The sequence below is a fragment of the Cavia porcellus genome, unplaced genomic scaffold (genome assembly GCF_034190915.1).
Source record: "Cavia porcellus strain 051 isolate PalLab524CR breed Dunkin Hartley unplaced genomic scaffold, mCavPor4.1 scaffold_24, whole genome shotgun sequence".
Classification (NCBI taxonomy): domain Eukaryota; kingdom Metazoa; phylum Chordata; class Mammalia; order Rodentia; family Caviidae; genus Cavia; species Cavia porcellus.
In genome coordinates, this window is record NW_026947507.1 from 39009517 (window position 1) to 39239449 (window position 229933).

The 229933-nt window shown below is 45.8% G+C and overlaps 2 protein-coding genes across 3 annotated transcripts; one reads left to right on the forward strand and one right to left on the reverse strand.

Moving 5' to 3' along the window:
* Positions 1-2090: 2090 nt before the first annotated feature.
* On the reverse strand, positions 2091-8418 carry Pnma2 (PNMA family member 2). Its single transcript, XM_063234549.1, is given in 7 exon segments — positions 2091-5087; positions 5090-5140; positions 5143-5303; positions 5305-5441; positions 5443-5915; positions 7251-7362; positions 8269-8418. Coding segments are annotated over 7 exon segments (1479 nt in total). The 3' UTR covers positions 2091-4692.
* An 827-nt stretch (positions 8419-9245) lies between these two features.
* Dpysl2 (dihydropyrimidinase like 2) lies at positions 9246-128585 on the forward strand. Of its 2 annotated transcripts, none has more exons than XM_063234903.1 (14): positions 9246-9740; positions 73250-73338; positions 74964-75148; positions 103176-103340; positions 105702-105763; positions 106166-106246; positions 106674-106742; positions 110142-110262; positions 118795-118951; positions 119186-119327; positions 121162-121332; positions 123602-123781; positions 124551-124716; positions 126093-128585. In XM_063234903.1, exons 1-14 carry the CDS (start codon positions 9387-9389, stop codon positions 126182-126184), a joined length of 2034 nt encoding a protein of 677 aa, XP_063090973.1. In that variant the 5' UTR covers positions 9246-9386; the 3' UTR covers positions 126185-128585. The 2 variants fall into 2 exon arrangements, with proteins under 2 accessions (XP_063090973.1, XP_063090974.1); XM_063234904.1 differs by lacking the exon at positions 9246-9740 and adding an exon at positions 69778-70101.
* Positions 128586-229933: the final 101348 nt, after the last annotated feature.

The following is a 229933-nucleotide window of genomic DNA, read 5'->3' on the forward strand; positions in this document are numbered from 1 at the left end:
GCAGATGTCCAGTTCAGCAGTGTCACCTGTCCACTCCTGGCAGACACCACAGGCCACCCTGGCACCAGAGGAAGCAGATGTGCCCAGCCTAACTCCTTGCACTAAAATTCCTAGCATAAGTCAACCTTTACTGTCAGCAGTGGAATACATTTCAGATCATGCCGTCATGAATTCTGAAGCATCAGGGCACGTGGGGCAGACATGGTCAAGGAGAGAACAGTCCTAAGCAGCTCAGGGGCTGATCAACCTAGTGGTGCAGGTGGGGAAATGGGATTTAGGGGCTCCAGGGCTTTGCCAGGGAACCTCACTTACTAAATCCCGTAGGAAGCTCTGAGTGAGGCCTCTGGGACCTCACAGCCTTGTTTCTCACCCCACACTGCCACTCGTAGGCTGTCAAGCCACACCAGGGACAGTTCGTGGGAGGCCTAAGAATTACTATTTTAGCTTTAGACCCAGAAGTGGCCGAAGCCATTCTGGATTGAGGTACAGTTTTTCAAAGATGGCAGCACACCTGGCCATCAATCTTTACCCTGCCTTAGGCTGTCATGGAAGATGTGGCTCAGCCTCCTTCACCTATCTGGTTTCCACTGCCTGGCATATGCTCACCAGGAGTATCAAGTTGACTTTTGTCACAAATGTTGGTGAAGAAAGCTTTTATTTTTAGTAATTAAGTTTGTTGGGAAAGACTTATTGGTGAGGAAAGACCTTGACTGGGCCTATCATTAGGACGGGATGGAGACTTGGCCTTTCCCTGCCTCCCATGGACTGCCCTAGAGGCAGCCAGCTTTAGCACGGAGACTCCTCCCCTCGGTGACTCTGCTTTCTAAGGCAGAGGGGAGGCAATTGGGAAACACAGAAAACCCTCAACTGCTGCTTCAATGCACCCTGACAATTAATGGGCATCCAGATGGTGTCCCGAAAGCAAGACTGAAATCCTACACCTTTTTCTGGCTGATAAAATTGATCTTGATGCACTCCTGAAGTTACAGTGATTTTTAGAAAATGTGCATCTGGAATACTGAGGCGCGCTTGGGCACAGAAGGGAGTGGGGTCGCTGGGGTCGGGACTAGATGACTCCCTGCCCCAGTCCAATGGGAAGGCTGGCTTCTTAGGCCACTCACGGCGTGTTCTTCCACTATAAGACAGCATTTCAGTGAGTGCAGGACTTCCCTGGACAAACCCAGGATTCTTGGCTCACAGACAGATGGGGTTGGGAGATACACCTGCCCTGGTCCTAGGTGATTAGACCACCGGAGGATTCTGCTGGTGGTGCATAAAACAGACCTGTGGGGCATTATTCAGGTCAGGTCCTCTTTACTTCTTTTTCATTTCAGTCTCTAGCTTCTGGCCCTCTTTGCTTTCCCAGGCTTGTAGGACTCCCATGGACACAGCTGAGTCATTATCCTTTTCTTCCTGCTCCTTTGATGTTAGAGAACGCCCAGCCAGTTCTATGTGTGCTTACTTCTTGGCATGGGCGGACTCTGCCCTTTACTCAGCCACTGATGGTTCAGGCTCCCCCGGACCCCTACCTCCACGGTCCCTGGCGGAGTAGCGAGCACCTGCCAGGAAGAGGGAATGTATCTGAAGCAGAAATGCAATGGTGGTGAGCAGGGACAGACACTACCACTAGCTTCCAATCTCTCTGACGGTGGGGGACACCAATGTAGGGGTTATGAGGGCTCAAGGGGAGGAGGAAATTTCCCCCTGTACGTCAGCATAGAGGAAGCTGACTTCAGCCTGGAAATGTAAGATTCCACCTTTAGATCATTTCATCCACGGCAGATCAGAGGCTGGGGAGTTTGTCTGGACAGTGATTTTCCCCGATCAAGTGAGCTGGTGGTCTCAGAGGAGGCGGTTTCCATCTGTTCCTGTCTATTTAAAAGGAAAATCAAGGAGGAGTGGGCTAAACTCTCTCCCATCCCTGGAGACATGTTCCAGACATTTTGTTGGCATTTCAGGTTTTCTGGCTCAGAGGAGTTCAAGTCCTTTCGGTTTTAGCTTGATTTTCTAAAAGTGTCTCCCAGAATACTTTTTTTAAGTAGAGAGGCTCCTTCTTCAAACAACAGCTTATATAGACCACAATGTAGGCATCAGGAAAGGGAAGTAACAATTTTATTGGCATAGATTTATTTTACAACTTTACAATGGAAATGACAATCATGAAGCCATTTTCAGGGAAACAAAACCACGTGAAATCAAGATGTAATGGATGACAGTCACACCAGTCTGGTAAAACAGAACTGAGAAACAGTCATCTAGGAAGACAAACGATACCTTAGGTAAAGTGCTTTTGTGTTCATCTCAAGGTATTCTTCAGTTAAACGAGCCTACAATGTTGTTTTAAAGTCAAGTCACTAACAAAAATGGTCAACAGCTGCTGGAATACTCACCACCAATCCAAAAGGCTAAAAATGGTTTGTCATGCAAAGGCATCACAACGGGGATTGGAAGGTCACATCTTTACTTGTTCCTGCACAAGTGGAGGGACAGTGAGGAGAGCATGCATTACGATGACAACAAGCAGCACGAAAATCCCAGGAGCATCAATGTACTGACCCACTTCTAAGTGCCAGACATCAACCGAAGGGCTTAGAAGACGTTTTGTCCTTTGAGGCTAACAACCACCCTGTAATCTCATCACCCTATCTTCCGATGAGGAGACTGAGGTTTACAGAAGCTAAGCAATTGGTTTATAGTGTGCACAGCTCTACCACAGTACTGTATGTACATCACTGCATCAGAGCTTTGCCTAGCATGGAGCAGACAGTGATGTGACTGGCACAGGACAGGATGCACGTGGGGCCCTGACTTAAACTTGCATGAGGTGCTACAGCTTTTAAACAATGGACACATAGAGGAGTTTGGGATAAGCACACAGATACCAGCAGGAAAGGTTTGTAGGTTTGTCTCTACACAAAGTGGGCCAATCTGGAAACGAGGGTAAACCTGCTTGTAAATGCTGAGTGCTAATACTTGTACATCAACACATTCGAGCCTATTATATGTGATTATTTAAATGGCAGAAAGCGTATTTTTGAATATGGGACTGCTGAAAAGTTTCTACAGAACTTGGAGAACACAACCTGAAATGGTGGGGGTGGGTTAGCCAGGCTTCCGCTTCAGCTATGCTACGCAGTGTTTTGGTGTTGGGGCAACCACTGAACCCATCTGATCTCCGTTTCTTTTCAAATACAATAAAGAACAAAATAAAAATCCCAGTAGAGAGCACAGCTGCTGCATACTTTCACAGACAATGGAGGAGTTCCTTACATACCGCAGACCCTCGGGAACTGTGAGATTCTTTCCTCTTTGCCCTTTGCTGCCACTCAAAACCTCCTGCCATGGGGCTGGGGATTTAGCTCAGCGGCATAAGCGCCTGCCTTGCAAGCAGGCAGTCGTGAGTTCGATCCCTGGTACCGGTAAAAACGAAAAAGACAAAAAAAAAAAAAAAAAACCTCCTGCCCTAACAGGCCAGCCTGATGGCCACACACACATGCCTGTCTTGTGTGTGCTGCCCCCCTCTGATGGCCACCCTTCCCGAGGCTACCTCTGTGCCTAGGGCCTCCTAAAAGCTGGGATGGGGCCTTGTCCCCTGGATCTTCAACACACAATGCAGCATCTGGTTCTGGAACCATCTACATCAGTGGTGCCAAGAGACTGGCTTCATGGAAGACAGTTTTTCCGGGAGCTGGGGGAAGGATGGCTTATGAATGGTTTGGTGGTGATTTGAAGGAACTTACAAGCTAGATTCCCCCACATCAGATCATGCTGGTGCATAAAACAGACCTGGAACCATGGGACAGTATTCAGGTCAGCTCCTCTTTACTTCTTTTTCATTTCAGTCTCTAGCTTCTGACCCTCTGCAGGTCACAGGTGGGCTCACTCTCTGGAGAACCCAATGCTGCTTCTGATTGGACAGGAGGCGAAGTTGGGGGAGGGGTGGGGTGACCTGAGAGACGCAGCCAGCTACAAATATAAAGCTTCACTCATTTGCTGGCCCCTTACCTCCTGCCATGCCCAGCTCCAACTTTGGGGAGTTGGGGAGCCCTGAGCTACATGAAGCCTGCCCGAGGAAAGGCGGGAGGAATACTTCCCAGGTGAGAGAAGAGAAGCTGGAGGAGGGGGTGTCCTACTCATCTGTCCACACCCCTCCCTACGCACGGTGCCCAGCAGCTCTCCATCTCTGCCGGAGGCTCCCCAGAGCCTGTCCACTTTGAGATTCACTACTGCTGAACTGTTCGGTTGGCCGGAGCTTCCTAACTCCTGTGTCTTGTCTCGTGTGCTTGAGACTCAGCAGGAATTTGCTGATTTGAGACAGGTAAACCCATGGCAGGCTAAGACACTTCATTTTTCAAACTCATCACAAAAAACTATTTTTTTTGATGTCCTTCTGTTGTATGAATACATTTTAGTCTATTTGGGGTATTTATTTAAAAAGAACTAGAAGTATAGATGTTTCAGATTTCTTTAGAATACCTAACATTTGGAATTCAATCTTTTATTTATTAACAATCTGCTGAGGGTATAAGAAACTCCAGGCATTTTTTTTTCCTAGAAAGAAAAGCAGGAGTTGGCTCAAACACCTTAATTTCAATACAGTACATTAAAAGGGAAAAAATACTGTAAAGGTCTCAGCCCAATCAGGCGAGTCTCCAGGTCCACTGGTCTGGGGCAGCCACTTCTAGCTGGCTTTCAGTCCTGTCTTCCATTCTCCCAGTGGCCACAGCCATCTCCTTTTTGTGGCTCCCACATATTCTCATTTTTAAAGGAGCCCTCCCCCTCCTCCTCCTTCTCTTCTTCCCGTATCACCTTCATCAGCTACAGGAAGCCAGGTGGCTACTCCTGGTCCTTCAGCTCCCTGAGGTGACACCACAGGACCTTGCTGAGGTTGGTCCTGGCCATGACCTGTTCCAGGAGGACCTGGTTGGCGATGTTCCTGGGGATGGCTCACCTTTCCACGGCCCTCTGGACCAGGGTCTCCACCTGCAGCACATAGGCTGAGACCTTCTCCCCCTCCTTCTGGTAGAACCTCAGGAACCTCACCTGGGAGGACTTGGGGCTTTCTGGGCTCCTGAACACCTGTTTGACTCCCCTGTGCTGATGGACAGGCTGCCAGCCTGAAGTATGCACATGAGATCTGGGTGGGGCCCCGCAGGCTCTCCACAACACACCTCCTCTTTCCCACCTCAGTGATGGGCCACACTTTGACTATCTTTGTGGCCTGTTCCCACCAGCCCTCAAAGGGCTCCTCCTCTGGGGCAGGCATGGCATTCCCTGAGAAGACCTTCAGCTTCTGGTACCGATGGCAGGAGGGCCTTAGGGGCCTGTGCCATCTCCTGTCCCAGCAAATGGGCCAGCAGCCCTGGGGAGATGCAGGGGACAGGAGCCAGAGACATTCCCTCATGCCCAAGGGCTCGGAACATCCCCGAGACCGTCTGGCTCCTCTTTTTCTAGAAAGAGCTTTAGTATTTCGAGAAACTCAGTGTCCTGGTTAGGGATCTTGAAGATCACTTTCCAGACACCCTCCTTTCCCAGCACGTTGCTCGGGATCCCTGAGACATCCAGCTCTTCCAGTAGCTCCAGCAGGAGGGCACTAGTGTTCTCCTGCATCTGGAAGATCTTCCCAAGCAGTCTGTACCGGCCCCACCGACTTCAAGGTCTCCTGCAGGATGGCTTGGTCGCAGCCTCCCCACAGTCCACCGGGATGCCAGTCACCATCAGCGACTTCTGACCGTCCACACCCATGATCTGGTACCAGTCCTCCTGCAGGGTTATTGGCACGCTCCCGCCAGGATGCCGAGGAGCGGGGCGGAGGGACCAAGTCCAGGGAAGCTTCTCAGTGCAACCCAGCTGAGCACGGGGCCCTGTGTTCAAGTCTTCTGGTCCAGTCACTTGTTCCTGCCCAGTGCCAGGAACTCAGCACGGTGGCGGTGGGCAGGTGGCGGCACATGGTAGGGACTCTGCCCATGTCGCCCAGGCTCCAACCCTTCACCCTTCCAGACTCCAGACGCTTCTGCTTTGAGCCTGGGCAGAGGCTCTCAGCAGGGCGCTTGGGTCCTGGAGAAACAATGCTCAGTGTTACCATGAGCCCTTCCGGCCAAGGACCTGTCCCTGCTCTAGTCTGGGGTGGGCCTCAGGGTGCTCTGTGGACTCTGCCACCCCTCTCTCAGGCCCCGTCTCTGCTGACCAGGACTTCTGTCCCTCTGGAGAGCCCATGAAATCCATCCCTGCCACAGACTCCTGACTAAAGGCCACTCGAGGGAAGAAAGCATATGGAGCCAGATACCTGTTGTGTGTTCCAGAATGTTCTGAGAGTCAAGGACCTTATATATCAGGGTCCAGCACAGGAAGATGTCACTCACCTCCCAGTAAGCCAAGCTGCCCTGTCACACAGAAGTAAGAATAATACACATTTCATGCCTAACTTGTATCTAAGGATGAAAATTAATGTGCTAAAATAATGTTTACTGAAAAATATGACAATTCGGTAAAGAAGAATGAAAAATGAAATAATCCTTCATAGTTTCATTATTTCTCTAAAAAAAGATGGAGTTGTTCCATTTCTTTGACTTAATAATCCATCGTGTTACATGTCTATAATCGCGCTACTCTGGAGGCTGAGGCAGGAGGATACTAACTTCGAGGCCAGCCTGAGAAATTTAGTGAGAGCTTGTCTCAAAATAAAAAATAAAAAGAGGCTGAAACTGTAGCTCAGTGATAGAGTGCCCCGGATTTAATCCTCAGAAAAAAAAAAAATTCCAACAGTGAGTCAGTAAGACGTTTAAAAACAATTTACTATAGGCGTAACAATTACAAAAATGGGGCAGGATGTGGTGGCGCTTACTGGTAAGCACAGCACTCTAGAGCTTTGGCAGGAGGACTGCAAGTTTGGGCCAAGCCTGGTCAATTTAGTGACTCAGTGAGGTCTTGTCTTAACACACACACACACACACAAAAACAACAAAAGGGAGTGGGGTTATTGTTTGGTCTGACAGCCCTGGCAGGCGACCAGGTGTCAGAGGGAAGAAAAGTCCCTGCTACTGTAATCATCACTCGGCCACAGGGGCACCTTGTGACCATCGCCTTGGGTGATCTGGTCACTGCAAACATCATTACACACACCAGGACAACGCACAGGGAGGGGATGTAGGAGACCATTGTGACTGTGCCTCCTGCTGGCCATGGAAGTGCTGTTACTTGTGTGTGATTGCGTGTCTCCCAGAGAGTGCGTGGCAGGCTATGACTGTTACCCTCTCGGCCTGAGTCCTCCTCGGAGATCCAGAGGGCCAGGAGGGAAAACGCTGCCTCGAGGACCTGGGGCTGCTGAGTGTCCCAGGGGACCTCTCCAGGTGACCTTTGTCCCTTTGGGAGAGAAGAAACAAAGCACTGAAGCGGGAGGAAGAAAAAGTTCCCACAGCTACCTTTGGACATTCTGTCACCTGCAAGTGATCCCACTTGCGAGGGACCTTCTGTTAAAACAGGAAGAGAAACTCCCTTCATACACAATAGGGCTGTGGGCAGAAATACGTGGGTATGAACAAATACAAGTAAGAACTTCGGATTTTCTCACATAAAGAGCCCATAAGATCAGGCTTGGAAGTGGAGAAGCCCCCTGGCAGTGTCCCTAGGGTAGCCAGAACTCTGACCTTGGACGTGTCCTCCATCTCTCCAAACCACCTCCCTAATGTGGAGCGGGAGTCTCAGGCGGCCTCTGGGTCTGGAAAAGCTAACTGCGAAGCGCTTCTGGTTCCAGATGCCTGCCTGGCTCTCCACGCTGCCAGAAGTGTCTTCTCCTCTCCTGGGTGGAGATGTCTTCAAACTGACCGCAAGTCTTCCACACTGAGCTCGGTTCATTCAACTCTCCCTCAAGGGGGTGGAGGGCAGTGGGCACCCGCATTTAATTCTCTCTGGGGGCTGGGCTGCCCAGGGAACTGGACTCTTGGCCACACTGACATGCGCGAACTGCCCGCCCCCAGCCTCGCCTGGACCCTCTAGGGCCAAGTTACCCAGCATGCGCTTAAAGATGAGCATTGTTTCCCGTAGCTTTCAGCCACGCGGGAAAAACGTGGGGCTACCGTGGACCTGAGACTGGGGCTATTAGTGGACCGGATGTGGAGATAGACAAGAACAAGAAAAGGCCCCATACTTGTCAAATTCTCCCCTCTAGAGTTGCCAACCGGCTGCCATGGCAAGACACTAAGATGATAGGCACGGGACACCAAGTCCGCACACGCCCTTCCCCGGCCTTGCCCGACGCATTTCGCGCACCCCGACACGGGGTGGGGTGGGGGATGAGCGGGCCTCGCCTACTGAACCCCGCGCCAGCAGCGTCCAGCCACTCCGGAATCCTCGTGGCTCTGGCGCAGTGCGCAACAGGGGCGGGGTGCCTGGCAGCGCGGATGGGGAGTGGGCGCCCATTTACACCCCCACCTCTTCGCTGTGAGGGCGCCCGGGGTGCGAGCTACTGTGTGGGCAAGGGGGTCGGCTCCGGGCCACCGGGTCCCGGGATGGCGCGGGGGGGGGGGACCAGAACGTGCCAAATCACAACACCCCCACGCCCATCGGCGTGGCTTGGTACTCGGAACGCTGGGGTCCGCGCCTTTTCTCAACGTTGTCGCGCGCAGCTGCAATCCGCAGACCGCGCACGCTGCCACGCGCCACAGACCCGAGCCCACACCCTATCGAGCCCGCTCCGACCCTATGCGCCTCGGCTCGCTCCTCGCCATGTTGTGCGCCCCAACCACAGAGGCTGCACCCCATGAGGGCCTGCGGGTTCCGCCCGGCACATCGCGGCTTAACGAGAGTTTGGGGACCGCGCGGATGCTGCCGCCGGTCCGCACTGGCCGCACCGCCCCTCGCCCATCGCAGGGCCGGGCATCGCAGCAGCTCGCGCCCCGTGCGCCCCCGACCCCGGCCCACCTGAGCAGGGCAGAGCGGGTCCGCACCCCGCTGCCCCGCGCGTGCTCACCCCGGCGCCCGCCGCCAAGCATCCAGGAGCCAGTGGTCTTGCGCTTCACTTCCGGAGCGCGGGGCTCCCCTCCCCCTCCCTCAGCCCCGCCCCCTCCAGCCCCGCCCCACCGCGCCCCTGCCGGCTCCTGCTGCCGCAGCCACCGCGCTCCCAGACCCAACTTTGCTGCTCGCCCCAGCTCGCGCAGCGGCCGCGGGGGGCGTGGGCGGGGAGGGGAGAGAGCGAGGTCAGGGGGAGGGACCACCAGGGCGGGTCGCTGCTTGCCAGCCCCGCTTCCTTTCTGTGCACCTTGCGGGCGGCGAGGCGGCTGCGAGGGGTTTGCGCCCAGGGATAGGCAGCCTCACGGACCCGGAGGGCAGACGGACGGACGGACGGAGGGACAGACGGACGCAGAGGACCGGCCCCGAACCCGTACGCCATGGCTGAGAGGAAGCAATCCGGGAAAGCAGGCGAGGACGAAGAGGTCCCAGCGTTTTTTAAGAACCTGGGCTCCGGCAGCCCCAAGCCCCGGCAGAAATTCTGTGGCATGTTTTGCCCGGTGGAAGGGTCCTCGGAGAACAAGACCATCGATTTCGACTCACTGTCGGTGGGCCGGGGCTCGGGGCAGGTGGTGGCTCAGCAGCGGGACGTCGCCCACCTGGGGCCGGACCCGCAGCCGCCCTACTCCCGGCAGGGCCGGCGGCCCGGCGAGGAGCCATCTGTTGAATCCGGCCGGAAGGTGGAGATTCGGCGGGCCACCGGCAAGGAAGCCCTGCAGAACATCTTAGACCAGGTTGGTATGGGGCGGGGGTGGAGGCCGAGGCCGGGGCGCGGAGCTCGTCTCCCTTAGCTCTTTGCCCCTCGCGGAGAACCGAGCCCCCCACGTGCCCGCCCGCCCCCCACAGGCCCCGCCCGGAACGCGGCTCCGCATCTGCACACGCGCCCTCCCTGCCCGCCCTCTTGTGTAGGGTGCGGCGAGGCCGGCGGTGGGCGGCCGCGCGCCCACAAAGGCTGCCCGCGACTCCCTGGGCTGGGAGCTGGGGGGCGGGTGGAAAGGACGGCCGATCCCCGGCGGGTGGGGGGCGTCGCGCATGGGGCTTGCGCGGACCACGTTTCCTTTCTTCTGAAATTCTCCCGGGCGCCTTCCGATTGCAGCCGTGACTGGGTGCCCCACCCTTTTCCGATGCGGCTCGGAGCGCGCAGTGGAGGGGTTGCAGGAAGGCCCGCGGGCTCCCCGGGGGTCGGGAGGGGCCGGGGTTCCGACAGCCGCGCGCAGGCCCACGTCCTCTGGTGCTGTCCGCACGCGCATCCCGAGCTCGGAGGTCAGGACCATGGCCAGCGCCTCCCGGACGACTGGAAGAAGCTCGCCAACCGCGACTCGTGTTCAAGGCATGGAAGAGTCAGGGAGGCCGAGGAATCACCCGAAGAAACCGAGTCTCCTACATAGACCATGCGGAGAACAAAGTTGTGCTGAGCAGCCCAGCAAGGGCTTTCCAGAGCGCTCCCTGCCCTGTGGGGAGGCACTGTGGGGATGGGGAGGAGTGGATTGTATTCGAAGGGGGTGAGGTGGGGGGAGAAAAGAAAAGAAAATGGGGAAAAAGCCCGCCCCCATGGAAAGACCAAACCCTTTACAGTGTGTTAATGGAAAGACAAAGAAGGGTACTTTGGTTAACCCTGGTTTTAAAAAAAGGTTCAACGTTGCCGGCAGATATGAACCCTGTGCAAATAACAGCAGCGGTCCTCTCACACAGAATGTTTTCTTTGCTAGGGTGACCTTTATCCTTCTGGCACAGTATTTTTTTCACTGCCTCAATTTCTCATCCGGTCATTTTCAGTGCATAATGTGTTAACCTTTGTTGGGCCTTACTGTCTCACACTCACAATGAAGATGCAAAATCAATCCATGAATGGCCATATGTTGGGTACCTGTTGTGCGTCCTGCCTTCCAGGGCAGGGGAAGGTTAGTCATAAGAAGTTCCAAGGGGTTTCATTTTAAAAGGGTTCTGGGGAGTCGGGGGTGATCTTCACACACCCACGAGGATTTCCATGAGCTTTTGTTTCCGTCCAGGCTGCATACACACCGGAAAGCATCAGAGAACAACTGAGAGTCAACAACAATAGTCGAGGGGTGAGCTTTCATAGGACCAACATAGGAAAAAGAGCCACTCAGTTTGTGTCTCTCCTCTTAATTGTTCCATCCTCTGGTTTACTGGGTTTTATATTCATCTATAATTATATTCGTATTTAATCTCGAGGTCACTGGAAGACTCTTAGCCCAAAAAACTTCCAAGCAGTCAGATAACTATCGTAGGTTTCCCCTTCCATGTGTACCTTACCCTCAAACTGGTTGTGAAATGAGGTGAGGGCCACGATGCGAGAGGGCAGTGTGGTCCTGCGAACAGCCTCATGTAAGGCAGGAGGTGTAGACAGTATCCTACAGGCAGCAGAAGACACCTGGGTCATAAGAAGAGATCACATAAAGAGTGACAGATTGGGGCAGGAGATGACAGTGGCCAGCCACCCTGTAGTGGTGGAGGCGAGTTAAAATGGAGTCGGAAAGATGTAGTTTCCCTGGGCTGGATAACCCGTCTAGTTTCTGGCCCATTTAGAAGCTTAGCTGTTTGGTCATTATGGCTGCTTGTTTGAACACTCCTACTTTTAATAGAAATTCTAAACTGTGACTCTAGGGCACATGGAGTGAGAGGTTGGGAGAGAAGAGCACCCAGAAGTAAACCAGCGCTTCTGAAAACCCACGTTGACCACAGGTGTCTGGTTATTAGTGGTGGAGGTGATTCTGGCTTGACCTTGCTGCGGCCCTTCCTGACTTTGCCTGTCCCATCCAGCATTATTGAATACAGGGTGCACATGTGGCCATTCATGATTAAGATCATGCACATGGATTGGTGCACAGAATATCTGAATGTGTCATGTCTGCTTAAGAAGAAAGGGGTGGGCATATGTGTATATGTATGCAGTAATGGTGACTTCCAAAAGGACAGTTGGGCGCTCTATTTTGACCAAACTGAGTGGTCAATGCATAGTTTTCAGTTAATGAGCATCTCAGCACATCCCTTAGGAGCTCTGGGACAAAGATGTGGCTTCCTGGGTCCCTGCCTCATGCCTTCCCTCCTTCCAAGTCTTGCTTTGCAGGTGCTGATAATACATGGTCAGAGTGGCTTTGCTCAGCTGTCCTTCTGAGATCCTGCTGTTCCTCTAGCAAGGATATGGGGTGGGGAGGAGCAGATTCCTTAATCATGTAGCTCATGTGAGATGAGAGAGGTTGAGTGGATGTACTCAGAGGGATCCAAAATCACCTGAAAAGTTTAACCTAGGCTGCCAGGTTTTGGTGAAGGGAAAGAGCCATTATAGCAGCTGTGAATGAGGAATGCTTCGCTCTATAATCCTTTCTTCCCATATATGTCCTTGCAGGAGTCCATGTTGGGCAGCAGTGAGGTTATATTGATTACTACTGTGAATTTCTCTGAGACTCTTGCAGTAGAGAGCAGATGGGCAGCTCTCTTGGTGTATTGGTCAGGATCCTTTCACAGTAGCAAAATACCTGAGACGGGTGGCTTATGAACTAAAGAGAAGTTTGTTTCAGCTTGTGGTTTCAGGTTGAAGATCAGGCATCCCTACGACTTTGGACCACATCATGGTGAGAAAGTAGGAGACGGGGAGGGAGTGGGAGACTGCTGGCATCTTGAACCAGGAAGTAGAGAGAGCAGAAAGACAGGACCCCACAGAACCTCTGGAGGACACATCCACAATGACCCAGGGACCTCCTCTAAAGCCACACCTTTTAAAGGTTCATAGCACATCCTTGTACCGTCACCCTGATGACCAAGCCCTTGCGCTGAACCTCTGGGGGACATTTGACATCCAGACCACAGCAGGCCTACTTCTACTTGCCAGTGCCCAAGGGTCCTCCACCTCTTTTGTCCCTCCAAGAAATTGTCCCCTTTCACACTAAGCGTGGTCTTGACTGAATCAGCAGTTCAGTGGGGTACTGAATAATGGCCCTCAACGGGACTTGGGGTACCTGTCCTTGCAGCAATCAAGCTGTACAGGGTAGGGTGTCCAGGAGCTGGTGTTCTTCTCCGGGGCAGGCGCCAGTGAGCGAACCAGACAGCATTCTGCTGAGCAGGGCAGCATCACTGTCATGGTTTGAGTGTGTCTCCCCTAAAACATGTTGGGAACTTAATGCCCAGTGCAATGGTTGGGGGAAATGGGATCTAATAAGAGGGAGGCACCATTGTGCATAAATTCACGCTGATCAGAGAAGGACTCAAGGCCTCGAGTTTCCTCTCACCCATGTGACGCCTCCCTTCTTGTATAGGAAGGAGGCCTTCACCACATGTGGCCTCTGGAACCATATGCCAAATACATTTCTGTTCACTATACTGTATAGTAACTAGTCTCAGGGATTTGGTTATAGCAGCATCAAATGCATAAAGACATTGATAGGTCAATAAAGTGCTTCCTAATATTCTTTCCATTCTATGTCTCTCTCCCTGTCCCCGTGTTGATCTTTCCTGGCCCTGTGCCCTCCGTGCAGTTCAGTGCCATCCATCTGTGCCCCCTTGTTGAGGTGCTCCTTCTAGATCTCTCTTGCCCCGAAAGACAGCGTGTTCTAAAATCATTCTCGTCCCCACTGTTCATCCTTGCCTCACTCAAGATTCCTTCCTAGTGTTATTCTTAGCTGTGGAGAACCTTCAGCAATTAAAAGTCAGCTGCCCCTTCTGTGAGTGAGAAATTCCAGGCTGTCCGGGAGATTCTTGTTTGATAAGAATCTGTCAAACAGAATGGATATCTAGTTAGTGAGATGTGTGATGGAGATTTGGCCGAAAGCCTAGAACAAGGGTAATCACTTGATGCTTTGGAAGCCTTGCTGGTTCAGAAGGGAGAGTAGAGATGTGTTTGAGGTCAGGACTCCAAAATCCTAAGACCCCTTGGAGTTCCAGGAAGAAACTCAGAGAAGAAGGACACACGTACACGTATGTGTGTGATGATACATAATTGTTGGCTGTTTCTGATTTCTCAGTTACTGAATTAGTCATATAATTGGTTGAGCTGAAAAATATTTTACTTCTTTTTTTTTTTTATCTTTTTCATTTTTTTATTGGTACTGGGGATCGAACTCACGACTGCCTGCTTGCAAGGCAGGCGCTTATGCCGCTGAGCTAAATCCCCAGCAATATTTTAATGGTGGTAAAATACATGCAGCATTAAATCTGTTGCCTTCACTATTTTTAAATGTACCGTTGAACAGGTTACAATGTTAGGCTGACTCCAGAACTTTTTCCTCTGGCAAAACTGAAACTTGGTGCTCCTGAAACAGTCCCTCCCCACGCCCCTTCATACCCCAGGCAGTCTGTGTTCTCCCTGCTGTCCCTGTGAGTCTGGCCACTCAGGGTCCTCAGATGTGTGCAGTACTCAGCCCTCTGGCTTGCTTCACATCGCGCCATATCCTCTGGTTTCATCCACATTGTAGCTGGTGTCCAAATTAATTAATTAGTTTCTCCTATTTGATTGATAAAATTATTGGCCACTGATGGAAAAAAATTAATTTCTCTCTTCCTGGCTTTCTCTTGATACGAGGGATAGAACCTGGAGGCATTCTATGTCAAAACTATATCCCCAGCCCTTTTAATTTTTTTTTTTTGTTTTGAAACAAGGACTAAGTTGGCCAAGCTGTCCTTGAATTTGTGATTTTCCTGCCTCAGCCTCCTGTGTAGCTGAGATTACAGATATGTACCACTACGCCTAATATTTCTATAATTGTTTACATGTTAACAAGCCCTTAAGGACTGAAAAGACTGGTTCAGCCTGGTATCTGTTGGCACATGCCTGTAACCCCAGAACTCTGAGAGGCTGAGGCAGAAGGATCACAAGTTCAGGCTCAGCCTGAGCAATTTAGCCATTTAGTCTCAAAATTAAAACAGTAACAACAACAACAACAACAAAAAGCTGAGAACATAACTCAGTACAAAGCTCTGGGTCTGATCCCCAGTACCTCCCCCAACGATGTTTAACTTGAAGGTCTGCAGTTAAATAGGGGATGCAGGAAGGGTCTGGGATGAGATGGGATTCTCCAGGTCTGAGCCCCAGGCATGGGTAAAACTCCCATCAGCTACCCAGCTGGGGCTACCTCTCCTCGTAGTGCAAGAGGAAGAGGAGAATTGTCACGACTGCCAGTGATGGTGCCTGGTCCTGGCTCTCTGAGCATTACATAGTTCACCACCTCTGGGCTCAGTGCCGTGGAAGTTAGAGCAGGGCGGTCTTCCAGCCCTGATGTGGACCAGGAGGTACTACTGTCCTCTTCTGAGTCCGCGGGTGGGATGAGGGGAGGGAAAGCCTGAAGTGAGCAGGCATTGAAGTACATGGACCCTTGAATATCAGAGCAGGAGAGCCACCCCGGGACCACCGAGCTGCCTCGATTTAGGGCCGCTGGCTTCCTTCCCAGGGTCTCAGGTGACTAAATCTCAGTCTCTTACTGTTCCTGTGACATCACTTAAGTCTCATTCTGGAGTCTACACTTGGGGGTGTGCAGAATCTGTTAGCTTAAAACTTTGCCCCGATGCCCTTTGGTGCAGGCTATGTTCCCTTCCTGTAAAGAAGGCACTGAGGTTTGGTGACACTTGCTGACCTAATTCCTGAGGTTTGCTACTCTGTGTGTGCTAGGATTTGAGCTGAGGTTCCCTAGCCCAGTCTTGTGTTTCTTCTAGCCCATACTGCTGTGGCCAGTTCTGTGGCTTGGGATAGCTGATGGACCTAAAGTACAGTTTAGTTTGGTAGACAGAGTATTCTGTGTCTGTTTAACTTCATATTTTCCAGGGGGAAGTGCTGTGCTAACTGCTTTGCGTGTGCTGTTTTATTAACCCTAAGTATACTCTGCTAGGTAGGTGCTAATTTTTGTCCTTATTTTGCAAAAGAAATATCTGAATGAGCTAGATACAGTGGGGCACACCTGTAATCCCAGCTACTCAGGAGGCTGAGACAAGAGGATCATGTATTTAAGACCACCCTGGACCACTGGTGAGATCTTGTATTTAAAATAAGTAAAAGGGATCCTGGGAATGTGTTCAGTGGTGCAGCTCTCCCCTCCCGCCCAAGCATTGAACCTGTCCGACGCTGCTTAGCTTCCGAGAACAGATGAGATGGGCTGTGTGAGGGCACTCTGGCTGGAGACAGCACGTACTTCCCAGTGTGTGCAAAGCCCTGGGCTCAGCTCCTACCACTGCCAAACAACAACAGTTACAACAGCAGCATTTCTATATAGCTATGTATGTGATAGTAAAGTATACTTGCAAAGCAACTTGCTAATGAAACAGAAGAGGCAGAATTTGAATTGAGGGCTACGTGCCCATCACTATGGCTGCTGTGACGCACTGAGTTGCTTTCTGTACTAAATTATTTCTTGTTTTATCTGCAAAGGGTTGACCATTGAAAAACAAAGCTCCAACCACCTGATTTCTGCAGTGCGCTCTTTGAATTGCTTTCTAAAGACTATTGGTTTGTCTCTATGATCATCACGGTTTTAACCATGAATGATTCTTTAAATGTCACCGGGACCTGGGCCGGCTCTGACAGTATGAATGACATCCCCTTGTAAGATGTGATGACACCATGATGTTTTACCTGGTGTAAATCGTTGTCTACGTCCGTTTGGGTGTTGTCACAAATTGCCATCGATTGGGTGGCAGGAGGCACAAGCAGCCAGTTCCGAAAGTGGGGAAGTCCAAAGTCAGGTTCCTTGCAGATGTGCTTGTGGTGAGGGCTGGCTTCCTGGTTCATAGGTGGCTGCCATATTGTTATGTCCTCATGTGGTAGAACAGAGAGAAGCTCTCTGTCTTGCTCTCTTTTAAAAATTTATTTATTTACTTACGTATTTATTTGGTACCAGGATTAGACTCAGAACCTTAGGCTTGCCAGGCAGGTGCTGTGCCACTAAGATATATATCCCTGGCCCTAAATTTATTTTTAACTTATTTTTAATTCTTGAAAATTTATTTATTTCTGCTTTTGAGACAGGGTTTCACTAGGTTCCTCATGCAGGCTCCAAATGTTCAGTCATCTTGCCTTGGCCTCCCAGAGTATGGGGATTAAGGCCTGTGGTGTAACATCCAGCTTGGGGTGTGCTTTTGAGCAAACATTCATGGCTTTCACAGGCTCTGAATCTGGAGGAGCCGTCTACCAGGCAGAGCTCTAAGGAGGAGGAGCTGGGACACTCACCTACTGGCCCTGGCTTTGCTGGTCTAATCAACTGACCTTGAGCAGTCATTGGGCCAGCCCAGATCCTTAGGATTGCTTTTCTTTACCTCCTCCAAAGTCTCTGAAAACTATGTTACCTCTGCCAGGCTTTTTTGTTTTTTAATTTAGGCAAAATCATAACGTGAAATTCTCAACTTAAACATTCTTATTTTAACAAATCAGTAGCTTTCAGTCTACCCACAGTGTTGTGTAACCAGTGAAACAGTCTAATCCTGGAACATTTTCATTACCCTTAAAATACAGCTTGCACTATAAGTCCACACTTCCCCCATGGCACCCTCACCCCCAGCCTCTGTTAGTCAGACTCTGCTCTTAGGTCTCAGTGGATTTGCCTGTTCTGAACCGCCTGTATTCATGGAATCACACAATATGTGGCCATTTGTTTCCAGCTTCTTTCAGGTAGAACGTCTTGGTCACTTTCCTCTCCTTGCTGAGACAAAATATCCAGCTCCTGAAATGAAGGGAGGAAAGGTTTATTTAGCTCACTGTTTGTGGAGGTTTCAGTCCATAACTTTTCTTTTGCTCCAAGGCAGGGTAGCTTGGTGCAGGGGCAGCACTTCAGGGCAGCATCCAGCAAAAGCAGCAGGAGCAAAAGAGAGGAGAACAAGCTTCTCTCCCTCCCTTATACTGTAAGCAGGCTACCGCTCCCCACTGCAGGGCAGGTGAAGCACTCTGTGCCCTCCTCATGTACAGGCTAAGGATATTTACAAAGTAAGGGTCTTGGCTCTCTGCTGAGTCTCTTAGTTAAATTTCTAAACTCAAATTGACACCCTGTATCAACCATAACAGCATAGTATTTTTTTTTTTGTCTTTTTGGTTTTTTTATTGGTACCAGGGACCGAACTCATGACCACACACTTGCAAGGCAGGCACTTATGCCGCTGAGCTAAATCCCCAGCCCCTAACAGCATAGTATTTTCAATGTTCCTCTATGCTGTACCAGAGCTTCATTCTTTTTCGTGGCTGAGTAGTGTTTCTTGTTTTGTGTATTATCATTCCTGCCATATTGTTTTCTGTAGTGACTGCACCATTTTACACCCCACCGGCCACGTGTGACCAATTTCTCCAACACTTGTTACTTTCCTTTTTGGGGTGCAGCCAACTAATAGAGTATAAACTGGTGGCTCCTGATGGTTCTAATTTGCATTCCAGAGTAACTAATGAAGTCAACTGTCTTTCCACATGCTTAATGGAATTCATGTATCTCCTTGGTAGAGCTGTCTAAGTCTTTAACTTAGGTGTCTAAAATTTGACTGTCTTGTTGAACTGTATGAATTCTTTATATGAGATGCTAGACCCTTATCAGATACAGATTCTGACAATATTTTTTTCCATTCTATGGATTGTTTTTGCTTTCTTGATAGTGTCTTTTGATGCATCAAAAGTTTTTAAATACTAATGATGTTCAGTGTATCTTTTCTTTTGTTGCTTGTGTTTTTGTTCGTTTGTTATCTCTGGCTGTACTTACAACTTTTGGATCAAAGGAAATCTAACAAGCACCTCACTTACTGGAATTACATTTGTGTAACTAAATCTTTGGGGAGCTTTGGAGTTCATTTAGCATAGCATTTACAATAGCTAAGAATTCTAGAGTGTTTTGTTTACTGGAGAAACCTGACCCTTCTGCCTTATGATCCTTTTCATAGAAAAATCTTCTTTCTGTGTGTATGTGTTTTACATACATCTATTTAATAAAACTGAGAAATTTGCTTTCCAAATCAGTGATTCTGAAGGGCAGGGATGGCGTTGAAGAAGGCAACAACCAAAAAGCTGAATTAAAAGCAAGTAAATCTGGGAAATAAATTGGATTCAATCTAAATGTTTTTAATTACAGTAAAAATACATGTAACGTGAAATTTACTGCCTCAATGATTTTAAGTGCAGAGTTCACTGTTAGTAACATTCACATTGTTGTACAATCACTAACATTTTGCAGCTTACAAATGGAAACTGTATACCATTACACAGTCATTGTTCATTTCTCCCCTCAAGCCCTGCAACATCAGGTCCTGTCTGTCTTCAGGAATCTCACTTCTTTAGGTCCTTTGTATAAACGCAGTCAGGTTATTTGTCTGTACATGACTGGCTTATTTCCCTTAGCATAATGTCCTCAAAGTTCATCCACATAGTATGGGACAGAATTTCCTTCCTATTTAAGACTGAATGTTGTTTCATTGTTTGTATAGGTTAACACTTCATCCATCCACCCACCCATCCACCCCTCTACCCACCCAGCCACCCAGCCACCCACCCATCCATCCGTCAGTGGATACTTACATTGATTCCACCTTTTGGTGCTGCTGAGTAACACTACCATGAACTTGATACACTAGTATTTTTTGAGGCCTTGTTTTCAGTTCTTTTGAATATATACCCAGAAATGGAATTTCTGGACCATCTGATAATTCTTTCTTTAAATTTTTTGAGGAACCACCTTACCATTTTCCACAGCGGCACCATTTTACATTTCCATGGACAGTACACAAGTGTTCCTATTTCTTCACATCCTCACTTACACCTATATGCTTTTTTTCTTATTTGGAATCAGGGTCTCACTGTATGACCCACAATGGCCCCAAACTCTTGGTTTTAAACAGTTCTCCTGTCTCAGCCTCCTAAGTAGCAAGACCTATTGTGTGCCACCATACCCAGCTATGGGTTTTGTGTTTGACAGTTGTTTTCCTTGTTGGAACGAGGTGGTATCTCATTGTGGTTTGATCTGCATTTGCCTCGTAATTAGTGATACTGAGCATTTGTTCATTTGCTGACTGCCCATTTGTAGATCTTCTTTGGAAAAACATCTGTTCAAATTCTTTGCTCATTTTTGAGCTGGCTTTTTACTTTTGTTGCTAAGTTGTAGGAGTTTTAAAAAATAAATGCTGAATAGTAAGTCCTGTTCACATTATTTGCAAATGCTTTCTCCCATTCCATAGGTTGTCTTTCACAGTCCTTTGATGCAAAGAAATTTTGATGTTTAGAACTAAGGCCATGTTTATATGAGGTAACATCGATGTGCACATTTTTAAAATAAAGAAATCATGATAATCTTGTTACCTGGAAGTAAACACGGGTAGCATTTTGTTGGATTATAATGTTTCAGTCTTTCTACTTCCACCAAAAATGAGTGGGAACTGAGGGGCCTGGGGCTGTAGCTCGGTGGTCCAATTCTGTCTACTGATTGTGAGGCTCTAGGTTTAGTCCAGCACTGCACTAGTGGTGGTGGTGGGGGAATGTGTGCCATTTTTTAGCATTCTTGGATTTCCTGATTGGGTATTATGTTTCCTAGAGCTATTTCCCAGGTTTATAGGTGAGAAGTGATGTTCTCTGATTTGCCTATTTTACTGTGTGAATTTTCATATTTTAAACATTGATATTAAAAAATTTGTAACAAGGTTGTCTTAGTTACTTTTCTCTCATTGTTGTGCAAAATTCCCAACATCCAAACTTAGGAAAGAAAAGGTGTATTTAGCTCACAGTTTGTGGAGGTTTCAGTCTATAATCAGCTGGCTCCAAGGCAGGGTGGCAGAGCACATGGGCAGCACTTCAAGGTGGCAGAAGAAAACAAAGCAACAAGAGCAAAAAGAGAGAGGAGCAAGCCTCTTTTTCTCCCTTGTATTGTACGCAGGCCACTGCCTTCTCCAGAGTAGGTGTAGTATCTCTGTAGTATCTCAAAATCTCTGTGCCCTCCTCTTGCACAGGATAACCATACTTACAAAGTAAGGATTCTGCTGAGTTTCTTAAACTTTTTTTTCATAAACTTTTTTTTTTGTTTAAAGAAAGACAAAACAAAATAGAAAACAGGCAGAAATAGTACACACTTTCAAAGAAAAGAAATAGTAATAAATCACTAGCTGATGTATACATATTGTCCCCCTATAAATAGTTTTTCAAGGTATACAAGTGGAACATATAAATGGGATTTCAACCAGGAAGACTGCAAACAGTTCTGTTCAACTATCCAACAAGAACTAAGTATTATGGCTATCAATCCTGTACACCTAGACATGTACACATTTATCCATATCTTCATTATGTTGAGATCTAACACAACTTATTAGATTAAAATCCTTCTGAACACAGATTAATAATATTACTGGATTTCACATCATAACACTTCGGAATCAGAATTGGGTACTGCAGTGCCACTTTTTTTCCTTCAAAGTTTTTGTTCATTTCATCATGTGTCATCAGATCAGTTCTCATAAACTGTTAATAGGTTTTATGTAAGCATGAGTCTTAACATGTATTTCTATCCTTTCTATATTAGAGGGAGAAACGTAACAAAGCAGGACAGAACTAAACTTTTTCCTATAGACATATATAACTAAAAAGGCGTATAAATCTGCTGTATAAGGAGTTCTACCCTGGTCACTGTGCTGTTTCTTGTTATCATCAACAGAATTGTCTATATCATCAGATATAATATAATTGAGCATATCAGTACATAACAGAATTAACAGAAATACAACTTTGTAGATAGTGTAGAGTTACAAAAACAGGTAGTAATCAAATCAGAATGGATATCGTAGTGAATCACTATCATTTTCAGTATAGTTGTTTATACTCCTACTTGTTACCATCAACCTTACAGTTTTAAATAAAACCTGTCAATAGTAAGCAGCAATCAAACAAGTCAGATTTAACTAAGTTCAGTCATGATACAACAGTATAAGTCATACAGGGATCCTGATTGAGTTAATAGGGAATTAAAGATGTCTCCTATGCTATGAAGAGTTGTCTGTGCCCCTCAAATCCAGTGTTTGTATACAAACTAGGACAGAACAAGTTCCAACCAAGCAGAGTGGTGCGAGTAATAGGGGTTTTAATTCCCGATATACTAATAGCTATATCTTCTGCTGTTTTTTTTGAGGACTATTCCTCACCCTTACTCCCCCAAAATGAACTGTGTATTTTTGGGTCTCCCCAACACTCATGGTTTTGTATTGGGGGGCAACTTGCTATTTACCTAAGTGTTTCTGAACTTTCTCACTCCTGGACTGGATTTCTAGTTATATTTCTTCCTTTATTAAAGCCTGTCTGTTCAACCTATCCATAAACACTGGTCTAGTTACCCCTATTACCCTCTGGTTCCCTATCACATTGAGTTCTGTTTTCTCATGTTTGATTTTAGTCCATATAACCTTCTTCAGGCTAATTATATTCCCTATAAAGAGCTTCTCAGTGGACCCTATCTCTTGATCCACTCTGCCTGCAATTCTCTCTTTTTTCCCTTAAGTTAGTGTATCTAGGCCATCTATATTAGAAATTATATCCAACCTTCTCTGGCTCATTTCTGTTGAGCTCTTTTTCTGTCATTGATTGTCAGTTTGTCTTCATTTCACTTTCTGCTCCATTCATTGTGGCCTCTCTGCCACTGTTTCTGGAATCTTGGTATTTTTCTCTTTTAGAATGTCCTGTAGTATTCTCTGTAGAGTTGAATTGGTGTTGCAAAGTCCCCTAGTTCCTCTTTATCCTGGAAGCACTTTGTTTCTCCATTAACTTCTAGGGGCAGTTGTGCAGGATATATCAATCTTGGCTGGAGGTTATTGTCTTTCAAAGCTTGAATTATTTTGCCCCATGCTCTTTGTGATTTGATGGTTTGTGCCGAGAAGTCTGCTGTAATTCTGATGGGTGTTCCCTTGTAAGCGATCTGTTTCTTGTCTCTGACAGCTTTTAATATTCTGTTCTTATATTGGATTTCTGGAATTTTGATTATTATATGCCTGGGTGCAGTTCTGTTTGGGCTGTAGGTGGCTGGAGTCCAGTATGCCTCATAGATCTGAGTATCTTTACCTTTTCCTATATTAGAAAAGTTCTCCTTGATTATTTCTGTGAATAGCCTTTGTAGCTCATTTGTTTGTATCCCTGCTTCTTCCTTTACATTCTTAATTCTTAAGTTATAGATCCTCTTATCATCTTCTAGCCTTTGTATTGTTACTGCTTGTTTCCTTGTTATTTTTAAGAAGTTTTTCCTTTCATGCTCCCACATTACAAATCTATCCTCCAGTTCAGATAATCTATCCTTAGTTTCTTTCAAGCGGTTATGCCAGCTTACAATAGAGTTTTCAGTTTCCTGGTAATCTCTTTGAACCTGCTTCATGTATTCTATGTTTTCTCTATTTTCTCCATCAAACAATTCTCCCCTTTTTTTCTGTTTTTCCATTCTACCATCTGTTCTTTCTTGGGCGGTGCCTAGCATTTCTCTAACTGTTCTACGTATATCTTGCTTTACTTGGTTAAATACTTCACTTTTGAACTCGTCTATGAGGTCCCAGAGATATCACTTTATGTTTATTGGTGCCATGCGTGTTATTGCATGTTTTCTGTCCTCATTCTCCTTTGCATTTACCTTTCCTAGATCAGTGTTCTCAGGATTGGGGACCGAGGACCCTTTCTTGTTGCCTCCTCTTCTCATATTTTTGTTCCTTCCATACAGGCATATATAGGAGGCCCAGTTTCTTTGTTTGTCAGTTACAGTTTGTTTGAATTGTGCTGGCTAGGTGTTCCCACCCACTGCAGTGTACTAGGGAGACACAGACCAGGGCAGCCTATGCTGGGTCTGCCCCTCCAGGTCAACCTACTGAAGGCTTCACTGCATTATGGTGCACTGCCAGGCACAGGGACCTAGTTTGGGCTAGCCTACTGGGTCTTAGTCTACGGTGTCACCCAGGTCAAGTGCTCCCCACTGATCCCGCTTGAGAGGGGAATATGTGACTGAAGTCACCACAGCGTCCTGTTCTGCCTAGTCTGCTCGGTCCCAGAATGTCCTCTGTTGGAGCCTCCTAGTCTATGGAAGGGTCCCCATTCCTCTCATTCACTGCAGGTTGATGCAGGGTTCCCCACCATCGCTGCTCTCAATTCGGTTCACAATTCCCGCTCTTAGAGCTTTCACGTCTTTATCCCTGCTGTGCCGATTCAGATGCAGCAGTGTCAGGGAACACAAGCCATGGTTTCTAGAGGCACGGGTTCCAGCTTTGGCACTGAGACTTTGCATTTCCAGTGGTTTCTCTCAGCTTAGTTCATTCCTGGGTCGGCAGGGTATATCTCCCCCTGCTTAGGACTCCCCACACTGCACCATTCCTGGAATCTAAGCTGGCTATCTCAGAGAGCCTCCATAGCTGCTGTTATCTATCCACCATATTCTCGGCATTGAGTCTCTTAAACTTCTAAACTTCTTAAATTGACACAATAGATCAACCATAACAAAGGCTATAAAGTTGAATGGGATTTATTACTTTGTTTTGTCTTTTTGAGACATGGTCTCTCTATGCAGTTCAGGCTGGCCTTGAGCTCACTTTGTAGCTTAGGCTGGTCTCAAACTTGCAGTGATCCTCCTGCTTCAGCCTCCTGAGTGCTGGGATTACAGGCGTGAGTCACCACGCCTGGCTACATATTTTTTTCGTTTGCCTCTAATTTTCAAGTGATTTTTATTTTTTGACACCCTATCTAGATTTTATTTAAGTCAATTCATGTTTTTGGATGTGTTTTCTTTGCCATTTTGAATTCAAGATTATATAAGAATTTACCTATTCTGCATTTTTTTCAATCAGACTTTATTGGTACATTTTAGATATAAATGATCACATTCATCATAGAGGATTTGTATCTGTACATGAAATCCTATACTGTATTTTATCTTAAACTCTTTTGGATTTCGTGTATATTTATATTGCATCTAAAATCAAACTTGCTGTTTAACTTGAAATTTGAGTAAGTATAACTTAATTTTCCAAATAGCCAGTTTCTCTAAAGGGGTGTTTTGAATAACTGACATTTTTTCCATTGATTGTTTTGTATGCTTTTTGTGTCTACCTGCATCTGCTTTCTGGCATTCTGTTTTGCTTCCTTGATCTCCTGGCCTCAGCTACGGTGGTGCTCAATTCTGCTGTATTTGCTATAACTTTTTCATATGTTTTCTTTTAATCTTCCCTGCCACTTGAATGCATTTTCCATTTAAAGATATTGTCAATTATAGAAAACTGAATATGATTTTATTGGAATTCTATTAAACTTATCTATTGAGTTATTATAAAGCATTTTTATTTTTAAGTTAAGCCTTTCTGCCTGTTTATGTTATATCTTGCATTCAATCAAATAATTTGTTTTATTACTGCAAAATTTTCTGTGGGATTTATTTTGTTGCTATTGTGAATGGGAAATTTCCCCATTATATTTAGTAATTATATTCTGGGAGACTTGAATTTTATATTAATTAGTAACAGGTCACCATAGTGAACTCACTTGTTTCTTTTTTTGTGATGCTGGGGATTGAACCAAACACCTTTGCACTGAGCTACATCTCCAATGCTTTTAAATTTTGGGACAGTCTCACTAGATTGCCCAGGCTGGGCTTTAATCAAAATACTCCTGTCTCAGCCTCCCAGAGTTCTGTGATACAGATGTGCACCACTGTGCCTGGGCCCTGGTTCCCTTTATTTTACCAATGCTTTTGTTATTTTCTTCCCAGTCTGGTGGTCATGTTAGCATTCTCCGCCTGACTTCTGACCTTAATGAGGATACTCCTACTGTTTCACAATTAATTAAGGAGATTCTCTGTCATGTTTTAATTAATGGGTGCGTCGTCTGTGTCCCCAGGAGCACACATCTGTGCCTGCAGACCAGTTGGCCTCTGTGTCAATACAGGGGAACACACAATGGGGAACTGTGGGTCTCTCTAAGATGGTGTCGAAGAGAGACTTGGGCTTTGGCTGGTGATTTCAGGAGTCTGAGGAGGCAATTGCTGCTGGAAAACTGGGTAATTCTGTGATTGGAGATGGTAATGATTCTGTCTCTACTGGGACAGATGAGACTGAGGCTAAGGTGTGGTTATTAAAGAATTGGTGATAACTAGTGTTAATTAGGATAGGGAAAGTTTGGTATTTTGTGACTTGAATGTTGTGCATACTTTATTCCACATGACTATAGAATGGTATTGTTGTGCCACTCTATGGGCTGTGCAGCACAGGAGTGCTGTGTCTGATGATGATGTTCTGAGAAACTGTTTCTGCTCCACAAGAGACCATCCAGCCCTTCCTGAGGGTGGCAGTTCAGCTCTCAGCAGTTACAGACATACACCAAATAATAATGGCCCATGTGGACAAAAGTGGTCTCATACATGATGAAGCAGAGAATTCCCATCGCCTGATATTTTTTCCATAACTTTCCTGTGTGTGGATGTGTTCGGATGCAAGGATGCTTAGCTTTGTGTTACTGTTGCTTGCTCTGCACAGTAACACACTGCACAGGTTCGTAGCCCTGGAGCAGTCGGCTGGCCCACCAGGTCTGTCACCGGCCATTCCATGTGCGCATTCACCTGATGCTGAGTGCATCGCACCCTGTGCTGTGCACACGAGGGTGACACGGCCAGGAAGGTGATGCTCAGGACGTATCCCTGCGAAGCAAAATGGAACTGTATTTTGCCTCTCGATATTCTTTTCAAATCAGATGTTGATGCAACACAATATATTCTCTAGTGTTACTTGTTTTGGGATTGTCTTCCTGTCTTCCCCTTGAAGATTCCAAATAGTTTCCTGAAAGTAATTTGTTCAGAGTGGCACCTGCTATCTCTCATTCTGCGGGAATTTTTCATGAACTTAATGTTCCCCTCTGTATTGGTCTCCGATGCAGGTGGGACCACTTTGAATCCTCACTTCGAGCTGACCAGTGCACTGATGGTCATTGTCCCCGCTCTCTGACAGGCACCAAGTGACTCCAGCACCAGCTCTTTGTCAGTTCCCATTTTCTGGGCAGTGGTTTTAGATTTTGGCTTTTGCATCCCAGTCATGTTCCAAAAATAAATTTGGGGAACAATTTAAGAGTTGCCAGGGTTTTATGCTGTCAGATTAAGAGCATTAAAAAGAGTTAGCACTTAATATTATCGCACAAAATAAGACCATGTCAGCACCAAAATTGTAAAAGAAAATTGACTCCAGAGTTTTAAAATATGCATAATTGTGCTTTAGGAAACAACAGAAGTGTGGTCCAGTTTCTCACCTTAGCTCAGGTTTGTCAAAGCTGTGCTTCAGGCAGCCTGGATCAGTTGAGGTGGCCCACCTCCTCCACCAGTCCCATCCCTTCCTCCTGCATGGCTCCTTTCTGGGAGTCATCATCTCTGTTAGGTACAAGGATGTGGCCCCTAGCAGACCAGTAGGGACAACTGTTTAAAATATACCTGGAGCTGGACCTGGTGGTAATCCCAGGCTGGGGCAGAGGTGGTGAGGGAGAAGGCAGGCAGGAGCTTTGATTACAGCTTCTCCATAAGAAAGGGCGAGCCTGGGTAAGCAGGCTGAGGAAAGGCCAGAGCTCAGGCCTGTGAACCCAGCACTCTGGGAAGCTAAGCCAGAGGGAATCTCGAGTTTGAGCTCAGTTCAGGCAGCTAAGCAATTTAGTGAGACCCTGTTTCAAAATAATAAAAATGACCTCGGAAGGTTGCTAGGTGTGAAAGCCTTGGATTCAATCCCAAATTCCCCAGTAAAACCTAAAAAGAAATAGAATGGAACAAAACCTGGTTTGGGGTGGCTGGTGTGGGTCATCCGGGTGGGTCCTGGGGCACGGGGACTTTGCCCAATTGTCTCATACGTGACCCTGCTCAGGGCAGGAGGGCAGCGGCCTGCAGACTGAGTACTCTGTGCCGTAGTAAGGGAGGGCATCGGCGCTGGGGTGCTGGCTTGTACCAGAAGGTGCCCCACCTCAGGAGTGTGGTTTCCTCTCTAGGAATTCTCCAACCCCAGGAGGAGCATGCTCTCCAGGACCAGTGAGGCTGCAGGTATCAAAGCTTCAAGAGAGCAGAAAATCAGCAGGCATGGTTAATATGGCCACACTAACCAGCAGTGGGGGCTAAGATGATTACAGGGTCTTGAGTTTTGCTGTTGTGTAGAACTGCTGGACCTGTTCATGGCTTTATAATCTTCATCCATGACTAATCTGAACACTGTATTTGGAGATGCTGACCAAATAGCCTTTTGAAATCCACAATCTTTTTTTTTTTTTTATACAGGGGATCAAACTTGCAACCTTGTGCTTGCCAGGCAGGCGCTTATGCCACTGAGCTAAACCCCCAGCTGAAACCCACAATCTTTTATAAGCTTGATGCCTGTTGAGAGTTATAACTACATCACTGAAACCAGAGAGCCCAAACCTATCCATTAAACTGCTGCACCTTTGAACTTTGTTTTCTTTATCAATGAACTAAGTTTCTTACAGGGCATGTGTGATTATACCAGAGTTACTAACAAAGATGCCTAGGAAAAAATCAACTGGAAAAAATCATCATCTGCTAGCCTGCTCACTGCCTCTCCTCCAGTGACAGTTAGCTAGAAGATGTCCAAGTAGGCTCAGGTTTACCTCCTGACTGTGAGTCTGTCTTGTCACCAAGAGCGCTGTTGTTACTGCTTTATCATGGCTGCCGCGGAGTAACCATGGCACCTCAGCCAAAGGTGGCAGTAACCTCTGATTAGTCTGTGGTACTTTGGGTCATAACCCACTTGGGTGCGGACTCTGAATTATCATGGAGCCTTCAGAAATTGCATCCTAGATGGAATTAACCAGTTTCAGGACCAGGTGAAGCAATACAGACATGTTCTAGAATCTTCTGAGGGCCAGTAGGCTTCTGAACTCTTTTCAGAGTTTAAGTGTTTGATACTATTACCAGTTATTTCCTCCTTCTTTTGGGCCAGTTAAGTAAGAAGATATATTTCTGAAGGAAACACTCATCAAATGTTGGGTTTTAAACTTAATTTTCTTAGATGCCACTGGAGAGTTGAGTGTACAAACAAAACAAAACAAAACAAAAACAAAAACAGCGAGTTCACAATTTCTAGTGACTTTTCTTATTATGCCAGATGATGGCTTTAAGCAAGTAGGCTGTTTCTTTTAGGCCTGTGTTATGGTTTAAATACAGGGTGTCTCCCAAAGGTTTGTGTATTGAGGGTTGATGCCCAATTCCAGCAGAGTGTAGAGGAGGGGGCTAGCGGGTGACCAGGTCATGATGGCATTAACCTCATCAGTGGATTAATCCATTTCTGGGTTCATAGCTGAATGAGCAAATAGATGGAGGAGGTGGCCACTAGGGGGGGTAGTTTTGAAGGCTATATTCTGTCCTATGCCCTCTCCTGCCTCCAGTCCTCTTCCTGTTTGCTCTGCTTCCTGTATGCCATGAGGTGAGCAGCTTTCTTCCGCCAGGCCCTTCTGGTACGATATTTCTGACATGGAGCCAGCTCACCGTGACTTTTCTGAAACCCTGGAAACCTTGAGCCAAAATTAATTTTTTCTCCTAAATTGTGTTTGTGAGATATTTTGCCTCAGGAACAGAAAAGAGTCTAAGTTGGTCTACTTCCTTATTTGAAAAACAGGCATCAAAACAATGACCTCCGATGATGTGGACAAGACTATTGAAAATAACAAGAGAAAGCATAGTAACTATGGTAGATCACCTAATATTGTGGTCTTATGTGTCTTTTTCACTGCATGTTTTTCTAGGAATTTGTTTTGCTGTCTTGTTATGATTTGTTTTACTCTATAATACAGAGAGGATAGATATACATGTAGAAATTCACACATGAGAAGGTTTTTTTTAAAAAAAACTGTTTACAGGAACAGATTATATAATGCATATGTAATGAACAGACACTCTGAAGAAGAGACACTAAGAAACCCAATGCTAAGTTTGTAGTATTATGATATAAAATCTAGCAATACTATTATTCACTGATCAGAGTGATATTAGTCTAGTCTCAAGTTCAATTTCAGCATATGTAAAGATAAGGACAGCTACAACAAAGAGAATGAGAAATGCAATGGTAGTTATTATTGTCTTCCCCAATGTCAGATCTTGAAGACCTAAAAAGCCTTCATCATCCTGTAATGATCTGATTAGTTCTGTAATATGCAGTATATATTTAATGTGTGTGAAGATGGGGACAACTATTTGGAAGAAACTAGAGACAGTTAGACAGTGAAGATCTCCAGTGGACTTGCTTTGAAATCTGTATTTCTTTAAATTGTTTTTTTAAACTGTTTTGTTCTGTTTTGATATGTTTAATCTTACCCTCTTTAAGATATAAAACAAGTGTGTAGGACTGATAACCATATTACTGAGTTTTTGTTGGATCAATGAGCAGGACTGTTGGCAGTGTTACTATTTGAATGTCATTTTATATACTTTAATTTTGTAACCTGAACAGCTATTTCTAAGATGACAGTATGTAACTTATCAACTGGCGATTTCTTACCATTTATTTTTCTGTAATTCTGTATTATTTCTGCCCTTTTTTAAATCTCCATGTATTTTTTTTTGTTTCTTTCTCTTTAAATAAAAAAAAAAAAACCCCAAAACAATGACCTCATGGCACTTGTCCTGTGTGGGCAGGAGTGTTGTATGTAAAACGCATGGCCTGATGGGTGGCTCAGGAGCCTCAGCTGAAGATGTAACAGGAACAGGAGTGGAGTTGTGTTTAATCAGATCACTGTTTACTGAGAGCTTTTAGATAGGTATAAAAGCACTGCCATGGGCTGCTGAGCGGTAAGGGTTTGTTTTCTTTTAGTTTATGGTTATGAAGCACAAGTGATATTCAGTCCTGTTGTGGTTTGGATATTTGTGCCTGCTCCCCAAGGGTTTATGTGCTAGAAGCCTGGTTTGAGGGGGTAGAACCTTCAGAGCTGTGGCCCAGTGGAAGGTGATTAAGTTATTGGTACTTGTGCCTGGGAAGTGATTCAGGCAGTTAAACCATCAGGCAGTTCCTGTGGTCAGTTTCCTAGAGAGTGAGTTGTTAAAAAGAGCGCTTGACTTCTACCCTCACTTTAGCTTCCTTTCTGACTGTGTGATTCTTCTTGCCCTTGTGACTACCATGAAGCCTTCTATCCCAAGACCTTTACCACAATCTGGACCAATAAGGTCACCCAATCTTGGACTATTAGCTTCTAAATCTCTGCACAAAAAGGTCTTTTTCCTTTATACATTTCTCAGACTCAGGTATTTTGTTGTAGCAATGGAAAACGGCTGAATACAAACTCTTTTCAATGTTATGACCAATACTCTACATCTGTTCCTTGCCCTTCAAATGTTACACATTCTTCCCATTGCTTTCTCCCAGTGAATGACTCCACTTACTCGTGAGAATAGTGGAACCCCTAATTTTCTCCCCACTAGGTGCCTCATCTCCAGCGCCGGTATTGTCTTCCCCTCTTTCCCACTGCTCACAGCAGGAGGAAGGTCCCTCCTCTCCCTGTGGCCATTGTGTATGCCCTGGACACTCACTTTCTATCCCCTGAAATTGTCACCCATGCTGTCATTCTCTACCAGACTGGTCCTACCAGTGTGCAAGAGTCTTTTAATAGCTGCTTGGAACAGCAAAATTCTGCTAAATCTATGTTTTTCAGAGCCAACTTTTCTAAAGATTTGTTTATACTTGCTGTCTCTGTTTCTTCATCTTCCATTCACTGTTCTAACAAAGTGACTTTATACCTGTGACACAGGCCTAGCTTAGCAAACACAGGGTAAGACTCAAGCCCACTTTGACTGCTTCTCCCCTCTCCTGACCAGAGGTTGGATCAGTCCAATCCTTTGTATCCTCCCATCTACTTTCTGCAAGTCAACCCTCGATGTCTACGGGGCAGGTCCCCTAAAACCGTCAGTAAAATCCATGGTTTCTTAGGTGCCTTATGTACAGTGGCGTAGTATTGTATGTAACCTGTGCACATTCTTTTGCACACTTTAGGCCACCTCTAGACAGTTACGATCCCTAGTACGATGGAAATGTTGTGTGACTAGTTTGCTCTATTGTTTAGGGAGCAGTGACAGAAAACAGGCTGCTTGTCTCTGCATGATGGTGGCAGCAGCTTAGCCCTGACCCCATGCACCTGGTCAGCAGCCATGGATCTTGTTTTCCTGAATGTTTTCCTCTATAATTGATTCAGTGCGGATATGGGGGGCTGACTGTACACACACATGTGTGTGCACATGTGTACACAGTCTTGGAGAGAGTTTACAGGATTTTTTTTTTTTTAATCAGTACCAGGGATCGAACTCACGACTGCCTGCTTGCAAGGCAGGCGCTTATGCCTCTGAGCTAAATCCCCAGCCCCTTACAGGATTAGTTTTGTGTGTGTGTGAGTTCCATAAAGGATGACCATCTATGGCAGCAACTTGTCTCTTTTCTTCTCTTTCTTTTGATTCTGAGGTCTGCTTAGCCTATAAGCGAAAGTGTTTCATATAAGCTTTCATCCTGTTCACTGCCCATGCTAGTGTCCATTGCTGACATTGCTGAGCCTGCCTGGGTCCCAAGCGCTCTCCCCTTGTTTACCTGGTGCTGCAGTTACAAGCCTTTCAGTGACCCTGGAGAGTTAGGTGCCATTAACACCATTTCCATGAGTGCATCATGCCGTGATGATATAGGACCCAGCCCGGAGGCCGGAGGGTCTGTGCCCTCCTGCCCTCCTCCATCTACGAAATTCTCTCATGGCCTACAAGACATTTCTTGGGTGCTCGCAGCTTTTTTTCATAGTGAACAGCGCTTGTGAAACAGCTCATGTGTGTTGCTTGTGCTTGTGTGTGAGCATTGTTTCTTGGCAGACGCTGAGTACAGACGTCTGGTCCTTAGAGGAGGATTTGTAACATTATTACAGATGCAGTCGCGATGCCCGTTAACGGGACTGCCTGGTTTATGTGCTCACAGGAGCACACCGGTCTCCTCGTAATTTCTGCTCCATTTGCTATCAAGCTGCAAATATCTGTTGGTCCTGGGGGTTAAAAATGGTCTCTCCTGAGCTGCATCCAGGGATGATGGGCGGAGATTTCACAGGGCTGCTGGTTGTTGATAGCCTTTCTTTTGTGAACTGCCTGTGTATGGTCTGCATCCCTCTTTCGTGGGAATATTGGTCTTTTCCATGTATGTATATTTTGGATACCTTGACTCTTCAGCCCATTTCAGTGTGGCTTCTGTCTCTGCCACACTGGTCAAGGTCACAGTGTCCTTAGGCCCAACACCTCCTGCCTTGTCATTGTCATAGCCTCTCGAGAGTGTGCCTGCTGTTGTGGGTTGGAGAGTTTCTGGACTGGTCAAGGAGAAAACATGGTCAGGCTGGGTGTGGTGGCGCACGCCTGTAATCCTAGCACTCAGGAGGCTGAAGCAGGAGGATCACCATGAGTTCAAGGCAGCCTCGACTACATAGTGAGTTTAAGGTCAATCTGAACTATGGGGTGAGACCCTATCTCAAAACAAACAAACAAAAAACAAAAAAACATGGTCAGGAGGTGGCAGTGGCAGAGGGTGGCACTTTTGTAAGTTGCCTGACAGCAAAAGTCCTTTGCAGCAGACATTGCCCACAAGTGTGGCTGTCACCACGGGAAGTGAAGGGAAGCACCGAGGAAGGGATACCCTGGGGAGTGGTAGAGACCTGTGTGGCCAGGGGGCACCACTCCACAGGCCGGGCAGCTGTGGGTCGCACAGCTCTGCAGAGCAGCAGCCTGGGGTCCATCACAGTTTCCCTGGGGAAGCAGACACGGGCAGTGCTGTGCTGAGTATCAGGCAGCAGGTGTTCAGCGTTCCATTTGGCTACATTTTAAAGCACTTAGATGCATAAAAACTTGAATGTGGTGGTGGTGAGCTTGGGGCCAGCAGTTGTAGTCTGTGTGGAGAAGAAAAAGCCACCCTCCTTTGGGACCACTCATCTGAATCCTACAGTGTCACACGCTCCAGCCCGCTCTGGTCACTGGCTTCCCTCTCCGTCTGCATGGGCGACTTGATCTCAGGAGCCCCTGGCCTTCTACATTCTCAACCCTAGAGAGCTTTTATTCATAGGAGCCCTAACTCCCCATATTTGCCATACTAGATATTAAGGTGGGGAATTTAAACATACTCATTTGTTTAAAAATAATAAGACCAGGTGATGTGGCAGTGCACATCTGTAATCTCAGCACTCAGGAGGCTGAGGCAGGAGATTGTCTTGAGTTCAAGACTGGCCTGGAACTACTAAAAAATACCAAACAACCCAATAATAGCAATAAACTTATACAACTATCAATAAGCCCCATAAATTAATTCATTCAAAGTAACAACAATCCAATTTAATATAGATAAATTTTAAAATGCAAATTGACTACAGGAACCTTCTGATATGTCTGTTAATTTTATTATCGTTATCATCTTTAGATGTAGATAACACAACTGTGTTTAGAAATTGAGTTATCTAACCTTTTTAAAAAGCTAACCATCTATCTTTAAATATAATAACTATTGTAAAAATATGTCATTTCAGAATAAAATATTTAAAAATATAAAAGTCAGATATAATTCTAAAATTTAGAAACGACTTAAAAAATAAAAAAGTTTACAAAAAAAAACTGTACTTAGTTCTTAGTTATATTTCCATACAGGCTCAGGAAAACTTGGCATTTCAAGAGAACAGTCTGTTGGACGGGAGGGAAATTACAGGGATTACAGGAGGTGCTTCAAAGAGAACCAGTCAGAAGAGCACAGCTCCTAAGAGTGGAGTTAATGTTTGAAAAATTGGCAGTGTATAACCTGTACGCACTACTTCAGAAAATTCTAGAGCTCTTATGAATACGGAAGACATAATTCATTAGTGGTGTCGTGATGCTATCACGCATCATGTACCCCTTGGAAAATCCTGCTGTATAATCATGAAAGGATGAAGCTGAAAGGATATTACATCGTAGTGAAATTACAGTACTAGCTGTGTGCCCTGCAACTGCCCTTGCGAGCCACTGTCACAGCAAATGCCTTGGGACTCAGACCGGGCATAACCTTCTATGTCCAGTCCGAGGCTTTAAATGCATATGCTGACAATTTTGGATTTCTCTCTGCCGCTCAGAATTATCCACACGCCTACTCAACACTTCATTTGCATATATAATAGACATCTCGGCATCTAGGTCCCAAGCAAAATCATCTAAATATATTTTATTAGAGTCTATTAGTTTTGCAAAATACTGGATTTCAGCGTGACATTTTCACCCACGCATAAATTTTGATCTCATCCCATCCCGCATGACTGTCGCCTACACTCCCCTGCCCCTCTCTCCCCCTTGGGCTTTTCCTCTTCTCTAATAATAGTCTCTGTTCTACTTTTATGCTTTCTTTTCGGATTCCACATATTAAGGCAAACGTGCGATGCTCTTCTAGCTGAATCTGGCTTAATTCACTCAACATGGTCATCTCCAGTTTCATCAGTTTGTCTGCTGGTGACATTACTTTTTATGCTTTGTCACTGAAACATGTATCGCACTTATCACGATTTTCTTACCCATTCATCTGATGGAACTGCTGAGGCTGGTTCCATATCTTGGCTGTTATGAATTGTGCCACAATAGTGTCCCTGTGGTATTCTGAGTTTAATACCAATGGTCATCTGGTAGCTCTATTGTTAGTTTTTTGAGGGTCCTCTGTAGTGATCTTTATAGTGTCTATACTGATTTGTATTCCCATCAGCAGTATAGAAGGGTTTCCTCTGCCCCACATCCTGGCTAGCATTCATTTTTTGTTTGTTTATTTGTTTTGTTTCATGAGGGTCTTGATATGTAACCTAGTGTGGTCTGGAGCTTGAGATCCTTCTGCCTCAGCCTCTTGGGTTCTTGTATTATAGTCCTGTACCACTGCTCCTGGTTGTTTTTCTTGGTGATGGCCACTTGGTGATGGTGAGATGCCATCTCAGTGTGGTTTTGATTTGCATTTCACTGGTGGCTAAAGATGCTGAACACTCGTTTATGTACATATTGCCCATTTGTACTGCTTCTTTTGAGAAGTCTGTTCTGTTAATTTGCCTATTTGTCAATTATAGTATTTGATCTTTTGGTGTTTTTAAAGATTATGCATTCCAGATATGGCCCTCCTTTGGAAGTGTGGCTGGCAGACATTTCCTGTGGATTATCCCTTTAATCTGTTGGTTGTTTCCTGTGCTGTGCAGGAACTTTTTAGTTTGACAGAATCCCATTTGTTGCTTCATGCTGTTATTTCCTGTGTGATCAGAGTCCTAGTCAAGAAATCTTTGCTTGTGTCTGTGGCTTCAAGTGTTTTTCCTGTTCTGCTAGCAGTTTCAGAGTTTCAGTGTTTGGTCTTGTACCAGGTCTTTGGTCCATTTTGAAGTGATTTTTGGGCAGGGTAAGAGAGGAATCTAGATTCAGTCTTCTGCATGTGAATATCCAGTTTTCCCAACACCATTTGTTAACGAGGCTGTCTTTTCTTTAGTGTACAGTTTTTACTCCTTTGTCAAGAATCAGATGGCTGTAGAGGTGTGGGTTTGTTTCCATGTTATCTGTTCTGTTGGTCTATGTGTCTATTTTTATGCCAATACCATGCTGTTTTTGTTACTATTGCTTTATAGTCTAATTCAAAATCAAGTACTGTGATGTCTCCATACACAGTGTCTCTTGATCTTTTTGCTTTGCTCTATAATGCTTGGAAATTCTGGGTCCTTTTTTTTTTCCAGTACTGTGGAATGAACTCAAGGACTTTTCACTGAGTTAAATTCTCCCCACACACATTTTAAAAATATAGAGACAGTCTTACTGAGCGGCTCAATTGCCCAAGCTGGATTAAACCTTCTAATCTTCTTGCCTCGCCCTCCCAAAACCCTGGGATTAAAAGCATGTGCAGTTATGCCCAGCTCTTTTGGATATTTGTGTTTCCCTATGAATTTTGATATTGTTTTTTTCTACTCTTGCGAAAAATATTGGAATTTTGATGGGTGTTGCACTGTGTCTCTAGACTGCTTTTGATAATATGACTACTTTAACAATATTAGTCCTTGGACTCACTTTGTAGCCTAGGCTGGTCTCCAACTTGCAATGATCCTCCTACCTCAACCTCCTCAGTGCTGGGATTACAGGAGCATGCCACCATGCCCAGCAGTCCTGTAATTTTCATTGTAGAGCTCTTTCAGCTCCTTAGTTAAGTAGATTTTTGGGTATGTGTGTATGCATATATGCATGTATGTATTTCAAAGCTATTGTGAATGGAATTATTTTCCCAATTTCTTTCCCAGCTAGCTCACTATTGGTGTAAAGAGAAGCTATTTTTTTTTTTTTAGTATTGACTTTGTATCCTGTGTCCTTTTTGTTGTCAGGACAAAAATATAACACCCACAGCACAATGGGGGACAGATTAGGGTCAGCTCACAGTTTCAGTGATTCAGTCCCTGGTTGGCCAACTCCAAGGCAGAAGCAGCACAGTAGATGGGCATGGTGGAGAACAGCTGCTCACAGCATGGCGGCCAGGAAGCAGGGTGGGAGGGAGGAGCTCCAGACATGACTGTACCCTCCTAGTAAATACCTTCACCAGGCCCCACCTCCTAACAGCACATTCAGGTACTGAACTCATCCGTGGACAAATCTGCTGATGTGTGTGACATTCCCATGTCCCAGTCACCTTCTCCATACATGAGAATTTTGGATCTAACCTGTTACATCCTGCAAAGCAAAACTTCTGACTTCTCCCAAACACATTCACTCCTGGCCTTCTTCAGTGCATGGTACCACGCACTTGCTTGTTCAGGTTGACACTTACAGGACTCCTTTAGGTCCCACATCCCCTATATCCATTCCATCAGCAACTCCATAAGGCTTATCTCCAAAACATGCCAGATTTCTTGGTTCCGTTCCACCCTGTCTGCTTTGATCTGCTGGTTCCAGCTACTGCCATGGTTCACCAGGATCTCAGCAGCGTCCTGAGGGCTGCTTTTGGTTTCCTCCTGTGTTGCTGTGACCCAACTGATGCTCAGCAGCCCAGGGATACTTAACATGTGTGACTTAGCCTGTGACATGCTTCTGTACTGTTCTGGGGGTTAGTTTTTGTAACTTTCCACCCAGTCATAACAAATCATTCTTATGATCTGATGCATGCCTTCCTCCCCAGCCCTGTTTAGACCATTTGTCCCCTTCTCGTGCTGTACTCACTTGAGCTTCTGTCCCTTGAGCCTGACCATGTCTTTCTCATCACACGGGCTTGGTGTGCTCTCTTTCTTCTGCTTGGACAGTTCTTTTCCCAGATCTGTGTGTAGCTCCTTTTCCTCCTTTTCGTCACAGTCTCAGTATAAGTGTCACCTTGACAATGAGATCTTCCTATAGAACACCCCAGAAAAAGGCTTCCCTTCATCCAAAGCAAGACCATTAGTTCAAATGTGATGGGCGCCAAAAAACAAACCTCAGATGTACTATTGATCCTTTGGTAGGCACAGTAAGGAAATGTAAAAAGAAATGCATGAAGTTAATTTAACTGCATATTTCACTTAAACCAATATGTCCAAGATATTACTAATAAAATTATTAATGGCATCTCTTACATCCGCTCTGTGTGAGTGAGTGTGTGTGTGTGTGTGTGTGTGTGTGTGTGTGTGTGCGTGTGTGTGTTCATTCATACTAAGTTTGGAAATCTGCTACGCATTTTTGTTTATGTTTGGAATACTCTTCAGAGTGGACTGGCCACATGTCTAGCGGCAGAAGCCACGTGTCACCAGTAGAAACCACAGAGCCTTAAAGGCGGTGCTGGTTACTTTCTGTGTGGTGTCTGTTTACTACCTTCATTTCATAGTGTCTTTGGAAGTGGATGAATTAGTTCCAATCCATTTTCTGCAGTAGGAGACTTCTGGACCTCAGATTCCTTGTCTTTGCACCTGACCTATAGAGAGTCCCTGTGTCAAGTATTGTGGAGGTGCCAGTTGCACGTGCCGTGGGAAGTCGACCTCAGCGTTTGCTGTTGTTTATTTGTTTAGTGTTGGTCTTCCTCCTCTAGATTACACACTTCCTCATGACAGAAGCTGTGTCTCTTTTGTTCGTGTTTGAATTTCCTGTGTCTGGTCCACAGATAAACCCCAAACATTTTTTTTTAACTCTATGTCTTCATTTGGAGTTAAGAAAAAGTACTACAGTGGCATGAAATTCATTTGCTAAATTCATCTCTATATTGGTCTCTTACTGTTATTGCTTCATTGCACATACACACGCTGCAAAGTACTGACACTAGATTTCTCTTTTGAGAGGAAGGAATACATTAATCACCTAAACATCTGTAACCCCAAACATTTTTGTTGGATCAATGGAATGGATGGGTGGACACAGAGGAAGTGGGAGTAGGATTTCCAACCTAGATTTCCCGGGTTGACTTTGAAGTGAGAGCAGAACTCTTGGGCATGGAGAGAAAGAGAGAATGAAGGCACGGAGTGAGGGCATCCATGTTACTGGTCAGGGAGACTCTGTCTGGCTAAAGGGTGAAAGGTGAGTGGAAAGCAGAGGGCCACCCGGAATGAAGCCGAAGAGGCCAGACTGCAAGCTCCAGGAGACCTGGCAGCTTGTGCAGAGGGTGTGCTAAGGGTGGCAATGCTTGCTTCCTTTGTAACTTGTTATTTCCCCCTAAATTTTGCATGGCATTGTTTTGCTTTTCTCACATGGTCCTTTCTGAAGTTTCTGTTTGCTTGTTTGTTTCAATGCTGAGGAAGAAACCACCTTAGGGCCTTGTATATGCTACGCACGTGCTCTACCATGAGCTACATCCCCAGCCCTTGGTGGAGGGTTTAATATTGCCTGGTTATGCGAAGCTCTTGATGTGTAGAACTTTCAGCAGAAGTGGGGCAGACAGATGTCTGTCCTGAAAAGTGAAGCATTTCCTAGCAGTGAGAAGAGTCTGGTGGCAGAATGACCCCTTGGAAACTGTTGCCAAGGTCAAGATGAGGTGTGAGGAGCCACGAGCTCGGAATGCCTGGGAGAAAGGAGAGATGGGAATGGAGTGAAGCAACCTCACCGGTCTTAACAGGGCTCATTGGTTCCAGAGAATTTAGTGAGTGTCTCTCAGATGGCAGGTGTGGCCCTCAGCTTTGGGGACATTTTAGTAAACAAAACAGACAGAAATCCTTGCTCTTGATTATCCACGCTGTAGTGGAAGAAGAGGAGGAGACAAGCAGTAAGTGAAGTGTGCGAATCGGTTACAGACTGGGCTAGATCGTACCTGTGCTGCTTAGGCCAAGAGGACAGGGGGTGGCACGGGAGTCACCTCATAAGAGGAGAGTGCTGGGCACAGACTTGAGGGAGACCCTGCAGGAGCTGGCTTCACAGCTGTGTGGGGAGGGTGCTCCAGGCAGAGCAGACCTGTGCACAGGCCCCAGGAAGAGACTACCTGGAATGTGGGGTGAACTGCAAGGGGGCTGGTGAGGCTGCAGCTGAATGGCAATGAAAGAGGAGACGCGTGCCAGCCACTTCCTCACCCCTGAGACACAGTGCCCAGGGCCCACAGTGTACAGGAGGGGAGCTCTATTTTGGCTTATGGTTTCAGAAGGTTCAGTCCATGCGAAGTAGGCTTGGCACAGAACAGCATGGTGGGAAGACCTGGTGGAGGAGAACTGCTCATGTTTTGGTGGCCAGGGAGCAGAGAGAGAAGGGAGGAGCCAGGGGCCAGGGCAGGAGATGCAGATGCACCCTTCCAGGCCATGCCCTCTCCTGGCCACGCCTCCCAGTGATATCTCTCCACCCAGGCTCCTCCTCCTAGCAGCACATTTAACTCTTGACTCTTCTGTGGGTTAATCTGCTGATGGGTACAGCACCCCCATGATCCAACAACCTTTCAAAAGCCCTGCCTCTGAGTGCATGAGAATTCTGGGAGGCCTTTCTGGACCAGAAAGGTAACAAGATGGTGTGACTGGCATCACATGGCCAGGCTAGGTGAGGCTTACTGAGAGACACTCACTAAATTCTCTGGAACCAATGAGCCCTGTTAAGACCGGTGAGGTTGCTTCACTCCATTCCCATCTCTCCTTTCTCCCAGGCATTCCGAGCTCGTGGCTCCTCACACCTCATCTTGACCTTGGCAACAGTTTCCACTTGCCATCTTAAACTGTGGGGTTTCACTCTGATAGAGATGGGGAGCCTCCACAAGATTCAGAGGAAGGAGTGACACACTGTCTGAAATTTTCAAATGGCCACTGTGCTAGTGGGAGTACCGGTAGAGGGGAGGAGGCTGGCAGGAGGCGTCTGCAGTATGTCACATGCAAGTGAGACACCGTGGCTGGGACCCGGTGGGCAGGTGGTGAGGGCAGGAGGCTCCTGGCCTCAGGCAGAGGAGTTGGTGTGAGATCCGGGGTGTTGGGTGGCAAAAAAGCAGTCCATGGGTTTCTCATTTGGCTCATTTCTGATGTGGGTAAAATGAAACTCAAAGCCACACGTGGGGTGCAGGAGGAGAAGGAGCTGGGGACCTTCTGAGAGTGAGATGCCTGCGGGACATTTACGTGGGGCACTAGCTTTGAGTAGCTGAGAGTGGTCCCAAAGCAAAGTCACTTCCAGAGTGGGAGCAGTGAAATATCAGATTCGGCATGAGCCAAGCAAGGAAGACAAAGTGTTTGCTGGTCAAGAAGACTGAAATACTGAGGCTGATCATGGGCAAAAGGACATCAGAATTGCTTCATGGACTATCTTCCTCCGTTTTGCGCTGCTATAACTGAATATTTGAGGCTTGGGTAATTTGCAAAGAAAAGTCGTTTGTTTTTTCATAGCTGGGGGTGGTGGCTGCAAGTCCAAGATCAAAGTGGCAGCCTCTGGCACAGGCTTTCCTGCTGTGTCCTTCCCAGGTGGAAGGGAGGTTGGCAAGCAACTTCCCGAAGCCTGCGGGACCTGAGCCCCTCCCTGCCTCCCAACACTGTTGCCTTGGGGATGGCATTGCCAATGTGTGAATTTGGGGGACATATTGAAAACCATAGCAAGGATAGGAAACAAAATAAGGAAACAGCACAAGAATTTAAGGAAGCAGGTGCCGAGGATTTACAGGAGACACAGGGTGCTCCAGTTTACGCCTGTGGAGGGCAGTTGGGGGAGGGAGCACATGGACACTGAAAGAGGGCCAGGAGTGACACCCTGGTCAGCAGGGGCCATTTTCAGCCCCCTAACGACCAGCAGGAAGTGAGCTCAGAAGAGACCTGGGGCTAGAGGAGGAGATGGGGTGCCCTGGGAATGGAGGTGTGGATGGGGTGCCCTGGAAAAAGTCCCTGTAACGCAAGGGCAGAAGGACAGTGGGAGAAGAGCTGTGGGAAGGAGAACCTGCAGCAGGAGGGAGCAGCAGTCCAGGAGAGAGAGCTCTGATTTGTAGCCTTCTAGAACCGAGAGTGAGCAGGTATTTTCCTGTGGGCCTTGGAGGTAACCACCCTGGGCCCTGGCACTGCATGTGAAAAACAGAGCCCCTGTTCCCTGGCATCACTCAGCCCAGGGAGTTGGTGAAAGCCCAGTGCGTGGCATTAGCAGATGCTTGATACATGGCTGTTTTATGTTAATGTTTAGACATCAGGAGAGGAGGAGAGAGAAGACATTGCAAAGGTGCAGAGTGATTGACTGTGTCCACAGCAGGAGATGAGCCAGGAGGAGCGCTGGAGGGACCCTCTGTGGCCGCTGTCCACCCAGTGCTGGTCTTTGATGGAGCAGTCCTGGCCGTGTAGGGAAGGCAGCTGCGACCTGTGAACCAGGGATGGGCGGGTAAGGGGTGGAGCTGGCTGGGGGTCTTCGTTATGTCCTTAGAAGTCAAGTGGGATCAGGGCACAGAGGGGCCTTGTGCATTTGGGGTCATATCTGTGTAGTGAGGGGAAAGTCCCAGAAGTGGGGGCAAGATAGACAGATGGGTGTGGCCCCAGACAAGGGTGGAAGGGACTGGCTTCAGGTGCAGCAGCAAAGGCCTCCACTTGAAGATGACCAGGGCCTCCTCTCATGGCAGGCAGGAGGCTGGCTGAACCCACGGTGCGGTGGAGCTGGGTGGCGGCACACTTAGGGGAGCTCGTGTCTGGTGGGCTCCATCTATAGGTAAATGGGGCGGCTCTTCCAAGAGCAAGTGGGGCCACAGTGGCCTCAGGAAAAGGGGAGTTTTGGTAAGAACTTTTTTTATTTTATTTTATTTTATTTTATAGAATAAAACCAAACAAAAATAAACAGAATAAAGCCAATCAAAACAAAATAATGAAAGAGATACAGGGCTTCAAAACAAGATAATAGGGGGCCTGGGATTTAGCTCAGTGGTGTAAGTGCCTGCTGGGCAAGTGTGAGATCGTGAGTTCGATCCCCAGTACCAAAAACCAATCAACCAACCAACCAACCAACCAACCGACAAACAAACAAAAAACCCCAAAAAACAAGATAATAAGAAATTATAATGGCTACCATAATGCCTCTTGTTATCTTCAAAATAGGTATCCATATCATCAGACATAATAAAATCAAACAAAACAGAACAGAACAAAACCAATCAGAACAAAACAATGAAAGCGATGCAGAACTTTGAACTAAGGTAATAGAAAATTGAGAGTGGCTACTGTAATATATCTTGTTATACTCAAAATAGCTGCTAATACCATCAGATATAATAAAATCCAATAAAACAGAACAGAATAAAATCAAAGAAAACAAAACAGTGAGAATACAGGACCTCAAAACAAGATAATAGGAAATCCACAGTGGCTACCAGAATGCTTCTTGTTGTCTTTCAAATAGCTGTCCAGACCATCAGACATAAGCATCTAAAATTTACCAAACAATACAAGAATTAAGTTGCTTCTTTTCTTCTGTTATCTTTTCAGAAATTTCAGCTGTGTGACTACTAATTTCTGCTATGCCTGTGTCTTCTGAACTTCTGTGTGGGTTGAGGTCTGAGATTTATTTTGCCCCCTCATCTTGACATTTTCCTATGTTTCTCTGAATCAGCCAATTATTGCAATCCAGGTGCTTCCTACACTGGCTGCCAGTTCCTTGGTGCAGGGGATTGGACCAGAAACCTGGGTTCCTCTGATCTGGGGTTCCTGGAATGGTAGAGAGGCCCAGGGCAGGGGTTCACTGATGCTTCCCTGATGGTGTTGGGGCCATGGGGCATGATTTCTTTGTCAGGTCCATTTGTTCACAGGTTTGGTTCAGCTCCGCTATTTCTCTGCTGATTTTCTGTCTAGTTGATCTGTCCCTCTGGGACATGGGATATTGAAGTCTCCCGTTACAATTGTGTTACTGCTTATTTGATTTTCTATGTCTTCCAATAACTGTCTTATATAGTTGGATGCTCCCGTATTAGGTGCATATATATTTATGATTTTTCTGGCATTTGTGCTATGTCCAGATTTTTCATTGACCTTGATCAGTCTTGCGTTGTTCTTCTTTGCTTCATTTTGTAGCTGTTCAATTGATTTCTCATGGTCTCTCGCTGTTTTTAAGATATCTTTCTTTTTGGGCTAGAGATATAGCTCAGCAGCACGGTGCCTGCCTGGAAGTGGGAGGTTGTGAGTTTGATCCCTGATTGAAAAAAGAAAAGGTATCTTTCTTTCTTTTCATGATCACTAGCTGCAGTTTTGTCTTCAAGATCTGAAATTCTATGCTCTCCTTCATTCACTCTGTTGCATATACTTTCATTGGAGGTTTTTGCTTTAAGTTTTTATTTTATTAGTATAGTTTACAATACAGAATGATCACATTCATTGTGGAGTGTTAGTATGTGTATGCAGCACGCCTTAATTCTTTTCAGATTCCTTCCCTTGTCCACTCCATCTCTAGGTCCTCTTCCCATTTACAGCAAGATCTACCTCCATGTTCCTGAAGTCTGTATTTTGTTTTGCCCTTTGGGTTTCTCATTAAGAGAAACCATGTGGGATATATGTGACACGGAAACTGTGTGTCTGGCTTGTTTCACTTCCCATTAGGGTCTCAAGGTATAGCCAATGTTCTATGACTCAGTGGCTCAAGTTTCTCTCTATTTGTGGCACAGCAGTCCTCCACTGGATGTAGACCCCACACTTTATCCATTATCAGTTGATGGATGTACACAGACTTAGCTGTTACAAATTGTGCCGCAATTCTGTATCATTTTAATATAATGTCTTTCAGGAAGATACCTAGACGCCGAGTCAAAAGGAACATCTAATTTTTAGGTTTTGAGGAATCTCCATTCGGATTTCGATAGTAATCATACTAGTTCACATTTCCATCAATAATATAGAAAGGTTATTTTTTCCCATAGCCTCACCAGCATTTGTTATTATTTAATTTCTTTTTTTTTGTGTGTGTGTGTGTGTGTGTGTGTGTGTGTGTGTGTGTGTGTGTGTGTGTTTTTTTCCTTTTTATCGGTACCGGGGATCGAACTCATGACTGCCTGCTTGCAAGGCAGGTGCTTATGCCGCTGAGCTAAATCCCCAGCCCCTTATTTAATTTCTTGATGATGACCATTTTTTCTAGAGTAAGATGAAATCTCAGTGTTGTTTTAATTTGCATTTATCTAAGGGTCAGTGATGCTGAACATTTTTGCCATGTGTTTATTGGCCATTTGTACTTATAAGAAATATCTATTACTTTCAGATGCTCAGTTTTTGTGTGTGTAGTACTGGGGATCGAACTCATGACCTCATGCTTTCCAGGAAGGCGCTTATGCCACTGAGCTAAATCCCTGGCCCCAGATGCTCATTTTTTGATTGGGTCTTTTATTTTGGGGGTGATCTTTTATTTAGTTTCTTATATAGTCTAGATTTTTTTCTCATCCTGTAGGTGGTCTCTTACTGTATTGGTTATTTCCTTTAAAGCATGTTATGTACCATAAAATGTACCCATTTAAAGTACATAGTGGCTTTTAGTATTTTCACATCTTGTACAACCATCATTGTAAGTTTCAACATTTTCTTATTCCCAGAAGAAGCCCATTGGTCACTTCCCATTGCCTTCCACCTCCAGCCCCTAAGAGCTACTAGTCTGCTTTTGCCTCTATGGATTTGCCTATTCTGGACATTTCAGAGACCTCATGGCCTTTTGTGACTGACTTCATTATTTTAAGATTCACCATGTCACATGTGCCACTTCTTTGTTCCTCTTCCTGGCTGATGATATTCCATCATCTGGGGATACAGGATGGTATTGCTCTGAGACTTGTTGTTAGGTGACTTCAATTTTTTTTTTTTTGGTACTGGGGATCGAACTCACAACCTCACACTTGCCAGGCAGGCGCTTGTGCTGCTGAGCTAAATCCCCTGCCCAAGATGACTTCATTGTTGTGGGGATGTTGTAGAGCATAGTACACAAATCAATATGGTAAAACCTACTGACTGCCTGGGTCCTGAGGCTGCGGTGAGCCAGACAACACTGGATTGAATGAAGCAGAAGAGAAAATGTGGTCAGGAGCACAGCACACAAAGGTGTGCAAGGAAGCTGCAGGCATCCTAGGGCACGCTGTTGTGCAGTGCACTTTTTACTGTAAGTCAAAGGAGCGCACTCTAGAATAGCAAATGTAGTATAGTAAATATGTACACCAGTATCACGGCCGTCTAGTATCATCTGTTACTAAGCACTGCAGGTAAGTGCATGTGCTGTGCTGTTACACAGCTGGCCATAGATACATCCACACCAGCACCACCAGAAATATATGAACATTGCATTGTCCTGTGAGGTTACAAAGGCTACCTTGTCATTAGGCGACTGAAATTCTCAGCTGCGTTATAATCAACAAGATCACCCCCTATACGTGGTCTGTCCTTGACCAAAGCATCGTTAAGTGGTGCACAGATGAATTACTTGGTTAAAACATCCATTCATCTGCTCACTGCCATTGCGGTTGTTTCCAATTTCAGCTGTGACGGACAACACTGCTGTGGCTGTCAACAGAGCAATGTTGGTGTGGACATGTGTTTTTGTGTCTCTTAGTTATGTACCAAGGAGTAGGACTGCTGGGTCACTTGGTAATTCTGTGTTTAACTTTCTGAGGAGCTGCCCAGATTTCCTGAAGTAGCTTTGCCACCATTTCATTTCCAGCAGCAGCGTGGAAGGGCTCCAGTTCCTCCACATCCTTGCCAGTGCTTGTTTCTGGCTCTTTCTTTTTTCCTTTCTATAGTCCTGGGGTTTGAACTGAGGGCTGTGCATTTGCTAGACATTCTGGTGTCGAACGACATTCCCAGACCTCTTTATTTCGAGATAAAGCTTTTGTTTTGGATCCACTTTGAGCTAGCCTTTCCATAATTCCATTATTTTGTCTGAGGGTATACAGTGATCCCCGTTCCATCTAGTGACTGGCAAAAATATCTTAAGGGATGGCAGAAAATCAAGGCAAAACTTTGCCCACAGCCTCTGGGGACCCCTGGTGCCGAAAGGCTGCTTTGGCAAAGAAGGCAGTGAATGCGGTGTAAAATGCCTGATGTGTAGAGGGCGGAGAGTAGCCTGGAGATCGCAGGTGGAAGCAGGACAGTGGGACAGCAGGGGCTCATAGGAAACAAGACACTGAGGAGTAAGGTCAGGGTGACTTCTATAGGGACGCAGTTGGGAAGCAGGTTTGGAAAGAATGAAGGAGTGACACGAAAGGAATGGGACAGATCAAGAGCTGGGAAATGGAAACCAGCTGAGAAGTCCACGTGCTTTGGAGGTCCTCCGAATGGACAGGAGCAGTCAGCCGGGTGTGATGGTATGTGCCCGTAGTCCCAGCACTCTGGGAGACTGAGGCAGAAGAATCTCAAGGTGGAGTTCAATATGGGCAGTTTAGCAACTTAAGTGTCAAAATATAAAATAAAAGTAATGAGAGTGTAGCCCAATTTGAAGACCCATAGTTCAACATCCCCATAGCAGGGGAAAAAAAAAAAAGATTGGAAGGAATAAAGGAGCTTAGTGAGCCAACAGGAATAACATCACTAGTTATTAGCATTATTGTTGACAGCTAGAGTGTGCATCCTTATGAGATTTCAGACACCATGCTGAGAGCATCTTTTAATCCTTACAAAGGGTTACAGGGCAAAGCTGTGAGTCCCAGAACCAGCTGCCTGGCACCAGGTTACCAGTTACTACTGCCCGCTGCCCGTGTAACCATGGCCAACTTGCGTTTTCCATGCAGTGTTGCGAATTTCAGCAAACAGAAATATAGAACACCCAGTTAATTTTGAATTTTAGATAAACATCAAATAATTTTTTAGTTTAGTATAAAGATGTGCCATGCAGTATTTGGGAAATACTTAAACTTTTGCTTATACTTGAAAAACTTACTCTTCATTCATTTAAAATTTGAACTTAATTAGCCATCCTACATATTATGACAATAGTATTTCTGTGTTTCTAATTTAAGTTTCCTTATCACTCAAATTAGCATTAAAGAGAACAGTGTCAAAGCTGCCCTACTTTGGTTAGTATAACAAATTTCCATAAAGTGATGGCTTAAACAATTGACATTAATTTCTCACAGTCCGCAGCCTGCCCACATGGTCAGGTACCACGGGGCCTCTTCCAGGTTGCAGTGAACTTCTTTTCCTACATGGCGAAAGAGCGTGTGCTAATCCTATGTTCTCATGTCTATTTTCTTACTGGTACGTGATTGCAATATGTGATATTATTCATTTTGGGGAATTGGTCATTCTCTTTTGTTATAAGGGCACTAATCCTATTCAAAGGAGCCTCCACCCTCATGAAATAATGGTCATCCAAAGTGCCTACTACTCAATGACATCATATTAGGGGTTGTATTTCAATTTAGGAATTTCAGCAGCCCAGAGATATCTCATCCATGACATCAGGGCTATTTAGGGGGATTAAATGTGTAATATTTACAGTTTTTGAGCATGAGCTGGTACACAGCAACAACTCAACTATTGTTATCAGGTAATTCCTTTAGGATGGCTTGGCAATGACACTTATTCCAGGTCCTTCTTCAAACAAAGAACTGAACGAGACGGGCCAGAAATGGTTCCAAAAGTGTATTTGAAAGTGAGGGGTGAAGTGAGGGAGAAACTTGCTCTGCAGTGCAAACTGAGGCTAAATAAAAGAGGAAAAGAGCATAATTAAAAGTCCACCCTGGTCTAGGAGACACAGGGGAGGTCATAGGAAGAGTCCCCATAGTGGCTCCTCCTTGCATCTGTGTCCTGATCTGTTGTCCACATTCTGCGAGAACCCATGAGAGGTTCACATGTGGGGTCCTCAGAGTTGGGGCTGTGTAGATCCTCGGGTCTGTCACGCCTCTCTTTGCCACCCAGCCTAAACCGTGCCTATCTCCTGTCTCACTGTTACCTCTGAGGCTGTGTGACCTTCTGCTTAGCTCCGAAACTTGAATCCAGTTCCTAAAACACAGCATGAAGATTGCAGTGGAAAATATAGGAGGAAAACATGCTGTTTGGGGCCTAGGATTGCAAAATTGAATGCTGGGGTTCATGTTTTTGTTTCAGTGTCAAGCATGTGGATCTGTTTTATGAGTTGGAGTTACTGATTTAGATGAGCTAATCAAGAAGAGACGATTAATGTGTTGACTTTGCCTGGAAATGCATGTCAGGACGCAGGGCCAATGGTCTGTGTCACCAGCAGCAGGCCCATCTGTGAGTGCACACTGGAGTTACTTCTCCACCGTCACATCACAAGTTCAGGTCGCTGCGTTCTCCCCCTGAATTATCAGCTTGCTGGGTAAAACGTTCTCACAAGCAAATTATTGGATGGGCAAGGCCTGAATGGTGGATGGACCAAGGGGAGACAATTGTGTTCCAGGAGGAATCTGGAATTAAGCCTATACAATGCACAACAGAAACAAAAGAGACTTTCGCTTTTAACAGGGATTTGTGAAGGTCAGGGTTTCGAGGTGGCATCGTGGAGGAGGAAGACAGTGGGAGGAATGTGAGGAAGGGGTGGCCACCCCCTGACGTGGGCTGGGAAAAGACTCTGGTTGGAGATGAGAAAGGGGAAATCCATACTTTCCCTTTGCAGCCCAGAATTACATAAATGAAGGTTGTGATGCAATATTGAAGGCTGTGTGTGTGTGCGTGGGATGTTTTTAAAGCTGATTTTCTAATGAATGGCTTAAGAGTTTGTTAATAGTCCTCTCCCAGTGGTTGGGGAACCCAGCCCAGGGTTTTACACTGAGCTTCATTCCTGACCCTTTTTAATTTTTATTTTGAGGCAGGGTATCACTAAGTAGCCCAGGCTGGGTTAATCTTGTGATCCTCCTGCCTCAGCCTACCAGAGTTCTGGGATATTAGGTGTGTTGTGTAAAGGACAAGTGTAGTCCAGGTTCTTGTGTATGACCAGCAAAGAACTGCCATCTGGTAGCAAGTGATAAACAGTTGCATCTATTGAAGATCATTGAGAAGTCAGGCTCAGGGCAAATCCATGTCATCAAAATATGTGGCACAGACAGATGAATGGTGCTGGTGTGAGAGAAAAGCCATCATATTGCACACAGGCTATGCAGCACGCAGGAGCATCAATAGCCACCGTCACCAATAAATCAGGCTTTCAGAGTTTAAAGCATCAGCCCGTCAGCCCAGATGGTGCCTCCCTCTGAATCTCTAGGTGTGATTGACAGGAATGATTGACAGGGTGCTGAGTCATCCTCGGGGCTCTCAGCAGCCATCTTTGTCTCAGGAGTAACTCAGATCTTAGTTAACCTCTGTCATGTAGCACATACTGAGAGCCTTCAGTGAGATGGGAGTAGAAAGAATGGCTGAAGGTCAGGCTAGGAGTTCCAACTCACGTGTGCTCTCAGAGATCTGGGTTGTTGCTGTTTTATTTTCTGCCTGTCTTAGGAAAATGGGAGGAAGACTGACCAGAGGGTCCCGCTTCAAACTTTCTTTGTGTGCCAGGAATCAAACTCACGACCTCACGCTTTCCAGGCAGGCATTGTGCTGCTGAGCTACATCTCTGGCTGTGTCTGTTACTGTAAATGGATAGAAGGGAGAGACTCCCTCAGCTCTCTTGTTTCTAGCTGTACCAGGTGTGGGCCACCACAGCCAGCTTGCAGGCTACAGGAATTAAGGGAACGCCTCCTGAAATGATTAGGTGATAGTCTCATTATGATTGCCTGAACAGATGGATAATTAGGGCAAATCAGATGTCCTGGGGAGACCAGAGCCTGGTCTTGGATCTGCCCTTTGCTGTTTGGTGGAGGTCAGACAAGTTCAGAGGTGCAGGCTGATTCAGCATAGGGCCCCAAATGCCAGACACTATTAGTTAGTATTTTGTAAAAATTGGTTTGTGCCTTTTAAGCTTTAAAAAGGTTCACATTTTGAAATTAGTTAAAATTTATTTAGAAGTTACAGAAATGGTACAGAATTTCTGTGTATTTTTCATTCAATTTCCCTAACTGGTGACATTTTACTACATCTGTTTTATTATTCTTTCCTTCCTCCATTGCCACACATCTATGTGGTTTTTGTTGGTATGATGCTCCATTACCTCGTAGTGATTTAGGGTGCATTTCCTAAAGCATAAGAACCCCATCTTTCATTTCTAAATATAAAGCCATCAAAATCAGAAAATTAACATTGATACAGTACTATCTTCTGACCCTCAGTGTCCATTCAAGTTTCTCTGCTTGTCCAGTAATGTCCTTTAGTGGATCTGATCCACCAGAGGATTTGCATTTAGTTGTCATTCTTTTTGGTGTCCTTCAGTCTGTAACAGTTAATTTTTCCTTGACTTGCCCAACTCTGGCACTAATGAAGATGACGGGTCACTTATTTTACAGGCCTTTCTCCATGTGAATGTATCTGGTTTTCTAGTATGACTGATACAGTTTTTACAGATTATCACTAAAGTGATCTTATATTTTCACATGTACTATAGCACGAGTTATATGATGCTCATTTGCTCCATTACTGGTTATGATAATTTTGATCACTAGGTGAAGATAATGGCAGCCAGATCAATTGCCATAAAAATAATAAAAATGTCCTTACTGGGTGTTTCAGTTACTTTTCTCTCATTACTGAAACAAAATACCTGACACCCAGAGTTAAAGGAGGAAAGGTTTATTTAGCATACAGTTTGTAGATGTTCCAGTGCGTAGTGGGCTGGCTCTGAGGCAGGGTGCTGTGGTACGCAGGCAGTGGAGAAACAGTTCATGATGGGCAGGAGGTAGCAAAGCAAGCAAGGGACAAGCTGAACCTCTTTCTGTTCCATACACTGTATCTAGGCTATCACGATTAGGCCAATGCCAAAGTAATAGGAGACTGATTTAGCAATCACCAAATCTTAGGCAGTGCCAGATCAATCAGTGGGCTGATTTAGTAATCACCAGTCCTTAATCCTACACCTCTTAATCCTAGCATTACACCATGAATTAATCACATGCTCTAGATTCAGCCACCTCTGAAAAAGCCACACCAATGACTATGTGAGGCTTCGTGGGGGACAGTTAGGCACAAGCCATAACAGTGGGGAAGAAAGACAGCAGCAGAATGGCAAAGTAGGATGCGCAGTGCCCCAACATGAAAACAACAAAAAACCAAACAACTTCATACTGTAACACTAGATCCAGGGGAGTTCTGGAATGCAATAAAAGGAACTAGACAGAAGCCAGGTGCAATAGTGCACAGCTATAATCTCAGCCACTTGGGAGGTTAAGGCGAGAGGATTACAAGCTCAAGGCTGGTCTCAAGGAGACCCCATCTCAACATGAAAAAGGGCTGTTGCTTTGCACGTGGGAGGCTTGGGGTTCAATCTCCTGTACTGGGCGTGTGTGGAGAATTACAGAATTACTCTGGTGGAGCACAAAGTACTAAGAATGATTACAAGGAACGGCCAGTGAGTGTTAAATTCATGCCATCCCCTCCCCCAGCCATAAGAGCTTAATATCCTTGTGCACCAAGAGGGAGTTCATTGGTGTAACCTCCCAACATGAGATAAAGGAGAAAAGGAGGCTCCCAGCTGCCTTTATCACCGTGGAGATGCCTGCAGCTTTGGCTATAGAGGACCCATGGCATCTTCGCTGCAGCTGAACCTAGCCGATGGAGATGGACCCTATGGTGCTGTAACTTCCCTGAGGAAGAAGCTCTGCTATACCCCAGAGGAATTCACTGCCGCATCCTGCCCGTTACACCTCCTTCACGGACCAGAGCTATCCTCTCCCTTTTGTAGCCACACCTCGGATCCAGACTCTAACTTCATGGCCACTCTGCATGGCCATGGGCCTTGGACACTGCCATTATCAGTGCAGCGAGTGAACCTGTTAACCCAACCCAGTGCCAAGAGGGATTTTCTTCACCATGACTTCCTTGTGGACAGAAAGGAGATCATGAGGACCCCAGTGTTCTTTACCACTCTACAGGCATCTGTGGTGCTGACCACTGAGGAGCCTCTGGTCTTGCTGACCTCAATAAATGAGGCTCCACACGGTGTATCACTGCACCCTTCCCACACCATCACTACCACCATGCAGTCCTGGGGCAGGAGCTACCACACCCCACACAGATGGCCTTACATCCACTTGTACATTAAGGTTTTTCCTTTTAAAGCCAGTCAATAAAGACCAATCTCTCAAACGTACAAACATTAATACTGTACAAGAAATTTTTAAAAAAGAAATAAAAAAATCAAAGAAACATGACAACACCAAAGGAACATAGCAGTTTTCCAGTAACTGACTCAGAAGTAAAAGAGACCCCCATATTGCCTGCAAAAGAATTCCAAATAATTGTTAGGGAGGGTGAATAAAGTGTAAAAGGACATAATTAGACAACTCATGAGATCAGCAAAGCAATACAAGAACAAAACGAAGTTCAGCCAAGAGAGTACTATAAAAGCAGCAAAAACTAAACACATCTAGCAGCTGAAGGGTACAATGAATGGAATGAAAAAAATGTAATCGAGCCCTTCAACAGCTGATTCAAGGAAACATGAGAAACAACCTGTGAACTGAAAGCCAGACCACCTGAAATTATCCAGTCAGAGAAAAAAAGAAAGAAGGATGAAAAAGTGAAGAAACTGATGGAACTTATTTGACACCACCAAACAAATCAGTGTATGCACTATAGGATTTCAGAAGATGAAAGAGAAATAGCAGCAGAAAAATCTACAGTAACAATGACTGAAAATGCACTTCTAGATTCATGACGCTTAAAGATCTCCACATAGGACAAATCCAAAGAAATCATACCCAAGTCACTCACTGCAACCAAATTGTCAGAAGTCAAGGATAAAAAGAGAACTTTGAAAGCAGCAAGAGAAAAAGGACTCAACACATACAAGGGAATCTCCATTAGGCTCTCAGTGTCTCGGGTTTTCCCAGCAGAAACACAGCACATCAGGACAGAATGGATGACACATTCAAAGCTCTGAAGGAAAGAAAAGTCCCTGCCAAACAGTGACGATGTTTATCACCACTGAGCCCCCTTTAAGGAAATTCCTTCTGGAATTTTTTTCATTTCATAGAAATGAAAACGTGTTGGATAGCAACACAAAAGCATGAGCCTCAGGGGTAAAGGGATATAGTTTAATCTAACACTCATATAGGGAGTGTGAATTTATTTTAATCCCAAAGCGAGATGGGGTGGGGATGTAGCTCAGCACTGTAAGTGTCTGCCTGGCAAGGGCAAGGTCCTTAGTTTGAATCCCAGTACTCCTCCCAAAAAAGTGAGTTAAAAATTTGTTAATGAGTATGTAATACTAAAAGAAGAAAACTGACTGCAAGAACACAAAGCATGCAGGTGACTAAAAGAGTTGCCTGTGTGTGATTGAAGTCATTATGACTTAAAATTGAAAGTAGTAGTTATATGATATTTTATACAGATATCAAGGTAACAAATAAAAGTCAGGTAAAAGAGTGTCAAGGGTGTAGCTCAGTGAAAGGTACTTTTCTAGCACGCAGGGGGCCCTGGGTTTAATTTTCAGCACCAGAAACAAAGAAAAACAAAACAGAAAACACATGTAGTAGTTTTACAAATGATGATGAAAAAATGCAAAGCTAACCAATACCAAATATCTTCAAAGTAAGGAAAAGACGAATACAGTCATTGCAAGACAAATAGAAGAAATTAACAAAGCAGTACTGCTGAGTCCTCTCGTCAATAATTTCTTTAAATGACAATGGATTAAACACATCGGTCAAAAGGCAGAGGCTGGCTAAGGGGTAATAAAAGAAGACCTGGTTTATAAGACACAGACGTTAAGATTAAAGACACACATGGGCTGACGGCGAAGACATGGAAAGCAGAGGTAGTTCATGGAAATAGTAACCAACAGCAAGAGTGGCTACACTCAGGTAAAACAGATGTGAACTGTAAAACTGTCCCTGGAGACAAATAAGGGCCTCCTGGAATAATAAAGTGTCAGTCCATCAATTATAAATGTATACTTGGTCAACATCAGAGCACCTAAAATTGCAAAGCAAACATTGCCAGATGTGACACCACAAACTGACAACGATACATTAGTGGTGGAGAACTCAGTTATTGACAATAATGAGTGTCCACCTGTGATAACAGACGGGCTATCTAGACAGAAGGTCAAGGAGAGCTACCTTGAACCCAGGTGACATACGTGTAACTTCCTCCCTGGCAGCAGCAAAGCACACCTTCCTCTCAAGTGCGTGTGGAAGCTTCTCTGAGACAGATCAGATCTTAGATCACAGAATCAGTCTTAACAAATTGAATATGCTCACAACCATCCCAGATACCTTTTCCAAGCACAATGGAGTGAAACTAGAAGTTAATAATAACACACAAAACCAAATACTTTTGAACACATTCTTGAATGGTCATTGGGCCAAAGAAGAAATCAAAAGGGAATTTGAAAAATATTTTAAAACAAACAAAAATGAAAGCACAATATGCCAAAAATGTAATGAATACAGTAAAAGTAGTTATAAAAGAAAAAGTTATGGCAGTGAATGCCTATATTTGAGAGGAAAAAATAGCTCAAGTAAACAAGATAATTTTATAACTCATGAGATTAGAAAAAGAACAAGATAAGCCCATAGCTGGCCAAAGGAAGGAAATAGTGACCGTTAGGGTAGAAATAAATTAAATGGAGAACTACGGAAGAGAAGAAAAATCAATAGAACCAAGTGTTTTTTAAAGAAGATATACAAAATTGGTTAACTTTTAACTAAATTAAGAAAAAGGAGACTCAAAATCAGAAGAGCAAGTGTTACTGAAGGACATAGCAGCTATAAACAGATCACAGAGTGTACTGTGAGAGTTACACGCCAACACACTGGGGAACCTAGATGAAAAGCATGCCTTCCTAGAAAATAGCAACCTACCAAAACTAAGTCAGGAAGAGACAGAGAGCTTTGGCAGACTAGCAACAAACCAGGAGATTGTAACAGTAATAAAAACCTCCCAACAAAGAAAGGGTCAGGGCCTGATGACTTCATGGGGGAATTCTAGTATTCACTTTGGCAGTTCATATCTAAAATTTATGAGTAAATTCTGCCAAATATTTAAAGAAGATTTAATACCAATCCTTCTAAAATTCTTCCAAAAACTAGAAGAGGAACCCTTCCAAACTCACGAGGTCAAAAAAAAAATAAAGAACCAAACAAGTGAAAACCCACAGGCCAATATCCTTGACAAACAGAGACATAGAAATCCTTGATAAAATATTAGCAAATCAAATTCAACAGCACATTGAAAGGGTCATACTGTGTGACACAATAGGATTTGTTTGAGAGCCACAAGGATATTTCAACAGATGCAAATCAATGTGTCACAACCATGTAAACAAAATGAAAGCCAAAAAAAAAAAAAAAGATCATTTGAATACATAAAATGAAAAACATTTCATAAAGCTCAACACTCATTCAAATTAAAAGATTCAAGCAGTATGTATGAAAGAACCTTAGCACAATAAAGACCATATATAAAAAACCAACACTAACACCATAATCAGTAGGGGGAAAGTGCAAGCTTCTCTCTAAAACCTGGCACAAAGCAAGGATGCTTATGTCACCATTTCTTTTGAAAGTCCTAGCCAAAGCAATACACAAGAAAAAGGGCACCCACATTGAGGAGATAAAGCAAAAAGTCTCTGTTCAAAGACTACGTAATCATATACATGAAATACCCTAAAGACTCAACAAAAATCCATTAAAACTAAAAATGAATTCAGTAATATCTTGAGATACAAAATCAACACAGAAGATTTCATTTCTGTGAACAACGAAGTATCCACAAAGGAAATTAAAAAAACTGGTCTCATTCACCACAGCTGCAAAAAGAATAAAATATATGAGTATAAACTTAACCAACAAAGTGATTTATGCTTTGATTATAAAACATTGATGAAAGAAATTAATGAATACACAAATGAATGGAAAAATCAGCCTATGTTCATATTAAAAGAATTAATATTGTTTAACCATCTGTCCTATCTAAAGCAATATATGGCTTGAAAGAAATATTTACCCAGCCCTATTCACATTACTTACAGAAATAGAAAATAATTTTAAAATTTGTATGGTACCAAGAAAGACCTTATATCAGTCAAGGTTTACTAGAGAAACAGATACAAGATTGGCCTAAGAAGGCCAGCCCCAGAGTTGGATGAGGAAGTGTGCTGAGGGTGTCTGCATGCTGGAGGCTGAAAAGTCCAGCCTAAGGTCTGGAGCTTACTGCAGTGTCCTGTGCGAATCCGTATCAGAAGGCCAGTGGGTCTGTGATAGAACACTGAAGAGTCTACGCAGGAAGGCTGAAGAATCTCAGGCAGGAGGCAACCAGTCTGCGCCAGAGGCCAGGAGACAGCGTCCAAGCTGAAGGCAACTAGAGCTCCTCCAAAGAACCAGCAATTAATCTTCCTCATTTCCCTTTTTTTTTTCCCGGGGGGCGGGGGGGGGGTGTTACTGGGGATTGAACTCACAGTCTCACACTTGCCAGGCAGGCGCTTAGGCCGCTGAGCTAAATCCCCAGCCCTAAATGTACTTTTTTTTCTTTTTTTTTTTTTTTTTTTTTTTTTTTTTTTTTTTAATTTTCTTCATTTCCCTTTTACTGTATGCAGCTGCTCCCCTGGGGTGGGCGTAGCCCTCACACTGTCTTCGCACCTCCTCTTGCACAGGCTGAGGGTGTTGCAAAGTGAGACTCTGGGGGCTGGGGGTTTAGCTCAGCGGCATAAGCACCTACCTTGCAAGCAGGTGGTCGTGAGTTTGATCCCCGGTACCCATAAAAAGGAAAAAGACAAAAAAAAAAACCCAAAAAACAACAACAACAACAAAAAAAAACAAAGTGAGACTCTGGCCCTCTACTGAATCACTTAGTTAAACTGCTGATATTCTCAGGTTGACATACTGTATCAACTACTATAGACCTTGACTACACAAAGCAATTTTGAACGGCAAGAAGGAAACCTAGAGTTGTCACACTTCTTGATTACAAAATACTGTGTATTTTAAGGCTACAGTAATAAGAATAGGGTAGCTCTTGTCAAAAGAGAGGCACAGATCAAGGAATGCAACTGAGTGGCCAAAATCCACATCCCTTGAGGGTGCCATGAACACACAAAGGAAAAGGAACAAACTTTGGTTACATTGTGGCACAACAGGAACTCTCACTTGTCTTCTGATGAGGTGCAAAAGTATACAGCCTCTTCCAAAGACAGTTTGGCAGTTTGTTTCTTTCTTTAGTGGCAGTAGCTTATAAAACTAAACATACTCTTACCCTGTAATTCAGCAATCAGGGCTGTGATAAGATGAAACTTTGTAACTGTGCAAAAATCCGCACAAAAGTTTTTGTAGCAGCTTTGTTCTTAACTGGACCACTTTGAAAGCTACCGGTGTGCTTTTAGCAGGGGTGTGGACCAACCATATCTACATGATGGAACAGTAGTGACAACAAAATGAGCTGTCAGCTGGGCTCACACCTGTTGTCCTAGCACTGGGGAGGCGGAGGTACAAGGGTCATGAGTTTGAGGACAGCCTGAACTCCCTAGGAGACTTCATCTCAAAACCAGAAGCAAAAAAAAAAAAAAAAGTGAATCATAATGTGAATAATTACATGGAAGATTGGCTTTCTAGCTAGCGATCGTAGTATATAAGGTGCTTTGTAACTTGAATTTTTCATGGGTAATATGCTGTAGAGATTTTTAAGAAAATGTGTGGCTGTTGGAAAAAGAGGGGGGGCACTGTGTTGGGTTCCACGAGGCGGTCACTGTCCATGAACTCAGCGGTATTCTTTGGGTGACCAGTTGGGGGCCTTTTGCTGGAGTCAAGAGGCAGAGCCACCTGCAGTTGAGTTGAGAGGCGAACCGAGCAGAGGTTGAGGAGGTGAAGACTGTGTGTAGCCCGCACTTAGCAGAAGTATCTCCGTGGAAGAAGGGCAGCTAGAGCTGCCACATCTGGCTGCTGAGGAGGCCGGGAATGTGGTCCAGCTGTGTCCCGAAAGAAGAGGGGAACGTGGATTTGGGGAGCAGCTCGCAGCTGCTACCGCAGTGCACAGACGCCGAAAGAAGGACGTTCCAGTTGCTTCTGCCCTCAACACATGCGCAGAAATGGCCTGGAGATGAGGAGGATGATGCCCGAGAGAGGCGGGGCTCCTGTGACGTGACAGTCACAGCAGGTGTGCAAATGACCTTGTAAGGGGCCGGCGATGTAGATCTGAGTTTGAGGATGGGTGCTCCTGTCTAGCTGTCTGCTCTCTGTCGGGCATTTAGCTCACTTCACATCCAGCCTCAGTCTGGTCTGTGAGAGGGAAGAGCAGCGCTGATTCCGCAGTGCAGAAGCTGATTCCCGAGAACACTGGCTGAGAAGAGCAGGTGTTTCAGAGGAGCTTTTCCTTCTTTCGCTTCAGAGTCACAAGGTGGGGGGGAGAGAGGCAGGAGAGGCAGGCAGACAGAACTGCTCAGAGAGTAGGTGAGGTCCGGGTGGGCGCAGAGGTCCTTGCCTCCCAGGACGTGTCCATTCCTGGGTGAAGGGGTCTGAGCAATGGTGGTGCAGCTGAGAGCCAGCCCCACAGTGAGGAGACCTCGGGGATGTGGGGAACAGCTGTGCCGGGCATCTGGGGACAGAAACTAGAGTTGCCGGCACTTCAGATCTTCCAGAAGGATGTGGAGTGTGACCTTTCCACCAGAAGCCTCCTCATGTGTAGTTATTAGGCTTTTTTATTAGTAAATGTTTGGAATACTTAAAGGATATATCTATCGTGGGACATTGCCAGATATGCAAATCATCTCCTAATCTTTCAATGTGGGACATAAATGAAAAACCTATTAAAATCATTCTGGGGGTCAAACAAAATGTGCCTGTGGGCCGTCTGGCCTGAGGGCCACGGCTTGGGCATCAGTTAAACTGAGCTGTAGGTGAGGCCTCCAGACAGATGTGTGCTGCCCAACACGATGACCATGGCCCTGCGTGGATATTGCAGTGAAAACTAGTTTCATTTACATAAAAGTTCATTGAAATGAAAATAATTAAATGTTCAGCTTCCCAGGGGCATGAGCCATATTTCTGGGCTACAAAGTGAGTTCAAGATCAGTCTGAATGGCATAGCAAAACCTTGTCTCAAAAAAAAAAAAAAAAATGGATGAATGATGGATAGATGGGTGGGTAGATGAATGGATGGATGGAAGGAAGGATAATAAAGTTCTAACTTTATTAGGAGACTGGTGGTCACTCGTGTGGGCAGCACCGGTGCAGGGCATTTCCCTTGCTGCAGGAAGTTCCTGCTCCTGGATGGAAGGGTCATGAAAAGGAGGCAGGGTCTCATCAGGAGAGTTCTCTTTCTTCATGGAGACATATGGTTATGTTCTGTCTGCAGACTTGAGACTCGCTGCCCTGCAGATGATCAGTTGAGCTGGGATGTGGGCAGGAGGATGGGCTCCCCAGGTTTCCTAGTGTCTCCCATGCAAGCCTGAGACCTCCCCGCCTAACTCTGAGGAGGCATGGAGATTTAACAGTGTGGTGCGGTCTGCACACCTTCATCCACTTCACCTGCTTCATCCACTGTACTCTGAGTGTGCAGGAAGGAGCCAGCCGCTGGGTGTGAGGAAAGCAGGTGGTATCTTCACACCTTGGAGGCAGAATGCTTTGTTCTACCGAGGGGAAGGACGGGGAGCTGTCCTAGGTGATCATTCTGCACCAGGATGGACAACGAAAGCCTCTCACTGACTCTGCTTTGAACACTGGATAGTGCTTTGGTTGGCCTGGGGGAGCCCTAAGGTGTAGAGGTGGGGTCCCTCAGTTCTCCAGATCCCTGGGATGGAGAGCCACCCAGGGGCCACTCAAGCTGGTACACAGTAGTCAGCATTCCATGGGTGTCCACAGGAGGCCCACTCATGGGTGTCAGACCCAGCCCCTGGAGCCAACCAGGCTAGGGTGCAGCTAAGAGTTTCCATCCCCAAGGGCAAAACTGGCAGGAGCCACATTTTAGAGGGAGATGTTGGTAGGCACTGGGAGGGCCAGGGCCCTGACTGAAAATCACAAGTGCCCCTCCTCCGAGGGCCATAGAGGAGCGGCAAGTTGACGGAGAAAGCCTGGTTGCTGGCTGTAAAATGCTAAGTGCCATCTCAAAGGAAAAACGTACCTAACACTAAATCTCTGATTATAGGGTTTTGTGACACTCATGCCTCCTTCGGACATTTTGTTTTGTTTTGTTTTTTTGAGACAAGTTCTCATTGTGTAGCTTACCCTGGCCTTGAACTCACTCTGTAGCCCAGACTGGCCCTAAACTCGTGGCGATCCTTCTGCCCTAGCCTTTCAATGCTAAGATGTTAGATGTCCACCACCATGCCCGGCTTGCCAGCTTTTGACTTGACTGGAAGCTGGATTGAGGGTGCTTGACAGAGCGGTGGTGGTGGGGTGTCTAGGTTGGCGGTGGGGTGAAGACACAAACTGTGGCCTGGAAGGAAACTGACAAGCTTGTCGGGAGGGGAAAGGAGCAAAAGCTCAGTAGGCAGACTGGTAAGGAGGCCACCCACAACCTTCCAGAAGGTTTAAGGGATGTGTGTAAGTTTTGTGCCTTGCAAGATCATGGCAGACTCAAATTCTGCATAACTATATTGTGTAGCAGGGACTTTTGTGTTTATTGATATCAACCCACCCATCTATCCACTATCCATGCACCCATCTACACATCTCCCATCCACTCATCCATCTACCCACATATCCATCCATTCACTCGTTCATCCACCCAGATGGATGAACACATCCATCACCTGTTGATCCACCCCACCCACCCATCCAGTTATTATCCGTCCATTCATCCATTCATCTACCCACCCATCTATCCATCATTCATCCATTCTTTTTTTTGAGACAAGGTTTTTCTATGCCATTCAGACTGACCTTGAACTCACTTTGTAGCCCAGGCTGGCGTTGAACTTGCAGCAATTTTATACCTCAGCCTCCTGAGTGCTGGGATTACAGGCATATGCTGTGCCTGGCTCATCTACCCATTCTTCCATCCACCCACCCACCCACCCATATATCCATCCATCCATCCACCCATCATCCATCCATCCATCCATCCATCCATCCATCCATCCATCCATCTGGGAATGTGGTGATGATGTGAGGCAGGGGCTGAGAATGGAGAGGGGAAGAGGTGAAGGGCATTACTCCCAGCCCACAGGATTACACTCTTCCTCTCAGTGTTCCTTTACCTTAAAGTGGCTTTCTGACTAATTTCCTTAGGGAACAGGGGAGCTCTAAGCTCCGTGGACGTGTGTGCAGTCTCTCAGAGCCCTTTCACTGCCCTGGGTCTTAGTTCAACATTGCCCTTTGAGGTAGAGTATTGTGTAAAGGCCCACAAGTGAGAGACAGCTGGCTCCCAGCAGTAGTTACCTATCCATTTTCCACTTCGTATCTGGTTTGTGTCTCAGCGAGGGTCCCACTCTCTTCCTTGGGGGGTCCTGGGTGTGCTTAGGAGTGTGGCCTGAGGACAGTCTGCAGTGGAAGGCCCCTGCCCGGCCTAGGGTGGAGAAGCATGGCCTCTCCAGAGCTGGGACAGCCCTCGGTGGCATCAGCCTGTGGCTGCTGTGCCACAGGAAGAGCCCGGTGAGGCGCTCTGAGCGCTCCTCTCGTCCTTGGGGTGTATGGGGACAGTTGCTCACTAGCAAACAGTGGTGGGCAGCAAAGAAGGGAGGAAAGATCAATATGCTTAGGGGAAATTCAGAGTTCTGTTAATTTTTTTTTTTTTTTGTAGTCCTGGAGATTGATCCTAAGGTCTTCACACCGATCTACAACCCCAGCACTTTCTTATTTTTTTATTTTGAGACAGGGTCTGGGCTTGATCTTGTGATCCTCTTGTCTCAGCCTCCCAGAGGCAGGGCTAACAGGCATGTGACACCACACCTGGTTGGAATTTTATGAAATCTTTCCCGCACCCACATGGCCTAGTGACAGTTCACAGCTTCAGCTAATAAACTGCCCCACAGAGTCCTCTAGAGGACAAGAGCCTCTAAGCTACTGGGTGCTCCTGAGTGAAGGAGCAGCATTCATGGCTGATTCTTTTAATCAGGGTTGAGCTCGTTGAACCCTGCATTCCCTGGGTTGCCCCGACTCTGTTTCTCTGTGCAGTGGAAGCAGATTCTGGTAAGGGCCCCCCAATGAGTATGCACTTTTGTTCTGGAGGTGGTGGAGCACAAGCCTGTAGTATGACTGGGAAGGAGAAGCCCAGTCCTAGCTCCTGGCCCTGACACCCAGGCAGCACTGGGCTTTGTGAACACTTAGCCCAAGCTTCAGAGGGATTGGCCCAGTGGCCAAGGAATGGGCAGGACTGCCTGGGCCCGAGAACCTATGCTCAGCACCTTATTCAGTGATGCAAATTCTCAACATCTGGCATTGTGACACCTCAGCATGAGCTGAGCTTGCTGGTACAGGCCTGGAATCTCAGCATTCTGGGAGGCTGAGGCAGGAGGACCACAAATTTGAGTTCTGCCTTAGTAGCTTGGCAACTTGGTAACTTAGAGAGATTCTATCTCAAAATAAAACATAATAAATGCTTGGGAATGTAGCTCAGAGCAAAGGCCCTGGGGTCAATCCTCAGTAAAGCAAAGAAAACAAAGAAGCAAACAACTATCTGGGCTGAGTCAGGATCAGGGCCGGCTGGGACAACAGCAAGGAGGTGTGAGACTGTGGCTGGAGGTAACAGGAGGAACCCGAGGGGTGTGCTCTGATTCCACCATCTTGTGCGCACTCATCTGTTTTCTGAGTGAAATGGGAACCAGGATCCTCAGGGGCTTTGCACTAAGGGGCGGAGCCAGGCTGAAAACACCAAGGACACAAAAAACCATTCACACATGACCAGGACTATTGGGAGCGCAGGCTGAGATAAGAGACAGGGTGGACACAGTGGCTGTGGCTTCCCTGAAACGGGCTTGGGGGCGAAGAGGAGATGAGGGCCATGGTCCCCAGTGCAAGGCCTGGATGAGGACTGTGGTGTCCTGAAGCAGGGCTGGGGTGGAAGTGCCACACAGGTTGGCATGGCTGGATCTGACCTGATTAACAGTTCCCATCTTACCAGGGAGCTGCCTGGCTGAAACTCTGAGCTCTTTGTAGCCAGGAGGCAGCATGGTGCCTTTGATCTCTCCTTGTCCTAGTGACATGAGGGCCTAGGCCACGTGTGTGTGTGTGTGTGTGTGTGTGTGTGTGTGTGTGAGTTACTGGAGACTGAACCTAGGGCCTTGACGCTGAGCTACATCCCCAAGCTTTTTCTTGTCAAGTTGCTAAGCTGCCCAGGCTGGGCTGAAACATTGGGTCCTCCTGTTTTGGCCTCTCAAAGTGCTGGGATGCCAGGCAGATACTACCACGTCTGATGGATAATTGATTTTGGAGCTAGCAAGCTGTCTTGGAGCCACACCCTCAGCCAGGAAGACGTGGTGGAAGCCCTGGGAACCTGCTGGATCAGAGCAGGTGCGCATGAAGCCTGGTTCTTCCTTACTACTCCAGAGCAGAGTTTCACCAGGTAGGGCTGCACCGCAAGGGAGACATGCTGAATGACAGCAACAGTATTTGTCTCCTTTTGCAAAATGTTCCCTCGGGGAAAGAGCAGGCCACATGGCACTCTGGGCACCGGAGGAAGCGCAGGGCAGGGGCAGAAACCTTTCTTCTGGTTCATGTTTTTGTAGCTTCCTCCTTCAGAGGGAAGGGTGGGGCAGGCTGGGGCTGGGGCTCAGTGCCAAGCAACAGTTCTGGGCCTACCCAGTAGAGACAGCAGACGAAGATGGGGGCTGGACAGGGGCCACACACGGACAGACAGGAGGTCTGGGAACACTGGGTCGCTTGCCCTGTGCTGGTGGGGTGGAATCCAGGACTCCTGGACCAGTGTGGACCTCGTGTACAATCCTCACGGGCCACCAGGGGGCGGGCCTGAGAAAGGCCGGCCTGGCCAGGTACCCAGGGGCTGCAGAGGGCTCAGAGACCCCAGAAAAATCTGTAGCCTCTCAGAGGAGGGGCGGCAAGGTGTGGAATGCCTGGATGCCAGGTGGATTTGCACGGATGATGAGCCTCCTGGCGGAAGAGAACAGCCGCAGGATCTCAGAGATAGTCCAGTCTGCCCAACTCCAGCAAAGAGGCCGGGGGCAGGGAGGTCTGCACTGCACACACTCCCTGGCGGCCACCCCAAGAAAGGACATGGCCACGGGAGCCGCCAGCCAGCAGATGCAGTCACCAGTCCCTGCTGTCCCTGTAGGGCCACAAGCTCCAGAAGCGGCTGAGTGCTTGATGCCACCCGCATGGAGAGGTGTCCTAGTCCTCCTGCCCTTGGGTTCTGGCAAAGAGCAGCACCTTTTCCTGGCCACTGCGCCTTCTCGGCAGGCCACGGCACAGCCTTGGCCCTTGGCGGCTGACTGCAGCCCAGGCGTCTTTGGCTCCGTCTCCTTGGCAGTGCCGGGCTCTGACCTTCCTGTCAGCAGTTTATGTTTGGGAGTCACTCACTGCAGTGTTCTCAGTGTCGCACCCCGCAGAAACATGGGTGCCTCAGAAGCAGAAATGGTCACTGCAGCTTCCCAAAGGGGAAGATGAAACCAAGCCTGGTGGGCTGGCCGGGGACACAACTCATATCAGGCAGACGCTGAGGAACCGAAAGCAGCCCAGCTCCCCAGGGCGCCAGGGTTTTGGTCTGCAGCTCCTGGTCCTCATTTCCCAGCAGGCTGTGTAATGCAGGCATGTTACAAATCCTGATTTGCACTGGGTGCAGTGCTCATACCTCAGTCCTGGCACTCAGGGAGGCTGAGTCAGGAGGATCACAAGTTTGAGTCCAGCCTGGGCAATTTAGAGCCTGTCTCAAAACAAATGAACAAGGTACTGTGCATGTAGCTCTGTGTGAAGGTCCTGGGTTAAAATGCTAGTATTAAAAAAAAAAAATCCCAATTGGGTGTTACCATTCCTCCATCTGTCTATGGACAGGTGTTTTTGACCCCTGGTCCTGCTGATTTAGAAGGATAAGAAAGGAGAAAGACTTTGGAAAGTATTCTTACTGTGTGAGAGCTCAGACCTTGCAAAAAAGGAGAATAGCTCTTGCCAAGGCACGGTGTAGCGGTTAGTTGCATGGTGCAGGTGGTATAACAGGCCGAGGTGGAACAGAGCACGGGTGTGCATAAGGAGTAACAGGAGCATGTGGTGCAGGTATGGAATCCTGGCTCCTCGGGGGACTGAGGCAGATCACAAATTTGAGGCCTGCTTGGGTGCTGTCTCCATAAAATAAAGCAAGCTGGCTGAAACTCATTGGTAGAGCACTTGGTAGGGTGCTCCTGGTTAAATCCCAGTACCGAAAAAAAGGAGGAGAAAGGGAGCGGGAAGGAGAAAACAGTTTCAGAAACCGGGGCTCAGACAGAGTTTCTAGAGATGCTGTGTCCCCCCCCCCCCCCCCCCCCGCCCAGGGCTCACTTTGGGAGTGGCTGCTTCCCCTGTCCATGTGGTATCACAGTGGCAGGAACCTTGCAGTTTCAGGAGTTGGGAGGAGGCGCTGATCTGCCAAGGAGGAAGAGTGAAGTGTGAAGCAATGGACCCAGCCCAGCAGGAGCCTGACTTGGGGATTTTTTGCATCAAAACTTATCAAAGTGGTGACCTGCGGGAAGCTTTGTCCTGGTACCATTATGGCAGCGTTTCCTCAGACACTAGAGGTCCAGGCTGCCTGCTGTGGCTGGGCAGGGTGCTGGTGGCAAGAGGAGTGCTGGCTCTCAGCTTCCAGAACAGAGGCGCCTCACTTCCCAGGAGCTGGGATCATGAACATGGGCTATGACACTCAAACTTGAGGACCATACAACAAGTCATGAGAAATATCATTAAAAATGACATAATCATGTTAAAGGCTGTGTTTGTGCTGGTGCTCTGGGGCCACAGGTGGCCTGGGGACCATGGGTGGGATACACCAAGCTGGAGTCTGGATCTGAATAAAGAAACAAAGAACCATGATGGGAGTAGAAGGAGACAGGCAAGGAGCACCCAAGACCAGGGGGCAGAATTCCTAGACAGCTGACAGGTCAGCTGGGCTTGAGAAGAAAGTCCCAGGGCATTTTACAGGCAGTGAGGTCTGCTCTGACTGCAGATGGCCACAAGATCCACTGAGCACAGGGCTGGGGTGGAGTCCAGGGACAAAAACTGGAGTCACACTGAGCAGGCACTTGGTTACAGCCTGCTCCTGGGCCCTCAGAACCCCAGAGCAAGGGTGGTATTGCTGCCTCAAGAAGGACCCTCTCATTCAGCTACCATGTCCTTCTCTGTGTGGGGTGAGGGGCTTGGAAAGGAGCGTTGAATGTGAAACAGTCTGCCTAGCTGTTCCCAGCCTGGCACCCTTTAATGTTTAAACATTCAGAAAGGTCACATTGAGAATAGGTTTGAATATCAGGTTCCCAGATGATTTGCCACTTCACAGGAAATTCTCACTGAGTGCTTTTTTTAGGATTTAAAAAGACATAATTTATAGTAACTAGTCTATCAGAGGAGAGGGAGTGGACGATTCTTTCCCATGGCCTTTTATTTTTCTGTATTGTACTGGGTTGTATATACAGTAAGGTATGCAGAATGCAGTTATTTTTCTTGGTCAATTAAAACTATTCGTTTGTACCTTCTGCATGCCAAGTACTCTCCAGCTCCAGACAGAGCAGACAAATCAATTTAAACCTTGTATTTCTGGGTATTTATGCGGAGAAATGTCAATTATCTATGAAGAACCATCTATCAATGACTTTAGAGATAAAACTGACAAAGATAATCACCAAAAGCTCTTGGGAGCTTTTATCAACAAAGTATTCCATGGCAAATAAGATATATTTAAATCTATCAAGATGGGGAACAAATCAGGATCAGGAAAGAATAACAAGAGTGTATGCAAACAATACGATTAGGGACCATTGTGTTTTAAATTAATTGGAAACATTATTTACTGTCTTGCCAACTTCTTCCCCTTGTACTCTGAGTCTTAACTAGTAGTAGCTGATACCAAATACTTGGGGATATCAGCCCCCCTCAGACACGTGGAGAGGAAGCGTTCCTCTGTTCTTTCCCAGACGTAGAACCAAGTCCAAGTGGAATGGATTGGAAGAGGCCAAGCTCCCTGTGGGGACTTTAGGGTGAATTTCACATCTCCCCTCGTGGCCAGGGGAACCAAGTGCAGTCACCAAGAGGCAGGGCCCAGGGAGTTCCAGGGAGTTCTGTATTTATCTGGCTAATCTTTGCTGGCCAGGTGTAGCCAATTACTCCAGTCCCCACCTCAGCACCAACGAGGTGGCCTCGACTAGGTAAGGATTGTTTGCATTGTTTGATCGCAAGCACAGAAGCCACCAAGCCAGCCGGTGCAGAGGTTTTAGTCCTTGTACCCCGTGGGGATCCACTGGACAAGTTCTTTCCCCCCACATGGATGTGAAGAGCATCACTGTACGACTGAGTGGCAAGTTAAGGTTCAATCCCTAGGGTCACTCCGGGAGGCCTTGAATGCCGTTTAAGGGTGACTACTAAGACCCTACTAGGGAGGCAGGCCTGTCGTGGTTTTAACTGGATCTGAAGGTTTCTACAAGACTTAGTTTCCCTGTTTTGCGGCATTGCTGTTTGTTGCTCTTGCTTTTTCGCAGCGTCTCCTCACTTTCTGCTTAACCCTGCGGTGTAGCAGTCTCAGCACCGTAGAGCCCGAGTCTCCACAGGCGCGGGAAGCCCCGCAGCGTCTCCCCACGGCTCTGCAGCACCAGCGGGGTGCGTCCCTCATCCAGCGCCCCAGGGGGTCCAGGTGGGCGTGGTTGCTAAGGAGCCAGTGTAAGGCCCAGGGCTAGGGGCTCCTGGCCTCGGCAGCCCGCACTCCCCTACCCGGTCCTTGTGTCCTGTGGGCACAAAGGGCGGTTCCCGGCGGGCCCCGCGGATGTTCCGCTGCCCCGGCCCCGCTTCCCACTGCAGGCTGCACGCTCCGGGCCCGGGGCCGCTCCGTCCCCGCCCCCCGGCGGTGCAGGGCGGAGGCTGCGGCGCAGTCGCGCGCTCGCCGCCAGCGAAGCCATTGGCTCGGCGCAGTCACCCCACGCGGGGCGCAGCGGCGGCCTCCGCGGATTGGCGCGCGGCGGGCGTGCGCGCGCGGGCTGCCCCGAAGCCCCTCCGTCTTCGGGTTGCGCCCCCTCCCCCACGTCCGAACGACCACCCGTCCATTGTCCCCGCGTTGCAGATGAAGCCTCTGGGGCCGCTGCCAGTCCAGATCCCCGCCGCCAAGCCCCAAAGAAAGGGCGCGAAAGGCGCGCACCCGGCTCGGGAGCACGCACCGACCGCCGCCCCCGACCGCACACTGCAGCCTGCCGCGCTCGGCCGCCGCGCCCCGCCCCACCGGCCTCATTTGCATATCCTACGATGGTGGCCAATCAGTGGGCGACTCTCTCGAAACGGATGGCTCTTGCCTGGGAGGAAAGGGAGTGGCTGGCGGCGCATGCGCCGCGGTGGCCAACTTGAACCGAGGCTTTTATTGCTGTAGTTTATTTCCACCCCCTTCCCTCCTGTTCTCTCTCCCTCTGTCTCTTTCCCTTTTTTTTTTCCGCCCTAGCCGGGGCTGTGTTTGGAGGAGAGGAAGAAAGAGAGACAGAGGATTGCATTCATCCCTTACATTCCTGAAATCTGCTACTAGCAAGACCACCGAGGCAATTGGACCTTTTTTTAGTCCTGCCAGAAAATCAAAAACAAAACAAAAATCCCAACCAAGTCTCCTTCGCAGCAATTTTTTTTTTTTTTTTGGCCTTAAAGCTGTCCCCTTGAAATTAATTTTCTCCCCGGAGAGAGATGTCTTATCAGGGGAAGAAAAATATTCCGCGCATCACGGTGAGTTTGTACATGGGGAATCTGCGTTCGCTAAGCCTTTTGTAGCACAGAATATCTATGGGATTTTTTTGGGGGGGGGAGTGGAACCAACTTTTTAATTTTCTGTGGAAGACGAAGGCGATGGTGATGATGATGATGGAGGGGGCGCAATAAGAAAAAATTATAAGGCGTGTAATTTGCAAGTCATTAAAATCGGAGCGCGGGTGCGCGGAGTGGCCTTGGGGAGCGCGCCAGATCCGCTGCATCCTTTATTGTCGGCGCGCGGTGCTGCAGTGCCGGCCTGCGGGGCGCGAGCAAATGGAGGCCACATAGCACACGCAGGGCTGGGCTCGGAGACCTCGCTCCGGGAGGCGAGGCCGGGCTCCTGCGGCCGCGATGGTCTGCTGGGGGAGGGATCCTCCGTGCGCCTTCCGCCCCGCCGTCGGGGGCTTTCTGGAGCCTTCCCCAACTCCTTGCGAGACGGATCGGGTGCAGCCCGCGGGCATAGTGACAGCGCGGATGCGAAGAAGGGCACGGTGTATCGGGATGATGTGCCCAGGCGAAGGGAGCGGAGGCGCGGGGATGTGCAGAGGGGGAGGGCTGGGCTTTTTTGTTGACCACAGACAGGTTTTTGGTGCCCCCTCTGGGGACTCTCGCCCGTTGGTCTGAGGCCAAGCCCAGAGAAGGGCTCGCTTTCAGGCGTCTTTTCGGTCCCTTCTGCTGCCAAGGAGGCGTCCTCGTTGGCGCATACAAAAGCGGCTGGGCGTTGGGCGCTGGAGACCACGGCGAGCGGGGCTCGGGAGCTGAGTGCGCAGCGCGCCGCGTGGAGCAGATGGCCCGGCAGACAATGATCGCAGCGGCCCGAGGTGCCGCCGTTCTGGGGCCTGGCATTGTTAGTGTTTGCACCACGGGGAGACGTCCGTGCGGTGAATTCGGGATGCTTCAGAGCGCGCCACCGGTTATGCTTCCCCATCCTTTCTCCATCTTTTCCTGGAAAAACCGCGCAGGTCCTATTCAGTCCATCCCCTAATTGAATTCCAGGGAGGGAGGAACGGCAGGGAATTCATTGTTATATAACGCTGTGCAGTCGCCGCCGGCCAGCTGGTTCCAGGGTGGAACCCAGGGCCGATGCAGACACGAAAGAGTCTCCCTAGCAGTCAAGATGTATTTTAGGGCTGGATTTGAGGGCGCGCTCGTCTGGGCTGTGTCTTTGGCCTCGGCCCTCCGCTCACGGGGACACACCCATCCGCAGGAGAGATGTGGGAACGAATGCACCAGGGAGGGGCGTGTGCTCAGATGGATAGGGTTGTTCTGTAGCAAGGGTGGGTACCAGCTTTTTCCCGGAAGGCAAAACATCCAGATCCTAAAGGGCTGGGCACGGGAGACCCAGCATTCTGTGCTCCCTGCGTTGGAGGCAGTCTGGGGGGTGGGGGTGGGGAGCAGATTTCCTGCAAGCAAACATAATTTGCTGTCTTCTTGAATGAACGGGGCAGTTTCGTTTTAACAGGATGGGAAGGGAAAAGAAAATTAGGCAAACCATCAACAAGATCGATTTTTTTTTTTTAAAATAGCGCCTCTCCTCCACCATTAAAACAAAAAATCTGTTGCATTATCCTAGGACCTATACATGATTTCCCTCCCTCCCCCCCGCCCGCCATGCCAGCCTGTTATGTAAGAAGCCTTCTAGAAGGCGCTGGAGTAAGCTGGACTGTGCTGTTTGGCTTTTTCCTGGGTGTGATGCTGCCTTGGGGATTTTCGGTGCAGAAGGCAGGGGGGGGGCAGGTGTTACAGCAGAGGGCATCTCCTTATCTCCCATGTTATTGAAGCACCGGGTCTGAGAGAGGGGTTGGGATCACCCTGGGCTTCCTCTCCCAGCCTCAGTTCCCCTGTGGCAGTAAGAATCCTGTTCCATCCACCTCCCAAGTTTGTTGTGAGCCTGCTATGGGCGCAATGCATCCTGCGGGATTTGGTAAAGTCTTTACATTAAACACATACAGGTGCAGGAATCGTTGACTATTTCCACTTGACTTTCCAATGTCAACATCAACATGAAAAACTACAGTGTCCAGAATTAAAATGACTTGTTTTTTTCAATATAGCAGAGCTGACATAATTTCCTAAACCTAGCTGTTTGGGTTTAAATGTCAGTGCATTTTCCCTTTTGCTGTCTAGCAGCTTTATATATTTTAGAGGCTTCTACAGTTTTCTGTGAACTATAAATAGCCCTTGCTGAAAATATTGTTACTGAATGTTGGAGTTAGTATTGTCAAGATGAACACTGCCCTTTGAAACGTGTTGCATGTTTAAAGGGCAGTGCATACATGCATGGCCCAGCCCCTGAAACGTAAATGCAGTTTGAAATAGTACAGGTGCATATTTTGAACACGCAGTGTTCACATTCCATTTCAACAAGAGTACAGCATTTGGGATCAGTGTGAGTCAGAGCGTAGCATTTCTGTTACATTCTTGGCCTAAATATGCAGCCTTTTCTTTTCTTTTCTTTTCTTTTTTTTTTTTTTTTTTTTTGCACAAATATCATCAGTTAAGTCCATCAGTCTACAATGGTGTTAGATTTTAAATTTACCATCTTACCTACTTCTTGATAAAACTGTACCTTTTTTCTTAATCGGTTAGTTAAAAATGGTATGGTTTTTCTAGTGCTTCTCAACCTGGATACACTTGCTATGACTTAACCCAAAGATAAATGCAAATATAAAGGGACGTATGGTCTTGGAACCTCATTATGGTGGAACTAAGTGTGTTTGTGTAGCAAATCCCATGACAACAGGCTGTGGTCAGTTTTTCCACACATGAACCTTGCCAAACTGTGACTTTCCTACATGTGTGTTTTTTTTTAAATGAAGTTTAGCCAAAAGTCATTTAAAGAGTATTGTCTTCTTTATCTGAAGTGTTTTCCCTGCTCTGCAGTGAGCCTTGCCCCTTTATTTTGCTTTCAGATCTAAGGCCTAATAGAAAGAGAAAGTTCACAGCTGCAGGATGAGAACAGGTTGCTACATCTGGGTTCCCTTGTATTACTGAACCGTCCCAATATTGGCGCATTGGGACCATTACTTTAGTAAAAATGTACCTTCACCTCAGTTTTCTTAGCACTGTGTTTCTCATGTGTCAGCTATGCACTGTAACCTTCCTTCCTGCCTCTTTGTTTCAGAGTGATCGTCTTCTGATCAAAGGCGGTAAAATAGTTAATGATGACCAGTCCTTCTATGCAGACATATACATGGAGGATGGGCTGATCAAGTAAGTGTAACTCATTATGTACAAATCTGACCTGCGGTGTTCGGAGCTGTAGCTACTTTCCTGACTCAGAGTGCCCAGTTTAGATGCTGCTGTGAGCCCATTTTGATGGGTGACAATTGATGAATTTGAGAAATCAGATTTAGGGGCTTCATGGTCACAATTCATGCCTACCCACTGCACTGTGGATTGTGCAATGTACTATTTTTAGCAGAGGTGACACAATAACTTCTTGTCACCAGCTCAAATACTTGATTTGTGATATGTTGAATATTCTAAAGGTTTCTCTAGAATGTGATTGTTTGGCTGGATTGCCCCATCAGAAGACACAAACACAGCCTCTTCTATGGAGACAGCTCATCTGCTTTCTTAATCAGAAGGGGCCTGATTAAGTCCTAAGTAGGAGGAACCACAGAAGTATTCCAAGTTAATTGCCAAGTAACACAGACAAACTATGGCCTAATCCCCGGGGGGGAGGATTTTAGGTTTCATTCTTCAAGTGGCAACCAGCACAAATAAGGCTGTCCCTGTGTTTATTGTGTATGTTACGGAGGAGAAACAGCAGAGCTGTTATGAGTTTGGGGAGGGTTGGAACCTGGGGGGTTGAAAGGAGCTGAGTGTATACCAGTGTCCCCAGCTCCTCTTACTGGGACAGCTCTCGGGCTCTAGAGAAACGGCACATCTGATGCAGGCGAACACTGCAGCCAGTGACATCTTTTAAATTAGCAGTATTCATCAAGTGCTAGCAGCAGACCAGTTGGGAGGAGTGGAAAGCTGGAGGGTTCTTGGCTGTTGCCTAGATGCTCACACCCTGATTTATGATCCTAAAATAGGTTTTAACATTTCCACATTTAATGTGTTCTCCATGTGTGTTTCCCGGTGACAGTCTCGGCTCTGGACTCTTCTAGTGCCATGACATTCTTATTTCTGCCCCCAATTGTAACACAGCACGATCTGATCTGATGTGGCCTGGCAGGGGGCAGGACAGGCTTGCTCTGTCATTTGTCTTGGGACTTTTATCAGTTCCTCACCGATTAATTTTATTTTTGAAAAATTGGTATAATGATGTAGTAAAAATACTTGTCAAAGCTTAGAAATAAATCCCATTCCCCACTGTGATGAATAGTTTTGTTTTTTTTCCTCTGCTTTCATTGTCTCCCTTGTGGGCACCTGCTTCCTTGTTTTGGAATTGTCAAAATTATCCTGTTCACTTTTTCCTCCACCTTATTTTGTTCTACTGCCACTTTCACCTCCACTCTTTCTCCTATTCTCTTGAGGGGAAAGACTGTGGTGAAATTGAATATTTGGAAAATGCAGACAGATCTGCAGCAAATCGATGCAGGATAATTAGCTGAATGGTGTTCGCTAGAAGAAGGTTGAAAGACATTTTATTTAAATATCCCTGGGCCTGGGCTTCATCCATTGAACCCTGATACCCTATGTGAGTTTTGCTTGGCGTCCCCTCTTATTTGAGGATGAGAGGTGGGGAATGCTTCTTGGAGGAATTATAATTGGAGAAGTCTGTGGCATATAGTGGAGGTAGGTTGCTGCTTTGCAAGGACAGCTGACAGGTCCTGTTTGACTGTGCACTTCCTTGACTGCTTTTCTCTCCCCCTTTGTTTGCTTAGGCAAATAGGAGAAAACCTCATCGTGCCAGGAGGGGTGAAGACCATCGAGGCCCACTCCAGAATGGTGATCCCTGGAGGAATTGATGTCCACACTCGGTTCCAGATGCCCGACCAGGGGATGACGTCTGCTGATGACTTCTTTCAGGGCACCAAAGCAGCCCTGGCCGGGGGGACCACCATGATCAGTAAGGAATTTCACTGTCCTCATGCTGATAAGGAACTGTGGCGTGCAAAAATGAATCTGTAGTGGTTGATGCTTTGTTCCGAGGGTTGATGCCTTGGCAGTGGCTTGGCCAGTTAAATAAGGGTTTGGATGGGTTAGTAATTTGTGTAATCTCCTTATCTTTACTTCTGGTCAAACACTGAGTTCTGCAGTTCAGCATGAGAACCCAGTTCTGGGGAATCTTGTGAGGATAAGAAGACCAGCTTCTTGTGTTTTCTTCTGGGAGGTGTTTGGTCTTCTGTGACTCACGAATGTGACTTGCTTGGGAAAGCACAGCATGGGGAGGCATCTTCAAAGCCAGTATTTTTGAAATTTTGCTCCTAAATATTTGATTTTGCTCTTTTAAAAAATAATTCCTGGGATTGGGGTGTAGTTCAGAGCTAGAGTTCTTGCCTGTGCACTTCCATGACTGCCTTTCTCTCCCTCTCTGAGTTCAGTACACTTCTGTGTGACCTTGGGCAGGTCACTTCACTTCTCTGAACCCTGGAGGCTCATCTGCACCAGGAATTCTTACCTCCTCACTAGTGATGCACCAAAAACAGGAGAGGTTTTGCTCCTGAACCTAGTGCTGGCAGCTACGGAAGGGCCCTGTCCCTTGGGAGCTCCCACGAATGGGTTTCTCCTCCCTGGGGCTTCTGCTTGTGCCTCTTGGCTCTTCGCACCTGCCTTGAGCTTCAGGCCAGGCTTCTTCCCATGCGTGCAATAGACCCCTCCTTGCAGGGACAAGGGGCGTCCAGTGAGGCCTGCACTGGCCCAGGGAGCCCAGAATAGGAGCAGATGGCCCTGTGGGCAGAGCCTCAGGAAGGGGAGTGAGTCCCTTCCACCGGCTGTCCTGCCTGCTCAGGCAGAATGTGATGGCATTTGAGGTGGCTCTGTGATGCAGCCTGCCAGGCTGCCAAGGAGGGGATTAAATGGGCAGACTCGGAGAATGGGAGTGAGCAGAGCTGGTGGAGTGAGCAAACGAGGAAAATCAGGACGTTTTTCTCTTTTCTGCATGTGGGCAGTCCTTCTGCTTTGCTTCAAGTGAGCGAGCGGCTGGAGCTTGCTATACAAACCAGGGGGCCTCGAGAAGGGGAAGAATTTAATGCAACTTCCATATGACCTGCCTGCGATGCGACTAGGATGTTTCCTTCATGCATACTGAAACCAGGGAGAAATGCTTAGGGTGTTTTGAATGGGTTCAAGTTCAAACCTAATGTGCCACTGTGGAAATAAGCACTTGAAGCACGTTGGTGTAAAGACCTTCTGTTCTCTTCCTTCTCATCTTTCTGGGTCTCCAGGCTGAGTCACCTGCCCTGGCAGGTGGGTCCTCGGCAGTGCCCTCGTTGGCTGTGTGTTTCTTGGGGCACAGGGCTACAGGCTCCTTTCTGTCTGATGTGGCACTGCTCGTGGAGCAGAATGCAGCTGAGAAAAGATGGCACATCAGCAGCAGAAAATCCTGTTGCCGCCGACAGAGCCTGTCCCCAAATGCTGCACAATGGGGCATTGTGAGAGACCTGGGGGATGTGCTTTGCCCTTTCCCTGTGGGGATGGGTGAGCAGAGGCTCCTGCTGAAGCCTGTGGGTGCCAGACTGGCCTAGGGGTCGTGGAGGTGGTGGAGGTGGTGTTTGGGGAAAAGATGATGGGCGTTAGGATCCCAGAGCTCCCAGAAAGCAGGGGAACAGTGATTTCCCTTTTGCCAAGGGGCAGACTCAGGTCAGAGGTAAAGGCAGTCCTTGCTGGTATTTACCCCGTATGCCTAGGAATGGGGGTGACAGTCGTGGTACACTCCCGTAGCCCCAACCCCAGCATCTCTGGCTCTGCCACCTTCATTCCAGTGCCTCAGCTGCAGAAGGGGAAGATTGTCATCAGCTGGACTGTGCCTGCATGGTATGGTGTTGGCCCGTAGGAAGCACACAGATGTAGTCACTGTCACTGTATCTCATATGGACGTCTGCTTTTTCTATGACACTCTGGTGCTCTTCTCTCCCCACCAAGCCAGAGGAAGGAGGTCCTGTCTGCTGATGGCCTCACCTGGGCAATTGCAGAGACCATGGGTCCTCCAGGCACGTCCGGTGTTCCAGTGTCACGGGGGAGGGGTCATCAATGTTCTGTAGTCTCTGACAAGTAGAGAATGGTGTTTGGGGGAACCTGTGCATCTTAACTGATGCTTCTCTGAAACTCTTGCCCGCTCTAGGCACTTGGTGAGTACAGGAAATTTGAGAAGAGACTCGCTTTTACTTTCTTTCTCCTTTGGTTTCTCTGTGGTGTCCAAGCCAGAGTCTTGCCAGTTCTTTTAAGATGTAGCTGAGGGAACATCTCCGTCTGGTTCTTGAGTGAGATGGTGTTTAGCATCAGTGTGGAGCAAGTTTGAACAGTGACTGTGAGTTGGACCTGTGGTAAGATGAAGAATATGGCAAAGCGGTCATCCTGACTGTAGTAGTGACAGGAAAAAGGCCTGCATATGTTCAGTAAAGAAACAAGGTTTTATAAAAATATTGTAGATCCGTGGTTAGCTGTACCCGTGGGTACAGAGGGCCGACTGTATTGCTCTCAGGGGACCCCAGGGACCAGGACCCACTGCCCTGAATGTCATTTCTGCCATCCTGAGGTGTGGAGCCCCAGGAGCTCCCCCGGTGGCTCCCTGTAGCAGAGATGGGGTGGGTCTTCAGAAGCAGCCCCTGCTCCCAGATTCCAGATCTGTCGCAGCTCAGGGTGCAGCTCCCGGGTTGTGCCTCTTCTTTATTGATCCTGCTTAGGAGGCGTGATCAAAATTATGGCAAATGTTTAAAGAAAAAAAATTGGTGACAGCAAAAGACGTCTTGCCATTAATTCCCTTAAAAATATTCCTTTTGGCTTTGAACATGCGCATGACATCATCTTTGCCATTTTCTGAAGCCCTTCTGGAAGTCATCCTTTGCATGATTGCCTCTACATCCTGAATTGATTCAAGATGTTTATGGCAGCTTCTGCCAAGTAAAAAACACCATGGTGGGTCCTCATCTGTCTTATCTACTGGACCTGGCACCATGCGACTTCTGGCTCTTCCCCAAAGTCAAAATGACCATGAAAGGTGAACATTTTGAATCCTTTCAAGACATGGAGGCAGCCACAATGCAGTTCAAGACAGTCACGAAAGAGGACTTCTAGAGCTGCTTCAGAAAGCACAAGAATGGTGGGAGAAGTGTGTTTGAAGGAAGAAGGGGTCATTTTCTGAGAGGGATTAGCAGCAGTTGGCCTTTTGCTGCAATACGTTTAAGAATTTTAGTTTTGCCATATATTTTGGTCATACCTGTGTGCCCAGGCCGACGCCCTCTCTTTGCCTTTGCCCTTGCATCGCCAGGGCCGTCTGGAAGCGCTGCCCATGTGGTGCTGGCTAAGACCTCAGGCCACATGACCCCACTTTTCTACAACTCACCTAGTGGATTTTGTCTCTGTGTTGCCTCTCTTGCCTGTTCCTTTGCATCTTCCAGTTCCGCCCTTTGCTGGCTCCCCCTGCAGAGGCTGGCCGCATCCCCTGGGTAGTGTTGGCCTTTGTACTCGTAACTTTCTCCAGGCAGCTGCACCCACGTCACTCCTTCCCTAGACCTTTCAGTGACTCCTTCTTGCTTGGACCAGTGTCTTCTTGCTTGCAGTCCAAGTGTCAGAGCTCTACACAGCACCAGTGTCAAGAGCTCTGCACCAGGCCTGCAGCCTCAGCCTTGCCCAACATTCTCACCTCAGCCAGGGTGGGACTGGGAGACACAGGTCTCTCCTCTGCCAGTGTGAATCCTCAGGGCTGAGGTGGCTTAGTGTACATGGCTCCTAGCCCCTTTCTCTGCACTTTGGCAAATGCTAGACTTTTATTCCACTGGCTCTGTGTCACACAGCCTCGTACTGCGGTTCCATCTCCTCTCTGTCTGTTCATTTTTGTGCACTCCTCTTGCCCCATGCCCTGAGCAATACCTCACTGCTAGTGTTGTGGGAGAATTTCCAAGTCCAATTGAAAGGAAGATTCATTGTGCCAAAGAGATAAGAAGGCAGTATTTAATTTTTCCACCAGCCGAATACAGACTGTTGCAGGATAGTTCCCAAAGGCATCAACCCTGCTTTTACAGAGTTTATGTAGCATTTAGAAGTGGGAGGTACAAAGCTAGTGATGAAACCTCACACAATTGGTTACATGCATGGAGTCATTTTTTGACAAGCAGGCTAGTCTTGAACAGATTTGTTGAAAAAGGAATTTTATCATAACATAGAAACATTCTGGGGACAAGGGAAGGGCCCCTTACAGGGTGAGCAGAGTTAAAGGTGTCCTGGACCAGCCCAGGGTGCCTGAAAGTGTAGACAACTACTCTGACTCAGGGCCTATCAGAGCTATGCAGCTGGGCTGCAGACACTGTCAAGGTCAGTTGAATTCAGCAGAAACTTGGTTAGAGGCTTCTCATTGCTCTCTATGAAATTCCTGTAAGTTGCTATTTGATGAATGTGGTCTTACACCATAATTGTGCCCCAACACAAGGAGGCACTCCTTGAGTGCCTAGGGTTGATCACTGTCTGACTGACTGACGGAATAAGACTTGGTTTCCTGCCTACCTCAGTGATGGTGGAGGCCTCAGCTGTTTTGTGAGCTTCACTGTGGAGGAAGAGCCCCAGAGAAGGAGCCAGAGGCCTCCTAAGGGGACGTGGCTTGGGAATGCTGCTGTCATTTTTTTTTAACCCACGTGGCGTGTGGGGTCCTTGCAGTCGCGACAGGCACATGTGTGTGAACACACACGCTGTCCTGTGAATGTGTCTGTCACTGATACTTTGATTACTCCCTTTGCAACCTTCTTTTGACTAGGCTTCCAGGGTGTTTACGAAAACACTCAGCCACATCAGACTGAAGTTTCCAAGTCCAGGACTGAAGTCGAGGCCGCAGAATCTGCCTGTGGTCTGGCGATTCTAAAGCCACGTTCAGCGCTGGGCTGCCCCTGAGGGCTTTCTCTCTGCCCCTCCTCCGGTCTCCTCTGCTGATGGGGTCACATGTTTCGCCTAAGGACACAAGTGCTTCCGGTAGCTCCCATGTCATTGTGTGAATCCCAGCATTGAGCAGCTGGGCTGAAAGATTCTGTCCACCGGTGGCATAGGGTGGGCTGATCCCGGATCACAGGTGCTGTGTAGAGTGGAGGTACGGAGTAGAGAGGAGGCCTCCTAAGATACAGCAGCTCTTTCCCGAGGGCCAGCATGCGCACTGCACAAAGTGCTTTCTCCCAGAGTGGGTTGCTGTGTTGGGCCTGTTTATCCAGCCGGGTGGGCCATGGGGATGGGGTCCTGTGCAAGCCTCAGCTTCCTCTCACAGACATTGTGCCACCTACCACAAGCTGGCGGGTGTCCTGCGAGGTGCAGTGGCGGCATCATGTCTTGAGACATCTGTGTCCTCCTGGCCTGGCTCCCTTGGTGGCTCCACTCCTCCTGCCTGCTGTAACTCTGTCCTTTGTCATGCGCCGCTGACTCGGGCCCCCCACCTGGCAGGCAGGACTCACACAGACCGCGCTGTTCCAGTGGCCTCCGTGGGCGAGCTGTCTCCTGCTTGTGGCAGCTGCTGGCCCTGCAGCGTCCTTGGGTCTGGGGGAGGAGACCATGGAAACCCCCTCTTCCCTCCACGCCCTCCAAGGCTGACCTTCCGTGCACGTCCTGGCCAGCATCCGTGCAGAGCTATAGAGGACACTGAGTTTAGTAAGCGGGGCAGCCCCGCTTAGTCACTTGGGAAAGCTGCTGACCTTGAGTGATCTGTGGTTTTGTTTAATACCTGCTCAGGGCAGGAGCTAGGGACCTGAGGATGGGTTTCGGTTCCCCTGTGTCGGCCTTGGGCTGCTTTGCTTTGATTTGCTAAGCTTCCCACCCTACATTTTATTTATTTGTTTTGTGACGCCAGGGAGGGAACCCAGAGCCTCACCTGCTAGGCAGGTGCTCTCCCATAAAGTTCGCCTCCCCGCTGCTGTGCTTTGTTAAGGGCTTCGGAGGTTAAAGGGAAAGGGACCGTCCATGGCTCCAGCTCCATATCACCCCAGGAAGGATCCTTTCCCTGTTTCCCCACTTTGTCTTCTTTGGGCAGACATTTCTGTTCCTTAAGGAGTGATCATTTATTTATCACCAGGGGTGCTGGCGCATGCCTGCAATCCTACCACCTTGAGAGACTGAAGCAGAACTGGTGCAAATTTGAGTTTTGCTTAGACGACTTTAGTGAGACCCTTTCTCAAAACTGAAATAAGTAAGTAAGTAAACGAATAAAGGGCTGGGAGAGTAACTCTGCAGTCCTTAGGTTCAATCCTCAGTGCCAAGGGAGAGAGAGAGAGATGGAAAGACAGAGAGAGACAGAGACAGAGAGACAGAAAGAGAGAGAGATCGCTTATTTATTTCACTGCTTTTTGAGGGCCCTGTCTGACTTGCAGCTCTTGCTGGCTGCAGCCATTTATTCAAATTCCTTGTTCCTAGCCAGCCCTAACTGCCAAGGTTAATGATAAGGGGGATTACCCGGAGTAGAAGTTAGCGTTCTTTCTGGTTAACCCGTCTGGGAGGCAGCTCTCTCTGAATGCGACCAACCGTCCCCTAATGACAGAGAGGGTGTAGCAGGAGCTCCTTCCAGGGAAAGGGAATTGTGTGAGGCGCTTGGGCAGGCATTAAAAACCATGACTGTCTGGTTGAGTCCCCTGGGTGTTTCAACAAAACGTAAACGCCGAGACTCTGGCCCCTGGTCCTGGGTGGGCCTGGCATTGGTCATTCTGAGAGGTGCTGAGTGACAGCTGGGGTGAAGAACCCTGGGGCTGAGAGCTTGTGCTCACAGCTGGACTTCCGGTGAACCTGAGTGGGCACGAGTTGAGGTTACCAAAGCCAGAGGTACCCCCTGTGCCTCTTCTATGCCCCATCCTGTCCTCTTGACCAAGGGGTGTGCTGGGACCTGGGCTTGGGTGGGTTTGGTAGCGCAGTATCCCCTGGAAACTTAGGAAGCAGGGTGGGGCTGGGAGAGCTGTCACTGAATGGAACCTTCTCTTTCCATTCTGTCCTGGGCACTTTGCCTGGCTCATCCCCCATGGGGCAGGGGTTAGGACTCAGCGGGTGTGACTGATGGTGGGGTGGGAGGTGCCGGAGTGCAGACCGCTGTCCCTGGTCCCGCAGGCCACCTGCTGTGCTAGTTCCTGGAGCAAACCCTGCTGTCTTTTGGTTGAATCAGCGATGTTTATGACCTAATCCCCCTCTAATGATAGGGCAGGACTGCAGGCCTTCCTTGTGGGGAGCTTGTGAGGAAGAAATCAAAAGATTCTGGTAATAACATAGAATCGTGGAATCTGGGGGCAGTCAGTGTTCACTCAGATCTGTCCCAGCCCCTCTCTCACGCTGGGGGGCATTCACTGCTCCCCCCCACACACACAGCAGGAGAGCCCCGGAACACAGCAGGAGAGCCCCGAGGATCAGACCCCAAGTTTGTTTGCCCTCTCCAGAGCTTTCTGTTTGAACAGGGTCCTCCCATTATGTCTTCAGATGATGATCTCTATATCTACTAGGGTATAGACAGAGTAAGTGAGGTTTTTTTGTGCCTCACCATTTAAAACTGAACATCGGGACACTTTTGGCATGCATGTGACCGGTCTCTTTCATCTGCTTAATCTGTTCAGCCTGTCTAATCTCTACTGGGTTTGTTTGTTTGGGGTGTTTTAGCAACATACCGCACACAGGGCAGTTTGTAAACCACAGAAATTAATTGCTCATTGTTTTGGATTTGGGGAAGTCCAAGGGCAAAGAACCAACAGATTTGGGGTCTGGTGAAGACCCGCTGTCTGGATCCCAGAGGGCCATCTTCTCACTGTGTCCTCCATGGCATGTGGGGCCAGGGGTCACCCGATAGATAATCCCATTCCAGGGGGCTCCACCTTGGGACCTAATTACCTCCCAAGGCACCCATGTCCTAATTCCCTCCTCTTGGGGGCTAAGATTTCAACATAAGGAGTTTTAGGAGACAAACGTGCACTCTACTGTCTAATCTAGTGTATATTCATATATATTATAAGTACATAAGCTCTATATTGATGTGTATCTGAATATCAGGTATAACTATATGAATTGCCTGTCATCTCTACTTAAACACTCATCTGTCTAGTTTATCGATTATCTATTGTCTATCATTCTTCTGATCATCTGTCTAGCCTCGATCTCTCCAACCTAATGATCATCGGTTCATGTCTCCCATGCCAAGGAAGTAGTTGATCACACCCTGTCTCATTCCGGGTGGGTTACGAGAGAGTGCTCAAGGCTTGTTTTGTTTCCAAGCCATGAAAAGAAGTGCATGTTATGAACACAAAATGAAAAACAACTGCAAAATAATAAAAAAGTCACTTTTGATCTCCCTGTCCCCCAGTGATCTCTGGATCATTTTGGGGCCTAAGTTTCCTTGACAACACCTCTGGCTGGGCAGATGTCAGGCAGTGCCACCAGGAAACAGCTCATCAAGTGAATAGCTGGCCAGATTTGGCTTCTGTGCCCCCAAGGGAATTCACTGCAGGCCTGTTGTGCTGCATGGTGCCTGGCTCCTTGCAGGGCTTCGAGGTGGTTTCCATCTCTTGTCGAGCATTCTGTCACCCAGGGTCATTCCTCAGGCAGCCTTGGTGACAGCTTCCTGCCCAGTGGGTGTTTTGGGCAAGGAAGTACTTAGTCATCTAGGGCCTGACACTCAGGGAGGGGGCTTGGGAGAGCCTGCAGGATGCTGGGAACGCCGTGAACTGGGGCTTCCTGTCGTATGGCGTCATCCCAGGGGACTGCATGGACCCCTCCGAGATGAAAGTGCTGGTCTCTGCCTGGTCCTGGCCAGCTTGAGCTGGCCACGCGCCTTTTCTGTTGTCAGGCACATTGCAGGCTTCTTTCCTGGCTGGGAAGTTGTTTATTCTGTACTGCAGCTCACTGGCGAGCAGAATCAGCTCTGCACACAGAGGCTGCACCCCCCAGGGTGAGGTTCACTGTGACCGTGGCCTGTCGAGAGTCCCTGCTCTTCCAGCAGAAGCTCAGTGCCATGACCTAGATGTCCCCTGCGTCCGAGAGGGGCGTTTGGAGAGCGATGGGGAGGAGTGATGGATGCCACCGGCTGTCAGCTGAACGCAGTCTCTTTCTGGGTGGCCGGGGCCCCTTTTCACACTGGGCCAGACTGAGCCAATTTCCATCATGCAGGTCACTTCCAGCGTCTCTTTGTCCTTGCTTGGGTCTCCTCATTCCTCATTTCCTGGGGGTCACTGTGGTGTGGCCATGAGCCCAGCCTTTCTCCCTGATTTTGGATAGGAAACTCCCTAGACACATGGCTTCTTCTCTTTTTTTGAGGAGGGACTGAGACAGGGAAATCAGTGTCTCGGGGTTGGAACTGTTGTTCTGCCTGGTGGAGATAATCCAAAGATTCTCTCAGGGACAAAGGAGGCGTAATGGAAAGAATCTGGGGCCTTGCTTTTCTCTGGGACCCATCTTCATGGAATCCGGGCAGGCTGCCCCATGCTGGTCTTTGTTTTCTCTGTTGTCAGGAGCTTTTCTGTTTATTGCCTGGTGGGGTCACTGGGAGGGCGGGGGTGGTGGAGGTGACCGAGCTCAGACAGGTTACATTTGTAGAGGGGAGGGATCGTCTGCCCAGTCAAAGCTTTCCTGATGATACCTGGCACCTGGGATATCTGAAGTTTGTTTTGGAATATTTGAAGGTTGAAGTATTTATTTTGTGATGATTGACTCTTGTTTATCATCCATCTCTTTTCTCATTCTCCGTCTTCACAGTCAGTCCAGATGTTCACTGTGACTCTGAAATGCTGTTTTTTGGCAGGGGTGGTGGTGGTGGGGATTGTTGCTGTCCATGAGGTTCAGAGAGACGCTGTCTCCACCACTCAGTTTCTGTCTATTGGAGAGTCCTTGTCATGACTCACTTTTTCTTCTCACAACTGATTTCCGCGGGCAGGGTAATTTATTAAGAAAGGAAGTTTATTTGGCTCACAGTTCTGGGAGCGTGGTGTCAGCCTCTGGTGAGGACCTGCTGGCTGCATCAGAAGATGGCACAGAGCGTCACAATGCAAGGCTGAGTGGGTGTGCCAGCTCAGCTCGCTCCTTCCTAACTTCCTTCCTTCCTAACTTCCTTCTTTCTTTCCTTCCTTCCTTCCTTCCTTCCTTCCTTCCTTCCTTCCTTCTTTTTCTTTCTTCCTTTTTTTCTGGTCATTGAGCCCAGGTCTTTTTGCGTTGAACTACGTCCCCACGTGTTTTTGTTTTTAATTTTGGGACAGGGTCTCACTAAGTTGCCCAGGCTGGGCTCCAATTTATGATCCTCCTGCCTCAGCCTATCAGAGTGCTAGGATTACAGGGGCCACCAATCACACCCGAGTTTCTTCTTAGAAAGCCACTCAGAGCCTCATGTAATTTTAATCACCTCCCAAAGCCCCACCTCCAGATGTCATTAACGTATGAATTTGGAGATTCAATACTGTTTTACCTTTGGAGGACACCTCAAATCATAGGAGTTCTATGGAAACAGTTTCCATCCTTGGGAGAGGCGGGTTCACCTTGCTGAGTTAATACGTTAGATTCTGGAAGGTAGGTGATGGTGGAGGCCAGTCAGGGTGCACCAGGTTGGGGAGCACCTTCCTGGGCCAGGGGGTGCCTCCTGCCCATGGAGACTTGGGGTGTCAGGTGCAGGAGGGAGTGTGTTTGCCAGAGAAGAGCTGAGGGAGGTGTGCTTCCTGGGGGCGCTGAGAGGCGCTGAGATGTGTTCACTGTAGGTACAGCCTTCTAATTGAAGTGGAATGGGGTGCTAACCTGTGGAAACGCAGTAGCTTCTCTTCCTGGGGACAGAAAGTCTGCGAGGAGCTCTTGGCCCCTGTGACTGCGTTTGGGCTTCCTCTGGGTCTCGGTTCTGGGAGGTCAGGTGATCAGGACCCCTGATGCAGCCCCTGTGTCTGGCTCTGGCCTCTGCCGATGATGGCTGTGCCTGGAAATGTCATTTTTCCTCGACTGTTTTTCCCCTTCAGGTACTAACTTGGTTCTTTCTTGTCTTGATTCTCTTTCTCTTTAGGGGAATTTGTAAGAGCTTGTTCCTGTTTCTCCCTAGAAATTTCCTAAGGGTTTTTCAAAAAGATGCTAAGAGCCTTGTCAGTTTAGGGACTCACCCTTCCCTCCTCTCCCCTCTCCACTTCTCTTTCCTTCTGTGTTGGCTCCTATGACCTATGTTGACACTTTTAACATTTCCCCCCCAAAACCTGAGATGTAATTTATATTACGCAATTCACTTTTTAAAATGCACATTTGAGCAGTTGTTTTTGGTACATTCACAGAGTTGTGTCACCATAGCCACTGTCTAATTAGAGCATCCTCACCACCCTGCCATGGTATGAATGTGTCCCCCTGTGTGTCCAGAACCCCGTTTCCAAGGCACCAGAGTTAAAAGTGAGACCTGGAGGAGTCCAGAGTGACTTAACACCAGACCTCCTCCGAAAGGGCTGATGGGGTTCCCGTGAGGGAAATGTCCAGCCTTTTCTGCTGCTCCCGAGACTTCCTGCCGTCACGTGACCCAGCAGGAAGACCTGGTCACTCTCCGTGGGTCCCTCAACCGTGAAGTTCCCTTCTGAAGCCTCCAGAATTGTAAGAATTTATAAATGCCCAGGCTCAGTACATACTCTGTTACAGCGGCACAAAGGTGAGGCACATCCCAAAAAAGAAAGCCATGCCACTTGGCGGCTTTTCCTCCTTCCGCCTGTCCCCTCACCCCTGCCCCTGACAGCAGTGAGTCTGTTTTCTGTCTGTGTAAATGTACTTACTCTGGACATTTCATATACACAAAATCATAAGACGTGAACTTTTGCACCGCCTTCTTTCCTTGTTAGTTTCTAACCATGTTAGTTAGTGTCAAGGTTCACCTATGTCGGAATAGTCCCAGGATTTTATTTTATTCTTTTTCAGGGATGAATTGCACAACAGACTGCACGTAGCACCATATTTGTCTGTCCATTCATCAGCCCGTGGCACTAGTGTGGCTTCCGCTTTGAGGCTGTTGTGAATGAGTTACGTACACTGTGGGTAGTTCTCTGTGGGGACGGCTCTCGTTTCTCCTGGGTGCGTGCCTGGGAGAGGAACTGTTGGGTCTTGTAGAAGCTGTTTTGAATCCCACAGCAGGTGGAAGGGTCTCAGTGTCTTTGCCCCCTGGCCAACACCACCCTGCCTCCATGGTGGGTCCAGCCCACTGGATCATTTGCTGGCGGTCATTTGTATTTTGGATGGACAAGCCAGCCTTGGGGCATCTATGGTGACAAATACAGGGTTGTTCACAGAATACTTGAGAAATTAGGGACACCCCAGGAAAGCAAGGCTTTTGGGGCTCCTGCTTAGAGTTCCTCGGGCCCTCTTTCTGGGGCTCACCCCAGTGGCTGGTCCTGGCGGCTGCCACTGCTAGTTCAGATTTGCTGAAGTCTCACCATGTGGCCCAGAGGGAGAGCTCTTTTGCTTACCCAGCCCACTATAACACAGACTGGTCACAAAAGGCAGCACAATGGTCCTCCACACAACCTGTTTAGAGTCTTGCCCTGCACCCATTAGACACCATTCCCTTTTCTGCTCCCCAGCTCCAGGGAGCCGCTGCCCTGGTTTCTGTTTCTGTGAATCACACTGCTCTAGGGGCTCCTTGGGAGTGGAGGGTGGCCGTGTTGGACCTTTTGGGCCTGGCTTATTTCTCTCAGCACCCAGCAGCATATCCCCGGGTGCGCCCATGTCTGGCATCTTTTAGCAAGAATGAGGAAGGCTGCCAGGGCTGTGCACGTGCTGCTTCCACAGCCTGTGTCCCTGCTTTTGCTCTGTGCCTGGAAGGGGGATCCCGGATCCTAGGGCAGTTCTGAGCCACAGTCTTCTGCTTTGCACTTGAAGTTTGGGGCTGCTGGGCAGCTTAGACAGGGTGGAATGCACAGTGCAAGGTCTGGAGTGGACAACTGCACGCCATCAGTGACGAGTCCCCTCCTGGAAGGCCCCTTCTGTGCACTTTGGAAGATTCCCTCCTTAAAGCACTTTGAGCTATGCAAAGCCACATCAGGGATAGTGTGGTTCTTTAAGGGAAGCCATTCTTGGGGGCTGAATCTCCGCTCTGCTTCTGGGACACCCTGTGGTCCTCTCCAAGTGGGCCCCAGAATCCCTCACGTGGTCCCCAGCCTTTGTTGCCATCCTGCATCTCCTGCCTCTGCCCTCCTGGCCCCCCTTGCCTCTCTGTGTCCTGCACCTCCCAGGCTGCTGCCTCTTCCTCCCCATTCATCTTTAAAGTCTTTCCCTGGTGTGGGCCTGCGTGACCTGGGTCCTCACCGTTGTGGGAAAGCGGAAAGATGCGGGCCCTGATGAAGTGTCCATGGCCACCTCTCACCGGCAGCATGTTCATGACCCCTGTTTTGAGTGAGTGGAGGCTATTTATGCCAGTTGGCTGGAGAATGGGTGAGGAGTCAGCAGGGCAGGTTTGGATAGTGAGGTGTCACTGCGTCCTGGAGGGTCACGCGCAGGCATTGAAAGCCCATGCGTATTCAGGGAGGTCTATGGCCAAGTTTCCACTGGGGTGGTCCTGGAGGGCTTCCTGGAAGAGGGGTAGCAGCTGGGAAAAGAGGAGGGGAAGGAGCAGATGAGAGGCCTGCCCTCCCTGACTTGAGACTGCAGAGGGAGCACAGAGCTGGAGCTCAGCACTGGCTGCTGAGTTAGTTCTCAAGAGAGCGGCCCCCGACTCCTGACTGGCTCCCTGGCTTCCTGTCTCACTGTATGATCTGTCTCCTTCTTGTGCTCTGTCTCCTGTGAGGCAGGCCTTTGCCATAAGCTGAACCCATGGGCTACCCAGGCTTGGACTTACAGGCTCAAAGCTGTGTGCTAACTAAACCCATTTTCTCTATAAAGTTATCCAGCTATAGGCATTTTGTTATAGCAATGAAAATGGACGCATTCAGGAATTATTTGCATCCTTTAGTCTGCTTTGGTATTGAATGTCTTACATGCTTCCCAAAGGCATGCTGTTCCACTGTTGGGAATATGTAGAAACTGTGGTCTTCCATTTGAGTGTGTTTTGTAACAGGTTAGCAGAGCGTAGGCCTTGGGTAAAAGCACTGGACCATTTCAGGAAACACTTGAGAGAAAGGGATCAGGCAACATTGTTACCACTGCTGTCTGCCTATTGTTCCGGAAGTCTTAGCCAGTGTCGCCAGACAAGGAAAAGAAGAAGTAGAAATGTTAGGAAAGGAAAGCAGAATTATTGATATTTTACCGTAAATAGCCAAAAAAATTGACTAAAGAAGATATTCGTTCTGAGTGTATTAATGTGGCCAATTAAAAAATACATACTAAAATTGGAGCTTTCCTATATGCCCCAGATAACCAGTGGGAAAATATAAAGATTTCATTGACAGTAACAATGTGAAATATAAAACTCATAAAGATTACAAGAACAGGTTCTTACAGATGGGATCTAAGAGAAGACTTCAAGCAAATTAAAAGAAATGCTGTGAGTGGGGAGGGAGACCTCATACCAAGAAACAAGTTCTTTGGAGATTAATCTATAAATGCAAAACCTCCAAAGGTGATGCTTTTTTGCTTTTGTTTTTACATATTTGAGTGATTCTGATGTTCCGGAAGAATATTAAATGGGATTAAGAGCCAAGGACATACTTTGTTTTATTTTATTTTTTTGGTCCTGGGGATTGAACTCACAACCTCATGTTTGCCAGGCAGGTGCTTGTGCCACTGAGCTGTGTTATATCTGTGACTCCCAAGAATATATTTTAAAAGGTCACAGTGAAGAAGACTAAGAGACCACAACGGGTTAGATACTAAAACAAACCATAGAACTATCATGAGAGCAGTGAGTGGCTGTTCCAGGAGGTTCATCTTCATCAGATGATAAAGTGGAAAACCGGGAAGCAGAAACTGTGTGCGAATTTAGGGGATGCAAACATTTGTAGCAGTTCATACCCAGAGCGAACGGATAAAACAGTCACAGAATTACGCTGGATTTATTCACCGTTTGAGCAACAAAGAAACCTTAAGCTTACTTTGTATAACAGCATGCATAGCAGATTCAGAGAGTCAAACAGCAAATGAGAAGAGATGGGAAGAAATGCAGACTTAGAAGCATACAACTTGGATCTTGTCAAAGGCAGAAATCGTAAGAGCTGGGTCATTAGATATGCAACATTGTGCAACATTGTTACAATAAAGTGATAGAAAGAAACAAGGAATAGAAATTAGGATTGCAGTATATGATACATTTAAATACAAAATCGTAACACATTTAAGTACACAATCTTAACCTGTTACCAAAAAAGATGAGTGCTTTAATAGGAAAAGTAAAAAGGTCTGAACAAGGTCTTCATGAAAAGAGATGATTCTACCCTGAAGCTTAAAATTATTGTGGACTGAGTGAGCAATAAATGAAATATAAATGAAAGTTGCAATGAGCTGTTTTTTTTAATCTCCTGAACTTTAAATATTCAAGAGGGTCCAGTAAGCTGGAAAACAATGAAACTGTGTTTGGGACTTCATTTCTGTCCCCTGAATTATGCTTGAGGCAAATACATCGCTAATAATTGTCATTTCTGGGGAAAAAAGAAAGTTGTTAAATGAAAAGAAGACTGAGATTCTGGGGTGGGGTGGGGGCTGGGTTGTGGAAAAGTGGGCCACCTACTGGCTGGTGCAGATGTTGGGGTGGCCCTGGAAGGGCTGTCTGACAACAGAGTGGGTGCAGAGGTGCACACCTGTAATTCCAGCTGCTTGCGAAGGCCGAGGCAGGAGTATCACAAGTTTGGGCTCAGCCTGGGCAACCTGGCAACTTAGTGAGGCCCTATTTCAAAAAAAGAAAAAAAGAGAGAAATTTATGAAAATGTAATTTCCATATCATTCTTCTATTACAATTACCATTATTTTGTAAGAAAATGTATTAAGTGGGTAGGAAAAGAGATCTATAGAGATTCACAAGTGTATTGATCACATGTAATCTTTGCATGATGGGGTGGGTAATGGAAACTTGAATTTTTCCCCATCCTTTCTAGTGTTCCAGCTCTTTGGCCTTGCGATGTTTCTGCATTTCCAGGACTTCTCCAGGAAGCACAGGTCCCCTGGGCTGTGTTTTGTGCCCCCCTCTCCCTGTCATCCCGGAACGGGGAGAGCAGATTGTCAGCGAGTGGGCGAGGCTTTGTGGGCAAGGCTTTGCGTTTGCACAGGGCAAGGTTTGTGTCACCTGGACCTCAGGGCGCAGGTTGTAAAGAGCAATTACACCTCCCTGAGCAGCAGGTCCCTTATCAGGCTGCAGGCCTGGGTGTCCACACACACTGGCTTCTATTCAGAGTCTTGCTAATGAACTGGGGACAAAAAAGACCATTGAGTCCCCAGCCCGGCGCCTCCAGGAAGGGAAGCACACACTGGCACAGTGGCCATAGCCGAGTCTCCGGGTGTCACGCTCTGTGTTTTGCTGTGTTCTTGAATGGAGTCCAGGTTCCTGGGAGGAAAACACCCATCACATTCTGTTGGCTCTAAATTGAGCCCAGTCAACACATGACATCAGCAGGCCTTCCTTCCCTTCTGGACTCGTGTGGAGGGGGCGGGAGGGATTGTGCAACCCTGGGGCGGACAGATCTGTGGCCGACCAGATGCCTGTTGCTTTGGTCTCTGAGTCTAGCTCCACGCTGGATGGCTGATCTGGTCCTCTTTTTTTGTATGTATGGTACTGCAGATTGAACCCAAGGATGCTATTGAGCTGTATCCCTAGGCCTTTTGTATTTTTTATTTCGAGTCAGAGTTTTCTCTAGGTTGCCCAGGCTGAGCTCAGATTTGTGATCTTGCCTCAGCCTCACAAGTAGCTGTGTTTACCACCGGATGCCTGGCTTACTGGTCTTTAAGCAGTGAGGCTGTCCCAGCAGCGTGTGTACGGGGCCTGGTGGTGATTCACGAGCAGACCACATTCCTGGGTGTTCAATTTAAAGTGTTATTTGCAGGCAGTGCTCTTGTCTTTACTGTCACCCTGTACTGCTTGTCCTTAAGTGATGTCCTCAGGTACAGGCGTGAGCACCGCATCATGCATTTGGCTGGGATTTTTCACAGCACAACTGTGCTCAGGTCCCAGGGTTTGTTTGTGAGTAGCCCTCAGTGGAAATGTAAACACTGAGTTACTCATTGTGTTCCTGTTATTGTCCTGGGCCTCAGCCTGGGGGAGCCTGTGACCCTGTTCTGCACATGCCGTGTGTAGGTGTGTGCCTGCGTCCTGGCTCAGCGGAAACTATGTCCTTGGGTTTATCACTGGATTCCCCCCTTTTTTTAATTTAAATTTCCCCCCCGATTTCCTTCTTAAGGAAGCTACATGCAGGAAGGAGAGCCCCCTCAGACCTGGCTTTGCATGTAGAAGCCCTGTGAGGTGACTATTTTTTTCTAATGTTCTGCACAGCCCTGTCATCTCTTATTTTTGGCTACTCAGGACCCAGTCTGTGGTCCTGTAGCTCAGGGCAACCGAAAACTGAGACAAACAGAGGAAATGTCATTACTCACAGATTTCTCCCGCCACCTCCTCTGGCCCCACGCAGCCAGCTGCCTCTCCTCTTCCCCTTTTCAAGTGGAGCCGCTCTGAGCCCAGTCTGGCCAGGGCAGGGCTGACCTCGTTCCCTTTGGGGCATCTTCAGGCCGCCCTGTCAACATCCCCAGGCTTCCTGTCCTGCCTTACAGCTCTGCACCTTTTCTGTCATTTGTTCATAGCCTGAGATTTGTTCTTGGCAGACTTTGTGGTGAGCCCTGCTTTGCTAAAGCCTGAAGGCCCCAGGAAGTGGAGTGGAGAGCTTGCTCTCAGCCCCCCTCCCTATCCTACTGGGGTGCCTACTGGAGTGGGAAGGAAGAGGGGCCCTTCCCAACCCGGGCAGCAGTACCTTTAGGGCTTTGGTGTTTTGTTTTACTTTGAGACAGGGTCTCACTGTGTAGTGCAAGCTAACCTTGAACTCACTATGGAGTCCAGGCTGGCCTTGAACTCTCAGAAATCCTTTTGACTCAGTCTCCCCAGTGCTAGGATTACAGCCCTGTGCCACACTGCCCAGCTTCATTAGGGGTTTTTGAAGTGGAAATTGCAGCAACATTCCGAATGCCTGCTGGAGATGGAGTTGATGCTTCCTGGGTCTCTAGCAGACTGCGGGATCAGGTTTCTTCATTTTCCTTTCGGGCTAATGAGGCGACCTCTGTCCTTGAGGGTAGTTCATTACCTGGCAGTTTGCTCCTGGTTTGCATTGGGTTCTTCATGTGGGAAATGAATTATCTGTCTCTGCTGCTCCATTTGGTGGGAAGAATGATTGCATCCTGGGGACCAAGGCTGCGGTACCCCAGTGGGGCAAAGTCTGCAGAGGGGTTCTGTGATTGATGGTCAGCGTCTGCTTGTGTCGTGTTGGCTCTGTTTGCAGTCAGTATTCTGCTGGAGACCTTTCAGTTCTGCTGCCCCTGCTGTCCTGGGCTCATGAACCTTGGCCTTCCCTCTGGCGCCCTCTGCAGTCTCTCCCTGAGTCCTGTGCCTCCCCTCAGGCCCTTCCCCTGCTGCCCAGCTGAGCCCTGCCCTGGGAACAGCATCAGACATCTCTCTGTCCTTGAGGCGCCCCACTATTGCTTCTTTATCTGATACAGATTCAGACAGAACCTGCTGCTGTGAGCCCTTGGTAATACTATCTCATGACAACTCTATGACTAGGTCTGATGATGATGCCCACTTTACAGATCAGAAAACTGAGGCCCAGAGAGGGGAAAGGGTCCTAAGACTACACAGCAGAGCTAGGGTGCAAGCTCAGGCAGCCTGACCCTAGATCCCTTCCTCTGAGGGCCTATCCAAGGCTGTAAGGACTGTCACTGTTCTTGGAACTAGTCAATGGCAGGGACAGCTTTGAGCAGTGAGGCCAGCTCTGAAGTCGCAACCTGGAACCCGGGGTTAGGCGGGAGCTTCCCAGTGGCTCGTGCACGGTTCCATCCCTGTTCCCAGTGAGCTTGGGGTGCACAGTCAGGGTTTGGGGGGCTGCTCTCACAGGGTGGGGACTTTCCTTGTTCCTAAGGTGGTTGAGAAGAGGGAGAATTTTAGCTTCTCCAGATGGTACAGTTGCAACCCTGTTACACGTGCTGGAGATTTGAGACCATGCCTCTGAGGGCCTGGGAGTCCCTTGCTGGACTTCACCCCGAGGAATTCCAGGATTGAGATGCTAGCCAGAGGCCAAGCTTGTCTGTGTCCCACCCATGCAGGACACGGGATGCTGTCAATGTGTCTTTTGTTCGGAGTGCCCCGTCTGACTCCAGGAAAGAGAAGCCTCGCCCCATACTCGGCCAAGGGTTCTGACATCCTGTGTGCCCTGGAGCTGGAAGCTTCCTGCTGGAGTGAGCCCGGCAGGTCCTCACCCTGGGCGTGCCACACCTTCTCCACACAACGAGTTTCTGTCATCTTGCTTGGGGGTAGCATTTCCCATCGTGTACGTGTCTATCTGTGAACGTAAACCAGGAGCAGAAACAGAACACAGCCTCTTTCTGTACGGGGTCAGCCAGATCTGCTGCTGGGCTCAGAGACCTCAGCTGCGTGGGGAATCACTCAGGAATCAGGCTGAAAGCGCGGGGACAAGGGCCAGCACTTGAGTGCGGGGACCCAGGTGGAAGAAGAGGCCACTGGGTCCTGGTCTTGCTGAGTTGTCGCTCAGAGCTGGTTCACCTGCTCTGGGAAAGGGGCCATTTATCTGAGGTAGACAAATAAAATGGGTGCCGGCATTGTGCGGGGTGGCATCCTGATGGGTTGCTGGTGACAGAGCAGAGCAGGGACACTTCTGGAACACGGTATAGTTGTCATCTGGCTTACGAGCCTTGGTCCACCCTATATGGCCAACTGTAGGACATCTCCAGAGAATACCACTTGCATGAAAGTATTCAGGAGACTTATATATAAAAAGGCAAACTAAAAAACCCACGAGTTCTTCCATAGGGAAATGGTTAGGAAATAAATGACAGTGAATCCCCTGCAAGAATAGCGCTTATTAAAAACTTTGAATTTTGAAGACTCTGAGACAACATGCTATTAAGGAAGAAACCCCACATGATTAAAGTGAGCATGCCATGTAATTACACCTCCATAAAATAAATGTACATGACAGATCTGGAAGGTAATATAGGAAAAGATTAGTGGTTGTTTTTAGGGTCACGGGGTTACTGGTAATGTTTTCTCCTAATAAAGAGGAGAGAAAACAAAGGGAATTGCGGTTCCAGCCTGGATTTAATCCTGGTGATGAAGCATCTTGATTGTGCAACTTTGAACCTTTCTGGGTGATTCTTCAGCGAAACAACTGGTGCATTCAGGGAGCTTTGAAATTGTTCTGCCTGAGCCGCCCAGGTCCTGCAGGTCTCCCAGACTCTCTTCCTATCAGCGCATTGGCGCTGGGGTGAGTGGCGGTGTCCTTGCACACAGCTAGTTCGAGCCCCCTGAGGACTCTTGCGGATTTATTCTCAGGGGTGGGTTTGACCAAATCCTCCTGTGGGCATTGCTGACCACGTGCAGCCTTTCTGAGTGAGCCAGGGTGGCAGTCAAGTCCTGGAGGTTAAGCGAGCCGTGAGTGGGTCACGTGGGGTCCTCTTGCCCCCTGTCCAGCCCCTGTCCTTTGGTTGGCTGTGGCAGTCGTGTTCCTGGGACCTGACCCCGTGCTGCCTGCAGATGGCCCCCCAGGCTCTGTACTCCTTCCCCAAAGGCTTTCCATGCATCAGCGTGTATTTCTGCCTATCCTGTGGCCTCTTACTCCTAAAAGGTCTGTGCATTGTAAATGACCCTTCCTCCCAGCACACAGAGATTGTTAGCCTGCTTGGATCTGTGTTGCCAGGTGCCTGTGTGCAGGTGGCACCAGGCCTGGAAGAGGAAGGTTTTAGGAGGTGCCAGCTGGAGGTTGACAGAGTCTTAATCCGCTGCCCTAGGTAGGTGTTCAGGCACTTGAGGTGGGTCCTCTCCCCGCTGCCCAATGGGCCTAGCAACTTCGCTGCCTCCCCAGTGAACTTGGAGGACAAGTAGGGGTTTGTGAGGGGAAAGCTGGGGTGGCTCCTCCTCCTAGAAATACAGCGAACAGAAAGGTCGTTAGTGCAGGCTGAAAAACAAGGCACCATGTGTGCATGTGTACATGTGCATATACATTGTGGTAGGCAAGCCCTGGTGCCCCCGCACCCCATCTGTGGCACCAGAGATGTAAACCTGCCCTGCCGGAGTGCTCGGAGCACCCAGTGGGGGAAGGTTCGTGTCCCTGCTCAGTCACTCGCGCAGAGACTGCCGAGCCAGGGCAGCAGGGTTGCTCTGCAGTCAGTGCAGACAATGGCATGAAGTGTAGCATGGTCCTGTTGTCCCTTCTTGTTGTGTAAGATTCTGGAGAGGAGAGGGGGGGGGGTCTGTTCCCTAAAGCAGGGGCTGTGCTGCGCCCAGAATCAGCTGTGGAAACGCAGTGGCATGAAAAGTCAGAGGTGGCCTCCAGGTGGTCCTTAGGTTCTGTGATCCCCGAGTGTGCCACCGAGGCCCTGGCTCTGGCCCTCTCCCAGCCTCAGTCTCTGGCTCTGAGCCTCGGGCTTGCAGGTCGCTTGCAGCAGCCTGGAAGGAAGGCACTGCCTCCGTCCAGCAGACTCACTCGACAGACAGCCTGGCCAACAGAAGGAGGCTTGGTCCCCATCTTGTCCCCTAAGCAACCGCCCACCACCCACAGCTGGAAGGAGAGGTTTATTTGGCCTCATGGTCTGTGGTGTCTCAGTCCATGGTCTCGTGGCTCCTAGATGGGAAAGCCTGGTGGAGGCTCAGGAGGAGGAGAGCTGCTCACCTCATGGGGACTGGGGCATCAGGGCGGGAGTCAGAAGAGAGACACAGCCTCCTATGACTATCTCTTCCTACTGGATGTCACCAACAGAAACTCCCTGAGCTGTGCTGCCCCAGGATCCACTTTCCAGAAGCCCCATCTTTGGGTGACCTTCCGTGCAGGCAGCTGCAGGTGCCTACCACCAGCTTCAAGTGGGCAAGAGCCCCACTCTGCAAGTGGGGTTGTCATCTCGGGTGCCCATCACAGCTTTTGCATGGGGTGACAGTGGGCTGGTTCCTCCCTTCCTCCGTGGATGAGAGTGAGGTCAGCTCTGGGGGAAACACTCCCCAGGACCACACAGTAAACATCGAGACCCAAGAGGAAGTTGAGGGGTGGTTCACAAAGGCTTGAGGGGTCCTGGGTCCTTTCTTAAAACTGTCTGTGAAATTATGATGGTCTCAAAAGCAAATGACAAAAGAGTTTAAAAAAATTAGGATCTTTCAAATCCTGCAGACTCTAAAGGAGTCCTGCGCCTGAATTCTCAGGGGCAGCCTTGTGTCTTACAGCTTTGTCAGTGTCGGGTGAGCCGACGCCACTTGGAGCCTGAGGGTGGGGTGAAGCTGGGACCTCATGCTGCAGGAGATTGAGCCTTGCAGACCTCATGCTGACTGCAAGAAGCCGGGCACGGTCCCTGGACCTGCGATGCCGAGTCCAAGCAAATCCAAAGCTGCAGGGTGTCGATTAGTGGTGGCACTGCTGGTGGGGACTGGCTTTCTTTTCTGAGTGATGTTCTGAATTGAGGTCACGGCAATGGTTGTACAGATCTATGAATGCACCTGAACTACTGCTTTGTGCCCTTTGATGAATTTCACAGTGTGTGAACTGTGTCTCAGTCAAACTGTAAAACATGGGGACACCTTTGACAGTTTCAATAGGAGTGCAGATTGAAAATCTCATCTGAAAGTCGTGGGACCATATGTGTCTCAAATGTCAGAGTGTTTTTAAATTTAGAGTATCTTCATATCTTAATGAGCCTAAGTCCGAACATGAAGTTCGTTAAATGCTGCTCATACACACAGACTGAAGGGAGCTGTGTACTGTATTATAATGTGCCTGGTTTTTTTTTTTTGGTGGTAGTGCTGGGGATCAAATGTAGGCCCTTCTCAATGAGCTTTTTCACTGACCCTTTTTTATTCTTTTGTTTTTTAGACAGGGTCTTGCTAAGTTGCCCAGGCAATGTTGGGGTTTGAGATCCTCCTGCCTCAGCCTTCCAGAGAGTTGGGGTTACAGGAGTGCACCATCCCTCCTGCCTGTGTGCCTGCAATTTGGCTGAGTCCTGTCACAGGCGGTCACGTGTGGCATCTTCTGCTTGTGGAATCACGTTTCAGATTCTGAGCATTTTTGGAATTTGGATTTTTGGTGTCCAGTAGCGCTCTGGAAATAGCTGGTGGTGTTTTGATGACAGCAGTTCAGGCCACTGTCCCAGGGCGTGTTCCTGGCTCCTCATGGGTAGGTTCGCAGGCTCCCAGGGTGCTTCAGTGGAGTTTCCAGTTGTGCTTCCCAAAGGAGAGAGTGAAAGCCAGGGCTCGTGGCAGAGGTCGGCAGGTGTTCGTTCTTACCTGCACCCCGGTGGCCACGCTATGCCTTGTGCAGGGCCAGTGGCTCTGGAAGGTCACTGAAGAGGCTTGGAGGCAGCTATGCATTCCACGCCCACGCTGCTTCCTCTGGAAGTCAGCATGACCTTCGGCCCTGTTCCCGTGGAGCTGCTGTTCCCAGGGGTGCTCTGGTGGAAGAGGGCTGTGGGAATCGTGCGCAGCTTCCTGGGACGCGCTCCCAAGTGTTGCGAGCTGCTGAAGCCTGGCTCAGTGTGTCGCCGTGCTTGGCCTCATCTGCATGCTTAGTTTTTAGGGGTCCCTGATGTGGGGACTCACTGGGTTGGGGTATGGTGTCAGCCACATCCCTGCAGCCGGGAGCTCTGGTGTGTGTGTCTGGCGCCACGCCCGTTGTGCATGTGGATGCAGTGGGGCGCAGGGGCAGCCGGGAAGGGCTCAGCGTGCAGGAGCTGTGTTCACACTGGTCCTCGGCAGCTCCCAGGTTGCTTTTAGAAGTGAAGGTTACCTGGTCCCAGCCTGGACCCACAGTCAGGAGCTTGTGTTTGAATAAGGAGCCCAGCTTGTCCTCGTGTGCCCTGGCGTCTGGGGAGCCAGCACTGGGCGCTCTGCTGTCCCTGGGGATTTGGGGTCTGAGTCCTCTCACTGGTCCTCTGGTGTCCTCCACAGTGGTCCTTCGGGTCTGAGGGGCCAATGGGCCGAGGTAGAGTTTCAGCCAGTGCTTGCTTGGGCTTTGTGGAGGGATTATTGAATTGCCCTCCACCTTCTGTCCCGTAGTTGGGGAAGGGGAAGTAAGTGAGCTTTGTCTCACAAGCCTGGAGGGTTGTGGGTGTGTGGCTCCAGGCCGGAGCCCTGGGTTCCATCCTTCACACCACCTGCCCAAAGTAAGAATAGAGAATGAGTTACAATGAGGAGTGTTTATGGCCAAATATTAAAATACACCAGGAAGCTGCCGTGTTTACTACTGGCAAAGAAGTGGAACAGAAGAAAGCACCTCTGGCACAAAACTTGGACTTCGCCCTCTGTAATGTACTGTATACATAAATGTAAAATATTTATCTAATAATAATAACATTTTTAAAGAGCTACCATATATCAAGAAGGGGGAAAGGATTATTCAGTAACTATGAGCATGAGGTCTTAACCTCTGTAGTCTCTTTGAGAAGAGATTCCTTTTTTTGTTTTGTGACAGGATCTCACTATGTAGTTCAGGCTGGCCTTGACCTCACAGTGATCCTCCTGCCTCAGCCTCTGGAGAGCTGGGATTACAGGTGTGTGCCACCAGCCTGGTTTGCATGGTGCTTTTAAAAGAAAAAAAAAATTTTTTTTTTAATCCCAGAGCAGTAGATCTGAAGAACATATCAGGCTTCCTTTTTTGCCTTGGCTGGGGAGCCTAGCTCTAAACTTCACCAATGCACAAACATGAATACTCTCTATCTTTGGATACATACATATGCACACACCTATACATGCATTCAGTGCATACAGACATGTCTACACACACACACACACACACACACACACACACACACACACACACGAGCACACCTGCTTGCAGGCTTCATTCACTTAGCCCACTGCTGTTTTGTTTCCTCTAACCTGATTTTTGGTTGATCAAATTCTGTATTTTATGCATCTTTTTAATTCACTTGAATGCATTGTGGGAAGGAGGGAGCCTATAAATATGGAAGCAGAATATAATACATAGGAAAAAGACTTAGAAAAATATGGCAAATCTGAGTAGATGGGGTTGCAGGAGGGCGGTATGGAGTGTGTTGGGTGTGATACTAATTTTCCCTAAGATTTTTGGTAGTTTCCCTAAGATTTTCTACTTAAAGCAAAATTGCATCATGTAGAAAAACTGCTGTTTTTAAGAAGGTGGTTTCCTCCCGTGCATTGGAGGGGCACTCTCAGTCTGCCCACACAGGAACAGAGGTGGGAGGGGCCGAGGAGGACATCAGGGCTGTGGGCTTGCACGGGGCAGGTGCTGGGTTCGGGAGTATGCAGGTGGCTCTGTGTGTCTGCGGGTGCTATATCCACAGAGCCATCAGCTTTGGGTTAGGCACCCCCAGACTGAAAAGGTTTGCCAAAAAAAAGTTCCTGAAAACTTCCAAAAATCAAAACTGAAATATGCCTTGCAGCTAGCACTGATGCTAAGTCCACGTGGTGGTGGGACGTGCGTGCCTTGTATCAGGTGTGACATGGAATCCAGAGATGGTATAAAGTATCTGTGATGGGGCTGGAGTGTAGCTCAATGGTGGGGTGTATGTTGAGGGGCCCTGGCTCAAACCTCAGTGCCACAAAGCACCCCGCCCAAAGCCCCAACAAAGCCAAAACCAGGAGAATGTGCATGGGTCCTATGCAGATGTGATGCCAGTTTCATGGAGGATTTCAAGGCTCCTGGAGCCTAGGGCCTTGGGTAGACAGTGGTGGCGGCAAGGTCTTGGAGCCAGGACTTCCCAGTATGGGGGATGTCTGGATCGTTCTTGTTGGAACGCGCAAGTGCAGTGGGAACATGCTTTCCCATAGTAAGGACATGGATCGAGCTCTTCCCATGTCTGGACACCCAGGCCCTGCTCTGAGGAGGTTGCGGGCAGACAGATTGGTGCTCCTATGGAGATGATTGCAAATGGTGCTGTCACTGTGAGGTACAGAGCTTTGGCCTGTGAGGAGAGTGGCACTGCCTGGTGATGAGGGGCACCACTGTGCAGAAGCTGCGGTGGGCAGCGCCTGTGTGGCCACGGAGGTGCAGAACCCCAAGGGTGGCTGTGTAGGGGGCTGGGAATGCCTTAGGGAGCTCAGGTCTGCTGGACCAGGGAACGAGTCTGAATTCGACTCTGCGGTACCTGATCAGAGGTTCAGAAGACCCGATGGCTGCTTGGTTGGGTGGTGGCTTGCAAGAGAGTGAGAGAGGAAGTAGGATGTGCCAGGGACTGTCTAAAGTGATGGCTACAAAGTGGAGTTTTTGTGGTTGTTAGAGGAGCCTGGAGATACAGTTTCAAAAGAAAACTTGGAATTGTTTCATCATTTTCTGCCTTAGCATTTTACCAGTGGGATAGGCTTACATTAAAAGTGTCCTTTAGTTTTAACTTTCATTAGATGATGTCACATTACAGATTCCAGATTCCTGCTTCCCTGGACAAATGCTTGTGGTTAATACTAATACTTATAAATACTTATTAAAAACTATTATTAAAAGATAATTTCACTTAGGTGGCCATATTTAAAAACTTCTGAAATAGTTTTGATTGGCATAGTCATTGCGTGTTCTTACAGGTTGAGGTGTGGTACTCAGTATACACAGACAGTCTCAGTGCCCCTGTCAGAGTAACTGGTGTATCAGATAACCGTATTTCTGACATACTCAAAGCCACGTTCAGCTGATCACATTTGAACAATGTCTGCAAAATTTGATCCATTGCAGAAATCTGAACTCAGCAGAACTCTTTACCTGGGTGTGGAAAATCTAATGTTTTATTAAGGAAGAATCGGCTCATTGTTTTAGGCATCCAGCGTCCTGGGTTTTGTCTTTATTCTGGCACATGTGTGATTTAACCTTGACAGATCATGTTAGTTAGTTTATTAGTGCTTTCTGTGAAGAAGATGGGTGATAATAGTTCTAGTATGTTGCCCATTGTCATGGTAGCTGGTGGAGGGCACTTCAGGACCTAGAAGAGATAATAATAGCATATACAAAGGTCCTGTGGCTGGAGGGAGCAGTCTGATACTGTAGCAACTAAAAGACAATAGGCGGATAGCACAGTGCAAGTTAGAGAGGCTAGGGCCCCTTTGTGGAGTTAGACTAGAGTCAAGCTGGCGGGATCTTGTAGACTTCTTGGGGACTTTAATCTTCACCTGGAGTGTAAGGGAAGCCATGGGAGGATTTGAAATCAAAGAGCAATATAATGTTGATTGCTATGCTGTCTCATTTAATCTCCATAACAAGTCTGTGTGCCAGGAATTCTTGTCCCCATTTAAACCCGGGCAGTGGAGACTTGAGTAGTTTTCAGGGCGTCTTGCAGGTAAACAGTGGAGCCAGGGCCACGGGAGGTCACGGTCCTTTGCTGTCAGTATCAGTCTACCTCGATAATCACACAACAGCGGCCGCAGTCTCAAAGCGCTTTGAACTCTTAAGATGAAAGATTCCCCTTCAATTACAGAGTGGTGTCATGCTGTGGCCACGTGAGCAGTCGGAGAGGGTGGGGATGTCGCCCAGCTTGGAGAGCCCCAGTGTGCCTGGCCGCAGTCCAGTGTCTCCGGGGCCCGGCTGTCTGGGGAGGGGGGCACTCACCGCGCTATCAGCACGAAGCAGGGTCTGGCTGCCTGGCACAGCCATCTGATACCGCCATTGTCCATAAGGACTCATTGTCCAAGGAGTGCCCCTGAGGGACCGATCAGAGGCAGCAGCGGTTTCACTGGAGCCTCAACCAGGGCCAAGTTTCTGCTTTCTGCCTCTGGGTACCGGGAGCTTAAGTGCATTGTTAGGATGTCGCCTCCTGATCTCCTGGGGGAACCCAAGAAGCCTCGCTCCGGGGGTTGAGGGGTGGGTGGATACCTGGCGGCAGTGGCATGGGATTCTTATCACTGATGACAAACATCTGCTCCTTCCTAGTTGACCATGTCGTGCCAGAGCCTGGGACAAGCCTGCTGGCTGCCTTCGACCAGTGGAGGGAGTGGGCTGACAGCAAGTCCTGCTGCGACTACTCTCTGCACGTGGACATCACCGAGTGGCACAAGGGCATCCAGGAGGAGATGGAGGCGCTGGTGAAGGACCACGGTGGGTCGCACAGATTTGGCTGCCCCGTTTCCCTTTCATCCCATAAATGGGTACAGCTCTGGGAAGCAGCGATGTGGGAGTCGTCGGAGGACCCAGGGCTTTGGGCTGCAGCCCCTGCTGACCAGGCGCGGTCGCAGCACCTTCACGGAGGGCGGGCCTAGTGTCTGCCCCGTTGGTACTCTGGCTGCCCTGTGTGAGGTACCTGGGCTCTGGAGCCAGGCTGGGAGCTGAAGGGGAGTGCTGAGAGCCATCGAGACTCCTTGAGGGGGGCTGGTGTCCCAGGGAGTCATGTGGGCCAGGAGGGTTGGGCAGTCTCTTCTGCACCCTGGCCTCCAGGAAGGAAGGTGGAGGTGAGAAGACACTTTGGAGACAGCCTCAGGGATCTTTGCCATTGTGAAATTTCTAGGGATGGGAAAGGTTCCCAGGGAGGCAGGCATGACCGTTACAACCACAGAGGGCCTCTGGACTTGTGAGCATGCACCTTGGAGTTGGTTGGTGCAGCAAAGCCTGAAGTCTCCTAGGGCTTGGCTGTTGCCGAGACCCCTGGGGTCATTCTCTTGTGACCTCACTGAATTTTGTCCTTCAAAGAAGCACCTATTGATCAAGGGTTCTAGAATAGCATGCACAAAGGCACCTGTGCTGTGAGTAAACCAACACGAGGGCCAGGTGTGGTGGTGCATGCTTGTAATCTCAACACACAGAGGCTGAAGCAGGAGAATCGCTGTGAATTCAAGATCAGCCTTGGCTATGTAGAGTTCAAGGCCAGCTTGGAATTCAAAGTGAGGCATTGTCTGAAGAAAACAAAAACCTGAAAAACAAAACAAATATGAACAGATTACCTCTTCAAAAAACTCTTAAGATGGATATAGACATATATAGTGATGTGGTAGGTATCCATTGATACTGTACAGAAAGTTCCAGAATGAGAACTCTTTCACAGACTAGCCGTGTAACCTTGTATCAGTCACATTTTATGGGTCTCAAGTTCGAAAAAGAAAATCTCTTCCATGAGGGTACTGAATTTTTAAGATGTCTCCCAAGATTCTTTGCAGCATGAAGCTTTAAAAACCAAACAGGCAACATTTTGACCTCCCTTTGGTGTTTCCCAGACTCCATTGGATTTGACTTTCAATACTTAGAGTGAATCTGTTCTGGTGCAGGCTTCAGGGTTACCATGGCAACAGTTGCCCGGCAAGGAGAGCAGGGTCAGGATGTCCGGAGGCATTTAACTGGGGCAGCTTCCAGCACCCTCAGGTGGCTTGAATTAAGCTCCACGCCTGTGAGGCTGTCAGGACGATTGTTTAAAATTGTGATGGATGTCGGACAGGGATGTTTGGTCTGGTGCCTTGAGAAGCAAGACCTATGAGACGCCAGGCTGAGCACTGTGACACATCTGCTTGTTGGAGTCATGGGTCTTATTTAAAAAAAAAAAGAGAGTTTCTGAAAAACCAGCATGGAAGGCAATGTGTGTGCCAAAGAAATGATGCTTATTACTGATCTTCGTAGACTCGTCTAGCTCATTTCTTTAAATAAATCCCAACAGACTTGTTTGGGTGGCAGCCTTTCTAAATTTTTTTAAGGTTGTCATAGTGAAATACACATCATGCGACACCTCCCAGCTTTGGCAAGTAGGAAGGGCACAATTCAGTGGAACTAAACGCAACCATTTTTGACCATTGTCAACCATTGACAGCCTCCACTCCAGGACGCTTCTTCAGCTGTCTAAACTCTCAGTACCCTTCAAACAGCGATTTCCCAATTCCTAATCCCAGCCCCGGGCGATCTCGCTTTTCCTTTTTCTTTATGAGCTTGTCTGTGCATAGTTCCTCAGGTGAGGGATTCCTCCGGACTTTCTCTTTTACAGTGGGCGTGTTGCACGCGGCTCAATGCCTCCGAGGCTCATCCAAGTTGCAGCCTGGATCCTGGTTTCCTTTAGAGACCAAATGGTCCTGCGCCTGCACAGAGACCGCACTGGGTTGTCTCTGTAGCCATGGTGGGGGGTGCTTGAGCTGCTTCCACCTTTTGGTTACTGTAAGCTGAGAACATAGGAGGATAAATATTGTGACTTTTAATTTTCATATCGTGTTAACCTTACAGAGAAATTTTAATACTGTAAATCTTAGGAACTCTATTCTCCGAATCCCGGGTTGTTTGTATTTTACCCCCATTTTCTTTCTCACTCTTTGGCTCTTTGTCTCTGTGTCCCTTTTCTATCTCTACATGCACATGCATGTGTGTAGACGTATGTACACACAGATATGCACAGACATGGTATTATCACTGCTTTATCCTCTTCCGGGTCATTCGGTTTGGGTTTAGCTATTAAAAGCTACATCTGCCTCTTTTTTGTCTGTCCTTTAGGGGTAAATTCCTTCCTCGTGTACATGGCTTTTAAAGATCGCTTCCAGCTCACGGATTCGCAGGTAAGAAAGTCATCTCCCTACACAGGCTCACTGCCACTGGTCAGCTGGCTGTCACAGCTGTCCAGGGAAGCGGTCACCACTGGATATGTGTCCCTCAGCTGCACAGAACTGGGATCCTGGCTTCAGTGAGCTGTAATCAGCCTTTGGGAGAGGGTGCACCGAGGGCCTGTCCCTGGCAGGTGCTGGATCTGACCCTGGGAACCTTTAGCTGGGGACAGTGTGGCCCAGAAAGGCACTCAGCCTCTTCAGCGAACCCGTTGTGCTTCCGGAGCCTCTTGGCCCCACACCGTGCCCTTGGCCATGCTCCCCTGTGGATGGCAGAAGGGGACCCTCTGCAGAAGGGGCTGGCAACACAGCCATGGGGAGGGACCCTGACTCTGATCCTGCCTTCCTCTGTCTCAGATATATGAAGTCCTGAGCGTGATCCGGGACATTGGTGCCATCGCCCAAGTCCATGCGGAAAACGGCGACATCATTGCAGAGGTACTGGGCTTTCCTCTCCATCCTTCCTTCCCCCTGGAGAGCAGGGCGGGACGTAGCTTGTGGAAGCTGGGTGACTTTGGTGGCTGAGTGCCCCATGGGGCATCAGGGAGCCTGGAGTCCTGTGCTGGGTGTTCATGGGACACTCGGCCAGTTCCAGTTCCTTCTCTGGACACACCCAGAGGTATGGCCCTCTGGCCCCAGGCAAGGAGCGCGCTGGGTCTCAGTGTCCCACGGACAGCTGAGGGGTTTGGGGAGGGTGTTGTCAGTCTGTTCTGCTCAGAGCGGTCGGGACAATGAACCGTTTTCTCAGTGAGCCTCGGGTTCTGAGTGGCCAGCATGCCAGTTTCACACCTTGCACGCGTAGTGTAGTGCCTGGGCCTGCAGCCCTCACAGCCCCCTGCAGTTTGGCTGTCTTTCTGCATTTCAGGAGCAGCAGCGGATCCTGGATCTGGGCATCACAGGCCCCGAGGGACACGTGCTGAGCCGGCCTGAGGAGGTGAATGTCCGCAAATGGACTCATGCCTTGAAGTCCCTTGGGGGCGGTGTCGAGAATGCAGAGCCCGCTTTGTGCCTCTGGAGATGGGGCTTCTTTGACACAGACCTGGTCTGTCTGTGGTCATGTGCATGCATGTGTGTGTGTGTATGTGTGCATGTGTCTACTCAGGCCGAGCGAAGTGTTGGACTGCAGGACATCTGGGACTCATTTACCTAGACAGCTGAGCGCTCCGTCTCTGGCTCTCCACACCCTTTCTTGAATAGACACACAAACACCTCCAGAGTAGCATCCTGTGGTCTGGGTTTTAGTGGCTCCCAATTTAAGATCATCTTCCAAAACATGCAATTAGGGATCAGAAAACTCTTCTGTGTCCCTTAAACATGAGGGGAAGTGTGTGTGCATTTTTCCACCATAAGTCTGCATGGGGCATGATGAAATCAGGGTCTTGTGGATTGAATCTTTTGAAATTGCAGAAGAATTCGACACAGGGCCCTGGTGGGCCCCGACAGTGCTGTCAGAGGGTGTGGGCCAGTGCGTCTCAGCTAGACTTTGTAGATCTAAAACCCTCTGCAAAGGAGTTACTTCTGGTGAGGGGCAAGGAGGGCCTCCAGGCAGAAGCCCTGACTGAGGAGAAGTCTGGCAGCTGTGGGGAGAGGGATGGAGGAGGGTGTCCAGGAAGTGGCTGGTCCTCTTCCTTTCCTGGAAAGAGGCCAGGAGAGAAGATTCGGGAAGCAGGTCCGCAGGGACTGGGTGGGTGGAGGTATACTGTTAGCATCTTCCCCACAAAAGGAGGTGGCAGGAGATGAAGGGGCGGTGAGGTCCTCAGAGCTTCAGAGTTGTCTGTGGAGCAGAACAAGCAAACAGGAAGTAAGCTGGCCTGGGCTTCCTGGGAAGGAGAGAGCCATCCAGGAGGCGTTGTCTGTTTGCTGCTTTGACCAGAAAAATTAAAACCATTTGTATACAGCTCAGCCCAGGAGGCTTCCCCTTGCCACAGTTGTCACGGAGAGAATTGCAAGAGTCCCTGTGGCTCCCTGTGAAGGCTCCATCGAGTGGGGAATGCAATTCTCAGCTGGTCAGGGTGGGGCACCTGCCCATGCCCATGGACCCGGCCTCTCCGGGTTCTTTCACCCCTGGGCAGCCCGCTGAGCTGAGGGGATCACACACGCTTGGAGGGCAGACAAGGGAGATTGAGACTGGGCCCCCAGGCTCCAGCTGTACCTCCTGGCTGCTGGTAATAATTTTCCAGTTAGCCAAGCCGGTTCTTTGTGCGTTAAGCCCTGAGTAGGCGATAAAGAGAATAAAATATGGAACCACTCTGAGTGGACTTGAACCCTCACAGCCTAGAGAGGGAGAAGCTAGCCCTGCGTAGGAACAGCAGCCACTAATATGCACAGCTGAACTTTAGACACTTTCTGGAACTTTCCATAACCCGCATGGTGATGGCTTCCTTGTGCAGAAACTTTCCAGAACATTTTCCTGCTCCCCTATGCTTTCCTCCTTCCCAGTCTACCATGTGAGACCGCCTGGTATGGCCTCTCCTGGGCGTTAGCTGAGAAGATGGACCAGGAGTGCAGGATTCCGAAGTCACCTATGCCAGGTGGATGGGTGGCGGTGGGGCAGTGCCCTGTGGGGACAGCGTGAGGAGAGCTGTGGTCGCTGCTGAGAGGGGCTCACAAGGACCTGGGAGGAAAGAGACAGATGTACAGACGTAGGGTAGAATGCAAGGGCTGGGAGTGAAGGAGCAGTGTTAAGACCCCATGCCTGGGAAGACGGTAGGGACTCGGCTGTAATAATGGGGAATCCTTCATGGAGTATGGGGTGATCGTGAGGAGCCAGGAGGTACGGACAGGGTCTGTTAGGGATCTGCAGTGCACTGACCCTGCTGTGTGTTCCTGGATAGGTTATTTCTCTCTCTGGACTTTCTGTTGTCTCATCTGTTAATTTAGAAGGTGGACAAGATGCCCTTAAGTTCCTGATTTGATTTCTAAACACTCATACAATTTTTGCAATATTTTTTGTTTTACTTTTAGTTATTTGAGACAAGGTATCACTATGGACTTTACAATGCTGGCCTTGAGCTTGCTCTGTAGCCCAAACTGGCCTGGAATTTATGGGTTACCCTCCTGCCTTAGCCTGTGAACTCCATTCCCAGGGAATGAGCAAATCTACCCAGGGCCCTGGAACCTAGCTCTTCTCCCAAAGCCAGTCCCCCAGGGGTGGAGCAGCCCCATGCTGAGATGTTGGGGGGCTCACAGTGTCCCATAATTATTACATTGCACTCTAGTCTATGCCTGGGACCTGGGTCTTGTTCTTGCTGAGCTCGAGCTCGGAATGGTGCCCGTCTCACTGTCACTTGGCTGTGAGGAGTCCCTGCAAGCAGAGGAAGAGGGTGGGCAGGCGGGTGGATCCTCAGCTATCCCAGGAATGAAAAACATTTGGGTGTTCAGTGAGTACTTTTAAGAGCCATTTGCTTTGCCCTGCATTTCTTGACATCTCCGTTTGAATGGCTGCTGTGTGAGTGAAGCCCGGGCAGAACCTGAGCCTGAGCCCCAGTGAGCCCTCCTGGAGACAGAGTTCCAGATACACGTGGGCAGGAGCTCTGCTCTTCATGTGAAGCCGCAAGTCTGTGGAGCTCCTAGATGGAAGTGCCATTCACAAAGGGCAGGCATGCATAGTGTCTGCGCGGAAATACCTTTTGAGCACCTGCTGTAGAGCAGGCTCTGCTGGCCTCCTTTCCTTTCCCCTCCAAGAATTCACACCACAGTGACTTGCCTGGATTGGGTGAAGAGAGATACCTAGAAATCCACAGTGACTTTCTGAGCTGTGCTGTAGCACAGTTTCACTTGCCTTTAAAAAAAAACACCTTGCTGATTCCCCTGAAAGACGTAACACTGGTCAGGGTGTCTTCCCTGATGGACCATTTAGCTGTCACCACAGCTGTACCCAGGGTCCCCCCAGGCTGTGAACTGGCCCTGTTCACGCCTCACACACAGTGCACAGATGCGGCTTTCCCTGCCCTCTGGTCTCGCATTGGTTTGTTTTGTGGGTGGTGCTGGCCTCATAGAAGCCCAGCCTGAAAGCTGCATCCCTGAAGGTCTTGACTCAGGACCAGGGAAGCAGAATGGATGTCCCAGACTGAGATCAACCACGCCTGTGAGTGTTGGTTCTCTGATATCAGCAAGCCTTCATTACAGCCCAGATGACCGGGCACTCAATGTGGGTTTAGGAGGGAGGCTGGGAATCTGCATTTGTGACACTTTGAGGAAAATCGGAGGGAAGTTCCCCATCGTTGCAACCACCCAAGGGACCTAGGTGCTCCTGGGGCACAGCAGTGTCACAGGTGGAGGGTAAAGTTGGAGCTGGGGTGGTCTGGCTTCTCATGCTCATTATCTCCCTTAGGTCGAGGCAGAAGCTGTGAATCGGTCCATCACCATTGCCAACCAGACCAACTGCCCACTGTACATCACCAAGGTGATGAGCAAGAGTGCGGCCGAAGTCATCGCCCAGGCCCGGAAAAAGGGTGAGCTTGGCGAGGCGGGCAGGTGTGGAGGTGGGCAGGAGGGCTCCTTTCCCCACCCTGCCAAGTGGGCCACTTTCATCACCTTCCTGCCTTAACCTAATTACAGCCCAGCGGGGCAGGGAGCTCCAGTTTCCTCCCTTTGTCCCACAGCTGCGCCCTTGTGCACGACTGTTTAAAGCAGAAGCACCGCCAAGGCTGGCGCCCCCCCGTGGAGAAGCTGGATCTGATCTGTGTGGTGTAATTAAACCCGGCCTAGGTGTGGTTTCCATCGGTTACTCGGGGAGGGTTGTTTTGCACAGAGGATCTTGCCTATGTGGTTGGAGGTGCTGTCCTCAGGGTGGGTCAGAGAGTCCTGTGTAGGGTAGCTTTTATCCCAGATCTCGTCACTTCCAGGTTTGGGATCTCAGATGCCTGCTGGTCATTAAGCCGTGGATGCCTTCAGTCTGCAGCTGGAGCACTGTTGGTCTTGGGGGTCTGTTGAGCTGGTCCCTGGGAACTGGTTCACTAAGTGCAGTGCCTGGAGCTTCCTGAGGGGACTTTCCCTGGGGGAGCTCACCCCGTTACGAACGCAGCAGAGCCCCCTGCCATCTGCTGTGTGAATTTGGCCAGTGACCCCATATTTAACACTTGGGAGTTAGTGCTCCCTGCAGAAAATCTGAGAGCCAGAGTTGGCCTTGGTGCAGGGGTGTGGGGCATAGCTCGATCTAAAATAAGCATTGTGAAAGGGGTCTTTCTTAAGTGGAGTGACACATGCATGCAGTTCCACCACTCTGCAAGCTGAGGCAGGAGGATCGCTGTGAGTTCAAGGCCAGGTTGGCCTACATAGTGAGTTCAAGATCAGCAAGACCCTGTCTCAAAAACTAAAAGAACAACAAAGCAAAATAGTAAATAATCCAAAGGGCCCCTTCTTCCCCTCTTTGCTTTCTTCTTTTCTCCCTGTTGTGTCTTTCTGTCCCTTTGCCTCTGACTCTGTTTCTGCCTCTATTGCTCGCTGGGTTTCTGGTTTTCTCTTTCTCTCTTTCCCGCCCGCCCCCCCTCTCATTCTCCTTTCTCCTCTCTGTCTTCCTGTATCCTTCTCTCGAGCACTGTGGCCCCGTACATCTCCATCTCTGCCTCCCTCTGGGATGCGATCTGAACGGAGCCCAGAGGGCTGTGGCATCTCTTCCCCTGTCGCTCAGTGGGGGACCCACAGTCAATGGCTTAGTGACTGGTGAGTCCGATCATCCCACGAGACCGTGGCTTCTGGGTGGCCCCAGTGAGTTCTGCCTCTGGTCTTTGGAGCTCCCTAGAGATCCTAAGGCTTTGCACCATGTGGTTGCTGCTCTGCTCTTGGGAACCTGCCCCCTCCTGGCTGCTGGGAGGAGGCCTCTTTTCTCAGTGAGAAAGCATGGCCCGAAATAATGTAATCTGCCCAAATTAGGGTGTGAGTTGTCTTCCAGGAGATCCAGGGATGAAGACCCAGCCAGGGGCTGTTTGTCCTGCAGGGTGGCTGCGTTTGTGGGCCAGCCTCAGTCCTGGACACCCCGTCTGTCACAGCCCTCCTTGATGCCTCCCTGGCATTGTATCCAGGAAGGGGAAGCAGGGTGGCTTACTCTGTTTTTACCAATCACTCTCTCAGGTAGTAAGTAGCCTGTCAGACAAGCCTGTTATCCTCATTTTGAATGGAGGCCTTGCCAGCTTGGTGTCCCCACATTCAAGCTCTCTCCAGTTCAATGAGGAAGAGTCTGGCGTTTCATCTGACTGCCGTGGGGGCAGGTAGCAGGGGTGGAGGTGACACCCTGCAGGGTCCAAGTCCCCACTGCTTCCTGGGGCTCAGGTTTCCCAAGGACTTGTGGAGCAGGGGTGTGAGGTCCATGCCCCGTCCTCTCTCACACTCCAGCTTGGGGCCTGTGTGTCTCGGAGGTGAGCACCTGAGGCACCTCTTTGATTCTGTTGTGCTCCAGGTGCAGTCCACTTGTGCCCACACTGTGCTCTGCAGAGTGCTGTGGGAGTCCCACTGTTACCTTTGGTTTGTGTTACACAAACCCAAGTTGCTGGAAAGGAATTGCAGTGTTTTGAGGAGCCAGCAGGCAGGACTGGGAACCCTAGCCAAGTTCTCAGTTTTGTCTTACAGTAACAGCCTGACAATGCAGGACGGAGCCTGTGCAGGAATTTTTACATTTTATTTAACTTTGCAGCCAGGTGAGCTGAAGCTCAGAGCCAGGGACTGGATCACTGGGACTCTAACTTCAGGCCACAAATCTTCACAGGAACACTGGCTGGCTGTCATGACTAGAGCTGCTTTAGGGTTGGTTGCTTGTGATCTTTGTGTGTTGGTGCTTAGTTCCTCAGCATACCTGGTAGAAATGGGAGGCTTAACCCTGTGGAGGCCCAGGTCATAGAGAAGGGAGGATTTCCAGAGCACCCAGAAGAGAAACAATAGAAGGTTGTGTTAAGAGTTCACTCCATGGGCTCAATATCCTGTCTCCAATCAAGTCTGCTTCATGGTGCACCAGCCACCTGATGCTGTGCTGCCTGCTCATCATCTCTAGGTCTCAGTTTCTACCTGCGAGAGGGGGAGGTAACAGAGCTTCATCTCCTGGGGCGAGGATGATGTTTAAATGAGATAATATGGGCCTGTGTAATAACTCTCACCAGTTATCCTCATGGTTAAAGAATGAGGGGCTGGCTTGACCTTGAGCTTGTTAGACAAACAGGGCAAAGGCTCCTGGGAGCTGGGGTGTGGGTTTTCTGCTGAGGTTTGTTTTTCTATACCAAAGAGACTCTAGGGGTCAGGCTGCTGGAGCGAACTGAAAAACTTTTCTCCAAATGTGGGCTGTTTCAGAATCAAAATCACGCAGGTATAATACCAGCACTCCGGAGGGCTGTGGCAGGAGGATGGCAGGTTCCAGCTCTGCCTGAGTAACCTAATGACTTAGTGAGACCCTATCTCAAAATTAAAAAAAAAAAAGCTCAGTGTGAAGGCCCTGGGTTCAGTCCCCTGTCCCAGAACCATGAGGTAACATATCCTCTCAGCCCGAGCACCCCTCCACCCACGGACTGCTGGTTCTGGGTCTAGGGTGGGGGATGTTAGGTGAGGGTATGAACGAGAGCTATTTTCTTGTGCCACTTGACCCAGGAGGACTGTATCCTGTCTGTCATGTCCCTGTCCTGTCCTGTGCAGCGGGAGGGCCTCGTCAGCCTTGCCTTTCAGATAAGGAAATAAAACCATAGCCAGGACCACAGTTCCATACTATTATTCTTCAGAAGAACTCAGACCACGGGCAACTGAAGGGGCTTGTTTCCTAGAAGAGAAATAGAAGCGCAGAAATTGAATACCTTTTCTCAGATGGTCCAGCTGAACCCAGATTCCTGGCTGCTGGAGGGCAGCGCTGGGATCCCCCCTCACTTCCATCTTCCCCAGAATGCTTTTGGTCCCTGCATGACCAGTGTGGCTGCCCTGGGTGGTGCCCACTGACCTTTCCTGGCAGATGCCCTCCTCCGCCCTCCTCACCCACCCCAGAACCCAGTGGAATGGAAACATTGGAATAGTTGTGGCTGCGAACGATGCGGAACCTGCAGAGCCACAGTCTAGATGGGGTTTCTAACGTCCTGCCTGTCAGTAGGGGCGCTTGGGCGCCATGGGAGATGTGTTCATGTGGGCACAGGGCCCACGGGGAGCACAGTAACCTGGGAACGAGCCCTTGGCGTGAGGCGAGGGGGCCCCAGGTCAGTCTCGGACCTCACACTGGGCTCGAGGGTGATAGGTGGATCCATTGTGAGTGGCGTAAAATCCCACCAATCCCCTAGTAGAAAACCACAACCTACAGGGGGCGGGGAAGGGGGAGGGCATGGAGGGGGTGCAGACAGACAGACAGGCGCAGAGACCCCGAGGAGAGATGATCTGCAGGCAGCTTCCCCAGTCAGTGCCTTGACTGGAACAGAGGGGACTGAGGCTGGGAATTCAATGTGGGTCCTCATCCAGCCACTTCCACGGTGAGAACCTGGGTTCAATTTTATTCGTCTCACTTCTGCATCTGTAAGACATAAACGTGTCTTAGAGGGTACTTGCAAAAAAATTGGGATTGTTTGTTTGTTGCTTGACTTGGGAATTTGAATTCTTGCCTGCATTTTCTTTTCCCACTTTGTCCAGGGCTATTGGGAGTGACTGGCCATTTTCACTAGATTTGTTAGTTGGACACAAAAGTGTTCTCCAGTATCAGCACACATCACCCAGAGCCTTGCCTCTTAGAGCACAGTGTGGTGGTGCATGCCTGTGATCCAGGCATTCTGGGAGGCTGAGGCAGGAAGATTGCAAGTTTGAGCAAGTCTCGGGCAATGTGTAACTTAGTGAGATCCTGTCCCCAAATTAAAAAACAATAATAATAAGGCCAGCATGTAGTCCAGTGTGAAGGCGCTGGGTTCAATTCCTAATACTGCCAAGAAGAGAAGGACAAGAGGAACAGGAGGAAGAAGAGAAGGAGGAGAAGAGGGGAGGTGTAGCAGTAATATTTTCTCAGGGGCATCCAGTAGTGATACTGTGTGTATATCTGTGCCCGTAGCACGGTAGGGGCTAAAACTGCTGTCTGTACTGGAAAAAAGAATCATTTGTACCTTCAATCTGTATTTGACGAGAGCACACATTCAGAAACCTCAGAACCAGTCCAGAAAGCTCACCCTGAAGATGTTCCTTTGGAACGATTCTTCGTACCCAAGCCTGACAGCACGGTGTCCAGGCTGTGCATGGGCTTTCTGGAAGATGGGGAGGGTGGTGTGTGTGTGTCTGTGTGTCTGTCCATCCCCATTGGTTTTCTACTCTGCCTTGGTGGCTGCATTTCGAGCTACAGCCTAAAAGGTTTTCCATTGTTCCTGCTTCGGCCTGTCCTCTGTCCCTTCTTCACGGGAAATGACTGTCAGACATTTCTCAGGTCCTGCCTTGCATCTGTTCTTCATGAATGCACTTGAGCCCTGGCAGCTTGCGAGTAAACATCGCCTCCCAGTCCCCTGAATTTCCCGGCTTTGCCGGTGAGCCTGCTAGCAAGCGGCTGGCGTGGGGTCACAGCCTTCTGAAGTTGAGGCTTTCCCTGGAGAGGAAACTCATGCAGCTATACTGGCCGCCAAGAAAGCATCAGCATTGTGTTTAGAGAAGAGCAGAAAGGCCAATTAAGCCATTCCGTGGTTTATTATTATTAGTGGTAATTATTTCTGGCACGCAGCTCCCTGGTGCCTGTGGCCTGCCTGGGCTCCCTCGAACTCGGTGTTTACAGAACAGGGAGAAGAGCCCAGGAGGGCGACCAGGCCACTGGTGATGGGGGTGGAGTCGTGCTCTGTGGCCATAGAGGCCTTGGATGTGATGCTGAATACCTGGCCTACTTTCAGGGGCTGAAGAACAGAAATAAAGGCAAGACACAACAAGGAACTCTGAATCCATCAGGAAGTTTGCACAGAGCCAAGAAGTGAGCTACAAGATGACCCTTCCTCCTCATGTGTGCCTCTCCTGTGCCCTCCTCTCCCCATCTTGACTGGGACATTGGGCCATAGGTCCTTCCTCTTCCTTGGTCTAAGGAGGCAGGTTCTGGTCAGCAGTAGTCTTGGAAGCTCTGATCCAGTTCTGGGTTTGCCAGAGGTCAGAAGCTGAGTTCATTCTTTCTTGAGAAGCATGACCCTCCACACAGAGAAAGAGTATCTGGGCTATTGTCACACAGCTGCCATCTTGCTCTTGAGCTGAGCTTTGCAGGGAGAAGTGCAACTCTTCCTTTCAGTCACTTTGCTGCTGTTGTGACAAAGCACTTCATTTCCACAATTTAAGGAGAGGAGGCTTGTTTGGTTCAAGGTTCCAGTGGATGCAGTGCATGGTCAGCTGACTCCAAGTCAGAAAAGACATGGCGGTAGGGCCTGGTGGGAGACAGCTGTTTACACTGAGGCAGCCAGGAAGCAGAGAGAAGAGAGAACAATGTACCCTTCCAGGTCACCCCAGTGACCACCTCCAGCCAGGCCCCACGTCCTGACAACACATTTAGCCATGAACTCGTCCATGGGTGAGTCCACTGAAGTGTCCCATGATCAGTCACTTCCAGAACCCCCACCTTTGACCATGTGGGGCTTTTGGGGGCTATTGCAGATGGGAATGTCCCGTCTCTTCCTAGCACCAGCCCTTCCTTATACTCTGGATTCCAAACGAATCAGATTTGGCAGGAGCTTGCCAATTATGTGAGGATTCTGGGAAATGTGGACACTTGTCCACTGCTTTTCACAGGCCATCAAGCTGTTTTTCTTTTTTTTCCATCAAGCACCTTTGCTCTCATGAACCTTTTCATGGAGAAAAGCCAGGAAACCCACAGCGTTTTGGATGCTTTTTCTCATATTCACCTGAACCCCACTTTTGAGCAGGCCCTCAGCCCTGGCTGGACAGGGAGAGTGAGACCTAATCAGTCCTGTGGGCTGCTCCATCCCAAGACTGGGCACCAGCAGGCCCATGAGAACCACCACTACCCTGTGCCCACAAAGCCATTTGCATCTCATAAAGGGCCTGGCACAGTGAGGCCTTCTCATTATGTGATGTTTTCCACTTTGGGGTGCAGCCACCCAGGAGGCAGGCCTGAGGAGGTCAGGAGCTCAGGGGTCCCTTGTGGAAATTGTGAGTGTTGGCTCTTTTCTTCCTGGGCACTTCCTTCTGGGCAGGCTTGTCAGGCTCTAGAGCCCACCCTCCTGTCTGAGGACTGACTGTCCCCAAGAGCCTGGAGTGGGCTGCCTGTCTGGCCTGCAGCATTCCCTGGCTGAACAGCAAACAGCGGCTCCTTTATGGCATTCCTGAGGCAGGAGGGTGCAGCACCGTGGAGCCGGCTCCCAGAGAGGCCGGCAGAGAGGGTGTCATGCAGTATTATCAAGTGATAAGGCCTTGAAAGGGCTGTGGAGAGCCTAGGAAGCGCATTCCTGTCCCGGACCTGTCTGGCAGTAAGAGTAAGGGCCTGTGTTTGAAGAGGGACAGCTGGGTGACATAGAGTGGTGGTGGGGTGTCAGCTCTGCACAGGGTCTCAGGAGGGTGAGGGAGGTAGATTTGGTGACCAGAGATCTAATTCCAGCTCTGGTCCCTTCAATAAATTATGAGATTGTTTAATCAATTTAACATGCATTTATTGATTGGCCTGCCAGGCACAAGCAGATAATTGATCTTTGAGGTATTACCATGAAGTAGAGAGTAAAATAAATTCAAACCTGGGTGATTCTTGGAGTGGAGGATAGATTTTCAGGCAGATGGTGTGATGTTTGAGTTGAATTTCTCGTGATGTTAGAGTGGATCGGTTTTGGGTGGTGAGGGCGGTAACTGTTTTCCCAAGGACGCCTATTTTTTTTATAACCCTTGAAGGCAGAAGGGCTCCTTAGGATCTTATGGAGAGTGGCATGGGAAGGTTCTGTTTCTGTGAAGATCACTCCGGGAGTGACCCAAGGAGAGGAAGGAGAGGCGGGGAAGGCGCTGGGGTCATCAGAAGCCTTATTCCAGTGGGGAGCTCTGTTGGAATGAGCTGGGAGGAATGGAGAGAGCCTGTCTTTGGGGCCTGACGACTGAAGAAGCTAAAGTGTTGGTGTTCTGTGGGTACACATAGTTCCTAGCATTCCAGCTTCTTTGGAATGGACAGAGAAGAGGACGTGATCTGGGTGTTAGGGAGTGGTGTTTTTTCTTGGACACTAATAAGTTAGCCAAGCTTTCCAGAAACTGAAATCTCCGTGGTGGAACTGCACAAGGTCCTTGCATCTCATACGAACAGTGTCACCTGTGGAACTGGTGCCTGGCTTCCTTCACTGAGTGATGCAGGCATGCAGGGGTCCCTTGGGCAGATCCAGAGGGCTCTGTGTGTGCTCTGAAAGCCAAGTGGTACACCTTGGTGTTCTCCTATTTTTTACCTGTCTTTTTGAGAGAGGGTTTCACTGTGCAGTTCAAAATGGTCTTGAATTCACTTTGTAGCCCAGGCTGGCCTCAGACTGACAGCAATCCTGCCTCACCCTCCTAAGTGCTGGGAGTATGGGTGTGTGCCACCATGCTGTGCCTGGTGATACCACTTGGGGTTTCTTCTCATTGGCTTTTAGCCAGAAGGAGACTCTGCAGGGAGGTGCACTGAATGTGGACAGAGAGGGCATGTGCTCAACAGTACGTATGGTCCAGTCTGTGGATCACTGTGAAAGTGGCTTCTGGGTGGCACTTGGGACTGGGTGCTTGGACTCTGTCTGAGCTGAGATTCTTACTGCAGTTGGGGACCAGCAGGCAGGGGACAGAAGCCTGAAGGTTCGGGACTCAGAGTGGGAGAAGTAGGTGTGTCAGCCCCCAGGAGCAGAGAACACGGGTGGTGGGGGGGGAACGTCTGTGTGTATGTGCAGTGTGCTTCTGGCTGGGGAGTTGACCTCACCACATCTCTCCTCGCCTGTGAGGCAAGGCCGTGTCTCCTCCCAGGCAGTGATGGACTCCTACAGGCTCCTGGGTGGGAGCACCCCCCAGGACGCCCCATCTCCTTGCTCAACGTGGCCTCAGACCGAGCCTCCTTGTGTTCTGATTGCCAGGAACTGTGGTGTATGGCGAGCCCATCACCGCCAGCTTGGGGACTGACGGCTCCCACTACTGGAGCAAAAACTGGGCCAAGGCCGCCGCCTTCGTCACCTCCCCACCTCTGAGCCCTGATCCTACCACGCCAGACTTCCTGAGCTCCTTGCTGTCCTGGTGAGTCCCCGTCTGCTCACCCTTCCCGTTCTGGGCGGGGCTCACCAAACCCCAGAGAGAGTTCCTGATAAGGACCTGGGCCAGCATGACAGTCAACCAGAGAGGGCCAATGAGGTGTCAGGAAGACCCCGCTTCACATCACTGGTGGGATGTCCCTGTCCCATACCTCCCTGGACAGCCCGAGGTACATAGCGTTGAATGCAGCTACAGCAGATGTGGTGTGTTTCCTTCCAGTGGGGACCTCCAGGTCACCGGTAGCGCCCACTGTACCTTCAACACTGCCCAGAAGGCTGTGGGAAAGGACAACTTCACTCTGATTCCTGAGGGCACCAACGGCACTGAGGAGCGGATGTCTGTCATCTGGGATAAGGCTGTGGTAAGGAGCCCTGGCCTTGGCCTTCACCTGCCTCGGGCTCTGTGGATGTGGGGCTCATGCTGGCCTGAGATGCCAGCAGAGAACATTCTAGAAGTTGGTGCTTGTGTGACAGGGTTCCTCAGTTTGGAAATCCTCAGCCATCCCTAATAGGTACTGTTCTCCTAAATTTTATACACAGCTATCATTATCTACAGAGGCTTCAGTGTGAGGTGTGGTCAGAACCTGTGATAAATATCGAAATTAAAATTACTGCATGAAAGCACATTGACACCTCAAAGGCTCCCTCTGGCTTTGGACAGGCTTATCCCATAGTTCTTGCCACTTTCTGAAGCAGTTCTAAAGTGCTCTTTCTGCAGTGTCTTCAGATGAACTGTCATGGCTACATTGATTGTAGCTTCTTTCAGATTAAACACATGACAGTGTGCCCTCATCCAGCTCATTTACTGGATTTGGCACTGTGTGACTTTGTGTTCTTCCCCAGAGTCAACATGACCACGAAAGGTAAATGTTCTGAGAGGATTTAGGACGTCAAAGCGGCCATGATGGTCCATAAAAAGACACTCATGGGAGAGGACTTCCAGAACTGCTTCAGAAGGGGCAAGAAGGAAGGGATAAGTGTGTCCAAAGCAAGGAGGAGGATTCCGAGAGGATCTCACTCATTCTTTTACTCTTCTAAGTTAAAAAATTAAATATTGACTGTATCTTGTGGTCATACCCTGCGTACCTCCTGAGTTAGTGAGGAAAGAGTCTCCCTGGCCACCTGGTGCCTTTCTCAGGTAACCGGGACACGGGACTCCATTTCCGCAGGAGAATCTTTGAGGGCCGTCTGATTTCACCCCACTTTCCTCACACAGGCTTCCAGTCAGCTCGGTGGAAACAGACCTTGGCCTGTTGGCCTTTTCATTTGAATACATAATAACTGGTTTCCTGTTTTTGAATGGTTTTAGATTATACAAATAAAAACCAGCTGGTTTCAGATATAACTTTAATGTCTTCACTTTTTGCTCATGCACAAATATGTCTGCTATGAGTGAGTGTGAATCACATAGCATAATATGTACTTTTTTGTGGGTGTTTTTTTTTTTTAAACTAATATATGATGAAAAAGTTTCTACTTTACATACTTGGTTTTTAATAGCAGACAGTTCCATCCTATTTCTCAGCAGTAATCCATCCACAATCCTTTGGCCAAGTTATGTTGTTCCTAATTTTTTCCACTGGGACAAGTGTCCCGGGACACATCCTTAATTATGTTGTAGGAGAAATTTCTGGAAGTTGTGTTGCTGGGTCAAAGAGTGTGTCTATTTTTAAGCATATTACTATATATTTATTCAAGCGCCTCCCAGAAATATTGTACCACTTCCTGTGCCACCAACAATGTGTGACATTCCCAGTTCCTTCTTGGGCCAAACAAGTTCTGTTATTATGGACACCGAAACAGGATTGCTGACTGGCTTGGTGATTTCTGGGTCTCATTGTTTGACTCGTACTTTCTCTCACTACTGATGAGAATGATTATTTTTTCAAATGCCTGCTGGCCATTTGTCTTTCTTTCTCCCTCTTTTTTTGTTCTGCTGACTTTTGAGGAGAGGTGATTGGCCCCTAATGTATACCCTGGGCTGTTAACTGTGTACCACGCATGAGACAGAGGTTGAGACGTGTAGACTAGAACCATGGGTCTCTGCCTGGGATTCTTCACAGGGCCACTTAAATTGTGTGCACTTTTGTATTGCTCTACAGCGTTCCACCTTCCAACTTTGTGACTCTTGATACATTTGTGTGCATGTACGTGTGTGTGTGTGCACGCGTGCACATGTGCTTATGTGTTCTTCAGGTCACTGGGAAGATGGACGAGAACCAGTTTGTGGCTGTGACCAGCACTAACGCAGCCAAAGTCTTCAACCTTTACCCCCGGAAAGGCCGCATTGCGGTGGGATCGGACGCAGACCTGGTCATCTGGGACCCTGACAGCATGAAAACCATCTCAGCCAAGACACACAACAGCGTAAGGCCAACCCTGCAGGCTTGGTCCACAAGACTTACAGTTGCCGAAAGAGCAGAGGGAGGGAGAGTCCCCCAGGGCTTCTAAAGAGACCTCGCTGGGGTGGGAGCGGACTTCTCCCTTGGTTATAGCATGCAGTTGCTGAGAAGAGAAACAGCTCTTTCATTTCATTGGAAAGGGCCGTAAGACCGTTACCCTGATCTGTTGAGGATCACAGCCTCCCCATCCTTACACTTCCAGAGTTCCCAGAATGACCTGAGATGTCAGAAGCTTCTAGAAGTCTGGTCACATTCCATTTTTACGGTTCATCCCAGCACCTTCATGGTGGAACTTGATCAAGGGACCTGTGTTAGTTAGCTTTCTGTCTCTGTCACACAATACCCAATACAAATCAGCTAAGAGAACAGTTTATTGCGACTCACAGCTTCAGAGGGTCCAGTCCATGGCTCCACTGTTCTCTGCTTAGGGTGAGGTAGGCGTCGTGTCAGAAGGTGGGGTGGGTGGAGGCTGCGCATGTCACGGCAGCCAAGAGGCCGAGCGGAGGCGTCGAGAGGAGAGGAGGAGGCCAGGGACCACGTGTATCCCCAGAGTCCCATCCTCATGGAAACTGGAATGACAGCGCTGTCACTGACGTTCCTGAGGGAACTGGTGAACTTTGACTATGGCTTGTCCAGATAGAGAGAGTGCCCTCAGCCACGCTCTGATTTAAGGTCTGCTCTTAGCTCTTGGTCTGGGCCCCACAGCTGGGCGTGCACTGTCTTGTTTTGAGCTCAGCAAGATTTCTGGGTGTCCCATGACTGAAAAAGAAGTGGTAGACACCACTGATTCCTCACGCACACACACAAAATTATGTCTCTATACAATTGAAAAAGCCTGGACCGGGGAGACTTCAGAGAAGTTGGCCTTTGGCAGAACTGTTTTGTGTCCTGACTTCACTTGAATCTTGAGGCGAATTCTTAATGAATGGGGAGCATGTTTAGGGTGAAACTCAAAACAAAGCCAGCTCCATAGGGAATGGTTCCAGAACCCCCTTCCCCCAAGGGGCCTGGAAAACAAGACGGACACCACCCAAGTGCCACAGCATTGTGGGCAGGTTCTGACATCTCTGCAAGATGGGACACGCTCGGGCCCTTTGCTGGGTCTAGATCCTCTCTCACTTGGACAGAGGGGCTTGGGCTGCTTCCAGCTTTGTGGCACCTGTGGGCACCAGGGTGGTGGCTTCTCAGAAGAGCGCCCCACTCCCTATTTATAGACTTCTCCCTTCTTCCCTGCTGGCAGTGTGGGTGGTGGCTGCACCCACGTACAGCTTAGATCACCATGCTTGGGGTCCCCCATGACATCCTTGTGGTGACCCACGTATTCAGATGCATCCAACTTTGTGTCCCCTCCCTGTGTCATTTGAGCCCCTCCATAAAAGAGACTGGTGTTATTATCCCAGGCAGGAGATAAATAACGGCGGTGTAGAGAACCTCAGTGGCCGGTCTAATGTTACACAGCGATTTCGTGGTTGGGCCAGAATTAGAACCTGAAATTGTTGAGGCTCTTCCCTGCCAGATGGAAGCTTCTTTCTTGGTCAGAATTGGGCAGATAAAATGCCCTGCCATGCAGAGTCCCCTTCCCAGAGGTCTCACAGCTTAGCACAGCATGGCTGGGCGCAGGGGTCAGGGTCCTCCATGTGGATGGCAGAGAGGAAGTGTGGAGTGAATGTTCTAGAAGGCAGCTCCCAGCCCCCGGGGTCCCATCCAGATCTTTCCACAGTGGTGCCACTGCCCCAGGCTTTTCTTCCAGGTGACCCTGGGAATGACCATGGCCAGCCTGGTGGCAAATTTCTGTAACCTCAGCATTTTGGAAAGCAGAGGCAGGAGGGTCACTCAATGGAAGCCAGCCTGGGCAATTTAGTGAGGCCTCTCAATTTAAAACAAACTAACTGAAACAGGCTGGAACTGTGCGTGGTGTGAAGGCCCCCGTGTGCTCCCCAGGACCCACCCTGGTGCGTGCTTGGCTGGGTGAGGACAGCAGCTCCTAGAAGGTGGTGGCGTCCTCTTGACATTGGGGCAGTGTTGAGGGGCACACACTCTCCCCATGCCTTTTCTCTGTGCAGCTTGATGCCTTAGGAAAGATGATGAATCCAGGTTCTCAGCAGGGAAAGGAGGATGCAGAAGTGGCTGGGGTGATACTGGGGACGGAAATGCTCTCCCTGGAGTTGGGCAGTGGGCGCTGTATAGCGGTCAGGTGCCCGCTTTGAAGCTGAGCGTGTCGGGTCCCCCTCCAGGCCCTTGAGTACAACATCTTCGAAGGCATGGAGTGCCGAGGCTCCCCGCTGGTGGTCATCAGCCAGGGCAAGATCGTCCTGGAGGATGGCACTCTGCACGTCACCGAGGGTTCTGGGCGCTACGTCCCCCGGAAGCCGTTCCCGGACTTTGTTTACAAGCGTATCAAGGCCAGGAGCAGGGTGAGTGGCTTGTTCTTAGGGTTTTTTGAATTCACACCTTGAGTTGAATTTGATGAACATGTATTATTAACCACATTGAGTCAGAATCATGAGCTCTGCTGGGGGCCTGGCTCGAAGGATAAGAAGAAAATGGTCTCTGTATTTGCAGAATTTAAAGTACTTCTGGAGGAGTCAGGGATGTCCAGAGCCAGCCAGGACAAACTAAGACTGAAGTAGGTGCTCTGGTGATGGTATAGGGTGAGGGTCAGGAGAGGGAATCATTGCTGAGGAGTCATAGAGGAAGGAAGATGTCATGGGAGAGGGCATTTTGAGTTGGATTTTAAAGGTTAAGTAGGAGATTGTGAAGGCAAAGAAAGGAGCTAAATAAACTAGGTAGAGGGAATGTCATAAGCATGGAAACAATACAGTGTACTCGGGGCATGGTAGACAGTCCCCAGCCACCAGCCCACTTGGACAAGGAAGAAATGGAGCTGTAAGGAAATTACAGGAAGAATGAGACCGGAGGGAAAGTTTAGGGCAGATCTTGAACCTGGCACTGGGATGTCCTTGAAGCAGGGCTGGGTGAGTATAACAGAGTTGAAAGTGGAAGTGCTTTGGGGGACAAATCGTAACCAGTGGGGACTGTCCTGGCTGCCCCTGCAGTCTGTCCCTGTCATACCTGGTCACCAGGAGGGCTCTCTGGCCCCACAAGCCCCAGGGCGTAGTATCCGTCAGGGCGATGACCTTCCTCACCAAGGGCGACCTTAGCGAGGGCCTCCGTGTTTTGCAGCTGGCGGAGTTGAGAGGGGTCCCTCGCGGCCTGTACGATGGGCCCGTGTGTGAGGTGTCCGTGACCCCCAAGACGGTCACCCCGGCCTCCTCGGCGAAGACGTCCCCTGCCAAGCAGCAGGCCCCGCCTGTACGGAACCTGCACCAGTCCGGATTCAGCTTGTCTGGTGAGTGGGCAGGGGGAGGGGCGGGAACGCCTGTCATCGGACACGTGGTGTCCACCCAGTGGGGCCAGCAGTGAGATCAGTTTGTATCAATCACATCCACACCAGGACGTCCAGCCTGGGGACAGTACCCCGTCCTCCACCAACCGCGGGGCCGTATTCTCACAGGTTATGTCCACCAACAGGCAGGCTTGGAGCACATGCGTGCCCAGTCTCCCCTTCCCCTCTGCACTGCGGGGTTTGTGCTGTGGCTCTCTGTCGTCCAGCTGTTGGGAGGACGGGGAGATTTGCCATCTCTCTGAAATGCTTAAAACGCAAGCGCTGGATGACAGCTACTTGCCTGATAAATGTGACGTCTCCTGGGAGAGGAAGCGGCCCAGGTTCCCCTCCTTCCTTGCACTTCCTGTCTCCACGCGCGAGCCCTATTCTCTCAGCTCCCCTGAGTCACAAGAGGGTCCCCAGGGTCTCTAACACAGTAAAGAAGGTTCACGGGGAGTTCGTTCTCTTGGCAGATCTACTGGTTTCCTAGAGGGTACCGGATGTGCCATTCTTGGGTTACCTATTTTCAAAAAGTGTCGTAAGAGTGGGCTTTAATTGTTTTAGAAGACGAAGTGGTCCCCATGCTGTCTTCTCTCTTTGCCCACTGAAATAGAAGGTTCATGTGGGAGAGGCTCCTGATCGAAAATGTTTTGCAGGGGCAGAACTATTTTGGATTTTGGATTTTTACAGATTTTTGGAATATTTGCATCTGCATAATGAAATACCTTGGATAGGATCCGAAGTCTAATCACACAATTTATTTTCATTTCACACGTACCTTATACACGGAAACTGATGGTGTTTTATACAATATTTTTAGTGCAACCACCGACCCCGTTCCAGGAGGGAGGTCAGTTGTGGAATTCTCCACTAGTGTCATTTCAATGCTTGTGAAATTTCAGCTTTAGTGTCATTTTGAATTTTTTAGGTTGGGGTGCTCCTCCTCGTGGGGCGTCAGGGACCGAATGTCAGAGGGGGCTGTACCTTCAGGAAGGCAGCCTGTGCCCTATCTGACCAATAAACATGGAGACCCAGTGCGGAGTGCAGGGCCAGGCTTTTGCCTGTCTTATGGCTGTACTGGGAATCAAACCCCAGCCTCGAGCACACTAGGCAGGTGCTCTGCCCCTGAGCCATCCCTCAGCCTGGGAAGTGCAGTTTTTGTCTGTGGTTTACTTACCCAGCTGTGGAGCCCGCCTAGCCCCCAAGGACGTCATTGGCCACCCGCCATCGGCCCATCACATTTCGTGGGCTTCCGAGACAGCAGAGCCTGTGCTGAGCTGCGTGGCGTGGGTTCCAGCGGTGGATCCTCACACCTCTCTCTGCTCTTCCCTCCTCTCCAGGCGCCCAGATTGATGACAACATCCCTCGCCGCACCACCCAGCGCATCGTGGCGCCCCCTGGTGGCCGTGCCAACATCACCAGCCTGGGCTAGAGCTCCTGGGCCCGCAGCCCTGGGGATGAGGGATGGGACCCTGAGGACATTCTGAGACTTCCTTCCTCCTTCTTCTTCTTCTAATTCTTCAACTCTTTTTTTTTTTAAGAGCCTGTGATAGTTGCTGTGGGTAGCCAGTTCCCGGGGCTCCCTCTCGGGCCCCACACTCTGCCTCTCACCTGGAGTTACTGAATTCGCTCACCCACTCCCCACCCACCGGTAAACACCACACCCCCACCTGGCACCCAGTCTCCGCGGAGCTGTGCCAGCAGGAGACATGCGCCACAGAGCAGGCCCCGGGGCGCCTCTGCCCGCCTGCCCTCTGCCTCGCCTCTTCCTTGTCCTGGGGAGGATCAGTGAATTGCCCTGAGCTGCCTTTTTGTCTTTTCTTTTTAAATTTTTAAAAAAGGCTGTTTTGGTTTTTGGCGGGGAGGGGGCTGGGAAGGGGTTGGGTGGGAGAGAGTTTTTTTCTTTTTGAATCCTAAATGGGAAAGTGACGGAGTGTTAATGACCCCAGGTTTGACCTGCACGTCCTAATGATGCAGTTATGTAACCATCGCGCCCTTTCCGGGTGGTTGGCAAACTCTTCGTCCCTCCGGAGCAGCTCCAGAGCGTCCACTTGGCTCTTCTTCGGCCTTCTGGGTCATCTGTTGAGAAAGGCCGGGTTTTCTCTTGTGGCCTAGATTTTTGCGGCAGATTAGAGCTCTTGAGGATGCGCCTTGCAGTGTTTCCGCGCCCTCTCTCTTGCTCACTCTAGCTTTTTCGTTCATGAATATTTCAGAGGCCCCGGGTCTCGCTTCATGTTTCCTCCGGCCCTCATCCCCGAGACAGGGTTTCCCCCTTTCTCCCGCTGTCTCTTCTAACCGCTGGTGTCCGGTGCCCTGCAGTCAGCACCTGCCCGGAAGGACCTGCGCTTTGCCCTCTGCCTCAGTCCTGTGTCCTCCCGGCCCCTGTAGGACTGGTGCTAACTGCCCAGGGTCACAGGTCGGAGTGTGGGTCTGAGTCTCTAACGAGGTGCGGGGATGGCAGGTTTTCTCCCACACCAGCCCCCTGAGACCGGGGACGGGAAGGGGAGGCTGCAGAAGAAATGCCGAGTGACCTTCAGACCGGTGAGCCAGCCTGGTACCCAGCGGGCAGCCAACTTCCAGCTGCCCATCAGCTCCTGGGGCAGTGCACAAGGGAGTCCTGCTTCCAGGACCTGCTCCTGCCCAGGAAGGATCTTTTGGGTTCTAGAACACACCACGGCTGCTCACTTTGGGAAAAGCACTTGATCAGTTATTTCACAAGTGATCAGGCTGTGTCAACTCAGAAATCCCTCGGGAAATTTGACTGCAAGCCCTTTTGACTTGGCAAGGGAGGGAAGAAAATCTATGAACCACGGATCAGGTTGGGGCTGACATGGGGGGAAGAAATCTTACAAATGGAGAGTGCAACCCCCTTGGAAGACCACAGGGGACCTCACACCTGCACCCCTCCCTCTCCCTGTTTCAGGGACCCCTTTGTGCTAGCTGGCTTTCTGTCCCTGCTGACCGTGTCACATTTCTTTGCAGACATTTACAGGTCCTCGTGAACAATGTTAGGTTTGCAGGCGTTTATGAAACCAAATCAGCCTTTGTAAAGTGTAACATCACAAAGTAGGTCATAGCCGTCACGTGCTTGTGTTCACACGTGTTCGCCTTTGGGGTTCATGGTTGGGGGTTTTGGTTTTTCGTTGTTGTTTATTTGTTGTTTTAAAGGTAAATTGCACTTTTTTAAAAAAAGGAATCGGTTGACTTAATATATTTTTTTTTTCCTTCTCTCACCTGTGCTTAGAGGAAATTGGAACAAGTTGGAAAAGACATTTTTGTTTCAATTCTAAGAAACACATGCAGCTCTTCAGTATTCGCTTGTCTTCCTGTCGTTCTTGTATCGGGTCATGGTAATTTTGGTGTTTAGGTTATTTTCTTTAAAAAAACAAGACAAACAAACAAAAAAACAAACCACAATGTAAAACCTGGAGATTCCCGCAGGCTGTGTAAGCATGTTCCCCTGTTGGCTTGCTCTGTGTATCTGTTCATGAATGTCATATGTAAGCGCTAAACTACGCGCCAGTGTCTCAGAACTCAGTAACCACAGTGACCTGATGCTCTAAACCAGTGTAGGATTTAATACTAGATGGCTTTTAATCCCTGAGATTGTGATCGTGACTCATGAGTGGAGGACCTTTCAGTGCTAACGCTGATCATGTGTGTAACCAGAGGAGTACCTTTGTTCCTTTTTTTGTTTGTTTGTTTTTGTAACCACTCACTGTCTTAATGGCAAAATAATTATGGTAAAAACAACAAGTCTCGTGTTTATTATTCCTGGAGATCTCTGTTATATTACCATGGAAAGCCTAATAAAGCAAACTGTGGTTGCCTCAGGGCGGTGTCTGTATTGAGATGTCCAGGGGGTGGCTGCTTGGTCTCCGGAAGCATTTCCTTTCCAGAGTGGGTCATGGGAGGCCTCAGCTTTCACTTCATTGTGGAGGTTTTCCAAATTCTAGCACTTGTCACTCCATCTCACAGGTTGCTGTACTCAGGCCACGGGGTGAAATCTTATTCTAAGCAAAACCACAGCCTGAGGACTATGTGGTACCCCAGTGCCAGAACTGTAGATCCAGCCCAGAGGTCAGGTTTACAAGGGCAGGACCTCAGTGGGTCTCTCCTCTGGGCTCTGGACCTCCCTGCAGCTTGCGTACCCTGAGGAATCCTCAAGCTGCCTGGGCACAGGATTTGTTCCTGTGCCTCCACAGAGGAGCGGGCAGGAAACGGGTCACCCGGAACCGACACCAGTACTGTTGGCTCTGAAAAGCGTGCGCGCAAAGGGTCTGTGCTTTGGGCTCCTTGGACTCATTACATGGTTGAAGTCATTTTCTTTTTCCCTCTTCTACCTTTACCCAACTCCCTTTCATGGCTGGGGGACCCAAGGCCTGGCACATGGGAGGCAAGCTGAGCTACCCCCCAACCCAAGCCTTTCTCTCCCTTTTTGTTTTCTGTACAAACAGGATATGGGGTGACTTACCAAAATATATCCATGATACTAGAACTTTTTTATAAACAATGTTTGTGTGAGAGGAAAATATGAGGAAGAAAAATACGATAAGGCCCTCTTGGGTATACAGTGCCGCAAGCCTGTGCGCTCGCTGGGGAGTTGTGAGTACTTTGAAGTGGCCCGAGGCCAGCAGTGACAGTGACCAAAGGAGAAAGCAAGAAGTGAGGCCTTCAGAAATCCAGCAGACCCTGCTTCTCATTTCCAGGGCAAAGTCCTGGGGCCTCCTGGGATCCAGTGAAAATCAAATCTGTCCAGGAGAGGGGAGCAGGGAGTATCACCCCAACATACAGGGAAGCTGCAACAAGAGATAAAACAGAGCCCTGAGACCCATACCCTGTCTACCTGCTGTTCTGAGGGGCTTCATCTGCACCCCAGATGGGCAAAGCCCACCTGTGTCCTCTGCATTCTGCCCAGCCCTTGGCACAGAGCTGCCCAGTTAAGAGGCCATGGCAGCTCTGCAGAGGAGCCGAGTGGGCACTGTGAGTGGACCTCCGATTGGGACACTGGCTTTTGGAAGGGGTGGTCAGGTTGGGAACATCTCCCTGACCCTGGGGGAAGAGGCACCCTGGCGTGGGTGAGTGTGGGGTTCCAGAGAGGGAGTGGGCCAGCTGCGTCCTGTCACTGGTGTGGTTGACACCCATTTTGGAGCTGGTAGGAAAAGCTAAGCCTTCAGGCAGCAAAGCTCCTCCTTCCCCACCAGTCCTTCAGAAAGCTTCTCCCTCTGCAAGGCAGAGACACTGTCTTTATTTATTCTGCCGTGAGGTGGGTGGGAGGGCGGCTGGGCGTTGAGCCTGGGGCCTTCACACTGAGCTGCACCCTCCGGTCTCACCATGTTTCTAAATTGTCCAGCATGGGCTCGCTCTCCTCTCAGCCGCCCAGCGGGATGGTATCTTCTTTCCAGCTGAATTCATGGTTTAGGACCTGGGATTGGTTCCCAGCTCAATCCCCACCTTTCTTTGCCCTTCGGTAAAGGGCAGGTCAGGAATGGGGTGTGAGCAGTGCAAAAAGAGTGTGTGAGAGCGGCCACAGACAGTGCCCTAAAGTTCTCTCCTTCCAAGACAGACGGAAGACAGCTGAAGTCGATTGGCGACAGAGCACTGCTGATTAATGTCATGATGACCACTGAGCCTCGTGCCCAGGGCTGCTTCTGACAGCGCCCACCTGTTAGACTGAATACTGTTGTGGATGGCTGCTTCTGGGGGGTGGGAGAAGGCTCCTGCGTGGGGGCTGTGGGGAGACACAGGTAGAGGTGTCAGGAAATCCGGCCAGGTCCAGGTCCAGGCAGGAGGAACTTGGGCAGATGAGAGCTTTTCCGAGAAGAGTCCTTCCTACCTGTGCTCTCAGGACTCAGGAAAAGGTAGGTGCTAGTTAAGAAGCCACATGAGAGCCCACAGGATAGAGGCGCAGGAGAAAAATGGGCCCCGGGGAGGAAGAAAAATTGTGAAGAGAAATTAATAATTTAATGAAATTGGGAAATTAATAATTTGATGAAAGCTTCGCAACGTATTGTCCCCAGATGTATCTGTACGTGAGTTTGTAATGATTCTGAAGGAGGAGGAGGTGAAATAGTGTCTGTGAGAGTACTTGGAAAGGGCCAGAGATCTAAATGTGTGCACACAGTCATTTGATTAAGATTTGGCATCGGGCTTCCAGGAGAGCCACCAGGAGGCCAGGAGGGCGACGACAGGGGGCGCCCTTAGCCCTGGGGTCCGGGGAAGCTGTGAAAAGCGTGGCCTCTGTTCAGGGTTGGACTTAACGTGAGGGGGAGGGAGGGGACACTGGAGGAGTTGAGGACGATCAGATGCTGGTGCCGCGCAAGTTTTGTGGTTAAATAATTTAGTACGTGGCCATCACCCACGTGATTCGCTTTGGCAGCCCAGCCTGGCCTCCTGGCGTTGCCCAAGCAGCCCTCATCCTAATGAGCTGCCTCCTCCCACACACAGCCCGGGCCAGCTGGTTTATGCAACAGTCCTGGGTGGAGGGCAGAGGGGGAGCCGGGACCTCCAGCTGTGACCTTGCCCCCGCCGTAACCTTGACCATGCGCAGCTGTTCTCAGCCTTCTCCGAGACTCCTCCTCCAGCTCTTGTCTGCGCCCCGGAATGCACTTCAATTCTTAGAGATTCCTCATACAGGTTTGGTTCTAGGGAGGGACGCTCGCCACAACGGCGGGAGTCGGGGGACCTCACAGTGCTTTGGGCGCAGTCCTTCGGGAAGAATGAGAGGTGCAGTGGGCTCTGCCCCGAGTCCTCCCTTTCACTGCGCATCTGCATCTTCCCTGGTTTTTCCGGTGAGCACAAAGTTTAGGCAAACTATCAGCTTCTCCGGAGGCCGGGAAAGGAGGGGGTGCAGACGCCTCTCTGCTTAGCTAATTCGTGCCTTGAGCTCCCTCTGCTGGACGGAAGCACATCCTTCACTTCTTTTTTGGGGTGGTTTTGGGGATTGAATCCGAGGGTCTTCACACCCACATCCCCAGCCCCTTTCAAAATTTTGAAACGTATTTTCGTAACTTGCTAAGTTGCCTAGGCTTGGGTTTAGATTTATGAGCCTCCTGCCTCAGGCTCCCAGGGTGTTGCTGGGATTACAAGTGTGTACCATTACACACACCTCATTTTGTATTTAATTGGTAGGCAAGAAGGCACAGAAGGGAACCCAAGCCCGCTGCCCCTCCGTGGAAGCAAGGAGGAGCAGGGCCCGTGTCCATTCATGCGGTCACGGCGGAGTCCACTAGCTCAGCTTCCTGTCTCTCCTGCCAGGGTCCTGTCTGCCCCTCCCACAGCACCCAGTGTTTGAAGTTGCCATCTGTCTCATGTCCTCCCTGTGTCCTTCAGCCAGCAGCCTCCCCACTGTACCCTACCAGGATCCTACGGGTGCCCTGTGACCCTTAGCGGTCACCTCAGTTTTCGCACGTTCTCCACTGGTGTCTGCGGGGTCCTGCTCACATCCCCGCAGCAGCCCTGCCAGCCAAAGCCCCTGCCACAAGTCTTCATCCAGAGACCATGAGGCAAAGCGCCTCAATGAATCACTGGAAATCCACGCCGTGTGCCAGACCGGGAGGCATGAGACGTCCAGCCCTGCCTGGCAGGCACCCTTGCACCAGGCCCTCACTCTCTTTCTTTCCTTAGGTGTCACTCACACATCCCTCTGGGCATGCGTCCTCCTCTGTGCTCCTGACCGCTTGACCAACCCCCACCCCCACCCTCTCTTCCTATTTCACAATCCTTAAACCTTGCTCACACTCAGTAAGACCCCCTGCTTCACAGGTCACCATCTTTCGCCTCCGTGTCTTACACAAAGCCTGGTCCTTTTTCTAAGGCGAGAACTGCATCCTTCGCCTGCTCTGTATCTCAGCCTCCATCTTCCCCAGCACAGAGAGGGCTGATGGGTTGCCCAAGCCTCCATTCTCTGGGTATTAATTTTGTGTTGCTAAAACAAAACACCCAAAGCAGCTGTCTCATAAAGACAAAATAAATAAGTAAATAAAATAAAGCCCGTGACTTTGGAAGTTCCAAGATCAGGTGGCACCATTTGCCTGGCCTCTGGTGAGCAGTCTTGTGCATATAGATTATGTGGAGGAACATGGGTGTTGAGTCAGAGAGAACCCCTCCCCTTAGCTTCTAGCATGAAGCCATCCATAAATTAATTCTATAGGGAGTCTTCTGGGCCTTGTCACGGTTCGGAGGAGTTTATATTTGTAATCATGGGGAAAAGTTATTAGAATTCTACTAAGTAAATTCCAATCTGCCATTTCCAGTGCAATCCATGGCAGGAATAAAGACATACAGACATAGCTGCAGTGTGGGGAGCTAAGGGGATCCTAAATCCAGTTGGAACTGTGGCTAACCAGAACAAAGGCCACGACCCAGGGCTGCACCCAGGTTTTCTTCATTTATGGAGAGAGGAGTAGCTGAGTACTGTGAGCTGGGCTAAGTAGGAGGCCAGTGGCACCTCTGCAATGTGCAGAGAGAGGTATGCAGACAGTGGGCCAGATTCTAGTAACAGCTTCTAAATTTGGAGGAATCTGCATGGCACAGTTTGAGGAGTATCTTGTGTTTTTGGTCAGTTCCCTCAGCTTTGATGTCTGACCTTTCTGCCCAGCGACATTATGGGCTCTTTCTAGAGGTCCAGTCCCAACTGACAGTGAGGCATCTCTCAGCTTAGCTCATGTTTAGCAGTAGGGAACCAGAGCCCGGGGCATCACTGATCTGTTGCATTACCTCAAAGGCTACACATTAGGACCTCTGCTAGGCCCATTTGCATTGCTTATAGTCAATTGAGGGGTTAAGGATTTTCCTAGCCAACCTTGTACATATCACTGCACAGAAATAGGGCAAGAGTGAGCCAAAATGGGGACAAATTGTCATCTTTCAGGGAGAGCCATCCAGGTGGTCCTCCACAAACTCACTGATAATGTCACCTCCCAATGTTCCCACAGATGGGAACCAAGCCTTCAACACATGAGCTTTTCAAGGACATCCCAGATCCAAACCATAGCAATTGTAACTGCTACTATATGTAATCTAGAGAAAGTAGATGGGAAGATTTAATTATGTGTGAATACTACACAAACTTACATGGAGAACTTGAGTACCCATGATTTGGTATCTTCAGACGGTCCTGGTGTCAGGAGATAACCAGGGATGAGTGTGTATCTAATACTCTTCTACTTATCACAAGGTCTGGCTCATAGGAGGTATTTAAAATCATTCTGGTCTTAATTGCACTAAATGCCACAAGGACCAGACATTTATGCTCCATCAGCTACATGTTAAAATTGGCAGCACCTGGGCTTAGACGTTGGGGAGGAGAAAAAGAGAAAACTCTTTTCTCACATTTTCTTGCATCTTTTTTGTATGCTTTCTCCTGACTTGCTGTACATTTCCAGCCGTTTTCCCCAAGCAGGAGTGTTTGGTTACTCTGGAAAGCAGAAGAATTGGAAGAACTTTTGGAAGGAACTATATGGTCCCATTAGGTCTGGACTTGCTCTGAGGCTGGTTAGTAACATAACAGGAACTGTTTGAGCTGCCAAAATAATGATTTCTTCTCCCAAAGCCTCATGTGCTAATTTGGAGTTTTTATTTTTCAAGTTTCCTTTCATTCATTCTCCACCTCATCTAAATGAAATCTCTTTATTGTTTCCCAATAAAGGGAAGTCCTCTTCCCTTTCTTTGTGCATCCCATCCCCATGCACAATGTAGAGATCTTTTGGAAAAATAAATGTTTCAGATTATGCTGAGAGGTGATGTGCATGATCAAGAGAGGTGAACTATTTTCCTACTTACTGATCTCTGTAGAATGTAAAGATTTGTAGCAAGTACTATAAAGTGTTGTTCAATAGGACTTTCTAGCTCAAGCAGTGAACTCTTGCAAAAGAGTGCAAGAGGAGGAAGCTGGAGTTCTGAAATTACAAGGTAGAAAAGTAAGTAGGAGAGAAACCTTCTACAGAGATCCAGAAGAGCCCTGCACTGATGGAAAAACACTGAGTGAATAATCAGAAAACATTTGCACCAGGAATGTTTATAGTAGTTGATTCAACAAGACTGAGTTATTCCTTAAACAGTCTATGCCTTCCAAGACATTTTGGGGCCTGGGTACACATCTGTGTGTATTTTCCCCTTAATATATCTGCGTGAAGTACAATTATTGTCCATTTCCCTGTTCACTTCAGTATCTAATGATTCTATTAATGACAATAATTTGTAAATACTGCTAACAATACATACAAAATAAAAATTGTTAGCTCTGTTTTATGGGTGAAGAAACCGAAGAAAGAGAAGTTAGATAATGAACCTAGCCTTCTATTTCTGGTAAACAGAAAAATTAGAAATCCACATATCTTGGACTTTCTGCTGAGAATGGAAAGGAGGCAGAGATCCGTGGGTAGGAATGTGAGCTTTGCAGCTGGCTGCATGGGTGTGTGTCTTCACCTGCCATCTCCAGCTGGTGTGCGGGCCAGCCACTGCCTCGGTTTCTTCCTTTGGAAAGCAAGTAATGGTAGTTTGTATCTGTTATTGTGAAGCTACGCTTGGAGACGTGCTGGTCTGGGAGTGCCTAGCAGGTGTGGTGACCCTGACATCGGTGCACCATTAGCTTTTTCTTCTAGGATCTCTTAGGTATCTATAGCCAGCATCGGTCTGCAGCTGCTTCTCAACCTTGTCTTAGATGTGCTGTCAGCTTCAGCAGAGTCACGTTTCATTCATCCTCTGGCATTCGGCATAGTTTTTGGCACCACGAGGTGCTGCACTATGCAACAGGTGGCACAAAAGCAGAAATACGGGCACCTAATGAATCTGGACTTGGAGCTAGATCTGCCTCTTGTTAGCTGTGTGCTCTTGAGCAAGGGACTGAAGCATTCTGTGTCACAGCTTGTTTACTGAAAATTGGTGAAGTATTAGTATTTTCCAACTTATGCGGGGGGTGTTTGAAAACTACAGTGAATGTTTTAATTAAAAAACTTACTACATTAAAAAACACATTGCCAAGAACAGTAGGATAATTGTGTTTGAAACCAGGGGAAATATTTTGAGTATCTTAAGGGAGATTAATGGTAATATGTCTTTTACTGTAGTAAACTATTTTTTGTTGTTGTTGTTTTGAGACAGGTCTCACCATGTAGTTTAGACTAGCTTTGAGGCAGCCTAGGCTTACCTCAAATTCTTGGTAATCCTCCTGCCTTAGACTTCCTAGTGCTGAGATTATGGGTGTGCATCACCTTGCCTGACTGTCATGAACTATTTAATTTATTTAAACATTCACCATAGTTTTAGATCACCTCTTGGTGATCAAACATCGACAGAAGTTTCTTTGGAATAAAAATACTATGACGTCCTTCTCCACTGTGTTTACCAGATTTGGCACCCTGTGATTTCTGGTTTTTCCCCAAAGTCAAAATGACCATGAAAGGTAAATGTTTTGAATCAATTTAGGACACTGATTCATGATAGCAACCTCGAAGACGCTCAGGAAAGAGGATTCCCAGAGCTGCTTCAGAAATTGGCAAGAACAATGGGTTAAAAGTGTCTGAGAGGGGTTCATGGTCATGCGTCTTCTACTATAATACCTTTTCAAAATTCAAACATTCGTCAAATCTTCTGATCACACCTTGAAGTTCACCGTGGGTCTGGAGTAAATCAGACCACACGGTGACACCCGGCCTGAAAGCAGTGCTCTTGCCTTGTTCTTCCCCTTCGAAGGTGCTGTCTGGTCTCCCTCTGCCAACCTCAAGCAGCAGCTGTTTTTCCCAGGCAAATCCTGCTCAGGAGGCTTTGCTGTGTGTGTCTCTTTGAAGGGGCCATAGTGGTCCCACTCCTGCCATCCCCAGAAACCTCTCTCCTCCACATGTGGCTGCCAGGTTTGCTGAAGAAGAGAGGAGAGGACTCCAAGCCAAGTCTGAAAAAGGACATACAGTGTGGGCTCCCACACTGTTTCCAGAAGTAATCTCGTGGCCCACCTCCCTGCATGCTCCTGCATGCCTGGTGAGAGAAGGACATGGTTTGGTTAACCCAGTGTCAGCTCTGTCCCCACCAGCAAGGGTGGCTCCCCAAAGGAGAACTGGGGTGGCAGAACTGGGAGGGACTGGGTGCTGAGCAGGAAGACACACCCGATAGGGAGACCCTCAGCCACAAAATTATTTATGAGGTGCAAGTGTCCCTTCCCTAGATGACAATCCTATTACTTCAGAAGAAAGGGGTCCCACAGGGGTGCCATGCAGTTACTCACAGCAGCCTCTGGGGATTCTGTACAGATCTCCGGGCTGTCACAGCCCGGACAAGCTCCTGTCACAGCTGTCCTCTGTGTCCCTTCATCCTTTCCCTTCATTGAGAGCCTGCCAGACAGGGAGTAAAGCTCCTTAGATGAGCATCTGTAGAGAGGTTCCCAACCCATGCCCAAGGGCACGGTCAAGACAGGAGGAAGTGGACCTAAGAAGCTTCGGGGGAAAAGGAAAAGGCAGTCTGTAAGCAGATCATTGCAAACAGTGTGACAAATACGCAGTACAACAAACACAGCAGGAGGATGTGGCTCCTGGGGGTTTGGGAAAACGACTCAAAGAACTCACAAGCATTAACAGTGAAAATGGAATGTTGGAAAACGAAGTCGGGTTTGCAGGCAGTGATCTGCAGGTCTAGTTCACGCGCATCTCAGGCCCAGTTGGTCTCCAAGGGTACTAATCCCATCTTTGAATTTAAACTTCCTGCATGAACTGTTTTGGAACCAAGGTGACTGGATGTCTTGCTTCTCTGGTTTTGGTCTTTGCACTTCCAAGTGTCTTTTTCTTTGTTCTTTTAAATCAGTGTTTAGTGACTCATTTGCAAATCAGAGGTGGGGCTGATTATTGAAAAGCAGTGATTCTCAAAGGATACTGCACCGGAAGTTTCTTTGCTCTTCCTCTTCCTAGTCTTCCGTTTCCTGTCTTCTCCACCCCATCCTGCACTCCAGCATGGCATCCTGTCCCTCAGGTCCTACAGAGATCAGCAGTCCCTCCCTGGCTGCGTTCCAGTCTTCTTTTGCCTTTGCCTCTAGGGTGACGGGTAAAACCTGAACCAGTCTCTATTCCTCCGCCCACAGTCATTGTTGAAGCTGGGAACGGCAGGTCACACAGACTTCCAGTAGATGGCAGCAGTGGACGAGCCACGCAGGAGCGAGTCTCTGGACCTGGGAGTGGCTGGAGAAAAGAGCGTGCCACACCCCTGCAGGAAGAACCTGCGCCCAGCCAGCGGAGCCTGCGCGCGCTCGCATCCGGTCTGGGAGCACACCGAAGTGACTCCGAAGTGAACAGTTATTTATGAGCGTGAAGTTTGGGGGTGTGGACTTAGGGAGTCCCTGAACAAGTTGGATGTTCAGATCCAGAGTCCCTGATCACCCCCGAGATGCTCTTCCCATGAGAGAGGGCCCATTTTCTAACAGGGTGGACAGCAGGGTTATCAAGTGGCCACGACCCGTCGCCATGAGACATTTGTTTATATATTCTGCACTGCAAGGGAAAGAAGGCCTGTTCTGGTTCCTTCTGCTGATCACTGTGGTCAGAGATCTGTCTGTCTGTCTGCCTGCCACCAGAGGTGCTGCGAAGTTCCCAGTGACCTGTCAAACTGGCTGTGCTTCCCTTCCTTCCCCTCCTGCCCTGTGCCCACCCTCCCAGCCTCAGGGTTTCCTGAATGCCCAGGCACAGGAGGGCGGGGCTGGGGCCTGTGGCTTACCACGTCTGGAGGCTTCCGTGCCATAGAGGCCTCTGTATACCTTTGCATCACAAGTCAGACAAGGGGATTTGTCAGCTGGGGCAGGCAGTATGTTAACCAGCTGCTTATAAGCTCCCGAGGCAAATTCATGTGTCTGTGGCTTCAGGGTCAGCACCCTACGTGAGTGGAACGTAGGCCAACTAACTTTTTTGAAAAACTATTTAAAAACAAATGTAATGGGCCGGGGGTTTAGCTCAGCGGCACAAGCGCCTGCCTGGTAAGCGCGAGGTTGTGAGTTTGATCCCAGGTACCAAAAACAAAACAAAACAAAACAACAACAACAAAAAACCCCAAATGTAATAAAAAACAAAATTTAAAAATATATAAAAGAGCAAAAACAGACAAGGAAATGCAGTTGGTGCACATATATGCATACACATACGAACATAAATGTACATATTCCTCCCTCCAATTGATCTATTTGTAAAGGAATATGTTTAGTAATATCATTTTTAAATGACTAGTTAGCATTCCAGTCTACGAAAGCATACTTTATGTGACTAATTCCCTATCTTGGGTAGTTACATTGATTTTCTTTTTCACGGTGGTGACAAGCTAACATACTACTTCACGCTGGCCTTCATAATTTCCTTTCTTCTATTTATTTTGGGTTTAATTGCTGTTCTTTTTTTAATACTCCGAAACGGGCTCTGCAGTATTTCTTCTTTTCTAGCAGGGGCCTTTAGTGCTGTAAATCTCACCCTTGTTATTGCTTTCTGTCTTCTTTACTCTGAGTTATGGGAAAGTGTGTTATTTACCTTCTTAGTACGCGGAGGTTATTCAGAGTTCTTTCTGTGATTTTTTTCTGGCTTAATTACTTTGTAGTTAGAGAAATGTACTTTCTATGACTGAAGTACACTTGCATTTATTGAGACTTGCTTTACGGGCCTAAGTGGGGTCCGCCTGGAGCATGTTCCAAGTGCTTTGGAGAAGCGAATCCTGTGTGGGGGACAGAGGGTGGTACAGGCATTGGCGGGGGAAATTGCTTGGTGGCGTCTTTTGGATTTCCTAATGCCCACGGTGATTACCTCCTGGCTTGTTCTATCAAGCTGTTATATATCAGCTGAGAATTATTTGATCTGGAGTTTTGGGGCAATGGTATAGTGGAGCCGGCAGTATTTTTTAATCTTGTTTTATGCATTGTTGGGAGACCATCACTACATTTCTCAAAGTGAATTTTTGGAAATACAAGTCTGGTGAGCTGATCTGTGCAAACAGCATTGTACAGTTTCAACCTGGCATGAAACCCTTGGAGAGTTAGTAATACACCAGTGCATACGAAGCTGCTTAACTTGGTTAATTAGTCGCTTCTCATATTTACTTATTTTAACACTATTTTTCATATGAACCTCACTACAAAAATTTCTCAGAAATGATTTGGGACATATTTTGTGCTATACCTAGTAGAGATACATTTGTCAGTGGGGCAAATTACTTGATGGAGTCTTTTGACTCTCGTAATGTCCACAGTGATTATCCACTTTATCAGGTTTGGAAAATAGTTTTAAACTTCTATCTTTGTAAGAATCTTTTTTTCCAAGAATAGTGATCAAACTTTTCACAAATCTTACTGGGATGTCTCTGTAGTTTTCTTTTTCATTTATGAAAGACATAAATTGTAGAACTGCATGTACATTTCTTTCTAGTACAAAGCAGATATTATCTAGCAGATGCTAGATTTATATTTAGAATTTTAGATCAATATACTTGAGATAGGTATAATATTTTAAAAACATATTGTTAGTTTCGCCATCTTTTGACACTCAGGGTAATGGCAGCTTGTTAAATTAATTGGAATTGTTTCCATTTGATTCTGTGCCATGTAGAAGGTTCTAGTGTATTCAAAAGTTTTAAAAGACCTGTAAAACTGTCAGAGCCTGGAGCATAATTAGGTTACACATAGGTGCAATTAAAGGAATATTTATTTTATGTGTAAAAAGTGGAGGAGAGTTAAATGTTTAACATGTTGAAGACATCTCTCTAAAATAATAGAGCTCGTTGACACTAACTGTAAAAAAATGGGCCTTCTCTAGAGCCCTGACTCAGCGTTTTCCTTCACTGGAAAAATGAACACAGTTTGATCAGCTGTAGGTTTATGCACAAAATTTTTGTCTGAAATGATGAAAAAGTTCTGGAAATGGAGAGTGGATGTGGTTCTATAACACTGTGTTGAACTTAATGTCCATGAGTTATACATTTAGAAAGGATTAAAAGGGAAAACAGAGGCAAGAGGATCTCAAGAACGAATCTTTGCTGGGCAACTGATGAGATCCTGTCTCAAAAAAAAAAAAAAAAAAAAAGAGGAAAAAAAAAAGGGCAGGGATATACTTACAGCATCTCTGAGTATGATACCCAGAAAAGAAACAGTTTAAAAAAGTAACATTTATGATATGTACATTTGACTGCAGTAAATGAAAAGTAGCTAAAAAAGGAAAAATTACAAAGGCAGTAAAATGGTGGTTAATAATTTAGGGGTGGAGGGGGGAATGGATCAGTGGAACAGGAAATTTTTAGGGTGGTGAAGCTGTGCCTTATGATAATATAACAGTGAAGTCGACATCTTTCATTCGTCAAAACTCAATTAACAACACAAAGAGTAAACTCTAACCCATGGACTGCAGTTAGTGGTACTGTCCAATTTGGCTCATCAGTCCTGAACTCACGTAAGATGTTCATTAGAGCAGAAGCTTGGGTGGGGCAGAGGAGGTGTGTGTAAGGTCTGGGTTTTAGGTTCAGTTTTTCTGTAACTCTAAAACTACTTTGGAAAGTAAAGTCTACGCATTTTAAAAAGAACAGCCAAGGGAAGAAACACGTACGGTGAGGAAGTACAGGAGTGACAGCTGACCTCTGGTCAGGAACAGCAGACTGTCTCCCAGGTGACACCAGAGCTTAGAGCTCTTCCCCAAGGGCGGCGGCTTTCAGCAGTGAAGATGAAACCAGGGACTTTTTCAGGCACTCAAAGCTGGAAGAATGTCTCACCTTCAATCCTACACTGCAAGAAATGTTAAAGGAAACCCTCTGGGCAGAAAGAAAAGGGTAACACAAAATGTTACAAGTGGTTTATTCTAATCATTTGCCTAAATTTATTCATTTGCCTAAATCTGAGTGACACAAAGTGAGCGGTGACCGATCGTGCACTAGGAAGTACGCGGGTGACCGTGAAGCTGTCCGAGTGCTGCCCCTCCTGACCTCTGGGGGGCGCTGCAGTGCCGAGGGCCCTGCCATGCTCAGCGTTTCCCGAAACTCCTTTCACAAACAGGATTCGCTATCTGGAGTTTGCTAAGTCATTTATGTCGTTCGTGGCACTATGACAATTTGCTCTCTTGATTCCACTTTCTTGGTGCATGTGTCGCGGCTCCCATTATTCCAGGCACTGACACATTATTCAGAACTGGTGCTCACAGGTCATCTCCCTCGCAGACCAGACACCAGTGAAATGCAAGTATTATACAAAAACACTAAAGCTGACGCTGATCAGCGCATTGTGAACTGCGTGGCGATGTTCACATTTTAAGTCCCTTGATTAAAGTAGGGGTCCGGCGTGCCTTCACTTCAAATTTACCTTGTCCTCATCATGAATTTCTTGTAGGTCTGGAGATGAGCCATGCCAGTCTCTCCACTTGCCATCATGATGTAATAAGAATGCTCACATAGATGAGCTCATATTGGGAGTGCAAATATTTTGGATTGGAATGTGCTCATGCATGTGGCACGAGATGCCTGTAGATTAGGAAACTAAAGCACAGTGAGTTTAAATCCTGTGTCTAAATTGATTCAGCTAAAAAGTGGTTGCGTTAGAGTTAAATCAGGCTCTTTAAATCCTGTAACCCTTGCCGCTATCTCCTTCAGTACCATCACATGTGCTTACCGATCAATTTCTGAAAAGAGTAGGCTTTTAAAAGAAGTTGTTGAAAGGATTTAATACAGTTTTTGAATACAGTTTTTTGTTTTTAAACTACAGTTTCACATAGTTTTCAGAGACCATGAGGCCGCATTCTCCTTTTCCACCAGGGGGCGTTACCAGCACAATCTCCAACTCCGTGGTTCTGGTTTTTATCTGCGCGATTATGTACTGATTACAGCAACCAACCTCCATCGGTAGTTTTTCCATCTTTGAAAAGATTCAAAGATATCTCATATTCGCAGTGGTTACTTCCAAATGGTTTACAGAGACTCGGAAACGAAGGAGTCCTGCTCTCTGCTGGGTTTTGTTTGTAACTTTTCTCAAGAAGAAAGTGGACAGAGACATATGTCTCACCCTTGGTGTTGATTCCTGTGTCCCATGAGGAAGACCCCAGAGCCTAAGTGGGGTGTCCTACATCCACACTCTTGGCCTAGTCACGGGATGCATGGGACACGCCAGGCACAGGTCTCCCTGTATGAAGAACACGTCAGGGCAGATTTGGGGCTAAATCCCATCCCTGTTGTCTATGCAGTGATTCAGTGGGGAGGAAGCTTCCCCTTCTAAGCCAGAAAGCATGGGCTTTGGAAGCCTGCTGTGTTGCTTTGTTGATTTTCTCTTTGTGATCATTTCTCCAGGGAGGTAATCTGTGAAAACTCTGCCCTGCTGAGAATAGAGAAATATGAAAGAGATTGCAATGCCACAGTAGCACCCATGGAGTCAAAATGAGGGTCACCCAACCAGGAAAACTCTGTGTTTTTTAAATGGCCTAACCACTACTTTATAGATTTAAAGGCATCTTTTCCAGAGAGACTGAGTATTAAGGCAGCTTGGAAACTGACTTTAAAATTCCAGCACACACTTTCAAAAGCTCTGGAAGAGGAAGCTTTCAACACAAACCTTCCCACCAATTTTCAATGCTTGTATCCTCTCGTGCCAACCTCTTCTGAAGTTACCTGGCTTGGGCTTGAATTCTTTATGGTACCACATACACTACGGGAAGACGAGGCATCTCTGCCCATTTTGGGTAATTCCAACCCTAGCAAACAAGCTTACTTTTCATGCCTATCCACTGATGTCAGGTTTTGGGATGCTCATTTTTTTTTTTTTTTTTTTGTATTTATTGAGAGCAGGGAGCCGGGTTAGGTCTTTTTTCAGGCAGTTTCTGAGGGCATCTTGGGTGCACTAGTCAGTTTGGGCTGCCAAAATAAGGTCACAGAGACTGGGCTGGTTATAACATACATTTATTTTCTTGTAGTTCTGGGATTTGAAATCCAAGATCAATCTTCTGGACAGTTCAATTTTTTTGTCTTTTTGAGACAGGGTCTCGCTATACAGTTCAGGCTGGCCTTGAGCTCACTTTGTAGCCCAGGCTGGTCTCGAACTTGCAACGATCCTCTTGCCTCAGCCTCCCGAGTGCTGGGATTACAGGAGTGCACCACACGCCTGGACAGTTCAATTTTGGGTGAAGGCTGGCTTCCTGGCTTGTAGATGCTGCTTTTGGTTTGTGGGTTCCAATGGCTTTCCTGGGGTACACACACACACGTGAACACACATGCACACATCTCTGGTGTCTCTTCTTTGAGGGCACTTCTTCCGTCAGCTCAGCTCCCCAAGATCTCATTTAACACTAACTACTACCTCTGACACCCGCCTCTAAATACAGCCGCCTGGCAGTGGGGGCTTCAGCATAAGAATTTCAAGGCAGCACAGAAGTCTGTACCAACAGGGAGAATGGCGATATCTGCACTTCACAGAGGAGGAACTGGAAGGAACCAATTTTGCTTTCTCATGCAATGAGTGCTGTGATTTGGACTGAGAACACTCTGCAGCTGATCTGGCCGGTACTCCCAACTGCCACATGTTCCTTCCAGTTCACTTCGGACTCGAGATAACCAGTTGCTAAATTCTTGCGGTCGATACTTTATCCAAACCCATGCATTTAGAAAAAATAATGCATTTGGTTTTGGAGTGGGCTTGTAGCAAGAAGGGCTGTGGCCCAATTACTTAAGGGCCTAGAATACTAGCTTGCTAGGGCCGCTGCCCCGAAAGACCACAAACCGGGAAGTCGATGTTCTCAGCGTTCTGGAAGGCGCAAGTCTGAGATGAGGCGTTGTCAGGGTTAGTGTCCTGGGGCCCGGGCCTGTGCATGGCATTTTCTGTGTGCCTTCACACGGTCTGCCGTGTGTGTGTCTGTCCTTATCTCATCTTCTTATAAGGACATTGGTTATCCTCGGTCAGGGCCCATCCCAGTGACCTCATTTTAATTTGATTACCTCTTTAAAGATCCTGCCTCCAAATACAGTCACAGACCCGGGGACTGGAAGTTAGTTTACTCCACGTGTGCTCTGAGGGACCTGATGAGGTAGCAGGGTTGAACGATCTGTTTTCTCCTCCGCATCCTCACCAACAGAGGGCGCTAAGCTCGCAGCTGAGCTGCAGCGAGGAGGAGGGGAATGCGGACAAGCCTCCCTGGCCCCAATCTCTGGGCCGCACAAGTTGTTTTTCTGGGAGTGTACCCCAGTTTATTCGTCTACCCCGTGCATTTCCAAATGGTGGAGAAAGCAAAAGAGACACAGAAATTTCAATGCAATAATACGTGCTCTCTGAAGCTTGCAGTTATGCGTTACCGGCACACACTGTCTCTGTGAGCATCTCTCCTCAGGACCCCATTTACTTTTCCTTTTCCAGCACGCGCTTTCTGTCCCCGCCCACCTGGCAATCACCGGTGAGTTCCACAAATTGCTCTCCTTACCTGTTATCACACGTGGGAGTAGCTCCCCCTGGCGACACAGTGTCCTCTGCAAAGGGCATGGACTTAGGATACGCACATTTTACAGGGCTTTAGAAATGTTGGAAGAAAGGTAAACGAGCACCCATAAACTCACATACCCAAAACAACAGTTTTTACTTTGCACACTGTTTGCCATTTCTTAGTTGCATGCTTTTATGTCTTCTTTTAATAGCTGGGAGGGAGTTGGGCCTGGTGGTGCACACCTGTAGTCCCAGCACTTGGGGGGCTGAGGCAGGAGGACTACAGCAAGTTTAAGGCTAACCTGGGCTGCACAGTGAGTTCAAGGACAGCCTGAACTATGTAGTCTCAGAAAACAAACAAACAAACAAACAAAAACAAAACAAAATCTAGGAGGACCCAGGCATGCAAACACAAGCTAAACTAGTTATTTTAACAGAGGAAATTTAGTACAGGGAACGGGCCATCCAGGCATTGGAGAACTGAGAATGCAGAGACGGCAGGGAGGGGGGAGATGAGGAGAACCCAGGAATTTGGGGAGGGTCTCTGTGGAGCTGGGGCTCCTCTCTGCTGAGCGGGAGCTGTCCAGTTGCGTGGTGATCTCTATGGTGGCGGTGACACTGGTTCTGCAAGTTTGGAAGGAAGCTTGAGGTTGAAATAACTGCTGCCAACCCAGTGCACTGCCTCGCTGGGTGGTGCTGGCAGGAACACAAAGCAAGCATTAAGGAGCACAGTCTTCTCTTCCTTTCCCACCATCTACTTGCCCGTGACTGTTCGCTGCTGGCAGAAGCTAACAGGAAGTCCACTGACAGCAGAGAAGCGGGGATGATGGACATCTCGGGCGCGCTCCGCACTGTAGAGTGCAGTGGTGTGGGTGTGGAGCGTGGAGGTGACTGCCCGATAGGACTCTCACCTCGTGGGTACTCAGCATCCACAGACGTGGCTTCCACATGGCTTGCTATTTCGACTTCTGAACAACAACAGTGGCCAATCAATGCTTCTACCTTATCAGATGCGACTATTCTTCATATAAGTGAGGGCACCGCGACTCACAAAGCCTCAGTGTATCCACACTCCAGAGTCACTCCTACCAGCCCTGCTGGAATCTTCTGTAACTTAGGTAATAAACCTGTATCCAGCTACTACCAACAGTCCCTATATAGGATAAAAAGGGAACAGTAAGACGAAGAAACACTAGGCAACATATGCTACAACACACACAGCACAAAAGAGGAAAACAAAGCAAAAAAAGATACGAAAGATGATGAACACTTGTTTCTTTGTTAATGATGTCACTGTTGGCATTTAGAACTTCTTTTTTCTCCAAAATTTCAGATAAGCAAGAAGGAAAGGCTAAAACGCTCTCTACTAGGGGAGAGTTGGAGACATTGGAGTGAACTCAGATTGACTTAGATTTTTAAATGGATGGACACAGAAACAGTGACAGAGGTGTGCACATGTATACCTGAATTACACATACGAGAATAATGAGTTCCAGCCACAATCAGCACACTCAGTGCTCAGATTTAGGTTTAAAACTCTCACCTTCAATAAAAATCAGAGTTCTTTAGAGGAACGGCTGACAGAGCCAGAATAGAGAAAATACAAGATGGTTCTGGAGCGTTTTTTAGGGCTAGGAAATAGAGAAGTGCAAAATCAGGAACAAACCAACGAAAGGAGAAACATGGAAGTATGTCAGAGGGCAAACGGATCCAAGATGGAAGATCTCCTGTGGCTGAAAGGGAGCAACTCAAATATGAAGTAAATAAAGAATAAACTACAATTTGAACCCCAAAATTAATACTTTGAATCGTAACCCAAAAGCTAGATGAGTCCACAGTAATGTAGATGAACGGCTGAAGGGGTGGTTAGTGGAGAGAAGAGACCCAGGGACGTGTGTGGGTGCTTCCTCTGAATAGGACATAAGATCAGCTCTCTCCCCACCCTGTCTCTGGGGCTGAGCTGGGCTTGCTGACTGACTTCTAAAGAACACAGCACACAAAGGAAAAAGTGCAACTTTGCAGCACTGAAACCGGCACACCCAGCCTTCACCAAGTGGTGAAGGGGGTAACATTGCCGTGCTGTCTCTGCTGTGATGTGACCAGAAAGCCACCTCCGCCCGCAAGGGTCCTGCCCATCATCCCAAACCTGCGGGAGACAGTGTCAGTAGCTAAGCAGGAAGCAGATGTGAGGCCAACTGAAACTGAGGGACAGTCCTCAGGATGCCTAAGATCAAAACTGTCAGGGTCACAAAACACAAGGGAAGGCTGAGAAACAAAAGAATGAGATGTGGCAACCAAATCTAGGAATCCTACTCTGGTTTGGACGCTGGCATAGAAAACAGGAACATTAGTGGGAAAGCCTCGGTTCAGGTTGTAGTAATGAACCAGTGTTGGATTCAGATCTACCCCAGCAGTGTGAGCCAGTGACATTAGGGGAAACTGGCTAGTGGGTTAGGCATGCAGGGCGTCTCTCTCTCTATTCTCTCTGTTATATTGACAAGATGTCTTTCTCTTTCTCTCAACCAAGCCTGCAAGCTGGTTGGGGCTCTTTATCTGTTAGGGTTACTCAAATCTCTTTCCAATTTTTAAAATTTTTATTAGTATGATTGCAGAAGAGAACTATGACATTTCTCAAGGGGAGCTGGTACGTGCTCATAACACGCCTTAATTACTCCTTCATTTCCTTTCCTACGTGCTCCTCCATCTCGTTGTTTGCTTTCCTTTTGCAAAAGATCTCTCTCCCCATTTCTTATTATCTGTTATTTTGCTCATTGTTTACATTTTGAGTTTCTCATATAAGGGAAACCATGTGATATTTAAGCTTGTGTGTCTTAAGGTGCATCTGTTTCCCTACAAAGGACTCATGTATCTTTCTTTATGGCGGAGTAGTGTTCCGTTTTGTGGAAATGCTACATTTCCTTTACCCATTCATCTGCTGATGGACATATACACTGATTCCATGATTTAGCTATTATTTTAGTTGTGCTGCCATAAATATGTGTATCACTGTAATATAGTGTTTTTAACTATTGGGGAAAATACCAAGAAAGTGAATAGCTGGGTCAAGGGGAATTTCTACTTTTAGTTTTTTAAGGAATCTCCATACTGATTTTCATAATAGTTGTTCTAGTTTACAGTGCAACCAGCAATGTAAAAGAGTTCCTTTTCCCCTGCAGCCTTGCCAGCATTTATTATTAATTTCTTGGTGATATCCATTCTTTCTGGAGTGAGATACAATCTCGGTGTTGTTTTAATTTGCATTTCTCTAATGGTCAGATGTGATAAACCCATTTTTATTTATTTATATGTCTTCTGAGAAGTGCCTATTTATTTCAGTTGCCCTTCTATTGATTGGATCTTTTAATTTGAGCATTTCTATTGTTTTAGTTCTTTATATATTGTAAATACTAGTCTTCTGTTCAAGGAATAACTGTCAAAAAAATTTCCCCCCATTTTTTAGATTGTCTCTTCACTCTGTTGCTTGTTTCCTTTACAGTGTACAAGTTTTACAATTTTTTAAGGTCCCATTTGTTAATTCTTGATGTTATTTCTTGTGTAATTGGAGTTCTGTTCAGAAAATCTTTGCCTACATCTGTGTCTTCAAGAGCTTTACCTGTTTTATCTTCCAGCAGATTAAGTGTTTCTAGGGTCATCAAAATCTTGATTTCTAAAAGGTATAAATCCTCACAGTCTTCTCTGTCTTAGTTACTATAGTTTTCCATTAACTATTACACTGGATAGGAAGGTATGAATAGAATCTCAGAGAATCCTTGGGACCATGGGATTCCTCTTCTCTCCTCTGTGTATCTGCAACCCAGTTACATGGAGCCAGCATTAATCATGCCAACTGTACAGAAATACTACCTTTGACTGTCAGTTCAGACTGTAAGGCATCAGGAATGGCCTTGGTGGAAGAATTTCTTTCCTGAGTACCAGTACCTCCAAACCAGCAAAGCTAAGTATAGAATGATGGAAACCAGAAATTGTTAGCTGTAACAGTGGAGGAATTTATGTTTCACCTACGTATGCTTGGACTCAGATTTATGAGTATGATAGAAGACAGCAGTGGTATAGTAGTTGTTGATTTGAGGTATGTAATGCTTCTTATGAACTATAGCCCCATTTTCCTTTTAATGGGCATCATTCAAGACACCATTCGACTGGACACTAGGTTCTCTCAGGCCTGCCCTTACTGTGGACGGAGGCTTTGTGAGAACAAGTGGCTATGATGAGGGGTATGAGTCCACAACTTTACTGATTTAGCTGGGAAATGAGTTCTTTGGTCAGAAGCAATACTGTGTGGAGCGATGGTGGATAAGGATTCTATAAGTCCACAGGTATTTGTACTGCTAGAAACGTTTCTATCCAGAAAGGTGGAAGCATGTCTATTTCAGTGAGGTCAAATTTATGACTCCTTTTTCTTTAGTGAAAGAGGGCAAAAGTAATAAATGACTACCAGGCAGCTGCTGGTCTTCTGGGCAGTGCAGGTCCAGTCTCTTTTGACCTCTGTGGTTGAGGGTGACGAGGTGGTGGTGTGTAGACCAGTGTTGCTGGACAGAAGTCCGCGTTAGATGGGGCATGCAAAGCACCATCTCTGGCGCCAAAGCCTCTTGCATGTGCTGCACCACTGGGACAGAGGCTGCCCACGTGTACTGATTGTCAAGGGCTCTCCTGCAGTGGATACCTACAGTGAGCAGCAAAATGAGCACACAGGTCTCCGCATCCCATGTGTATTCTCAGAGATCCAGCTAACCATCTGCCCACTCCTCTCCCAATCTTGTGCTTTCCACGTTCCTGACCAACTGCACAAATCTGTCCACTCCATGAAAATCAATGTAATTCTGTACCTCTGACTCCTATCCAAGACAGCAAAGGTTCTCCCCATCTTTGGGTGCACTCTTAATGGAGTTATAATAAGAAGTCTGTTCGATGTTATCATAGTGTGCAGAATCATCCAACAATAACTCATCGACTCAGTGAGTCAGAAGGAACTGCCCACTAGATCAAGGAAGAAGATGCAAAGACAAGGGTGAGGTGCCAGGTTAGTCTGAGACACCTATTTTTGCAAGTTTCCTGTGCCTTCCAAAGTTGCTTGAGTCAGATTCATTGCACTATTAGCACTATTAGTGTACATCTCAATCTTGTGCATTTCCAACCTTATGAACCCCCGTGTCATGATGGGAAGCTCAGGTCACACTGCCGCATGATGTAGGATGGTAAGGTAAATCTGTGAGCCAGGAGCCACTTCTCAAAGGAATATTGTGTATACAAAGGAGAGGCCATATTTTGCTCCTAAGCCTTGGAGCCTTGCACTGACTTCCCTACTGACGCTTGTCATAGGTGAAGTTTGTCACAGCAACAGCATTGCTAATTGCTACAGAGATTTCGGATGTCATGGTTCTTCTGAATCATAAGGCATCAGTGCCAGAGCAACTTGCTCCATAGCCCCCTGTAGTCACCCTCTCATCCTCTGGTCCCCCCTGAAACCTGAAAACCTCATGGCAAACAGATCAGATTAGCACATTTAATGTGATTCATTTCCTCAAATTAAAAAAGGCCTGTCACAAGATGTCACCTCTTGTTCACTAATGAGTGAGAGGAGCAATGACTTGCCTGTCACTTTGGAGAGGAATATCAACACTCTCTCTCTTCTTTCATCTTTTTGTCTTCTACTAAATGATGTAAGGTATTTGCTTTCTTGTGCATCAGGTCCGGGCTTCATAACATCATCTATACACCAGGAGAGAATGATTTTTATGTGCTATCTAGTCCTAGAAGATCTCTACCCTAAGGTAAATGTATAGGTGGACTGTTGACTCTGCCAGTTAGAACAAGTTGGTTCTGGTGGTGCTTGGAAACTGCTGGAGAGAAAGCCAGGCATCTACCACATCAAGCACTGCACGCCAGATGCAGTGAATTTCTGATCTGCTCTGGGAAAGTTTCACATTGGGGCAGTAGCTGCAGCTGAAGCTGTTTATATTTGCAACAATGCACATTCTCCAAGGTCCTGTATCTCCTGACAGACCAAATATCTTTTAGGTGAGAAAGGTGATAGTGTCATTATTCTTCTTCCTTAGGTTTGTTGATGGTGGCATTGATTTTTGCAAGTTCCTTAAGGCACAGTACAGTTTTGATTTTTCTTTGCTAGCTCAGTCTTTTCTACATTGGTGGTTCTCTCCTTGTGCAGTGTGGGCGTTCTGCTGTTGTTGTGTGTGCACCTTTTAATCCTACCTTCAGGAAATGGAGAAAGGGCGAATGTGTGGTGGTGGTCCTCAGACCCCCAGGACTCTCTGTGATTGGATTGCATTTGTTACTCAACTATTGTAACCCCATTGTTCCACTTTTACTAGTGGATCCCTAGTGGATGTTCTGGGCTGTTAGGATTAAACATCAATTCTCACAAAGTGTCTTTTAATTTCCAAAAGATCCAGTCATTATCCTTTCTTAACATACTGTCACGGTTCTTTGAGGTCATGTGTCCTTAGGGAGAATATGGGGGGGGGTGGGGAATATGTACTTGTAACAGGGTTTCAGGGCTTTCCTGAAGGTGACCTGGTCTCCTCAGTCAAGTGTGAGATTGTTGGGGTCTAGAAATTGGAGGGAAGTTTTTCCACTTTGGTGACCAAGACTCTTTAGTGGTGACTTAAGCCAGGCTCCCAGTTACAATATCTGGAGTTTTTCTTATTCTGTAGATCAACTAATATTCTTGTTGGCTGCATCTATTCCCTTCTCAGGGACACTAGGGTCAATCAGTCACATTAGGCCAGTGACACAAGATGAGTCAAAGACTGATCTACTGTGTCTCTCTTGTAGCCCATCTCACAACAGGTGACCTTGTCTCTCTGATGTTAAGTGCTCTATTGGTGTCTGCTACTCTGGAATTCCATCACCTCTAGAAACCAGGATCCCGTCTCGATAGAGGCATGCTTCATCATCACATTAATATCCAGGTGATGCACACCAGAGAGCTTGGAAAAAACTGTAGTGTTTTGCTTACTGTTGTAATTCTCAGTGGAGCCAAGGAAGTTCCCTCAGACACCTACTGGGAAGTGGAGAAGGGGTGCAGTAGATATGGAGGTGGTGTAGGATATGCCACTCTAGTGTTCCTATCTCCATAACCCTTTGAATTCTGTTCTGCAAATGACACTAGTAAATTTCTAGAATCCCAGCTTTGGTAAATGTAGGTCACCACTGAGCCTACGTCATAGTCATCAGCCAAGCAACTGTTAGAACCATTTTCAGTGACAGTAGGTAATGTGCTGAATCCCTACTTCACGTGTTTCACCAATATTAACCAAATACACCCAGATCAGAGGTACTGTATCCCCTTTGTACTGGAGACGGGGCTGTATAGAGTTAAACTGTCAAACACTGGGACCTGTGGCTGTGTTGGAAAAGAGTGTATGCATAGTGCTCTAAAGTCAAGATGACACCACAGCAGAGGTAGCTGAGGACATGGGCTACTCCTTATTACAGAGCACTGAAGATGCCAACCTTAGAGGTAAACATTTCTGTTAAACTGGCAAAAGTTACTGCTTAGAAAAGTCTTTGAGCTGACTGCGAGGGTCCTGCTCAGCTCCCATGCTTGCCTCTGGATCTTCTTCCTTTGAAAACCAAAATAAAATATGGGCTGTCCAGCAGAGATTTTTGTTTTTACTCCCAAGAGAGAGAGTTCTGAGCTTCCTGGATGCTCCCAAAAATCACACTACTGGTCTCTTTTCTTTCAACCATTTGGCATCCACTCATTTAGGAGACTGGGCAAGCCAAGATCCCTATACCTTTTCAGCCCACTCCAACACACATTATGAGGCTTCTGCTGGTATGGATTAGCACAATCCTGCAGTTCACTTGGAGCATAAGCAATTTAATACTAGGTCATACTTCATATTTAACCCTCTGGGGTGTCCTATGATGAATCTAGCATTTCCTTTTTTACCGGTTTATCAAATTTTCCCTTGAGTGCTTAGTGACTGATTTCAAATGCTCTGTTCTATTCTTTTATAATGAAATATATACTTTCTAACATACTCTCCTGGTGTGGAGAGTAGATTATTTCAAGAAATCCTAAAACTGAAGTCAAGATTGTTTCATTAAATGTCTTGAATCTTGTTTTCCTACGAATAAGATAAATACAATAATTAAAATAAAATGAAATTAAAAGGACATAACCAAGGGGAAATATTCTGTTCAATGAGCCAAAAACAAACATCTGGGAAGATTAGCTCAATGTTAGCTCCACAACTGTAGAAATAAGTGGAGTGTGAAAATAATAGAATCTTTTAGATCAAAGACATTGAAAATAGAGGTAGAGGAAACCCAAGAGACTATGCTATTTATTGTTGTGTATTGTTTTTACAGCTCATAGGTTCAGGTCCAGGTTACTCTTAGAAATAGTCAGTTGGTGTGTGAAAGAATAGCAGGTCTATTTTCTAGAACAAGGTAAGTGACACCTTACTAACTTCATTTGTGTCCAGCTACTGAGATTTGACACACAGCCTCAGTGTGAAGACCCTGTACAGGCAACATGCAACTCCCCATCCTGTTTCTTTGTTTGTTTATTTAATTTGAGACTACAGGGTCTCCCTATGTAGTTCATACAGGCCCTGAACTCACTATGTAGCCCAGGCTGGCCTGGAACTCACTGTGAACCTTCTGCCTTAACCCCTCCCATTCCCCAGGTGCTGGGATTACAGGTAGGCACCACCATGCCTGGCCTCCCCTCCCTGTTTAATGGTGAAGCACTTGCAGGAGAGTCACTGCCGACCCCATTACTTGGTTTAGAATTCCAAGTTTCAACTAGGACCAAGAAAACTCCTAAGAGAAACCTTTGATTCCCACTAGCCTAGCCCCATGGCTACCTGTGAATCTGTATTCACCATATACATTTTGAGTCATGTTGTTTTCTAATTCTCCAAATCATTGGGATCAAGCATTTGCCTCCATTTTCCTCCTGGGACTGGAGTCCTGTTCCAACAAACTCCTTTCGTGCTAAGCCTTGATACCTTAATGTTGTCTGGGATCCCATTTGCCCGCTGAGCAGCCCAGAGCTCAGTCATCGATGGAACCAAAGTTCCATGGCCGATTGTCATTATGACATAGACTCTTTGAATGACACAAGTGTTCCTGACTTCCCTGTGCTTCTTGATTACTTGACTGTAGAGTCTCAGCACAATTTCTGTTCATAAGAGTACTGCACTGTTTAAAAGATTAACTGCCAGAGACAAGGATCCTAAATGAGGTGCCTAAAGGACAAAAGACAGTGTTCAGCCACCTTTTTAGGGAAGATGATTCAGTGACCTGAAGGACCCAGAGATGGTTTTGGGAAGTCATATTGGGTGTAGGGACCAAGCAATGCAGGGCCATGATAAAGACTGTAAAGTGTGCGCTGTGGCCTGTGTGATGTAGCTAGCACATCTCCACTTATTCCTTGTGGCCAGGACAGGGCTCACTAAAGTCAAGTACTCCCCACATTTTACCAGCCTCCAAGTGTTTTCTTGGGAAGCATGCCAGGTAACAGGACACTGAGTGGAATTCTTGAAATTTCAAGAGGAGAGTGACTCATGCTGTAGTCCCTGCGACTAATCGTAGGCAGTGACAGAGATGTTAGGAAGCTCCTCTAATCTCTCTTCTTGTGAAGGCAGAAGAGCTGGTCAGAATCCTAGCAGGATGATGCCTTCACTTCTGTTAGGAAGTTTCTTCTTCACTTCCTCACTTGCTCCTGGTAACAGGCTTGGGAAGAATTCGTGATGGCCATATAGCCAGAGGGAGCCCTGCCATGTGACCCCACCATTCTCTATTCCACATGCCACAAGCTCTTGCACTTATTTCACATTATAGATAATGAGAGAGACATTTTCAAGCATCTGTCAAGAAGTGACCCAGTTAGGAAACAGTAGTTCCTAGGCATCTAACTCCATTTCAATCAACAAACCACACAATTAACACAGGTGTGCTGGCCGAACATAAAGAGTGGTGGCCTGGATTTAATGCAGCCTTGAGAAGACATTTTCAATACCACAGCAGGCTTAATTTTTATTTTCCTTGATAGAAATTTCATAGTCTTGGGACTCTGGAGTTCTGGGCCTGCAGGCACCATTGGTTCCAGAGGCTAGGTGGCTTGGGGTGAGTATCCCCGCACCATCCCCTGAGGCCAGCTAGTTTGGGATCCTCAGCCTATTCTTGGCCGGACAGGAAACTTCGTGGCTTCCTGTTGCACTGGACCAGCTTGGTGGGTTTGAGCTGGCCTGCCATCCCCAGTGACCCTCTCTCAATCCAGGGAACTGGGCGGTCAGAGTCCCAGGAGCTGAGGGCATCAAAGAGGATTTCCAACAGGCCCTGGGGAAGCCTTGGAATAATACTTGAAACACAGAAATATAGGAAAATGACAAAGTGAAAGACCAAATTACAAACTCAAACCTCTAGCCCATCCCAAGAAATCTTAGGAGCTATGTGTATAGAAGAAAATATATGCCATACACTTGAAATATCGGACATAATACCAACTGAAATAAAGAAGCAACTCTGGGAAGCTTTAAAGGAATTCAAACTAGAAATAATCTCCAGGTAAAAGAAGAAATGATAAAAGAAATGAAAGAGATGCTGAACACATCTAAAGACACAGTGAAAAAATCAGAGGAACTAAACAAAAAGAATCCCTGGATAAACAATATAAGAAACAAACAGAATACATAAAGCAGATGGAAAGAGATATACAGGAAATCAAAAATTCCATTGAAAGTTGTAAAAACCGCCTCAATGAAATTGAAGATAAAATTTCAGACCTTGAAGACAAGATTGCAGCTAGTGAACAGGACAGGAAGGATCTTTTAAAAATAATAAGAAATCAGGAAATAACAATTCAACAGCTGCAAGATGATGCAAAGAAAAACAACGTAAGATTGATAGGGATAAATGAAAAAGAAGAGGACAACATAAAGGATGTCAAGAGGATATTTAGAGAAGTAATAGCTGAAAATTTCCCAAACATGAGATTGGAAACTGATATCAGAATCAGTGAAGCATATAGAACTCCAAATAGCCATAACCAAAATAAAACTACACCCAGACATATAATAATCAGCATCCCAGGAATGCAACAAAAGAATAGAATATTAAAAGCTGTCAGAGAGAAAAGACAGATAAAGGAAAACCTATCAGAATCACAGCAGACTTCTCAGCACAAACAATAAAGTCAAGAAGAGCATGGAGTGAAGTATTTCAGACCCTAAATGAAAATGATTTCCAGCATAGACTGATGCACCCTGAAAAACTGTCCTTCACAATTGATGGAGAAATAAGATACTTCCATGACAAAGAACAGCTGAAGAACTTCATGATCACCAAGCCAACCCTGCAAAGAGAAAGACAGTTTAGATACACTTAGGAAAAAACCACTAAGCAAAGCAATTAAACAGAACAGAAAGATAAAGATGCAGCAGCAGAAGGATAACATGTCAACACTAAACCAACATATAACAGTTATAACCATTAATGTAAATGGCCTCAATGCACCAAGTAAAAGAAACAGCCTGGCAGAATGGATCAAGAAACAACATCTAACCATATGCTGTCTACAAGAAACCCATCTAACCCAAAAGGAAACTCACAGTCTGAAAGTCAAAGGATGGAAAACAATCTTTCATGCAAAAGGAACCCCCCCAAAAAAGTGGAGGTAGCTATTTTGTTTGCAGACCATGTGAACTTCAAACCAATAATGATCAGAAGAGATAAAGAAGATTATTACATACTGGTCAGGGGAAAACTTCAAAAGGAAGAGATATCAGTCTTAAACATATATGCACCTAATTCTAGAGCACCCAGTTATATAAGGCAAGTATTAACAGAAATGAGCAACCAAATTATCAGTAACACAATCATAACAGGAGACCTTAACACACCATTGACACCAAGTGACAGATCAATCAGAAAGAAAATCAGCAAAGAAATAACAGAACTGAATCACACCTGTGAACAAATGGACTTGATAGACATATACAGAGTGTTCCATCCAACAACATCAGAATACATATTCTTCTCAGCAGTACATGGGTCATTCTCTAAAATAGACCATATATAAGCTCACAGAACATATTTAAATAAATGCAAAAGAATTGAAATTATCCCTTACATGTTATCAGATCATAGTGCCATGGAATTAGAAAGTAATGATAAAAAATACAGCAAAAATCCCACAAACACATGGAAACTGAATAACATACTCTTGAGTAATCAGTGGGTCGCAGGGGAAATTAAAGAAGAAATTAAACACTACTTACAAGAAAATGAAAATACAAATACAACTTACTGGAATCTATGGGATGCAATGAAAGTTGTCATCAGAGGAAAATTTAATGCACTAAGTTCCCATATCAGGAAAACAGAACAAATACAAATAAATAACCTGATGTTACACCTCAAACATCTAGAAAAAGAAGAGCAAGTCAAGTCCAAAGCCAAAAGAAGAGAGGCAATTATAAAAATCAGAGCAGAAATTAATACAATAATGACTAAGAAAATGATCCAAAAAATCAATGAATCAAAGAGTTGGTTCTTTGAAAGAATAAATAAAATTGATAATCCCCTAGCCAACCTTATTAAAAAAAGGGAAGAAAAAGCTCAGATTCATACAATAAGGAATGAAAAAGGCGAAATCACTACAGACTCTGTAGAAATACAGAAGATCATCAACACCTGTTTCGAAAACTTCTACTCTCATAGGTTTGATAACACAGAAGAAATAGACAGATTCCGAGAAACATATGAAGTACCAAAGCTAGGTCAAGAAGATGGAAAACTGATGAATAACCCAATTTCTATTAAGTAAATTGAAAATGTAATTAAGTCCTTACCTACAAAGAAGAGCCCAGGCCCAGACGGATTCACTGCAGAATTCTACAAGAAGTACAAAGAAGACTTAATGCCGACACTCCTCAAACTCTTCAATGAAATTGAAAGGGAAGCAATCCTTCCTAAGTCATTCCTAGAAGCAAGTATTACTAAAGTACCAAAACTTGAGAAAGACCCAACTAAAAAAGAGAACTACAGGCCAGTCTCCCTAATGAACACAGATACAAAAATCCTCAATAAAATATTGGCAAATAGGATGCAGCAAATCATCAAGAAGATTATACACCATGACCAAGTGGGATTTATCCCAGGCATGCAGGGATGGTTCAACATACGTAAATCAATAAATGTAATCCACCATATCAATAAAACCAAAAGTAAGAATCACATGGTCATTTCTATAGATGCAGAAAAAGCTTTTGATAAGGTTCAACATTCATTTATGATAAGAGTCTTACAGAAAATTGGAATAGATGGTCTTTACCTCAATATAATAAAGGCCATCTATGACAAACCATCAGCCAGTATCATACTAAATGGCCAAAATTGAAGGCCTTTACTTTAAAATCAGGCACAAGACAAGGATGTTCCTTATCACTGCTCCTATTTAATATAGTACTGGAAATACTAGCCAGAGCAATTAGACAAGAGAGAGAAATAAAGGGGGTAAAGATAGGAAAAGAAGAAGTTAAATTATCATTATTTGCAGATGATATGATACTCTACGTAGAAGACCCCCAAAACTCCATTGACTCTTAGATATAATAAATAAATCCAGCAAGGTAGCTGGATACAAAATCAATACTCAAAAATCAATAGTATTCCTATACACTAACAACAAAATCACTGACAGAGAAATAAGAGAAGCCACACCTTTCACACTAGCAATCAAAAAAATGAAATATTTAAGAATTACTCTCATGAAAGATGTGAAAGACCTATACAAGGAAAATTATAATACACTGAAAAAAGAAATTGAAGAGGATCTCAGAAAGTGGAAAGATATCCCTTGCTCATGGATAGGAAGAATAAATATTGTGAAAATGGTCATTCTCCCAAAACTCTTACACAGGTTCAATTCAATCGCAATAAAAATACCATCAACATACCTCATAGATCTTGAGAAATCACTCCTAAAATTCATCTGGAGTGAAAAGAGACCTAGAATAGCAAAGACAGTTCTAAGCAGCAAAGGCATCACAATCCCTGACTTGAAGTTATACTACAAAGCAACTGTAGTAAGATCAACATGGTACTGGAATCAAAGAGCCAAAGATCAATGGAATAGATTAGAAGATACAACCACAACTACAAACACACTCAACAACCTTATGTTTAATAAAGAGGCCAAACATGTTCACTGGGAGAACGATAGTCTCTTTAATAAATGGTGTTGGAAAAACTGGCTCTCTTTATGCTGAAAACTAAAACTTAGACCCATGCCTATCACCATATACTAAACTAAAATATAAATGGATCAAAGATCTGAATATTAAAACAGAAACACTAAATCTGTTGGAAGACAAATTCGGTAAATGTCTTGAAGACATAGGAATAAGTAAAGAGTTCATGAACAAGAATCAAACCGCACAGGAAATACTTCACAGAATCAATAGCTGGGATTACATCTTATTAAAAAGTTTCTGCATGTCAAAAGAAATATCCAGCATAGTGAAAAGAAAACCCACAAACTGGGAAAAAAATCTTAGTGAACTGTCCCACAGACAAAGGTCTTCTGTCTAAAAGAATAAAGAATTAAATTAAATTAAATTAAATAAAGAATTAAAAAAATCAGACCCCCAAAATTCAAAGATCCAATCTAAAAATGGGCATCTGAGATGAATACACAGTTCTCAGATGAAGAAATACAAATGGCAAATAAATACATTAAAAAAGTTCATCATCATTAGTCATTAGAGAAATGCAAATCAAAACCACACTGAAATTTCATCTCACTCCTGAAAGAATGGCCAGGATCAAAAAAACCACCAACAGCAAATGCTGGAGAGGCTGTGGGGAAAAAGGAACTCTCCTACACTATTGGTGGGAGTGTAGACTGGTGCAACCATTGTGGAGGTCAGTCTGGAGATTTCTCAAAAAGCTGGGATTGAAAGCCCCATTAGCTCCAGCGATTCCACTTCTAGCCATTTTCCCAGAAGAACTGAAAACATCATACCACAGTGATATATGTGCACCCATGTTTGTAGCAGCACAATTTGTAGTAGCCAGATCTTGGAAACAACCTAAGTGTCCATCAACTGAGGAATGCATAAAATAGTTGTAGTATTTTTATACAATGGAGTACTACTCAGCTATAAAGAATGATCACATTGAAATATTTATAAATAAATGGGTGCAGTTTGAGATCATACTCATAAGTTAAATAAATCAAACTTACATGTATGAATACTGAATAGTTTCCCTAGTGTAAGAAATGATATGAATACATAAAAGTACGTGGTAATCATGATTCCCCCATTATATTGCTTTGAAGCCTTATAATGTTTTCAGTCATTAATGGAATGGTTTTATTCTGGGTTGTTTGATTTTATTGTCTGTGATGGTATGAACAGCTATTTTGAAGGAAACAAGATATTATAATAGCTAGTGTTTATTGAATATCATCTTGTTTTGAAGTCCCATCAAGCTGTTGTTCTTCTGTCTCCATTGATTTTATCATGTTGCATCTTATTGGATTTCATTATATGTGGTAGTATAAACAAAATTTTTTTATAGGCAAAGAGATAAGATAGAAACCATTGTTGGTTTTCTGTTAGCTGGTTCTAAATATCCTGTAATACTTTCATTCTCTTGAATGGTTTCACACTGTCTTGATATGTTTGTTTCTATAGTATACGAAGTTATACTCAAATATTTCAAGGCAACAGACACTATGGTAACTACTAATATGTCAGGTTATCTTGTGGTGAAACACTATGTTGCTTAAATTGTTCTGTTCTGACCTGTGTTGTTATGTCGTTATGTCCTCTTTTATCCCAATCTCCCCTTTTTTCTCTTTTTAAAAAACTTTATTTTTAAAATAATTTTTTTAATTAAGGGAAAAATAAATAAAAATTAGCAGGATACATTATAGTAACTTTTAAAAAAAATTTTATTTAAGGAGAAAAGAAAAAAAAAGCGGAGAAAGGGTACAAGTTATACAGATTTACAGAAAAAAAATAAACAGTAGGAACTCACTAGTTAATGGATTACATATTGTCATCTTAGAAATAATTGTTCAAGTCACAAAATTAAAGCTTGTAAAGTGGACATTCCAGCAATGATACTGCAAACAGTTCTGTTCAATGATCCAATAAAACTCTGTGAAATCATTTTCTGTCTTATACACTTAAATATACATGCAGTTATATAGTTTAGAGCACTTTCTTTTCCTCTCTTTTGTACAATGACTATTACACATTTTGGGTTTCATTGCTCGCACGGTTCTTACTGCTTTTTTGGAAGAGAGTAAAACCAAATGAGGCATAACAGAACAGAATCAGTCAAGTCAAAAGGGTGGACATAATAGATAATGTGAAAACATAATACAAGGTGATCAACAATGGTTACCATAATGCCTCCCGCTATCTCTAATAGAATTGCCTATATCATTAGTTATAATACAATTGAACAAAACAGTAAAGAATAAAACCGACAAAACCAAAACATTGGAGACATTGTAGGTCTTCAAAAGTAGATAAAAGTCAACGAGAATGGGCGTTATAATGAATCTCATTATCTTCACAGTTGATGCCTAAACTTTCGAACCTGATACTATCCAGCAAAACAGAATAGGGGAACATCAGTCAAAAACAAGATGGTGAAAGTAATACAGGGCTTTAAATCGAGATAATGGAAAGTCAAAGTGGGTTACTATAATATATCCTGCTATTTTTTTTCCTTTAATTAAAAGGATAAAAATAAAAAAGTAAATAATGGAGTGGAGATTGAGATAAAAGAGGGCATAACAGCAAAACAGCACAGATCAAAACATAACCATTTAAGCAGAATAGTGTTTCACCACCAGATAATCCTGACCTAAAAATAGTTACCATATTGTCTCTTTCCTTGAAATCCTTGAGTACAACTTCGTATACTGTAGCATTAAGTATATCAAAACAATGTAAAACCATTTAAGAGAATGACAGCATTACAGAGTATTTAGAATTGACTAACCGAAAATGAACAATGGTTTCTGTATAATCTCCTTGTCTTTAAAAGGTTTTTGCTTATACTATCGTACATAATAAAATCCAATAAGATACAACCTATTTAGACCATTGGAGACAGAAGAACAAAAGCTAGATGAGACTTCAAAACAAGATGATACTAAATCAGTATTACCTATTAAGATGTCATTTTCTCCAAAATAGCTGTTCCTATCATCCAATCTTCTCTGCCTCATTTCTGTTGAGCTCTTTTTCTGTCAGTAGCTGTCAGTTTGTCTTCTTCATTTTGTTCTCTGCTCCATTCGTTGTGGCCTCCCTGCCACTGTTTCTGGATACTTTGTATTTTTCTTTTTTTAGAATATCCTGCAATACTCTCTGTAGAGTTGAATTGGTGGTTGCAAATTCCCCCAGTTCCTCTTTATCCTGGAAGCACCTTGTTTTTCCATCAATTTCCAGGGACAGTTGTGCAGGATATCTCAATCTTGGCTGGAGATTATTATCTTTCAAAGCTTGAATTATTTCCCCCCACGCTCTTCGTGATTTGATGGTTTGTGCAGAGAAATCTGCTGTAATTCTGATGGGTGCTCCCTTGTAAGTGGTCTGTTTCTTGTCTCTGACAGCTTTTAATATTCTGTTCTTGTATTGAATTTCTGGAATTTTTATTATTATATGCCTGGGTGTTTCTCTGTTAGGGTTGTAGGTAGCTGGGGTCCTATATGCCTCATACATCTGAGTATCTTTACCTTTTGCTAAATTAGGAAAATTCTCCTGGATTATTTCTGTGAATAGCTTTTGTAGTTCACTTGTTTGTGTCCCTACTTCTTCTTTTATGTTCTTAATCCTTAAGTTATGGATCCTCTTATCATCTTCTTGTCTTTGTATTATTGCTGTTTGTTTCTTTGTTATTTTTAAGAAGTTTTTCATTTCATTCTCCCATATTACAAGTCTGCCCTCCAGTTCAGATAGTCTGTGCTTAGTTTCTTTCAAGCTGTTATGCCAGTCTTCGATAGACTTCTTAGTTTCTTGGTAGTCCCTTTGAATCTGCTTCACGTATTCTATGTTTTCTCTGTTTTCTCCATCGAACAATTCTCCCCTCTTTTTCTGTTCTTCCATTCCACCATCTGTTTTTTCTTGGGTGGTGCTTAGCATTTCTCTAACTATTCTGCATACTTCTAGCTTCAGGTCATTGATAACTTCATTCCTGAATTGATCTATGAGGCTCTCTATATGGTGCTTTATGTCTATTGGTGTGGTGTCCGCTATTGCCTGTTTCTCAGAATTGGGGGCCGAGGAGCCTTTCGTGTTGCTGCCTCTTCCTATATTCTCTGTTCCTTATATATGCAAGCTTATATAGGAGACCCAGCTTCTCTCCCTGTCAGCCACAGCCTGATCGAATTGCGTTGGTTAGGTGTTCCCACCCACTGCAGCACACCAGGGAGTTACGGACCAGGCAGCCTATGCGGGGCCCGCCCTTCCTGGCGACTGTCAGGCTCTGGGATCTGGGTTGGGCCAGCCTACTGGGTCCACCAGCAGCGTCACGCAGGCCAGGCACTTTTCACCAATCCCGCCTGAGAGGGGGATGTGTGGCTGGAGTCGCCACCACGCCCTGCTCCCGCAGGACTGCCCGGGCCCAGAAGGTCCTCTGCTGGAGTCAAACTGTGGTAGAGTGTCAGTTTCTCTCACTCACCTCACCACAAGTCAGTGCATGCCTCCCTGCCCGTTCTGTTTTCGAGTCCGTTCGCAGATTGCCATTCTCAGAGCTTCCTCGCGTCTCTCTCCTTGCCGAGCCACTGTAGAGGCAGTCGCCATGCGGCGAGAAACCCAAATCGCGGCTTCCAATGGCGCGGGGTCCAGCCTCCACACTGAGGCTTTTCTGTTCCTGTTTTAGCACCAGGACTGCATTCCAAGTTGGTTTCTCTCAGCCCAGTTTGTTCCTGAGTCAGCAGAGCATATCTCCACCTGCTTATGTCTCCTTACTCCGCACCCTTCCTGACTTCTGAACCAAGCCTTTCAGAGAGCCTTCGTAGTATCTGTTAGCTGTCCGCCATGTTCTCCCCGTCCATGACAATACTTGAGGATGTCTCCGCAGCTAGAAGCCCAGAGCTGGGATCAGTGTCAATAGTAACTTTTTTGATTTCCTGTTAACTTGATTTGAATCCCTGTATTGCTCTCACCATCTTGTTTTGACTGATTTTACTCTATTCTGTTTTGTTTGATAGTATCAAGTTTGAGGGTATAGGCAACTACTTTGAAGGCAATAAGATTCACTATGATGCCCATTCTGGTTTGACTATTATCTTCTTTTGAAGTCCTGTAATGTTTCCAATGTTTATGTTTTATTGGTTTTGTTCTGTACTATTTTGTTCAATTTTATTATACTGATGATATAGGCAATCCTTTTTAAGATAGCAAGAGGCATTATGGTAACCATTGCTGATCACCTTGTATTGTTTTTACATCATGTACTATGTCCATCCTTTTGTTTTGACTGACTCTGTTTTGTTTTGTCACATATGGTTTTATTCTCTTCCAAAAAAAAGTAATGAGAACTGTGTAGGTAATAAAACCTAAAATGTGTAATTGTTATTGTAAAAAAGAGAGGAAAAGAAAGTGCTCTAAAGGATATAACTTCATGTTTATTTAAGTGTATAAGAGAGATAACCATATTACTAAGTTTTTGCTGGATCATTGAACAGAACTGTTTGCAGTCTCACTGTTTGAATGTCCACTTTGTATGCTTTAATTTTGTAACTTGAACAACTATTTCTAAGATGACAATATGTAATCAATTAACTAGTGATTTCTTACTGTTTATGTTTCTGAAATTCTGTATTACTTGTACCCTTTTTCTGTTTGTTTTTTTTTCTCTTTAAATAAAATTTTAAAAAATCATAGTCTTTCACTTAGCTTTTGGTAGACTGCAAAGCTACAAAGAATGTGTGGATTGCTTGACATTTTGGGGGAGGGCTGCAGAAGTTATAGCACCTTGATCTCTCTCCTTGGTGACACTCTCATTCTCCCTAGCTTTGGAGTGTAATGGGTTCATTTTCAAATGACTGCTGTTGGATATTAAACAGGTCAAATGCCCACTACTGCCTTTGCCTTTGTGAATACCTAGGATTTATAGGTAGAACTTAAACTTTAGTTCAAGAAATCCTGGCCTGCATTTGTGAGTGTCTGTGAATCAGAGGAGCTCAAGCTAAAGCAACAAATGACTCAATGCCCACAGCTTTGTCAGGGGCAGCCTCTGCCTCACTCTTTCTGGAATGGATTCTTTGAGCTCAAGGAGGGTCTGCGGCATCAGTGTTTGGAAGTCACCATGCTTGGTGATGGATGGTGGGTGAAACACAGTGAAATTATTGAAGCCCTGACTGCTTCCTTGATACCTGAGTCTCTAATGGGACTTACTTCCTAGGACCTAGAATGTGGGGAAACATATTAGCTGTTGGGAGGACAGCTTGGAGTTTGTCTTTGTGTCTCCTACTGTGATCAGGGTTGATCAGAATTAAGTACATAGGCATGGCCACATTTGCTCCTGGCTGCTTCCTTGAGTATTCAAGGAGGATGAGAGGGTAAATCCTGTGATGTTTCTATGTGAACCAGTTGAATGCATAAGAGACTGTTTTGGGGCACCAATAGGGATGTCAGCAACCTTCTGCTCATGTATCATAAGAATGGGGAAATTTAGCTAAGTTAAAAAATTATTTTTTTTGCTAAGGGTGAAGGGTCTCACTATTTATCCCAGGGTGGGCATGAATTTATGATGATTCTCCTGCCTCAGACTCCCAAGTGCTCAGATCCACTTTAGCCAAGGTTTACGCTTACCTATTCCTGCCCCTACGATCTCATGTCCTGAAAACCACCATCACTGTACTGTAATCTTTTTAGCTGTGGCAGGGAAGGAGCTGCTAGTGAATGGTGTTGGCCCCTGGCTTGAGTGGCTCTAGGCATCCAAATTGTGCTTTCACTTTCTAAGATTAGAACTGGGACGCTGATCTTGTCTTTTCGTTCTTCTTTCTGAGAACCCATTCAAATTTCTTCCCATCCACTTCCTGTAAACAAATTAGTACCCTGATTGTGAGATTTGCACTGGCCTTAATAAAGTACTCATTACTCAATTGAAAGCAATTTAGCAACAGCTGTGCAGGATACAGCACAGATGTCCAAAGCGTCCAGTACTAAATGGTAAGAGTTTGATTGCAAGGGCTTTTTATAAAATGTCAAGGCATCGCACCAGCTACTTGCTTCAAATTCTGTTTTTAAAAGCCAAGTAGAGCAGCACTGTAAGTCCTTGAGCTGAAGGGAGAAAAGGGAATCAAAAGAGTCAATAGAGTGACATTTCCTGGCTTCTCTCTAAAAGAACAGGCTTTGATAGAAATGCCCAGCTCTTGTTTTCAACGCCTAGTACACGAATTTAATCCTGTGGATGGGGTGGCGTGGTTCTTCCTGAATTCTCAGTGTATAATCTTCTTGATGACTTGCTGCTTTATGTTTGCCAGGATCCTATTGAGGATTCTTGCATCTGTGTTCATTAGGGAGACTGGCCTGTTGTTCGCTCTCTTAGTTGGGTCCTTCTCCAGTTTTAGTGTCAGGGTGACGCCTGCTTCCAGGAATGAATTTGGGAGCACTGCTTCCGTTCAATTTTATTAGAGTTTGAGAAGCGGTGGCCTTAGATCTTCTCTAAATATCTTGTACAATTCAGCCATGAATCCATCAGGGCCTGGGATTTTCTCTGTTGGTAGGTTTTTAATTATGTCTTTGATTTCATTGATGGATACTGATTTTAGGATTTGAATGTCTTCTTGATTCAGCTTTGGTAATTCATACGTATCTAGGAATCTGTCCATTTCTTCTGCATTTTTCGTCTTATTAGCATACAAATTTTCAAAGTAGGTGTAGGTGATCTTTTGGATTTCTTCAGGGTCTCTTATGATCTTATTTACCATTCCAAATTGGGTGGATTGGAGTCTTTTATTTCCTTCTTTTGATAAGGTTGGATAATGGTGTGTTGATTTTATTTAATTTTTCAAAGAACCAACTCATTGATTCACTGATTCTTTGCTTTGTTTTCTGGTGTTTTGTTAGTCTTCAATGCATTAATTTCTGCTCTAATTTTTATAATTTCCTCCCTTATATGAGCTTTTGACTTAGCCTGCTCTTCTTTTTCTAGAAGTTTGAGGTTCACCATTAAGTTGTTTACATGCACTTGCTCTGTTTTCCTGATATGACTATTTACTGCTATAAACTTCCCTCTTAGGATTGCTTTGTGTTCCATAAGTTCTGTTTTTTTTTTGGTCATTATCATTTAATTGTAGAAACTGTCTGATTTCTTTAATTTCACCTGTGATACATTGGTTGTGCAGGAGTGTGCTATTTAATTTCCCTGTGGTTATGAAGTTCTTGTGGTTTCTTTGCCATTGATTTCCTATTTCATTGCGTTATGGTCTGATAATACGCATAGGATAATATCAAATCTTTTGCATTTACCTGAGCATGTTCTAGTGCTAGTAAGAGTTGGTATGTGGTCTGTTTTGGAGACTGTCCTGTGTGCACCTGAGAAGAATGTGTATTCTGATGTAGTGGGGTGGAACACTCTATAGGCATCTACTAAGTCTTTGCTGAAAAGTTTGGATTAGTTCTAATATTTCATTGTTGATTTTTTTTGTCTAGTTTATCTGTATTTTTGTGACCATGGGGTATTGAGATCCCCCAATATAATTGAATTAGTGCTTATTTGATTTTTTTTGTGTCTGAATATTTGTTAATATTAGTTTTATAGAGTTGGGTACACTGGTATTCACTGTATATATATTTATGATTGTTAGCTCTTTCTCTTGAATTGTCCCCCGTTACAAGGATGTAGTGACCTTCTTTATATTTCTTAATCAGTCCTGGCTTGAAATTCACTTTGTCTGAAAACGGAATAGCTACCCCTGCCTTTTTCTGGGTTCCTGTCACATGGAGTGTTTTTTGCTATCCTTTGAAAGAAATTTAGTTTATGAATTTCTTTTTGAATTAAATGTGTTTCTTGCATGCAATATATTGTTGGATCTTGCTTCTTGTTCCATTTTGCCAGTCTATGTCTTTTGATTGGTGAATTGAGATCATTAACATTGATGATTATAACTGATGTATATTGACCTATGTTTGTCATGTTATTTTCCTGTTATTGGGTCCTCTCTGGTACTCCTTGAATTCTCACCAGCATTTTGTTCCATTTCTATTTCCTGGGACTAATTGCTAGCAGCAGGTGAACCTAAGGCAAAGGAATTGAAGGATTTTCTATTCAACAGCTTTGGTACCAGTGATGGCAAGGACCCACACTTATTTTCTACTAATGAGTTTTGAATAATAATGAGTTCTTCACATTTTAATACTTGACCAGCAGTTATTCAGTGTGAATATATAACTCTTGTGAATATTTTTGTGACATTACCTTGACATTGTGGTGGGTAAAATATACTTAGGATAGGTGCACAGAAGACTCAAATGCCCTGCATGTTTAGGATTTACAGAGGCCAGCGGCTGTTTTGTACAGGGACGATTTTAATTTGAAGTGGCTACCACATCTCAGCTCTCTGTGTATTTTGAGGGAAGTGATGCCAGGTGTTCATTGGGAATTTGAAAATTATCTTGTACTTGTGATGAGTGGCTCATAGCAGGTAAAACAACAGAAGTGAAAAACTGAACTTTTGGAGGTTACATGTTTTGCTTTTACTAAGTAGTTTTTTTTTTTTTAAAATTCAGGCTCTAGAAATTGTGTAACTGGTAGCTTTGGAATGTACTATGGCATTAATAGAGTCTCTTTTTTTCATGTAGGTTTTCCTCAAATGTCTGCTAAACTTTGATTGCTTGTTTGCATCTAAATATGAGGCAATTAAAGGACTGGTTTGGCTGAGGGTGGTGGCCTGTGTCTGTAATCCAGCACTCTGGGAGGCTGAGGTAGGAGGATTGTAAATTCAAGCTCAACCCGGGCAACTTAGTTACTTGGTGAGACCTTGTTTCAAGATTAAAATAAATGAAGGAAAGGCCTGAAGATGTAACTCAGGGCAAAGGCCCTGAGCTCAACCCTCAAGACTGGATAAAAAAGAATTTATTTGGAATCTTGCAAGGGTAAATGTGATCACCGAGTGCAGGAGAGAAGTCAGTCCTTACTTAACTACCTTTCATTGCCCTTGCTAGGCTGTAGGAGAGGCAGCGTTCATCTTTCAAGAGTGTCTTCTAGTTTCTGTTTTGTGTTTCCATGTAGTGTGTAGGAGGAGACTGTGAACTCCTAGCTTCTCTGCTTCAAGGTGGGATGGATGTGAGTGGCATGCTGATTTTGGCACACACATAGCTGTTTTTCCTGCCCTAGCCCATTCTCCCGTCCTTCCTGTGGTCTGAGCTGGAGTCTGCAGTTGGGTTTGTGGCTTCCATAGCTGAATTCAAAGCTACGTGTGCCCCTTTCTACACTTCTGACTCTGCATTCCTAGTTGTTTCCTATGTTTTGGAACTACATTGAGATGTTTTATCTCCTAGCAGCCTTCGCCCATTCCCTGTGTACAGCTCAAAGGATTTAGCTCTAAGCCCATTCACAACAGGATGATGAGTTTCTCAGTAATTAAAATAGAGGATTTGTCGTTCTGTGGCACCCTGGGTGATGTTTCTATGACATCCAGGAATCCATGTCTGCTGTTTATGCCCAGCATAGTGCCACAGTTTGTTTTTTGTTGCTCTAACAAAATATTCAAGTCTAGGGAGCTATAAAGAACAGAAGTTCATTTGGCTCACAGTTCTGTAGGTCAGGAAGTCCAAAAGCCTGGTGCTGGGATCTGCTCAGTCTTTGGTGAACTTCCTTTTTACACTGTAACTTGCCAGAGGACATCGCATGGTGCATCAGATCAGGTGTACTTGCCCAAGACTCTCCTCTTACAGCAGTGAATGCCAACACAGGGACCCCATTTTCTGGCTGCATCTAATCCCAATTACCTTTGAAAAGCTCTGCTTCCAAATACTGTGAGCACATGAATTTTTGGGGGACATATTCTAGGCACATCATATAGTGCAGTCAAATCAGCTAGTATATCGCACCAAGGTATAGATGAAATGGGAAAATTAACACATTTGCATTTATTTTGTTTCTATTATATTCCTTTGGCTGGATTGTTTGCCACTACATGTGCTATATTACACAATAGTGTTTTAAAAATGTTTAGCTGGAATTGAAATGTTTCATCAATGTTACACTTTTTCTTCTAAATCAATAGATATCCACTAACAGAACTAAGTGTTGAATTTAATGTTCTTTGAAGAAGATTAATTACTGTCATCTATGTTCTGTGCTTAAAACCAACGTTTTAATTAATTACCATTTCTAAATATGAGGACTAGGGGATTTAGTTTTTTTTAAATTAAAAGTGTGATTCTGGCCAGTATTTTCTTACAAATGTTAATTGACTTAAAATATCTTTCAGTAAAATCATAAAAAGCAATTAGATATGGCTAAACAACAAGCTAAAACATATTGAAGCTCATTAGTAATAGAATGCATATTAAAACTAATGAGATAACTTTTGCCTATGAAATTAGCATCATTTTACATTAATCATTACACTGCATATTGGCAAGAGAAAAGACTGGAAGGAGTAAAATTGGGCTGTTTCTGGAGGGAAATTTGGAAATAAGAATGAAAAGCCTTAATTATGTATATGATTATATCAAACAGTTTTGTGTGTGTGTGTGTGTGTGTGTGTGTGTGTGTGTTTGAAACAGGGTCTCGCTATACAGTTCATGCTGGCCTCGGGCTCACTTTGTAGCCCAGGCTGCTCTCTCCTGCCCCAGCTTCCCAAGTCCTGGGATTATAGGAGTGTGCCACTATGCCCAGCTATATATCAAACAGTTTTATTCATAGGAGTTAATTCTAATCAAAGGATCACTCATGTTTGAAAGAGATATAAATGAAAAAATGTTATCAGAGAGTTGTTATTCATTTATCAAAAGTTGGGACCAACCTAAATATTTAACAATAGGACCCTGATATAATTACTTGCTGTATATATAAACGGAAATTAACATAGTTAAAATACTGTAGGATATTTAGTAACTGGAAAACTTTCACAATACATACCTATAAAAAGATAAAGGTGATCCTATTTTTAATTCATTTAATCCTTCATTTGTGAAAAATAGGACAGTTGCACAGGCAAATGGGCAGGAAGAATTTTTTATTCATAAGCTTTTTAAAGATCAGTTTTAATTTAGAGAAACATAAGCAGAAAGTTTCCGAACACTTATTGCCATTATGTTTATCCCGCCATTGTGTTTGCTTGTCTTTAGCATCTCGCTTTACTGTGGTACATGTGTTACGACAGACGAATCACAATGGATGTGGTACTGTTTGAGCCCTTAGTTCACACTGGGATTATTGCTTCGCGTTGCACAGTCTATGGACTTGATATACGTATAATAAGATGTGTCCAACCATGGCAGATGAACACAGAAGAGTTTCACTGTCTCCCGACCCTCCCCTGTGCTCTATTTAACATCTTTCCCTCTCTTTCTCAGAATGCTTGGTAACCACAGGTTTTGTTTTCAATCATTTCCAAAGTTTCCCATTTTTCAGAATGTCATGCACTTACAATCATTCAGCACACAGCTTTCCAGACTGACTTAGCCATACGTGCTTTGCTTCTCACCATAGCTATTTTTGGCTTGATATTTCCTTTAGTTGGTGAGTAGTAGTTCATTGTTGGGAATTCTAGGGTCCATGATCCATTTACCTAGGGAAGGACAACTTGGTTGCTTCCAAGTTTTGCAGTTATGAATAAAGCTACTGTAAATATTCAGGTACAGATTTCTGTGTGGATTTAAGTTTTCACCTCACTTGGGTAAGTACGGAGTATGGCTGTTGAATCAGCTCTAAGAGTCTGTTTGGTTTTGCCACGTTGTCTTCCAATGTGGCTGCACCATTTTGTTTTATTCAAAATAGCAATGAATCAAAATTTTTATTGCACTACAACTTTGGTTAAATTTGGTATTGCAGTATTTTGGGATTTCAGCCATGCCGATGAGCATGTGGTGACAGTTCCTGGTTGGTTTGCAGTCCCCTAATGAAATATGACATGGAGCATCTTTTCAGACACTAGTCATCTGTGAATCTGCTTTGCCAAGGCAGCTCTGTCTCTGGCTACTTTTAAATTAGGTGCTTGTTTCCCTATAATTGGGTTTAAAATTTCTTTGCCCATTTTGGCTACCACTCCTCCATTATCTATGTGCTCCACAAATATTTTCTCTAAATCTATGGTTTGTCATTTCAACCCCCTAGCAAGACGTTTTACAGAGCCAAAAATTTTAATGTTAATGAAGTGTAATTTAGCATTTTTTTCTTCATGCATTATGATTTGGGTGCTTTCTTCAAAAAGTCATCACTAAACCCCAGCTTCATTTATAATTTTTCTGATGTTCTTTTCTGAGAGCTTTACAGTTTACATTTGCATTTTACATTTAGGCTTACAATTCATTCTACACTTTTACTTGTGACAAGTGTGAGTTTTGCTGCTAGATTCATTGTGCTGCCTGGAGAAGTCCAGGCATTCCAGCAGATGCGGTTGGAAAGGTGATCTTTCCTCTGCGGAATTGCTTTCACCCCTCTCTCAAAGATCAGCAGCCCATATCGGTGTCTGCGCACTCTTCCACTCCCGTGTCTATTTGTCTGTTCGTTCACCAGCACCTCACTGCTTTGGTTGCTGTGATTGTACAGTGGATCTTGAAGGAAGTGACTGGCCCGTTTTGTTCTTCAGTACGATATTGTCTCTTCGGAGTCTTTTGTGTATTCCTACAAACTTCAGAACTGGTGTGTCAACATCCACAAAATAACTTGTTGAGATTTGGGTTGAAATTGTATCAGGTCTACAGATCAGGTTGGGAAGAGCTGACATTGTGACAATATTATCTTCTTGTCCAGGTAGCTGGAATATTTTACAGTTATTTAAATCTTTGATTACTTATTACAGAATTTCGTATTTTCTTCATTTAGGTCTTGCTGTATATTTTAAAAATATGTACCTAAGTATATCTCCTGCTAATGTAAATATTATATTTTCAATTTCAAATTCCAATTGTTCATTGCCGGTAACAGTCTTCTTTTAACAAATCGTGAATGTATTGGAGGATTGCATAAGGTAATTCTGCCTTCCCTATCACATTTTTCTTAAATAAAAATGTTTCCTGGCAGTTTCTCTGCCAAGGTTTCATTTTAATCTTTAGCCATTTTAATCTTTCTGCAAAAGAAAAGCACTGAACATATTCTAAAAATTAACCTTTGGAAGACACAAAGTAAACGGTCTGGCAGTCATTTGATTAAACTGTGTGTACTTGTCCAGTGAACGCATTGTCTTGTAGGCTCATAGCCAAGAGAGCAAAGCCACACTGTTACTGATCATACAAAAAATGAACTCCGCACTGACCCGTCTCAGTGACGTATGACCACTAACTGGACTCCTGGCTGGGGATCAGCACAGGGCATAGCTTTCCACAGCAAGTCTTAATCCCATTACAGTTTACCAGAAAATTGCATAAGCATCCCATCAGGCATACCACTTTCCTTGCAGCATGGAAATGGCATAGCACAAAACATGATCCTGGCTGGCCACAGGGCTCTGTCTTTTATATTGCTTTTTCATTGTAAAGGAGCTTGTCTTAGTGAGCTGTCGGGAGTCCTTTCTCCCTCTCGGGTTTCTTTTCCTCTCTTTGCCTCCCTGCTGCCCCTCTGCCTTCCTCAGGTTTTAGATTCTCACTGGTCTCTTGCTGGCAGCTTACCCACAGGATGGGCCAACGAGAATAAGACCGGCTTTATTAGAGGGTGCTCAAAGTCCACCAGGCTGGATGTGGTGGTGCATACCTGCCATCCCAGGACTGAAGGATCCCGAGGAGGGAGAGAATCCTCGAGATCGACACCCACTTGGGCTACATAATGACACCTTGTCTCAAAAACCAGAAACAACCAAAATAAAACCTGTGCACATATTTACTAATTTAATCCCATTGAGGATGCATTTTTGCTGAGGAGACTGGGGCACAAACAGGCTGAGGGGCTGCCTACGATCACATGGTGAATGCATGGGTGATTTGATCACAAACAGCCTGGAGGCCTGGCTTTTAACCTCTCTGCTGTAGAGAGGAGCAGCCATGTGATAAACCTGTCCTTTTTCCATGGAGGTCGCTGCTCACCTGGACAAGGTAATACGGATGATGGGAGTGAGAGAGGAGCCAATCACTGACGCACCCTGAAGATGCCTGCCTTAGTCTGATGGGCTTGGTGGCCTAAACCAAAAACTGATCCCTCACAGTTCTGCAGACTGGGGCTCCGGGATCAAGTCTCCTGCTGATTTGGCTCCTGGTGCGGGCTGCTTTCTCGCTGTTTGTACACAGCCTGTTTGCACTGTGAGAGGAGAGAGGGAGCTCCAGGGTGCTTTCCTCCTCATGCAGGGAACGAACCAATGACAGAGACATCACTCCAATCACCGTCCCAGGTCCCCCCACCTAGGACCTGCAACCCAAAATGGAGGCTTCAGTATGTGGATGCTGGGGGATACACACACTTCGTCCGTGGCACCTTCACATGGAATCTGTTCCTAGAGCACATGAGAACACTGTGATACTGGTTACCTCTGTGTGTTAGGACAGGAGAACTATTTTCACCTATTTTTATTTTGTTTTCAAAAGAATTCTTACTTATCTATGAGGGAACACATTCAATTAAAACAACATTGGTAGGAAAATGGATGCACTTTGAGATCAGAGTGTTAAGAAAAATGAATCAGATGCACGGGCTTCAATATCACATGGCTTCTCTTATATGAAACACCCGAACTGTAATAAAGAGGAAAATAAGATAATGGAAAGAAGGAGATAGGTCTACAAAAGGGAAGAGGACCACGAGATGGGTGGGGAAGAAGGAAAAGGATGGAAAGGAAGGGCCATAAAAAGAATTAAGATGTGATATGTTTATGTACCTGTCCCCACAATGAATGTAATCATTTTGTACTGCAAACACATACTAACAAAGAGAAATATAAAATAAAAACTAAAACAAACAGCATACAGTTGGATTGTTACCTCTGAATCCTGCTCTCTTTGTGTTTGGTATTGAGATCTGAACATTCTCCATGAATTTGGGGTAAAACAGTTCTCAGCACACAGCCCCCTTCAGAACAGGTGGATTTTAGATGTTGCACACTCTGGTCTCCAAAGCCTCTGTCTTTATGGGAATTGCAGACCCTCTGAGCAGAACTTCAGTGCAGGCAGGGAGGTTTTCTTCACATGCACGGAGTGGGATCATGCAAGGCCTGGCTGTTTGTCTTCCTAGCCCATTTCAAGCAGAACCGTAGGTCACCTTTCCTCCCACTAGAGAACCCGCAGAAGAGGCCACTGGGAATCAACAACCAGGGGCAACATGAACTGGAAAGCACCACAGCTTCATCCATTTGCTCAGACGTTTCCCCACCTCCCATCTTCTCTGCTTTTAAAACTTCCATCTTTTGTTGTTGTTTTGGTCAACACTGAACTCAGTTATGGGGGAGGCGTTACATTTTCTAATGAACATAATAAATTAAAGGAAAAGCTGTAGAGTTAGGACAGCTTCCAAAGGAGTCCATATATAGCTAAAGAAAAAGAAAAGAGTATCTAAAGGTAGAGAGGGAAGCGAGGAAGGTTACAATTTGTAGGGAAGGATGGCAGCGGAAGGGCTGGCACAAGCAGGCAAACTCTCCATGCTGGTACTGGCATTGTCATAGAGGTTGCTGATTTTCCTCGGCACTAAGACACCTGATCTCAGAGCACAAAGGGTAAAAGTCTAATTCATTAGTGATCAAGCCTACTTGATGCCACAGTAACCATTAAAGCACTGGAAAATGTAATTGGGTTCTGTGGGCAAAACTCAATCTAATCTGCTTGAGGGCCTTAGCCTTCCTATCCCGTATGAGACGATTCTGTGTAAGAATTTGGATCCCATGCCTGCTGGATGGGAATGAAAGGTCATGAATCATTTGTATGCTTTAAAAGACTTTTGAATGCCTTAGTGACAACAGCATTTCTTTCTGGCTGGAATGCCGAGAGGAAGGAAATGCCAAGTACTTTGCAGCTCTGCAACTTCGCTCAGAAAGAACTGGATCTTTGAGGCTTGTGGAGTCTGATCACCAGGAGGAAAGGGATTTGCAAGTCCCCTTCTCCAAAGGCTTCAGGGTCTTCATGCAAAGTGAACTTGATCATTGGTTAGAAAATCATTACTTATAGTTACTGTTAACTGGTTCATTTATTCCTAAGAAATCATTATTGAGCTTCAGTAAGTTGTGGGCTCCAAAGAAGATGCAGAAAATAAAGGTCAGTCTTTCCCTTGAGGAGCTTGGGGTCTAACTGAGGAAGCCTGCAAAATGTGATGTGTACAAGGCTATGTAATGTTCACAAAAAGGAGACTTCAGTATTGAGGGAATGGGATGAGCCCAAAATAATTCGCTGGAAGACCATGTGGCATACTGATGTTTGGGTATTTTATTATGAGCCCCCAGCTATCCAGCACAGAGTATGTCATTCAGTGTCTTTTTGTGAGCTTCATAATGCTAGTTAGTTCACACTGCAAAACACAGCACGCATTTGCGAGAGTGTATAAAACATCAGTATTGCTTAAGAAACGATCGAGGTGACATCTATGTGAGCACTACCCAGGGGAAGGAACTGAGCATTCTGAGAATTGCCTGGCAAGTTTGAAATCTTCAGGGAGGACTGCAGGGTGGAGACTCAAGGAAGAGCTGGTCTCACCTTCATCTGGAGGTAGCCAGGGACAGAACTCCTTTGTTTCCCAGGGACCTCATGCTTTTACTCTTAAGACCTTCAACTGATTGGATAAGGCCCACTTTTATCCAATATAGAAGGTAAATAGCTTTACACAGAATCTACTGCTCATGCGGGAAACTCTTTCATTGCAAAGTTTCAAGTTGTGTTTTACTGAATATCTGGGAATTGTGGCCTGGTCCTTGTGTGCATGTAAAATTAATCCCTGTATAAATTACAATCCCTTTCTTCCTTATTTTGCTCTATGGCTTTACTATATATGAATACATCTCTAAGATTATTTCAGTTTTCCATGATCTTGAACTTTATATGCATGGCATTGTTCTGAATGAATATTTCTCTGTCTGACTGTCTTGTTCAACATTTCATTTTAAAGACTTATCCATGCTACTGTGTGTAGCTGTAGCTGCTTCATTTTGACTGCTGTATGATACTTTATTTCTGTTTTGGGTTATGACCAGGTATAGTGTTTCTATGACCATATCTTGGAGCACATAACTATTTCTTAATATTTCTTTCCATGGGGGCAGTGACTTGGGCATATAATTGTTGGGCTGTAGAATTTATGAATCTTAAATTTTTTAGACAATGCATTTGACTCAATTTTCTCCTCTATCAGCAGCATGTGAGTGTTCCTCTCCCTCCGTCCACTATTTCTCTTCCTTTTCATTCTCCTGTTTACTTCTCTGTCTAACATGGGTCAGACTCTCTGTTCACTTACTTCCCTGGTATGGTTGGACATCGTTTGCGTGAGTTCCCTCAGAGTCCAAGTGTCAGATGCTGCCCCCATGTGGTGATGTGAGAGATTGTGTGGAACCCATGAGAGGCGGAGCCTAGTGGGCGGTCTTTAGGTGATTGTGGGTGTTGCTTTCGCAAGGGGTAAGGTAGCTCTTGGAGACCCTTGGTCAGTTCTTGTGAGAGGGCTGTTATCAGAGGCAAGCCTGATATCCCCCACTCACTCTGGTTTCCTGTCTTACAGTGTGATCTCTGGCACACACACACACACACACACACACACACACACACACACATTCCTGACATGATGTTGTTAGGCCTCCTAGAGGCTGAACCACTCTGGCTGCCTGACTTTGGACCTGGGTCTCCAACAATGTCAGCCAAATACATTTCTTTTCTTTATGAGGTCACAAGGCCTCAGGTCTTTGTTGTTGTTAGGGTAACAAGTGGACTGATAGGATACCTTACTTTGTCTAACTCATAGGTGACACATTTATAGTACATGGTCATTAAATGCACTGTGAAACTGATCCAGAGACTGAATTAGTGACTCAAATATTTCTCATGTCCATAAGGGTGATAATTGGAAGAAATAAAACATCATTATGCACTTAGACAGCTTTTTTGGGGGGAGGATGTAAACATTTTCAGACATATTTCATTCTGCTCGAGACTTGCCCAAGAGTACTGCCTGTGTGCTTCAGGGCTTTAGGGCTTCTTGGTATAGATCATTTTCCCTACTGTGTGGTACTATGCCATGTGACTATCTGAATTAATGCATCCGCAGTAAACTGGCAGTTGGGTGGTAATTTTATAGTATTGCTAAGAGCATGTTAGGACATGTCACTTGCACGTGAATAAATTATAGACCTTTCTCTCGTGTATTTTGCTAGGAGTGGAATCTCTGAATTGTATATAGATGGAGCTCTACTGAGTCACAACAATCAGCTTTCAACACAGCTGCACAAACTTATAGATCTATTAGTAATCTATATGAAATTCAGTGGTTCCACAAGTTCTCCAACACTTGGGATTGCGTGGCTCTTAATACTTTTTAAATCACCAAATTGCCGCAAAATGGTAACGTATTCCAATCTAATCTCAGTTTACGTTTCCCCAGTGTGAAGATCTCAGCTGGCTCTGTGTTCTTCTTCTGACCTCTGTGCTCTCATTGTACAGATGAGAAAAGTTGAGTTTTACATGGTGAAGCACCTTATCTAAGTCACATAGCATCTCACGGCAGACCTGGCTCCAGGCTCAGATCTGTCTGTATTTAAATGCTCATTTCTCTACCAGCTGGTGCTGCTTCCTTAGGGCACAGGAGTACTTTAAAGAAATATATCAGAGACAATGACCCAAATAAGAGCTTCTTTCTGATTCATTGTAGAAGTCTATCTCTTCCAATAATAAGGTCACTGCTGGAACAGTTGTGATGCTCCTCCCGAAAACTATTAGCCTTATACAAAAAAGTCTTCATGAACTTTTAGCACCTTTTAAAAATGTCTAGATGAGAGTCCTGGATCATTTATTCATCTTAGGAATCAAGCACATTCTGAGTGACCATTGGATGCTTCCAACATCAAATCCACTCTCAATGAGTATTTACAGCCACTAAAAATATCCAAAGACATATACCTCATGGATTCATCGCAGTGTTTTCCAGCTGTGCCCCTTGAAGTCATAGGACTTGTGGGTCTTCCTAAGAATTCCCTAAGGGAAGAAGGAGCCAGGTGCCCCATTTTAACTACCCAGTTTGTGTTTCCTGTGTCGGGCTTGGAGGCAGTACTTATTTCAGGGGCACAGAGTTGCTGAAAGTCAGTTCATAAGATGGATTGCCTAAATCCCTGAGACCCCTCCCGCACTTCTACCCCTCGCCCTGCTTTGTGGGATTCATCCGTTTAGGAAAGTGTCTTGGCTGGTCACGAACTCTACACCCATGAGAACCTGAGCTCCAGGAGGAGCACCCTGCTTTGCTCTGAACTTCACCCCGGGAACAGTGGTAAAGACAGAGTGGTGTTTAGGGCGTAGGATATGAAAAGACAAGAAGTGCTGTCCTGCACGGCCACTGCTGATTTACACCTCATGTTGCTGTTTTTCTGGTACTAGGAACTGAGCCAAAGTCCCCTGTACCAAACAATACCCCCAGACACTCCCCACTTTATTTTGAGATGGGGTCTTGCTAACTTGCCAGGTTGCCTGGGTTGGGATTAAACTTGTGATCCTCCTGCTGCAGCCTCCCAGAGTGCTGGGACTACTGGTGTGTGCTAAGTCTAGCTCCCTAGCTCCCTAGTCTGCCTCTGTTCACAGATTCTATAAGAGAAACAAATGGCCAAGTTGCTTTTCTCCAGGAGACATTTAATGCAACCCTCCATGACTGGCCCCTTTAAATCAGGTACTTTATGTGGGAGTTAGGGACAAGAAGAACTCGCCAGTGGCACATTTTAGGGATTGAAATTATTTATGTGCTTCACCAGTTCACGACATTGGAGAGTCAGGTACTGGAAGTAAAATTGGACTATATTTTAACTTAACAGAGTCACTTCAGATAAAAGCTTTCTACAGTTAGAAATCGATCTTGGAGCAGAATTTATCATCCTCTGCAACTGGAGATTTGGAAATATTTGGTGAGCATTCAAAGCCAAGGACAGTACACGCACCTTGAATTTCTGTGAACACTGAGTCGAGGAGAGTATCTGCTCCTTACTGAATAAGTCAACAGAAAACATTTCATTGCAGGGCTTATAAAATCCCCCTGCCAAGGAAGGAACAGGAAGCCCTCTCCGAAGACTTGGAAGTGGGGATGCCTGCAGCACCCTCCTGAAAAGGCCACTGAGCATCTTAGGTCATTTGCATAACAGCACGTGAGAGATAGGGCTTGGTGACAAAGGGCTCAGAATTTATAGAGAGAACATGCAGTAATGAAACACAAGGCACCGAAACAAAAGGGCAGTTGGGCACATCAAGGAACCACTGTACAGCAATTAAACACGTAACAGCTGAATTACAGTCTATACCGAAGGTAGGAGCTGCAGGGTGGACGCGAAAACAATGGATCCACTGAAGTGGAGAACACGCGATCTTCTCCAGCAGCACGCTGGGGAAGCACAGGCACTTACAGCCGGGCTGGTGTGGGAGTGGGGAACAGCTGCAGAGCGCAGAATCAGGGTTTCAGATGTCTTTAAGGAGGAGACCAAAGGACTCAAATGGTAGCAATAATCAAACGCCTGATTGGACCAACTATCCCGAGCTCCTTCCAAAGAGGACATATGTGTTACGTGCTAGGAAGACACGGATGGCTCTGTCGCTGTCTTGGCTGCTCTTATGTTTGGGTAGTGATTACTATTATTCTTTTTGGTACTAGGAATTGAACTCAGGACCTTATGCCTGCCAAGTGGGCGCTGTGCCACTGAGCTATTCCCCTGGCCCTGGGTAGAGCATGAGGCCATAACCGAGGTCATAAGCTAGGGTCAGAGCGGGTGTCTTGGAACAGAGGTGTGTGGCGGAGAAGGAGCATGAGCCCCACTGCATTCTCTCTGGTCTTCCTAGAAAGGTCCAACCAGTGACATCTTGCTGCCTTTAAAATGCTGCCTACAACTTAGGCCTATGCTTGACCCGTGACTGTGAGCTTTAAGGAATCTACATTTCAGTCAGGATTCCCAAGAGAAAGGGAACCAACAGTGTGGTTGAAGATGAGAAAGCCTAGTAAATTTGGAAGAGCCCAGAAGGCTCCATAGGACTACTTCTGGGCATTGGGCTGGGACCTCAGGGACCCAAGAGAGAAATCCATGCTGTCCATGAGGCAACATGTCTTTTGGAGAATCATGCCACAAAACCCAGTCTCCTATGCAGACTGCGGCAGGTGCCTTCTGACAGAGAGCTCTGGCCCCTTGGGAAGGGCCTCTGAGCTGCTGGAAAAATGACTCTTCATGTCACACAAATGTTACTCACGTGATTTGTGCCTGGGCTGCATGCTGGGGTCACTGGGGGGTCCTTAAAAAGTAGACACCTGGTTTCCTTTCAGATATCTTGAATTAATTAGTGTATCTATGAATTGGGTATTGGGATTTAAAAGCACAATTTAGGCAACAGTGTTGAACATATTGGAGGTTTTCCTCATCCATAGATTCTGGTAACAGGATGCAGAGGAGCATGCACAGCCCAGAGATACCTCTGGCGCTGACCTGTGAGCTGTTGTGGGTTTTGTCTTCAATGGGAATGGAGGCTGCTACCTTCCTAACAGAATGGGAAGGAGTCCCAAAGATGTTCCAGTTGGAGACCGAGAGAGGCAACACAGTGTGTAAGGAAGGGAAGTCATCTTAGAAGAGAAACAGGTGATGCAAATAGTGCAAAGCTAGTCCAGACAGAAAATATCCAAAAATGGGATTGTTCTAAGAGCTTAAAAATAGGCAACAAGACTTTCTTGGCAAAGAGCAGCATCTGAGGACATGTGAGAAGCTCTAATGGCCACACTTGAGGGTTTGCACGTCGGGGAGGAAACAAGACACCGTTCATTCAGTCCACATGAGTTAGATTAAGACTGCTGCCAGATGTCTGGAGGCAAAAACAGAATTTCGAGTGCATGAGGAAGGCTGCGTCTTTCCGTGGCCCTTTTGTGAAAGATCATCACTGCCTTAGGACTGTTAGCAAGATTGTGACGAAGGTCCTGTCAACCAGAGGGTATCGCAAAAGCTCTGGGGATAAAACCGAGGCTCTACATAGCATTCCTCTGTGTCATGGGGCAAGGGATGCAGGGGTTAAGAGGGAGCCTCATCTCCTTTTACGAGCTGATTAGGAAGGGAGGGTTGTTGCCCCACTCTCGTAGATCTCTCTCTCTTTGTCTCTGCAGTGGATGCTCCCTCTTCCTGTCACCCCCCCCCCCCAGCACCAGGCAGCACGTTGCAATTCAGAACCAGGTGGAGGGGCTGTGATTTTGAGGAAGGCCCTGGAGCTCATCCAGGCCCTCAGAGCTGAGGCAGATGGTCTCGGGGATGAGATTCAGAGCTGAGTATTCTCTAATGGAAGTAGAAGCCTCTCTGGGTAATGCTAGGAGGCCAGAAATATGAAAATTAAACTTCATAATTTAATTTAACTGCCTCTTTTGGATTTGAAGAATCTATCTGGGGATTCAGTGATATTACCATCTTGGGTTTACCTAAAAATAACTAGACTATAGACCTGAGACTGCAGAAGGGCTCCCTGGCAACAAGGACACCGGTCTCTTCATGGGAATAAGTTGTGCCTATTGTTCCATTGAAACTGTGGGATAATGATTGTGATTTTCACCGAGAGGTTTCAAGCCTGAGGGCTTGGTCACTCTGAAAAGCTTCTGACTTCCCGTTCTGAGATTTTCTAGCTGAGATTCAGGGGTTATTCTGGTATTCTTCCTGCCCCATTAGGAAATAAAATTACCCTTTCTCACTGGACTGCAGTTCAAGTTGGGTGATTTGAATCCACTTACTCTTCAGCTCTCTTACCAGCAGGTATTGTGCAGGGAGTCATAGCTGAATTGGTTAGATTGGGTAGATTTCCTAAGAGCCGGTCACCTTTTGCAGCAATGCCAGCCACCTTCTTGGCTGCTTAGCGGCAGGCAGGTGGGGCACATGTGGATTCAGCTCAGCAGCCTGAGACGTTATGTTCGCCTATGCTCTGAGATGTGCTCACCTGTCTATCAGGAAACCGGTGATGTTGCAGTCTTGTATATCTGTGGTTGGGAATGGCTTGTTACTGAGACCAAAATCCAGAACAGGAAGGATGCTGTAAAATAGGGTTTGGAGTTGCTCAGTACAGGGGCTGTTGGCATTTTATCTTTGACCCTCCTCGATGGCAGCCCCACCTGCTGAGTGTTAGAAACCTGTTCCAGTCCTCTACCAACTCAAATCCAACCAACCAATCTGGCATCCCACCAATCAACTGACCATCAGCTCACCACCTACCCACTAACCAACCCACCCATCAGACAAAACCTGTTCACACATTTCCAAAATGCTTTGATTGAGAAGTACTGAATTCTAGAGAGAATTTCTGGGAGAAAAGCTTTGTACAGCATAATCAAAAGTGATTAAAAGCTTTGATACTATATCTTCTTACAAAGCCATTTAACAGTGTTATTAGTAATAAAAGTTATATGTTCTGTACAGAATTTGAAACAATACAAAGTTGCAAGAAGTAATAAGGAAATGCAGATAAACAAAGACACACACACTCACACACATATGCCTCCAATTTGCCTTTGCATTTTATACACATTAGATACACTTTAACGATATAGGGATATTTCATTTGTAAAGGTTGTTACATAGCTCCCCATAAAGTGGATTTATTTACCATAATTTATTTCACCAATTCTCCATTGGTGGATTAGCAGGTGGTTCATATTATAAGTAATGCTGTGGTGATAGTGCTTTGTGCACCAGTAGGATTTTGGGAATGGAGTAAACACACAGGGGGATTCCTGTTCCAGCATGGCACATTTTACATTTTGATAGGGATTTGACAAGTTATTCTCCAAAGTAGTTTTACTCACTGGCAGTAAGACATTTGTATTTCCCTGCACTTACAAATTAATCTTAAAAGGACAATGGTTCATTCATTTATAGAAGCAAAGTCTGCTTAGAAATAGGGACATTAACGGGCCTCATTCTGTCACATTTGGCCCCATCCCTTGAGCAGGGTCTCTGCTCACCTTGCTGACCAGCCCCATGCAGGTGCTCTCCAACTTCAGGAATGATCCACAGGTCTGTGCCTAGGTCTGGCAGACTGAGGAAGTCTGGGTTCCGCCCATAGGGAGAGGGGAGCAGGGAGAGGCTCAGGATGGCAAGTAGGGTGTTGGGGATCATGGGTTTTGGTGCAGGCAGGTCTGGGTGTGAGTCTCAGCTGCTTCCTCCAGCAGGGGTCAAATACCTTGGTCCATTACTTAACCTCTTCAAGCTCACTTCCTCAGCTGTAAGGGGAGGGTATTGGGACTGTGGCACGGTACTGCTGTGAGGGTTTCATGCAACACCATCTTTAGCCTGCAAAATGGGATTGATACAAACTTTTCATCCTTGACTTGCTTCCTGGAAACATTATCCTCTCTGTGTGCCAATTCTCTCTCTGAACTATTTACAGATTTCTCCCAGAAAATGAGATGATGAGTGATCCTTATTCTGTCTCTACAGTGGGCTTCCTGGGAGCAGTCCTTGGCTGGGAACCTGTCTTTCTGTTTGTGACACCAGGGATGTTTCATATTTTGTCCTTTGAAATGAGAAACGTCTTCTCCATTTTCCTGCAGCACAACTGTTATGCCTTCATGTAGGATTTGGAGGAAGATCCAAGGCCGATGGAAGTACAGAGAATAATTTGCTGATCTTGGAGACAAAGGGCCCCAGCCTTTCCTGCGTGGTGTTGGCAGCTTGCCCATGATGAGCCCAGGCCTACAGCATCCCTGCAGCTCAGGGGCCAGTGTGATGACCCCCAGGCCGGCCCCTGGATGGCCCCAGGATTAACAGAAGGGCACTTTGACCCTCACTATCTTTTCCCCAAGGCCTGGGCTCGTGGCTTAGATAAGACAATGACAACAGAGATCCCTAAGTGTGGCTTATTTTCTTATAAATCTCTACTTGCTCAACATATCGACCGTCCTGTTTGGTGAGCTTTCACCAGCCTCTATTCAGCCCTTTCCATCATTTCACTCCGAAAGAGGCCAAGTCCACCTGTGCCTAGGAAAATGGCACTCAGGTCCTCATCACTGGTGACCAAGTGCCTGACACAATGACATTCACATCTCCTAAGAGCAAGTAAACACCTCCAAGGACTGAGACATCAAAAGACAAATATAAGGAAAACTTTTATGGACACCACAGATGCAAGAGCAGTTAGGCACTGGATGGGATGTGTAAGCACCTCAGTCAACAGCAACTGCAAATGAGGTATTTCTCAGTGTCCAGCGCATCCGCAGACCCGTCTGAGTAAGTGAACACATCTCACAGGATCTCTTCCAGAATGAAGAAGAGTGCTCAAAGTGCTCTCTGAAAGATAATTTGGTTCTTCACTTCAGTACGGAGACTGCTTGGAGCACTGCAAATGCCAAAGTTTGGGGCGTCGATAAGTCACAGAGCCACTGTAGGAACCCTGCACTGACCAACCATGGCTTCCTGGGAGGAGGGAGACTCTCCCGTCAGACACCTGACTTCCCTGCCAACTGTGAAAAGTGAAGTAATCAGGAATCGATGGCATTTTATCTGTTTCTTTTCTTTTCCTTTCTTTCTATCTGTCTGCTTTTCTTTCTTTCTTATTTATTTATTGAGTCAGGGTCTCATTATGCAGTGCAGGCTGTCCTTGAATTCACTCTGTAACCCAGGGTGACCTTGAAGTTTCCATAATTTTCCTGCCTCAGCCTCCTGAGTGCTGGGATTTCAGGCGTGTACCCCCATGCCTGACTTCGATGACATTTTGTATATGAAGAACTTGAAGTTCAGAAAAGCAAACCAAAAGTTGCAAACCATTATTGGTGAAAGATAACTAAATTCTAGCTCTTCTGAGGCCCAGTTCCAAAATCTACATCCAATCTTCTGATGCGAATCTTCCTCATAGCTATTCCTGGGTTAGTTCTTGCCTCAAAGATGATATTATGGGGTTTGGCAGATATTACTTTTTTTTTGCTTTATTTTTGGACCAAATGAAAAGACTGGCTCACAGCTCACTCCCCAGTGAACCAGGCTTGCTTATACAGTCACAGTATCAGCACCACAAGCCTCACTGTAGGGACCAACCTTGCATAACATAGGGCATGGGGTAGAGTAAGCAGAATCCCCAAGGGAAGGACAGGAAAAGGAGCTGAACCTCAAATGCTGTCTGAGTCACTTCCTGGTTTCTGAGACGGAATGTCCAACACTTGTAATTTAAAGGAGGAAAGGTTTATTTGGCTCACAGTTTCCAGAGGGTTCAGTCCATGGTTGGCCGGCTCTAAGACAGAAATGCCTGGTGGAAGGGCTGTGCATTCTATGGAAACCAGAACGCAGAGAGAGAAGGAAGGAATTGGAGACAAGAACACATCCTTCCGGGTCACACCCCAGGGATCCATCTCCAACCAGGCCTAGCTCTCAGCAGCACTTTTAGCTATGAACTCATCATTGGCCGAATCCACTGAGTACAGCACCCCATGATCCAATCACCCTCCACACACGAGACTGTGAGGGGCACTTTAGATCTAAGCCATAGTAAACCTCCCTGCAGGGGACCACATTTGTATAACATAGGGCATGGAGAAGGAGGTTTGCTAAACACAATTCCATTAACAAAAGATCTCAATGTTAGTATTTTCCTTGTCCATCTATTCTGGCTATTCATGGAAGATTAATCTTTCCAAAGCAATAGCTGCTTTTCAGTGTTGAACAGCAAAAGCACACGTCTGCCCGAGCCTCTGCTAGACCTCTGTCTTGCACTCCAGTGGATTCATTTCTGAATTCCAAAGGAAACTTTCTCCTCTGGTCAGTTAGGACATCCTATTCTCTCACACAGGCTCCCCTCATTCTCCCTTATCCACACCTGCTTGATTTTCCACCCACACGAAGTGCCTTCCTCCCAACTTCTGCCATCCCAGCAAGGTTTTCTTATTTTAGAGTCTTGACTGAGGTTATACAAGTTAATGGCTCATTTTCATGCCCTCCTCTTTGTTCTTATAGGCACTTGGCTTAAATTGCTTCGATAAAGATCCATGCCATACTTCTTTGATATTTCCTCACAAAGACCAGTTACTGTGGATGACAGCACATGAGTTGAGCCAGCTGTCCTTATCTGACTGGTGTGGTGTAACTCCAGCTGTGTTCCTCCCTGGGGCCACCTGACAGATCTTACTTCTTTTTTCTTTTCTTTCTTTCTCTTGTTTTAAAGAAAAAGACCAACAAAGACAATGGTGTAAAATTTCAAAACAAGATTGTTGGAGAGCGGCAATGGCTAGTACATTCTATATTATTATCTTTTTTTTAAATTTTATTTTTAAAAAAGAATAAAACTCAACAGAATAAAGCCGATCAAAATGAAGCAGTGAAAGTGGTACAGAACATCAAAACAGGGTAATGGGAAATCAACAATGGCCACCATAATATATCTTGCTATTTTCTATCAGGCATAGCAAAATCAAACAAAATAAAACAGAATAAAACCAACCAAAGCATAACATTGTATAAAATGAAACATTAAGTCAGAACAAAACAAAACACTGAGAATAAAATTGCATAATGTTATCTTCAAAATACTTGCTCAGGTTGCCAGATGCAGGGATAAAACAAAACAGCAAAATGGAACAAAACACTGAATTTCAAAAACAAGACAGGAGGAATCCCCCACGGTTGACACAGTGCACACTGCCATTCACCAGGTAGATGCCCAGACCACCAGCTCCAGGCCTGCAGAGTCAATCAAACAGCACAAGCACCGAGCTCGTCCCTTCTCCTCGGTTGCTGTCATCTCGCCCCGAGTCTCTGAATCAGTGGGGTGAGGGTGGGAGTGCTCCTCTGGTTTTTCAGCCTGTGTACAAGTTGCCTCATGGGAAGATGTGGTTTCTCTTTTGGCTGAGGCTCTTTTCCAATCAGCATGGTGAAGCCTGCTTCACGGGAAGGCTTGATTTTTCTTTTGGCTGAGGCTCTTTCCAATCAGCGTAGTGGAGCCTGCTTCATGGGAAGGTGTGGTTTCTCTTCTGGCCAAGACTCTGATCAGCATGGCTGTGGCTCCAGCCATCTTAACCTCTCACCCTTACATCATGTGATATATTATCTTCAAAGTAGTTGCTTATATTACAAGATATAGGCATGAAAACTGATCAAACAGTGTAAGCACAAATCTTTCTTTTCAGTGAACTAATAGCAATTAATAGTATTAGTAATCTCTTAACTATTTTGTGCCTATATACATATGTATATTTATTTTTCCTTTTCTCTTCCTCCTTTTCTCCTTTCCCTCATCTCAGTTTCTTTTTCCTTTTGAACAGTTTCTTCCCATTTCACAATATCTATTGTATATTTTGGACCTTATTTATTCTTTCAGCTTCTTAACTCTAGGGAGATCATACAATGTTTACATATGCAATTCTGATTTATTTTACTTATGAGTATGGCCTCAGGTTGCACTCATTTCCCTATAAGTGTCACAGGTTATCCTTCTTTGCAGCTGACTAATACTCAATTGCATAAAAATACATCTTTTTTTTTTATCCACTTCTTGGTTGATGGGCATTTGGATTGTTTCCAAGATCTAGCTACTACAAATTGTGCTGCTATTAACATGGGTGCACGTATATCACTGTGGAATGATGTTTTCATTTCTTTTGGGAAAATACACAGAAGAGGAATAGCTGAGTCAAATGGGACCTCTAATCTTAGTTTTCTGAGGAATCTCCACACTGATTTCTACAGTGGTTGCACCAGTCTACACTCCCACCAAGAGTGGAGAAGGCTTCCTTTTCCCCACAGCCCTTTCAGCATTTGTTATTGTGATAAGTAGCCATTCTTTTGGGATGAGATGGAATCTCAGTGTTGTTTTAATTTGCATCTCTCTAATGGCCAGTGATACTGAACATTTTTTAATATATTTATTTGCTATTTGTATTTCTTCATCTGATGAGTGTATGTACATCTCAGATGCCTATTTTTGGACTGAGTCTTAGAATTTGGACAGTTTGATTTTTTCATTTCTTTATATGTTCTAGATATGTGTCTTTTGTCTGAGGGACAGTTGTCTAATTTTTTTCTCACTCTGAGGGTTTTTTTTTACTGTGTTGGTGATTTCTTTTGATATGTGAAAGCTTTTTTATAAGATGAGAGTCCAGTTGTTGATTCTTTAAAGTGTTTCCTGCACTGTTAGGGTTCTGTTCATGAAGTCTCTGCCTTTCCCTGTGTTTTCAAGACTGCTACCTCCTTTCTCTTATGGCAGACCTAGTATTTCTGTTTTATATTAGGTCATTGATCCATTTTGATTTTAGTTTAGTGCATGGTGATAGACATGGGTCTAGTTTTAGTCTTTGGCATGTAAAGAGCCAGGTTTTGCAGTACCAGTTATTAAAGAGGCTATCTTTCATCCAGTGAACATGTTTGGCTCCTTTGTCAAAGATAAGTTGGCTGAGTGTGTTTGCAGCTGTGCCTGCATCTTCTAATCTGTTTGACTGGCCCTCAGATCTGTTTGTTTTGCTAGTACTATACTGATTTTATCACAATAACTTTGAAGTATAATTTCAAGTCAAGGGTTTTGATGCCTCCTGCCATACTTTTTTTGTTAGGATTGCTTATTCTAGGTCTTTTCTGTTTCTAGGTGAATTTTAGGAATGTTTTCTCCAGTTCCGCCAGATATGTTAATGGTATTTTGATTGGGATTGCAACAAATCTGTATAACAATTTTGGGATTGTGGCTATTTTTGCTGTTTGTTCATGAACAAGGAATATCCTTCCAGTTTTCTGATATCCTTTTTCAGAGTACTGTGATTTTCAATATACAGATCTTTTACTTCTTTGTTAGATTGATTCCTAAGTATTTCATTTTTTTATGTTATTGTGAAGGGTGTGACTTCCCTAATTTCTCTCTCAGTGAGTTTGTTGTATGTGTAGAGGAATGCTATTAATTTCTGAGTGTTGATTTTATGTCCAGGTGTACTACTGAATTGGGTTATTACCTCCATGAGTCTTGTGATGAAGTTTTTGTGGTATTCTATGTAAAATATTACATCATCTGTAAATAATGATAATTTAATTTCTTCCTTTCCTCTCCTTATTCCTTTTATTTCACTCTATTGTCTAATTGTTCTGGCTAATGTTTCCAGAACTATACTGAATAGGAGTGGTGATAGTGTACATCTTTGTCTGCTTCCTGATTTTAGAGTAAAAACTTTCAGTTTTTGTCCATTTAGTATGATACTAACTGTTGATTTGTCATAGATGGCTTTTATAGATGGAGACAAAGATTACGCACTCCTATTTTCTATAATTTTTTTTTTTTTGTACCGGAGATCAAACTCACAATCTTAAGCTTGCCAGGCAGGTGCTTAGGTTTTGTTTTTTAAATCATGAATGAGTTTATCAAAAGCTTTTTCTGCATCTATTGACCATGTGATTTTTGTCTTTAGCTCTGTTCATATGATGTATTGCATTTATTGATTTGTGTATATTAAGCCCACCCCTGCATTCCTGGGATGAATGATCATGGTGTATAATCTTCTAGATAATTTGCTGCATTCTGTTTGCTAGTATCTTATTGAGAATTTTTTAATCTATGTTCATTGGGGAGATTGGCCAGTAGTTCTCTTTATTGATTGGATCTTTCTCTTGTTTTGGTAGCAGGGTAATATTTGCCTCCAAGAATGAATTAGGGAGTATTGTTTTCCTTTCAATTTCATTAAACAGTTTGAAGAGTACTGACATTAATTCTTTCCTAAATTTCCTGTAGATTTCAGTAGTGAATCCATCAGGTCTTGGATTTTTTCTTTGTTGGTAAATTTTTAATTTCATTTTCAGGCTCACGAACATCATGATACTGGATTATTCAGAATTTTTATGTTTTCTTGATTTAGCTTTGGCAACTCATATATATCTAGGAATCTACCCATTTCTTCTGTGTTTTCCATATGACAGTAAGGATTTTTGAAGTAGGTATTGATGATCCTCACTTATTTTCTTAACCAGTTTCTCTAGTCTTCCTGTCTCCCTTCTCAGCTTGTTGGTGGTCTTTTAATATACTTCAAATTATTGAGCTTTCTGTTGCTTGCAGTCAAATCTTGTCTGAGACACTTCACTTTGTCCAACGCCAAATTCACCTAGGGTTTTATTTCGCTTCAGGCAGTTTTCTTATAAAGTGGACGGTATGACTGGGCATGTGTAGGCCTGTGCCGTGTGTGAGCCTCTGAACCACATTCCTCTCCTCAAGAGAGTTTTGTAATTTGAAACTGGAAAGGGTTGATAGTTAAGCTTCAGGAACTCTCTTCACACGTTTGACCATGAGGATCAGACCTGGAGGGCTGCAGGGTCCTTGAGCCCTGGGTCATAAGAATGTTCAAGGTCAAGTCTAGGATTTGATTACTATGTTTCTCCATGCTAAGAAGTTAATAACTAGTTCATGAAATCTGCCATGGAATGTGTTATGGTTTGCTTGTTTCATTGAAACCAGCAGAAGACACAAAATTCCTTGGTCAGAGAGAAGAGACTTTATTACTCAAGACTCACACTTATACTGAAACAAATATTATTGCTTATCTGAAATTAAAATTAACATGTGAATCCTGCACTTTCATTTGCTAAATTCATCAAATTCAGGCATGCACTCCACAAGAGCATCACTATGTGCATTCGTTGGCAGTCAGGCTGTGTCTGGATGTTCTTAGCAAGTCAGAATGATGGAGAGGCGTTACAGTGGTCTGTGGGGCAGTGGTGGCAGCACTGTCAGGCAGCTGAGGAATTTCAGGACTGCGGGCCTCTGGTGACCAGCTAACGCCGGCAGCAGTAGCAGTGGTAATGCTTGGACCAGCTCAGCATCTAGTGCATGTTGAGGGGCTCCAGGATGAGAATTTTCTTTGCTCTTTTCTTTCCCAAGGCTCCTCCTGTGACCTTCTTCTCTCTGTCCTTCAAGCACTTACAAGACTTTACAAACTAACTCCCTGCATTATATTTTCCTTTAGTTATTTGGAGTGATGGCTATTTTCCAGGCTATCCATTGGCACATACAGGTAAAATGGCATCTTCTTGATTTCTAAGCCTATGAATTGTAGTCACTGCTCAGCATGTAGTAAATGAATGAGAAATGGTTACTTAACATGAAGCAATTTGTTGCTTGAGATTCATAGGCACAGGCACAGGGCACAATTGCCCTAAAATAAATGAGAATCCAAGGTGCTGGGGGACGTCATAGGAAAAGATTTTTTTTTTGAGCCAAATCTAAAAAATGTAGTGTTAGATAAGCTATTTTTTGGAGCTCAGAGAAGAATGAAAAAGATCGATTACTGTACTGAAAAAGTTTATTTTATTTTCAGCGCACTTCCATTCATACCATTAATCATAGCATTGAAGCATTCTCCTCTATAAATCTCAAGTGATGAAATGAAATACAGTAAGCCATAGAGTATTTTAGCAATGTAACCACAAAATAAAAGTGGGTATTTTACAGTCATGCATTCAGTCTATCACATGTTCTGTGTGAAACAGAGGGCTTTAGGTCTGTTAGAGTGACTTTCTAGATACAGTATAGTAGTGTAAATGAAAGAATTCCTAAGGGAGCCTGAAACATTTCCTCTAGGGTTTGTGAGTTTATTGCTCAGTCTCCCTGACACATACATTGTCAGAGCTGGTTGTATCTGGAATGTTAGGTCGAGGAGACAACAGGTCAACTGCTATTTACACTGTTACTTGATTTGGTAGTGAGTATCACTCCAGTTTGTTGCTCCTGTTTCAAGAGCTGCTAGAAAAAGAGCAATGTCGAACTCTGGAGAACATGGCGGACAGACAACAGCAACTACTGAACGCTCTCTAAAGGCTCGGCTCAGAGGCCAGGAATGATGCGGACTAAGGAGATACGAACCAGTAGAGATATGCTCTGCTGACTCAGGAACGAACTGGGCTGAGAGAATCCAACTTGGAATACAGTCCTGGCGCTAAAATAGGAACAGAAAAATCTCGGTGGGGAGGCTCGACTCCGCGCCATTGGAAACCACGGTTTGGATTTCCCGCCGCGCGGCGGCCGGCTACCTCCACAGCGGCTCAGCAAGGAGAGACGCGACCGCCGAGCTCTGGGAACGGGCGTCTGGGAACGGAGTCGGAAACGCGACGGATAGGAAGGAAGGATGACTGGTGGCGAGGTGAGCGAGGAACTGACTCCCTACCGCAGTCTGACTCCAGCGGAGGATTTTCTGGGCGCGGGCAGTCCTGTAAGAGCAGGGCGCGGTGGCAACTGCAGCCGCGCATTTCCCTCTCGGACGGGATTGGTGAAAGGTGCCTGGCCGGAGGGACGCTGCTCGCGGACTCCCTAGGCTGGCCTAGCCCAGATCCCAGAGCCTGACGGTGGCCCGGAGGAGCGACCGACTTCCGCGTAGGCTGCCTCCTCCGCAACTCCCTGGGGCGCAGCGGTGAGCTGGAACAACTAGCCAGCGCAATTCGATCAAGCTGTAGCTGACAGGCAGGGAAGCTGGGCCTCCTGTGTAAGATTACATTTTATAAGGAACAGAAAATATGGGGAAGGGAAGCAACAAAAAAGGCTCCTCGACCCCCAATCCTGAGAATCAGGCAATAGTGGACACTGTACCAATATACATTAAGCGCCATTTAGAGAGCCTCATAGACCAATTCAGGAATGAAGTTATCAATGACCTGAAGCTAGAAGTATGCAGAATAGTTAGAGAAATGCTAAGCACCACCCAGGAAAAAGCAGATGGTGGAGTGGAAGAACAGAAAAAGAGGGGAGAATTGCTTGATGGAGAAAACAGAGAAAGCATTGAGTATGTGAAGCAGGTGCAAAGGGATTATCAAGAAATCAAGAAGTCTACCCAAGACTGGCATAACAGCTTGAAAGAAACTAAGGACAGACTATCTGAATTGGAGGGCAGACTTGAAACATGGGAGAATGAAATGAAAAACTTCTTAAAAATAACAAAGAAACACACAGCAATAATACAAAGACAAGAAGATGATAAGAGGAGCCATAACTTAAGGATTAAGAACATAAAAGAAGAAGTAGGGACACAAACAAGTGAACTACAAAAGCTACTCACAGAAATAATCCAGGAGAATTTTCCTAATTTAGCAAAAGGTAAAGATACTCAAATGTATGAGGCATACAGGACCCCAGCTACCTACAACCCTAACAGAGAAACACCCAGGCATATAATAATAAAAATTCCAGAAATTCAATACAAGAACAGAATATTAAAAGCTGTAAGAGACAAGAAACAGATCACTTACAAGGGAAGACCCATCAAAATTACAGCAGATTTCTCTTCACAAACCATCAAATCACGAAGAGCATGGGGAGAAATAATTCAAGCTTTGAAAGATAATAATCTACAGCCAAGATTGAGATATCCTGCACAACTGTCCCTGGAAATTGATGGAAAAACGAGGTGCTTCCAAGATAAAGAGGAACTGGGGGAATTTGCAACCACCAATTCAACCCTACAGAAAGTATTGCAGGATATTCTAAAAAAAGAAAAATACAAAGAACCCAGAAATAGGGGCGGGGAGGCCACAGCGAATAGAGCAGAGAACAAAACGAAGAAGACAAACTGACAGCTACTGACAGAAAAAGAGCTCAACAGAAATGAGACAGAGAAGATTGGATGATAGGAACAGCTTTTTTTTTGGAGAAAATGACATCTTAATAGGTAATACTGATTTAGTACCATCTTGTTTTGAAGTCTCATCTAGCTTTTGTTCTTCTGTCTCCAATGGTCTAAACAGGTTGTATCTTATTGGATTTTACTATGTACGATAGTATAAGAAAAAACCTTTTAAAGACAAGGAGATTATACAGAGACCATTGTTCATTTTCTGTTAGTCGATTCTAAATACTCTATAATGCTGTCATTCTCTTAAATGGATTTACATTGTTTTGATATACTTAATGCTACAGTATATGAAGTTGTACTCAAGGACTTCAGGGAGGGAGTCAATATGGTAACTATTTTTGGGTCAGGATTAGCTGGTGGTGAAACACTATTTTGCTTAAATGGTTATGTTTTGATCTGCCCTGTTTCGCTGTTATGCCCTCTTTTTTTCTCAATCTCCACTCCATTATTTACTTTTTTATTTTTATCCATTTAATTACAGGGAAAAATATAGCAGGATATAATATAGTAACCCACTTTGACTTTCTATTATCTCGATTTGAAGCCCTGTATTACTCTCACCATCTTGTTTTTGACTGAGGTTCCTATATTCTGTTTTGCTGGATAGTATCAGGTTCGAAAGTTTAGGCATCAGCTGAGAAGATAATGAGATTCATTATAACGCCCATTCTCGTTGACTTTTATCTACTTTTGAAGACCTACAATGTCTCCAATGTTGTGGTTTTGTCGGTTTTATTCTTTACGGTTTTGTTCAATTGTATTACAACTAATGATATAGGCAATTCTATTAGAAATAGCGGGAGGCATTAGGGTAACCATTGTTGATCACCTTGTATTATGTTTTTATATTATCTATTATGTCCACCCTTTTGACTTGACCGATTCTGTTCTGTTATGTCACATTTGGTTTTACTCTCTTCCAAAAAAGCAACAAGAACCGTGGGAGCAATGAAACCCAAAATGTGTAATAGTCACTGTACAAAAGAGAGGAAAAGAAAGTGCTCTAAACTATATAACTGCATGTATATTTAAAAGTATAAGATAGAAAATGATATCACAGAGTTTTATTGGATCATTGAACAGAACTGTTTGCAGTATCATTGGTGGAATGTCCACTCTACAAGCTTTAATTTTGTGACTTGAACAATTATTTCTAAGATGGCAATATGTAATCCATTAACTAGTGATTTCCTACTGCACATTTTTTTATTCTGTAAATCTGTATAACTTGTACCCCTTCACTGTTTTTTTTTCTTTCTTTTCTTTTCTCCTTAAATAAAATTAAAAAAAAAAAAAAAAAAGAAAAAGAGCAATGTCTTCCATTACAAAGAAAGGTCTCTGCAAAAGCAACCACTCCAACTCCAGTAGAAGCGAATGTGTTGGAAGCCAGTCCTAAGTTACCCAGTCTCTGATTTCAAGGTTCTGTGAAGCACTGTTTATCAGCAGAGCTGGTGCCAACTTTTACCCCTCTCTGTGATCATTAATTTTGTGAATCAGATTGAATAAGTCAAAGATTTATTCTGGGTGGATGGGTGAGGCAATTTCTGGGTAAGACCGACCTTTGAGAGAGTAGACTGTGGGAAGAAGATTGCTATCCTTAAGGTGCTGTATCCAGCACATACAGGTCCAGGCAGAGGGAAACCCCCATCAAACCACTGAGCTGGGATATGGCTCTTCATTGGACTTGTGTTGCTTTCCTGTTCTTAGGCTTGGAGATTTGGATAATACCCATAAAACAGCTTCCAGGTCTCCAGCTTGCTGACTGCAGATCTTTGTACTTCTCAGCCTCTGCAGTCATGTGAGCTAATTCTTGATAACCCTTGTTTCTCTCTTTTGTTCTCTGTATATACATCGTGTTGGTTTCTGGAGAAACTCAGTATGTTCTCTGAATCAAAGTAACAAAGCTTCCTCATAGGAAAGGTAGGATGCTAGAAATTTAAGAAAAGATTTCCCTGCTTCCAAGAATACAAAACATAGAGAGACAAAGTAAAAACATGAAAAGTTAAATAATAGTATAGTTTAAGTAATTGTTCAAATAATGATAAAAAAGACGTCTAAAGGCAAACAAAAAATACTTTTCCTTCACATAGATACCATCAGGTAAGACTTTTTGGAGAAGGAGGGATTTAAAATATATCACAAAGTAGATGAGAAAAACGTAAGACATTCTAAGGATGGATGGGGAGAGGAAACTGTAGCCCTGTAGTGGCAGGGAGTAGAATATTCTGGTAGAAGAATTGACTCAATGTAGAGGAAAAAGGGAAATAAGAATGAAGCACACATAGAAAGCAGATTGTAGAGGGCACTGGTGCTCACTTCAGCAGTGCATACACTAACAGCCAGGCGGAAGAGCCTGAAATTAACTTTATAGGCTGTATATTACTACAGACTTGCTTTCCAAATGATACTCAAGGAGAACTAATTCAGTGTATATAGTGAAATTAAAGGTGTTCCTCCAGAATATATATACAGAACCACAGAGTATAATCTTATTTAGCATAAGGGTCTGTGCAAATGTTAGTAAACCAGGGATAGTAAGATGAGGTCATCTAGAATAACATGAACCACCCTGAATTAATGGATTAAGGGATTAATGGGTTAGTTAGTGGGTTAGCTCCAGAACAGGGCTATCATAAAACCCAGTGCTATGGTTTAGATCTACATCACCCCCACCTCATGTGTTCAGGAGGTGATTGGGTGGTGGAGTTGTTAAAGCTGATTTGCTGCTAGAAGTGGGGTTTTGTTGGAAGAGGCCATCACTGAAGATACGACCTGGAAGAGTTTATTGCTCTTCCTGGATCCTCCCTTTATGCTCTGTTTCCTGTCCACCATAAGAGCAGGCTTTCTCTGTTCAGGCCTTTCTACCAAGCCACTAACTATACAAAGATGGAAACTTCAAAAACATGAGCCATATGTTTCATCCCAGGAATGAGGAAAGTGACTAAGACAGCCAGTTTGAGCCTGTCTTTTGGTATGTGATGCCCTATGCTGTCAACAAGACAGCCATCACCACATGCAGCCCCTTGACCTTGACTTAGGCTGAGTAAACCTTTATTCTTTATAAATTATCTAGTCCATGGTATGTAGTTATAGCTTCAGAAAATAGACCAAGACAAACAGAATTGGTTGAAACATTTTAAAAATAGAATACTAGGTATCATGATGTCCAAATCCCAGAAAAAATCTAAATATTAAAAAGTATAGCCTGGTATTTCTATTATTGTTTAAGTAAATTTAGTGAGACTGTTTCTTTGAATTGATAGCTCCTTAATTTGCACAGTTTACCATGTACCATGGCCATTCTGGAGAGATTGACTGGTAGTACCTAATAAATCATGAAGATTTTAGTTAGGAAATGACAAAGATCTTATACATGAAGGTGGCCCAGGTGGTGATGACAGTGGTGACACACACACTGATTTACAACGAGGCTTGCTCTTTGGTGACTTCTTGTTTTCTTTCCCTGCAGCCCACAAATGGCCCCTTATCTAATTCTTAACCAACACCCTATTCCCTCTGCTTCTGGGGTGATGAGAGAGTCCTAGATTTGCTGAATTTCATATTGGAATTTCTGCTAGAGATAATCTTGTTTAAGGTAAGGGTTCCTTGTATACCAAATCATCCCCAAATGGCTTTGCCTGAGATCAGGACCCAGAGTTTTCAGTTAAAAGCATTTTCTATAGCACTTTGGCTTTGCGAAGGCAGAGATGGTGTTGTTCTCAGTTACGATGGCTTTTATTTCTCTTTTAATAGCAAAAAGCGTTCTAGGAAAAAACTGGAACATTTCAAAGGTCAGAGCTGAAGGCTTGTGGGAAGAGCAGGAGAGGCTGATTTATGGGAACTGGAACAGCAAACATGGTACCAGAATGACAATGAGAGAACTAAAGTCATGTAGATTGGCTGACTGTCTTCAAAGCCTGCTTGAGTGTGGTCCCAGGCTAGTGAGGGTTTAAGAGAATGGTTAATCCATTTAAGGAAACAGAGACTGACATTTGTAATAATAAAACATTTTAAAACCAGACTAGAAAGAAAATTAGTTCTTTGGCTACCACTAGGCTGAACCCTTACTTGGCTAGTTTTAGGTTAATCTGAGTCAACAAGTGTTTTTTTTTTTTTTTAAGGAGAAAAAAAAAATAGAAAAAGGGTACAAGTTATACAGATTTTCAGAAAACATAAACAGTAGGAAATCACTAGTTAATAGATTACATATTGTTGTCTTAGAAATAGTTGTTCAATTTACAAAATTAAAATATATAAAGTGGACTTTCAAACAGTGAGACTGGAAACAGTTTTGTTTAATGATCCAACAAAACTCAGTAATATGGTTATCTATCTTATACACTTAAATATATATGAAGATATATTCTTTAGAGCACTTTCTTTTCCTTTCTTTTGTACAATGACAATTACACATTTTGGGTTTTATTACTCTCACAGTTCTTATTTTTTTTGAAGAAAGTAAAACCAAATGTGCCATAACAGAACAGAGTCAGTCAAATCAAAAGGATGGACATAATAGATAATGTAAAAACAAAATACTAGGTGATCAACAATGGTTACCATACTGCCTCTTGCTATCTTAAAAAGAATTGCCTATATCATCCGTTATAATAAAATTGAACAAAACAGTAAAGAATAAAACCAAAACATTGGCGACATTATAGGATTTTAAAATAGTCAACCAGGATGGGCGTCATGATGAATCTTATTGTCTTCACAGTTTTGCCTATACTTTCTAACTTGGCACTATCAAGCAAAGAAGAATAGAGGAAAATCAGTCAGAGCAGGATGGTGAGGGCTATATAGGGTTTTTAAATCAAGTTAATAGGAAATCAAAGTGGGTCACTACAATGTATCCTGCTTTTTAAAATATTTCCCTTAATTAAAAAGATAAAAATAAAAAGTAAATAATTAAAAAAAACGGAGATTGACATAAAAGAGGGCAAAACAACAAACCAGTGCAGGTCAAAGCATAACCATTTAAGCAAAATAGTGTTTCACCAAAGATATCCTTCAAATAAAAGTAGTTACCATAGGTGTCTCTTTCCTTGAAATCTTTGAGTATAACTTCATATACTGTAGTACCAAACATATCAAGACAATGTAAAACCATTCAAGAGAATGAAAGTATTACAGGGTATTTAGAACCAACTATCAGAAAATGAACAATAAGGGGCTGGGGATTTAGCTCAGCGGCATAAGCGCCTGCCTTGCAAGCAAGCAGTCGTGAGTTCGATCCCTGGTACAGATAAGAAGGAAGAAAATGAACAATAGTTTCTGTATTATCTCCTTGTCTATAAAAGTTTTTGCTTATAATATCACATAGAACAAAATCCAATAAGATACAACCTGTTAAGACCCATGGAGACAGAAGAATAAAAGCTTGATGGGACTTCAAAGCAAGGTTATACTAAATCAGCACTAGCTATTATGATGTCTTGTTTTCTCCAAAATAGCTGTTCCTACCATTCAATCTTCTCTGCCTCATTTCTGTTGAGCTCTTTTTCTGTCATTTGTTGTCAGTTTGTCTTCTTCATTTTGCTTTCTGCTCCATTCATTGTGGCCTCTCTGCCACTGTTTCTGAAGTCTTGGTATTTTCCTTTTTTAGAATATACTGCAGTATTCTCTGTAGAGTTGAATAGGTGGTTGCAAATTCCTTTAGTTCCTCTTTATCCTGGAAGCACCTTGTTTTTCCATCAATTTCTAGGGACAGTTGTGCAGGATATATCAATCTTGGCTGGAGGTTGTTATCTTTCAAAGCTTGAATTATTTCCCCCCTCCCCCCCATGCTCTTCATGATTTGATGGTTTGGGCCAAGAAATCTGCTGTAATTCTGATGGGTATTCCCTTGTAAGTGATCTGTTTCTTGTCTCTGACGGCTTTTAGTATTCTGTTCTTATATTGTATTTCTGGAATTTTGACTATTATATGCCTGGATGTAGCTCTGTTTGGGTTGTAGGTGGCTGGGATCCTGTATGCCTCATACATCTGAGTATCTTAACTTTTGCTAAATTAGGGAAATTCTCTTGGATTATTTTTGTGAATAGCTTTTGTAGTCCATTTGTTTGTGTCCCTACTTCTTTTATGTTCTTAATTCTTAAGTTATAGATCCTCTTATCATCTTCTGGCCTTTGTATTATTGCTGTTTGCTTTCTTGTTATTTTAAGAGGTTTTTCATTTCATGCTCCCATATTACAAATCTGCCCTACAATTCAGATAATCTATCCTTAGTTTCTTTCAAGCTGTTATGCCAGCTTTCGATAGAGTTTTTAGTTTCCTAGTAATCTCTTTGCACCTGCTTCACGCATTCTATGTTTTCTCTATTTTCTCCATCAAACAATTCTCTCCTTTTTTTTCTGTTCTTCCATTCCACCATCTGTTTTTTCTTGGGCAGTGCTTAGCATTTCTCTAACTATTCTACTTATATCTTGCTTTATTTCATTTTTAAACTCGTCTATGAGGCTCTAGAGATACTGCTTTATGTCTATTGGTGCCGTGTCTGATATTGCATGTTTTCTGTCTTTCTTTGCATTTCCCTTTCCTGGATCAGTGTTCTCAGGATTGGGGATTGAGGACCCTTTCTTGTTGCTTCCTCTTCCCATACTTTTTGTTCCTTCCATACAAGCAAATGTAGGAGGCCCAATTTTTTTCTCTTTGTCAGTTACAGTTTGTTTGAATTGTGCTGGCTAGGTGTTCCTGCCCACTGCAGTGTACTAGGGAGACACAGACCTGGGCAGCCTCTGCTGGGCCCGCCCCTCCAGGTCAACGTACTGAAGGCTTCACCGCTAGGGTGCACTGCCAGGCACTGGGACCTGGTTTGGGCTAGCCTACTGGGTCTTAGTCAGCGGCATCATGCAGGCCAGGTACTCCCCACCAATCCCGCTTGAGAGGGGAATATGCGGCTAATGTCACTGCAGCGTCTTGTTCCGGCAAGTCTGCCTAGTCCCAGTATGTCCTTTGCTGGAGCCTCCTACTCTATGGAAGGATCCCCATTCCGCTCACTCACCACAAGTCGATGTAGGGCTCCCTGCTCTCAACTCTGTTCGCAGATTCCCGCTCTCAGAACTTTCATGCGTCTCTCTCCCTGCCCTGCAGATTTGGACGCAGCAGTGGCAACAGGAAATTCAAATCACGGCTTCTAGTGGGGCGGGTTCTAGCTTCCTGTGCTGAGATTTTATCTGTTCCTGTTATAGCACCAGGATTGGGTTTCCAGTTGGTTTCTCTTAGCTTAGTTCATTCCTGGGTCGGCAGGGTGTATCTCCCCTTGCTTAGGACTTCTTGTACTGCACCATTCTTGGATTTTAAGTGGGGTATCTCAGAGAGCCTCTGTAGCTGTTGCTATCTATTCACCATGTTCTTCTGGAAGTTCAACAACAAGTGTTTTTGAGCTCTTGTTCTGTACCAGACAGTGCATGGGGTGAGAAGATTTGAAGGAATTTCCACAGACATGGTCTCCACCACATGCAGTTCATAATGTTGACCACATACAGTCAGCCTTCCCTATCTATGGGCTCTTCATTCACAGATTCAAGCAACTGTGAATGGAAGCAATTTGCAAAAAAACCTATTTACTTAACATGTACAGGCTTTTTACTTGTCACTGTGTTCTCAACAAAACACTATAACAGCTATTTATATCACATTCACATTGTGTTAGGTATTCTAAGTAATCTAGAGCTGATTTAAAGAGTACAAGAAGATGTGTGTAGGTTATAGGCCAATACCATACGATATACAAAGGGCTGGAACATCCTGAGATTTTAGTATCTGTCGGGTGAGGGCATCTTGAAGCAGATACCAAGGGGTGAGTCATTACAAGCCAGTTGCTTAATTTCAATTTAGAAAGATAGGATGCCGTCAGAAGGTCTGCAAAGAGAGTGGATGTTACCTGGCTTTGGGGTCTGGATGTGGGCTAGTGATGTTTCAGCTGAGATGGGAAGATGAGTAGGGAGACAGGTACGGAGAGGGAAAGAGCTTTTCAGAAAAGGCCAGAAGGAGCAGAAGGGGTTGGGGGAAACCAGAGAGTAAGGGAAGGGAGGCCAGTTCAGCCAGGGCCTTGTTAAAGATTTTAAATTTCATCCTAAGAGTGATGAGAAGTCATTCGAGGTCTTTAAGAAGAGAGAGACATGATTGATTTGGCAGGAGACTACGGAGGAATCTGGGCCAAATTCTTGTTAGTATTGATTATTTGTCACTTTCTTGGTCTTGTCCTTTTTACTTAAATGGCTTAGCGTCCCAGCACAGATGGACAAAGTAGCTATAACCTTCCTCCCCTGAAACTGTTGCTAATACCTTTCCAGAGTGACCCCTGTGATGTGGCCGCAGAATTCCTCCAGCTCCTCTTGTTTTTGGTGAACCTGCATAGGGAGAGAGGAGCATTTGCAGTGGGAGGCACTCTTGAAGAATGATTTGGCATTGCTGGAAATGAACAGTCCGTTCTGGGGCCAGGGCAGGCTGAGTCAAGCCCATGGCTCACCTGTAGGTACTTCGCACTCAAGCAGGCAGATGAGGCTCCAGTTCAAAGATCACACTCGACTCTGCTCAGACAGAGAAACCTTTGATTTTCAGGCTTTTAACTTTGGAGATGGCTTAGCATTTGTCATAATTGTCTCTTTGTTCTGTTTATCCTGAGCTTTACTATGGCCAATAGAAAGAAATAGGTTGAGGGGGGCACTGCTGTGGAAGGAAAATTTAAAAAATGGACGTTTGTGTTTTCAGTAAATTAGTGATACAAGTATTGGAATTTTGAGAGTAGCATGGGTTTCTAGGGAGAGATGATGCAAGAAATAGTCCTTAGGCAGAGGCTGGGTGACCCCCTCAGACAGCAGCAGCATTTGACTTAGAGGGACTTGGAATTTGTTGTCTCCTTAGAGATGTAACTGGAATGACAGCCTACAGTCACAGAAAGCTTCGTAGGTATTTGGGTATTTATGTGTCCAAACCCTTTTTGTATATTATCAACTCTGTTCCACAACCCTACAGAGCAGATGCTACTATCACTACACTCATTTTGGATAGGGAAACCAGGGCTAAGAGTGGATACAGTACTCAAGGAAGTGAGACAGAGCTGGGACATAAACTGAGCCAGCCTGCTCCCTGAGGCCACTTGTGTTTCTGGAGAGTGAAGAACAGAGGCCCCTCTGAAGAGCACTTAGTAAAAATGACAGGGAAGAGTATGTCATTAGAGCACGCTGAAGGTGGCTTTGCGGTGCCAGGCACTGAAGGATTAAGAGGAAGATGGAGATTCAAACTGGAACTTGAAAGGTTTTTCCACATTTGAAAGAGACAGAGTAGCCAGAGATTTAGGTCAGTGGCATAAATGCCTGCCTGGCAAGTGCGGGGTCATGAGTTTGATCCTGGTATGGAAAAAAAAAAAAAAAAAAAAAAAAAAAAGAAAGAGACAGAGTAAGACATTCCCGGGGAAAGCCTGTGAGTTAGAAGGGCCATGATTTATTCCTAAAAGTTTAAAGTCATTGTAACTATTTCAAATGCCCCTTTATGGGACAGGTGTTAGTTTCTGCAGCTGATTGCCTCCCAGTCCCTGCCTCAACCAAAATACCCAAGTTGAGGACAAATAACTCTTTCTTGTGTGGAGCCTCCAAACAAATTTTAGTTCATGTAAGTCACTTGTTTAGATCTGATGATAATTCAGGAGAAAAGCAGCTATACACTTCCTGTCTTCTGTTTACTTCCTTCTCAGAGAAACACCGGGGGCCAACTCAAGCTGGTGCTACAAATGGGTCTTCACAAAGCCTGCTTAGTGGGGAGTCTCAAGCTAACTGTGGAACTAGGATTTGTCTTGGAAACCCTTGCAGGTTTGACATCTGGTTCTGAAATTGCTTCTGTTTTTCAAATTTTGAGACCAAGGAGTATGGAACTTGGGGAAAGAATGACTCACAGATTGCCCTTTGTGCAGTGCTAGGGCAGGGCAGCCTGCAGACCTCGGTACCTAGACGGTGCCTTCTTTGGGTTGACAACAGCAGAGATGGCAGGAAGAGCTTTTCTGATCCATGCTGTGTGACTGATCTCGGAGGGTTCTGGGGGATCCATACAGGGCCTTGGTTTCTTTATGAGAATAAGGGCACTGAACTGATAGGAAAGTGAGTTTAAAGGCAAACTTTTGCCTGGTGATGGGCTTGTTTATGCCTGGGGCACCCTGAATGAGTTTACCTGTTGAGTGGAGATGACTCAGACACCTAAGTGGAGTTGGATAAGGGAAATAAATTAAATGGTTTTTTGACTTGATATTTTTTGGGAAATTGCAGTAAACTTGATTTAAATATTTCTAGGGATGAGGGAAAAGACATCAAGAAGAGTTCTGGAGACTGAAAGCCTGTTTTCTTTACTCCATGTGGCTGTACCAGAAATAGCGGCAGGACTCAAACTCAGCCACTGGAATTTGCTGGAATAGAATCGTATAAAAGAAGAAATGTAGCGCTTTTGCCACTACACATCAAACTAAATGCCAGACCATAAATATGACTCACAGATGCATAAAAGAAAAAGAAAAAATAGAGGGAAAGAGATGGAGATGTGGCTAAGGGCACTGGGATACACGTTCCCGGCTGAGTCTGAACAAGGTGACACTGTCTTAGGTAAACAAATGTCCTTTAGTGCCATTTTTTTTTCATTTTGTGCTTTGCATTGTGGTTTTGTGCTTCACCATGACCCTGTGTGCATGCTGGCATGTCCAAACCAGGCAACTGTGATGTGTTTTTCCAAGCGAAATGTGTGTCAGGTAAACTTCACTCAGCTGCGTGGTCACGGAGTTCACAGTGAAAGCTCGGGCAATGTGGAGATTACAGAAGCTGTCTTTAAACAGAGACACCGACTGCAAAGCCCTTGCTACGGTGTGACTGTGTCCCTCAAAGTGCCACAGTGCAATTCCAGAGCAGCAGTGTCCAGAGATGGCGACCCAAGACGTGGTCTGGTCGTGAGGGCTCTGACCTTTGAGTGATCAGTGCCATTATCACAGGATGGGACTCCTTGGGTACCACATCCCTAAGGAGGATGAGCTGAGCGACCTCTCTCTTCCTCTTCTTTCATTTCCTCCTTCTGTCCTGGGGTGATGTGGAGGAAGGCCCGTGGCAGATTCCGGTATCTTGATGTTGGACTTCCCAGCTTCCAAGTGGTGTGAAATGTTTCTTTTCTGTATAAATGACCGAGTGTGTGATATTATATTACAGAAAAACAAGACAGACTAAGACAGTCATGTACTCATCAGATGACCACACATTTGTCATGAGAGCTTTGTGACCAAGACCTTAACCCTGTTTTTCTCCTAGGAGTGACAGCTTAGTGTTGGCCAGTTCAATGTTTGTGGAACTTTTATAGATCAGATGAAGTGTGATTAAAAACCACAGTGTATGCTTCAGTTAAAAAATCTAATTACAAGAAAACACACATTGCTGTCAATCCCCCTTATTTTAATACTTCCCTTTGTTTTGAACGCATTAACCCCGCTGGTCTTGCCACTTTCTGAAGCAGTTCAGGACATTTTCTTTCACCAGAGTCTTTAATTGTGATTGTCTCAAAGACCTGCATTGATGCAAAATACTCGCTTTTCATAATTATGACTTTGGGGAACAGCCAGAAGTCGTGTGGTGCCAGATCTCATGATAAGGTCACGGAGGACACACTGTGACTTTTTTTTTATGAGCCTGCCTTTTCTTTTTATGGTACTCGGCAGCATCATTCACTGCATTTTTAAAAAATCACAACTCATAAAGACACTTGTGGAAGAAGATTTCCAAAATTGCTTCAGAAAGTAGCAAGAAAAATGTAAATGTGATCAAAGGGGGAGGGATATTTTGAGGAAGATTCATGGCAATGTATCTTTTACTATAGTACATTTATTGAAATATGTAAATAGTGGCCGTAGTTTTCAATCACCTCTTGTAAGTATGGTGAATAGTGAGCATCAGTCCTGTACCCTCCCCCTGTTTGGACAAACACACCTTCAGCTTGACCAGGAAGGTAGGTTTAAGTTACCCAGGCTGCCCTGGGGGAGCAGCTCACTGCCCTTTCCTGTTTCTAGCACACTGCACACCTGTGCACCTCTGTGCTGGGCTTTCTGGGTTGCAGATCCAGGCTTGGCTCTCAGCCCTGTGAAGAGCTCCTGCTGACCTCAGGCTGGGTTTAGGTAGAGGGATTAGGAAAGTGACCCCAGCAGGTACTGGAAGCAAATTTGTCGCCATGTGGGTAGGGTGTTTTGCATTCAGGGATCTGAGACATGATCTAGATGGTTGGGAGGGAATGTCTTCTTGCCATTTCCAAAGTGGGCCTTCTGCAGGTCAAGCTCCCGGGCAGGGCCTCCTTTTGCTCCAGCTGAGGATTTTATTGGCTGTCTAGACGAATTTGAATTCCAAGAAAGCTGAAAAGTAACATTTGCCCATCAGGGAAATTTTCTTTCATTCTCTCCAGAGTGTTTTTCAAATGATTTCAGTGCAAAGGCATAGGGACCTTGTACCTCTGGCTGAGGCTCTTATCTGTCTTGCTTTGTTCTAGTATCTTCTTTTGCTGTTCACAGCTGGAGCCACACTGGGAGGACATGAGGCTGTCTTTTCTAAATATGGATGTGAATTCTTCTCACACCTCCATGTTCCTGGCTGACTACAGAGTACTGAGCCTGGCTAAGAGAATCCCGCACCCCCCCCCCTTTTTTTGCTTACTCGATATTTATCTTGATGTTACGGGGTCTTTTCCCCTTTTCTTGTGGGTAGCCAGCAATGACTGTATCAGCAAGTCTCCAAGCAAGGCTATTAACAACAGTGCTCATTTTGCACGACTAACAAGAGATAAATTGTTGGAAGAGATTTTTCTGGGAGCAGTTTCTGGAGAATTTCAATTCAGAATCCTAAAACAGCCTTGCAGGGCAGCAAGCGTGGACGTGGCTGCAGAAGGAATGACAGCTCTCTAGCCTGGACGCAGGACTGGAGACCTCCTCATTGGCCTCCTCAGCAGCAGGTCAGGAAGTCAGATCATCTCAGCTTGTTCCTGGGGTCATGGAGTCATTTTAAGACTGCATAGTCAGTCGACATAGAACACTATTAAGCTGATGATGCTTAGGGAGCTGTGAATTAGGATAGTGATGGTGACCATATGTCCAGGGTTGCCCCATGTCTAAATTCTGTCATGTTTTTAAAACCATGTGCCCCAGTTTTGGGATGCAAGAACATTGTCAACTGTGGGTAGTAAGGTGCTTTTGAGAAGAACCATATTAAATATTTTATGAAGGATTTTATTATACACAGCCGGGGATTTAAAATTCACATTCTGGTTTAGGGTAGCATTTGAATATTTTGCAATTCAGCAAGTTTCTATTTTTCCTTTGCCATGGAGGACACCTCATAGAGGGAAGGAGGAAGCAAGACACTGGCATTCAACAGCTGGGAAGCCAGGGACAAACACTGAATGGCACTGTGACTCATTTTCCTCCTCTGTGAAGGGGACACACAGTGGACTTTATGAGTTGGCTCTGAAGAACAGATGGGGCAGTACCGCAGTTTGGATTTGAAAGGACCATGTGTTAAAGGCCCCAGACATGGTGCTATTGGGAGGCAGAAGGACCTTTAAGAGGTGGGGCTTAGTTGGAGGAAGTGAGGTCATTGGGGTGTGGCTTTGAAGGGGATTTTGAGACCCTGACTCCTTCCTGTTTCTCTCCTCCTCAGCCTGTGAGATCAACAGGCTTCTCTGCCATGTGCTCCTTCCTTGAGGTACTGTGCTATCACAGGCCGAAGGCCACAGGGCCAGACTGAGTGGTTTCATAGACTGAAACTCAGAAACCATAAGCCAAAGTAAACCTTTTTTGCTTTTAAATCGCTCATCTCAGGTATTTTGTCATGGTAAAAAGAAGCTGACCAACACAGTGTATATAAAGTGTTGATCATAGAAAGGTGTAAGTAGGTTCTTCATGGATGTACTGGTTGCTGACTTTGCCCAGCCCTCAGCTCTGTCTTTGGTAGTAGCTTCTTTCACCTCAGACATCTCCTGGTGATTGTTACTTTCAGAGAGGCATCCTCTGTACTTTGTGCTAGTACTCACTCTTTGTACTGTCCTGGATTTTACGTCTGATCTGATTTTGGGTCCACTACTGACTGCCCTGACACTGGCCTCCTGTGCATTCTGTGTTTGCAAGAATGGCTCATCTTTTCTTCCATCTATTTCACAAGTGGTTTTGTCTAACTGGCAAACTTAACTCAAATTGGACTCACAGGTTCAGCTCAAGTACTCCTGTCCTTGTGAGAGTGAGTTATTCCCAGGAAATAGCTGCAGTTATTTTCCACTGTTGCATGCTGTGTCATTCTTGAGAGATCCCCCTGCCTTAATTCCTGTTCCATGTACCACAATTCTGAGCTGTTTGCAGGGCAGCCCCTCACAAAGCTCACTTGCTCAGGGTTGTAAGCTGTGTCCTTAACCCTGAGTTGTCATTGTGATAAAACTAATTTATCTACATCTAATTTCCAGAGGCGTTGTGGTTAGGAAACTATATAAGTCCCTGCTCTGCCACTTACTGGTGTGTAAATTTTGCAAAAGTCTGTAACTGTGATGAGTTCTGTTTCTTTTCTATTCAAAGGGGAAGATAATAGAACATGTTTTGTATTTCCATTGGGAGCGTTAAGTGAGTCAGTATATTTAAAACAGAGTAATGGCTGAGCTCAGAAATCAGTAAGTAGTGTTAAATGGCTGTGTTTATTAATTTCTTCAGACTGCTACAAGGGAGGGTGAATGGTGGGTCCTGGGTCCCCCAGAGGCACATTCCTGGGTCCTGGTTCTCCTCCGGTTCCCTCTCCAATGGTTCCTGCTTAATTACCCCACCTGCCTTGGCTGTCTTTCTCATGGATACTTGCTTAATACATGTGTCTGCTTTCCTGTTTTAAAATATCGTATCAGCTCTGCTGGCGAAGAAGAGAGTGAAATGGAAATGGAGTTTGTGCCACCTCCTCTGTCCTCAGTTATTTCTCTCCTGCAGGCTCTGAGCAGAGCTAGGCCCCCCGGTTTCTTCCAGCAGTCTTCTTACACTTCAGCTTGCTCTGGATTCAGTCTTCAGGAAATCGTTCTCAGAGGTGCGCTGTTCAGGGGTTATCTTTGATCTTTAGCCCACTTTTAGTAGGTTTCTTTGAAAGGTGAGAGACCATACCCTAATCCCTACAGCTAGGTACTTCCCAACTCCTCTCCCATTTGGAAAACTTTTGGACTGACCGTCACGGGCCAGGTGCCTATGGGACAGTAAGATAACAGCCATTCTGCAATAAAGTGATGTCCAGGGCTGCTTAAACCCTGCTCCAGGGGGTCCTATGGGGTCACCAGGGCGTGTGCTGGGCTTTTACCCCACTCCCCACTTCATTCAAAAATTTCTCTATTTTTCTTCGTTTTGCATGCTGGGCTTCTAAAAAAAGTTTCATCCAATGAAAGTTATATGGTTTTAAAAACTTGGGACCATACTCATAATTGAGATAAATCAGACTCACACGTGCAAATACTGTATTGTCTCCCTAGTGTAAGAAACTGAAAGAGTAAATCAGATCCAAACTCTACAGGAGATATTGTGAAAGGGGAAGAAACTACCCAAAGGAGGAAAATAACTGGGATAGGGGAAAGGAGAAAAGAAAAAAGGGAAAAGAAAAGGTATTGATTTTATATATATACATAAGATAGCTAAGATGATTATATTACTAATTCTATTAGCTGTTGAAAAAGAAAAGCTAATACACAATCTAATCATTTTTGCATGTTTATATTTGGTAATCTAAGCAATTCTTTTGAAGATAACAATCATTTGTTAAATGTTTTTTGTTTTGAAAGCTTATACTGTTATTGTTTTGAGTTGCCTTGTGGTTCTTGTAGTTGTTTGTCTCTTTTATTTTTTATTTTTCTTTTTTGCGTTTTTCTCTCTTTAAAATAAAAAAAAAGTTTGAAAATCATTGACTTGATTTTTTCCACTGAATTTATTCAGGATGGTTTTAGGCAGTGGTGTGACCTTCCTGATTTGCATTCGGCCAACCTTATTGTCACAAGGGCCATGTGTCCAGTATTATTAACACCAATGGCTCCAACAGCTGGGACCACTGAAGATGGCCCTCAGCCATGAAGCTCACCTTTCGCCTTTGAGAAATACCTGTACCTGGTCAAGACAAGCACCATCAGCAGTCATAAATCCCCCAGGGAACTCTGAGAGGTGGTACCACACATAAATTAACTCTAATGGCAATCTCTGATGAGTCCCAAAAATATTTTGGGCAGTGACAACACTAGTGAAATAAATTTATGATTTAAAAATGTCAAAAAATAAATGAAATTCTTCAATTCATTTTGTAGGCCTTGCAACATCAAACTAGAACTTTCCAAAGGACAGGAAACTGGACTTTGCTTTAATTGTGCCATGTTTGGGAAAGCAAAGACTCAGGGATCCAAGATAATCAGGAACTCACTGATTGCTCAGTCGCTGAGCTGTAATAATGCACCTGGGAGAACCAGTCAGGCTATCTGGCTTCTACTGTTTCTATAAAGATATTTAAAACCACACGCATTTAAAGGTGCACAGAATATTTCTGGAATATGTTTAGAACGAAGCCTTCCTAGGGCAAATCTGTGCCTCCTCTTGCTTATTAATGTGTCCTGAGATGATGCTGGTGGTGAAATAGATATTCTGTGAGATGTACTAATGAATGAATGCACAAAACATGGTGGTTTCCTCCAGGGAGCTGACCTGGAGGTTGCTAGAATTATTACTTCTTGATTTATAGCCATGTGTGACTTCCGGCTGGGGGAGGGTGGGAGGGAAGGATGTCCTCTCCTCTCCTTGTATTTGCACATTTGTCCATAGAGAATAAAAACCCCCCACAGCTACCCTTTGCCCTGTGCATGTTCTTAGCCCCACACAGTGCCATTTGGCTGCTCCTGGACCTCATTTTATTTTCCCCCTGCAACACTGGAAATTGAACTCAGAACCTTTGACTGAGCAGCTACATCCGCAGACCTTTTTTGTTTTTAATTTGAGACAAGGCCTAGCCGAGATGCTTAGGCTGGGCTCAAACTTGTGGTCCTCCAGCCTCAGCCTCCAGCAGTGCTGGGATTACAGGACTGCTCCCCACCTGGCCATGGACCTCTGACTCCTAGCGGTCAGGGTTCCACTGCTCCTCAGTTACCACCACCCTGCATCCTGACCAGGGTTGCTCACCTCTGGGCAGCATGGCCACACCCATACTTTCGGCTTCTGCTTTCCCACCTGCAGCTTGCTCCTGGGGACTGATGGCAGAGGGGAGTGGAGTTTGTTTTCCTCCCAGTCTGTTCATGCTGCTGTAACAAAACACCAGGAACTAGGTGGCTTATACACAACACAGATTTCTTTTATTATGACTTTGCATTTATTTGCATAATTTTCATGTGCAGTACTGTAATGTATAATAGAGCATAACACGCAGCACCCTACAGTATGACCAGCGAAACAGCAATGCTGTGTAAAAAATCTGTACCAAAAACAAAAAAAGACGGCAAGTCAGTCTGAGCGGCAGATCCAAAGTCCGACAGCAAGCCTTAGTTTAAGTCCAGTCGTCACACAGGTGGCAAGGCTGAAGAGGAATATCTGAGTATCTCTGTGTGTCTCGACCTCACCATGTTTTGCCCTGCTTGCCTACAGTTTGTCAGTTCGCCTTGTAGCATTTTTGAACCGTGCTCACCACTTCCTCAGACTGCATCCAAGTTAGGCAAAACAGATTGGCCTCGCATCAGTCTGTCAGGTCTCCCCCAAACAAGTTGGAGTACCCATAAAATAATTTGCACACAGTCTGTTCTGTTCCCTGCAGAGCTGGGGCCCGGGTCCCCTACTAGGTCACAGCCTGCTGCCTCTCTAACACTATTGTCTGGGACTGTCGCGTTGATGGGGAGGGACTGGGACAAGCAAATGAAAACACCACCTGTGGGACTTCTCTACTGTTCTTCAGCTTTGTTTTTCTTGATTCAGCAATTGCTTGATTCCTGCACACTTTTGTTTTCTGGATGCTAATAATGCTGTTTCTAATGGTTTCCACGTACTTTTCAACATCTCAGTGAGAGAATTAGTGCTTGGAGGTGCCTGTGCTGTCCCCTTCTACTGTCATTCACTTAATTTTTTTATTCTAGCATTGTTTCATCATGTTTCACTTTAAAGTGTTACTCGTAGGAGGATCAGCTTATTAGGTGCTGATTTCTTCCTTTGGGAAGTGGGATTCTGATACCACAGCTTTTCATGATCACAACCCTGACACCTGGCATCCTGTGTCTGCAATGCACTCAACCTGTCACAAACTTTACCTTTCCTGTTCCTAAATCTAGAGGTCAAAATACTCATTTAGAATGATTAATACAGGTGGATGAAGGTTCTATCTCTAGGTAGTTTCTCTTATTAGATTAGATCTTATAGATTAGACTCATTTCTGTTCCTTTGCCATGGTTGTATATATCCTTCGATTTACTTTCTATTTAAAGAACTTCTAGAATGTTGCTTTACTTACTTTTTTATTTGTTCAAGTGTGTGGACTTGAATATTTATATTTCTTATGGAAAGCTAGTACATAATACATCTTAATTCATGTTTTCATTCCATTTTCCTTTCTCCCTTCTCCTTCTACCCTCTCTTAATCCCCACCCTGCTTTGGGAGGGATGGTTGCGGTAAATAATGTTAACATACTTGGATAAACTTGACACATGTATGTAACATATCTTAATTCCTTTTTCAATCCCCTGTTGGTTCCTCCTCCCCATCCTCACCTCTTTCTTAACCAAATTCTTTTTTTTTAATGGGTACCTGGGATCAAACTTATGACTGCACGCTTGCAAAGTAGGTGCTTATGCTGCTGAGCTAAATCCCCAGCCCCTCTCACCTCTGTCTTAAAAGTTAAGTTTACTGGTGTAATTGAGATATACGTAACGATCACATTCATCATATACAGTTTATGCTTGCACGTATCTCCTGATTTCCTTTTTAAAAAACCTTCTCCCCTTCCTTCAGCCCGGCTTCCCTTCTTGATTTGTAGAGCTTTGTTTCCATTTTACCCTTCTTTTATCATTTGTTTTTTGTTTTTTTCCTTTCTTGCTTCCTTTCCCCTCATCCCTCCCTAGTTCCTCTTGAACAATTTCTTCCTATTTCCGGATACCTATTATACACTTTGGTCCTTATTTATCCTTTCAGTTTCTCACACCAAAGAAACAGTATGATATTTCCCTATGTGTGACTAACTTACTTCACTTTAGAGTATGGTCTCAAGGTGAATCTCCTTAGCTACAAATGTCTTCAGTTTATCCTTATCACTGACTAGTACTCCACTGTGTTAAAACAAATCTTTTTAAAAAATTTATTCCTCAGTTTGATGGGCATTTGGGTTGTTTCCAAGATTTATCTATTACAAATGGATCTAGCTATTATTAGCTATCATAGCAGCATTACAGTGCTGCTGTAAACATGGGTGTGAGTTTATCACCACAGTACAATGTTTTTAATTCTTTCTGGAAGATACCTAGCAGGGGGATTGCAGGGTCAGATGGGACCTCTAATCCTAGTTATCTGAGGAATCTCCACACGGATTTCCACAGTGGTTGCACCAGTCTACACTTCCAACGGTGGAGAAGGATTCCCCCCGCCACCTCATTACTTTTGTTGTTAGTTGTTTTCTTGATAAGAGCCGTTCTTTCTGGAGTGAGGTGGAATCTCAGTGCTATTTTAATTTTCATCTCTCTGATGATCAGTGATGTTGAACATTTGCTCATACATTTATTTGCTGTTTGTATTTCTTCCTCTGAGAAGTGCGTATTCATCTCAAATGTCCATTTTTTGGATTGTGTCTTTCAATTTGGAGGATCTGATTTTTTCAATTCTTTATATGTTCTCAATATTAGTCTTTTGTATGAGGAACAACTGGCTAAGATTTTCTTTTAGCCACTTTTTGGGTTGCCTCCTATTGTAATTTCTGTTGTGATGCAAAAGCTTTATAATAGGAAGAGGTCTTAGTTGTGGATTCTTTGTAGTGTTTCTCATGTGGTTGGGATCTTGTTCATGCAATCTTTGTCTACACCTGTGTCTTCAAGTGCTCCACCCATTCTCTCTTCCAGAAGATTTAGTGTTTTCTGTTTTAGTATTTAGATCTTTGATGCATTTTGATTTTAGTTTAGTGTATGGTAAGAGATGTGGATTAAGTTTTAGTCTTTGATAGGTGGAGAGCCAGTTTTTCCAGCACCATTTATTAAAGAGGCTATCTTTCTTCCAGTGAATGTGTTTGGCCCCTTTATCAAAGATAAAGTGAGTGTGTTTGGAGTTGTTTCTGCCTCTCCTAGTCTGTTCCATTGATCTGTTTTTAATGCTAGTACCATTTTTTAATCACAGTGGTTTTGTAGTATAATTTCAAGTTAGGAATTGTGATGTGTCCTGCCTTTGCTGTCCAGAACTTTTTTGCTATTCTAGGTCTCTTCTGGTTCCAAATGAATTTTAGGAACATATTGTTTACTTCTGTGAGATATATTAATAGTATTTGGATTGGAATTGCATTAAATCTGTACAGCAATTTTTGGAGTGTGGCCATTTTTACTATGTTCGTTCTTCCTATCCACGAACAAGGGCTGCCCTCCCATTTTCCAATATCCCCTTTGATCTCCTTTTTCAGAGTACTGTAATTTTCAATGTAAAAATCTTTTATTTCATTTGTTAGATTGATTCCTATGTGTTTCATGTCTTTTGATGCTATTGCAAAGATTGTGATTTCTCTAATTTCTCTCTTGGTGAGTTTTTTTTTTTTTTGTTTGTGTACAGGAAGGCAATTGATTTTTGAGTGTTGACTTTGTATTCAGTTATGCTACTGAATTTGGTAATTAATTTTGGGAGTCTTTTGATGGAGTTTTTGTCGTCTTCTATGTAGAGTATCATGTCATATATGAATACTGGTAATTTAAATTCTTCCTTTCCTCTCCTGATTCCTTTTATTTCTCTCTCGTATAATTGCTCTGACTAATGTTTCCAGAACTATATATTGAATAGGAATGGTGATCGTGGACCTCCTTGCTTTGTTCCTGATTTTAGAGTAAAGGTTTTCAGTTTTTGTCCATTTAATATGATGTTGCTTGTTGGTTTGTCTTAGATGGCTTTTATCAGATTGAGACAAAGACCATTCTTTTTTATTTTCTATAGGCTTTATCATGAATGGGTGTTGGACTTCGTCAAAGGCTTTTGCTGAATCTATTGAGATGATTGTGTGATTTTTATCTTTGGATCTGTTGGTATGGTGTATTAATATGTTGAAGCATCCTTACATCTTTTATAAATAAGGAGGGAAAGAGGGGTTGAAGAGAGGGGAAGTGAATGGGAAAAAAGAGGAACTAAGATGTATCATGTACAGGTACAACTTCCCTATTGTGAATGTGATTATTATGCATATCTAAATTGTACCAATAAAATTTATATAAAAAAGAAATTTAGAGAAGATATACTGCCATTAATGATGAAACTCTTTATTGAAATTGAAAAGGAAGCAATTCTCCCAATGTCATTTCTGGTAAGAAGTGTTACCCTGTTACCAAAACCAGAGAAGGATTCAACTGAAAAAGTGAACTTCACGCCCATCTCTCTAATGAACATTGATGCAAAAATCCTCAGTAAGATATTCTCAAATACAATGCAGCAAATCATCAAAAGATTGTTCACCATGACCAAGCAGAGTTCATCAAGGATGATATGTAATGGCTTATCCTCACATTTTCCTGTTGTTGGTACACTGTCTTTTACCTCTGATTAATTGCTTGCCCTGCCTGATGGCTTCTTTTGATGTTCTTGGAACTGTGGTCTTCATTATCTCTTTCTGGAATATCCTTCAGAGCATTTTGGAGAGCTGGTTTTCTGGTCATGAATTTCTTCAGTTCTTTTTTTGTCATGGAAGTATTTTAGTTCTCCATTAAGTGTACATCAATCTAAGTTGTAGGTTGTTTTCTTTTGGAGCTTGAGATACTTCACTCCAAGCTGCCTTTGAGGGTTTGTGTTGAAGAGTGTGCTATGATTCAAATGGGTTTTCCTTCATAGGTTATCAGTTTCTTTTCTCTAACTGCTTTTAATATCCTGTTCTTATGATGAATTACTGAAATTTTGATTATAACAAACCTTGGTATAGCTTTATACTGATCATGCCTGTTTGAAGTTCTAGATTCCTCAAATATGTGTATATCTAATTCTTTGTCCATGTTGGGCAAGTTTTCTGCCATTTCTTCCGTGAAGAGATTTTTTTAAAATGATGTTTGCACTTTTTTTTGGCTTTTTCATTGACTTCAGCTGGTCTTATAATAAGAATCTTCTTCTTTGTGCTGGATTGATTTTAAGATATCTTTCTTTTTGGGTCTGAGGGCTTAGCTCAGTGGTGTGTGTGCTTGGCAAGTGAAAGATCATGAGTTCAATCCCCAGTACTCCCCCCCGCCATCTTTCTTTTTGTGGTTGCTATCTGCAATCCTATCATCTAAATCTGACATTCTGTCTGTTTTCTTTCAATCTGTTGTGTATAATTTCAATGGAATTTTAAATCTCCTGAATATGTTTCGTGGCTTCCATTTCTTTCCTATGTTGGGCATTCATGGTTTCCATCATTATCCTAAGATCCTGTATTTTTTTTAGTGTCTACTCTAGATTTGTTTGGCATGTCTCTCATTTTGATCATCATTTATTTTACTTTTTATTTTTTTTTGTACGGGGATCAAACTCATGACCTCACCTTGCCAGGCAGGAGCTTATGCCTGTGAGCTAAATCACTGGTGTGTCATTTATTTGTTTTTCACTGAAGAGATTAATTTTTCTGTAACCATCTCCATTTTTTAAAAAAATTTCTGCTGCTGTCATTTCAGAAAGTTCCAGTGTGTGGCTTCTGATTTCTTCTCATTGTGCTCTGGATTTGTCCTAGATGGGTTGGAGGTCTGGGGTTGCATCTTATTATTTTCTATTCATTTTAATTTGTATATTAGTGCTTATAGATTTCTTATGGTAGGCAGTTTTATCACTGGTACTGTGGCTTCCTTAGGCAATGTCTATTCCTCCGAGTTGTCTTTTACATGCAGGTGGTTCTTGGTCTTTGTGTCTATTCCAAGAACATACCTTCCCAATTTGTTCAGGATAGCAGGTTGTTTGGGTCTGCATTCTGTCTTTTCCTACTTGGACTATGGTGATGGTTATTATCCCACACACCCATGTTGTCGTACATGGGAGAAAAACTGATTAGGACATCCTGGATAAATCAATACAATTAGCAATAACAATAATATGCAACACAGCCTAGCAACTGGACAACTGGGGTAACTATTAATTTGGTACCTTTAACTACAGTTACATAATGAAATCCAAGATATATGAGGACCTTGTATGCAATGAGTTTCCCCTAGAATGATTGATTTTACCTGTTGGCTCTGCAGGGCCTCTTTGGAACCACTCTCACTGCTGCTGGGCTACTCCTGCCAGTACCCCTGGTGCTGCTGGGCCAAGCTGGAGCTGATGTTTCCAGTGAAGCCAGAGCTGCTGGGCCATGCTGGGCTGGGCCAACTCCTGCCAGCATCCCTGCCTCTGCTCCAGAAATTTATTTCTTATAGTTCTGAAATCCAGGAAATCCAAAAGCAGGGTGTCATCAGATTTGGTGTCTGGTGAGATACTATGGTTGATACGTTGTGTCAATTTGAGAAGTTTAGACATTTTACTGAGAAATTCAGCAGGGAGCCAGGATCCTTACTTTGTAAGTATCCTCATCTTTGCAAGAAGAGGGCACAGAGATTTTGTGAGTGCTACACCTGCCCTGGGGTGGGGGGTGATTGGTGGCCTGTGTACAATTTAAGGGAGGAAAAGAGGCTTGCTTTTTCCTTCTTTTGCTCTCGCTGCTGCCTTGAAGTATTGTCCCAGTGCCAAGCCACCCTGCTGTGAAGCCAGCAGATTGTGGACTGAAACCTTCAAAAACCACAAGCTAAGTAAAACTTTCTTTCCTTCATATTGGGTGTTGGGTATGTTGTCCCAGTAATGAGAGAAATGTAACCAAGACAGAATTTGGTACAAGGAGTGGGGTTGTTGCTGTGACTATACTTGACCGTGTGGTTCAAGGACCTTTGGGAATGGCTTGTGGGAAGTGTTTAGAAAGGTTTAGAGATGTCACCTGAAAGAGTAGGCTTGGAACAGCTTAGGATATCCTATATGAGAGATTCTGGTCACAGATAAGAAGACCAGATAAAGACCAGGCTCAGGAGGTTTCTGTTGGGAAGAAGGACTGCACTAGTTGCTGGATTCCAGATGATGTGTGTTATGGCTTGGCATAATGCATTTCACTTGTGTCTAGAGACTTTGTTTGAGACTAAGATTAAGGGCATCAGATTAACTAATCTGGCAGAAGAAATTTCAAAGCAGTTGAATGTTGAGACTGTGGCATGGCTATTTTTGGATGATTTAAAACATTGTAAACTTGGCCAGAAAGCACCAATAAAGCTGTACACTGCAATGACAGAGCTGAGGAAATCTCAATTGTTAAAAAGGAACAAGAAAGTAAAAAAGATGGCTTCAAGGCATCACAAAAAGCAGCAAGTCTTAAATCTTTGCAGTCTCAAATTTGTAAAAGTGAAAGACTTTGCTTTGGGATGAAAGCTGCAGAGCATCATGTTCCAGAATGGCAGTGGCATAGATAATCTGTTCCTCAGAATCAGGTTCAGAGTGCTTAGTGATCCAGGCACTTCACCCCTACAGCCAAGAAAGAAGACAGCCTAGCTACTGCTCCAACTGGCAGCAGACCTCAGCATCTCTATATGGCACTGTTTTTAGGTGCATACAGAATGCACAAGTTCTGAGGTTAAAAAGGCTTCAATTTCAGAAGGCCTAGGAAGCCAATCAGTGTGTGTCTGAGAGGGAAGTGTGTGAAACTGTGAGTGTGAAGCCAAAGGTGCAATGGAGAACCCAAAATTTGGAAAAGCCAGAAGTGTGTATTATCTAAGGAAACCTTCAAAGAGAGAGCAAAGCCAGCCCAAGAGAGAAGCCATGGGAGCTAAAACCTCCAGAAGTGCCATGGGGTGGAGCTCACAACTTGCCACTGATTGCTTCAGATCCTTGGCATGCAACTACAGGACTTAAATTTGCCCTGCTGTTTGGACTTGCTGTGGTTCCAATGCTTTATACCCTGCTGTTTGTACTTTTTAGAATGGGAATATTTATCTTGTGCCATTGCATGTTGGGAGTGTTTAACTTTGTTTTCATTTGTACAGGGCCTAGCACCCAAGAGTTTGCCTTTCATCTTGGAGGAGACTTGGGACTTGAACTTTTCAGCCGTGTTGAAACTGTTAGAACTTTGGCAACTCTTGCAGATGGACTGTTGCATAAAGGGATGTGCATGAGTCTTTAGGGGGCCAAGGACAGAAGGTTATCCTAAAGTAAAGTGGGTAGACTTAAGGATTGTTAACTCTGCATTATAATGCTCAAGTTGTGAAATGCTAAGAATAAACATGACTTTGTGTATGGAAGCTGGTTTAAAGAAATATGTCTGGTTGCCAGCTTGACAAGGGGTGGATTGTCATGGTTGATACACTGTGTCAACCTGAGAGGTTTAGAAGTTTAACTGAGAGACTAGAAGGGAGCCAGGATCCTTACTTTGTAAGTATTTTCATCCTGTGCAAAAGGAGGACACAGAGACTTTGTGGGTGCTGTACTGGCCCTGGAGAGAGGGTGGCCTGTGTACAATATAAAGGAGGAAAAGAGACTTGCTCTTCCCTCTTTTGCTCTGGCTGCTGCTTTGAAGTGTTGCCCCAGTGCCATGCCACCCTGCCTTACAGCCAGCTGATTATGGACTGAAACCTCCAAAAACTGTAAGCTAAATAAACCTTTACTTCCCTCACTTTGGGCCTTGGGTATTTTGTCCCTGCAATAAGAGAAAAGTAATCCAGACATGAATATCTGTCCCCTGATGTACAGATGGTCTTTGTACTATCACATCTTATGGCATAAGGGGAGGTATTTCTCTGCAGTCTCTTATAAGGTCACAAGTTCCATTCACAAGGACTTTGGCCTCATTATTTAATTACTGCCCCAAATTCCCACCTCTGAATATCTTCAAATTGAGTCTAAATTTTAACATATGAATGTTGAACGGACACAAACATTCTGTTTATGACATTCCTCAAACCTGGACGTTTTAGATTCAAGGAGAGCAGGTTTGGGCATCCTGAGTGAGTGAAAGCAGTTGGGCAGAGAAATTTGGGATCTTGCAGCAGAGTTTTCCAGAGGTTTGATAAAAAAAAATCACACCTCCACTCCTATTTAACTCCTGTCCTTCTTTCAGGAAGGGCTGCAGGATTGTGGGAGTGTGTTCAGGAATGCAGAGTTCACCCCAGCCTCATGACACTGTAGTGCTTTTATGCAATTAGGATGCTGTGTGCATATATTTTTGGAAATAAGTGTACAGATCAGAACATCAGCAAGTGAGATGTTAATTCAGGGACAGTGGGTTTTCTCTCTACCTACACAACAAAGTCATTATTTTTCATAAATTCTCTTTGGAGCAATTGGCATTTATAAACAGGAGTGATGATAATAATTGGCTGGCTGACTGATTTGGCACTAAGAAATTCTTTATTTGAGAGACCTGATTCACAGGGCCATACAATACTTCAGTTAAAATTGAAATGTAAAGGGACAGAAATATCACTTAAAGGTCTTTTAAGTCTGAAAAAGAGGTGAGCAAATTCAGTGCAAGTGGTCAAAGGGGTCAGTGCTATATAACATCTGAAGCAGGAAGGTAATACTGCATCATGGATTTTAGGAGGATTGCTCCATGAGGGAATTGAGTATGTGTCTTGGATATTTTCTTGTTGCTGAGACAATCTACTCAACACTCACAAGTTAAAGAAGGAAAGGTTTATTTCAGCTCAGTGTGTAGAGGTTTAAATCCATGGCTGGTTGACTCCCAGGCTGAGGAGCACGGCAGAAGAGAAACAGTCTATGCCTGTAGGCATGAGATGGTTGAACAGTGAATGTTTCTTTCCCTTTCATCTCCTCTAGGCTGCTGTCTACTGGTTGTTGCCATCCACACCCAGGTGGGCCTTCCCATCATCCATACTGAGAACCATGCTAAACCAGTGGACTAATCTGGTCCTCACACCCATAATCTAGTATCACACATCCATGATCCAGCGACCTCCAGAAAGCTCAACTATGTTTGCCTGAGGCTTTGGTGGGGAACAGCTAGATACAAGTCATAATAGTGTAGATGATGGTTTTGTTAACCTGAAATGCTCTGTGCTCATATGAACCAATATGTTGTAAGCAACATTCATGACAGTAACGAACACTCATCGAACACTTACTGTGAACCAAACATAAGTGTGTGTCAGTCCCCTGGAGAAGCTGCTAAAAAATGAACCTGTAGGAGTTCAGGAGGGAATATCAGGAGGGAAGGGATCTGTGCTGTGCTGCAGGGGCTCACACAGCCTTCTTCCAGCCAGCTGTGCACACTCGTTCCAATCCCTCATCCAACAAATCACCTTGGTACCTGGAAGTGGCCATTGTGGGAGAATTTATAACACAGGAATTGATGAAATTTCCAAGCCATGTGATTATTTTGTTTTCTCCCAAGATCTAATTACTAAACATTCTGGGCATATTAGTGGTTAAAGTTCCATCTCAAGTAGTTTGACTCAAATGCATTTTGGTGAAGGTGCGTGCTTTCTGGCCGAGTGTCAACAGTGCTACAATTTTCATATTGTGGGAGTCAATTTATTTAGCTAACCACTACCCACAGCCAAATAAAGCCTGAGTCCTTGCTCCTCCTTCCAGGATTTCTGTGAGGATTCAGTGAGATGGTGCATTTGAATGACCTGGGAAGGGTTTGAGTGTGTAACTGTCAGCACGGCCACAAAGGACACATGGCAGAGATATGATCCTAATGACATTATGGCCATCTACTTCAAATTATTTTTATACCTTCACAGGAACAAATGAGTTGGTAAACCCTACCTCCTACTCACTTTATTTTCTTCTGTCCCAAGGCAAAAATTAGATAAGTTAAAGGAGAGGTCATTAAGATAATGATAGTCGTCTACAGGCCAATTATGAGACTTTCACCTCCTTAAAAATAATTACGAAAAACCAAAACCTTTTGTGTCCCTGAGGATGTCCTCCCACTTGCACATGGCCTCTCTCCCCTCCCACCTGGGGCCTGAGGAGAGAGCCTGTCCAGTGACCAGCAGGTCATCTGTAAAACATGACGGCATTGGCAAAACCCAGATTGGATTAAGAGTTGCAGCATGTCATTTAGCTTAGACGACAAGGACCTCACAACCCCTCCTCACCAGGAAGGAGATGGTCATTGTCATGGGTAGTCAGAACTCAGACCACCACCCTGAAAACAGCAATACCAGGGAGAAGAAGCATACCCTACAATTGTGAGCGCCAAGTACATGCCAGGCCTTTCCTTGAACAATTACCTGTGTTGTTTTATTTCATTAGCCTGATCACCCTGGCAGGCAGTAACTGTTTACATCTTTGAGAAGAGGAAATGAAAATTTTGAAATGTTCAGTAGCCCAGATGAGGTCGCATAGGTCACAAGTGGATGATGAGAGCTGGAGCCTGTCATGGTTCCTGGATAACCCGGTTCCAGCGCGTGTGTGTCCCCGGTGAGGCCACCACCATGCTGAGGAGTCCCTTGGAGGGAACGAGGCTACACATTCAGACAAGGACCTCCCAGGAAGCACTCCTGGACCGTGGTGCTCACGACACTCTCATCACCAGCCCCTCTGAGTCACTTCATACAACCTGCCCTCCTTTCTCTGCTGCTTACGCCTCAGCCTAATGACCCGGTTGTATTCTGGTCCTTGCTTGTGTCTTGAACGTGGCCACCTGGACACCGGAGGTCCCGTCTACTCTGTAGAGCAGGCTGCAGACGCCAGTGCCGCAACTCCACAGCTCACACCATTTCTCAATGACAGACTTAAGACTACATTATGACTGAAGAACGAGGCATTGCATGTTTAAAGAGGGAGGCTTAGAATATTTTATTTGAGAACATACATTGATATTGAGCAGCACAAATCTATGGCATTTGTATGTATAAGGACAATATAAATTCTTATATTTTGAACAGTCATTGCAGTAAACAAATACATTCATTTTTAACACTGGGAATTATCCATAAAGTATGTGTTTCAATAATTTATTCATTTGCTTAGAATTATGTACATTCATTTCTTAAAAAAGAAAGAACATAAAACCAACATGATTTTTTTTTTAACCACATCACATCTTAAACAAATGGACCTGTAAAAATGGTGTGTAGAAAATCCAGAAACACTTAAGTAGCACATTCCAAGGATACCAAGTCCACGTAAAAGGGGCTGGATGCTTTGAAGCCATTCCCGACAGCCTGAGTGTCATAGATAATAGGCATTAATACAAGATGGTGCAGATAATTCAAGTATAACAAATCACACACATGAACATTTTAATCTGATGCGGGAGACAGGTCTCTCTAGCATAGCATAGAGCATATTCTCAGCTCTCGGCACGATTCAAATTTTTCTTAACATAGGAGAAAAAGTAATGAGATCATTAACTCATCTGACCAAATACCAGACCTGGACAGGTGGATGCGGTTCACGAACACTGTAGCAAGACTGGGCCCCTCGCCAGAGCCATACGTGTCACAACCTGTGAAGCCTGCAGGAAAACCGTGGTTGCTTAAATCAGTCAGGGGTCCATAGTGGCTTCACCGGCAACATGGAAATGTGTATTCTAAGCAGCTTGAAGGGGGATACAAGCAGAAAAGCTACAGCAAAAGTCACCAGGTTCAAGTGTAAATGGAATCAGCTTTATGTACTAAAAGAGGGTTTAATTTCACAGCAAAAAAAATGACCTCAAATCTGTCTTCCTTAGCCCTGGCAAGTCAAGCCCTGCCTGATAGCCAGTTAATTGCAAAAGTGCAGCTCCAAGTCTTTGGCTCTGGCTGCTTCCCCCCCCCCCCCCGCATTTGGTTTGTAGTAAACCACCAGGCTCCCTTCCTGCCCACCAGCCCTGCCTCAGTCTGCTCTGCTGCCCCTTCCACAGTGTGGAAGGTTCCCCTGGAGCAGGGCAGCCATGCAATTATTTTTTGTAGGACAAAACTCTTTCTTTTAAAATGCATTGCACAATGTTTTCTTGTTACAAACAATTTAATTTTTAATAACACTGAATTGCACTGTATATAATTTTTTTTTGTTAAGACTGTTGTGGCTTGACATCACTGATGCCATCTTGAGCCCTGCATTTAACAAGTGCTCTGTATTTGACTCAGGAGGATGGAAAATTACCTAGAGTACAATCCCACAAGAAAAGCAGAATGAGCTGTACCCACAAGAGAAAAATTAACCTGCTCAACAAAAGAAGCAATATACAGGTGTCAACCAAAAATTAATGTAAAATTATAGCTAAACTGTTTCCAATGGGATGTCTTTTTGTGGCTGTTTTAAAAGCTCTGTAACTTTCCAGTTTGGGACCACTTGATGAGACTCTGAAACAGCTCAACTAATTAAATGTCAAATTTATCAATTTGGCTGCTTGGATTCCTATATTGTTTACAAATCCCCTTCAAAAACATTCAAAGGATTTGGTTATTCTTATGAATTTGTTACCTCGTTTGAAGAGAAATGGAATCTTTTCACTCTTTTTTCTTTCCTTTTTCCTTCCTTCCTTCCTTCCCTTTTTCCTCCCTCTCTCTCCCTCCCTCCCCTCCATCTCTCTCTGTCTCTTTTTATTATTTTTTTCTGTCTAGTCACCCCACTGTAGTGCTGTGCTGAGCCTTCAGGAAAGAGAATCAGGTCACTGGAAAAGCAAGGCCTTTGGATTTTCAGCCAAGCCAAGCTGAGCGGCTCTCTCAGCAAAGTCCTTGCACTTACTTACATTGCAAAGTCTTCCTGTGAGTTCTTTCTAGGCTTACGAAAAGTGCAAGAAGAAAAGCAAATGTGGTCTGCTTTTGAGGCTCAGGAGATGGGGTTCACAGGGCCGAATAGCTTCCAGGTTGATCACTCTCTATGCCTGGCAGACTGAAGCGGGGCAATCCCAGTACCTGGGTGAGATTTGCCAGCCTGGGTCTTTGCATTGATGTGTTTCTTCCTTGCTAGGAACAGTTAGTTCCCTTTGCTTCTCACTCTATTTGTCTTCCAGGGTCCCATAAAATATTCCTCCATTTGAGAAGCCTAATGCAGGGGCTGGGAGGGCGCCTCCCTTCCAGCTCCAGGTATTGCATGAAAATAGAAGTCACAAGGCTCGCCATACCCTGCTGTGCCTGCTGACTGGCCAGTGCCTTCCATCTATGAATCACAGGGCTTCCAGAGCAATGACTGCATCTCCACCCCTGTTATTCTCTACTCCCTGAATACTGCAGCCTGAGTAAGGAACTCAAGCAAGTGAGTTCAGGGCAGCTTCCTTTGAAGAAGGTGCTTGTGCTTTGTAGCATGGCTTCTTCTGTTTCTACAGATGTGCTAGACTGCAGGGCGCCAGGTTTTCAGAATGCAGCAGGGAGCTTTATACTAAGTTGAGTTTCAGAACTGCGCTGTTGGTCTGGTGTTGACACGAACGCTATATTAGATTTGTGCTGCAGTCAGAGGGATGCTTGTTACAGAAGGATTCATATGCCAGGCATGACTTAGTGGTTCCGGAGGGGATTGAAAAGGACATGGTCACAGTACAGGTGGCTGGGCTGTATCCTCCAAGAGGGCAATAGGACAGCAATCATGGGCAGGGAGCTGCTTTCCAGAATGGGTGAATATCCTATATAAAGCAACACTGATGGGCATGGCAACACATACCTGTAATCTCCACACTTGGCTGAGGCAGGAGGACCTTGAGTTCAAGGCCAGCCTGGATTACACAGTGAGATGCTGTCTCAAAAAATAAAAAAGGTACATTGACCTTAAGGTGTCATACTATACTTTCCATATCCTAGATATCATGCATCAATGTGATAAAATTTTATTCTACTGTAGAGCAAGACTTCTTACTCCAAATTCAATGTGCACGGTTTTCCAAGTTTGGATTGAGGCCCAAGCTCACCTTCCCATCAGCCAGGTCACTGACATTCTGCTCCCAGTGGGGTCACACTCTACCTTTTGTCCTCCCAGCACCAAGAGAACTGGGAATTCTTCCTTGTCATTTGGGCTACCAACAGCGTCTTTGCCTTGCAATAATTTAGTAGTTGCTTCTTAAAACCTTGAGGACCAAAGTAGTCATCAACTCTGTTTACCCAAGAATCTCATCCCCCAAAGTGACAATCTGCAAAGTGAAGAACCCTGTGTTTAAGTTTGAGATTCTGAGCCATGAGAGACCATGTGACAGGGGGACGGTGGTGAGTTCCTGCCAAGGGCAGCCTCTGAACCTGGCTGAGTCGTGTAGACCTTCCCATCAGGTAGACCTTCCGTGTGGCGTTGGTGGTATAGTGGTGAGCATAGCTGCCTTCCAGGTAGACCTTCCACGCTGAAGGTTCTGGGAGACCCCTTCCAGAGCCCACAGAAATGCAGGGTCCCGTGTGGAATTAGAATCAAGCTTGTGCTCTGGGGCTCCCAGGATTCAGATTCAGTTCCTGCTGGAATCCAGATGCCTCTGTGATGGTGGGATTTGCTGTTTGGTTTTGTAAGCATTTACTTTGACAGTTGCCAAGCAGTGCTCAACCCACTTCTTCAGATGGCTTGAATGCAAGTTTGGTGTGAGATTTTGTCCCTTCTTTCACAGAGGAAAACTTTAATATCACTTACACACACACACACACACACACACACACACACACTTCTAATGCAATGCCTGCATTTCATACAGGGTCTTTCACAGGACAGCACTGATAATGCAAATATTCCCTAATGTTGTGCAAGTAGCTAGTGAGAGATGACAAACACCAGTCCTGGACAAACTTGCTCTGGGTGACTACCATCTTGAACTTGGTGGAAAGCTTCAAAGCAGTGAAGGTAGCTGGCTTTTAAAAACCAAAACAAAATTTCTGGGTGGAAATAATTCCAATCCAAAGAAAATGGTGCTGCGCACAGTTGTATTTCTGGGGGATGGGAGGTGCTAGGCGTGGAAGTGGTTCTTGGCAGCCGGGGCTTATGGATGACAGTGTGGACTGCAGCATGGCACCTGCTCTGGGGCTTCCTTGCTTATTAAAGGGAATCAGCTGTCTTCAGGGAGTGATGAACTGCTCCTGGAACAGGAAAGTCGAAACATGGTAGAAGGCAAAGGAAGCAAAGACTAGCTTCTCTTTTCCAGCAAGTGGAGTTTTTAGTGCTTGAAGAAAGCAACAACTTCCATAAATAGCACATGGGAGGGGAAATGAGGGCAAGGAAGGGGCACTGGCCCGTGTGGGCACCCAGGATGACTTCATGCATTTCATCTACTCATAAGGCATCTTCCTTCCCATAACTTCATTGTGTCCCCATTCACAGGTGAGAACACGGGGCCCAGAGACATTGAATGACAACAGGGCCCCCAAGAGATGTGGAGCACCAGAACCCTGGCCTGTGATGCCCACTCCTTGGCTCTTCCCACATCGCTGCTCTCAAGTCCCTCTGGCTCCTGCCTGTGATGGGCTCAGGGAAGGACAGTCAGGCTGAGGTTCACAGAGGAGTGCTCTGCAAGGAGCAGGCAGGCTCAGCTCTCCCTAGGCTTCTCCCTTACCCCTGCAAACTTCATGCCTCTCTTCCTCTCCTGTCTGTGTCACTGTACTGGCTCTCTGTGGAAATACTTCTTTGGTATACATGCCTCACCATCTTGGCATGTGAGGAGGGCTTGATTTGCAGTAGGTGCTCTAGAAACAGAGGTTTGACTATGAACCACCGCAGTTGCACGGTAAGGAGCAAGAGAATTGGGTGTCTGCTGAACGAGTTAGGTGTGGAAATGCTGCAGAGTAGGCTGCTTGTAACTTGCTATCCCCGGAGACAAAAATAGTTGTTTTCTTTTGCATCTGACCAAGAAAGCATGTGCATTTGGCTTGGGCTTTCAGGGCAGAAGCAGAGCATCAGCTCTCACTTGGAGTTATCAAGGTTGCAAGGGATGAGCAGAGGAAGGTGCGGGTCAGTTCAGCTTCCAGAAACCAAGCTGGAGAGTTAGCAAGAGAGCTCGCTTTTTAATTCAGTTAGGACCTATTGTTACAAAGAGTCTACAGAGACTCTGCAATAATACATTGTTACTTAAACTTGTAATACTTCCTTGATTTGCTCTTAAAATTACACTGTAGCGTAGCCTTGAGAACCCTCCCTACAGGCAGTGGTGTGAGCCGCAGTCACTCCAGGGAGAGAATCAGCCATGCTGGAACTTGAGAGAATGACCAAGAAAGCAAGGAGCCAGCCTTCCTGGTAAGCCCACTAGCTGTGGGTGCGTCAGGGGGAGAACAAGTCAGTGTCTCTGGGAAGCCTGCCGGTAGTCCCTTGTCCTGTCCCTCCCCTCCCCGTTAGCAACTGGATGGTTTCAAGGTCAGCCTGAGTTAATAGCAACCAAGGCACATAAAGCAACTAAATTGCTGGGTTGGTTAGGCTGACCTGGGGCCAGAAGTTTGAGCATCTCTTAGGAGGATGATCCTATGCAATACAGCAAATATGGGGGATTTCCTTCTATCTTGTTGTTGAAGGCCAAAATGCTTTCAATGTTTTGCTTCATTCTGATTAAATGTTTTATTCTATTCAATATTCTGTTCTGAGTGTTCTATTTTTGGTTTGATTTTGCTATACCTGATTGAATGGACAACTTTTGTGAAGATAACGAGATATACCTTGGTACCTATTATTGTTATCCTGGTATCCTACTCTGAAGTTCTGTACCAATTTTACTGCATTGTTTTGATTGGCTTTATTCTGTCTTGTTTTGTTGTGTTTTACTATTTTTAAAATAAAATTTAAGGAAAATTTAAAAACATTTTTTAAAAAAAGGACCCTCCCTGCATGTCAGGTTGAATTT

What these genes read in the sequence shown, in the direction of transcription:
- Dpysl2 (XM_063234903.1), top strand. Translation starts at nt 9,387, where the DNA reads ATGGCTGAGAGGAAGCAATCCGGGAAAGCAGGCGAGGACGAAGAGGTC. An exon ending in TCATCTGGGATAAGGCTGTG is followed by an intron (nt 119,328 to 121,161) that starts GTAAGGAGCCCT and finishes TGTGTTCTTCAG; the next exon opens with GTCACTGGGAAGATGGACGA. An exon ending in GTCCGGATTCAGCTTGTCTG is followed by an intron (nt 124,717 to 126,092) that starts GTGAGTGGGCAG and finishes CCTCCTCTCCAG; the next exon opens with GCGCCCAGATTGATGACAAC.